The sequence below is a fragment of the Scomber scombrus genome, chromosome 23 (genome assembly GCF_963691925.1).
Source record: "Scomber scombrus chromosome 23, fScoSco1.1, whole genome shotgun sequence".
Lineage (NCBI taxonomy): Eukaryota > Metazoa > Chordata > Actinopteri > Scombriformes > Scombridae > Scomber > Scomber scombrus.
In genome coordinates this window covers 14,298,621-14,586,978 of record NC_084992.1, presented here as the reverse complement: position 1 = coordinate 14,586,978, position 288,358 = coordinate 14,298,621, and the positions used below count along the sequence as shown (strand labels likewise).

The 288,358-nt window shown below is 39.2% G+C and overlaps 1 protein-coding gene across 2 annotated transcripts; it reads right to left on the bottom strand.

Moving 5' to 3' along the window:
- Positions 1 to 119,214: 119,214 nt before the first annotated feature.
- On the bottom strand, positions 119,215 to 255,033 carry LOC134005964 (receptor-type tyrosine-protein phosphatase delta-like). Of its 2 annotated transcripts, none has more exons than XM_062445010.1 (33): positions 254,589 to 255,033; positions 218,264 to 218,449; positions 192,663 to 192,808; positions 190,586 to 190,727; positions 171,630 to 171,818; positions 167,573 to 167,683; positions 162,888 to 163,157; positions 159,559 to 160,140; positions 158,889 to 159,034; positions 158,098 to 158,242; positions 156,075 to 156,380; positions 155,017 to 155,210; positions 154,615 to 154,641; positions 153,994 to 154,111; positions 152,546 to 153,133; positions 152,006 to 152,106; positions 151,623 to 151,879; positions 149,589 to 149,682; positions 147,333 to 147,542; positions 146,081 to 146,241; positions 143,322 to 143,434; positions 140,553 to 140,650; positions 137,989 to 138,112; positions 134,994 to 135,169; positions 132,814 to 132,933; positions 132,542 to 132,696; positions 126,640 to 126,925; positions 125,431 to 125,609; positions 125,187 to 125,313; positions 124,808 to 124,933; positions 123,610 to 123,764; positions 123,239 to 123,374; positions 119,215 to 122,593 (listed from the first exon to the last, which is right to left on the bottom strand). In XM_062445010.1, exons 2-33 carry the CDS (start codon positions 218,364 to 218,366, stop codon positions 122,525 to 122,527), a joined length of 5,754 nt encoding a protein of 1,917 aa, XP_062300994.1. In that variant the 5' UTR covers positions 218,367 to 218,449; positions 254,589 to 255,033; the 3' UTR covers positions 119,215 to 122,524. The 2 variants fall into 2 exon arrangements, with proteins under 2 accessions (XP_062300994.1, XP_062300995.1); XM_062445011.1 differs by having other exon boundaries at positions 152,006 to 152,103.
- Positions 255,034 to 288,358: the final 33,325 nt, after the last annotated feature.

Sequence of the window (288,358 nt, the reverse complement as noted above, 5' to 3'; positions counted from 1 at the left end):
TTTAAGCACATGCACTGCACAGTATTAAAAAGGATTTCCATATATTAATATATAGTAGGAACACAATGCATGTAGCAGCATATAAGGCTTCCAGTTGCCTGTGAGCTTGGGCCTATTTGTCTTAATGCTATTGATTTTTAATTAGTTCATAGTTCAAAGTTTGGTGATATTTTTGTAAAGACTTTCATTTAATCTGAGTTGCTCCAGCTATGAGAAGCCCCCCTCCCCCCTGTGCCATGTCAGAAAGAATGAGAACTGATATTGTTCCTTTTACCGCAACTCAGCTTCCCCATTTGATTGCTTATCTCTTTTATTAGCTTGATGCTATTACTGGCATGGCTTCTTGGATTTCATTATCCATTTTTATGCTGCAATATTCTCTTGGAATTGTTATCGTAGGCGAGTTCATCTTGTCGTGTTGTTTATGCGTGATTGATTTGGGGGTTGCTGATCTCGCCCTCCACCCCTTGCTCAGTGCCGACTTGGTGAGTTGACAAGGTTACTTATTCACAGATGATAGACATCTTTATTATGAGAAGAGAATGCTTAAAAATCTTAAGCACAGGCATTTATCTAAAGCACGGCATCTTATGGCCCAACACCCGACATGCCCAAACTCATCCATCACGGGTCGGCCGACGGCCCAAGTTCAGCCCGTTTGTCCTCTCCATCAGCCTGAAGGACAGAGCTGGGCCAAAGTTGGCAGCGCAAAACTAAGAAGAGCTTGGAGCGTTTGGAGCTAGAACAGGACTAGACCAAGAGTAGGTTAATGCCCCTTTTGTGTTTACCAATACCATTAGAATTTTCCTGCGTATTAGGCTGCCGCTGTCGGTTCTGCTGGAGGTCAGAGTCTGCTGGTTTCTTTTTTTTTTTTGGCTAAAGCATCTTGAAATGAGTTAGTTTTTCTAAGTATCAAGCAGAAGAAGACGACTTTGAAAATAATCATAAAAGATTCTATGGAAAAAGAGCCAGCTTTGTTTACCCAGAGGCCCTAGTTAGAATCTTTATGCATTTATGCCTGTGTAATGACATTTTTGCCCAGTAGTGATGGCAAATGTCATTAATGCTTGCAAAGATGATGAGTTGAAGTCCTCACATTAAGCCACAACTGTGGATGCTACTTGTTTTCTTTAAGGCCTATCATTCTCTCCTCCCGCTGTGTGTAATGGCACTTGGCATCAACGCTCGATGACGAGGCGATTTCATTTATCTCTCACTATTTAGTCTTTTCAAGTCTGTGGCTCTACTCTGCCAAGGTTGTACACAATGATCCTTTTCCAGTCAGACTGAAGTGTTCATGCACGCTCATAGAAATACTTACACATTTGCACTCTGTAGTTGCTGAGATGGCTTGCTCGGCAAAGGCATTGCCTTTCAGCCTTTGTCTCATTCCATAGCTCTGTAATCCTAGTAGTATTACAGAAGCCATGTGAAGCTCAAACAAACCCCTAACAAGCTCACGAGTTAAATAAATATTATTAGGTAGGGCAGGTGGCTTACAACTGGGAATACTATGTTGGCTATGCAGTATTTAGAAACTCTGGGGGCCTTCTTCTCCATTACTTAGTGGGTCTGATGGCTTTTAGCCTTTATTGACCAAAAAGTGAATCAGTGTAATTTAATACTTTCCAAATGAGCGGTATTCAAGGCCTATTGAAAATTTCAACATTTAACATGGCAGTTCCCTTCATCTTTATTGGCCAGCTAAATGGTCTTTTCCCAGAGCTTTAATTATTCATTGATATTAAAGTTTAAATCCACTGGCTCTTGGGTATGCAGTCATACAGCTTTGAAATAAAGGTCATTAACATTAGATGATATTATTTTAACTGCTCAGAGATACTTTGTATCGTTGTGTGGCAGTATATAAAATATGCACATAGTTTTTTGCAAAGGATGAAAATGTATTTGTGGTGGTTGGAATCTGTGATATTGAACACTGAAAATTGTAAAATATATTTTCCAAAACTGACTCCTGGATATGGAAGTCATTTATTTACTACTTTAAAAAAAAACGTAATTATAATCTGGTCATTAAACTGTATCTGCCATCTTTCTTAAAAACAAACATATACACAGTAGTACATGGTAGAGACAAAAATACAGGAACAATAACTTGGTGTGCATTTTTTTAGGGAAACCCTGTTACAAAAATGCATCTCAGAATGTAAAAGTATTTAATTATATTGGGCTGAACAATGCTAATTCAAAAGTTTCATGCACTCAGTACTTGAACTTGCCACCGTTGTTGAAATACTACTTGTAACACACTAAAAGGAGGTCACTGTGTGGGAATTAAGATGTAAAATGATGTCAGTGTGATGTCTGATTTTTTTTTTTTTTTTTTTTCATGTGTGGAATTTTTGGCAAAATTGATTATTCATGCTTGACTGACATTTTACATTAGGGCGCCTGATGCCCTTTAAGATGATTGCTTACATGTGCTCAACTGATCTATATTTGAAGTTTAATCACCATTCAAGCATCATTAGCCTCTTTGACATCATAACAGAATGGGAGCTGGAATGGCCGTCTTGACAGCAATAATTGGTCATTGTTGATTAGATACAATCCAAATATTTTGGCCTGATTGCATTCTGTGTGAAGATCAAGGAGTAGTCAGTCCACTGGCCAGTGCATAACAGGGCTTATAAATGCCAGGCCCACAACCCCGAGTCTGCCAATTCACTGATTATACACCGAAATATTAAGATATAAGTAGTAACCTCACACAGTGAATGTAATAAGGCCTTTGGTCCTTCGTCAACAAAAAAATACAATATAAAACAAAAAATAACATTGTTTTTAAGAAGGCAAAAATAGTCAGTGACCTCCCAAAGTAAAGAATTGCAGTATTTTTTTAGGTGGACAAAAGGTGGATGTTCTGCAAATATCTAAAATGCTAAAATGATAGTATCAGCAGTATCAGTCTGATTTTTTGTTGCTGCTTATGCTGATTTCACTTGTTTGTGTGGAGGTTTAAAATGTTAGCATGACATATTGAAAAGAGGATTGGGTTTTTTTTGTTGCTTCTTTTTGGTTCACACTTGGTTTTCCTCCTGTGTCCCCAGCCTGCTTTTCCCTTCACACTCTCCATCCACACCTGCCCTGCATTAGTCTTGTTAGTCCTGCCTGTTCCCTGTGTCTTCCCCAGCCAATCAGCCCGCAGCCTGCCCTCATGTCTTGCCACCTGTTCCTTGTTGTTTCATTAGTTCAGTTTGTGTTTAAGTCCTGGTTTTCAGTTCAGTCTTGTCGGAACCTTTTGTTCAGTATGTTCTGTACTGCTCTGTTTGTTCTGCTCTGCCAGCTTTTGTTTTGTCCGGTTTTGCTATGCCTGCACACCTGAATCTTTATTAAAGAGACATTCTTCAGTTCTTTCTGGCTGCTGCGTCCTGCATTTGGGTCCATCTCCTGCTGCTCCCTTGACACTTTCCTGAATTTTTCATGTGGAGGGCTAAAATGTCTACTGCAATACATTTCCACCTGGTACTAAACTCAAACAATCATGCAACATCACAGGGTCTTTTTAATGCAATTGTGAAGCAGCTTAATTTCCCTGCATCCCTCTGTCAACAACATTTGCAACTGCTAATTATTATGTGTGTGTTAAAGTAGGTCAAACTGATGATATGTGCATTTAAATGTTTTTTTGCCAGGTAGAAAAATGGTTAAAGTAAGAAATGGCCACCGCAAGCTGACTTAGAAGAAACGCTGCACACGACAGGCTCTTGCTACAGTTTGGGTGAAGATCAAACCTCAAGGTCAGTCCTCCTCTCCTTTCTATCTCTGACTAAAGTGTGTGAGGTTGTTTGAAAGCTTCCTACTGTAACTGCTGGGGTGCCCTGTTCTATCACTACAGTGAGAAATCATCAATACCTTCCCAGTTCCAGAGGAAATCCACTTTATTACATACAGTACGATGGTTCACATGGTGCTCCATGTGAGTGCCGTCCAAAGATGACTCATAAATCTTTGGAGGCTTTGATTAGTGAAAACCATGATTGACTTTTCAGGCTGTGATCGATGAGCCCTCACTGCTGATGGTTCAAAATGGCACCCCTTCAGTATTGATAAGCACTCATTGGGGAGGAAAAAAAGTGTACTTGTTGGATTGCAGGCAGCATCTGCAACTCTCAGGTAATGGAACTGTCATTCTTCCCTCCCTCAGATAAAAATCGTCTCCCTCCTTTCCTCTTTCCTTCTTGCCATCTTCTGCCATATTAAAACGGTTATAAATTCAGCATGGTGGCAACACTATTACTGAAATAACTTGACAGTGTTTTTTTATTGCTCCAGCAGACTAAAACAGAGCAGTGCCTGTATTACCTAAAAAAAATCTGTTTTTATATCAATACCAAATGTACCCCCTTGATATTGTAATCAACCAGTGTTGGCGTTTTCTCCTTCATAGGATCATTTCTCGCTTTCCGTGAAGGAAGCCCACTCACAACACAACATCTTGACATCTCTTGTGTTTTCACTTGCATGTCGAACATGCAGTAGAACAAGGCAGAATTTGCACCAATCAAATGAAAGCCTTTTGTAGCTCACATTCGCTTCTAAACTGATCAACAGCAAATGAGTGTCAAACTGTATATAAATATCAAATTCCCTTAAGGCTTCAGTGTCCATGATGGTGCTAATTGAAAGTGCAGTTCAATATTCAAGGGTTTTGCTGGCTGAATATACATGTGATTACCTGCATGATTGACTTGTGGAAGCTGCTGTATATAGAGCATGCTTGCTTATTGCTGCTGTTGAAGTTATTATGGAGGTGGAAAGGCCTATTCTATCATCTTCCTCATTGTAGCTCTCTAGAGTTAAAGAATGAGAGGTGTAGGTGGCTAACTGACCCGATTCCCTTGTGTTGTTGTGCAGAGGGGTCAGGTATTTCTGCGTTCATTCCTACAGTTTTTCTATTTCAAGACCTGGTTGGATGTGTGGGATTTTTCAGGGAGTTCAGTGACGGTGTGTGTGTGTCAGAGAAATGGTAAGAGGAAAAAAAGGAAATACATAGAGTGGGCGTTAGGGAGAGACATCTCCAGAGATTCTCTTAGGACTGCTGTGTTCTCTGGGATGACTGCCAAGTATACAGTTGAAAGAGAGGGAGACGGAGAGGATGAAGTAGGGAGTCCACATGAAGCCAGCAGTGTCCTGGTGGAGTCTAAGTGTGTGCCCTAGCTCTCTCTCTCATGAAGTATTGTGACCAGCTACACGTGTCTGATCACTTGCTACTACAGAGAAATCTGTTTACAGTATTTTATGTTTTGTCATTTTTAAACATCTGTGATAAAAGTTTGATATCTTATAAAGGCTATATTGCACAACAGTGATTTTTTCATGACTAAATGTGAGTGAAGGCGATTTAATTTGCTGCACATTTAGTTTAATATTTTATAAAAATGTTTTGGCCAAGGAAGAAACTGTCATCGTCAGTATTCTCCATATTCAGGTGGGTGTTTGTTAGAGCAGCTTTCATCAATCAGGTTGTTATCTGATTTGGAACCAGGCTTGATCAGTTGGTACAACATGCTGCCGACATCCCTGATAAATAAACCTGGAAGAACTATCCATCCCATCTGCCCCTACATATGTCATCTGATGTAACTCACTGGGATGGGAGCTTACACCTTACTGAGTCAGAATCAGCACATGCTCGGCTGCCAGGTGGTTGTAATGCGTTCATTCAGAGGCTAATGAATGAATTCTTTTATTAAAAGAGAATGCCAATTCATCTGAGAATTTACAAAACCAAAGCTCTAATTTGTTCAGTAATTGTACTGCGCTGACCTGCCTGGTTGATATAATTTAAAATCTCTTGGTAGGCTTATTAATATGTTTGTCTCTCTTCTCTGTCTACTGTGTCCATGTTTATTCTGTGAATGGGGCTTTCTGTATGTTAAAATGTAGAATAGCCACTTTTAAGTGGGTATATAAGACAATAGTATTTTTTTTTTCCCGTTAAAGCCCTGCTGGAACAGCATTATTTGTATTCATTTAGTTTGTATAACATCATTCTTGGAGCATGTAATTTAAGTCCTGTTAGCCAATAACAGTAAAATGTCAGAAATATTTCATATCTCTTGAAAAATATTCACTAAAAGTGAATCTAGTTGTGTTGAAAATGATTTCTTGGTGATTATTTGCATATATTTGGGCATTTTCTTAATCCATTTTAATTTCATTTGAAAGCTGTATTAATGTCAGGTCAGAACCAAAGTCTAAACTTGGATCAAGTTGTTATTAATCTTTGCACTTGCAGTCGTGCCGTATTGTATTACTGACACGTGCCAACATCAGTTGGTGGTTACATATGACATTTGGCTGACTTTTGGGCTGCTAGTTTCACTGAAATATGGTACTGCAGCATGTGCTGGCAAAAAGACCAGTGGTAGTAAGTGCAAGCTGGCAGTAAAGAGAGTAGAAAAGTGTGGCCAATTAATAATAATGATGATGATGATAATAATAATCTACAGTTTACAATTGAGTTTTTGTGTGCATGAAAGAGAACAGGCTAAACTGAAATTTGTAATTAAGACTTCAATTTTTCTGTCATCTGCAAGCAGAATGTGGGTAGGAGATGTAAAGGTACTAAAAAACATTGAGTAAACAAAAGTGTATGTGCGTATATATGTTTGTGCGTATAAATGTGTGTGTGTGTATATATATATATATATATAACATGTGGAGCAATTTTTTACTTAGTTTATTAGTCCAAGCCCCTAAAATCTCTGTAATATCCCTGTCAGGGCTAAGAACATATCTGACAGGGTTTAGTGATGTTACACTGAACATGACATACTTTACATTCTTGCATGTAATTTCTAACATGACTGTCTTTGATCAGTATTATATTTATAGTCTGTGATTTCCTCCAACTTTATCTTCCTTTTTTAATTCATCATGTCATACATGTTGCAACTACTCAACTGTGTCATGATATTTTTTCATGGCACCAGTATATTATTATAGGGACTGCCAGTCTGTGCTTCTAGATAACGAGGCAGAGTAATCTGAATATTCATACATATCCATATCATTATTGCCGCACCAACCACACTCTGCTGCCAGTTCACCAATGTGAGACTAAAGGCTAAAGGTTTGGATGTGATAAAGGGTTTAGATACATTATCTCTGTGGTTATTTACAAATTATCATGTAATTATGACTTGTTATATGGTCTGATAATCAGTAATAATATTGGTGTTGTGGTACCTGGACCTGACATTTTGAAAACTACAAGCATGTTCTGTTAAAAGTTAAAATCTTTTCAATGCTGAAACTCAGCTTGTTCACATGACATACGCGCTAACATTTCACAGAAGTAGCGTACTGTAAAACATAATATAAATGTTCTCAGTGTTAACATTTCTGAATTATTCAGTCCAGTTGACAGATCTCCTCCCAACTTTGAATCTATTTAATGTCAACTGACATGGCATTCCTTACAGGTAAATTCAGATCGTCCTCTTTATGTTGATGCACTGCTTTTCAATTATATCCCCATTCTCCACTTCACCTCGGGGGATGGGGAGAACTCCATTATGTGTCCCCTCACACAAAGAAACTTCCATTTTCCTCCAGACTTTCAATACGTCTTAAGCTATGATGGCCTACACATCCTTATTTCTTTTCTGTATGGAAAATGGGGATGATAAAAGTGCAGAGGAAATCCTTTCCTTTTTCATTATTTTCACAATATGTGCTCATTACTTATTATCTACAGTACTGGCAGTTATGATTATATATATTTTTGAATAAACAAGAGATAACTGAAATCCCCCATCTCTTCCCGCAACCTTGGCCCAGACCTGGAGCTTTAGATAATGAATGCAATTAAGGGCTTGCTGCATTAAACCTGCTGGTAAACAGTAGGTTTAGAGCGGCACAATATAAGACTTATTGTCTGTTTTTAGGGCAGAAACAGGGGAGATAGGAGACTATCCATGAAGGGAGAAGACATTTTGACGGGGGGAGGGAAATTGGTCTCACAAACAGTACAGTTGTTAAGGCACGTTTTTGAAAAAAGGAACTGATTATCGATGCTAAAGATTAGGTACATATCATTACTTTTTAGGGAATTTGTATGTGTAGAGGATTTCCATCCCGTACTTTATCCTGCCCTCAATAGACACCGATCTACCTCCAGTTGACCTTACAGAACTAACTTCAATGATTACTTCATCCAAACCATCATCCTGTCTCTTAGACTCGATTCCAACTAGGCTGCTTAAGGAAGTCTTTCCCTCAGTTAGCGCTTCCTTATTAGATTTGATCAATCTGTCTTTAGTAACATGATATGTACCATAGTCCTTTTAGCTGTAATTAAACCACTTCTTAAGAGCCTACTCTTGATTCAGAGGTTCTAGCCAACTATAGACCTATATCTAACTTCCCCTTTCTCTCCAAGATCCTTAAGAAAGCAGTTGTCAATCAGCTGTGTGACTTTCTACATAGTAATAGTTTATTTGAGGATTTTCAATTTGGATTTAGAGCTCATCATAGCACAGAGAAGGCACTGGTAAAAGTTACAAATGATCTCTTAACTTCATCAGAAAAAGGACTTCTCTCTGTCCTCGTCCTGTTAGATCTTAGTGCTGCCTTCGACACCATTGATCATCAAATCCTTCTACAGAGACTTGAGCATGTAATTGGCATTAAAGGAACTGCATTAAAATGGCCTGGATGACCTGCAACTTCCTGCTATTAAACTCTGAAAAAACTGAAGTTATTGTGCTTGGCCCCAAACACCTTAGAAACACATTATCTAATCATATAACTACTCTGCACCACTGTAAGGAACCTATATAATATTTATTCATATTTGATCATGATATGTCCTTCGAGTTTTTCGAACTGAGAATTATGCAAAGGTACTCTAGTGAAGTCCAAAAATAAAAATATAGAGCTGTAAATGGGCATAATAAAAATAATTTTGAATGGTAGGTTTCATAATAATCATGGAAACCATCAATCAACACTGCCCACAAACGACATGCCCGCCTCTTCTTCACCTCTTCAACAAGTGTATTAATCATAAAACAAAACAACAAACTGGTTGACTTGCTTGCTGTGCAGAAGTTGCATGTCTTTCTTTCATTTCCTTGTAGCAACTGACTGTAGGATTGGAGACTAGAGATCAGGGCAAGATTTGGACTACTTTGCTGCTGTGACTGGCATGTGGGGAAGGTGGTGTTGCTTTTGCATGAGCAAAGTTTCAGTTACCGTTCCTTCATTTTCTCTATGCCATCCTGCTCTTCTAATGCTTTCTCTTTGGCTCACTGTTCCTTTTCATCTTGGAATTAGAGATCCACCAAATAAGTGAAATAGGGACCTAAGTATTTTTTCATAGTTCTATGAAAACTTCCCTCCACTAAGGGAGGACTATGTTAGGCAACCACTATGTTGGTTTTCTGGGAATTGATGGGTTTGAGTGTTACTTTGTACAGGCTTGTTAGCAGATGCATATGACCACCTGGGTGGAAAACTGGCAGGTGCAGCAATATGTTTGGGACACAGCCAGTGTTGTGACACTGTCAAAGTCCACCTTCTCTCTCCACTGTCCCAATGAAAAAATACACACACGTGCCAATGTTTCACTCAAGACTCCCCATAACCACCTTTACCTTGATTTGACCTTTTTGTAATGACTTTAAAATCACTTTTGAATAAGTAAGGGTCAAATTTGACCTGGAACATCCTCTATGTGCAAGTATTCATACCAGCTGTACAAAAAATAATTTAAAAATGTTTCTATTTTCAGGGTGTTTAAAGGTGTTTCTACTTGCTTTCAGTGGTAAAATGTTTCTGCAACAGTATATGGGTTAACATGTTAACTTAAACACTACATTGTAATTGTTCTTTTCCACAGTAAGTAGAAGAGCTTCCCTATTACTGCTGCCTGCCACACGTGACATGGCACCAATTTAGAAAAAAACTGAACTGTAACAAAAAAGGCACCCAGAAAGTTTGATATCAAGTATCCAGATTTTGATTACTTCATTTGCACATGAAACATAACAGATGATTAATGATTGCTCAATTATAATCACCGCCAAATCTCCTTTAATCAGTATGGACTTAATTCTTTAATTCTTGAAGTTATACTAAAACCACCTCATGCAGGTGAGGTGAGGTGAGGTGTAGTTCAATGGTTTTGCAACCATGTTGGAAAAAGTATCTTATCAAATTTTGATGAGGGCTATACCCAGATTTAGTCGAAACTGTCAGTGTGAAAACCCCAAAGGTATCTATTCTGTTTCCAAAACTGTGCAGCCACTGAAGGTGCGCCACAAATCTTTAGGATATGACATGCCTTCTGCTTTCTTGACAACAAATAACTTAACCTGTATGTGGACATTTTCAGAAGAAGACAAACAACACACTAGTTTAAGCCTCAGGCTAGACAGAACAAGTAAAGCCATCACAGATAGAGAGCAACAGGAAAACAAAGTTTGTGTTTTTGCAGCACAACTTAAGAAAGGAGTTACAAAGTCAATATTGTTGACATGTTAGCTGTAGTGGCACACTGCAAGAGCATTTTATGGATAGACACAGTCCTGTGGCATTTTCTCTAATCTAATTTTCTGAACGTACCTTCAAGCTCCACAGAGAGTGAGTACTTGTCAGTCACAGTGTGGAAATATGATGAAGTAATATGAAAATAATATGAAAAGAAGTAGGGCTGGGCGATATCGATAAAATAAAATATCACAATATTTTTGACCAAATAACTCGATATTAATATTGCCACGATATTGTAGTGATGACTGTCAGTGCCTTCACAAAATATTTATTTTAATAAATAATATTAATTATAAAAACATATTTTTTGATAAATAATCATCAGTAATGTGGATATAAGTGAGTAAAATGCAAATAATAGAATAGCTAAGAGCAATCTGGTAAGTTCAGAAAATTACATCATTTTACTGTAATGCAGCCTTTAAAGCCAGGAAAAGACTCTTATGGCATATGATGATATTACAATCTGCCAAATGAGTCAGTTAAACCTGGGGAGGGCAGAATAATGACAAAATGGGTAAAAGACAAATAAAAGAACAGCTAGAACACCAGGAAAAAAACACCTACGCTATATCACAATATTACAATATCCAAATTTTAGGACGATATCTAGTCTCATATCACAATATCAATATTATATTGATATATTGCCCAGCCCTAAATATAAGTAGTATGAATAGTAGAGTCCAGCAGTTATGCCATAATGCACTGCCATGAACAACAGATGTAAAGTAATACGTGGTAGTCTGATTGAAGTAGTGGCAGGTCTACAGCCTACTACAGATTTGCAACATATTTGTTGAACAGTGGTATTTTGTTAGGTAGTTGTTGTTTTTTTTTCTCTTTTTAATCAATGAAACTTAGTAGAATTGTAATTAGAAGTTTTTTTCATGGGCCAGTTGCTGATTATTGTTAATACGTTTTAATTGGTTCTCTTTCTTTTTGAAAATACCATCCATGGGGTTAATCAAACTTAATCCAATAGGAGGTTTAGTCTCATGTTGAAAAGATCCAGTCCTGTCTGAAAATGTGCACACACACTCTCAATCATTCACAGCCTTTTGAGTTACAACATAAGTTGCCCTGTAACCCATGGCATATCAGGAGGTACAGTAATAATTAGGCAGCACTAGATTATGGCAGTACTCTGAAACTTCGCCCCTAACAAGAATTATAGTGCAGGGTGGAAGCAGTCAGACCTTATTAAAATAAGAGGTTGTGGCTATGAATTCTGTGTGTCAGAAGGGGGTGCTGACAGTTATAACAGCTAAGCTGCCCTAAATCACACCACAGTTTGCTAACTTACTACTGCAAGTCGTTTGGTGGACACTGATGCAGAAAAAGAAAGGTGGGAAGATTTTTACAGAAACTATAACACTCATTCAGAATCACTGGAACCATAAAGCCCAGCCTTCAGCAGTTGAGTTAACAACTTTACTTAATACGTGTCTTAAGATTAAATGAATTTGGAATTGAATATATGGAGTACTGATATTAAATGGATTTGTTGTAGCAACATTTTACATGCACACAGTGCAATATGTTGACATCCACTTCAAACAGTTTTAGTAAAACAAATCACTTGGGGATGAGAGGAAGGCGGGGTGACCCAAAATCACCATGTTTATGTTTTGTATGTGTAAGTGTATGTAAATAGGGTGTTTAGAAAAGCTGCATTTTGAGGAGCAAAAGCATTTTTCTTTACCTGTGTAGCCTATTTTAAGTTCATATTTTCTTTACTTTGCAGAATGATGTGCAGAGTTTGACACCAGAAGGAAACTTTCACATTCTATATATTTTTTTCTTATGTCCAGAGCCGAACCAGCAATTAATTCCTCTTACTTACAAGTATTGTGTTTGTATCCAAAGTCTGATATATCATATTCTTCTTTAATAGTTTTTTGGACAACAGAGGTCTACAACACAGAGGAATATGATACATCAGGCTTTGGATACATATAACCTTATCCTGTAAGGTGTGCACTATGAGCATGATTGGTGACATCACAAATAGTTTGGAGCCAATTCAGGCCCAGTATGAAGTGGCACACTTGAAGCTGCCAGTGTAAATACACTATTAATTAACATTTAAGTGTAGTAAGAGATATCTTGTGTCACTCATAGTATGTTTATATGTCAACATGTGTGGAGGGGATCTTTAAAGACTACAAATGCGTCCTTATTTGTCCTTATTTGCACAACATAAAGGCCTAAAATAGGCAAGCCCGTTTTTAAACAGAATTATTTAGACATCTACAGGCTACTTTGTTTTAATTTCAGTCAGACTTTGGATGCTAGTATTTTAGATACAAGAATACTTTACTAAATGCGTGATGTTTCGAAAGTCAATGAGTAGTAGTTTTAACTAATCGTGATCTGAATATTGACCAAATTAGTCATGATTATGATTTTTGGCTAATTAAGCATTTCTTAAAAGACATACAGAATAAAAAAGAAGATTTGGGTAAAATTGCATCTATACTAAAAATCCTAGAAAACTGTCTTATGATGTAGAAGATCATTATAGCTCTGAAAACATTTCATATGAATACAGTGCTCCCCCATATCTCTCAATAATAAATGGTCTAAAAGGATCTGCATACAGGTACACATAAGCCTGTTTGCCGAAGGGCAGACTGAGATCTGAGATCTGCAGGTGGGCTAAATAAAAGCCATATTACTGGCCACCTAAAAACAATCAAATTAAAGTAAATGACACCTTTTCAGAAAGCCGGCGAGGGGTCTGTCAGCCTGAAGGAATCCTCATTTCTCTGGATCATTTGGCAGCGAGTTGCACCCCTCTTTCCCTCTTTCTGCCTTGATGGCCACGCTGACAGGCATGATATTCCACATAAAAGGAGTCAAGAGGAGACGGGTGCAAAACTTTCATTAACTTGATCAGAAGTTGTGTTGCCTCAAGGCCTTGTCAGAGTTGCCCATTATCACCTTGTCTGTTTTAAATTGTGCTAATGCTGTTACTGAGATTTTGTGTTTAAATGCACAGTGCATGTTGCTGCATGCCTTGTGTCCAAACCATTTATACAGTTTTAACTTTTAAAGTTTTATCATGCAACATGTGATTATATTCATGACATTATATGATTATATTCATTCCTCTGCAGGAAAAAAGTTGACAAAACCTCCCTCCCCAAATAACATGTAAAGTATGTGAACTTACTAACCCATATGTGGTTACTTGTGTAGTGTTTTGCCAAGTATTGTATATTCCCAATTGCAGGAGTGCATGTTATATTGTTACACTTGTTTGCATAAAAAATATCCATGTTTGTGTGTATCCAAGTGTACTAGATGCTCTCAACACCCCAGCTCCTCCCCTCGGCCTCGTTCCGTCGGCACAACTTCAGCAGGCTAATTATAGCCGTCAATCACTGCTGTCTCTCCACAGTTTTTTACCCAGCAGCCCTCTTTGTGCCCTTGCCTGCTGCCGCCCACGCTGCTTAGAGCCAGATTAGCTACAGCCAGGCGCAACGAGTTGAGCTGCATATGAGAGACAGCGTGAAAAGAAGAGAGGGGATTCATGAACTGTTGATGGGCTCAATACTTGCTTTGATGGAGATGGTTGTCTAGCTCCAAATTGGAGCACTGATGATATTCTGTTGAGCTCGACTAAATTAATGTAAGGTGCAGAGTGCCTTTAACTGTAAAGATGCACAGCTAGAGAAAGTTCTGGTAATTTAAGGACACTTAATTCCACCTTTCTTTGGCACCTTCTCCCTTTACACACACACACACACACACACACACACACACACACACACACACACACACACACACACACACACACACACACACACACACACACACACACACACACACACACACACACACCAAAATCATCTTTTTTTCCCGGTAGTCATAACCAAAACGGCTTATCCAAGTAACAAGATTTACTTTTACTTTTTTCACAGCTGAGCTGCTGAAGTGAACTCTTTGCTATTCAAATGTTCAAGTTAGGCAAAGACCACAATAACATTAATCATCAGTAATTAAACATTTTAATTGCACAACCAGGCAACAGAAGTGGCTTTATTATAAGCTTCTGCAGGTATGAGACCACACCTGCCTGCTGAAACAGCATCTCCTCCTCCTCAACCCCACTCTGCTTTTCTAGATGTTATTACATTTTTCACACCTAGGGGGCAGTGTTGTCTTTCCCTGTCAAGTCACAACTACTGTTGCAGTGATACACAAGGATGTGGCTGGATTTCATTTCCCTGTTACCGTCTTGGTTGCTCCTCTCTGTTTGGTGGAGGAGAGATGGTGAGGAAGATGGGGGAAGAAGGGCGACCCACCAAACTGATGTGAGATTAGAGAACCTAGACAGGAGAATAAGAGGACAGAGTGCAAGTGAGGGGTGGGCAAAATACATTATGTGTACCTGCTCTTTATTACTGCCACATAGTGTATCTTTTTTTGTCTTTGGGTGGTTGTAGCTCATCCTTTCTTAAGCAGAATAGTTACAAGTACAGCATCTGTGGTATTATCTCCGAGGAGATGGTTTGCAGTTATTTTTTTAGGGGTCCAAAGAAGCCAGAAGTATGAATAATTTGTAAAACATATTTGTAGGTCTCCACAGGAAAAGTGGAACTTGTAGGTTGGGAATAAGGGACGGCCTTAATTATACAGAACTTTATGAAAAGTTTAAAAACACAATTGCTCTTGTCTTCATGTCATTTGACCGATGAATCACTTCAGCTCTGACTTGCCCTTGAGAGAGCAAGATGAAGGTCCAAGAACTGTCTCTCCATCTTTAATCATAGCAGCAACCATTATGACTGCTGGAACAGAACTGATCTGAAAACAGCAGCTTGCTATCTGTGCCCTGCAGTGGCTCCACTGTGGATACCATTACATGATAAACACCTTTCACTATCAGAGCGCAGTGCAGTACTCCAAGAAAGTTGGTTTGGAAATGGCAACAGTAAACTTGTTGGACTGATTCTGTTACTGACTCGTGGATTGGGCAATGTTTTTTATTTTCTTTCTTTTTTGGTATCACAAAACATGCAGAGCTAAGACCAAACTTATTTTCTTTACACAAGTTATACCCTTTTTCTGCCATTCCCAAAGTTTATGAATTTTCTTTTGCAACCCCAAGTACTGGATGTGCATTTTACTAATAGAAATGGCCCAATGATTAAATGATGCCAATCTAGTCTGCAGTATATAGATCATTGGCTGGAAAAATAGGCTATACCAGGTGATTTCCATATATGGGTTTTACATGACCATGTGTATTTCTCTCCCTCAGGGAAGCCAGCTCTTAAGTGTGATTGGTTCTTCAACTTTGCCCCGTCATGGAGACCATTTTACTATTCCGACTGGTCTACCTCACAGCAGGCTCAAGACCTTGTGCAAATGAATAGAGGCAAATGTCAGTGATGAGTTGCTAACCTGCTGGGCAAACAACTTCCACCATCAGCAATTCTTGGTGGCTCTACATGTACCTACTGTGAAATTAACTCTGCATTCAATTTCTATCAGACAAGAATAGGATCCCTGCAGTCCGTGTGTTGTGACTGCAGAAACCTTGCAAAGGTGTGCAAAGGAGCAAAGTATTAAATTGGAGGAATATTTGACTTCCTGTGAAAAATAATATTCATTCTCTAGTTGATGAACACAATACACCAGAGTTAATTGTTTGAAGAGGAGGTGGAGGTAGAGGGGTAGGGGAATGGGTGGTGGCGGCAGCAGTTAATGCATGATGTTGATTTAGTGTATTATCAAATCCTTGTAGGAAAATTGAGATGCTCAAGCACCTACTGCTTTACCTCCCCTGGGAAGCATCAAGCTTTTTAATCCTAGCCTGCATTGCCTGCAGCCATGTGAAACACGTCTCAAAGCATTTTTACATATCGATGATGTCACCTCTCTGCAGATGTTTTAAAGGGTGACTTTGCAGGTATGTGTATGCTCTTGTTATGGCTCATGTTGTGGACATCTCGGCTGGTCGAAATCCCCTAGAAAGGGGGGCTCTTGTTGAAGGCAAGGCAAGGCAGTTTTATTTATATAGAGCATTTCATACACAGTGGCAACTCAATGTGCTTTACATAAAACAAACATTTAACAGAAAAAATTGAAAAAAAAACATGAAATTTGAGAAATAAAAATAAAACCCAATCATAGTAAACACATACAAATTTAAGTTTTTAAGTTTACACATCATACTTGTGTAAGTTGCTTACAGGGCCATGATTGCCTCCAAACTAGTTATAGTTGTGATGTCACAAATCATGCTCATAGTTACACATCTTAAACAGAAATTTAAGAAGAGCATGGACAAAACCTTCCTCCTTCAGCAGACTGATGTGAAAACATCCTCTTAGTGTCAAACTCTGCACATATATCATTATGCACAGTGAAGGTCAAACATCTAAGTGAAGTCACAATTAATAAAGGGACTTCAACTTTTACCATGCTTTTCACATCATATTTTATTGTTATTTTGGATTTTGTTAAAATTGAGTCTACAAACACATCATAAATGACCCCTGTTCCAAAAAAAATGATCCCTATTAGATTTGATCAGGTGGATAGGAGGGTAGGCAGAAGAGCTGATGATCATTAATCTAAGGCTCTTTTTTGGATCTTCTGGCTAATGAAGGAGACAGAGCTCAAGCCCCAGAGGTAAGGTGGTTTTACCTAGATGAACATTAAGAAGCTGAGCCACAGGCTGTGTACTGTTGCAAGAAGTGACATTTTTTTGTATTTGTTCTTCAGCTTTCCTTACATCTCTCTCTCCGTTCTCTCTTTGTCTCACTGTTTTTTCCCTTCCTGTCCCTCTTGCAGGCTCTAGTGAACACAAACAGCTTTTGCCAAGGGATTTGTGGATGTGTATGAATCGAGACTGAGACTTGGGAGCACTGGGCGTGCCTTTTGTTAATAGAATACGCATGGTTGGGTCTCCCTGGGGCTGTTAGCGATGAAAGGAGAATGAAAATGTTAATGTTTGTGGAGCAGTCGTGGATTCTCAAAGACCTCTTCAATTTACTTATGTACCCGACAACAGTCCATAGGAGGAAGAATGAATGGCTTGAGAGGTAGAACACCTACATTTCATCCCACATCTAATTGAATCAACCATAAACAAAAGTAAAATGATCACAGGACTGAAGGGTTGGTTCTGAACTTTATCAAATGAATGAAATTATTATAATTAAAATAGTTTGTGGTAGATTAGTAATTATTCATACATAAGCATCTACTCTCTTTCACAGATGTAGGATAACAACTTTATTTACGCCAGAGATTGTTTGGAGAGCACACATACTACTTTTTCAGTGATGCTATTTCACACTCAGTTACACACAACTTGGACCTGACCGGCTTCACTGGAGCAGTTGTGAGGCATGATTGCTTTTGGGAGGGGACATTTCCACGGTAGCTTCTGAGCAAGGAGAGAACATTTCCAGGTCAGTCTTTTTCACCAAGTTATCAATGGCGGTCAATTGTCCAGTGTCTCCTTTTCGTCACCTCCAAAATAAGATTGCATGGATACACAGTAGACTCTTGCAGTCATAACTCTTGCTTTGTATTTACGGTGTTATAAACTATATCAAAATTATCCTGGCAGATATGCAAGCAGTGTTGGATTTCTCAATATTTAATACATGCTGTAAATGTCACATCAAGTAGATATTATTACCTTTGACGACCATGGTTGTATAGTGCAGTAAAGAGAGCGAATCTGCTTGATGACTTGCATAAAGATCACAAGGATAAACTTGCAGCCAGTTGGACTCAGGATGGTGTACCTGCTTATAAACTCAAACCAAGGACATATTATCAGTAAACTGTCTGATGCCAGTGAGTTGTGCCTTTGCTAAAGTTTGGATCACTTGATTACATCTTTTTATATTCACTGCTTGTTGGCTCCGATCCTGATGTAGTTGTTTTTTGGCCTTCTTTGTTATTGAATTGGACATTGAATTGAAGATTTGATAGTTTTTCTTCTATTTAGAAGCTATGATTTATTTTAGGAATGATAAGTTATGATCTTTGGATATGATGTTTTTTAGAGTGGCAATAAATCATTTTTACAACAGTCACTTGATACTCCCCATATCACCATGACACTTGATATGGGCCTTGATGATATAAGCTCTAATAGAAATTATGAAATATTTAAACAGCATTGGTTTGACATTGATGGGAAGTTAAATTGTAAGCATTTTACACCTGACCAGCTGAAACATATAAAAAAAAATATATATATATATTTGTTGCTATATCTTAATCCTAGAAGTCTGAATAAGCGTCATAATGATTCTCGATTTGATCAGTTTAGGTTGTAGTTTTGATATAATTGACTGCAGTGAAACCTGGCTTAATGACAGATCCTATGTGGATATTCTTAATATTGATAGACACAGCGCAAAATGTGTCATACTCTGAAAACCACACCCATCAGAGGGGAAAACAATTGGCGTCATAATTTGCAACCAAGGGAAAACAAGATGCACTAACAAAATGCCTAAAAACATTAGATTTCAGCAAGCCAAATGATTATTATAGCGTTGTATGTCTACCAGAGAGTAAAAGGTAGTATTATAGCATAATACTTTAACCCCTTATAGTGTATGCTGAGATACAATACATGAGTACAAGAGCTGACATCCTGTCCACAGTGGAGATAGCGCAACTGTATAGCAGACTCCAGTACATTACAGGCTGGCATGACACTTTTCACAGCTGATATGGTGAGTACAGTTTGTAAACACAGGTGGAGAAATGACATGCAGTCACGCTATCATTTCCCTTTCAGGCACTGTGTACAGCTAGCATTTCAGCTGAATGAAGGTTAGCTATTCTGTGATTTAAACGTCTATTATAAACATTTCAGACCTTTCAATTAAACAGCATTTCTGTTTTGTCATGTGTCCTCTGTGACTAGCCTGTCCAGGTGTGGTGTCATTTGTACAAAGGTTTCTGAGCTGTAGGCTGTCTGTGTAGTTCAAGTTGGGTCTGTTTCTCTTACAGCATGGCACATAGCCCTGTAACCTTATTCACTTTTGTCTTAAATCTCAGTTTTTCGGTTCTGCAGCTTTTAATAACTTATTTTTGGGTTGCTTACTCTGTTGGTAGTGCAGACATTACACAACATCTTTTTGGCATTTCTCCAATCTTTGCTAGGAGACGCCTTCACTCAATACAAAGTCAATGAAGAGCAATGAATTGTCTTCCCCTCTGTAGTGGGCGGGACTTAATTGCACTCTGTCTCTGTGGTTACAAATTATACAACAGAAATAGATTTGGCACACTGGGTGATGGAGTGTGTCTATGTAGATTCAGAACAATGCGTGAATATTTGTGATCTCAGTATTGAAGATGGTCACTCAGATTCTTTATTCATTGAGATAAATGTAAACAATGATAGTAGTTCTGAAGTCTCAGATTCTTTTTACAAGGTATCAGACCCTTAATCAGCTTGTTAGGCCTGAGACATGTCAACAACTGTTTTTGGAATTGTCAGTGCCACTTTCAAAGTTTTTCAAATAGTCTGACTCTTCAAACCCTGTGTGAACACTCAGCAATCCTGGGTTCCTCTTAAGGGGAAGGCTACAAGAAGATAGTGAAGTGTTGTCAGCTTGCAGTTTCAACAGTGTGAAATGAAATTAAAATGTGGAAGGTTAGAGGAACTATGGAGGTCAAAACGAGATCTGAAAAACCAAGGATACACTCGGAGAGAGCTGCTCCTATGGTGGTCAGAAAGGCAAATCAAAACCCCCATTTTACTGCAAAGGAATTCCATTGTGCAGTGATGCTTGCGCAAAACAGATCTACATGGAAGAGTCAGTACCTACCTCTAGAGACGCAAGCTGAGGGTTTTGGATTGGCCCTCACAGTGCCCTGACTTAAACATAATTGAAAATCTATGGGTAGGTCTTAAAAGAGCTGTGCATGCAAGACAGCCCAAGAATATTGCAGAACTAAAAACCTTTTGCAAGGAAAAATGATAGAAAATTAAAGAATGCAAAGACTATCTGCCAGAGGGGGTGTTAATATGTGCCAAACTGTTGCACATCCCAAAATGATTTTTTTATTTTTATTTTTGTTCAATTTATGCAAAAAAGTAGTCGCTAAATATGTATGTCCTGTACCCAGAGAGTGTGTTTACAGCCTCTTGTACATTTAATATTTTCATAATATATTTTTGTATATGATATTTACGTTTTATATTATGTACAGTTTATTTCATGATTTATGAATTCCTTATATTGTGCATTCTTGTCTACATGGGCTTCTAGGCTTATTTAGTGTACTGTGTATGTACATGTGGTCACATTATATGAGGAGATATGGGCAAAATATGAAAATGTGGGGTGTTACTTTTGACCGAAAAATGTTTCATTTTGACTTGAGTCTTAATAAAGGTGTTTTAGTCCATGTGAAAATGCTAAATATCATATTAGATCATATCTCATAGAATATTTGGCGTAGAACGATAATGTTGTTATCACCATTAAGCTGAGACTTTCCTCCTTACAGATATACATGAAAAAATGTATGTAAAACAATGATTTTCTGGGTCAAAGTGACACAATATATGGATGTGTAAATGGTCACAAATTACCCATTTTGAGGCCTTTAACATTCTACATAAAGTATTACCTGCTACAAATGTATTATCACACATTTAAATTATTTTCAAAGTTATCTAAATGAAGAAGTGGTTATGGTGGGACACATGGTTTAAATTCAGTAAATTATCCTTAAATATAAGCATAACAAACTTCATGGTTTTTCACTCCATTAGAAATAAAAAAAGAACATGTTTGTATCAAAACAAATGGTCGGATTATTGAGTGAAGTCCACCAAATTCCTGGGGCTACATATTGATGAATTTTTAAACTTTAAGGGCCATATTGATTGATGAAATAAACATCCAAATATGTTGGTTTATTTTTTGAGATCAGGCTTTTTCTTCCACTTGAGCACTTGTAATTTTATATCAGTCATATATATATACACACACAATACTTTTCATTTTCCATTTTCCACAGCTACAGTCTTGTGAAGCTTATTGAATATAATATATTTCATAGTGATTGCATTATGTATGTTGTATACAGTATATGTTCAACAACAGCCTTTGTGACCCTATTCTGACTTACCTTCCCTTGCATACTGCACATACTATATGTAAGCACTTTATACAGGTTAATAAATGTAAACTTACTGTAAATGTACAAGCATGATTGTGGTTTGAAGACGTCCACAGGTATGGAATGACCTTTAATACTATCAAAATGTCATTATCTGTGTCGGTTTTCAAAAAAGTGCTTTAGGCAGCAGTTGCTACTAAAATATATTTAAGCTTCAATACCCTGAATGGCAGGGGAATTCTAAACTAGTCACTCTACTCTGAAATCCATTTAAGGTTAACTGTTGTTTCCACTTGCCATATGTCTCTATTTATTGTATCTTATCTATTTAATCAGTGTAATGACTCATTAACTTGGGATTTAGTACTATTTCTTGCATCTTAGGTAGGTGTTATGTGCTCTTTAAATGTTACTGTATATAGTACATGGACTTGAAAGAATGTAGACATGTTAGTTAACATATTTTAAATGTGTCCCTATACTGGGCCCTATACTCAAACTGCAGATAGCTTGACATGATTTACATATCCCCATTATGTCTAATATAATTGTATTTGTATGACTTACTGATTAGTGAATAAACTGACTACAGGGCGACTGTTAAATGACCATGCCATGCTGCCAAAAAACACAAGTAAGCACAATCCCAAAACTGATGGTTATTTTTACAGGGAAGCAGAGGGGGCGGCCTTTATATTATTTCTTGCAGAGTTGGTTATGCACTTTTTACTTTGCTTATTCAGGCAATGAAGAAAGTAAACTAAAGAGACAGGGAGGGATACTGATGTGACTTAGATAGAAAGTCGTGGTCCATATGTGCTTCCAGAGGCAGAAGCTAACCACTACATAATTTTTTTGTATTTTTAAGTGGAACAAATAGTCAAAAAAATAAAGTGAGAGACTTGTTGATGAAGAATGTTGCACTCTAGGTTACCCATTAATGTCTTTTCCATAGGGCCAACTGCCTACCAGTGGATTCTCACTGAATAATCCAGGCATGAATTGAAGTCAAAACGTCAAGGTTTCAACCACAACGCTGATGTGTCAGTCTCCAGTATGAATCATTGTTCCCAATACAAAATCTAAGAAACAGCAAAACATGTATTTTGAATCAAACCACCACGCCTCAGCACTGGTATTATTTAATACTTCTGTTTCCTGGCCAAACCATATCACAAAAGCTTTAATTTATGCACAAAAAAAAGAGGTGTTCTGTGGTTACTCTAAACTCCCTCTTTCCTCTAGCAAGTGTCGGAGGCAGTTCATATTGCTGCGGCAGAAATGGGATAAAGTATTTCAGCAAATATCCGTCTTGACAATCCATAGATCAGGGAGGGAGGGAGCTCTTCAATGCCTGTTCACCATAGTGAGCGGCAGTGTCACATAGGACGTTTTCCATGCTCCCTCCTCTTTTCACCTCAATTTATTATTGTTAGAGAGGATTTTCTATCAAAAAGTGTCCTCAAATGTAGCTATGTTGGTTTTTTTCCTAAGCATTCAGATTTCTTTGAAGTCAGATTATTTAGCTTTTTGTATATAAATGGTATGTTCATTGTATGTTAAGATACGAAACCAGAGAAAGAAACTGTCCTTTGAGCATGTTATGTTACCTGATTCTTTCGTTATACTTACATTTTAGAGGAATGTGACTAATTATACATACAGGTAAGTGTGATGGGCAACTTTTTCTGTGGTTCTAACTGCATGGTTCAGAGGATCATCTTACATTAAGGTTGGCACCTTTACGTCACTTGAGGACATTGGATGCATAATGCTTACAGTTGGCTTTCAGTTGCCATCTTGCCAATTTTGTTGTGTTTTAGCAACTTACTAGACATATTGGCAGCCTTCTTTTTATCAGTTATTTATCAGTTAGCTATTGTGAAAAATCCACTACTATTTTGGCCACAATCAACATGTTTTGATTTGATTCCCAAAGCAATTGCCAACACTTTTTTTCATTACTGATGCATGCCCATTAACAGTACTTGCTTTTCTAATCCGAACAAGTGTGGTTAGTGTGTTTCATAAACAGCACAGCACAAGGATCAGTGCACACATCCTTGATCCCTCTATAATGAACACACAGTCTCTATTAAGTTGGAATGGAGGTTATCTCACAGGAAAAATATAACTCCTGTTTTGTCTCAATTAGTAAATGGGTTTGAATCTTAACAGCATTGTAGATATTTAAGTATTTCACAGTCTGCTATATTTCTTTAACCACAATTTAGAACATTCCAGGCTCCCATACAGCTGAATATGTTGGTCTATATGTAAATCGGGATGAACAACATGATGAAAGCTGGGATTTCTAACCTTTTAAGCAAGCATCTTACCTGAGACAGCTCCCAAATCAACCCATTTCTGCTGTCACATTTCATCATCAGCAGAAGTAACACACATGCATTGCCTTAAAGCCAGAATAACATACATACATCACATATTACATTGAACTTCAAGGAGATTTTATAGTTTCTGGCTTTCGGTTGAATTAATATATGATCACATAATGTTAGAAATCTGCTTTCCACATTAATGATCCCAAGAGAAGCAATTGAAAACTAAAAACAAATGTAAGTTGTTTATTTTTCCTTCACATACCTGTGCGCATTATGATGTACATTGACTTCAGTTTAGTCCTGTTATACATATTTGTAGTATATAACAGTTTAGAAATTAGTATCAAAGATTCACCTCCTCTTGCTGTAGAATGCGGTAAATTTAACGTGGTCATGTCAGTGAAGAGTCAATGCTATAACTTTCCCTTCATTTGAAGGCAGTCTCGTGAAAATATTATGTTTGTTTAAAGAACACACTTTAAGTCTGCGGGCAGTGGAACAGTCAAACTATGAACTGCCAGATACATCTGACCTGCCGACCACATACATTATGGCAGCTTCCAAACCTCAGGGTACACTTGCCAAGCAAACCACACGAACAACTCAACTGTTCTCTAATGACCAGACAGACCTGTTATTTATCATACATGCTAGCAGTTCCCACGATCGAGATCAAACATTCATAATCACATTAAAGTGTGTGTGGGGTACATGTGAAGTGTTTTGAATTTCAGTTGCCCTTTTCAGTGACTTTTTTTGTCCATGATACATTTTGTCAAGACAAGCGGTAAAATGTGTCCATCATTGTGGTCAATAGTTAGTGCTGTGTTTTGACATGAAAGTCTCATACACATGATGTGTGCTTTTTGTGCAGATTTTTTTTCTCAGAAGATCTGTAGTAAATGCTGAATCTCTATAGTTGATGGCTGGGACAAAGTGGCATCAGACAGCCTGACCACTCCAAGTGATCAATATGGGATGGTGCTGTGTGATAACAAATGACTGTCATGGGGCACTCATTCAAGAAAATGAAAAACCGTCTTCCATCTCTGTGAAACAACAGAATTCAATCATTTTCAGCCCTTGGCAAACATGTACACTGTTTTTAAAAACAGTGGTAACATTAGAGGGAATTACTCTTAAATAATAAGCCTCTCAATGTAGATGCTCCTTTCAAGAACACATAAGGAATACTTGGTTCAAGGCAGATGATAATGCTCAGTTTAAAGCATGTCTTGAAGTATCACAACACTGCTTTTGAGTGGTGGCTCAAAAGGTGCCAAAAAAAGCAAAAAAAAAGCTGCCCCTTTATCCTGGCAGAGCTTCCCGAGCTTTGAGTTGGTCAACTTTGAAACAGTGTATTTACACAGACTGGAAAATACAGTTTAGTGGTCTCCATGGATGCCGTGGTCCTTTTTTCTGCCATGAAAATTTGTAGCAAGCCCACAGGGGGCATCATGTCTTTAAGGTGAGGAAGTAAATCGTCATGTTCCCTCTTCCTTCAGCTAACTTGCCAAAGTAAATGTTTTCCTCATGTCGTTCCACAAACAATAAATCAGTGGTGGTGGGCTGACGTTATTTGCACTCTATTTTCTCTCATTCATGCTCATATATTCACACACACACACACACGCACACGCACACGCACACAGCACAGATGTAGACAGTAATCCTCTTAAACTGCTTTTCAAGCAACCATTTGTCATTCCGCTGTTGCATCTTGGGAAAATTGCAGCCGTACAGGAGGAGGAGTATGTGGAGAATAACTGACTGAGGGACAGCAAACACAGTCACAGAGCAACCTTTTGTTAAATGGCCACTTTTCATAGTCATTATAGAAGACCCCCCCCCCCCCCCCCCCCCCATTATTCTTGGATTAACAGATATGAGCATTGGTCAACTAGAAAGAGGAGCAGAAATAAATACTTTAGACGATGTAATGCCAGCTGTGGATATTTTACCTTGGCTACAGTTTGTTGAGATGGGTTAGGGTTAGGTGTTTCTCAAATTTCATTTGCTGCTATGAGTAGAGTTATTGGCCATTTCAAATAGTGTGTGACCATTCTTAAGACATTTCCATGAGCCTTGTGACTATGCTATTATGTTGATGTTAGCATGTAGCTCAAAGCATCATTGTGTAGTCGCTGTTGATCTTGTTTGACTCTTGGTCTTGTGAGTTTGGCGGACTGGTGGAGCTTTAACACCTGTTGTGTGTGTGTGTGTGTGAGTGAGTGTGTGTTGTGTGTTTTTGTTTTATTGGGTTATTAATGACTTAGAATAGAAAAAATTCAGTTGAAAGTATATGGAAAAATCTTTTGTCCTCGTGTTGCTTCATTGATACTTAGAAAGAATTATGCTGCATATTAACTTCACTCAAAGGACATTCATCAAATACACTTTGCCTAGCACTACTTTTGATACTCTCTAAAGAAATAATAGTACTTCTTGTCCTCCTTTCAATGCAATGTCAACAATGCTTTTTTAAAGTGACAAAAAACGCCCAACTTCTTCCCTGATAAGACAATAATAATCTTAAGCAACAGCCGAGTAAGTTGTGACTTAACTCAATTTATATGTAAATGTAATATTTCCTGTGTGTAATGAGCTTATTGTATTATGTCAGCATTGGCTGGCTTGGTTTTGTGTCATTCAGAATGGCAACTGCAATCAATATCATTACTTTGTATTCTTTTGGATGGGCAGAGATTTGCATAGTCATGCACACTGTGTTGGCATTTAATCTATTGCAGGAACTATATAAAACCAAACAATTGAACATCTGTAAGCATGAAAAGAGATGAATATTTAACTTAACATACAATTTGTCTTTCTGCTGAAACCTTTTTAGTGGCTTTTAAAACACAATTTGTATATGTATGTATTTTGAAAAGTCCTTATAATTTTGAATGTTTTGTCATTAAGCTTATTGATCAGTCAGCTAAAGTGGATGATAGCTGTAAAAAGAAAAAAAGTGGTGTGTGTGTTATAACATTGTACAATGCCTAAATGGTCCGTGACATGTGCTGAAACCTTATGTCAGCACTTTCCAGTGTATCAGGCAGTGCATGTGATATTAAAGTGGACTATTGGTATGCTCAATGAGTCCTACTATACAGCATGTTTTGTATGTCACTTCATATTGTTATTGGTGGATTTACTTTGTTTCTAAATTAGTTGATAGGTGAATATAAGTTTGTGTGGGGTGATTCAGTTGAAACTGTATTATTTCTTCATTCAATCCATGATTGAACACTGTTATATTATCAGTGTTAGAATACAGTGCATCATTGTAGGTCTTGTCTGGTATTTAAAGTGTTTTGGTGTGTTAACTAGCCTGATCTTTCTAAATTGTCTTTTATGAGAGGAGGTTCATTCAAGCAATGCCATAAATGTTTTTAATCCAGCAGCCTGGCAACATAGCATCATGTTAGCTTTGAAGCAAAGCAATTAAGCTCATTACTGTGTCTGCATTTTGCCTGCCAACACACAAATTGCAGAAAATGCCACAAAGCTTGTATTTTCTTACTTTATATCAAAGTTAAAATTGACATTTGCAAAGTCAGCATCCTTGGGTCAGCTTCAGGTTTGGTTATTTTCCTGTTTTCTTTAGTTCTCTATCTGACTGCACCATGTGTGTTGCCAGTTGAACACACAATGTCCAGTGGAGGAAAAAAGAAAGGTAGAGAGGATATGCTATGCATTACACTATACTTGCAATCTAACCAGAAATATAAGAAAAATAGAATTGCACATAATGGTAGAGGGGAGTCTGTATAATTCCCCAATTATTTGGGCTTTTTAATAGCAGCATTTTAGTGTTGTTTGACCTACAATCACGCGTGTAAGTATGCTATTTATTTTGAGCTCATGCCAACAATTTAAACTACAAGGCTACCTAATTTCACATTATGGTAGTTTGTCTCATAATCCCTTTGTAATTGTGGTTAATTATGCAGTATCTGAAAAATTATTTTTGTAATTATGTAATTGTTATATTTTGCAATTAGGCTATAATGATTATTAGTGGGTTTAATTTTTCAAGTGTTTTCATGTCTTTTTTCTGGAAAATGCTGTTTAAGATGAAAGCTGCATTGCCTTGCAAAAATTGGTAGGACATTTCTCCCATAGCTGGAAGCAGAGGATGGCACTGAAAGAAGCACAACAGGAGCACAACCTCCGAGAGCACTCACTCATCACAAAATGCCCAACCAGGTGGGTCTCGATGCAAAAGATGATGGAGAGTGTTTTTGAGTAGTGGTGGACCATATCTGATGTCCTCTCAGCAGACTGAAAATCATGGCATCTGGTTCCATCCTGGCAGGACCTGGATGTGTATACTTAAGTCTTTAAACCTGGTAATACACCCTTTGTAAGAATTTACTGATGCTCTTTCTGGGGAAAGCTATGTGAGTGTTACTTGTGTGAAATCAGTCTTTCATCTCTTGAAGTCATCGGTTCTTGCAGAAAAGGAAGATGATGGTGAAGGAAACGTTTGAGGAACCACTGCTTCTGCGACTGACACACTGTAAGTCCGTGGTGGAGGAAACGTGTTGAGGACATGTGACTTTGTGGAAATGGCTGCAAAAAGCAGACAAAGTGGACTGAACTGGGGGAAACTCTTTAGTAACAATAGAGTGGCCCTGGACAAATTCAGGGTTCAGTAGGATCAAGCCACATTCCCTGCATCCTATCCTTGCCATTGCCACTGCAAGTTGGACCAAGTGCACACTGGTTGCTGGTTCTTGGTGGCAGGACACCATGGAACCTGTGGGGCTGCCGCCGCCAGTGGAGGATATCGCAGAGGGGTAGGATGCACTGGAGCAGGTGCAGGCTGCAACAACAGCTCGTAGAGGGTGACGCCTACACGAAATACAACATTCATAAAAAGGATACTTGTCTGTATTTTTTCTGAAAGTCTCTATTGTTGATGATTTTTAATTATGCAGCCCATACGTCAGTGGAGAGAGTAGACAGGAGTCCAGGATGTCTTGCGTTGAAAAGGTTTATTTACTTGATCAAGGAGAAGTGAATGAATAATCAGTACACGTTATGTTCTGATGCTCCCTTCATTTCTGAAGTTTCTGTCCTCCGGGGATAGTCTTAAACCACACAGATAATGCCACAGGTTGAGCCATGCCCAAATATGGGAAAACCCAAAACATTGACAGCATATAGAATTTAGTCTACTGGTCTACAGATGAAAACAGTGCCTTGATGCAGCTCAAGGCCTTTGTCCTCCATCCCACAGGGTTCACAATATTTAATCTCTGACCACAGTTACCTCTACTCCGTTCAGAGAGACAGGAAAACACAAATCTGACCTCGGCTGCTATAGCAACACTATCAGGGTACCTTCTGTTTTTCCCCAAAAGGACAGTGTCTCACAGTCAAGATTTGGTGTGGCCTTGCAATGACTGCAAAGCCTCTTTTGACCCAGCACATGCCAATAATTGAAGTAAATGATGGAAAATTCCCTAACGTGTATAGATTTTTAGGGATGATGAAATGGTAACTGTAAGATATCTTTCATTAGTTTTTTTCTGATCGTCATTCTCACCACCCTTGCCAAACCTTCCTGTAGTGTATTTCATGAGAGACATAGCTGTCGTGAGACCTCGCTGAGTGCAGTGCTCAGCTCGTGTGAGTGAACCAAATTGTCATGGCATAGCTTCATTTTACCCAAAACCACTTTGTGAAACTTTAAACCCAACCACTCTGAAAGCTGTGATTTACTCCTTCCTTGAGCTGTTGCTTTTGTAACTCCAGTCATGAAACAATAAACATCCCTGACAAATATAAAAGGAAAAAAAGAAAAAGAAAACTGGCATGTTGGATTACAAATGCAAAGAACAGTGTACATCACTCATTTAGTTGTTTCCAACAACAGTGACACGTTTGGAGGTTTAGTTCTATTTCTGCCAACAATACTGTAAACAAGCAGTACTGATCTGAGAAGGACATTTGATGATTTATCTTGTGGAAACTTTGATGTGGTATTTAAGGAAGCACTGCTGAGAAAGAGTAAGGGAGAACTAAAGTACCTGTTGGGAATGAGAGAGCATAAGGAAGCAAGGTGGATGGACAGACATGGTCATCAAACCCTTAGTTGCCACTTCACCTGACACAATGCCAAGATACAAACGACATGGAGGAGGAAGCAGTGGATGAAGGGACGGAGGGATAGTAGTCAGAGGAGAGGAAAGGAAGCCCAGGCCAGGCCCTGATAACGCAGAGCTGTCGGGGCTCAGGAGAGGAGTGGGAGACTTTAGCCAAATCCGGATGGATCACAAGCCTCTGGATGCAATCCAGTTTTGCGGGGTTGCGATAAGGAGGCTGATTATGTGTCACCCATCAATTCACCCGCCTCCCGCCGCTGTCTCCCTAGCCATAAATCCACTCATGACAAGCTCTACTCTTCGGCAGTCTCTCCTCTCTGCTTCCTCCCTCTCGTCTTCCCTCTGTTCACTTCTGTCTTCACTATCCTCAGTGGTTGGCTGTAGAGAGAAAGTGAAGAGGGGGATTAAGCAAGTCTGGAAGTGACTGCAAGGACCGGGTCCCAAGTCATAGAGATTTAAGTGATAAATACTTTCTGAGAGTCAATCTTTCAATCAGTCTTTTTGATGGGTTGAACTGGAATGTGTAGATATATAGATAAATGATGAAACCTGAAAGTAAAATAATTAACAAAAAAATCAAGATCAGGAAAGTAACTTTCAAAATGTAATCTGTGACAGATTAGTGATTATCAGGTAAAAAAAATAATTTTTTAATCATTGTCTATCTGTGTCTTTCTGTAAATCTTCTAACCTAACCCTAATGTAATTCTTGACAAATAATTTACAACCAATATTTAGCATATTATGATGCAAGTGATGTGTCTGCACTTAATTAAATGTTTTTGTCTTTTAAAAAAAAAATTCACGCCAAATTAGGAATGTCAATGTTCTAATTGAGAAGGACGTGCATTGTAATGATCATAAACTGGATATCTGGAGTAGTACCCAGGTGCTCCACTAGGTGGAACTGCTTACTTATTATAATGTGATTGACTTATGGTTTTGTTTACTGATTGCCTGTAAGGGCTGCACAAACTGTAAAATAAATGCACATCCTTTCTGCCCAAAGACGAAGAAGTGTAGCTCACTTTGCTCACTGTTTCAGCCGTGCTGACAAACGCTGAAGCATAAAGTTGAGAAAATTCCACAGAGTTGTTGTCAGGTGGTTGTCCGGTTTGGCTAGAAATCTCTTGCTAATGTTAAACTAGCATCGGAGTCAATTATAACTCTTTCTGTTATGAATATTTAATCCATGGAGGTATGCTAAACTTTCTTTGCACCATAGTTGATAATGTGGCAGACTACCGATCAAGACAATAGGTTAAAATTTGCGTCCCTACGTCAAATAATCCCCCACCCCTTTGCTGGAAAACACTGTCACATGAAAGAGACTCTCTTGTACTTTAACTATAATGGATTTAATGAACTGTAGATGCTCAGATACTTTCAGATACTTGATGCTTTGCATCAGCAACAATTAGACAATGTTTATAGAGTTCAATGTAGGTACACATTTTTCAGTTTTCAGCTTCACAGATTAGAAGATTCCATGCACATCATATTTTGATTGTACAACTTCTTGCAAGATATCAGTGCCAACATAATATTTTTTCTTTCACACAAAGTTTTCCTTAAATAGCTACTTCAAAGTGGCATCCGCAAATTATGGCCGGTTAAATGCTTTTAGCACTTATTAATTACATTAGGAAACCAAATTGGGCAGCCGAGGTTTGATTTATTACTCAGCTAACTAGTTTTGTCACTCTGGGAATATGCAGATGGGGGCGGATGTTAGGATGTTCACAGAGAGAAGGATAGGAAGAGACAGCATGGCCGAACTTGTCCTGACCCTTATACACATCTCCATGCTAACCTGTGTCTAAAGCAACACAGTCTCTTGACCCCCTCAGGGAGAAAATGAACACTTTCTGGAGATGAATAAGAGTAGCGTGATGAATAACATATAATTTGGCACTCATGGGTCGTTCACTTAATCGCTCCCCTCTCTGTTTAACAGGTTTTGCAGAGCTAAATTCTTGACAGTTTGTAGCATAGAGTGCCAGAGTAATTATTTCAAGTAAAAATGAGCACAAGAGCTTTATAATTTAAGTTTGTTGCAATTAGCAACACACTAATTGTAATCAAGAGTTAGTTAATATCAAGGGGTATATTCTGAACAACAAAGCACTGGTTGCTGTAAAAAAAAATCAGTTCAGTTCAGTCTAGACAAGTTGAGGTTTTAACCATTCATTTCAACAACACACATTTTAGTTTGGTATTTTGTGTGTGTGCTCATGTGATGCTGTTGAACAAATCTGAGCAAGCAAGCATGACATACTTTCCTTGAATTTACAACCCCCCCACCAGACAATGGCTACACAACATTTAATGAAAATGAATGCATATTAAAGAAACTTTTGAAATTCAGAAACAACTAAATGTTAATAAAGGAGGAGGCTGGGGAGGCAGAGGGAGTTAAATGTCTGTGTTGTTGTATGCAGACTGAATTAATATATGGGCCGCCTATTGTGCCAGGTTGGTTGTTGATACATGATGGAAGAAGTGAAGCAACAAAATGACTTTTCCTGAACTACCATTAATAAAACCTAGTCACACTCACTTAAACACAAAACTAAATTTCATCATTTTTGACCATATGTTACCTTGTTACTAGTAAAATGGTGTTGTGTATTTTTAAAATAGTGTAATTTGCTTTGAGAACATTCTGGTGAACTGGCAAAAATGTAAGTAGTAAATGAAGAAATCACCATACTTTTACAACACTTTACCTTTTTAGATCTGTTTTCAATCCCTGACAGATGAGCTGGTCCAATCAGCAATAACAATGTTGAATGTGTCCTTGAAATCACAGTGCTGTCTGTTGAAGAGCCATTTACTCAGACATGACTTTTCCCAACTTGTTGATTCAGTAGAGATAGGGGCTTTACAACATATTATTTGACAAACACTGCAGATCATTATAACTGTTGATACTTGCTCTACATGGCCTCAGGCCATGGGTTATGTTGAACCCCAGGGTTAATAATAATGTGGATAATCTCGGTTTACTTTTTGCCATGCATTTAAATCACAAGGGGCATTGGGGCACAACAATGTGACGTGTTTGCTGTTGCAATCATGACTTTCTGGAGGGTATGCTGAGGAACCACTGTAGTTATGGTTCATCACTGTTTTATAACCTAATACGATTGTGCAGTTAGTGCTATAATATGTCATAAGCAAGCACACAACACTATTGTTTGTGCCACATTGAGATTTAATCTTCCAAGTTTTACATTAAAATATTATTTTAATGTAGTTTTAGTGTGAGGTTGGGATGAAGAAATTGTAAAGGACAAGAGGGTGTTGGTGTGCTGAGTGGCAGTCATTGAGCACACCTACACTCTCTTGAAGAGAGAGCGCATTTTTCTACTAACATATCGTGAGCTTCAGGAATTCATGACATTATTCTCAGAAGATAACATGCTTCACATAATGGGGTCATTTTGTCAAATTATCACTGGTCTTTCCATGCCAGTGGTGCTCAAAAAGTCATTACACATTGCATGTTACTGAAGACAAAGAAAATTAAAAACAAAAAAAACCCCGAACTGATGTGGTTATCCCAAGTGCTGCGGTTGTTCGGTGACTGTTTGACTGCTGATCTGTTCAGCCTGTGTTGTGGTTGGTGTTTCACAGATCCAGGCTTCAGACAGAACTCTACTAAACATCTGAGATTAAATTACTATTTACTGCCATAAAACAGTGAGAAACTGAGAGCGGAGAGAAAAGCATCAAATGCTCATTTTTGAAAGGCTGGAATCAGGTATTTTGATCCAGCTTGTTTGATAAATGGCTTTAAGGATCAGTCAACCATGTTGTTTTTTGACTTATTGATTAATCATTTTATAATTTCAGTAGTACAATACATTCTTATTCGTGTGAATATTTTGTGTCATGGCATGTTGATTTCTTATTTCTGCCTTTTTAAGAAATATATTCCTCACTGGCAACGTTCCACAAATGGATTCCTGTAGTTCGGATTTACTTTCATTTTCATTGTTTGTACATACTTAACATAATGCAAGCTGTGCCCTCAAATGTGTCATGGTATTGCTTTGAATGGATTCCTTTTAGATTTGCTTTGATAAATGGCTATCAACATCTGCCTGCATCAGTTTCTCTCCTCAAATCCTGCCTCATGCACAGCCCCCAGTCATTGCTGCCCTGTCTAATAACTCTACCCATGTTTAAGCAAGGCGTATGCCTAATAGACTGCTCTCAGATCACACATCAGGGGACGCTGGAGTGAGCTGAATGTCACAGTGAATTTATCTCCTTCTTGCCCCCCGACCAACCCATCTACGGTGGGACCATTATTTAACCTAAGAGAGGTCAAATCCTCCCTGTAAGGTTTGAACAGAGCATGAATTAAGCTAAATAGTGTAGCCATCCATTAGAGTACCCATTGGCTGCTTTAAAGAGTCTCGGAACACTACCATCCCGCATTGCTTTATGGGTGTCACAGACCAAAGGGTTGACAGAGGGTGTGCCTAACAGCATGTGACTCCCTCACCTGCTGGGGGAGGGGGTTGAAGGGCAAGAGGAGGATAGGGGGCTGGGATGCTGCTAGGTCAGCATTTGGCATGCTATGAGGGGTGTAATGAGCCTTAGAGAAAGATCTTCGCCTTTTTCTCTTTGCAGTCTGTGCCTCATTTTATATTTGCGAGAGTTCATCCTTGTGTTATTTATCTCTTGATTTCTCTCTTTCTGTATTTCACTTGCTGGCAGTTTGGATTTCTAAAAACATTTTCTCATAGTTTCTCGGTTGGTTTGCTATACTCACAGGCCAACAAAAATGGGGGTTTCCCACAACTGGCATTTAGCTGATGAGCTTAGAGACCAACTGAATGAGTGCAACAGCAAAATAAGCACACATTTACATGTATAGCTTGGTGCATTAAAAGCCATCAGCAGTCTTCTGACAATTTAAAATGAGTAAGACACACTTTTGTAAACAGCTTGGAGCTGATTAGATAAATTGCATTAAAGGGGTATCAATTTAATTCTGAGACTAAAGACATTACAGCAATTTCAGAGTGAAGATTGCGTCTCTTGCATCCTGACTGGAGATTAGAGTTCAGTCAACCTGCAGGTGTCCATGGAACAGTTACGGAAATAGATTATGCCTCGTTGTTAGTTCATCAGCTTTAAACTGGATTTAATTGTTAAAAATCCAACAGGCTTCTAACATAATCTATGTAGAACATTCTTTTGCATTTTGGCTTCCCAGTGAAAGAATTATGCTGCAGGCTAGCACTTTGCAGCCAACTGGACAGCAAAATTTGGATTTTACCCACAATGGAACCGAGATCCACAGCTGTGTGACCATATTGCATAGAAGACATGGCAAGAAATGGCTTATTTCATATTCTCCTAACCATCTGCGATGTATAAATAAAGCTCGGTTTTCTGACATTCAGACAACCAAGAAATTAGTTTGTAAAGACAAAATGGATTAAATGCTCTACACTGTGGTTGGTATGTTGTGACACTGATAGCAAAAATGGGGCGAAATGGTAGTCAGTCATGAGATGGGTAAACTAGACTGCCACTACTTTTTTTCATTGCCACTGTAGCTGACCTCTATGCTGAGATGGGGCCAGTGACACTAAGGCATCATCCATTTTGGGCTGCCACAGTACAGTAAGCTGTCACAATTGATCTTAGTTCTGTCAACCAGAAGCCCAGCTAGTATCTGGGATTAAAATAAAGCACCAAACAACAAAGCTGCCGCATAATGATTAACCCAGATTATGGCCCTCCAATCAACATTTATCCCACCATCAATTACAAAACAGGATGTCAGAAAATGTTTTCAGTCCAGCATGACCGACTGCATGTTTTCAAACCTGACAAGTGAGGCTGTTAACATTGGTTCAAGGGGATCTTCTTGGTCCCTTTGGTGTGATGGATTTTTATGAGGGTCCTTTGCAAGGAAATTATTTCATATATATCTTTGTCAGTGACCTATGAAGGTCCAACTTGACTTAACAATGATCTACGCATGATTTGATTCACATGCAATTAGAAAGAGGTGTGGGTATAGAGGTGTACATGAATCAATAACATCACCAGGGAAATCAATCATAAACGGTGGCTGAACAGAGGAGAATGTATAGATTTATTGATTGCTTTACAACAGCACTTTTTGAATGCACAGTAAAATAACCTGGTAATGCACTTGATGTCAACACTGGAAGCCAGATTAAAAAAAAGAAAGAAAATTAAAAAAGCAAACTGAGAAATTTCCATATTGGCATATGCAAGTCAGCTTCCTCAAATGCATTTTTTGGCTTTGCATCAGCTCAACAGAGAGAGATCTGGCAACCTTCCATCCCACAAATGGCCCTATTATTTTTGCTTTGCACTCCTCGGTTACTCTGAATAAGCAGAATTTATCTATGTCAAACAGCCTTGTCTGTGTTGTTTCCTCTTTTACCTCATCACTTGTTGTTGCTCTACCACCACTACCGTACATATAAACAGACACCCCCAACCCCAGCTCTTTAAAACTTTCCTCTTGTCAAATGTCTTTCTTGATTCTGAAATTTTGTTTTTTGTTTGAACATTTTGAATTATTTAATTACTATTATTTAATTCCAACATTTTTTTTTAAAAGAAACAATAAGTCGATCTAAAATGTCATAGGGTGATTATAGTTTAACAAATCAAACCCACCAGATGAATCCTCAGATATGATGTGCACACTGTGTGCCTCTCAATATTGAAATTTGTGATTATTCAAGATATTTGACTTTTCTGCTTGGTGTAAATTGCATATTAAATGAGTAACAGTGGATGTGCAGTATGTTGACTCATTACTTGTTTTTTGAAACCCAGATGGGAAATTTTGAACACTGTATGCTATGGGGCTTTGTGTCTATCTTTATTCAAGAGCGTGGTCTACCAATTTTAGAGCGTGATTTATTGATTTTGCATTCAGTTTTTTGCAATTCTTTCCCTAAAACCCTGCTCTTGCACTCAAATAACCCCTGCTCACACTTCAATTTGCACTGCTTCTGCTAAGATGTATTGTTGTTTGCACAGATTTCTTGCTTCTCCTCGCATTAAGTCTACTTCTGTGCGCTGTTCTGGGATTCTTTGTGCAACAACCCTGAACTGAAATTCCCAAACCAGCAGAGTGCCAGGTGTAGTGTTGAGCAATGAAAACATTCTTGCCTCCTTGCAGCCGCATTCACTTTACGTTTTAGAGTGTCCTGTACTGCTGGTTACTTTTTAACCAGCCTCATCCACTCCCGCTCTCCAAGGCCATGTAGAAATGTATTTCTCTTAATATAATAGCTACATATAATAGTAATCAAAGAGCAAACAATGTCTTCTTGATGACTCAGAAGTGGGAGTCTAGTGATTGCTAACCAGCTTGGACCTCAAGTAAGTTTTTATATTTTATGTATGTTTAGGAACAGGAAAAGTACCAATAGCAAAAGTAACTAGATAACACATTAAGACAGGATAAAACAGATTAACTTCAATGAGCTACTGCACAGTGGGCAGGTTGTATATTGTGTGCCATTTACCATAACAATGTAATAGCACCACATAATGTAGAAACTTGAGAAAATGTAATTTATTTTTTCATCATATAATCACACCTGCATTTTGCAATAATCTGCTGCATTTTGTAATAAACAACCGGAACATAATACGTAATTCGTACATTTCCAAGCATTTCGTTATTGCAATATGTTGCAGTGGTTATCCCAAAATTGAAGAGTTTCACTTTTGTATGATAATGTGATAATACAGTGCATTGTGCAATTACCAACCAGAGTGGATGTTTCATCTGTGCACATCATATTTTTAAAATATACGCTAAATTAAATTTCCCAAATATTAGACTGGTGTTATAGTTGACCCTGATTTCAGTCTAAATAGCCACATGAAAGCAGTAACAAAATCAGATTTTTATCATCTCAGAAATACAGCCACAGTCAGGGACTTCATGTCAAAAGCCAGCCAGGAAAAAATATTTTATGCTTTTATATCTAGCAGGGTTGACTACTGTAATGATCTTTTGAGAGGGCTCCCCAAAAAGACCATCAAAAAGATTAAGCTTATTCAAAAATGCAGCTGCTAGAATTCTTACAGGGAAAAGTCAGACCATGTCACTCTGATTCTTAAGCCACTACACTGGCTTCCTGTCAGCCACAGAACTGTATATAAGGCAATGCTGCTTGTTTGTAAATCAATACATGGAGTGGGACCAATTACATTACAGACATTAAGGAGTAGACTACTGCCAGGCCTCTTAGGTCAAGTGGGAGTGGGCTGTTGGTAGTGCCAAGGCTAAACCTAGTGATGCAATCTTTAGTTACTTTGAATCAGGACTCAAAGCATAATGTTCATGGATGCTTTTATTTGAATTTGGAAAAAAAGTTTAACTTACTATGTTTTTATCTGCACCACTCTGTATTCATTTATTATAATAAATCTTTTAATCTTCGTAAGGGACCTTGAATTGCCACTGTGTTTAAAAAATTAGTTATAAAGTTGCATTGACATGGAAGAGGGAGAAAAAGTTGTAGTTTCACTTGTCATATTGAAAGGTATGACATTGAGTGTGAATAAAATTGTATTTAAAGCTAAGTTAAAGCAGGAGTAAGATTTAGTGATTCTCTCATTTGATGTTTACTGTACAGTAGCATGAATCATGCTATAATGCATAAAATAAACATTGCTATAATGTTAAATAAATGAAGACATTCATATTACATAATGCACTCCCCCCCCCCCCCCCAAAAAAAAAAAAAAAGCTGCATTTATTGTATGAAAGGTGCAATATAAGTAAAGTTATTATTATTACACCTGGCATTCTATTGGTTGGGGAATTTTGACTCAAATAATCCAAGATCAGAGCAGATATGAGAGCAGACTTTTTGCAAGCACACAGTAGCAGTTTGAGTTGCAGAGCTCATGCTGGAGCAGAAAATCTGTCCAAGCATACAGTTTGAGCAGAAGCAGAGCAAATCTGCATGCCAGCAGAGGCTACTAGAGAAGGGTTTTTTAGGGAAAGAATAACAACAATCTGAATGATAAGTCAGTAACCAATGCTCTCAAATTGAAAGATAGAAGGAGATAGGTTATGCGTAAGGGTTTGATTTTTGCGTGGCTAAAAGGCATCAGTCTCCCCAAGATAAACATGTTCACAGCGAGGTGTGCATATTGCCAGACTGTTATCCTCCAGTTAGCTGTAGTATGTTAAGGTAGAAAAAAACATATCTATAACATGAGCTCCAACTTGACTAAATTATAAAGACCTGGAATGAAATTTTGCAATGATTCAGTTTCATAGCAGACCAAAAACACAAGCCTGAAGTGTAACAACTTTTAAAACTTTTAAAAACTCTGAGAAAGTGAAAAAGCCACACCATCATGGTGGCCATTTTTAAGTATAGTGCCCCACCATTACATTGGCTTTGCTTTTCCTGTATGGATCAACAGTTTCTATCCTCAGACTGACCACAAAGACACAGATCAACATGTGATTGCTAAGTAATCACAGTGCTTTTACATGATTATACTCTCTTATTGAGTGCACGCCTTGAGTTGAGTGGCCCCATTTCAGTTTTTACAAATGCAGTACCTGTGGAGCGAGGCAGATCGAAGCTGATGTCTGTTCCATAAACACGATGAGTGATGTTCCACTTCATATGTTTATGTTTTCAGACAAGAAAAGTATTTTTCCTACGCTCTGTTGGATTAATGTAAAACCATTATGAAGAAAAGGGAAACCACCCAGTCTAGCTAACCACCAATCAAAACTATCATGCATGTGTGAGTCATTCATTCTTCCTCCCACACAGTTCAGCTGAGGTGAAGAATAGTAAGGTCATTTCTGAGTCAGGTTATGCTCTCGGTGAAAGCCCAACATTTAAGATGAGGTCATGCTCTTTGTTTTCTTCTCTTCAAATATACACACGGACAAACACAAATCAGCATCTGTACCTCTCATTAACATCAGTGGAAATATGCACACATGAAACCAAACAATCCAGTGGGAATTGAGATCACAGGATGAAAACTTGATGGGGCATTGATTATTTTTTTTCAAAGAGCGGATGAACATTCAAGTGCATCTTAATGATTTGTTTATTATTGTATTTCAGTGGGTACTTGATTTAACCTAAAGAAGAAGAAGAAAGACCTATTTACTTAATTTTTCTTTGCATGCATGTCTTTGACATTGCCTGCAGTGTCCCAGTAAACTTACATATATAAAGCTATCCATTTTAGTTTTTTTTTTGTACTTTTTGTATTCAGACTGTTGAGCCAAAACAGCCCACTATATGTGCTGGTAAAACCATTTGGTTCATAGATCTCAAGAAATGGAGTTACAGTGTGGATGCATTATTTGGCAGACTGGTGAAATGTATGATATTTTCAAAAGATAGACTGACATAATTCCTGTCTTACAGTATGACTGAATGCGTTACAATAAGCAAACTATTTAAAAACAAGCAGCAGTAAAAATTTCTCACCATGTTGTACTGATGTGTTGTGGCACGGTACTTCTCAGAGGCTGCAGATTTATCAACATATCAATCCTGTCGCTTTCGGATGCAGCAAGGATTTAATGAACTGAAGAAGCTTTTCATACATTAACTGGACAGTATATAAATTAATACAGACTACTGTATTGATTATTTATTTGACCGTAGCCTACATAACTGACTGTTGCCATTGTATTTGTACTTTGGTGCGTTGGTGTGTCTGCATTGCTCTGCAATGCCACCAAAACACTAGTTGCTGGTCTCTTTGTGTGCTTCAAACAATGATGACTGAATTTGATTGCTTAAAAGAGGGAATCAGAAGAAATGGGGTATGACCATTCAACCAATGGAGGCAGAAGCAGGGGAGAATGTTCTGTGCTTGTCCGCCTGCATTAATACCAAAGGGACCAGTCACAGTCCTTAAGGTCTGTGTTGCTTTAACATGTAGCTACGCCGCACCTACCCCATACCTTTAATTTAGATTCAATGCAGAAGTTTAAATCTGGCTTAAATGTTTGACAAAATACTGGTTTGACAATAAACGTGTGTTGAGATGCCGGGGGGATGTTTGTTATTCTCCTCTTTATGTACATTATTGGAACATGATCAGATAATAGAATAGAATAGAATAGTCGTAGAAGACTACAAAGGTGTAAGGGGTTTAGTGGGTGAGTGATCTAACACAGGGTTGAGCTAACCCGCCCTTACTATGTTTAATAGGTTGATTTCAGCCATTACAGTTCCAGCTAAATTTGAGTTCACTCACTGATTGCTGTAGTATTCTATCAAGATTTAGCATTAAAGTAAAATAGCTGGGCGCGCTGGTGGTCGAGTGGTTAGAGAGCATTGCCATATACGCAGCCGTCCCCGGTTCAAAATCCCGGCCGGAGGTCCTTTGCTGCATGTCACACCCCCCTCTCTTTCCTGTTTCCTGTCTGTCTACTGTTAAATAAAGGTGTCTGTGCCGAAAAAATCTTCAAAAAAAAAGGTAAAATAGCTTACCAAATGGATGCTTGTGAACTAGCCAGTTAGCCTGCTGGGCCAGCCAGCCAAACGTCTTTAGACTGTAGCTCCAGTAGAGACCACAGTTTTAATAGTTTGCTTTCACAAAGTCCATTACAGCAGCCAGGTCTTCAAAAGTGTGTCTGGCTCCACTGGGCAAAGTCATCATGAGAACCGCTGGGACACTCAAACCAAACTTAACCCCGGGACAAGAATGTAGCTGACGCATAATGTCCATGAAAGCAGTACGTTTCTTAGTCAACGAGAAACTGTAGTCAGGCGATGCAGGAAAAAAAAAACCTGGTAGAGGAGAGGAGAACTTTGGGAATCCTCTGTGGCCTGACACATAATGTAATTTTTTTCACAAAAAAGGGATTCTAATAACAAAAGGCCAGGGTGTTTCACCTTCACTGGGTGTAGGCCGAAAGGTGTGATGCACTTAGTCGAGCAGGGGTACCTCGTCCAGGCCGAACTTGTCCTTTAACAGATGTGTGTGCCTTCAGTCCCCTCCAGCACCCCAAACAACCCTATATTATGCCTCCTTGATCTCCCCTTCAGGTCCTCACATTTGTCCGTCAGCAGTTTTACCTGAGCTTTAAGTGTGGAAACTGTAACTGAAAATACCAGGGCTGTAATTTAAGTCCACTTAACTTCTTGCTGTGAGACACTTTTCTGCCTCAGCAATTAACTTTTTCAAGCAATTTTGGCATTCACATTCTGCCAGTCTCTAATAAACAAAGAACAATTAGACTTGTTACCAGGCTTTTTTATTTTTAAACAGGTGAACAGTTTACATCTTGCTAGGTATTTAATCATTTATCATGTCCAGAGAGATTTTTCAGGTTTAATCTTGAGTGTAGAAAAACACTAACATTATCATAGCAAAGTGCTATGATGCACAACAAACACTTCTGCTCACATTTTGGTCATCCTTTTTTCCAGCAAACAATGAAAAAAATATACATCGACTTTGCACAGGTATTGCCACCCAATCCATGGCATTCCATAAAATCTAAGTGTCTAAACCCACAGCTGACCAAAGATGTCATGTATTTAACTAATTTCTTCATTTGAGGTTTTACTGCAAGACAACAACTGGAAATTGCATTACATTTTTCCTCAAATGTATCTTACATTGCACAGAGGTTGTTCAGCTGACAACCAACAACTGCTGCTTGGCACATATAGTTGGCTGAGAAGTTTGAACTAAACACCCTAGAACAGAGATAGCTGTCAACTGTTTTTCTGTACCTCGTCTTATCAGCATCTTACTGCCTAGACCTGTAGTATTCAACTCTAAACTACTTCCAGATACATAGGCTTATCCTGTTATCATTTTAAAGGTCAGATAATATTTGGGATGGACCATGGAGACACACAGGCATCACGATGCCCACACAATTCCCTTCCTCTAATCAAAAGAGTAGGGCAAGGTTATTCCACAATAATTGATTGTGAATCTTTACTGCCAAGTGTGGGATCTGCAACATGTGATGTTTAGAGAATGGTCAGGTTTCTTCAAGTGGGAGTCTCATCAACACATCTCAACAGATTGAACTCTACCATGTGCCTTCTTTCTGTTGTACTTGGTCAGTTTCAATTTGTTGACTTGAAAGATAATTATCTTGTGGTCCTCTTTAGGAGTATTTATCTAGAATTATAAGTTTGTGTATGACAATGGACCTTCTGTGTAATGTTACACTCCCTTATTCACATCTGTATCCCACAGCTGAGATGGAGTCTGCCTGCCTTTTTTTGGAGAGGCCATTGTTACTCCTTTGGTTAGTGAACTCAGTAGAAGCACTTTAGGTTCCCAGCATGTGGTGTAGATGTAATAAAGGCAAAATGCCACCCATTGAAGCTTGTCTAGTGAATCAAAATTACCCTGTGGAAGGTATAATGACTAAGGAGCTGTGCTCGTTATCTTTCAATGCAATGATTATGTACATACATTACCTGTGATAATACTGAGCTGTCCCCTCCAACATTGGCTGACTCAGGATTTTAATTTCCTACATGTACATAAACTGTTGGTTGTCAACGTAAATCTGAACCTGCTGCATATAGAGACTGGACATTATGGGCTCAATTATTATTTAAGTATCTTATTACTATATTAGATCATTGTTTTGGCTAAAGCTCATCCACAAAAATTGCAGCCTGCCACTGTGGGCTTGGACGTTGTGTTACTAGCAGCAACCATCATATGAGCAGCACCACTTGCCCGTGCACTCATTGGGTAATGAAATTTAGTACCAAATTACAAGACATTTTTCGATACTCAATATGCACACTAGCTATGTAAAGCCAGTATACTCTAGCTTGGCTACAGTTTAGCCAAGGTTTGGGGTGTTAGTTATTATAAATAGCTGAAAACTTTACCAACATTCCTCAATATAGTGCAACTTTGTGCCTTTAAGTCATTGATGACTTAAGCAGATGTAGAACAGCATTACTGATCACCCCTTGCTCTGTTGGAGGCTGAATCACCTTAAATAGCAGCTCAGTCATAGTCAGATCAGTCACATTGTGGGGATGATATTTTTTGCACCAAGGCACATTATAGAGACTAAATATAAAATAATAAATAAAACATAAAGAGGGAAAAGACAGGTCTAATTCAATTTTAAGGGGCTGGTGGTTACTGTTAGGGTTGTGTTTAGGCTTGTGTTGGTGATGGTTGAAGATAGGGTAAGTTAGGGAAGTCACTGTAGGTAATTGGCAGATTCAAATAAAGCAATTGAAATGTGTGTGTGACCACTATTACACCATTTTTCATTAATAAAGTACAGGGTGTAATCACACAGCATCATCGTCATTCCAGTTTTAATTTAAAATGCAGGAATGATTCTGTCAAAACTGTCAACCAGAAGCGGAAGGGTGGTTGACATCCATGCTGCCATTTCTGAGAACCTAATTTTGGCTGTGATTACAGTTTTACATCACACACACATCCCACATAATCACCAGACACTAAGCAGTTCACTATGTGTGAAAACCTATGTAGGTGCCATTACACTTATGTCTTTCTTTCTTCCAAACCACCTTTCCCAGGAGTGAATCCTCCTTCACAAAAGTTCCACTGCCAATACCACACTCTCTCACCACTTTCCCAGGACTCCACTCTTATTTTTGCTTGGTTGCCAGGCTTGCAGTGAGCAAGTTAAGAGAGATTTTGCAATGACTTTAGGAAAACTGACAATGTTTGACCTTTGGAATAAACCAAAAATAATTTGAGAATTCCTCACTTTCTCCTTATTCAACAGATCTAGCCTCAAATTGTATAACTTGAACCTAGCGGCCACAAGACAGGGACTTCCATACGTCTGTATTTGCCATAATGAATAGGTCTTGTTTACATTGGATCCTTTTTAAATTCTAGGAATTGCCTTTCATTGGTTTCCTCATTGAACCCATTCATTGCACTGTTTGAGCTGTGGGCTTATACTATATCTGTAAACGTTTTTTAAGCATATTTGTGTCTGGCTTTTGGGCTTGAAAGGAGTAGAGGATTCAGAAATGAGATTTATCAGGAGATAAAACGAAGAGTAATAAAAGGATGATGAATTCTTGGCCTGAGGTGTAGCTCAAGACTGTGATCCTTTCACATTACATCAGTTAGCAAAATCTCTATCTTAAATTATAGGTTATGAACAAAACCTTCTCCAAGGGAGCGATGTACAACATTTGGGAAAAGTGAATGTGCATTTTCCAAATCCAGTGTGAAAAAAAAAAAAAGATAGAACCATGCCTGTAGCACCGCACATGTCAAGAATAGGTAAAGTTTCAGATAATTTGAGATGGCAGTTATGATGGGCTATGGGCAGGATCTACACTTCCTGATATTCACTGAAAATGTGTGCTTACCGTTGTAAGATGAGTGTTTAAAACCGTTATAGTAAAAATGACCCTCTTTTGACCAGCTTAATAGCCTTTAACATGAGAATAGACAGAAAGAGAGGAATATTATCCATCTATTCCTCTTGAGCAAACTTTCAAATATATTTTGAAATCTTCCAATATTTTAGAAGAGATTATATTGAAATGACAAATAATGTGGAATTGGATACCTTTTTTATTAAGAATGCAGTAAACACTGTTTGGATTATTAGCTTGAGGAGCCTGCTGGAGAAACCACCTACATGCAGTGGATTTGAGGCCTATCTTTGGATGCCACCCTGGAGACTACATTGTTTCTACTTTCCTGAGAGTTAATGATATGCTTATGCTATGGAAATTTTCCTCGCTGTTTTTAATTGTAGTGTTTGCAAGAGCCCACCTGATGTTCCTCCCCCACTCAACTATATAAAGCTCAAAATTCATCACAATAAACATGTCTATTTCCATATGAATAAGCTACTACTTCAAAACTTGTGAGAATGTGGAACTTTTAAAGGCTTTTCTTTCCTGGACTGTGGTCTCACTTAATTTTGCACTTTTGTAACTGCAGCATTGAAGCAATTGGTTTGCTTTTGCTGTGTAAGTCATTGCATACTGGTCTTTTCTTTGACTTGTAGCCCTCATAGAATGAATCATGTTCTGGAAACTAAATTCTGTTATTCTGCAGCTCCACAGTTAAAGACAGTTATTGTGAAATTCATAATTCATTATAGTGATATTCATAGCACAGTGGCTGAGTGGCCGGGCTGGATTAACACAGTATGATGCCCAATGATGTCAAAACCAAAGTGCTTCTCTCCCACTGTGTTGAGTGTATATAATGTAATAACTTGATATAATGTAATAAAAAATGTAAGAACCCTTTCAGACATGTTTTATATATGATATACAGTGATGTTGATAGGTTTTCAATGTTGTGAGTCCCTGGGACCCGCTGGTGAGAGGGTCCCAGAAAAACTGAGTGGGTCCCCAATAGACCCAATAGATAGTTTCTTTTCATAAATTGTGGTGTGAAACTGGTGTTGTACATTATGTGGTTATGATTATGGTTATATTCATGTTTGTTGAAAATGTATCTGAAGATTTTATTTACAAAACAATATCACATAATCATGACATACCAGTCTACAAAATAATAGCAACTAAATGAATAAACAACTGTTGCAAAAATAACTCTTGTGACTACTAAAATATTATGCAAATTAAAAATAAATGACAGGAACGTCTGTCTGTTTGTCCGGTTGTCCGTTATTCGCATATCTCTCGAACTGTTCATCTGATTGATTTCAAACATGACAGGTGTCTTGCTACGGGCACGAGTAAGTGCAGTGCCAAGTTTGACGTTTTTTGGATAATAAATGTAAAATATATAGGTAAATATATCGGTAAAAGAAGTATACATTTGTGGTTGCCGCTCTAGCCGCTGGCCACTCCCCCTCTCACACAGCACACTGAGCACAGCGCAGGACCAGAGTTAGAGAGGCTATAAAGGCAGCAGAGATTTGGCAGCTAAAATGTGAAATACACTTCAGACCCTCAAAAAATTGGATGAAACTGAAACACTTCGAATAACTAGGCTACTTTGGACTGTCTTTAGACTTTGAATAAACAAACAACAATTCCGACTGCAAGGTCTCAAATTGAAACGAGCGATAGGCCTAATGGTCCTGGATTTAAGGACGTTTCAGAATCCCACACATGCAAAGCACAACCAGCTACAGACAACAAGTGGCAGACAGAACGTGAACTTTTGTTGTGTAATTGTAACAATGAGCATTCAAACACATCAAACCAACAATATAGTAAAAACACACACAAAAACAGATTTTGTATGGGCACTGCACTAGTCTTATAAATGCAGTGGTTATAATCTTGGGGTAATCTGAAATTTCGTGGATGACTTTCGTCAAAGAATCGAGTAATATAAGCAATATGATATGAAGGCAGCAACTTTCAGGCAAAGCACTTGAGTGAGTACCTCTACATCTAACGAAGATGTGCCATGAACTTGATTATGTTGTCTTTTTTTTTCATTTCTGAGATAATCTTCGTTGTAGTTCAGGTGGAGGACCACATCATACGTCACGCCATATGACACCTTTCTTCCCCGTTTTGTTCTTGTTTTCTGTGCCCCACCCTCCCTCCATTTTTCCTCTATCATCTCTCATAGGGTCCCCTTAGGGGCTGTCCTTGCCTATACTGCAGCCGTCATCCTGCCTCACCATTCCCATCTGCCAGTCAATACTCATACATTTCATATTTATTAAACAATATATTTACATCTGAGTTGATGGTGTGGTCCGTGCCTTTATAGACAGATAACAGTTAAGAGACGACAAGAGATGGAGGGAGGGAGGGAGAGAGAGACGGGGCCAGACATGAACCTGGAAGGTTGCAGTCAATGGTTAGCACTTCAACCACTTAGTCACCAGGGCACCCCAGTACTGCATTTTTGGTATTGTCATTCTGGCCATGACAAATGATCAGTTCACTGACTGTACTGTTACCTGACTGCACTGTGCCTCATAGTTCAGGGTCTGTAGAAAATCTGCAGTGTTTCTCCTGCTAATAACCAGCATTTAACTGTGTTGTGATGAGATGTATTGTTCTATTGCTGATGTACTTGTTGCTTCCATCCAAACTCCTGTTGTCATCTCTTACTGGAAAGGCTGGAAAATTGTTGCATAGCAATGCATTGATCTGAAATAATGCACCAGCTTGGCTTATGACTGGCTGAACTCAGAACATTTTTGAGTTGTCAGTCTTCAGAATGGATAAATGGGACAGCCAAAAATTTCACATAAATAGCAGTGTTTATCAGCGAGCTTTGCAAATAGAGCCACATTGAGTGTGTCATTTTACGTCTATCTCCGATTCCATTTTGCAGGCTCGCTGTGCCTCAAAAGTTGTGCCGTGGTGCAAAACTGCATTTGAATGTCAGTATTTTATTCATGCTGATGTTGAAGAGAGCCTGTTGAAAGCTTGTCCAAAACCTCCTGTCACACTGGCTGTCCTCTTCTCTCCATATAAATAACATTAAAGCACACCCTTTTCAAAATATTAGAACCTTAAAGGAAAGTTGTGTTGTATGAAATGTTTTGAGTGTTTATGTTGTTACATATGTTTATATCCTTGCTTATTTTAGTAAATATTACATAAATATATTTAGTTCATTTGTTGTACAATAGAATACAATGAACTCTTAACCCTTTGACACACACTTCAGCTTGGTGTGACTGCAACCCTTTGTGGTTACAACATGTTCCCGTAACATAAATCATATTACCTAACTGTTTGAACGTATCCATGGGGAAACATTGGATGCAATTCACATAATAATATTTCCACTGGTGCTTTGTTTCCTTTAATGGTCACACAGCCAGAAAACCATTCCCACTGTCTGATATAAACAGTCTGTTTTCATTCATAGCTGTTATGGGTGCCAGTGATTTTGAGTTATATCCTATAATTACTGTCTCCATGGAGAAAATGTTTGAACTTTTGTGTTTATATATGTATTTTAAGTGGCTGTCATGCATGGTTTGTTGCATGCTATTGTGGTGTATCATTGTTACCACAATGACCACAACAGTCTATAAGAGTTGATTCATGGGGAATTTTATAAGAATTATAACAATTCTTTGACCAGTGGTCATAATGTTGAAGTGAGTCATTGGTGACATGGCTGTGAGATGAAAGCTAAGTTGCAGTATGTACAGTAAAACACACTCACACACAAACCTTTTCAATCTTAGGTGTGCTCAAAACAGATCATTCATTGGCTGATTACACACCATTTGTAGCAGCATGCTACTTTGAAATGACCTTCTCTCCAGTACTGTGAACTGATGTTTTAATGATGCATGAAATGTGCAGATTAGCAATGTTAGTTTTATTTCAGTGCTCTGTGCTGTCTTCAAAATTGGTCATAGGTGCTCCTATGTCATATTTATGAGATTCAAGATGTCTATTCAAAGAGGACCTTTTATACTCTGCACATGGGAACAGGTCAGCAAATGTCAATTCCAGTGATTCATATTTCATGTCAGAATTGAAATGTCTCACCCATCCATCATACCAGCCCTAATAAAGTGTTTTGGAGGAAATATATTCTAGATATCGTTTCCATAAGAGAGTTGAAATTCAGTTGTATCAGTTGCATTTGTGACCAACGCTTGGCATCAGTTGTCTTAGGAAATCAGTGTCTCCACACCTGACTTCCTATGGGTTGGGACAAAAGTGAAAATCATTTTCAGCCATTTACGTAAATTAGAAATCCAACAAAGCAAGTGCCTTCAGGCAATATCAATAATTATAGAGAGAAAAAAAGCGAGTTTTCAGTCCAAAGTCTTAAATTACATTTTTCTTAGAATTCAAATTAGGTGAGCTGTTATTCGGAAGTCGTCTGCGATCATATCTTTAATATTTCATTGGGGCCAAGAGGGTTCATATTGTTATGGTCTCTTGCTCATCAAGAAAAAAAAAGACAAATTAACTTTTCATGTTATGCTATTGCTGTGTTTTGATTAGACTTTTTAATGAGCTTTAACTATTGCCCTGAGCAAGAGCTACTGTATGACAGGGATTGGAAGTGTGTGATCTTTCTTGCATCCTCCTAAGAAAACACTGTGTATGGCAACCATGAAAGACTTCCCTTGGTCATTTTGACTAAAACCAAACAATGTGCGGTCTGTTGGTTTGATCAGTGTCTAATGTAGCAGGGAAATGACACAATGGCTGTGAGTTGCTTTGGGCTGAATAATTGTCATTTTAATTTTGGTAAATTAAATAAAAGAAACAAAAGTGTGTTTATAGATTTTACCTGTTGTCGCTAATAGTATTTGTGAACATGTGGATTCAACAAACACAAACAACCAAAGAGATTTCATGCTGGGCAGCAGTATGCAAACGCATCCCTGTGTGAGTGAGAGACGTCTCTGCTGCTGGTGGAGTATTGGCACCTGCTTAATGGATGTGTGGTAAATGACCCTCGTTCTCCAGTGTTTGTCAGCATTAACGGCGTTCCTCTCTACTGAGAGTAATGCCACAAAACTGCCTGGGTGACAGCCTGCAGTGATTTGTCGCATTGCAAACACACAGCTTCATGACACTCCAATAATGGACCTGTGTGTTTTACTCAACAAATGGCACAATGACTGCTGCGATGGAAGAAATTGGCCTCATTTTTATTCAAGCAGGGCTGTACAGGGCAGTGCAGCAGGGCAAGGAAGGTGCAACTGTGCCACCATCAACAAAAGATGGATCCATATTGATGACGAATTAATGGAGAGGAATGAAACACTATTGGAGCGCATGCACCTGAAGGGCCTAACTCCTCTGAACAGCTGCCAATACCTGCTCAATAAGACGCAGAGAGGACACAGGCCTGGAGGTTGAGTTATCGCTCAGAGTTTTAGAAGTTCTGTTATGGCCTTTGAGTCCTTTACATCTAAAAGCTCTTTTAAGGACAACAATAGTGGCAAAGTATGATAAAGTGATGTTACTATTGATATTTTTCACAGGGTAGTCAAATTTTGCTCTTCAGCTTTAGTTCTTACATCCGTACAAAGAAGTATGTTCATTGATGCATACAGATTTTTGTGAAATTGTCAAATATATCTGCTGGTCCTTCCAAGTTTCCAGGCAGACCAACAGTACCAACACAGTTATTATCAAGCCAATCGCATGTTTATTTGGATTAAAACTACTTAGAATCAGTTGTTAGTCCTGAGACGTGCTTGTGTCTCGCTAATCGTCTTGCAGATGGACTTGTAATATACGGCAGAGCGGTGTACCGTCCCCACGGCAAGCTTAATCGACAAAACGGAGTGTAAACTTTGTCGACCACAGCAGATCTCTGTCATGCAAATCTAACTGTGGGCTCGTAAGGAGGACACAAAGCCATCCCCTGTGCCACTCCTACAGACGTCTCTCATATGATTGTGTCACACACGTACCGTTGGTCATGGCAGCTGCACAGTTTTTGTAGACTGACTTGGGACCACAGAAAGAGAAGAAAAGTTATTTAATTAATCACAGTAATAATTAACAGCCTGTGAAATGAACAAGACGGTGAATAGCAAAAAAAAGGGAAAGGTGCCTTTCACATGTCTGTCTGATCTTTGACCTATTTAGATGATGTGTGAGCAGTTTTAACATACATAAAACCAGCACTCATTGCAAACATATCTTCACTTGTCGGATGATTTTTTTAATAGCAGAGAAGAGCAGCTTATTTCTGTCATAGTTGTTTTTACACCAAACCAAAAATAGTATAAACTCAAGCACCGTTAAGATATTCAGCTCATTATCTACCAAATGAAAAACTGATATAGAATTGTGCCCAGCAAAAGCCTTACAGTATGACATATAAAATATTTACAACCAATCTAGAATTTCTTTAAACAACTCTAAATGACTGAAAAAACCCTGCTCACTGAAGGGTAATTGATCATGAGAGTGCCCATTCAGTAATGTAGTTTTCTCTCAAGGGCACATTGTTTTCTGGCAAAAGCCCAATATTTATAAAAAAATGCATGCATTAATGCAGTTTTATATTCTCAGAAAGCGCTGCATGTTTAGGGACTGCTGATGTGACCAGATTGACACATTTAGTTCAGAAGGTATAGCATTTTCCTGTTTGTGTTCCACAGCATTTTGTCGCAATAAGACAAGCCCAGTGTGATTAGTAGTTGAAGCAGAAGTTTACTCATTTTTCATTGCATGCTTTTTGTCAGAGTTTCGAGGAATAAAAGGAACTGAATACAAGAGATTCCAAATTCCACACTATACCATGATTGCATTTGCTTTGTTTAATTCAGGATGGTATTTCTTGCACTACTTCATTGCTTCTAGCCATGTTTGTTGTTCTGGTACTTTCCTCTGTTCTTGGAGCTTGCCACTTTTATTTCTTTGTGTGATGCGTCTGCAAGTGTTCAAGTACGTTAGCTCCTCAGGTAGTATTGAAACTTCTGACGCTTACTCTGCTCTGCAACAAAGGTTTTAGATAATTTGTCGTTTTGCCTTGAAGGTGGGGGGGGGGGGGGGCAGCAGCCGCAGCTCTCACTCGTGGGCTTTAGTAGAATGTGACTTTGTTTTATGACAGGATGCACATAGTGTATATACAAATATGTACTTGATGTTTCAGGAGGTTTAGTCAGCAGTTAAGAGAATGTAACTTTTTATTTGTATTGATACGTGATTTACAGCTTTCGTCTAGTGTTAGGCTTACATCTCCTGAAGGCAGAGCTATAATGTTTGCAAGTGTTAAAGTCCATGTTGTCATGTTTGGCATTGTACCAGAACAGCTGCACTTGTCATGGTGTGTTGAAACAAACAGTTTAAAGCACCATTTCCTTATCCCTAAATTCCTTTAAAAAGCTTTTTCTCTCGTCTTACCATGTCATGCAAACAAAATAAAGCCACAGAAATTAGTTTTTTTCCCCCAGAATTGCAGCACAGCTCAGACTCCTGCTGGCCAGTAATTTGTATTTGACAACTCAAGCAAGCAGTCACAAGTGTACTTTGTGTACAGACATTGTCAGAGCAAACATATTGGCTGGCTGGATGTATGGGCTTGGAAGCCTCATGCTTTGCAAGCACCCAGAACATTGTGCTTTTGTGCCCTCTGTGGAAGCAAGATAGTGAAAGTGTAAAGAAAAAAGGGACAGGAGAAAAGGGTAAGACAGAGGGAAAAGAGTGAATGAAATGAGGTCGAGGAGCAACATATGAACTGTAGCTGAGGAATAAAAGGAGGATTCAAGAGAACAAAAGTCAAGTTAACAAGGTGGGAGTAGAGAAAAATGATAAAAACCAAAGACCAATAGCACACATTATCAGCTGCTTAAAAGTATATAGTTCTCATTACTTCTGGAGGGCAAAACTTCTCTTGTGCAACTCTACAGTCAGTAAATATGCAAATCTAATATATGAAGTAAATTACTTAAATTGTTTATTATGCACCTTAATATTACAAGTACATTTTACTCTAATTTAAATGCTTTGAGGAGGCGTGGAATAAATTAGTGTAAACATAGCAAACATTGTGTATTTTGGTGTTCAGTTTAGCCAAACATATATTAGGGTATTAAAAGTTTACTTCAAGTGTTACTGTGTATTAATTATATTTATCAGTAAATAGATAAAAAGTGAAATGGTGGTGGTGGGTGGTGAAAGAGTCCCGTTCTTTTGAATAAGATTGTGAGATCTGACACATGTGCCAGACCATCACATTGTCAGTGCTGGAAACCTTTACATTATAGAAGACTGTGCCATTAAGGCTTACCTTCTATCTAAAGGCATACAAATTCCATTTGAGCTGTCATGAGTCTCACAGGCTAATGGGCGATAGAAGAAAGCAGTGTAGGAGTGCTGTTTCTGTGCTGTAACAACACTTTTAAAAAAATGTACAAGTGTCTTTGAGGCCAGTGATGCCTCAGGTAAACACAGACAAATGCCCTCTCATCTGAGGTTTATAGTCTGACATTGCCACATCATTGGTTTAGCAAAGGCTGAAGGATTTTAACGATGGTACTAATTGAAATTGATTTGATTGATTTGAAAGTTCATTTTTAAAAAATAGTTAAAAACTAAGGATATGTATCACCCCTGTTGCCTGTCCCTTGTCTGGTCAAATCCTGCCTTTTACCTTTTTTACCACTCTGGATCTCACTCTGGACCTGCTTGCTCAGTCCCTACCTGCCCCAGCCTCATCTCATCGTCCTCAACTCAAACTTTGCTAGCTTGCACCCCAACTTCTGCTCTGCAATATATTGTTTACTTAATTCCAGTCTCTTCCTCTGGCTCTGCATTTGGGTTCACTTGTTCTGCAGCCCCTTGTTCCAATTAATCAGTGATTACATGCACAGCCTGGCCTTATTCTTCTGTAAGAAAGAACATAGTGATCCAGAGAGGCCCCACCGTTTAATGCCAGATATCTAATCAAAGCATGACAAGATAATGTCAGTACAAACAATTGTAAACAATAAGTAAAAAATCCAAGGCACGTTGAGTCCTGAGTGGATTAAATACATTACAGCATCTGGACATGAAAGAATGTAAGTGCTTAAATCAGCTTTGGGTTTAAGCACTGTCTTTTAATTCACTGGAATATTGGAAGAGATGGTTCTATCTTTGTATAGTGCACACATGAAACAAGTACGTGGCTTGTGGTTTTTCCAAAAAAATCTTAATAATTTCATAACTATTTTATTGGATTTGTTTTAATTTGTGATGGTGTTGACAGCATGGTGAAGTAGGCATGGTAGGTAATCAGTTTACATTATAATGTACAGTACATAAAACATGGCTACACTCACAATATGAAAACCACATTAGAGTTTTCACATTCAGTCACAGTCACAGCAAGATTGTTGGATTTGCATCACATAGTGTCATCACATTGTTAAGGTGTTATCAGACATGTGTTGCATATAAACACAACTCAATGGAAATTACCAGAAGTAATATTTATAGTATTTTAAATGTATTACAATTAGTGATACAATCCTAAGAAATGTCAATTTGAACAAAGAGTTAGTTATAGAGCCTGTTTAGTGTGACCTGGAGAATCTGGTACTTTGAGTAGGGGGAGAGATGCAGCTACCCTGATCTCATTTCACTGCTGAGATGCAACCAGCTGAGTGTCTCAGTCATGTTAGGACTGACAGATATTTAACTTTGTTACAATGTAAGACAATGAATGGCAGTATCACTTACTGTATTTATGATATATATATATGCTCTAAATTAAATGACACAAAAATCCAGAATGCTAGTTTGTAATCTTTAACTATAGTGAGTTTAAAAAATGTTTGATCACACAGCATGATTTATATGACAAACTGGTTTAAAGTTTTATGTCAAAGTGGGAAACATTAGGTCAGTTTTGTTATCTGTAGCCCCTTCTTTATGATCCGATGTAGGGCAAGAGAGGTTAAGAAAATTCATTAGAAAATGAGGGATGTTTGTAACACTTTAGGCCTGCTGTATGATTCATGATACATTTAATAATGTGTGATGTGTCTGTTAGATGTGTCTCCTAAAATGCTACTCATGCTCCATTAGGAAGGCTTTGAACTTGAAATAATTCTCTCGACAGTATGTAGGGGTTTGGAGAAGCCCAGAAATCAAGTGTTTGTGTAAATGTCAGTCGGTTTTTAACTGAATCTTTTGATGTGGAGAGCAGTGTGAAGCAACTCTTGATATATATTTTTGCGATTACATCCCTAATTAAACAAATAAACAATGCCAATCGTATTGCTGGAACACGTGTAGTCCATGCACACAAAGTTACTGCTATTGCTTATGTTGACGAAATTACCGTCATTATTAAAAAAAAATAGAGATGGATGTTTTAACTTATCATTTAATTTAATATAAAAATGCATGTGAAGCAAGAGAAGAGTTTGGATTGAAGCGGAGAGTGACAGACAAAACATTAATATTGAAGCCATAGGAGAACTAATAATAGTAAGTAACAGCAACAGTGAAGGAAATAGTGAAAGAAACTGGAAAAACAAAGATGCTTATTATAAAACAAGAATACATATTGTCAAAACCTTCATCTTATCAAAGCTCCTTTTTATGGCTAAAAGTCTCCCTCCACACAACAAAAGAATAATCCAACTAAACAAACAGGGTGTCAACTTAATCTGGGAAACAACCAGGGAAGATAGTAAAAGAGAATTAATGTGCATGGTTGCTATATAGCTTGGTGACAGATTAAAAATTGCATTTGTAATAACACACATCTGCCACCATCACTAGAAATGCTCTCTGGGGCGGAGATCATGGTGCTTATTATAAATTGTTACATGGAGCTTTTATTTCACAATGCTAACATTTACAAATAAATGCAATAAAACAATGGGGTAGTGTCGTGGAAATTTAAAGATGAATTCACAGAGAGCAAGTTGTCATCAAGTTGTTTTATTGCAATAAACAGAGTTCACATTTGCACATGCTGATCTCCCAGTTTGCTGGACTGAAAGAGATGCCTGAATGAATATTCAGTGACTTGTACATGATGTTACATGCGTCATAACACAATGCATCACCCTAACGGTTGTCCTTTGTCCATTCATAGCTCTATCTAGGGGGGTTTCTGCACCTGCGCCTTTATGTGAGTTTTAAGGTTGAAGGCCAAATAGCAGCATTGTTTTTATTAACATTCTGGCAACCGGCAGTTGAACATGCTCACGAGAGGAAGAAGACACAAAATCTCACGCTCTGCATTTAGCAAAAAGACAGTGTAGGCTTACAGTAATAGAGAACAGTGCACATAATCTTAAAACAATAAAAGATAAGAGTAAAAATATCCATTACAGGTGGTTTACCCAGCAAAATGACTTATAATAAGATAAGTGATTTTATATATCGAGGGATTAATTAATGATAAACACTTAATTTATGATGACAGCACAGAGGGGATTAAAAGACTTACAAAAAAAAAAAAAAGAATCTGTCAGGGTGCATTAGGGATGTGTGTTGAGTGATATCTGTGGGGAGACTTCCTGGTAGAGCAGTTGTTTCTTGGAGTTGTGTTATGACAAAAGAATGTCCAATGATTCACTCCAGTGATGATGAGACACAGCAGCATCTTTTAATGGACTGTCAAAGAGTTCAGGATGTCTGGGAGAAACTAAAAGCACTTGGTGTACCGTTTGATTTGTGTTATTAATCTGTCATGTACTGCATTATGGAAGATAAATTGCCATGTAAACATACAGACTTGATGCAAATAATTATATGTGTTGTATGTTTAAAAATGTGAAAAACAAGATGTGCCATGGTAATACAGCAGACTGTAATTGACAGTGACACAGTAATCAAACAGGTACTTGCTGACCTGAGAAGAAGTCTGGAGAAATCTCACCACCTTTCCTGGAACATATTGTACTTATGAACTGACAGCAGACTAGACTCAGACTAATAGAATTTGTAGTTGTTTTATTGTGAAATAAAACAAATATAAAATACAAACTATACAATAAAGATCTTTAGCAATGTGAAGCCCAGACAGGGTAAAGCAAGTCTGAATGTGGGCTGTTTTGCTACATTTCAATTATAGTAAATTAAATATTGCCAGCCTTAACTGTCTACCAGAACATTTTACTGTCATGAATCTTTAAGAATCAGGGTGACATTGCCTGTATTAATTGGCCACTTCATAACACCTGACATTATCAAAAACATCTTACATCTCAAATTGCAGATCATGTTCAGTCATTAAAATTCCTCTAATTTTATAAAAGTACATCAGAACATTTCCTTTGTCACAATATACAGGATGGTGAAGTCAAACAGGCTTGGGGAGGAATGGAATACATGGAACGGCGTTACATAAATTGGATAGAAAAACCCCCCCCCAAACAAACTGTATTCTGTTAAAGTTACAGAAAAAAGACACAACCAGATTACCGATGCATTACAAGACACATTAAGTGAAAATACCATGTACTATAAACATTACAAACATAAGCAGAGCAGGAACAGGAGGGTAAAATAGAGTAACTCACTGATCCACAATGGTGCGAGTAGAGTATGATGCCACATGGTGAGCACAGCCGGCGCGTGTATACACACAGTGAACTTTTGTTGGAAGAATAAGCATGGAGGGTCGTTATGTATACAGTTTTAGTCCCAAAGACTTATACAAATGAATTAAAAAGAGGTTGAGTAACAGCTCTCCACTGAGATTACTGTGTGTGCGTAATGCGCCCAAAGCTGACAGCGTGTCACTCATTCAATACTAAATGAGTCAGACAAAACTCAGACATATTGAACAGGTACAACTGAATAAAAGGCCTGGTGAAGCCCATGATGTCACTACACATATGTCTGCTACTGCCAGTCCTCTGTGAAGAGCTGTGGAGGAGGACAAAGCACTCATAGAGTGAGCATGAATACCGGGCGAGAGGTGCATATAGTATGCCTGTGTGGGTCAAGGCCGAACCATACGTCTACATTGTTATAAAATTGGCTAGACTATCTAAAAAGGTGGGGGTACAGTTGCGTCATTGTTCACCCACTATGGGCGTTAAACAGAATAAAACTACTTAGTCACGTCAGCAATTTCATTTCAGTCATTGTTTCATTTCGAATCAAATATGCCAGAACCAAAACAACCTAGATGTGTCACTGTCTAAATTATGGACTCTACTCTGTATTTAACCAGCTGCTAGTTCTCTCCCAGTTTTCATTGTACAATTTGGATAATGGAACAAGCTCATTCTCTTCTCTGGTGCACTGGATTGCATTGCATGGCATAGGACAATGAAATTAGGAAATACCCCCCAAAATTGATTTTTTTTCTGCAGCTTCAGATGACTTGTACTTCATGCACTGACCCTAATTTAGCTCAAGTTTATTAGCCTATTTCTGTCTTGTGGTGATAGCACAGGACATGTGCTCCCTATTGCATATTGTAAGAGATCTGTGTTTTATATGATTTTATTTTCCAATAGTCACATAAAGAGGGTCAGCCATAAAAAAAGGCTGGGATGGTGCTTCCACATTGTAATCCTGCTTAAGAAAGGGGGGAAAGGTAAGATGGCAGATCCTCAAATAAGACATAACAGTTTAAGCAAATGCAATAGCACAGCAAACACATATAGACAAGACCGACTTGTATAAACAGGCAAAGCAAACTTATGAGAACAGACTAGTATTTTAACCCCTTCTTGTTTTACTCATATACTTTGTGTAAAAAAAAAAAAACGTATTTCTGTATTAACTTATGATTCTTGCTTTTAATTGTGTGTGTGCATCCTATCCATAGTTTCTCCATGTAAAAAAGAGAAAAGATAGAAAAGATTAGTTGGCCATTGACCGTGGAATATTCACAACAAATCTACATTAAAAAAAGCCACACCTTTAGTGAAAGTACAAGAAGGAAAAAAAAAACAAAAAAACCCCAAACCTGCATTGCAGTTATCAACAAAAAATATCAATGTGACATCCTCTACTGTTAACGATGGATCTTTAGTTAAGAGGCGCCATCAAGCAGCTTTAATTTTAGCAATTATATAACAGACTACTAGGATACTATTATCACTTTATCAGCTTGGGAGTGAAAAAGTCTTTTGGACATAAATCTGATCTATAAATAAATGACTTGGTGTGCAGGCAATTAGACTTGTTTCTCCCTACTTGCCCAAAGATACAGATATTAATTTCACATTTCAGAGGGCATCGACAATGTCTCCAAGCAAGTCAGTCCACTTTAACAAGCTTTGAGATAGTACCGCATCTGATGTTCTTCAGTGCCTTAAATTAGATTTTTTTTTTTTAAATTTTTTTATAAAGCTTTCTTTATTAGTACTACACAGTTCTCCTCATTCTTTCACTATTAATTCACTGGACAAACATTTATAAAGCAAAGTCTGTTCAACAACAGCATTGTTCATTCTGTTAAAATATTATTACATTTAAATTCAGCAGGTTTGGGTTGTGAAGACTGAGGTATGGAGTCGTCTCATCTTTACTATACACCATATACACATACAGAATAGTATACAGTATATACAATAATTAAGGGTAAATAAATTATTATCAAAAATGTAGCACTGAAATAAATAATAATTTTAAGAAAAATAAAAAAAAGAATACTATTCATTCACACACTGGGTCTTATTCCTTAAGGTAGTCCAACACTCTCCATTCTTTATACAGGCACTCACATCTCATGTCCTTCCACTCAAATCCTAATGATTCACTGACCAATTATTCTTCATTAGGGCCTCATACCTGGCTGGAGCCTGTCCCATCATCTTCTTTTTTTTTGTTAGCAATTCATATGATTAATTGAATCTATTTTTGTTTTACATCGCCGATGACATGGTATGCCCGCTTATCAGTTTCTCGTCATTAGGTGGTTGGGCTTGACAATGGGTCCGCTGGCTCAGGTCGACATGACTTATCAGGATAATATATGGCCTCCGGGTTTTAGGTTCAGAATCCTTCCCCACAGGTAATAATTCTTAATTTTTGCAGCCGTGGTCTGGCCGTCAGCATGGTGGGTCCCTACTCAACACTATCCATTTGAGCCACAAGGCTGATCAAGACCTAATCAGTACATTTTTCTCGTATTTATTCATTAAATGTTTGCATGCACACTAATATTCCTCTATAGGTCTGATTATAACATTTTTCCAAATTTGAAACAGGTCATGTAAACGGCTTATTCTGTTTGGATATACTGAATTTTTACCTTATTCTGAATATACAGTATTATTTTGCCCATTAATGCATGTGGGATATGCCAATATTATTCAGGTTTTAGGTGCATTCTTCAGACATGGATACAGCACTATTGGAATATGTGTCTCAAGTGGGTCTTTACTGCAGTTTGCAACACATGGCCTCTTGCCTGTTTATGGTCAGCGCTGTGTGTTGTAAACAAACCAACTACCCAACAGTTTGCATGGCTGGGATAGAGATGCATGACGGGCTGGTTGTGTAATGCACCCCTGTGCAGGCAAAATGACACACAGGAGCAGACAGAGGAGAGGAATGAGAGGAGAGTGGAGAGCTGTTCAGGGCGGGCTGGAAAAACAGAGTGCGCCTTCTCCACGACGGGGATGAAGGGGATTGGTTATTATCCTGACATGCCGCCATGGACTGTCGGTGGCGACTCGGTGTGATGCACCGAAAAACACTCAGCAGTGTAGTAAACATAATGGGACAACCTAGGTACTGGATGTGTCTGTAACTATACATTTATAATATAAGTCATATCGATGTCACTTATAAATATCAGGCAGCAGCTCAGTAATGTTTTTCTCCTCGCTGCTTTATTTCACTGCCTGCAGAGATCTTGTGATTCCTGTTCCTACTGAAGCATAGGAAAACCCTTAAAATTCTCTGCACGTAAACGTGAATATTAATGGAATATTCAATTTCATTAGCCATATAAACAGCTTAGTAGGAATATTGTCTCTGTCAGAATAAGGGCAAAACCAGAATGTTTTGTGCATGTACATGTCTCCTGGTTAGTACATGGGTCCATAGACCTGTCAATCAATATGAGTGTAACAGTATATTCCAATCCTGTAATTTACATTCATCACACCACAAAAATGGACATTTTCATTGCTGTGAAAATGACTTGGAAAGCCTGTCTAAAAATGGAGATACTTGAGCCTTGTACCTTTTTACCTGTAATGAATGACCCTGACAGCAGGATCAGAGCTGACACTCCCTTTGTACTTCCTCTGATGGCATAGAAGTTGTCCCTGCACAAGCTCAAAGACCTCATGATGAGCCTCTGCCAAGCCAAGATACAAACTGGCTGTGAGATTAGCCAGACATGACATGCCAGGGAAGGTGGGGAAGCTGGTGATAATGCCATCGGCAGCAGTCTGGGCCAGCTCGGTGCCAGGATAGAGGCTGGCAGTATTGGCGTCCCTTACATTCAGCACAGGAATGCCAGGTACCCATGGGAAAAGTGATGCGCGACTAATGTCATTTAGCAATTTCTGTTCAATGTATGCAACAGAAGAGACTAATGCATGGGACAAGGCAGCCTCACTTTGGCGTTGCTCTGTGCTTGGCACCATACGGTTGTAATTGGTTAAAAGCAAGGGATCATTTCTTGCCATTTGGCCTATACAGTATATGTAAGATCTATCAAGCCCAAAAAAATAATAGGAGTTTATTTTCCAAGAAATACCTCCAAACAAAGCCTACACATGTGACAGTTTGAAACCTCTGTCATGTAACAGGTGAAAAATTAAACTGTCTGGGTGCACCTCACACTTGCCAGCTCACATATTGCACAGAGGATTCTGAGTGCTTTCACATGAACGTTGTATGCCACGCAAGGTGTGTTTACCAGACCGCAGATAATTCAAATGGATGGTGCAGTGTATGGTAAAGCTCAAGTGAGCAGCACTTCATTTTGTGAGCCATTTCACCACATCACTCACCATTATCCTCTGTTGCCTGTATGTGGCAAGTACCTTTCAGATATCTCTGTGTGACATAAATACAGGTATTAGTGGTGAGATGTTCATGATGATGGTACACATTATTTTTTTCTCCATGGTGACAACCCACATTTTCTTACCTTCCCTTTTCTGCCCCTATATATATGAAAATAAATTATACACATAGAGGACTCATTTTACTACATTGAGGTCTTGAAATGCTTTTCCATGTGCACAGAGAGTGTACAGAGATACGAATGTACTGCATCAATACTTCAGTCACTATCATGGCACCTCAATTGTTAAATATTGTTTCTAGATTATGGTTATTAATCACCATGTTTGCCTGATAGTAGAGCTTAATTAACAGCTAATTGGCTTCATGAGGTTACATCACGGCACATTCTTTAAAATCACAGGCCTGATTATGCAAGGCATGTTTTTTGGATCCACATGCAGTGAGCTACCAAGTGCATCAGCTCTGCACTGACAATTAAGGACTAGACTGTGACATCAACCTTCGCCTGGCATCAATTTCTTAACTAGAATAAAGCCTACATTGAACGTTTAAGAAGGCTATCAACACAAAACTATGGTACATCTTATTCCAAGTGTACCCATTGTGTGGAAAGACACACACCACTCATTCAGCAACACTTATCACTATTCCCCAAATAAAAAAGAGCTTTGTGCCAGCTGTGTTTATCAAACTTTGGAATGAAATGTATCTCATGCTCACACAATAGCATTTTGAGTATTTCATGTAGTAAAACGTGGCCTTAATGCATATTTTTCTCTCTATGACCACTTTGGGACTCCATACACCCCCATCTCAGAGATAGTTATATTCTCCCCAAATATGAAGCCTTATTACCATAATAATAAATTATGCTAATCTAGGTTTTTGGAACCTCCTTTGTGTATTTTCTTGTAGAAGTTCCAAGATTGTCATTTCCAATACTAGAGAACACCAGTGAAATTATGCTGTGTAGTGTGCATCCATACTAACCTTATCTACACTATAAGCTGTTAATCAATACAAGTCTGGGATTTGTGTTTATTTTGCATATAGAGTTGCCAAGCGAGGATGAGTTTCTGGAAATAAAACCCTCCTGGGTAACATGATAATCATAAAGGTTTATATTATGACCACCTGTTATAATTATTTCAGCTTTGTCCCTGAGAAGTCCTGTGGATGGGTCTAAATACAACAATACCCATGAGCCTCAGGTGCTCTTGCTATGTGGAAATCCCAGTTGGAGCTATGAATCAGAGCTTTAGTTAATTTGTGAAGCTCTTTGTCATGGGATTTGTGAAGACAAACAGTGTTGCAGTTGCAAAATTCTCCCAAAACTGAGCTATAAATCAAAAGTAAATTTATTTTTGCTCAATTAAAAGGTTTTTATGGACACAGACTTGTCCCTTGACTTTTTAAACATTAATGAAACACAATTGTTAATCTTTTGCACTGACTAATCTGGGAATTACTTCATGCCTTCCAAGCCGTATAAATGGTCCAACTGTCAGGTCATGTAGAATAGTAAATGGGAAAAGCGTACTTTTACTTTCAGAACCGATGGTGCTCCTCCCACTTAGCAGCTCTATTACAGAATTTGTAAAAATGTAATGCTATGTGCTCTCCAAATACAGCACCTGCTTCTCACTTCTATGTAAAGGTAAAGCTGCTGTGGTATTGATTTTTCCCCCTTACCACACAAATGAAAAAGAAAAGAAAAAAAAAGATATTTGAAGTATAAAACAATGGGTTCCTAAATAGCATATTGGCCCGAAAATAAGGCGACCCTAGTTATAAGATGACCACCCTTTTCCAACACTAACTATACTATGATGCAAGTTATGTCATACTTTGGTCAAGTCTGAAATAATTGCTTTCCCATCGCTTAAGCTGCTCGCATGGGGCGTGATTACTTTGCTGCTTCAGGTCTATATAAAACTTTAGCCACAAACCGATCATACATTATGCATTAAGGTCTTACAGGCATCTTGGAAACAACCAAAAATTGAGCAGAAACTCACTCACAGCTGCATTTTTGCAGGAAGCAGATCTACTTTTTCTCTAGGTGTGGAGTGAGTTAGGTGGTTGGTTGGGTTATGAGACAGATGGATAACACAGATTGCTGACATTAGCCTGCTCCTGATCTAGATCATGATTCCTCATCAAGCTAATCATTTATCAGAAGAGTCCATCTTGTTTTTTTGGAGGGGGGGAGAGGACAAGCTGTGCAGCCATGGCTGCTTCAACACTTGACCGCTTAGAAAAATGAAGTCCTGGAGAGTGTTGAAATGACAAAACATTAGGGGTCTGTTGCAAATTCTGTTTCAACTGAACACATACACATAGTGATCACTTAAATACTTTACAGCTCGCAAAATGTGGCTCTTTATGAAATATTTTTCAAATTTTTAGCAATTGTTTTTCCATGAGCAAATACACACTTTTTTTTTGCTATTGTTTTTTTTAAATGAGGTATTAGATACCACTGTTCTTTCCAGAGCCCAAAAAAAGGTTGGCCATCCCAGATTTTATAAAGGCTTTTGGTGGTTCTGCTTTGATAATTATGTCAAGAGTTTTTGCCTCCATCATGTTTGTCAGGCCAACTTCATCACTACAGTCTGTATTTGTGAGAATAATCTGTTTGTTGCCATTAGTAAAATTGAGTTACATTAAGCATTTTCCCAAATTATCATTATTATTATTATTATTTTTATTATTATTATTATTATTATTATTATTATTATTATTATTATTATTATTATTATTATTATTATTATTATTATTATTATTATTATTATTGCAGTAAGTGTAAGTGTTTACTTTACTTCTATAAAACCAGTCTTGCTGTTACAGCAAGAGACCTGTGAATTCACCCAATACAGTGGCATTGAAACAATTAGAGTTGACAGTTTTAGTTCACTGTCACTGACATACCCATTGTGATTGCTTTTGTTAATTTTATAACTTTCTGTAGCATACTTTCAGGAGCAGTTGTTCCCATCAAGTATTCATCAATCTCAAAGGGCTTAGAATGGGTTATGTACTGTCGTTACCTACAAGAGCTCTGGTTTCTCCTCAGGAGAAGTAATGTAGGGCAGATAGTCAAAGCATATTTTGTTATGGATGAAGAGGCACAATATAAAATGAATTGTTGCCTTGAAGCCTCTGCTCAATGCTAATTATTGACTGTGCATGGCATGAGCAAAGTAACCGTTTAATGACTTGGAGAGTAAATGTATTTAAAACGCCTAACGAATAAAAAAAAATGATATTGTAGTTTTGAGACAGATTTTCATGTCAGATATATAAGAATTGAACACTGCCTCATCAAAGTGGTCTGCATTGTCCACATTGTATGGATACTGGATACATAGCATCTTCTAGAGCACACCTCAGATGTCTTTACTCCATTTGCTGAATCTGAGTAGGCCACTCAGCTAAATCTTGATATTTCTTGCAATACACCATCAGGGCTGACATACTGGCCGGCTCTGTGCCACCCATCTGTTCACAGCTGGGCGTAGTGGCAGCAGTCAGCACAGGCCATAGTCAGTGCCACAGGGGCAGGGGCTGGAAAGGAATGGAACTGTTCTAATGAGAGGCATTCACACAGCCGCCCCATCTATGAAAATATAACGGAAAGCAGACTAGTGTTTCCCCTCTGAGTTTCCCATCTCTTTTCATGACCTAGTGGGAGATGAATGGCTTCATTTTCTCTTGCCCTCGGTAAAAATGGCATCTTGTCTACTCATTGCCCCCCTCGCCAACTGATGTTGGGAGAATAAGGAGAAACATGCTGGTCACATGCCAGGGTTAGAAAGAGATAGCTTTTTATATGTTGACAGAAAGACACATGAGCAAAGCAGCCAACATAAAGGCTTGCAGGCAAATTGGATTTGAGTAATGACTCACCCTGTCACATCCAGGCAGAGACGTAAAATGAGCACCCAGGACTTTACCAGACTGTGGCAAACTAAAGCAAAACAGACTAGTCAAAACAAAGCTGGGTTATTTAGTTTGGTATTTGTCTGAGCTTCTGGGGCCTCAGGCTTGGGGGGTGACTGTCTTTTTATTGCTGTGTGTCGCACACTGCAATTGCCTTAATTAGTTGTTCAAATGATGCAATAGCTTCCAGACTCCATAAAGCTCTACAAGCACATACATTGTGAGGTAATGCGTTCTAAATATATACGTCGATGCACCAAAATGTAATTGATCTTGGTTGTCATTTTCAAATGTTTTCATTCAAATCTCAAACATGTTTAGATGACTGAGACATTAATGTACATTATTATGGTAATGAAACTACAGTAGACTGTTTATCGTATGCCTTTTTTTATCCAAAGCATTTTAATCCTTATTTCAGAAATCACTAAGTGATGCCACCAAAGCCTAGATGAGAAAGCTGCAGAGCCTGCCAGCTATATGAAGTGGACAAACAGAATTTAGGATTAAAGGAACTAGCTAGCCTACTGTCATGGCATTCACTTGTTTATCAAAGAGGAATATAATTGTGTGTTAAAAACAAAGACAAACCATACCTCACTCACTACAGCAGTTCAGATTTAACTTCAAAGCTTTTTCTTGAGAGAGGGAGTTACTGAGTTGACTTTTGTGTGTGTGTGACTTCTCTGTTTGTTGTGGTCAAATGGCAGCAAACCAGTGAAACAACAGGTAAAACAATAGTATCTGTTACTCACAGATGTATCATATAGGAAATAACAAACCCCAGTTACAAATATAAAGGTATCTGAGGATGGAACAACTGTTTAACCAGTTCCATTCAGATTTATATGTGAGATAATGTAGGGAAAATCTACACTAATATGACTTCTCAGCTGAAGTCATATCAGTGTGTACAATTCAAACAGTGCATGTTACAGTGTGCAATGTGTTATGATTCCTAACACAGTCCCAATGGGAGTGTTCATTAAACATTATATACTTTAAATAGGTCTAAGGGCTGCCACTCACCTCATTTGCGTGATGTCATATTGTTCACTCAAATCAAGCACCCTGACCTAACCCCCACCCCAACCTCTTTCGCTCAAGTAGGGCTTGCTGAGAGCTGGTGAAGAGGTGGCCATTTTCATGTAACAGAGATAGAAAATATAGAGCCTCCTCAGATGCTATCATGAACCGGGTTATTAGGTGCACTGGCACTCCAGAGGAAAGGACAAAGATAATTTGTCACACTGAGGGTGGTGTAACTCAGATAGTTATATAACTAAAAATAATTCAGGCAGATCTACAAGTAAATACAAAATTCTCTGTTGCACATATTAATAATGTAAATATGATATTGTGAGCATTTTCCAAATTATAACTTTTTCACACTTATACTTAAATACCTGCTTTTAAAGAAGTCTGGAAAAGCAATTTGATGAGTAAAAGGTGATAGGGGGTCACATTGTGCTAAAACAGATTAGAATGAGTAGATGCAGAATGGTAACTACTTTGGAAAGGACTTCATTTTCATTGGCAGCCCTCTGAAACTTGCCAGCATTGATTAGCCATAATCACCTCCTAACACACAAAAGAGAATAAATGGCAAAAGCTCCTTACCCCATCTCTCCTATTCTGTGTGTAGCAACCAGCCTTCTAATCCAATTATGGTCACACTGTGCTCAAGGAATCTCGCCTGAAATCAGCCTTTGTCGCTTCATCCTTTTTTTGGGCGCTGCGTTTACTCCATCAGTGTTTGTACCAAATTTGTAGTGTTTTGCCGGCAGTTGGTTATACTTGATTGTTCTGTAATTTGGTTGCAGACAGTAGACTGTGTGGAGTGTCTGCTTTTGAGCTTTATTGCACTTTTGCCATTAACAATCTTGTAATGGTACCAGCAGTTTTGTATTGATGGTAAGACTGTTAAAGCAGACATTAACCAATGTGAAGCTGCTGTTTGTGATTCCGCAAATCACAAATACAGAATTGGAAACTGTACTTGCAGCTTGCAGGGGGTTATGAGTAGGCCTGGGCAATATATCAATATTATATCAATTTTGTGATATTAAACTAGTTATCATCTTAAACTCTGGATCTCATGATAATGGTATAAGTGCTGTCTTTTTCTGGTTTTAAAGGCTGTATTACAATAATGTAATGTAATTCTCTGAACTTAAAAGACTGTTGTAGCTGTTCTATTATTTGCCTTTACCTACATAGTCATTATATCCACATTACTGATGATTATTTATCAAAAAATCTTATTGTGTGAATATTTTCTGAAAGCACCAATAATCATCCCTACAATATTGTCGCAATATCCATTTTGAGGTATTTAATATTACGACTGAGAAATAGAACCGGGTTTGTTGACTATAGATACATGTTGGGATGGTATCCACCAAAAAAGGTTGCTTTAACACATTGGACTTACTATGTTATGAGCAATACATAAAGAGAACATACTGTGGTAGTTTTATATTTGCTTCTGCACAAAAAGCTTGTCACTTTTTTATTCTGCTGGATTCCTTTGAAACCTGTTGATGTTTTGAGAAATCCCGCTGACTGGCAGACAAATGATACTAATAACAAGCTGTGAAGTGTTGTGGTTGAAAACCTCCTAAAGTAAGATGGTGGATCTGGGTCATTCTCTTTCAATGCATATATTAAAGCAAGTTGTTACTTATTTTTAGTAATGTCATGTTAGCCCCTTCTCACTGAATTATAGTCTTCTCAAAAACTATTCCACCCACTTCTCACTTCAGCACTTTGTTTACATGCCTAACAATTCATTTTCAGATAGTCACATTTATGCAGACGCCACTATGACTTAGACACATGCACTGACTTTGTTGAAATTGAAGGGTTGCTTCTACTTAAAATGTGAAATTTTCAGACAGCTGATGTGAGATAATGCTCCCAGAAGCAGCTGAAAGTCTCACAAACAATGACGATAACGAATGTTAACAAAAGTTGTTAGATTACTGTTATTAAAGTGAATTTAAAAAAAACAAAACTGTTTACATGATGAGTTAGAAAAGGTACAATGGAGTACATTTTTGCTCTCAGGCTAGTAAATTTACGTAGATGAGTTATGCTTTTAGACATTTCATTTTTTCTTATTTTAGGATGTGTAATTAACATGTTTTGGCCCTAAGTGGAATTACTGTGGGACGTCTTGGGCGCTCAGCCAAAACCATTTTTAAGTGCAACAAAAAACTGTATTCCTCACACTTTGGTTGGACATGATTTTTAATGAAATACAACTGCCATTACTAATTCAATCTGCTCAAGATGTTTAAATAATGTAATATATTAATAGGGCCTGTTGGGATCCCATATGCTATCCTCTTTTTGGTGATAGAGAAAGATGAGACATCGCCTTTATAGGACACTTCTCTGTTTGCCTGTTTCATTCTCCCACTCTTCTTGTGCTTTATCTTGACAGTCATATTTTTTCCCCCCTCTCTGCTTGCATTGTGTTCACAGAAGAGAACATCAGTGGTCAGTGCGTCGCTGGGGAGGAAAGTTTCACTCAAGTGAAGTAAGTAAATAAGATTCATATTTCACTTTGAGGTAGTTGGGAGAAAAACATACAGAATTGATTTAGTCTTTTTGAGTTATAACGGTTTAATAACTCACACAAAATAACATTATGCATCCAATATGATCCTAGTACCTGCATAGTTGTCAAAGATGCAGACAGCTTCGACTAGGTGTTGACTCTCTTGACTCATTTTTAGTCTCAAGCTGCTTTTCTTCTGATGTTTACTGTAATACTGATCATGTTTTCTGTTAAAACTCCCATGAAACACATTGTAGTTATATTGCTGTTGGAACTATTCCTTCATAGTTCTGCTGTAATCCAAAAAAAAAGGCAATATTAAACAACAAACGCAGTAATGCATTATAATATGTTTTTATAGTGGTGTTTAATGTAGCCACTGTGTTTTGATACAGCGAAGAACCAACTGCAAATGTACTGAAGTTTAAATATCATCTAAAGGGTAAACCAGTCCTATACATAGAAATCCCAGCTGAGTTTCCATCCATTTTTAGATCACTGAAGATTGACATCAGTTGAACGGCAAGGTGCAAGTGCAGATTTTCACTGTTTGCTTATCTCAAAGTGATTGCCTGCACATGCTGACGGGAAATAATGTCATTTTGACAAACACATGCACAAATAAACAGAAACATTTAATGTTTGTCTAAACTGTGAGTAAAACTGCTGCCCCTCTTCCTATCTTGCTCCTCCAATGTATTTTTCTTCCTTTAGTATAAAACGTCTGTCTGCTCAAAGCTGAATGTTAGCTAATTATTTTTGTTATCTTTCACTATGGCTAGAGGCCCTATCAGACTTATATGCATGCAGTACAGATAAGGGCTTATTGGCAGAGAGAAGCGGACGATTTTTAATCATAAATACGGGCAGCTCTGCTCATCAAAGTACTACTGTCTGTAGTTTGTCTAATCTGGTCTTTCCAAACTCACCCCACTTCCTATGTTTTACCAACATGATTTTATTTCTTCCCTACTCCCACCCTCCCTCACTACTACCGTCACTCTTTTCTCCCCTTTCCCACAGTATTGTAGGCTTGTGTGTTACAGTGAGCGTATATTCTTGTAAATAGAAATCCTCCCCTTCATAGATGGTAGCTCCCAAGAATTGACGGGTGTAATCTAGTTCCAGGTTAAGGTTTTTCACCACACCCTGCAAAATGGCACTGTGCTGCTGGCATTTAATCAAAGCACGCAGGAAACAATTGGCTTCACACCTCGTGGACGATAAACAAAACGTAGCGTTTCGTAATTCCTCAGGGGCTTTCAAGCTAAACTTTACAAATTCTTAAAGGCTCTCTCCCGGCTTTCTTGTTGTGCTGGAGGTTAGATCAGGTCGGTCCTTTGCTTACGTATGTCAAAGCATGTTTGGGAGCATATTCACTGATGGCGAAAACAGTTCAACTTCCACTGAGCTTTAAGCTGACATTGCATACTGTAAATAATGAAGAATCACAGTAGCAGGAACAGCATTAATGTGTTTATTAGCAGCTGTTCTCCTGCAGGCCATGTTTGGCAGGAGACTGCTTTTTGAAGCCACTGCTGTGTATTAAACCAATGAGCCTTTCAGTGTTTGGTTGTGGGATGTTCTGCAATGCCAATATGGACAAAGTTGGATGAGTGTCATAACCCCTGCCTTGCAGCTATCCCACGTTAGAGGCATTATGGAGCCCTCATAAATTTGAACTGTGGCGTTTTCTTGCATTCACTTTTCTAAGTTTTCCTTATAAGGCCTGTTCCTGCTGTTTTATATTATATGAAAAATTATATTTTATTGATGTTGTGCCAAATCACAACAAAAGTTATATCAAGGCACTGGTATCATTGTTCTTAGGGCTTAAAATATGACAACTTACTGGAAAAAGTAATAAACTAATCATGCAAATGTTTTTTTTTTTCTTCGTACATGCTTGTTCCTAAACTATATATCAAGAATCTGTGATTACACAAACGAGTGACTGATGGCATCTACACTAATTTGTTCTTCTTCCTCTAAATGTAATCAGCTGGAGGGGATTCTCCCTCTTCATGATTAGAAATGAAGACATCTCAGCTCAAATTTACATTCTCTACTGGTGTTATATTGACTCAAGGTAAAGGAGAATATTTCTCAGTTAAGACATTAAAAAAAGAACTGCAGTATTTAATTTAATTTCTCCTCTTCCCTTCTTTACTTTTATTGCTGCTTTATCATCTTCCTGGAGGGCATAAGCATCAGAATGCACAATGTTGCAGCCTACACATATAAAGTATGCACTGTTCAAAGTGTGTTCTGTTACTAGTCAGTTACATAATTGCTACAGTATGATGGATTCATTTGTGTGTGTGTGTGTGTGTGTGTGTGTGTGTGTGTGTGTGTGTGTGTGTGTGTGTGTGTGCGTGTGCGTGTGCGTGTGCGTGTGCGTGTGCGTGTGCGTGTGCGTGTGCGTGTGCGTGTGCGTGTGCGTGTGCGTGTGCGTGTGCGTGTGCGTGTGCGTGTGCGTGCGTGTGCGTGCGTATTTGGTATACAACAATCATATACTGTTTGGTTGATTGCCTGGAAGTGAATGAATAAATGAAGTATCAACTATATAGTGAAAAAAAGGTGCATCAAGTATAGTATGTATAGTATAAGTATAGTTGTCACTCATTATAGCTATAATGATCTTTCACATTTGAAACAAATATTTAATTATTTGTGGTGTGCACCACAGGCTTTTCACAAACATGGGGTTAACAATCAATCTGACTTGTTGGAAAGGAGCATACATTGAAAAATATACAATATGTGTAAAAACTATTCTTCATGTCAAAAGCTTGGGGAAAGAACAGGTTTGTTTTAGACAGTTCAAACACAGATCAGACTTTGACTATTACAATTTTTTATCTGAGTAAGGATTTGGTCATGGTTACTTTCTGTTGATCAATGGTCATCGTCTCTACACAGAATACTAATATTTATACAATTCTGAAATACAAATGAGAGGCACTTTGTGTACTTGTGCACACCCATCTGGCACATTTCACATTGTCTTTATCAGAGTGATGGGGATTAGAGAGGCACTGTTTCTTCTGATATAATCTGAGGGTGCTGATTTGATTTGAGCCAGGTCAAACAGGTAGGACAGATAGAGAACCGCAGTCCTAAACGTTGTAACTTGGTGTGATAGTCTGTCAGTTCTGTGTTTTCACTGACATTAGGGTCAACAGTGTGGAGAATACAGACACTCATTCTTGGCTTTTATGTGTACAATGTAATTTTTTTCTTGCCAGCTGTCATCACTGTTGTTGACTATAGGTCTCTCAGCATGTTTGCTTTTACAGAGGGCGACAGCTCATGGTTTGAGCAGACTTGTCTTATTTGGCAATTGGTTTGTTGGCTGGGGAGAGAGTGATGTAAAGAAACTGCCCATGATGACATTCCTCTCTTTGCCTGTGAAACTGGATCTCTGAGATGCATCACCATGGTCTTTCGCTAATAGCGTGTTGTCTCATCCGTAATAAGGACATGTTTTCAGGCTGTATTTGCTGTCCAAAGTTTGATGCCAAATAGTTTTTTGCTTGCAGTGTACTGGGTGAATTGGCATTGACGTGCCATTTGGCATAACTGTTCCTCAACTTTCTTCATGGCTTGTAACAGCCAGTGTTCTTGTGCACAATTTGTTCCAAGTGAGTCTGCAGCTGCTTCTGTCATGTCTCCCTGTTGTCAAAATGCACAAATACATCATGTAACTGCAGTCATCATGCATTGTCCTGCACAGCGCTACAAGTCAACCTCTACACATCATATGCTCCCAGCAAAGAGGAATCAAGTTCAACCACAGTCAAGTCCCATGTCGGTTAAGTTTAGTGGCTTTCAACAGCAGTACAGTACAAGTATCTGTGAGGTGTGTTACCGTGTCTATGTTGCACAAAGAAAATGTCTCAGTTGTCAGGCAGGGTCAGACTCAAGATCAAGTTCAAGTGCACACTGCATTGTCTTTGTTTTTTATAGGAACATTGCTAGCACACTCTATCACCAGAAAATGAATGGCACATTGTTTCAACAGCGCAGAGCTACACCAAACATGTCATATATCTCCTAAGCTTCCTGTCACTTTAACTAAATCTGTAAGTATAATAACATTTTCAGCATTGCTTGTTTTGTTGCTTTTTTGGCAACAACAATAATAATATGAATAGCATCTTTAATGCAAAGATGCAGCCGAAAGAGCTTTACAAAGCAGGATTAAAAACAATGTTAGGCCAAAACAAAAAATTAGAATCAACAATAACAATAATTAAAATGTTTGATTATTATACAATAAAACATTGAAGACAATACCAATAAAACCAACAGGGAAAAAAATGTATAAATAACAAAGAGTGTGTGTGTGTGTGTTTGTAGTAGTAGTTTATCCTTTCCATTCAAGTTAGTGATTCAATTGTTGCCTCTACCTCTATTGTCAGAAAATAAAAGCTGTGTTTCCTTCTTGTTCTAGTAGTTTCTTACCTCTAAATGTAATTGTAGTGTTGCATGGATGGGCTTGTAAACTACTTAATAATGAAAAACACTTTTGCAGTTTATCCATGTCGAGTTTTCTAGTTCATCAGATCAATTCCCCATGTAAGTTTTGCAAAATATATCTCACATCAGCTGATAACTGGGTGTATGATCTGAAACATAAAATGTATGTATTTTTGAATCAATAAGGTTCCATAGTTGACGCTGGCCATGGTGAGTTAGTATAATCTATTTTATGGGCCTATAACGTAGTGTTTATAAGACTTATTTAGGACATGTCTACTGAGTGGGACTTCTGTGGGCGGTAAAGTAAAATATTTGGAGAAGGGGGATTATGGAGGTGCAGTGTGCTTGAATATGGTAGATAAAGACAGTAGAGAGGAATAAATGAGACTTTTTTAATGCTTAAATTTTCCTGTTTTTTAAGGCATTGTTTTTGCAAGGGTCAGATGAGGTATTGGTAGGATAATTGTCACTTGTCACAACACTGTGCTGAAGGACAAAAACAATATACAGTACAAACAATCTTAATCAAACAGACAAAAGCATAACGGGGGAAGAATGATCTCATGTTGGAGGCGTTGAGTTCAATAATGGCAAAATCTCTCAACTGATCAGTCCACAGTCAAATCATTTTCCATCTATGATTTAACTATCGGACATTTTAGTAAGTCTGTAAGTAATTTGTAATTTTGACCATCAGAAGCAATTGCAAGTGTGCCATAGTTCAGAACAAGTTCAAAGCAAGGAGTTGTCAGAAATGGTTTGCTTTGGGAACCTCCTGTAGTTCAGCATCTGAGGCAAGCGTATTAACAACTATGGTGGTTGTGATAGTGCATGAACTCCTGCTCACCTTCCTGCTTGTCACTAAAAACCTATTCATTGGCAGCGGGTGCTGATAGGACACACACACGCACACACACACATACTCTCACACACACTCATCTATGGCTCCCGTGGATCCGCTGGAATTGGTAATGACACGATCCATCTCTAACCCATTTCCAATTCAGCTCTGGGAAATGAGATAGGATGGTAATGGAATCTCATTGATCTGAGTTTGCTCTCATGTTTATGGTCCATAACTGTGGAAGTCATTTCTAATGTTCTTTCCCACATTGGATCTTTTTGCATGCTACCATATTTGTGTTAGGCTCCATTCAGCTTTCAGTTTATGGCAAACTGGATATGTGAAACGTTTCGTATTGAAATAGTAACTTAAATGTTCAGGTATGAGTTTTACAGTACAGGTGAAAGGCATTTCATTATCCTTGGTGTTAGATTTCAAGTTGTAATTCATGTTCACCAGCAACAATGTCTTTGACAAGTTTTTGAAGTCTGACTATAGTAAGGAGACTCTCTTGTCTTGTTTTTTAAGAGTTGGTGACTGCCAAACAATAAAATGACAAGCTACCTTTTAAAATGCAAGAAACAAAGACGACATGACCTCATGACCTCACGACATGACCTCACTGAAAATACAACTTTCAATACAGGTCACGTAAAGGAAATGCTCAGAAGATGTAAAATGTCTGTGATCATTTTTATATTAATGTAGACTGATTAAGTAATTTCAATAAATCCCAGTAATTGTCTGAATGCTGCATAGAAGGAGAAGCACATCATAGTGTAGCTCTTTGTAGATTCAGTTCAGCATCATGAGAAAACTATGTTTAGCTACATAACAGAGTGAATTTTTGCCTAACTTTGATCACTGGAGTGGTTTTTCTTTTTGTGTGTTTTGGCTGTCAGCAGTCAATGGACAATTCCATGACAGATGTTTGCTGTGACAACAAGCAACTGTGTGACTGCACAGCCAGAATTATTTCCACTGACTAAAAACTCAAGTTTCTCCCCCTTCTAACCCCTCTTCTTTCTGCCCCTTTTTCTGTACATTCTTGGAATCATATAACTTTGAATACATAGAAATGTTCACCTGAGTTGAAATCTTTTCAGCTCGTCATGTGACTTTGCCTCAGATTCCAGCACAAATACCAAATTGGCACCTGTTAGTCTCCTTTCACATATTTGCCTTGACCTGCATGTCTGCAGTCATGTCGCCTCCAAATGTCGCATTAAAAAAAAAAATCTGAATGACAGTATTCACCACATTTTGATGTGGATGTGCTCCAGGGATCACCTTCACAAACATTCTGAGAATGCTCTAATAGAGCTCTTAACGTAGCTTAAACATTTGTAGCAAGGAGTTGTAGCTTAAGAGCGATTTAGGACAATTCTCAGCAATTTTGAGCAAGGAAGAGACAGAAACCTTTACTTTGTGAGTAGGTGTGACTCATTCTTTTATAAAGTTGTGATTGGTTGATCAAAATAAATGTATAGAACCCCCCCCCCCCCCACACACTTTTTAGTCGTTTAGTCTCTGTGAAAACATGGTTATTATAAATATTATTTTATTTATTGAACATCTCTGTTGAATAAATTGAAAGCCATTCTTTAAAAGTAGCTGATAGTTGTTTCATTTATTTGCTTCCATTTTTTTTTGTACCATGCTGTAATTTAGAATACATAACCTATTTAATATAAACAAGTGAAAATGGCTCAGCTCAGTATTTTAGTGTTGTGATCACTTTCATATCTGGCGTTACAGCATTTTTGCTTTGGGTGGGAGATGTGAGCGTGTCTCATTTACTCACTCATCATTTGGAGGATATTTTTTCCTCCCTCTTTGTCTTTTCACCAATTTCTCCTCTGCTTAAGAAACTCGCAAGCCTCTTAAAAGTCCTCCTCCTTAAAGTTGTCAACCTTTGGAGCTCTCTTATGGGTTATAACTTTTATCTTCACCAGGATCTAGTCTTAACCATAAGGGGAAACATCATAATTCTTACAATTTCATCACTAGGAGCAACTCTTTGTATTAGGGAGCTTTGTGAATATGACACCAGGAGCTGTATGCACCTGTATGAGTGTAAGGTTTGTGGGAATTAGTTATTCACAGTGATAATTCAAATTCATTGTTTTATTTGTGCAATATATATAATTTGTAATACAATTCATTGCAGTTGATAAGGAGGTAGGAAGTTCATTAAATGAGTTTGTGGCTTTTTGCATGATTTCCATACACTTAGTTAGATATTCACTCTGGCCTTCCAGGATGCAAAATGCCAAAATTCACTTAACTATATACTGCATAAGGTAATACAGGTATGGAATAGACCAGGGGAAAAAAATAGCATCCCCATGACCTGCTTCAAAGTCAGTGCCACCAGAAGATGAGCTGGCCTTTCACTCATAAAATCATGTGACTGTATGATAAGGGAAGCCCTATTACTCTGGATGTTTGTTCCCTGCAGATCATCCCACCACAGTCTTCAAATACATGTACACACACGCACAAGCACACGCACACACCGTGCCCTTACCTTATCTACCTTACCTTCTACTTGCCACAGTCTAAAATTATAACACAATGAAATCCTACAACACATTCAGTAATTCCAGCAACTCTTCTACATACTCACCCACCTCATATTCTTGGTGAATATGAATGGATTGACTGCTCAAGACCCTGGCAAATATGGCCTCCCATTACATCAGAAAGTGTCAAGCGAAGTGTGAAATTAACTGATGCGATGACATGTCAAGATTGCTTCCTGTATATGAGGATTGAAGAGAACAGTCTGCATCGCGGACAGTTTTGAATGCATTTAAGCAGAAGCGTACAGTATGGCCAAAACCACCATGAAAACAATGGTGTAGGTGTTACCTTATTGGTGTATTTCAGAAGACACATGGGATATGTCCACTGTACTGAAAATGTATGAATACTGTCTGGAAGTCCCCACCTCATTTGTCTTTTATGCAATTATTGAAAAAGCCATGTTGGAAGGTGCTCCCATTTTCTATTGTGCTACAGGGAGTTGGAGTCTGTGTGTCTGTACACAGATTGCATTGTTTACTCCACTGTGGCCACCTTTTGGCTGTTTGTTTTGGTGATGTTTGGCTGACTATATTATATATTCATTCCAATCCAATGCTGCAATAACGGCACAACACTTTGCAGACCTACGTAGGAACAGCATTACTCCAGAGAGCTGCATTAAACAAAACAAAACCTAACATGTCGACAATTGTTTTGTTATGACAAATCAGTTTCACATTCTGCAGTGCAGTGTAATTTAAAATAGACAAAATCTGCTGGCAGTTTGCGACTGTCACTCAAACGCACACATAATCACAGCATCCCCAGATAAGTACAATCTGTTGTCCTTTTCGTGGTTCAAACCAATTTGTATACAAAAAGATAAGTGTGTTCAAATGGTCTCTATTGGCAGATTTGTTGGGGAAGAACACTGGGACATACCCAAGGGATTCAACAGCAGATTAATATTCTGAAGGTTTTATAACTTGTTGTGAGGAGGATTTAACTTTTAATAAAAAATAAAAAAAATACTGTCACTATCCCACTGGTCACTTAAAGCAAAGTCTTTTACCAAAACATCCCGATCCCTTGTTTTTGGTTGAGCTTTATCATTAATCTCTTTAATTTTATCTTTAAGGCGGCAAACTCACAGTGTTGAATCAATGTTAGATCTTTACCTATTGTGTATTTGTGGGGTTTTTTTTTCATTTATAGTGAAAGCTGTACATCTGGTTTGGATATGTGTAGCAATGACTTGCAATGACTATTGGTTATTTAGTGGCACGCATCATTGCATAATCAATGGTATGAATCTTAACACCAGGCAACAATGACACTTTGTAATCATGTTGCCTGCTTGACCCCTATCATCTTTTTAGAGGGAGTTTAATGAAATAGTAAGACATCAAGATTGTTCACATCTCAACAACATTGCCACAGTCTTGTGGAGTGAGTTAACTGTGTGAGTGTATTGATCCCTTTGTGTTGAAGAGCTAAAGGTTAATGTGTTGTCTATCGATCTGAATAAAGCCTTTTACTTAACTCCGCAAACACTGTGTTCAATAAAGCCCTTCGGGGGCCGTTTGCACCTTTGGCTCGTTTTAGCTTTAACTGCTTTTTTGGATCCAGCACATGGCCCAGGGGAAGCTACTGCTGACTTCATACTTTACATCACCTTGCAAGATTACATGATGAATGTTTAGAAATATAGAACTGCTTTGCTTCTTGTTATGTATTTTCCATCTAAAGAATGCTTCAGTTCTTAATTATTTGTATGAATGTGTTCGACTGGCAGCTACCATGAAGTTGTAATCTTTTATTGAGTATCTCCATCACTGTCACTCTGGCTAGAATTTAGTGTGGAAGACCATGACATTAAATACGTTGTTGAACAACCAGCTCAACTGCACTACAACCAGCACCAGCTCTTGCAATAACAGCAGCTGCTTTGTTCGAGTGAAGGCGCTTAGATATTGAAGTGGTTAGCAGCTATTCTTATATGAACCATTCAGAAATGTATTTGTTTTCATGTTTTCTTGCCTAAGGCAAGCCACGGCTACACTGCTTGAGGTCATAAGAGCATCATGGTCTCTTAAGTGAATATTACTCATACTGTAAATACACAACACTGCAGTACTGTCTGTACAGACAAGACGGCAATTTAACTGGCTTGTGATGCTAAATCTGATCCTTGACTTGGCAAAGCGGTATGCTACATTTCAATATTTCTTTCAGTATTATATTGTAGGATACAAATTTGAGGCGGTGCCATGGCTGTGGTGACATGTTGAATTGACCAAGCCAAAACATCAAGCTGTTAGAAAATCCAAAACATCAGTAAATCCACTGAATAGATGGTGCAGGATGTTAAAACTGTTATCACAGAAAACTAACTGTCAAGAATACAACATTCAGATTGAGTTCTCTGTGGGCCCCTTTTCCCTATTACAGAAATGAATGGTTTCAATATCTGTGCAATGGTGTGTTAAGAACGAACGGAATATCATTAACAGGAAAAGAGGCTATTAAAACATTTTATTTCTCTGAAGGCTTGGAAGTGAATTCTGCCACGGAGCAGAACTACTTTTGTTTACAGAAGTCATGGCATATTCACACCCCAACAATTGATCATAATTGAGATTATCATATTAAGTACTTGCAGATATGATTTCATTAAGAAGTGTCTTGGTTGAAAGAACAATTTAAATTCTGTTGAATAAGGTAGCTGAAATACGGTTTTGATGCCGATCCACCAGCCCAGGTAGCAATAAGCAATTTTTATAGATATATCTTTCAAGTGTTGACAGTGTGTCCACACCACATATTGTGAAACATAATAAATAGAAAATGAAACTTGCTTGTACTTTTCTACAGTGTTATAATACAGCCACCACAGAAGACTGTTTTCTGAAGTAGTGGTGTGAATCAACTGAAAATCATGCTGTGGATTTGAATGGAAAAAGGATATCTTCTGCCAACAAGCTGAAAAATATGATATCCCAGTGGAGTGGAGAATTAAAACCAGGTATTGAACTTCAATACTAAGGGGAAGAATCTAACCACTGTATTACAGCAAATCACAGGACCTGGCCAGTTCCATATTTACATTTTGTTTGTTGCCTAGCACAGTTTTTCTCTTTTAGCTGTGCAAAGTCCTGGACATGAAAAATGACACTGGAAACGAATAATTATTTGAAAATAATCTGTCTCATGACAAACTCTCAACAAATGTTCTATGTTAAGACATAAAATGACTAATATGTTATATATGTACTGTTATCAGAGATTAAGGGAACATGCTTGATTAAAATATCGGCTTCTGACCATGATACTACAGCCGGTGTGTTCTCCTTTTGAAATTTCCACTCAGGTGCAGAACGTCTGTTTTTTATTTTTGCCTGTGTGATTCTGACTACTGCCCATTACACCTGATTGTGGTGCTGGCATATAATTTCAACATATTATGAGCCACGTAATGTGGTGTTAAGAAGTCGTGGATTTTTTATTCTCTGAGATCAGGTTGACGCCCATTTAAACGTCCCAGCATGCCAGACATGAAACGATTGGCCCACTAACACATGCTGCAGTCATGGAAGCAAGCTCACAAACTGGATCAATTGTGATAGATTCTACCCAACCTAAATAACCCACGTCAGATTTGAGTATCTATCCAATATTCTGAATTTGGACTGCAGTACCCATTTTAAACGCTTGCTGTCAGTGTTACATATTTCTTATTTAAAAGTTGTATTCCTTGCTGTTTGTTCGGACAGAACTTGAAGCAACTTTTAGCTTTAGTTTTCAACAGTCGATGAAAAGACAGATTTAGACACAAAGGATGCAACATTTTCAGGTGTCAACTGCAACTCTTCATCTCTTCGAATAGTCAGTCAACGTTAATGGCTGTTAACTGTGTCTACAGTGGCAGTGGAACTTTCCGTTTGTAGTGATTTAAGCCTAACCCTTATATAGAGAAAAGAGCGTGAATTATAAACTCTCAAGTTGTTATCAATACACTAAAATTGAGCTGGGTTTCATGAATGCCTCATTTCTAGTGAATCTCTTGTGTGTGTGAAGTCAAACTCGTAGTTTGATTTTAATGGAAATTTCAAGGATTATAAGTTAAAAGACAACCGAGAGAAAAAAGAAACATCAAGGATCTGTGGTTAGAGGACAAGTGTTTTATCTTGAATCTTGAACATTGTGATATTAGGTTATTAGTTTTCATAGTGAAACTCTATGGAGAATAATTGGTTAAATATTCTCTCTCTCTTGTTGCTTGTGGGAGGGGAATGGTGAACCAAGAGAATCAGTAAACCGGAATACATTATCATCCTGAGTAGGTGGTGAAAACCCCTGTCTCTCATGTTATTATGAGACAGAGAAAAACACCTGTTGCTGAAATCAGCGAGGCTTGCAATTTAATTTTATCAGCCCACAAACAATCACTCATTAGGTAGCTGAAACGTTGATGGAACCCACTCAGCTGTGAAACTCTGCATTTTAAGGCACAACACATAACAAGAGAGCTCTTTTTACATGGGGGAGGAACCTGCTCAGTTGAATCCTCTTTGGCAGAGGGACCCTTATGGCAGCAACACCAGTTACTCACAGCTAATGTCATGGTCTTTAATCTTTTTAATACCTACTGAAAAAAACAAATATATGTCCAACATCAGAATTTCCAAATTAATTAAGTCAGCACTTACCATTTAATCAAACAAACACGCATTTGAAATTAACTCAGCAGGCCAACTGTTTTGCAGACAGATACTGTATAAATGCTTGGCTCTCTATGATAATGCACTAACTTCACCCAGATGGGGATTTGCCTTTTGGCTGATGGGCAGATGTTTCACAACTGGGACCCAGGTCCAAAAATAATATAGTGCAATCCAACACTGTGTGAATAACAAAGAAGGGTGGTGTTTGTTTGACTACTTTATGTATGCATTTATCCAACAACACAATTCATACAGTGGTTGCTTTCTCTGCCGTTGAATTGTGATGCGGATGCAGGATCTTGCTTGATTTTACTTTTCCCATTTCTTCTGCTGGGTTCTCAAATAGAATTGTTTGTTGGTGCTTCTTCAGGTTACTTCAGTTGCCACAAAGAACTCCAGTTGCATGTTGAGCTGATAAAACTTCATAGCAAGCAAAAAGGTCAGAAAAATGTAAAAGCATAAGGTGCCTGTCTGGGAACTTAGATCGTAGGAGGCCAAAAAAGCTGTCAAGGAGTAAGAATTTGGAATATAATCACTACTGAGCTAGGGAGAGAAAAAATCCTTAGCAGACATGTGCTTTAGACATCAAAATTATTGATCAGTGTATGCAATATTAAAATCACCCAACCCCCTCCAGACAAATAAATCCCTACTGAGTGGGGCTTTAGACTCATCCTCCGTCTCAGAGTAATATCCTCCTGCACTAGTCTCACTCAGCGCTCACAAAAAGACAGCTGCACGTCCTCTGAATAACAGTAGTCCACACAAACACTAACACAAGGACTGTCAGTTCCCTTTTAGTTACTTGTGGCAGCAAAATAAATACATGAGCTCCCTGTAATCTTAGCAGGTTGACTCACTTGATTCCTCCCTCAAACACCCAAATACACTCCCCCTCCCCGAGATGACTCTGCGTTGCATTTTCAGCAGAAAGTCGAGTCAGACAGAACAACCTGTGTGGAGCTTTTGAGCCATTGATATTGTGTCTTTAAAGAGCTCCAGAAGCAACAATGACACACAAAAAATATGGAAACACAAAATTTGCCCTTGCAACAAGAGGTATTTATAGATTCATGCAAAACACATGACACAGTTGAACCAAAACAGGAGCCATCACTTGCACAGACAATGAATGCATAATGAACGAGACAAGTGACGTACAATATATGAGAAATAGTGTGCATACAAAACACAAGTATTATTCTGTGTGTAGATTTAAGTCTGTCTGAACTTAGACTGTATCTGCTATGGACATTGTCATTTTCAGTTTTTCTTTTGAGGAAACCAAAGGGGAAAAATATTATTCATTTTTTTCCCCTATTGGCGCCCCTAATCCACCAGAATAGAGTTCATTCTCCGTCTATGTGGATGTTTCCATAAAGCCAATCAAATCGCTTCATTTTAAACCATGTTTGCCACAGCATACGTTTGTTTACATCGCTTATCTTTCCCCCAAAATACATGTTGACATTATTTTTAACTGCAAAATTGGATGATTAAATATTATTTCGGTTGGGTTTAAAAACTTCTACCTTGTTTACCCTGTTGCGCTCTAAAAGCAATGGTTCAAGACAGATTTTCATGGTAATTTGTCACTATGATTAATTTCATTAAGTGTTAATATCAAACAAAATGATTAATGCAAGGTTACTGTGTATGTGGATGAACAATTAATTGCATTAATGCTCAGGCCAGTACTACAGGACTGAAGGCCAGTCCTTAACAGATTTTACCCCAACAAAACATAAACAACCTGACTTAGAGGATTTTATGCAAGAAACACATACTTAAAATTACTAGGCACATGCTTTCAATCCTAAACATGTAATGAATAGTAGTGAGAAAATTGTCAGTGGCCTAGATTCATCTGTGCATTATATCATGATCAGAAAACACGCATTTACTGTACATCTCAGTGTCCCATCAAAGCACAATAATATTTTTAGGAGAACAAAGAAATGCCGACTTGTGTTTTACTGCTCCATTTCCCAAACATGAAATTCTGCTGTGTCTATGATGCCAATCACAACACACATTCTGTCCTCTGAAATCCATTGTCTTTTCAATTGTCCTCGCCGATCATCACAAAAGAGGCAGACTACAGTGTGGCTGCGCGGTGGTAAATTGAAAGTGTAATTTCTAACAATATGGGAGCCCAGCGGTAGAGATGCGATTGCCTCGTCTAGATTTCTGAGCAAATGTGAAATAAAAATGGATGTTCCATTCCAAATAAATAAGATGGGAATAATAACATTCGCCTGAGGTTAGGAAGGCCTCATTGGGCACACCATTTGGAAAAGGACATTTGAGCCATTTGCTTTTTATTGCCTCTCCATACTTTTGACAGCATGCGCTATCTCATCTTAAACTTAATTGGAAAATAATGTGCATTTGGGTCAGTGATGTTAGTTTAACTCAAAATGCAACATATTACACCTACGTTTTAATTCCATGTTAAAGTAGTTATGAATGTAGGTAATGAAACTTTCGTGGTGGGGTTGTTTACTTTTTCCAAATTTATATCTACTAATCCCTGAAGAGGAAGGAAAATACAGATTGAGTTGAATGTTTTGTCATTCAATATAAAATGGACCTTTAGTGTTACAAGGGCACATCTCAGATAAATGTAATAAATGTGTCTGCACATTAACACGGCATTCACTTGAGTACGACGAAATGTCAATGCTATTTGCTCAGGTTGTCAACCAAAGAATAGGATTTATGGAGTTTTTAGTTGCAATATTTATCTGAACATTACAAAATCATTTGGCCCCTGAAACCCTAAAATGTGTTTTTTGCTGATTTCTTCACAAACAGCTTTTGTCAAAAATAATGGCATTCAGATTAAGACTTTCCATTTGTTTCCATGAGTGATGCTGTGGTTGAGCTAATAAATACAAATGACATTCTCATTCAAATGATACTCAGTTTTGGTACAGACATTGCTGAGAAGAACTTGCCATTACTTAGCTTGTTAAATGTTTGTCATTGTCTGTCACAAATGTGGTCTATGTTGCATTTTTTAGAACAGGCCAAATAAAGTTCACTGGCAGTAACGTTCATCTTCACTATTTTCCTTTGACCTCTTGAGATATTTACTTTTCACACAGAGAGGGTGGGTTTGCAGCCGGCTGCTCACAAACCTTTACTAAAGCATAATATTTCACAGGACTGAAGATTCATTGATGGCAAAAGAAGGGGTCAGCTCATGTAAATGGTAGATTCAACGGAGGTAAGCCGCAGTGGTGGTCACCAAGGCCAAAGCAATTAGAAGCAGTGACCAGCAGGTGGTTGAGGAGGAGGCTATTAATATAATTATGTAACATGTACTGTACCTGCGCCCAAAAAAGCTATTTCAGTAGAGCAGAGAGAAAAGTAACAAATGTGGATGTAATTTTTTCTTAAACAAAAAGAGACGCTTTAGGTCTTTAAGCTAGCATCCACTCTGATTTAATATTTAAATTGTTATGAAGAAAATAACTTTATGTGAGCACTGTCAGTTAACATTTCTGACACCACAGGACATGCTCATGACAGAAAGAAATATGAATGAATGTATGAACAAATACATATTTAGAGGTGCACAGCTGTTGTCATGAAAAATATATTATGACTCATAAATTACATTAATACTATATCAGGTTGTCCAAAGGGTTACCCTAAAATGTTAAACTTAAAAGTGATTAATATATTTTGTGGATAGGAAAAAAAATTAAAGGACCACAGCAGTGTTATTGCATGTTTTGGTGCATTTAATCAAATTAAAAATAACATAAAAAACAATAATATTTTTAAAAAAAAACAAACACAATCTATTGCAGACCATTTTCTAAGGTTTCAGAGGTCAATGTTTGCTATAAAATTTTAAGTGCAGACTGATTTAACAATCTGCCAGATATAACTTTTTAGAAAAAAAAAAGACTTCTACATGCAAAAGTCAGTATTTAGTGTGACCTTGCTTGCCACTAAGCACATCTTGAACTCTTCTGGGGAGACTGTCCTGAAGTTGATTGAAGCTGATTTCCCTTTGATAGTGGACTTGCTGATGCAAAATTATGATTTTATGTGTCAATTTATGTGATCTTTGGCATTTTGAATGGAATGATGTGACTGAAAGTTGGTCTTATACATATTAGCAAGCTTCCAATGAATTAAACAACATGTGTAAGTAATGCTCAAGCATGTCTTACACCAACCTGGTATAACTGACATTTTTCACAGCAGTCATTTTGACATGAAATTGTAGGACAAATACAGATTTTAGCAATAATAAATAATTAATGAGGGTTCCTTTCCATTTAGGTTTAAGAGGTTCCTGCTATTGCTCAAGTGTAAGGGGAGGTCACACTAAATACTTGCCACTTTAGCCTATACTGTAGAAGCTTTTCTTCAGATTTTTCTTTTCTGTTTTTTTAATACTGCATATACATTTCCTGTATTTTCTGGTTGTATTCCAATAAAGAGACTAAGAAATAATTATATATGGTCATTATTGCATTGCTAAAACAACAAATCTAATGGTGCCCTAAGAATTTTGCACAGTACTGTATATGGCATGTAAAATCCTGTTAAAACATGCAAAATCAATGAAATGGTCATTTATGAACAGGTAACCATATAATATTCACTTATGGACTGTGGCTAATGAGCAGTACCCCTTTTTTATATGATCTTTCACCGCTTAGAATAGTCAAAACAAATCATTACTTGTGGTTGAACTATGATTTTATCCTGTAGTTTTGAGGTCACTTTGAGGCTGTGTGTGAGGGTAACATATACTAATGAAATCCCTGGCTTAGTCACAAGCCACTTGAGGCGGTTACATGATATTACTGTAGGTATGTGAACTCCGATCTTTCCAATATAATGTTTTAATCTAATGGCAAATCTCTGAAAATCTAATATGAGCATGTGCTTATTTAAAGGCACCCTCAGGCGAGACATTTTTTGGGAAGTCTGGGAAACAGGAAGTCCACTACTACTATGCCCAGTGGTCAAATGCTTCGATTTATTCTGTAGATTTAAGGCACTCTTAGTTGTGAGAGCATGGATGTGTGTGTGTGGGGGGGGGGGGGTTCAGGAAGTACAGTAGGTATACATTGAAATGATTAAGCAGGAACTATTTTACAAGAAATGTAATTTTGTTTTCTCTTTTCAGCACTTTTTTACTTTAACTGCTCTTAACCGTGTCCAAAAAATGTAAAAGAAAAAAATGGTGGCAGCGGATATGTTTAGATTACTTCATTTAATCTTACCTTTGTATATTTTGAAAAAGAAATCTGAAAAGTTTTTTATGCGCTACCAGCTGGGTAAATTTTCGATAGAATATCTCTAAATGCTTTCTTTCAACTGCCAAAACAGTCTGTAGGTTGAAAAACATTATAAAGATTGATGAAGTACATTTATTTCCCTGTGCAATGGTCCTTTTCAAAAGAACATATCAGGGTGTCACTCTCAATTAACATTTGTCCTCCTGACGCCGGTGACAAGTTGTCACCCAGGGGAGAAAAAGTTGGCAAAGGAAAGGAAATGGTTCTGTCCTCACTTTCCCTCAAGGATCAAAAACACTACACAAACTGTCCCCCCACTTTTTTTTTCTAAAGCAAACATGCAATATTTCCCTCTCTGTGTCCTCTGCCAGATAGCCCAGAGGCTGCCAGAAAAGAAACCATTGATTATTTAGCTCACAAGATGGACTTTGTGATGTTCACACATTTAGCACGGGAAAGGACTGTCTGACTAGAAAGATACATGGTTACCTCTTGGCTGTGATCCATTAAATATGGTGCTTTGATGGCGTCAACTCAACAGCTTCCACTCCATTCCTCCTGAAGTTAATCACAGCAGTCCAGACAGGACAGCTGGGGATGTACATCTCTGTGTCAGTGTTGGTGAGCTAGAGTTGTGATAAATACAGTGAAATATCGTGATATTGAAAAGCTTTACAATTAGATTATTAATATTTCAACAAGGGTAGAGCTTTTTTTCTTTCTTATATTTCACTACTGTGGATACTTGTATTATGAGCCACATGTCTGACAAGCACAGAGCTCCACTGCAATGCTGCCTAGACACTAGAAGCAAGTAGAAACCCTGTTATTACTCAACAGAAAATATATATTTTTGTGCTTTTTCTGCTCTCAGCTATTACACAAGGAAGACTAATTGATCCCTGTGGATGGTAGACAAGGCAATAGGTCATAAAGCCCAGCCACTTTGCTTTCTCACAACTTGCTATCACTTTCCTCCCCAAGTGCAATCAGCAACAGCTACGGAAAAACTTGGGACATAATTTGAGGTCATACATCTTTGCAGACGGCTACTTTTGTCATCTTAAGTGGACTTGGAAGAGGAAAACAGCAAGAGCCAGTTGAAAACAGCCCTTTTATTGCCAGTTGTGTAGCAAAGACTACGATAAAACGTATGAAAATTAACCACATCACCACTATAAAAGGATGGTATACAAACTTAAGAATACACAAGCCTTTCAAGATTTTCAAGATGTCACACTTCAACATCAAATAAAAAAAGACCATCATTAAATATTTAATTGTAAAAACTCCTCCTGAAAGATTGTCAAAAATTACATTTTTGACAGACCAGTAAAGCAAGTGTTACACTTTGTTCCTTATTATTATTAATGATTTAACAGATTGTGTTTGTTGTGTGAAGTAGTATGAGCAGAGGGAAAAAAGAGGACAAAGTAAGATTTTGTTTAATTAGTACTTTACTCGATCCAGCAGATAAAATTAGTCGCATTTTGGCAATCAGCTGACGTGTTTTCAACATTTCTTGGGACGACTTCATCTTATACTTTTTTAGGAACATGCTGATAAGGGTTTGAGTTTCAAAGACGACTTAACGATGGGACAGGCTGATGGTGGAAGAGAGACGGCTACAAGACATATATATTTTTTATTAACAATGATCCCTTCCAAGACATGTACATACATAGGCATGCAAAGTACATTGCTGACATGCAGGGAAAAAGTGTGACACATTGGTGTCATGCCTTAAAAACTATTGGTTATCACACAGAGAACTGTAATCGAGGTGATGATTCAGTGTAGATGTTCACAGCTGCCTCGTTGTTTGCTTGTGAGGGCATGTCAATCTCAGTAAAAGTTTGGTCACAAAATATGCTCATAAAAGTGAAACCATGCCTCAACTGTTTACTTTATACATGGCTTGAGCTTAAATCGCATGTGTAAGATTGATAATTTGCATTTATGGTTAATTTCCTCTCTTACAAAATAAATAAAAAAATCTGACATTGTGGAACTCCACAGGAACAAATTGATCTTCTGAGAAATCAACTCTTGGACTATTATGTCTTCTATTCAGCGCTATATCCATCCTTGCAATACATTCATATCTCACACTACTGTATTTAAAAGCATATGCATGGACACCAAATTCCTTCCATGAAGACTAAAGCGATAATATGACGTATGGCCAGACATAATTGCAGGTTGTGGACGCTAACTGCTCTGGCACAGTGGGATTTTTCAGATGAAATTGTACCTCTGCGTGCTGTCTGAGGTAAGGACTTGGCTTTTTATCTGTAGGAAAAAGACGGTACATGTTTTATGGATCTATTGACTTGAAAAATGCAGTTACACACACACGCAAAAAAAAACAACCCCACAGCGGAATGAGAGCATGCATACTGTGTATTCTTTTACAGCTCATTCATTTACACCCAAGGCATTATACTGTATGTAATTGTTGAAAATCTCATTGCAAAACCATGGCAATTAAAGTGCTGCTGTAACAGCCTCAACTTGTCTGGAGAGACTTTTTTTTACAAGATTTTAGAACTTGGCTACAGAGATTTGCTCCCATTCAGCCACAAAAAAAAAAAAAAAAAAAACATTAGCAAAGCCAGGCAATAATGCAGGGTGATAAGGTCTTGCTCACTGTGGGCGTCCCGATTCATCCCAGAGGTGTTTGATGAGTTTTGATGTAAGCGCTCTGTTGAAGGTCAGTTATGTTCTGCAACAACAAACCATTTCTTAATGGACCTCCCTTTGTGCTCAAGGGTTTTGTCACGTCAAAGCAGAATAGAGCCTTCCCAATACTGTTGCCACAAAGTTAGAAGTGCACTCTTGTTTTGTATGCTGACATACACTTAACACTCACACATACACATTCTGTGTAGCAGGCTCCCTCTTGTATTTCATGACCCTTATTTCATGATGTGTATTGAGCATGATATTTACACACAGAGTTCTGATTGGACAGTTATTTTCTCATGGTACCACTACAGTGGTGCACAGCAGAGTAGTTTGATTTCCGAGTGCTGTGTTTCCACGTATTGTTTTCATGTCCTGTTAGCTTGTTATCGTTATGATGTTGAATGGGGAGATTGTTCCCACAGTTGTTTGAAGTGTTTTTACATAGTTGTGTGTGAGTAGAAAGCATCTGTGGTTCGGTTTCCAGAGAGAATCAAAGTAAGCGTGATTGGTTGTCTCCGGGTTGTTGCCACGTTTAGTTGAAATCTACATTAAATCTTCAACTTTTTCAGTTAGCACAGCTGGGCAACTTTTGATAGACTTCTCTTGAACTAAAACCTCATTTATATTTCTGCTATTAGGGATTATATCATACAGGACATAAAATGGTTACCCGCAGATGCTTCATAGCTACACTTTAGCTGACGTGACGACATGACAGAGCTACAACAGCTACAAAGATACCAAGTGGGAACTGCAAGAAGTGTGATTGGCCAGCTTGGGCTTCTTGTGTTTCCTACAACACGTGTGGTTCCATAGCAGCAGTTGTTGAGAGTGAGCACACCTTGAAGCGAGTTAGAAAAGAAGACTGTTTTCTTCTCCTTTTCAATCAGACAAATCTAGCAAACCTTCCACTCACTGTGATCACTACTTTCTATCACAGTGCATGAATGAATATCTGTCGCTCAAAGTGAATGAAAGAAGGTAACTGCAGTTACTGTGGAGACTTAAATCACAACAGGATATCCCAGGCCCGTTTTTGTACGATACATCAGTGTTGTGTTGCCGTGGGGCGTTCAATGGATGAAATCAAATGCTGAGCTATAAATCAAAACCTATGCCATAGGAACACAGTAAAAATCCTAGTCCAAAACATTACACAACAACCCCAGACTATTTGTACACATTCAATGTGGATAAGGGTGTTAATATGTGTATGTTTAGTTAGGGTTTTTCTTCCCTCAAATGAGGCAAATTATATCAAATAACATATTTCCTTGTGTTTTAGGTTTAAGGTCCAGCTCCCCACATTGAATATGTGGACTTAAAGATGATTGAGTGACTGCATGCGGTATACACAACTGATGATATTAAAACAAGTCACTGCATTACAAGAGAAATTCATGAAAAACTAGCCTGGTGTTTCATTGGAAATATATTCTACTGGTATTTCAGAAGAACAATATTCCATTGAACATAAAAGCCTGTCTTCCCAAATTTAACTTGCACTGTCTGAAAGTGGATGAAGAAGCATGGAATTAGCGTTCCTTTTTTTGTTTTGTTTTTTTTCTTCATACATTCAAAGAACGCTATCAAGACTGAGCTCTGAAAAGGCGCTCAGCTGTTGAAACGTCAACTACAATTCAGAGCAGCAGCCTCCTGTGCTGTTGAACTCAGATAATTCAGTCATTGCTTTCTTCTCTCTCTCCATCAGTTTCATCCTTTCCTTTTCTCATGCACTATTTCTCCTACCATCCATCTCTTTCCCTCCTACCCGTGCTGTCTCTCTCTTTCTTTCAGCAAGGCCTTGGAGGGTTCTGCAATTACATTCGGGGCGCTCAGAAAAGGGGATCACACCAGTGAAATAAATCGCTTCATAACAGCTGCGGTGAAATGGTGCTAATTGCCGATTGATTTGAAGCAGAGGCAGCAGATATCTGCAATGCAGAGCCGCATCTGCCACACTCTCCTCATCATTCCCCTCTCTGATTATCTATTGTTGAGGCTGTTTACTTTGTAGTGATGAGTGGTAAATGGCAGGTTAAGGAAGCTAAGGGGGCCAGACACCAAATTGGGTTCCTCTCTAAAAGACGGAGTGTAAAATTAGACATAATTAACACACCCCTTAGGCAGAATCTCCAAACCTCATGGAGATAGCAGAGATGGAAATTAGCTGTAAAGATACACACTTTATATACAAAAACAGTGATTAAGCTGCCTTTGGTGTACAGAGGCTACAGCCTGTCTTGATTGAGAGCAAATCAACCAATGTACAGCTCATTTTAGTTTTCAGGAGTCTTGATGTTTTGTTGCATTAAGCGCCACGGCAACAGAAAAGAAAGAAAACACCATTGAGTTGAAAGCTTTATCACAGTCACAGAAGAGCATTAGTCCCTCTGTGCTCAACTTTTTTTCCCTTTTTTTCCTCCTCAGCTGAAAGGTTATACAGCACAGTTAGATGGCGAATATGCTTTTACCTGGCTGCAATGATAGGGAAAAAAAGAAAAAGAAAAAAAAAGACTTGACTTGATGTGACAGCTGACAAATACACCCAATTCTGTATCTGAAACAAATAATGTGTGACATCAATATGAGCCACCCGGATTAATGGTACGCTGTTCATGTGAAACTTCAGGCTCTGTGGGTGTCACTCTGTAGTTGTGCAGCTGTTTGTTTGCTCCTCTGCTCAACAAATATTGCTGTCAAATAATTGATTTAAGTGCTCTCCCTGCAAGTACATTTTGACAACATGGATGTCACATTCTCTCTGCAGTTTATAATGAGGCACTCCAGGCACAGCCTAAATATTACGGTTTGGTACAGTGTGTCAAATATAGAAAAGCTAGTCAGTGTTATCCAGCACTAAACCATTAAAATGCCACTTTTACCTATGTACATTCAAGGGTTTAAAAATGCAGTCTAACTCAGGCAATGGAATAATGAAGAAACTACAACATGATTTAGCTGGAAAACTGAGTTGTATATTTGACTCACTTTTGCAGAGGTGGTTCTTGTCTATTTAAAGCACAGGGGCCAGTTAAATAAACGACTGGTTGAATCAGCGCTCATTTTTAGCCGTGAAGTGGTTCAGAAGCCACGTCAGACAGGTCATCTCAAGAAATAAGATTTAATATAAGAAAATGTGTCATTCTGCCAACAAAGGAAACTAATTCAGGTTTGTAGAACTGTTCAGTTGTGGTGTGATACAACAAACCACATATAATTTAATTAGTTAACTTTAAAAAAAAAAAAAAAAAGACACAGTACATGCTATGTATTTCCTTAGCTAAATATATTAGTGCTACAAAGATTCTACTTTGCTACAGATACAGTTCAGTACTGAATACAAAGATCCAAAAAATATCAGTATCAGTGTATATAGTTTAAGCTCATAACTCATTATACAGCACTGTCATTTTGTTTGTTGACAGATCAGACCTCTGTTGCTGCTAGATAACAAACAATTACATTTTAACTTATGTCACATTGGCTCAGTATGTAGTTGTTACCATTCCTGAATATGCATGTCCTGAGTGGGGAATTCACAATCAAGCTGATCGTCCTGAACCCACTGAGAGTCGGCCAGCTCTGTCTTTATATGTGATGTCAGAGGTGGGAGCCATGTGTAGCAAATCCCGATTTTCCAATATCTGACTATTATTAAGAATTAAAAGTTCATTGCACTTTGAAAGGCTGTATTTGCATTATTTTGCAAGTTTTTTTATCATCATATCAGTGGCATAAAATGATCTAAAAATGCAGTTATTTCAAAATATCCACCAACAAAAGTAGTTGTTTTGACAGGTCTATGTGTATCATGATTCAGTTCACATTAATCATTTTAAGAGTGTGTGAAATATAAGTGCTAAAAAGGGTAAAAGGAAATTCATTCATACTGTTAGCTTGTCTCCACTTGAGACTATTTCATGAGGTACATATTTACAATTAGCGTGCATAGTTTCAAGTCCATCCAATTTACAGTCTTGTGAAATGAGTACAGAGACAAAGAAAAACACACAAAAAGGCGATAATATGGGTTAAGTCCTTATAAATAAACTTTTTTTCTCCAGATCATTGAAATAATGCACATTCCCAGATTTATTTGTCATTTTAAACTTATGAACCATTAAAGTCAAAGGAGCATGACCAGTAACTACTGACACAACTCACAATATTTTCAGCTTGACATTAAATAGATTAAATCTTACGCTTGTGGTGAAAAAGACTAAATAGATTCAGTTCATTTGCAGTTGATTGGCAAATGCCATCAGTCTCATAAAGTGTTGATTATACATTACCATTTTTTATATCAAACGTTCATCATAAAATGTGTTTTATTAAGTGAGCTCATAACAGAGTGCATTGTGGATCTCGGCCCCCTGCTGACAAGATTGTCTTTTCACAGCAGGTGGACTGCCATTTGCTACAAACTCTTGGAATTGACATCATTACACCTCAGTTTTGTGATTCATATTTGTTCGTAGGCGGTGAGATATCCCATTTCCAGAGAATTGGATAGTGTCACCCCAAAATGTTTTTAGTGATCTTTTTATGATTCACATTGTCATCAGCATTTATAGCGTAATGTCACTTCTTCTACGACTTAGGCAAAGAGGGATTTCTTAAGTGCTGATGTCTAGTTTGAGTGAAAAAAAAGTTTATCTGAGAAGAAAAAACAAAGCAACAAAGGAGTTCTGCAAAAAACAAAAAGAAGTGTGTTGGCGCCTATCACGTTGACAGGCTGTAGGTATACAGCCCACACCATCTTCAAAAAATAACATAATTCATGCAATCCAGGTAGACAATTAGGTGGAATTATGATAATTATAATCAGTGAGGGGTTTTCACGTATTGCATTGTGTTATGTTGTGGGCATGTGTATACTCTTAGAAAAGAACTTTTAAACCAGAATGGCTGCTGCATTTTTCCTCTTGACTTACAAGTAAGCACAGAGTACGCTTCTTATAAAATCCTATAGTTTGTAATTGTGCATTTTATCATCTATGTCCTATTTAATTTCTTTCTATCAAGTTCACCTAATGTCATTGCCATTATTTTGTTAAGTGACAGTTATTCAGTATATCAGGATAGCAATGGAATCTACAATTTACAACAAAAGAGGGTGGTATTAAAGGAAAATACAAAACTAGGTATATGAAGATAACTATTACTAATGGATGAATGGTCACAAGTCTAATGTTAAATGTCTGGTCTCATTTTCAAAACAACTACAGCTAGTGAGCAATTTCTGAAATGCTCCATACACAACATACTCTGAGAAGCAGTGCTTTTGTTTCAGTGTGCCACCCTGGCACAGAATTATCCACTTTTTCATTGTTGCCAAAGCAGCCCTGGATGCAAGTTTGATCCCACACAGCTTTTCCCATTACGTAAGTGTGTCCCTACCACTGGCCAAGTCAGAGGACGGTGTGGTCAGGCAGTAATAGCCCCTCATATAACCAAAGTGCTATGATGTCAACATAATCACATTGTTTGTACAGTAACCACGATCTGGAGAGCCATACTGTTATGTCAGTCCTTCCCTATTTATGAGGTTTTCTATGTGAGAAAATGAATGATGGCACGCTATGTCTTCTAAGCTGCCAAATGTGTCCTGCTGCTGCGAATTCAATAGTTTCACACACCTAAACCTTTCATCACTAATGACCTCATGGTGAATTTGCTATTTGTTCCATCTCACAGAAATAGTCTAATTTTAGACCACCCACAAAGTATACACACTAGCACCCACAAAACCCAAATGTTCACCAGACATGATGCAATGCATTGGCAGAACTGAACACAAGAAATGTGGGAATTCATTCACACAATAGGTCCAAGTTTCACCCTTTACAATCTTGGGTCTGACACTCTTATGGCTCACGAGAGGCCGAGCTACTGAGATGGTGCGCCGCTTATGAGAAAAAGACAAACGTCCTGTGGAGAGCATTGAGATTGGAGCGCCTGTTTTCATTACTTTGGTTTATCGGCTCAATAGTCACCTCCTTTCTCCCAGTGCTAAATGTCCCCTTGATTTGCTCCTCTCGCGCCTGCACCTGAAACAATTCATTAAAAATGAATGAGAAGAAAGCAAAACACTGAGGGCTGGGAGATGCAAGCAAGCGGTAGGCAGAAAGAGAAAGTGAAAAATACTGCAACAACGGCAGTCTGACTACAAGTAAAGATTATGACCATAAGCTATTCAAAACAATGCATTAAGTAAGGCTGGCAATATCATCTGAAATCAGTATCACACAATTACCACAGTTATGATTAATGAAATATCTCACTAAATGCATCTATGCACCAAATTGTCCTTCCTCACAGTGGACTTCTTACAGTATTAATTCCATGGACTCAACGTGTAACAGACCCTTTTGAATTATGACTAATATTATTTGATATTTATTTAACTTGTTCATTTGGTGTTTGTTTGCTAAAGTAAAATAAGCTCTATTTTACATATCTTACAACTCAATTTGAATAAAGATTGCTTGGTTTGTTCAAGAATGTAAGTTTAGTTTCAGAATGTGAATTAAATTAAATTGTTTAGCCAAAACATGCAGAAAAAGTTGAGGTACCTTTTTCAACCCTGAGCAGGTCCTGCAGGTCCTTCTACAAACAGGGCAGGGCAGACTGTATGTTGTCTGAAGCCAGGGTGAATGACGTCAGCAAAACTGTCAAAGCCCTTCTCACTGCTGTTCGTCCTCTATAATAATCAAAGACGACTGACAAGAGCAAATTGACATTTCCACTAACGTCTATATCTTCTTCCATCTCACTTGCGGTAGCTGAACAGTATGAGGTCAATATTCAGAGGGATTTGCTTTAGAAAATGAAGACTGTAAAAACGGGGGACAGAAATGGAAATTTGAAAAGCAAAATAATTGAAAATTTGAGACGTAATGCATGAGAGCAAGATAATATGCCTGTGTATCTTTATCACATTAGTGTTATATTTAGGAGGGTATATGTCTATTTTAGTTTCTTTGTGAAACAGTAAGCCAGTATGCATATAATGCTGAAAGCAACCTCGTTCAGATCTGATCATTCCCACAGCTGTTTCTGTCATTGAATGACTGCTTTTCTCTGAAAAGAGGCTGAATCTCAAGTACATTTTCAGAGATGTTAGGGGCAATTACAGTTTTCAAGTGACATAATTTCTCCAGTTAGTTCATAACTTCCCTTTCGGTCAAAAAAACCCTATACTTAATAGTTCCACAATGAATTTTTGATGCTTATGTAGCATTAAGAAATCACTGTGGGTGTTTTGAGAATTTATGGTTACATATAAGTACTATTCCACTCTGCTGGGGTATTAAGGTTTACAAGTGTTATTCCAGAAAGGATGATTCATGGAAAAAATGGGTCCCTCTCACTTTGAAGTTGACATCCAATATTGTTGAGCTGCTGAATTTAGTGTAGCAGAAAGTCTTGTTGTTGATCTTGTGTAAAGGCTGATTTATGTTTGGTCACTTGACACTTTTGATAAGTATTGTTTGACAGAGATGTTTCTGTTATTATTATTATTATTATTATTATTATTATTATTATTATTATTATTATTATTATTATTATTATTATTATTATAGGTTTGCAATTTGCATCCCCCACCCATATGGAACAACATAGGTAGGGAAAAGAAAGAAAAAAAAAAGCTCTGTCGATCCAAGGAGATATGATTGAATATATGTGGAATGTATATATGCATACACTTACAGCAGATATACACCATATGCCTTGTGTACACATCCATTCACAGACAGATACATGCATATGCATTAGGCCGTTCTCGTTAAAAAACTAATGACATATTTTTGACAGAAAAAAGTGTTGCTCAATACTTTCCTGTCATGTCACACACCTGGACCCTGGAGAATTGTGTATATGTTGCGGACACCATTATATTTTCTCGTGCAGTGTGAATGGGTAGTACTACTAACGTCACCCTAGAGATTGTAGTTTTCACTGAACTTCCTTATCAAATTTTTTGCTCTGTAACTTTAGATAACTTGTAACATCCCTGTTTAATTAGTCCTGGTAGGGATGATATAATGTAAGTAAAGAAGCCAGCTGGAGGATAGTGTCTGGTTACCGTGGAGATGACTGAAACCGCTCACTGAAGCATTAATCGAAAACACCATGCGACTATAATCACTTATCAAAATTGTTGAGCGACCTCCCAAACATTACCCATTATGTTTACTGCTAAATGTTCTTTGTGTTGATGCCTACTAAGCAACCTTGAAAGAAACCACTAAAGCAGTCATTTCAATGGCATGAGAGCTCATGATGAAACAATGTCACTGCTGTTTAACTGTGATCAAACAGATATAAACAGATGATGGCAATAGCCTACATATGGACATTGGTTATTTTTGTGTCACTAAGTCAGCCATAGCAAAACAAGATCCACTTTCTTTACATGAATGAGCTTGCAATTCCACGTGACCAACAATGCATTTCTAGCTCCATCAGATCTGTTTTTGTTTTGTTTGTCTTTCCCCATTTGCATCATTATGAGGGGCGAAAATCTATAGTAGAGTTTGAATAGCTCGGTAATGAGGAGGAGGAATCAATCATGCCTTCATAGAAGCCCCTCTGCAGCAATGAGAATATAAATCCAAACTCATAAATTCCACAGTTTTAGGTCCCCACATCCTTCTTAATGTCTCCAGAGTGTACAGTGGCCTTGTGTGATACTCCACTGTAGAAGGCCTGGTTGATTTACGGATGGGTTAATTCACCTCCTATTGGGAGGTAATGGTAGAGATATCAAAGTTATCCTTTCCTGTGTGAGCTATAAAAATGCTGTAATTGCTGTGTTAATTTTGGGCCAAGCACAAAAAGGATGTTCTGCCGATCCATCCAACTATCAATCTACCTATCATCTCAACACTTGGCGTTTGGCATGTGTGGACCATTATTACATATGCCACATAATTGGGCATAATTAAAAGGAAGCGTAAGTACTGTAATTAATGTCAGTTGTCAGGCGCTAAAAGGCAGGCAGAGGATAATTTTTCCCTGTGGCTTGACGAAGGAGACCTTTGGAATTGGGAGAGTGCTGATTGATATCACCTGACCTTTTCTGCACACATAAATGATGCAGACAGTCATTGAAAATCAGTTACAAATAAACATTCAACCTCATAGGCTAACTCTTTCCTTAATTGTCTTTTATTGAGTGTGTCTTGTCCTATGTAAAAGGTAGGAAAATTCAACAGAGCTGATTAGTTTATAATTTGTCTTTTTTATCCAGTTGACTGCTGGCTGACAACAGCCATCGTCCAATCATAGCTTAGCAACTGTAACTAGGCACAGTAGGTCTGACTAGCTCTTGATTTCTCCGCATGCTGAGGCGGTGAGCATGGGGCTGTAGATATTTGGTATAAAAAAGAGTTATGAGGGTGGTTTTAACCTCCAAAACCTTCCAAAACCAAATCCACAAAAACAATAACGAATGGATTAAAAGTTTGTTCTTTGCTCTACCATAATGTGAGTCTGTCCTCCGAAGAAAAATGAGACATTAGATCATTATGACAGTTGGCTAAAAACACCAATAGTTAAGTATGAGTGACAGATTTAGTCTAGCAGCCATAGTAATTATGACGCATACATACAATGGCTTACCCATTGGCAGATATATTTGCATATTTGGATGATGTGATATTATATTATAAAATGTCATTCATCACATAATGAGATAAATTACCAAAGTGGCCTAAATACTCCATATGGACAATAATGAGCCATAATAATAACAATAAACAACCACCGCACTTATGGGTGCACAAAATCGACGTGATAAAGTCAACCGAACAATTTCACCTTATCAATTATTAATTTAAACATTTCAACAATGTGTGAATAAAAGAACATCACTTAGAAACACGGGGTAAACAATAAAGCTTTTTTTTTTTTTTTTTTTTAAGTATACCATCATAACGCAATAAGCCTATATATTTCACTGTTGGTGTTCCACTCAGTGGCATTACACTTTAAATAAGGTAAGGCAATGGGCTAATCAGACTAGCCTATACATAATAAATGTTAACATGGTAAAACAAAAATGAATGAATAATCAATTAAAAATAAGTCTAACACACAATCAATATTTGTGAGTAGGCTAAATCATCTTCATTTGAACGCTTCTGATTATATTTAAACACATTTTGAGCAGACATTCAACACCTTGACCGTGCAATTTCCATAGGCAGCTTTCCTGCAATTCAGGCGCTTTGCAAAGGTTTTATTGTAGGTCATCCTCCTCTGTTTTTCCTATAATTTAATTATGACTTGACAAAGTTGTCGAATCACCCACACGAGTGAATACTGTTGTCTAGCAACTTTGAATATTTAAACAAACTGGAAATAAATGCATTTCATGCATTAGTAAATTTTATGTGGTGGAGCTTTTTGGTATAAATGCAATGTGTTTTTAATATGGATTCATCTTCACTATTTTTAACAATAGGAAGTGCTACACAAGATTTATTTTCGTAAAAGTCAAAGACTGGGGGACATGAACATTTTATTAAAACATTGTAAAGTACATTACCTGTGGAGGTTCTAGTGTTAACTCTGTGGCTATTATTGTTGCCATGATGACAAAGATTGCCCAATTAACCATAACAAAGTGATAATTTTAACCTTAACCAAACATTTTCCTAAACCTAACAAAGTGTTTTTTGTGCCTAAACCTAACCACACTTTAACCACCTGCCGATAGGGGCGCCAAATTAGAAAATGCTCAAATGACATATTTGATCATTAAATGTGTAGGATTTCTTGCATAAACTTCAAATGTTTGCATGTCTGGCTAACTAGTTTACTACCTACTGTAGAGTAGTCATATAATGTAGTGATGTAGTGATATTATTGGAGAACTACATTATTTGTGGGGTATGTTGGAAAAAGCCTTGTTGCTGGACTGACACAACCACTGTGTGGTAGCTAGTCCTGAATGCTGTAACAGAGTATGGAGGAACACGAGTAAACATCTAAACGGGGTTTTATTAGAGCAACAATACAAGTCTGATCTTACATGTTGTCTTATAACACTGTACTATAATAGTGGGGCCAACCAGCTCTATCCTGCAGTGCAAAAACAATGCAGTTCCTTTATTTTTACATCTTCTGCATGGATCATCAACTGGCGAGGATGCTAATTATGATAGATATATTTTTCATAGATTTCTCATTAACTAGCCAGCCATCGTTGATTGAGAATAGCAGAATCTGCTGTCTGAAATCAAGCAATATACAGTTATATACATCTTAACATAAGGGCTTCCAGCCCACACACGTCCTACTGATGATGGCCTTGTTAAATTACCTAAAAGGTGAAAGTAAAAAAGCTATAGAAGAACATATGGTGCCTGTTATGTGTACTGTGTTTGAAGCCATGACCTCTAGGAGGCCAAAGCCAATAGGAAGGCTTGAAATGTGGACCAGCAGATATAAGTAGGGAAAATGAAGGAAATCTGTTTAATGTGGAACATGCTTTGAGTGCTCTCTTTTTATTTTTCTTAATTTAACTCTGTTTGACCCCTGCCATATGAGATGTGAAATGACACTGATTATGTTGGGTTAGCTGAGATCTGAGAGTTTCTTCACTTACAGCTTTGAATGAGATGAATATTACTGTACTATGTACATTTTCCAACAAAAATCTGGTGGCTGTTAATTCAATGTATGGAAATATTTTGATATTTCTGACCAGTCAAGATTAGACCACATAAAGGAAATCCATGTTGAATAATATGACTTAAGCTTTCATTTTTGCTGAAGTAACCTCAAGGTTCTTGATGGGTGGCATTTCAACGTCTCAAAATGCAAAGCAGTAGAAAAAGAACCAAGCAATCTAGTCCGGCCTTGCCTCCTTTTCAAGGGTCCAGTTTTATGGTGTGATGTATGAAATGTAATACCATTCACATCCAGTGCAACGATTACTCTCTGCGGCACAAAAGCTGTTCAGAGGAATATTTGGAGCACACGTCAGAATGATACTTTGAATGACCGCTCTCCCACACTAGGTTTATTTCCCCAAGCCACCTGCCTCATTCAGTGTGGGAATACAATGCTGCATAGTGCTCTCTACTGTACCACGACGTAGCCACAGTAGTAAATCAGTTGATGACCTAATGCAGGATGAGAAGAGGCAACATCCTTTTTTTTTTCACCGTGCCACATGGGATCTATTTCCTCTCAACATTAATAATACTCTGGAGCATTAAGGCATGCAGCAAAAGCAGATGTATTCTTCCCCGGGCTGATTCAACTTGTAAGCGTTTCCTCTCCCGAACCCCCCCTCCCCAGTCCTGAGGCAAAGCATGATTACCCGATTTTAATGAGATTTTTAATGTGATTTTTTTTTTTTTGTTCAATCCCTGCAAGACAATCCAACACTCTCTTATGTACAAACAATGGTTAATGTTTGCAATCTGATTATATGCAAAAAGTACACATGTTGATGTTCTGGCTTCCCACTCTTCCTTCTTTTGATTGTGTAGGCCAGAGTTCCACAGTTTCCTACCTTTCATCTTTACGTGATATTCATAATCCTCTGCACAAAGTAGGTGTGCAGTCTAGTCCGTTGGACTTCATTTTTAAATCTTGCTGAGCAGTACTTATGTGGATTTGAACAGTGTATATACCACACAGGCCTTTGTGATAATTAATATCCAGTATAATTAATTTAGTGTCTGCCACATTGATGTTAACCAGGTCTAGTCTCTTCATATGCACTTCATAATTTGTCTGTCTACCTAAAATAACTTTTTGTGTGATACTGGCAAATTAAAACAGATTCCTGAATGAAACTGATTATGCCAGAACAATCAACAAGCATTGGATTGGATGAGGCAGAGAAGAACGAGTAATGTATTGGCTGTATTGATTAAAAGTCTCCCCCTTGCTTTCAGGAGTATCGCAGCTAAATCATATTTTTGTTCCATATGCGAGACACCAAACATGATAAATAATTGAAAACAGTGTAACGTGTGTGTGTGACCATTTAAGTATTTATGCCTCACTTACAAATGCAAATAAATGTTATCTTCACTTATTCAGCACATATTGCACAACACAAACATCACACAGTACAAAGGTGAAGCATATGAATCTATGTTAAGTATAAATCCTAAGTCTCCATACAATTACAATAGGATTACTGGGGATATAGAAATGTGAACGTAACAATGCATATAAATATTTTTCATTTCTTACCTTTCTTTGTGTGTATGTGAGTTTCCGAGCTCATGTTTTGTCCTCTCAAGCCTAGAGAGATTACACATAGTGTGCAAATAAAGTGGAGATGCCTGCGCGTATTAACCATAATAAAAAGTACACACTTAGGGATAAACATCTCTCAGGTTTATCGATCAGATGAAATCCCTCTTGTGTCTCACTTAATGAAGTTGAAAATAGTGGGATTTCGCTGGAAACAATCCACAAAATCCTCTTTCGTCTAGGTGCCTTTGCAAACTACTGAATGCTTTGTTTGAGTCTGCTTTGTAAGACAAAGTGATTCAGTTAGGCAAACAGCAGGCTCGCACAATTAAAATTGCGGCCCATTGCTTGGAATATTTTTGTTTTTGTGTGCAAGTCTTAAAATACCTCTTGCAAAAAAGTATAATATAGGTAATAAGGTTGAGCCCATACAACCCAACTATCATGCTGCTCAATTAGTGGGTCTTCCATGACTGGTGAAAACTTCATGGTAAATAGAACTGATATTGACAATATGTCACAATTGTCGTTTGTGTATATTGCACGTTTGCTGGTTGGGATGTGGAACCTTTCTCTTTATAGGAACTCCAGTCTGCTCAAGTGGTAAGTCAATTGGGTTGTGTAGTTATAACCTGCTGTACTTGTGGGCTCCGTCCTTGAAAACAAAATGAAACAAACTTAATGTTTCCTGTAAACAACAGAGACGTGACCAAAAGGTCTATAGTGGTAATTTGATTTTGTGATATTGACCCAGATACCTTGACCCATGCAGTGTGTAGGTCTTCCCCTTTATTCTGACTATTGTTTGTGATGTTTTTGTTGCTTGCTGGTAGGACAGTGGTTTCCTTGTGCATTAGTCTCTGTTGGGTTGCCAAGAAGTTGCTTGCTTGGTGCTCCAGCTTCCAGCACAACTCACCCCCACTTTTGCTCCCCTCTTTCCCCCTCAGTCTCCATTCCCCGACAGAGGGGTCATGGTATGTTTTAAGCACGTGTCATCCCAAATAACGCTGAGAGATGACAGACCCTTGGCTTTTTACACACATGCTAGCCTTAGATTTGGACGTGACCATGACATCATACGGCAACATGCCTGGTTTCTGCAATGAAATTGTCCTCACGTTCAGTTTACTTTGCTGGTTCCAATTGCGTATACAGCAGCTGTTCTCAGCCCATTTTTGAATGAAACCCAGGATTTCCTGTATTTCCTTTTAGGTGAATGGTGACCATATGCTTGGACAACAACCAAAGCAATAAAAGTCACAGGCTTTGAATGTATTTTCTTTAGATACTTCATCAATCTACACTAAAGTTGTGAGATAGAGCAGGTGTTAAAAATATACCACAATTCAATACATCATTCAATTTGCAGGAGTCTGCAGTGAGCCTGAATAAACAAAAAGCTTAAGTCATAAACGCCAAATTCAGCATCACCTTAGTAGTAGATAATTAAATATTATTTAAGAAAGAGGGTGCTCAGAGTATAATACTGATACTTACACTTGAGCTTTTTAATTAGGTTTTGTTTTTGTTTTTTTAAACCGCTGTCATATCAGTTGCACTGGTTTATCTGATCTCATTTACACTCATGGGAGTGCAGTGATGTTTATTTGTATGCCTTCAACAAATCAAGACAACATAGTTGATGTGATGAAGGGGCTGATTTACCCCTCATGTGTTTTGTTGGATGCCTTCACATCAGGCACAATATTTCATGCAGTACTAATTTAAGTCTTGATGTCATCTTTATGATTGAAACTAAAGATAACATATAGTCTCCGAGATGTTCAAGCTTGTGCAGAGTCGTAAAGTGTTCCCATTATCTATTTACATTTAAAAATGTTGCTTGTTTGATTGATTTGGGCTTGTTCTTACTCCAAGTGGTTTGATGAGTTTCCTGTATATATGCATCCACAAAGCTATCAGAGCTCTTATTGATCTTCTCTGAAGCCTGTGTGATTCCCCACCAATATGAGAAAGAAAAAAAGAAAGCATGAATCTTTGTGAAATGATGGCACATTACACAATCTTTCCACGTAGTATTAGGTCATTAAAAAGAGGGGACATAATCTCTATTTATAATGAAAATATTCTCCATCACTGGTTTGAAGCTGTCACTATAACCTTACATCTGTTAAATCTGTGTTTGACTTGAACTTAATATACAGAGCAATATGTTGACATGGCTGACAAAACTCAACCAACTCACTGTATTCATTAGTGAACTGTGTTTTTTTCCCCCTCCATTCCCTTTTTTTCAATGGATAGACTTAAGGGAAACAAATTGCTGACAAGACAGTTGAAGAAAGAGGATAATACAGTGGGGAGAAGAGCAGATGGAGGGAGGGATGGTGGAGAATTATTTGAGTTGCAGGAGGAGTGACAAGGCTGCCCATTAAGGCCACTGGTGCATTGGAAGGGTCGTGAGTTTATGTCTCAGCATTTGTGCAATTATGGCACTTGTAGTATCAACCCTTCCTTATATTATTGTGTGACCATTCCCATTACACTGCATGAGCTGATGCCATAGTTACATGGGCATATCTGGCTAAATGTCAATTGGCAACATTTTTTTTAAATGAAAGAATAAAAAAGGAAAGCGACAGCGTAAGAATAGAAATATCCTCCGTAAAAAAAGTACAACCTGTTTAAGTTCTTGAGATATTTCAAAAGTTTCTGAAAGTCAGAGGGGAGGAACGAATGTGACAAGGATTGTGATGACTCCTGAGCACATATTTGACATGTTACATAGAGGATGGGTTTCCTGCTCTGGGGCTGGAAGACACTGTAGCAAATGAACTGAGAAGCCTCCATTTATTTTCTCTCGAAATGCAGCTGACTGTTTCTACTCGACTAAACTCTACTAACCACTCATATAAAGGACACATGAATTCACATGTTAGTAACTATAAGAGTAATACTTACAGTACAGTAAGGCATTTTTGGCTCTACATCTAATTGTAGTGATGGTGGGATATTGCTTAGGCAGATCATCGGTAAATCTTTACTCAGTAATCTGCATACAAAAGGCAGGTTCAAGTTCATAAGGGTTTTTCAGCCCTATCCCACGATGATGAGGGGAAAAAAGACAAGTTTCTTTGCCACAGAGGATTTCCGGGAGCTGTCATTGTAGCTCTGAGACAGCTCTGAATTTATCTGCAGGCTGTCAGTGGAATTAATACAGATAAGGTAAAAATATGACAAAAGTTTGAAAGTCTTTAGTTGAAAGGAAGCTCACTTACTGCCTTGTTATGTTAAAGAGTAAGGCCAAAATGGGAGGAATATATCTCTAATGGGTCGCATTTGGAGGATTATGGAGTTTGGACGACACCGAAAGCCAATTATATCTGTGCTCTGTCCAAACTTGGTTGGCAACCCCAAGCTCTTTTACATTTGATATTATATCACAATAGAAAAAAAGATTTTGTTGTGATACATTGACAATTTCCCTGCTTGTCTCATGAAGGGAGTGTGCCATTTAAACTGTGGCACTTTTTTGTCTTTGTCTCTGTCATGTTAACAACTTGAGGCTCTTCAAGGTTTAATGGCTACAATGAAATGACTGTCAAGTTACTGTAAGGGGTGAAAGCTTTCCACTTCAAATAACAAAGCCAATATCTCCTTCTCTAAATATGTTTCCTGTGTGTAGTTTGCTGTCTAGAATTACAATGATGTTTAAATGTGTGCATCCTGATAATGTTTGACTTTCAATTCCTGAGAAAAATTATGTTGTGAAATATTGACATTTAATTGTAAACGGGAGTCCTGGAGCCTGGTCATGTTGTTTGGTTCTAAATAAACTGAAGGCATTTCACTGATATTCAATCTATTTAGACATTTAACATTATATGAAACTATAATAACGCTCACTTTCAACCCAGATGCCACATAGTTGCTTTAATGTTGGCAATATGATGATCTCTGACATAATGTCTATCTATTACAGCTTTCTACATGTTTAGTCAGCCGTTACCTAAAAGATGGCAAGATGTAATGCTGTTAACACCCTGGAGGTGATTTTAGTCACAAATGTAGTTAGTAATTGTATTGACTTCATCGCGGTGACCTCAATCTTTACAAACAGTTTACTATAAATATATATCCTGACATGTTCTGAGCAGTACTTTTTGTAATGACAGCTACAGGGTGTACCCTGGAGAAGAACAGTTTATTTTTAAGTATGAAATAGTTGCCCTAACTCCAACTGTGACAGATGCCATTGGGTATTCAGTGAAACTTTTTCAGCACAGCTTTACTAAGTCTGACTCCTCTACAGCTCCTATGGTACTTCATTGGATACTTCTGGAAACACTTAACTGGCTCATCTGTTCTGGGAGTAGCTTAATCCAATATCTGGGTGGAATTGCTACTGTAATCTTCACAGTGTTGAGCTAAGATGACATGACATCACTTTCAAGTTCCCATTGTTGGCAATAATTCACTTCTTGCAAGTCCATCTGATAATTCTTTGTATTATTCAGCTGGGTTTTCATGTTAACATGATTTTTTTTATTTTTTTCTACAAATATTATATATTTATAACTTTAATATACATCTACTTATAAACACTTAAAAGGCGGGATAATATCTTCCTGAAGCAATGCAAAGCAACCGACACGTTTTTCTCAAAGAAGGCATTTCTTAATCCATATTATATATCTCTCAGCCTTCAGATGGCATGTTCAGAGGAGGAGGAATTGCCAAAAAAATCTATAAAATCAAATCCTATTAAAGCGCAATAAACAAGAAGACACTAATCCATCCCACGCGTGCCTCTGCCAACTCTGAGCTGGGCTCTCTTCGATAGACACTGGCTACAGTTGTACTGTGTATCTACCAGTTGCTCGCCCACTCTTCCTCATCAGTGTAAATTAACTGTAAATTAGGTTTTTACTTATTGCAAAGTGGGCTTTATGCTTTCGGATTGGGCTGCTAGATGTGCTCGGTTTTTAGTATGTCATCATTGGAGATTTTTATCAGCTTTGCTATAATTTAGCCATATGGCTTTAGGATGCAGGCAGGTAAAGAACAACAGTATTTATTATGGTTATATGACTATATATGTTTGTATTGCAGTGAAATGTTCCTGCATGTAGGTTACAAAAAAACACAGAATCAGTCATGATAGAAGTACAAATACCTTCTGTACAACATTATATCTAGCCATTTAGCATCATGTGTTTGTGTCAATAGCATTCTGTCATATAAGGTTATTATATTCATTGGTTTCAATTGCTATTGTTGGGTTTCCTTTGACACTGGGGTGAGGCAACATGAGGTGCAAAAGGACCCACAGAGGTCTTTACCTTGACAGCTGCCCCACTCAGTGAAATCACCAGTGGTGCAGTATCACCACGGCAGCATTTAAAGCTGACCTCATCTTCAGGAAACATGACTCAGCAATATAAAAGTGCAAGGTGGTCTACTGATAGGGTAACCCTATAGTGGACACAAGCAGAGCTTCCAATCCCATCTCTTGCACATTAAGTTAATTGGCTAGATCAAGAGAATCCCATCCCCTATTGAATGAGATCATATCTACACTTAAGTTATGGCTTAGATTGATTCTTCCACTTTGTATCCTTGTGTTAAATTGCACTCTTTGGTTATATACAGTATAACTACTGTTACAAATAGCAGAGAGAATAATAAGAGAATGGTCACTGTTATTAGTTTTTTCATGAATAAATTACTTGTATTACAAACCACAGGTTATACTGAGGGTAACATTTTTGATAGTTATTTGTCCATACAAGGTGCATCTAAAGAATAAGCGATCACTAATAATGTAATTCATCTGTGCTTTCAAACTGAATAAATCGAGATGTCAATTATATGTATTACATGCAACATGTTCACAAAATTGAGCCTTTTAACCTATTTAAAATTCAGACAACAGTTCATTCAACTATCCAGCTAAATCCTAACCTGAAAATGGTAAAGATGATGCAATCAGTTGGATCATGAAACCAAGGGTGACACACACTCTGCAGAACGGTGTTTCTTCATCATGTAAACCATATTTTGAGTTAACTTAAATGTTGTAGTTTGACCAAGTAAAAACAAAAAAAAATTGCCATCAACATAAATCAGCTGGTGATATCCACTGTTACTGGCTAAAATTGGCACTTTGTAGAACTTGATCAGGACTCAGAACTCATTAAAATGGGCTCTTGCTGTTTGAAATTTCAAATCAAGTGTTTTTCATAAAATCAAGCTAAATGCTTTACAACTACGAGCACCCTTAGGGATGCACTTTTCTTTCAGTCTGGTAAATTAATAGTAATGTAGCTCTTGTGAAAAAGACTCCGGTAGCCAAGCAGTTTCCTTACAAAGATATGTGACACTTGTGGGTTTTAGACTGAATTTAGTTGTTTAAGAGGAAAACTGAAAGCTAAGTGTTGTGTAAAATGAGGTATTAGTATTTGTTTCAAGAAGAGGGAAAACACTGTCTTGCTGTTCAGGACACAACTAACTCTTCCTGACCTCTCTGCTGGATAGTGTGTGAACATGGTGAGTGAGACCTGCTTAAGGTAGTCATTGTGGTTCCATGCATTGACAAGGCAAGCATTTCTTGGGGAAAATGTGCTCCGTCAACGAGCTTCAATGCGGCTTGTACCATTTTATTTCCCTCTCTTAGATTCAGCATTAATCACTGATATATTTCAATTACAGTGACAATTACACTGATAGAAACAGAGAGAGGGATAGGAGGTAGAAATATAGGAGCGATACAATTCAACTTACACCATCTTAATGTAAAGTATTAGAAAAGTCTCACCAGTTTGTTGGCAAGTTTTCATATAAATTGAATTACTCAAGACTACTGCTGTTTTTAATTGTGAATTCCTAATGTAATGGCCTAATGGTGTAAAGTAATGATATGGCCAACAGCTTCCACCTTGCTGTCTCAGCACCATAAATATACTAGATGGGTAGGTTTTACAATTAGTATCACCATGGGGTGGGGTCCACACACACGCACACACACACACATGCACACACAAGCAAATGAGGCCTGCAATGATGGCCAAATTCCTCATCATCACTGAGATGAGTGAAGCTTCTGCTATACCCAGACATTAACCCGCACGCATCCACAATTTTCTCAGGCTGACACTTCAATTAGGCTAATCCTGCCTGCATACAAAATGCTGCACTCCTCCTCTCTGAACCAACGTGCTGGAGACATGCCATATTCCTGTGCTTTTTTGCTCTGCTCTGCATCACAAGTAGAGGAGCTTTCTCAGTGATGGAAGAGAGGATCCAGAACGATCGGTTCCACTTCCAGGCAGAAACACAGACGATAGATGCATGGAAGCAGAGAGGAAGTGGGGGAGGAAGAGAGAGAGGGGGAGGGAAGGAATGAAGATGGTGGGCCAAAAAAAAAGACAAAGTAACCCTGCTGTGCATTGCCTGCATTCGTATGTTCCAGAGGCACATACAAGACATGGGGGCAACCTACAGTGCAGGCTATTGATATAATAAACACACTCAGTGGTGTTCCTAAAGATGTGTCCACTGGTTGGGGTTCTTAGTTGTTTCAGTTGCTGTGAGGCATTCAGAAAAGAACTGTAAGAATAATCTAGTGTCAATTACCAAGGCGGGAAATCTTGATCAACATCCTTGCCAGTGGAAGATAATCCCATACATCATCGGTTTTTGTTTGTGCAGTTTAAGTTAAACTTGATTGCAAGGGGTCAAGACATGTGTTGATCTATTTTGTTATTGATTATTGTATGCAAACATTTTGAAACTAAACTTCATGAGAATAAATGAAAAACAACTTAAAATCGTTTAAAATGCTAAGTCATTCCTGGAGGTCCAAAATTGTTGCTTTCAAGACACCTAATGAATTGTATTCCAGGATGAATTATCTTCCAAGTTAAGTCAGTTTAAATATGTGGGTAGGGGATTTTGGTGATTTGATTGAATAACTGCTGATTGCACGTCACTGTATGCCAGAAGTAGTAGACTAAACTTGGCAGCTGGATTTTCCGTGACTGATTTGAGTGATGCATAACATAAAGTATTTATATCTTGAATGCCAGAGGTTACGGCTGTGATGTTATGAATGCTAACAAGCCATGGCCTGAGAAAATGTCACAGAGGGATCAGGAGCAATGGGACGAAATTCCACAAATGTGTCCGTCCGAGTTAGACTGATCGTTGCCATGTCTACCGTAGGTATGATCTGTATCAAAACAACGAGAAAATGAGAGACAAGTTTGCAGGAGAAATTGAGTGGTGAACCCAGCTGTTGCACCTTCACGTTGAATGTTTTAAAAAATAAAGTTGAACTCAAGTCAGAGAGTGCCCTGTTTTCTACAGTTTTTCTTCTTTTTTTCATGATAAACTCAATCTACATAACAGCAAAACAACACATTACCCGCCAGGATTGGATTCTGTTGTAATTTGGTTAGAATTCCATCTAAAGTTAATTCACTTTTCACAACCTTGTAAGGCTACTCAAACACTGAAAAACAATGGAGGCAGGGAGGCTGTTTTTGTTTTGTATCACTTGTCACTCTGTACTCTCAAGTGACCAAAGCTGTCAGCACTACATGGACACTCCACCCCCACCTCACTCTCCTTTACTCCCTCCATAGCTCCCTCTCTGGTATCTCTCCTCCCTGAGGCAGTACACTAGGACATCTAGGCCACCAGTGGGAATACTGTAGTTAATCTCTGCTAGTTAAATGCTCTTGTATGGCCCTGAGCATTAGCAGTCAACCATCCCCTCTTTTCTACTTTACTAGATCTCGGGGGAATCTGTTCAGCCTTATTTTAATGTATTACACAAGGAAAAAGAATAGCTTATTTTAAGGTAACCATTTTTAAGCATGTTTTTGATTGTTTGATATGTAGTGTTGTGGCTTTCATATCTGTATTTTCCAAGAATAGAGGTATCAATACAAGCAATTTTTCAGTGTAATTTCATTCTCCATCTTCTACCTTATCTTTTGTTTCCTTGCACCGTCTGAAGAGTCTAGCAGCATCCCACGCGATCCTTAGCCCGCACTAAAAAGAATTACCACTTTTTTTTGTCACAATACATTGATCACCTCACACATAAACCATAGGCTAGCAGATGACAGTGCCGCTAAATGTTTTTTAAATGACAACAATTTCTGTGCTTCAGTTGCTTCAGGTGGGAGTCTTCGCCTCATAATGAAAATGGAATCTGCCACAGACTGTGTTGAGGGCCAGCACTCTAGCCTTGGCCTTCAATAGCAGATAGGCTTTAACAACCTCCCCAGTGTAGGGCAAAATAGCTACAACTACACTACTACTTTGTTCTGTGCTCATTCTAAACCTGAGTTTAAAGTGTGTATTGACATGTGTGATTTGTGGCATCAATTGTGGTCCGGTGTGCTAATTTGCAGAACTGAAATGCACATACACAAAGAATAGACTTTTTCGGTGAAGTGAGACCTCTTTTTTATAAAGATATTTGCTATTTTAAAGATTTCAATGAGGTAAGTGAACCTTTTCATAGAACAACCATATCAGACACAATTTTGTTTTAATTTATTTATTTTTTGTACATGTTAAAACATTTCTGGAGGGGATCATTAAACTTAAATTGTGTTGTGACTTAAAATCCTCGCTCCAGTTAAACATTTTCACATGAAAATTCTTAATTTTCTCCATTTGTAGAACCTTAACTTTGACAATTATTGCCTTTTTGTTAACTGCTGTGGTTGAGTATATAACCGACTGACTCTAAACCTCTGTAGAATAACACACCAGCTTTACCACGATGCGGTATAATGTGTTGTCAAAAGCATGGATGGACAATATGAGAGCCTTGTTGTGTGTGAGGAGCCCCCTAAAAGCCCTCTTGCTGTAAAAAATAAACAAATAAAAAATAGTGCCTCAGAGCAGAAGTGTCTCCACTATCAGCTGAAATTATACACACCCTGACAGTGAAATGACTACCAGCTGGTGAAGAAGAAGAAGAGGAGAAAAAAAACATTTAATTTCATGACAGCTCATTTTAATTATTTCCCCCCCTCACCAGCACCTCCAACCCCTGTGTGAATTGCTTAAGACCACATTAGGCTACAGCATTGCATTAAAGTTTGAACTTACACTTCCATGTTTTTCCCATTATATTCAGGAAGCTGAATTTTCCCATTACAGTGAGTTAGTCACAGCCACTTTCAGTTAGCGCAGCTGCCATACGCAGAAGAGTTTTATCATCAGAATGTATTATGTAAGATTGACTGCAGGGTAGTTTGCAAGGGGAAAAAAAGAAACTCTTGCTATCAGCTCCTGCGTCTAAAACGGAAGAATCCTGTGCAGGGGTGGTCACGGGGCTAGAACCATTCAAATGGGCCAAGAGTGCTGATGCGTCCTATTTACCTTGTGGTAATGGATTTGTTTGTGGCCCGGACCCCCTTCCTGTCTCGAAGGAATATTGGGGGCTTAGCTCCATTCACTTTCTGCTGCCCTGGCCATTTATTTTGATTAGGGAATGAAGTCCTCCACAGAGCTATACCCAGAATAATTGACACTGTGTCCTCTGAGGTCACGACAAAATATACCCTTAGTACTTATCCCCTTGGTGAAGTGGCAGTGTATGAAAAGATTGCGGCTGAGCACTGAATTGAAGGTGTATTGTTGCTTTAGGTTGCAACAAAAACCTGTCGGGGAGCTCGTAAATTATATTTCCTTTCTTCTTTCTTTCTTTTTTTTTTTAAACGGTTGACAGGATAATTGATGTGTGCTGTGAACTTCCAATTTGCTTCAACTAGCCTATATGTTGTTTATTTTTCTTTTGTTGTCAGTTGGATTTAAAAATGTCAATGGTGATGGCGGCGATGTGATTTTTGGTCATATAATATTAAAAAATGACCTAGGAATATTGAATTAACTTAATGTATGTGGGGAAAAATCAGTTTAATCATTCATTCACTGGGGTATGTTGACATTCTCAACTGTAAATCTCCCATTTCCATCTCCACATATGTAGGAACTTTTGATTTTTGTTTAAAAATGAAATACCAAAATACCTTTTTTCCCCTCACATCCACATTCAGACAGTAGCTCCTAAAAGTGCCCTGATGCATGTCCACTCCCAGATGAAGCCAACTACGAATGAGGAGTGCAGAGGCAGAGAGAGAGAGAAGGGGAAGCAGATGGCTGGCCTACAGAGGTTCTGATCACAGGGATATTGGCAAGATGCTGAGCTGGAGAAATTAACCTTCAGAGGGTTTTACACTGCGGCAACTGTTGGCTCGTTCTGGATTCTGCTTTACCCCTCTCTCGCTAACTCTGTCGTTTCTCCAGTCATCCTTTTCACTGAAGTAGTCTCTCCCCTATCCCTCTCCATTTTCAGCAATTATTACCTCCCTATCCTCCACCCTTCCTCTTGTTTTACTTGGTCATTCACTTGGAACAAACCTCTTTTTTAACCCATTTTCACAGAGCTAACCTGTAGTAATGGGGAGATCAAAGATAAACGAATGTATACACAGACAAACCGATAAAGACCGATTTTTTTAACAGCCTCTTCCTCTCCTTCCCCATGATGTTGCAGTGTTAGATATCTTGAGGTCAAACCATTTCTTTTGCTTATGATGGAGCTCAAATACGATGTGCAGACAAAGTCAATGTAGCGTTGGCAGCAGTGTCAGCTCTTATCTGGGTTCGTCATCGCTGCTCGATTAAGGATCCCCATAAGGATCATCATCATCGGCCTGCTGCAGGGCATGGTGCCTGTCTCTCTGCCGCACCACAGCCTTCACCATTCTGGCGGCAAAAGGCCCTTGGGCTTTGCTGCTCGCAGACCCATAGCTGTCCATTTCATTCGGAGCACACAGTCGCTCCACTTATTCTGCATTGTGCCTTTAGTCCAGTCAAGCCAAGGATCCAGGAAGTGCAATGTTTGTTTACTCAGCTGCTTAGCTCTCAAGCTTAATATTAGCTTTGCTGGCAGCCAGCTGTGACAGTGAATTGGCGACAAGACTGTGAGCTCTGCCCCTAACAAGTATATGAAATCACAACTAAGGTTTTGCACTTGACATAGCAAGTTTTAAACTGCCACAGTGCAGTATATGTTAAAGATAAATCTAGACTGGCCTCAGTTAACTCAGTAATGAGGGCATTTGTTTTGCTGCGCAACACCTGAAAATGTAATTGTGTAGCAAATGTTTCAATTTTAGAGGACAAGACTTGTTCCCCTGCTATTATCTAACAAACTCAAAGGAAACTACTTCAACGATTTTCAATAAAACAATTTGTTGAGTGTGCAAGTTAGTGTGATAACAAATTGTATGTAGAGGCAATAAATAAGACATGGCAGTGCAACAGTTTGCAGTTAGTATGCAGAAGAGGAGGGGTGGGAGAAAAAAATGAACACAGTCCAAAAACAATACATTTTTGGATGTGATCAATAACAGTACGTTGACAGAAATGCAATTTTTAAGAGTACAATGCACAACTTGGATGGTGAACAGCACACATGCACTAGAATTATATAGAAGTTCATCCTCAATGTAGGTTTTTGGTCATATTTTAGATTTAATAACCTAATTACTCAATTTGCAAGGTCATCAAATATTTTGTGCATACTTAATATTCCATCACAGACAGTTAATGAAGTGGAGCACCAAACTCCAGCAGTAACAAACAAGCGGCCAACACTGACCGGATGTGGAAAAATAACTGGTCCACTGACTGTTTAATGTCATTGCGCCTGTACAGTGTTGTGGATAATTATGCATTTTCTAGTACTAGTGTTCCCTCTTACAAGCGGAGACTGTTTTTTTCCGTGTTAGACAGAATGTTACTAACCTCACATTGGATTTTAAGTTTCTAAGACATTTAGTCAGTGGTAGTGATCAGTAAATCACATGCAGAGTAATTTGCTTACATGTAATTTCAGTTAACTCTTTTGAATCAAAAAAGCCTTTTTTATGTTCAGTCTGACAGTGATACTCATTAAGACCAGTTGGCTTATTGCATGTTATGAACACATTCAGTTGTTGTAATTCAGGAGAATGAGTGAATGCTTTCACACATGGTGCACTGGAGTAGCAAACTGAAATACCGTTTTCTATTCATTAGATGGAGAATTGATTCAGAGCCAAATCGTTAGATCGCCACCCCTACAGAAGAGGTTTTTGTGTGAAGTAAGGAGCCATGACTTGGACTTTTTTGACTATAATAGACATCTTGAATCAATCAGTTACATTATTGTTTGTCCTTGAAAAAAATGGTTTGCCACTAACATGAATCTGCATCATTAATTGTCTGAAAAATAAATGCAAATGTACATATTATTAATTTTTAAAAAACATGTTTCAATTTTAGCTATTCACAGCAATGTTAATATGACGATGGATGAATACAGCATCTAACTATCAACAGTGTTTTATCAGTCAGAAATTAGAGTGAGAATTGGAGTCATAACCTGATTTGGTGAAGAGGTAACATTATTGAAGAACACAATGGTTGGTGGATGCTCTGAGCCAGACTTCTTGATCAAAGTAACCTGCCAGTATAATAACATTCTTTGAATACACACTTACGTAATTATTTTTGCTTCAGTAAAATTGGTTACAGAAGGTATTTTTCTTTTCAAAATTGATAGAATAAAAAGAAATGTCTCACTCTTGAATTCCACCCACTAATGTCGAAAACAAAGCCGCGCTGCTCCCCAGCCTTCATTTGGACATGTTCCATCAAATTTAGGATGTGGAAAATAAAGCACCAGGGGAGTGAAGCAAGCTGTCGTTCTTTAAGGGGGGGAAAAGGGGATAAGTGAGGAATGGCTTGTGTGCGGTGTTGTGATTGGCTGGCTGGTTTCATAATTTTGCAAAAACTGCTGAGAGACAAAGACGGAACATCTGCTCGACACATCTGAAGTGCAGTCTCGGGTGAAAGATAAAAGATGATGACAGTACTTACTTACTTAGGCCTTTGTATCGCCTTAGGAACAGAGGCCATTGACAAAAATTCTCCATCGTCTCTAATCTTGTGCCTTTTGATCAAGTTGTGTGCTTATTTTTCAATCTTTGCAATTTTTTAAACATTCTGTGCTTCTTTTTGAGGTAGTTCTAGCTCTTCCTCTGTTTCTCCTGCCTTGTACAGCCTTATATGTTAGTGTCTGTTTGTTGATTGATTTATTGTGTCTTCTGAGTGTGTAGCCTATCCAGCTCTCTGCTTCCTCCTCCCAACGATGACAGCAGGAGTTCCTTATTTTGTTGTGTTCTTGTCTACTGTAAAGCAGACATCTGCACTGGTGTGATTGCTTAAGAAATGCATAAATTCATTTTGGCCCATTTCCGTCAATTTGTCAGAAACAAGATGAAACAATAATTGCTCCTGCCATGCGGTAATCTGTGAACATTTTCCTACATGTCACATGCAATTCTGTATACGCGGTAATATGATACTCTATATACGAGTCCTTCTGTTCCAGCATCCATCTTGGGATTTGCAATAGTGATCCTTTAGTACACTCTTTCGAGCTGAGCATGGCCAAAACATACTGTGACAGTGTCAGGGGGGTGGGATGGCGTACTTGAGTAAATTTGTGAAGTGTGACTTACCAAAGGAAAAAAAAAATCAGCAAACAAATAACTGTTGCCCATCATGTCTGTAATTCTTGCAGTATGCCATTGTCATTGACACATAATCTCTATTTCCATTACATTTCAGCATTGCTATGATCTGCTATTGTGTACAATCTAACACATAATGAAGCTTTTCATACATCAAAACCTTTCAGGGTATGTATAAATGTGCAGTACAGTAATTTACTGTTTATGTTTACATATTGATATATATGTCAGTTAATTTACCAATGATAGAAGTGCAGCTTTGGCTGTCCATCTGTATGAACTGCATCATTTAACTTCTATAAGGCAACAGTATACTCTAGCTGAAGATTCACCTACTTTATACTAGAACACATGAAGCCAATTGAATCATGTTGAACACATTGATTTGCCAGTTCCATTACATATAATGTAATGTTATTGTTATGGCCTTTTATTGTGACATACCTTTACATTTTACTGGTATTATTCTTGTGTTAAGTTAAAAAAAATCCTGATAAACAATCAATAAGAATAACAAACAGCAAAAGAGAAAAAACCCTGCAGTGTTTAAATAGCGCAATGGCATTGAGTGTAATGCAGTTGTGGCTTTATTTCTGAGTTACATTACTACACCACTTTGTAACCAGGGTGAACAAAATCTGTGTTAAAAACAAGGCAGCTCTGCAAAAATTGCACTCCATCTGTCAGAGGTTCTCCTGATGATTCATTGTAGCTGACATCAGTGACAGGAAAACCAGAGCGATGGGAATCTATTCAAATGTGGTGAGGCTCAATTTCCCCTTTCATGAGAGAACTGTGGATAATATGTTGGACCCAGACCAGTAGGGGGTAAAATAGCTTCATCAGTCTTTTTTGAGTCAAAGTGAGGTGGAGGGAAACAAGTGAAACGCCGATGCATAACACTGACATTTTTTAATAGAATTCATTTATAACAAATGGAACTTGTGTCAGCAAAGAACTGATTTTCATACAGACTTCTTTCGCCACCAATGTAACCTAAGTAAGAAAATAAAAAGCACTCCTTTCATTCAGAAAAAGAAACAGTTTACGCTTACAACTAATCAGAGGTAATTGTATGATCTTTTTAACAAGCCATTTTTTTTACAATTTCATTATTTAATTTTCAGTCTATGCATCCAGACGAGAGATAGATAGAGAGAGCAGAGAACACAACGTTTATTTCTGTTAATGACACTCCAAGCTTGAATGGCAAAGCCACAAGAACAGATGGTTGGGGGACAGATTTTTCTGAAGTCATCTGCTGGAGTAACCATGGCATCAGAATGGATGCTCTTTTTCGCCACAAACTTTTTTTTTTTTTTTTTTTTTGTCTTTTTCAAGAGTCGATACCTTTTTTGTGTTATTTACATACACACAAAGTGAACGGTTAAGGATTAAGATTTTTTTTATAGATGGGTTCAAGTAATATATTATTGGGTTTAGAATCAATAGGGCAGTGCATAGTACAAAGATAGAGAAAGTGCAAATCTTCCTACCAGGCCAGCTCTGGCCGTTCTGCAATGTTTCACCATGCATATGAAAAATCAATAATAAAAAAAAGGAAAAACTGAGATGAGCAAATAAACATGAGCCTTAAACATAATGTAACATTAGCCACCATGAGGTTAAATAATAGCACTTTTATATCTCAAAATTATGACAAAAATAACCAGTTAAGCAGTCGACAAAAATAACAGCTGCTTGAGTTAACAAGGGAAAGAAAGCACCTGGAATGCACATCCACAAAGCCACCAAAGAGGGTAAGAAGAAGTTAACGATGCTGCTCAACATAAAAATTAGAAAAAAAACTGAAATATAACCGAAACTGGGGTTTAACTTCAAACTGTTATGTAAAAAAAAAAAAAAAAAAGAGGACGTGACATACTGTTTAGGATTGTCAGGATAACATAATCAATATTTTGTTGCAGATTGTATTTTTCTGTATCTGCTCTCTGTAATGACACACATGAAGTCTGTAATTCAAACCTAAGGCATGAAGAAGAAACCCCTTCGGTGACGACCTGTGCATTAGGTATTCTTTCTTGACCAAATCTATTTTAAAATCTGAATATGCTGTACTTTATTGTTGAAAAATGTGACCGTAGTGACGCTAAAAAATCTCATTAACTTCACATTGGGCCTTAATACTGTACATGTCCTAATGGACGAACTGTTTCATTCTGAGACTAATATTCTGCAGTCTCATCCCTGGTTCTGTGTCTGAACATTTTTAAATATAGATCTTCTTTTTTTTTTTTTTTTTTAAACATTTGTATCTTCTTAACTATATTCTGTAGAGGTCAGTGATATATAAACTGTTAAATTCTAATTCACTCAGCCACAATAAGGCCACTGAAAATGAAAAATATGAGCTTTGAAATGTTCTTATTTGCATATATAATCTCATCATGTGACAAAATGAATGCTAAAGGTAAATAAACTATGCAATTACATTTACACTTAAATGTCTAGATTACTCAAAGGATACATTAAAATGTTAAATGAAACATTATAAAAACAGGCATAAATATAAGGCACTCTAAATGCAAAATGAAAATAAAATGTTATTACCAATGAATGTTTTAAAGAACCACAAGAAAGTGATGTCTTTGTACCTTGCCCTATTGTGTGTGGAGCGGTGAGTGCGGCTGTGTGACCCTCTGCCTCTAATTACAGACTGTATGAGAGCTTGAAAATGCACCAGCGATGCTTTGACTGGCACCTGACATTCCCACTCCCACTCCTCCTTGCCGGGGGAACAACAATGTCATGAGTGAATAACATATCCACATAAAACCCTATCTAAAAACACACATATTTATTGCACAAGAAAAGATGCACTGAATCAGAATACAATTTTGTCCTACTGATGTGCATTCCAGTGAAAAATATCTTTGTTTCCCCCATAGCACACAACTCTCAATTTGGAAGCTTTCATAGACAATCCATATTTCATATGCCTTTTACTTATAAATTATGTACTTTCTCAATATATTTAGACTATTATATGTATACTTTAATATATATATTTCACATATTTATATATCTGTACCATTTATTTATTCATATATCTTATCCAATTCATCAGGTCCTCACTTATCATCATTCTAACATGGAAGAACTAAGATAATCGGTAGCAGCAACTTCATACTTTGCTCATCCCTGTTGATTCCACAAAGCCCCAAGTTTATCTTATGGGAGTAATTAAGTTACCATGTATGTGATCATGGACAAAAAACAAACTGAAACAATCAAGACCAAAAAATAACTCTTGGACAAAAGTTACATTTTGGTAGTGTGAATTCCGTTCTGCGCACTGAGTGCAACAATATGAGGGAAAAAAAACAAAAAAAGAATTAAATAAAATTTTTTAAAAAGCAAAGAGATTCTCTGCAAAAAAGCACATACGTCAGAACAGTTCTACAGCTTAAAAAAAAGAAAAACATTTACATAAGTACGTTTTTATCACTTTTTTTTCCCCAAGCGATAAATTTGTGTAAAAAAAGGAAATTCACACAGTTCAAAAAAAGCACATCAGCTGTAATAAAGTACTAAAAAACTAAATCAATAATTTTTATTTATTTCATAGATCATTTTAACTTTACCCTCTCCCAAAATTTAGATGATGAATATTGTGACAATAAAAGGGGTATTTAATCATTATTACTTTAAGTCTGTCCTGCTGTTGTGGACCAAGCATTGTCTTCTTTTTTGATGGGTTGTCTGTGTGTACTTGATTGTGAAACAGATTTTTTTTTTTCTTTACAATGTGCATCAAGTTTTTTTTCCCCGCAATTCTGTGTGCCTCCAATGCCTCTCGTAATGGTTCATAATCATTGATGCATTTCTGACGATGTCATTATTGTTCATTTACTTTTTTGTGTTGGTTTCATTCAGTTTTATGAGCCCCAAAATGAATCCTTGAAGCAAAAGAAAAAAGGTAATTCCGTATGATGCTTCAACAGTCAGGATTCCCTCACTCTGTGTCAAGGTGAGGTTTTATTGGGGTTGGGAAATACTTGGTCCTCCGGGAATCATCTTTTTCATTTTTTGACAAGTCATGTCGCACATCCAACACATAATGAGTTGTTCGCAAGGAGTTAAGGAGTACTTTCTCAAGCAGGAATTTATGGCTCAGAAGAGAGGCTCACTGGGTTTTCTTTCCAAAGCGCGCCCTCTGCTTTTTTCTTCCAATACTGGGTCTTTTACGTTGCATAGTGATCAAAACTTCCCAGGTACTCCAAGCCAGCTCTGTAACAGAACTGGTATTGATCCTGGAAACAAAGAAAACAAGACTTTAGTTTGCACGATCTCTAAGGGAACTTCATACCAAATAACTCTTGTGTCACTTTTGGACCATTTTATGTCTTTCATAGTAAAAGCTAGAAAATGTTTGGGACAGTGAGCCTTGCAGAAAATTCTTATTAATTTTCAAAGTCATAAGAAAATGTGAAAGATGCCTTTTCCAGTGCATCCTAAATGTGTCAAGTAAAGTATTATATTTTTGATTGACTGGGAACAAAAATCATTTCCAACACTTGAAGATAATACAAGTAGGTGTGTGAAGAAACACTGACCAATTGTTCAAAAATTATTAGGTGAAATTACAGCTTAAGGCAGACAAGACTCTTCTAGATTGGTTCAGCTACTAAATGAGTCATAAAACATGAGTCTTAAACAGAGGATTCATTTAGTTAATCTGTTTGGCTCAAGAGGATACTTGGTATATCACCCACCCTTTCATTAGGCAATTGGAATATATATCAAATTACTTAGACAGAAACTGATTCCATGTGTAGTTTATGATGTCACAAAACCCAAAGTAGCTGTATTACCACCTGGAGTACAGTTTATGAGCAATGTTCTTTTGTAAGTCTAGTGGAAAAGTGAAGAGGGGGGGGGGGAATAGAACACCTCACCTCTGTCTGCACCATAGCTGGTCTCTGTGTCCGTAACATTTTGACTGTTTGAAAGATGTCTACTACGCCTTCATATCTCATTCGTTCCAAGACGATGCTGAGGGTGATGAAAACTCCAGTTCTACCAACGCCCGCGCTGTGCAGGAGAGATCAGCAGAGCAATGTTGAAGCCAGACAAATATAAAAATGGTTTCCTCCCAATCAAAACAACGTACATTCTAATTGTTTGTATTGTAGTATTGCTTGTATTTGGTACTGATGCAATTGTTGGAGAAATTGTCCTCTCAAGAACTATTTGCATCTCAAGAGCTATTTGCATTTTACACACAATGGAAGTAATATGGTTTGGTTTATGCTGATTTTACACTTACCTACAGTGGACCGAGATAGGCCCATCTTGGCCAAACTGCTCTTTTGTTTTATGTACTTGGCCAATGAAATCGATGAAACCCTCTCCCGATTTTGGCACTCCTTGCTCAGGCCAGTCTGTGAACTGAAACTGCCTTACTGTTCGAGACTGTCCATCCTGGAAACAGAACATAGGAAGAGAGAAGGAATGTACAGATCCTACTCTTTTAAATGGAACACCCCTTGGAAATATGAAAAGAAAATGGCAATGAAAAACGGATGAAGTGAAACCAGTGAGCCAATCTGAGTTATTTCACAGACAGCCAACACGTCAGTTCCTTCTATGTCCATCTCCATCATAATGAATCACGCCTTTATGGATTTTTCAGGGGAAGACAGCATTTTTGAAGCAATCTATGAGCACAGGCACCCAGTTTAAAGTATCAGAGAACATGTTTTGTTATTTAAGATGCCTGTTATTTTACCTGAATGTATTAAACATGAACATTATAAAAATGCTAGTTCCTTTGATGTGTTACCCTCGACAGGGTGCTCGGAGAATCGACTATGAGGGTGTGCATTACTTAAGTGATATTGTATCCCCTTGATAAGGAAAGCAATCCCATTGACGAGTCACTGTAACGTGCACTACAAAGCGCCATTTATCTGTGTAAGCCTTTGATGGAATTAAAACCTCTGGCAGCTCAGTGCTGACGGCACCACATTTGTTTTTACACATTGACGTGTGTCATAATGTCCACAAATACATATTTTATGCTTATATTACACTTAGGGCCATAGTTTGGTATAAACAAATATTTGATATGATGCCAAAATATTTAGCAAATAACTACTGCAGCTCATTTAACACTGTAACTTAAACCAAAATAAAATCAAATGATTGAGAAATTGTCTGATTGGATGTCATAGATTAAAATAGGCCATAGTAACTAACCCATAGTTAATTTATTGCTTCTTGCAACATATCAACTATAGTAGAAGAGTAGATTGCAGAAAAACTGTTAAACTAGAATTATTTTGCTTGTGACCCACTGGTGACCCATTCTGTGTCCTCCATGACCCTGTAGTAGGTCACAACCTAGACTTTCAAAAATACACTACTAGACCATACTGTAAACAATAGTGCGAGGTTAGAGCTCCATTCCCGCAGCGTCACATGTTGTTCTCTCAACTTTGTTGTATACAACAGTGTCTGCTTACCCTGGCATCAGTCACTTTGAACTCTCTCAGGATATACTGGGGCATGTTATACTCGGCCATGGGGTCCACCACAAAGTACTGGTATCTGGCCGACCTCTCTGCTGGCCAGTACTGGTGGCATTTTTCCTGTAAGGACGGAAAAAATAGAATACCACAATGAGCCACAACATTCTCTTCATATACTAGCTTCATTGTGTTCATTCCCAGATATTTTTCATTCACTGCATTCTGCATCTGCCTTTTGAAAGTGTGACGCCTCATTTTTGATTGGTACAATGTATGGTATTTCATATAAAATTTGAAACATGTCTTATAATCCATAGCTCGAAAAATATTATTGTGCCAGAACAAAATGATAAGAGCATAAGAGTATACATACCCTGCCCATTTCTCTAAGCTTGGTGAGCATAACGACAATAGTAGAGTTGTGCTCCCAGAGCATTCTCCAGAAGTCCTCTGTAGTTTCTGCCAGTGGTCCCTGTGTGGCAATATAGGCTTTTTGTTGCCTGTGGAAATGGATTAATCAGATGATGGAAACGTTGTAATACATTAAGACTTTCACTGTGACTAGTTAGAAGATACATTAATATGAATGTGCACTTTCGCTGTACTCTAACACTTACCTGTACCCATCAATGAAACTGGCATTGATGTAGTCAGAGCCCTCAACTCCTCGAATGGGCTGAAGACACACTCGTGTGGACTCATATGGCATAATGTTAACAAGGCGATTCTTGAACTTGTTGCAGGGGAGATTGGCACTGATGAATCGTGATGTATGGGCTTTAGTGTTCGCTAAACGCTGCGTTGGTAGAGAGACAGAGAAAGAGAGAGAGAGAGATTATTGAGCATACTACTGTTACAATAAATGCACTGACATTTTGGTGTTATTTTATTTCCCTTGTTTCACTGTTGGCATTAAAGGTACATTGTACCAGATACATTTGTAAGTAATATGAACATTCATATGCTCAGAGTTTGGAAAGAATCCAAAGCATAATCAGCTGCACATACTGACTGATGAAAGCTACACTAATGGCTCATAGTGTGCTGTGGCCTATGCTGTATCATGTTACCATGAAATGTGGAAATGGCATCAAAGCGATTACTATCACTGCTTGCTTTTGCAGGGGAGAAAAATGTTGATGAAATGATGAAAAGACGCAGAAATTGATACCCAAGTGAGCCTAGAGTGGACAGAAGTGCAGTGTAATATAACCTGTTTATCATCTCTTAGTGGAATCGGCATTCATCACAGAGCAAGTAAATAGGTACGTGACCGGCAAGGCAATTTCATGCATACAGCAACACCACAGACTGCAAAGGGCTGGTTAAGGCTGGTCGCCTGTCATTGTAAATGCAGAGTATATTGCTCAAGCCCCTCTGGCAACCGTCCTGTGGTGGGGAAACCTGTGTTTGGCATTTTCATGTAAACCAAGACCCCCTTTACCCAAGGAAGGAAGTTTGAGGAAGGGGAAACCAGAAAGGGGGATTTTTTTCCCCCCCATGTTAAGTTACACAAGCGAGTCAGCTAGTTGGAATAATGAGGAAACCACAGGCCCCACGCTGTCTCATGAGTCTAATGGGAAATGGAAATGTGTCCAGGAGTTGTGCTGAGAGTGGCCAGTGAATGACATTGGGGCTTAACTGTGACTCGAGACACAGGTTGCCAAAGGCACATTACCTAATCTGCCTGTAAATTCTCACTACATATCAAAAGTTGTCGGTGTAAACCTTCAAGTCAGCAGGTGTGGTGTGTAACATTTTAAATGTCATTCATTCTTGACCCAAACATTTTGCCCAATAGTTTTGTTATAGTAAACACATCATACCTTGAACTCCAGTTCCATGCCAGTGACATTTTCTCCACCCTCTATCTGCGTTAGTTTCTGGATGTAGGCGTATAGGTTTCTGGCCGGCACTTCGGTGGTGCCGCAGTTGACGGCCTCCTGGAGCGCGTCATGTATGAAGACATACTGGTCCTCTGTCTGCACCATGTAGTTGCGCTGGGCACGCATTAATGTTACATGCCCGTAGATGTCCACAGTCTTCTCGTGCTTGATACGTTCTAGCATGGCATCAATCACGATGAAGCAACCTGTGCGTCCCACCCCAGCACTGTAATTATGAAGAAGAAAAGAAGAGAAATGTATGAATAACATGAAGGTCCTTAATTTGACATGACCTTTGAAAATCCTAGCAACGATATACTGTACTATGTGATTGTATTTGATAGAAAATAAAAGGCAGTACAGTGGAAAGAGAGGTGTCCTTGATACATGTAGATGGGCTTGAAGAACTCCCTTGCTCCTAGCGATGAGGCCAAAAGGTAAACTCTCTTTGCCAAGTTTGCCACTGTAGGGCTGAACATTTGGCTTAGAGTGTAATTAAATCTGAAGTGGCACTGTGTGGAGAAGAGGGTTTGGCAGTCACAGCCTTCAGCGGGCTCACTGCTGGCTTTGCAATCTAGTCTCTCCCCTCTGGACCCCACCTGTGCTCTCCAACCCATCGCGACTAATCACTTATGCAACAGCAACATTTAACCTTTATCTCCTAGTTCTGAAAAGTGCCACTACAACAAATACGGACACAAATGTGGATACACAGATGCAATTTTGAGAGTATAATTTTTTGAGGGCTTTGTTAATATGCTGGGCAACTTCTGAGAAGTGCAGCTGACTTCAATTAATGCCATTATATTAGCGCAGTGCACCCAAATGGCATAAGAGCTTTAGAAGAGGCACTGACAGGCATGTCTCTTCATTAAGATTCACATCAGCACATTTTTACACGAGAGCGTAAAAATGCACTCTGACAAACAGGGAAATGTTTTACTGTTTCTCTTTGACCTGGCCGTGCAGGCCATCTTGAGACATGATGTATAAATGTAGCTCCCTTTTGCAGACTGCTGACAATTTAAAAGTGTTCAGCCCTGCACATGTTTTAATAGTGTGTGCCTCAGCACCGAAGATGTTTTCTGATGACAATTTATTTACCGATGGGTGACAGGGTAGTGTTAAATCTTGTTCGTTAACTCTCCTCCCGAAAAGCACAGCATTGACAAGACATGTTCTTTTACTTGGCACTCCAAAGTAAATAAGTTATTCAATCCATTAAGCTGACATGCCTATGAGGTGTGAGCCATGCTCTCATGCCTCCTCCTTCTGATGGAGCATTTGTTTTTCATTTGCTCTGAGGAACGGGAAAAGGGTTGAGAAGGAAAACTCAAGAGGGAGTAAAGTTAGTCCCCGGGGGCCAAGTCTGGTTAATGTGCCATGCTGCACTGGAAATGCGTTGCGAATGGAATAAAGACACATGTGGGAGTCATTGCCTTTAACAAATGATCTGATGATCACTTTCAAAATGGCTGACATTGGCTGAATGAGACTGAACTTTTTTTCTTCTTTTTTTTTTTAACAGAACTCTTCACAGTTCTAGGGCGATTATGAAATGTGCTTGTGAGTGAAAAAGAGAATCAGGCAGGAAAGAAATGTGAAAGTGTCTCAGGGATATTCAAAGAATGAATCACTTCCAGGTTCTGAGAACACCTCAGCCCTTGGGCTAGAAATGCAGAAACTAGAGGAGATTTCTCCCTTTACCCCAGCTGTTTCCAATCCGAAAACATTTTTCAGTGCAGACCTGAATGTGGGAGAGTGATGACCTGCGAGAAAGTAAGTGACATAGTGACAGCACTGAGCTACAGAGACGGAGACAGAGGAAGATGAGGAATGTCGGGGGGAGGTGAGAAGGGAGGGATGCTGCCAGTTATCTTCAAGTTGTGTAGTTCTCAAGTCAGTTTTTTTAAGACTCATCTGCAGGAATACATATTAACCACAATTTTTCCAAAATGGAAGACGGAAAAATGCAATGAACACTTGTAATATCCCTTTATCGACAAGTGATGGTGTGTGTGTGTGTGTGCTTGGGTGAGGTGGTGCAGAAAACAGTCGGTACATTTGGCAGTTGAAGGGGAGCTGGCAGACTGACTGCACTAATGACCTGACACCGCCTTTTCAGCCATTTAAGACCAGCTGCTTTGGACGTCGACACACAGTAAGTGTCAGACTAATATGCTTTCCAGGAGTTTAGGGAATAGGGGATGGAAGAAAAAGTGCAGTGTAGAATACAGCTGCAATGAGCCTAGAGAAGATAAAGCATGAAGAGCAGTGAGAGCAATTACATATGCATTGTTACCAAATCTCTTGCTGTCAGCTAACTTGTCACAATTTCCCCACAGTGCCTATTGAACACATAAATTCACCAGGATCACTACATAGCAGTTAATGGAGTCAATAAGAATTTGTCATCTGTGTGTATGAGTACTTTCCAAAATGTGGAAAGTAAATCAACTTGAAGGTATTGGACTTTTTTGTTCTTTCAAACTGGCTTTGCCCACTAGCTGGGCTCTGTAGGTTTAGCCTTCACAAACCACTGGAGGGTGTTGACTGCTGATTCCATTATAACATTCTGACAACAGTGGGATTATTCTCCTGACATGAAACGATACCATGATGACAGATTGGTGGTGTTTTGCAGCAGCTGTCTTCAGCCGCCCCCTTCTGCCCCCTCCCAATTAGAAATACTACTATTGTTAGACATTCTGTACAGCTTGATGGAGATGTGGAGGCCATGTTCAGTTTCCACCAAAGATGGTATTGTGCAACCTCATGGTGCTAAACATACTGGTAAGGCTGGACTTCCATGGTTTATGAGGTCTTAAATGGTGATAGTTTGCTTAAGCATTGCTGCACTGACTACCATGGGTTTAAATGTGTAATCTGTTGAACCTCTGACCACACCCATGAACACAGCTGGTTGGGGTCAGGTGTTGTCTATTTTACTTGTGAAAACACACAGCAGTGGTGTAGCTTTACTCGGGGCAGTGTCAGTAAAAACAAAATGTTGCTTTCTGCTAGCATGTTAGTTGTCTGTGCTTGATATTCAGTCATTGCAAACAAAAGTGGTTAGCTACGTACATATTTTCATACTATGTGCTGGTAACCAAAATAATATACTGAACTATAGGAACATTATTTTTACCAGAGGATACAAACCATTAAAATCATTCTCATAGTATTTATACAGAATGTAAGAGAGAAAATATATCAAATTGGATTTGAAAAATATTATGCACTTCATCTTTGTCTTTTCTTAAAGAAAAACAAACCCCAAACCGAAACAAGTAAAAGGGGTTAAAAAAGGAGTGACTTGGTTGTAAGTTGACTCCTATTTGAAACTGTTGGTTGTTCTATCAAAAGTTTCCGAGCGACTGGGAAAGGCCAGTGATCTCAATGACATTCAATCATGTCCTTTTGACCTCTTCTGTGACCTCACAACGCCTGGCTAACTCTTGTAGCTAGAAGAGAAAAACAGCCCCTGACCTGTAGGTTAGTGAAAACAGCAGGAACTACGAATGCAGGGAACATGCTATAATGTCCCTGGGAGGCAGACAACACATACTGTGATCTCACCTTGCGACAAGTGTTAGCTCTGCAGTAGAAACACATAAATTCATTTTGATCCTTAGATACTCCTGTGGGCGAACCATTATCCGCCCACTAAACCCATAATTATAATGTTGTATTAGCATTTGAAACAAAAAATACTGTCTGGCATTTAACAGATACATTCCTACTTCTTAAAAAAAACTTCCTTGGCCTTAGTCTTCCTTCATCGAAGGCTTACTGGCACTGCATGAGAAATCTGGCTAGTGAAGAAAATTGTGTCATTGATGCAAAAAGAAATGTGCAAATCTTTTGTGACGTTAGGGCAATTAGAATTCATTTGTCCAACCATAAATGAAATATAAAACCCTTAAAACTCCATGCCAGTGTGAATGAAATGCATTCCTTGATAAAGACTGATCCAATACTGTAACATGAGATGAACAATATGCACTTATATGAAGTCTAACGCTAAGAAATGGCTCGCCACTAATTTTTCTTACATCTGTGTTAGGGAAATGTAGACTAGCCTCATAAAATGAAATATATTGGCACTTCATTGAGGTATGACACACACACACACACACACACACACACACACACACACACACACACACACACACACACACACACACACACACACACACACACACACACACACACACACACACACACACACACACGCACACATAGTAATTCAGGGCAATTTGGTTAATGGGTTGAGTCAGTTGTTATTGTTCTGTATGTACAAAATTATAATTTATGGACACCTGTCAGTTTACAGTTTCCAAAGCTGTCTATATGGAGTATCCATGTTAATAAGGAGATAATGACAACTATGATACATTAACATGTTTTTAATTTGTATGCTTTTGATCTGTACGGAGTGGGAACTGACATATTTTCTTATTTTTTAATTTTACCCCATAAGCCACCACTCATTCTATTATACAAACAAATTCAAAGCTGTTGATTGCTTAGTTTTATGTTTCGTGGTCTTTGCATAAGGCCCCTCAGCATGTTCACGCATGCTAAGCTGCAATTTTCAGTGCACCAACTAATTAATCAACCACTCGAGAGACTGTAACATGCTGTTGATTATGGGCAGAAATTGTTTTTTGTTTGTTTTTGTTTTTTTTGTTAGCTTTTATTCAGCATGTGCATAAAAAAATAGCTTCCGCAAAACAGAAAATAAGAATATTTCAGGTTGGGGATGATTTCTGTAAAATTCCATTTATCTACAGCTTATCTCTAAATACCCACAAAGCCAGTATATAAATATAAAAGATGGATCTCTTTAAAATCGTGGTCAAACATGAAGTAAGGAAGTGGCTATTTAAGGATATGGAGTGCGTAAATGACTCTATCTGATAGGGAGCCAGAGGAATTAAAACTTCCCATCTGCAGAGTGACATTAATTCCTGCATTCTGCTTCATTGTAAAAAGTCCGGATTTTCAATTTGAAGCGATTCCGCAACTAGCTCTAATTAACTTCAGCATGTGGTAATTCTAATTCTTCAGTAATCCCCCTTCCTTTTTTTGTCACTTTCTGACACAACTTTGTATCTATTACTCTCACTATCACTGTTTCTTCATTTTAACTATCTTTTCCCTCAGTCACTTGCTTTCTCTGTGCGCAGCCTCTCATGACTTCATGTGTTAAGAGGAGCCAGAAGTCTGTTATATCTTTGAGCCTCTCTGTTGGGAGTCTGGCCGCTTATGTAGCTGAGCGAAGTGAAGTTGGCGTGAAAGTTATTTGTTTCAGATGCAATAACCCAAGGGATAAACCGAGGACTTGTGGGCTGCTGATGTGCGACATGTTAGTGGTGTAGCAAGGAAGACGACAGCTCTGCGCGTGTGTTTGCGTGTCAGTGTGTGGGAGGAAATGTTTAAGTTTGCTGAGGGCAATGACACTAGTACTCTTTGTGCTGTGATGTTGAAAACACCTTCAGATTTAAAGTGCCTTCTGTGAAATCTAGTGGGCTGATTTGTTTAGGCTTACAGTGGGCCATGGTTTACTTTCCAATGAATATTCTTCTTTAGCCCACGTTTTTCCTCTGGTTCATGTTTATCTTCTTTTAAACATCCCTATTAACATTATATACACATGACTCAGATATAAACCTGTAAATAATCATGAATATATTGTTTTTGTTTTGATTTTTTTTTTTTTTTTGGTCATATGTATTCATATATTCATTACAGCAAATGGAGAAAAAAAATCAATTTCATGCTTCAGGATGTGTCTGGTGTCTTCACCTCTGTAGAGTGAAACCATGTTGTTTCTCACCTGCAGTGTACCACCATGGGCCCTGCGTCTGGGGGATTGCAAGCTTTCACTCGTCTCAGGAAGGCCAGGAACGGCGTGGGGTGCTCTGGTACCCCGTGGTCTGGCCAAGCTGTGAACTGGAACTGCCTCACCTCTCTTTTCTCACTAGAGCCATTCTGAATATGGAGAAGGAGAAAGGTCAGTGACCACCATGTCGAATGTCAAATCCTTGACAGCTATAGTGGGCTCTAAGTAGCTGCTGCATGAAAAAAAGCATCCAAAAAGGCCCTTACTTTAAAAAGTGCAAATGTCCTGACACAGTACGTGGCCAGCTCTACTGTGTCTAGCAGTGTCACTTGGATGAGACCATATGTTTCCGTCCCTCTTGTAGGCCAGTATTGGTCACATTTCACCTGTAATAAAGAGAAACACAGACAAGAATATTTTATATTAGACATCAGATGCTTAGATTCAAAATTCAAAAGACTTTATTATCAATTGCATTTTAGCGTCTCACTCAGCCAGGTTACTAAGATAATTTTATTTACAGTTAATACAATTTAGATGAAATAAAAGTTAAAAATTAGAAAGAAAAAAAAACTAGAGAGAATCAAGTGTCATTTACAACGCTCCAACAATTGTTTACAGAGCTTCTAATGACATACTGGAACAGCAGCTGAAAGGAGGTATTGTTAGTACAGTATTGGTGCATTTCTGTAATTTTCTGTCATTTTTAAAGCCTTTATCCATTTGAGGTGCATTTACAGAGTACAATACCCTGCTTCACTCTCAGACAGTGACACAGAAAATTGACAGAAATAAAAGCATAAAATTCCCTCATTCCTGCTGACTAGACTTGATTTCATAATCAATGAAATGGCCTGAGATATTTGTATAGAGCCGGCAGTGCTATTAATTGTCCTGACATGCTCTATAATTACAAAGGTAACCACAGTTTCCAATCATATAAGAGGCGCTGCTTTATTGCTGTTTCGAGTGTACAGCTTTGTTTCCCTGCGAATGGCCAATAAAACATTGTTCCATTATAGCATTACTGCTTACTTGACAAAGGGAAGCACTATTGGTCTTGAAGAAGAAATAACTGGGTTCCTAAGCAATTGCTTTTTTTGATAATATCCTTGAGGACTGAAGTGGTTTAAGCTCTACCTATGTTCAACAAAATCAATTTGTCAGCATGCTCATCAAGATATGTGTTGAATAGTATGACATCTGGACCTCAGTCTGAATTACTCACATATCTAACACGTGTACTGTCCATTAATTACATTTTCTATGCAGCTGTTTTGACACTGAGACCAACAACAATGAATTGATTGTAACTCCAGGCATAATGAATTGATTCTTAATAGTGTTTAGTTGCAAATACTTTTTAGATACACGAAACACACAAAGACAGCTTGAGTGTGTCCCTGCAAATGAAATGACTGATTAATATGAAAGACGGGCTGTTAGCAGCAACAAAAGCACATTATGCACTACAAATGTCAAACAACATAATGGTATTGGAGGATCAGGGTGGGGGATGTCACGTAGGAAGAAGTGCGCCTAATATTACATAGCAGCTGTAGTATAGACAGAAACAGACACCTGACAGCACAGACTATATTATATATTTGGAGAAATGAGAAATGTGTTATTTAGAGAGTCTACAATGTCGAGAATCAGCCGAAGCAGTGCTTTGCAGAATGCGAGGATGCTGAGGGAAAACTGCTCTCTGAATTGAGTCAGCACCCCTGTTAACACTGTGCCAGGCTCTTAGAAAAGGCATACAAGTGTGAAGGTCAGTAGCTTACGAAGCCCATGCAGGCTTTCATGTGCTCAGTCAAACACTGCAAGATGTGCAAGAGAGGGAGAGGAAGCCTTTTGACCATGTCAACCTTAAAGGACTAGCAGTTGCAAACAGGCCAATGTAGCTTTCAGTCTTTGAGTCTTTTATCTCTAATTGTAATCCAGTGCCTTCAGCAGTGCTAGGCTAATGAAGGCAGCCAGCCCACTAATCAGTCATGACTAAACAACAACAGAACGTGTTGTTGTAAAGAGAGGATTGAGGATATCAGCGCATGGCAGAATGCGACCTATCTTCTCCTGTACACAAAAATATGAAGGCATCAAAGGAGGGGCAGAGAACAACATACTGTACTAATTAAACACAGTAAGTGGAAAAAGAGGAGATAAGGAAGGTATCAAACAGGATGTGTCAGAAAGAGCTGGAAGAATCTATGCTGCAAATACTCAATGCCGAATGAAGAATGGCAACATTATGTTTTGATTTTAAAATGAAAAGCTATAGCTGATGTGGAAATAGTTTGCTTGGATTTGCTTACTAGAAATATCCAATTGATATTTGGGAGTTGTGGCTAGTATACAATATAAAACACATTTACCCACACTACATTTAATTCAAATACATTTTTTGAACAGGCATGGCTGTATCTGTATTTTTGTTTCTTACCCTGGATCTTTCCTCCAGTTTGGTCATCATGACAATGATGGCACTCCTCTGCTCCCAGATCATCCTCCAGAACTCACCAAATGTCTCTGGCAGAGAACCCTGGGTGGCAATGTAGGCATTCTGCTTCCTGTAGCCGTCAATGTAATTTGCATTGATATAGTCACTTCCAGGGATACCTAAAAAAAAAAAAAAAAAAGTGTGAAATGAGCTGTCAAGCTGAGTGGGTATTCACAAAAGAAATGTGTAGGAATTGCTTTGAAGCAGACTAATTTAGTGAGAACAGGAACATTTAAAAAGTCAAAATTAGGCATAAAGAGCAAGATGTCAAATAACACGGATAACCTTGTTTGTCAATGTACAGAAGACATTACATTTTACAAAAAAAATCACAGTCGGTTATGTCAACATTTTCTGTGTGGGTTTATTTGAAAGGTGGACTAAAGCTGTCACTATTGGGACCAGTGTTACAGTCCATAAGGATTGGGATTTGCCATCAACAACACATTTAAATCCACAGTTTTTGTGTGTGTTTTCCATATCTGCAACTGACTTACAGATAAAGCTTGGTCAGTAAAAGTCTATCACCTCACATGGAGAAAAACAAACCAACAAAAACCTAGCAAAATAATTTTCCCTCTCCGCTCAGCTCTCCTCCTTTCCTTTGCTTTTTATTAAATGAAAGGCACAGCAGCCTTTTCGAATCCAAGGGAAAGAGACAGAGCTGACAGCTAGTCAATGCTTTAGGACTGGCAGTTTAGGGGCTCCGTGCACACATGGTCGACCAAGATAAGTCTCATCTGCATGGACGCCACGTCTCAGAGAATCCCCTCACTCCTACTGCCTCCTCTCCCCCAGACTCCCTTTTACTCCCAGGTAACTTATTCAACAGAAAAAAATAGAGAAAGAAAATGGAATATGAACATATTCAAAAACCCACCCACATATTTTTTTGTTTTAACTTTCCCCCGCTTTCTCTTTTTGCTGTTGAAGTTGTCCTCACAGCAAGCCGGCTGTACATTTCCATGATGGACAAGGGATAAATACAATTAAGCCTAGTGCATTTTAAAATTGAAAAGAAAAAGCAAAAAGAAACATTACTCTGTTTTAATGAGAATGAGTGAAGTTGTTTAACGCACATTTGCAAATGGATTTTGCCTTTATGCTTTCTGTCACTCAGGATTTGTGTAAATTCTACAATTTTCTCTGTCAATATGGTTATTGGAAGTAAACATTACAGTCTTTCAGTACTCAGTCCTCCTCATAAAACCGTAACTGGATCTCAGGAAATAAGGCAAGCTTTTAGAGTGTAAATTGTAATTACAATGATGATTAGTAGTAGTTGCAGAAGCAATAGTATTAGTACCAGTAGTATTTCGACTATCATTCTAAAAGATTTATAGTCATTTCCCTACTAAATTACCTCTTTGTACACTAAATATAGTACATTGTAAATGTGAGTGACCTTTTCTTTATTCTTTTACAGAACTAGTGTTCCAAAACTACCATACTATTGATGGAATCTGGAGGAATCATGTTAAAAATCTAATTCATATGGTACTAATTGAAATTGGAAGATGATTTTGCCAACTGAAGGATATAGAACATTTTAGGGGATTTAGCTTTAAATACCAGTTTAATCCTGCTAAGTGCATGCTTTGTATGGTCAGGCAACTTGGCGAGGGGTGATTCGTCAGTTGTCAAAAGTAGAGCACATTCAGTGATGCCATGACAATTTAAGTCCACAAATGTACTCGGGCATCAGAGCGCCTGTACGCCAAAGATTTTGCTGATCCATCCCCACATCAATAAATTCTGAAAGTAGCCGTCTTCAAATTCTGATGTCAAATCCCAAATCCCTTTTTATTCAAAGAACTCAATCAAAGTAAACAATAGATGCATTGCTTGCCAAAAGGCTTTGTTTAAGCTTTAGAAGGAAAAGAGGAAGTCCCTCATGTCCCCCTGGCTGAGAACCACTCACTTGCTATAGCACAAAGGCTTCAATGTGGTTGTGCAGATGAGTTTATACGCCTGGCTAATGGAGTTCCATCAACACTCAAGCTGTCTGTTGTTTCTGAGAGACTGCAAAAAGGGCTCAAAGTCTTTATCTATCTGTTTTTGTCACATTATCCATTTACTACTTTGTTTATTTTTTCCTTCGCCCTCCATGGGAGCTGCTCAATGAAAATGGTTAATTAATAGCTGTGTGTTTATGTGCAATTGCATTTAATCCAATAAACTGGCGAAGGAGCCAGCACTGAACTAGCCATTTCAAAATGGGCTTTCATTCCTCAGAAGCTGCACTGTACAGTGTAACACTTCTTTAATGTGTCAGTTCAATTCTTACTGGACTAGTTCATGGCTGGTTCACGATAGGCTCAAGTGAAATTGTGAAAGTATCCAGCTTTATGGTTGGCTCTTAATGTGCAGAGTACTGCTACAGAGTCTTGAGTCAGACCTGTCCATGTAATGCCTGATTATTAGTGATGCCAATGAAATCTTAGCACTCATTCAGTAGTCTACATGTGTGTTACTGCAAGTTTTGACTGTCAGTTTCAACCATGTAATAAATGGGCATGTTTTTATATTGCAAACTGTAATGTACAATCTGAGTTTACTCATCTTTCAGTGTGTTTGCTGTTTTGGTTTCAAAGTGTAAATTACTCTCAAAATGTGCATGTGAGGCAGTCTAAAAGAATCACCTGACATCAAGTCAGAGAGGAAGAACTTTGTTGTATCACTCAACTATGATTATGTAATCATATTTGAATACTTGCATCGGAATTATAAAGGGAACATTGCCTATTTCTTAAGACATCTATTTACTTGTAAGCACCTGAGGCATAAAAGCAAATAAGTAATCTGACATGCTTGTGTAAGAATACGATTTAAAAGTTCAGTGTGGTTGCGCTCCTGAGGTCAAAAAGATATGGCTGTACTGGCTGTGTGTAGAATCAATACAACAGCTGGGAGGGAAGATGTTGGTGGGGGGGCATACCGTCAATACCAGAGAGCAGGACTCTGGAATGGTCGTAGGCAATCACATTGGCATATCTGTTCTTTGGTTTGTTGACCTCCAGGTTAGAGTGTTCCCATGTGAACTGCTGACCAGGATCAATGGACTGTAAAGAAGAGGAAAATATTCCATAGTTACATTAGAATACGTTACACTATAGGAACATTTAACAATTGTTAAGATTCCACTCTGTGGCAATTGCGGTTGAATTGTCTGTGCAGGATCAATATATAAACTTTTCAGCGTGCTCTCAGACTGGGCCATACTTAGCTGTATGTTTTCAAACTTTTACCAGGGTTTTTTTAAGCCAAGGCTATGAGGAATGTAGTTTAAAGAAGTGAAAATTCTGTTGAATACAGTCATTCTCATGGTTCTGATGTGTCCTTTGTATCTTACAATCAACTTCTGCATGTCTGTGCACCGATAGAACATGAACTGGAAAGTAAAAGCTAAAGATATAGAGTACATTCTATAATAATATTATAACAATCCAAAGGAAATTATTGTTCTCTAATTGAAAGCTGATGTCGTTGATAGTCAAGTCCAGACTTAGACAGACTGATTCTGTTAATTGCTATATAAAAAATGGGATTTAAAAAAAAAAAAAAAAAATTGTGTATTGGTCACAAAGGAAAAGTTTTTGCCCCATCAGCTCATTTGATTAGCAGGACTTGGCACATACTAGTATACCACACTTGGGACTAGTTCAACAGAACTGGCTGTCTAAGCCCTCTTTCAGTTTTGTAAAGCAGGGATTGATAGTAGTCCCTCATCACAGATAAATGATCTATAAAATATATAAATATGCATTTCATATAAAATATTCATATCTTATATAAATGTAATATCACAGAGGAGAAATGGAGAAAAAAACGTATTCCATTTCACATTGCATGGAAAATATTGTATTTATGTTTTTAATGACTATAAACCACAAATATGAGATAAATTACAACTACTGAAAATAGCAGAAACCCCAGTGCAATACTACACATTGCAATTAACAATCTAGATAGATCTGAATATGATGGCATTTTTATTACTTCTTTAGGGTAATTCATAGAGCAATAAATGCATTAAATTGTTTAGACCAGTTTAATGATGGCTTTATATAATATAACTATGGCCATGGGAGGAAATACATTAAAAGGTATTTAAGAGCATTCTGTGTGAGCTCAGTGTGAACACAATAATACATTTTAGCATTTAGTTCTTTTTCTGCAGAAATCACCTAAAGCAGCAATAGGCTGGGGACAAGCCACTGGCTAAACCTGATATTTTATCAAAATATGTTGAAACAGTGGGCTGCAACATTGCTCTTAATAAAAATCTTTATTTCATTGTGCTCACAAAATTGCTTTCCAGTGCTCTCGATTAAGAACTATGAAATTGGAATTCAATGTACTTAAGCTGCAATAATGATTGGGCAGCTTGGCAGCCACCCATACAGTGACCTCATAGATTTTGGAGCGGTTGCAGGACCTGCAGAGAGAAATGGGCAGAGAGAGGGTGGCCAGTCCTATCTCACATAATGCCCCTGAAAGGACAGCTTTTCAGGCTCCATGAATGTTCTGCAAACATAGGTTCATCTACAGTGCACTGCCAATATTAAGGAAACATGTGGTCTAACTACAGTTCCCCTTATATTTTGTATTGCTTTTACATTAGATGTTATTATTTGATCAAATATAAAGACGCATACATTTAATTTCAATTTCATTCCATGATGCATTTTTTTTTATATAATGGAAGCTATTTGTATTCTGGAGGAGGGATAATTCACAATATATTAATTGACAACGTGTCCTGTTTTCTCTGTCTAATTAAACTATATGAATTAATAAACGCTACTTTTTTTTGATTTTAAGAAGTAAGAAATGTAATCCTTCAGATACACTTTGTGTATAAAATCCTTTTGGAACATTGTGGCTGATTCACTGCCATTTTCACAAGCTTTCATCACATGGGCTTTTTTCACAGCAGACATTTTGACTTGTCATATCAGGGAAAGCACAGGTGTAGCTAATAACATTAATGATGGCTTCAGTTCCATTTAAGTGTCCCAGTATGTCATGTCAGCAAGCCAGTGGGCACAAAAGCATGACACTGTAACTGAAAATGTAATGCAGCTATTATTGATTTCATTAATTACACCTGCGTGTTTCCTGCTATGACGCGTCACAATTCCTGCTGTGAAAAAAACCTTACTGACTGTTTTTAGATCTTGTTAGTCCGCTGAATAGATTTTTCATAAAGTAGTTTATAACCACCCTATTGGGCACCCTCATCAACTGAAACCAGCTGACACATTACTGACATGCCTGAACTGCTGTGTGGTTGGCATAGGTGTGCAATGATAGGATTACAGCTTTCAGGAAAATATCATTAAATGCAAGACTGTGGGCTTTACCCACCATGCGTGTCACAATATTTGTGAGTAGCTGGAGCATGGTTCTGTATAATACCGGACATTATGTTGCATTGTTGTGTCTATACAACTCTTTTGCTATGACACTTATCAACACTGGGGCTTTGTTGACACTGACCTCATACTCCTGCGAAAACTTTAGGTTGTCGTTGGCTTTCAATCGCTCCTGATGATCTGCAAGGTCCATGATTGGGATGGGAGGGTGGCTAGCCATACCTGTCAATCACATGAAACTGTAGGTCAGTCACCAGCTTTGTAAGAGGGCATCACCCAAGCACAAGCCAACAGTGAATCATTAGATAAGCAGCATGTGTTTTTAACAGGGGGAATGGAAGAGTGGATCTTGGTTAGGCTAGTTTGTTCACTCAAAGCAGTGGCCATGCTCATAAAGAGAATATGGACACAGAAGCCAATGAGAGGTCATCGAGCACACTTGCCCCACTGGGACTCTCCCTACTGAGAGAGAAGAACGTTATTCAGACAGAAAGCTGCGGTGGATAGTTAGCATGACAAAGACACAAACAAACATCTCTCAGAAAAAGAAAAAAAAAAACATTCAAAATGTTAGGCCAGATGTTGACGTCTGCTTTGAGTGATGACATGTTTTCAGGCTGTCATTTCAAACTCCGCCTCCTGTGATGACATAGCATTAACACCAGGTGGATTAGATGAGGATGGGAACACAAGACTAGGCAGAAAAAAAAGAAAGTAGAGAATAAAAGCTAAAAAAAAAAAATGTCAAATGCATAATTCGAGACCAACTAACTTGACAAATGGAGGTTACTGGGGTGACTGGGCGCACCTGAACCTGTGGAGGAAACGGCGGTGTAATTAAATACTTTGCAGACGTCATAGCAATGTGATGACTATTTTCTTTACAAACAGAAGGTAGAAATTGAAATGTGACAAGGGGTATTTGAATGATTATGTGTATTCTAAATGGGACATTTATTAGTAACATACAAATCGTCATGCTAGAAGCTTGGCTATGCCACCATGCTTATTTCAGAGAAATAAGAAAGCACACAAGGAATACAAATCCTAGCAGCACAAACCAAAGTCCACAGGATATTACTTGACATTCATTTAAACCTGCGGATGCTGACATAGTGATAAACTACCTGCATAGTCTGCTGCATAAACTTTCAGCTTGCAGGTAAATTTTCTTGACTTTGACGAATAGAGCTAACATTGTTGAATATGGGTGGTAGGGATATCTACAAAGTTTAGATTTAGGGAGAATATTCGAGGTGTTGGGTTTGAACAATACTAAGACTCATTGAGATACTTTTTTTGTACATGCTGTCAGAATCTAGCCTGTGGCCAAAGTGCTGCGACTTAAGAATGCTGGTGACGTTTTGACTCTACAGTAATGTGACAGTCTCTCTCCCCTGCACTGAGGTGATGCTTCATTTTCTTTCCTGGCACAAGTGGACATTAGCTAATGGAAGCAGGGCCTCGTTTTCCCACCCACTCTCACTTTTATCTCTGAAAAACGGCAAAGGGTGTTTCTATTGCACAGCCTGCTACTCTAAATCCATTTCCACCACTGGGGGACAATGAAAGTACCATTTCCAACACACTGTCGCTCAAACATCAAGCATCCTTAAGATGAAAATGTCCACTGAGGGGTAAAGAGGTGAAAAGAAGGGGAGAGAGAGTAGGGGAGAGAGGTGGTCTAATGTAGAAACGCTTCAGGACTTGGGAGAAAGTGGTCACGTGGTATTCAAAAAAAATAAAAAGGGAAAAAAAGTGTGGTCCTTTTGAGCAGCGAGAGAGCAAAGATACCCACTCTTAGAAAGGCTGTTGGGGGGGAAAAACTGATGGCTTGAGAGGGGACTGAAATGGTGGGAGGATGGTTGAGATCACTCAGAGCCAAAAGGAAAAATACCCCTCTGCCAGGATGAAACAGCCAGTAATGGTCCTAACATCATTGAAGAGCTTTCATAAATATGCATAATCTTTTTCTTTTTTTTTCTTTTTCAAAAATGAGCCTGCAGGGATAATTCATCCTCCTTTCATACTAGCTGACCTGAAAAATATGGCTTTGATATTACAACATTATTGGCAGTCTCTGAACACCTGTCCTAAAGCAGTCAGTGCCAGAGGAGCTCAAACGGTAGTTAAGTGTGTCTCTTTCAGTCGGCATGGGGACAAAGATGCATATCGCCTTTCCAGGTGATTGGCTGTGACTCCCATTGTTCCCCCAGGCGAGAAACGGCTGCATGTCTGAGCATGACCACTGACCACCTGAGCACTGAGGGTTAGAGTAAGTAAACATTCGTGCTTACGGCTTGTCGCCATTTTTTCCCCGTTGCTATTCATCGCCGTGAATATAAAATTGAACACACTGTTTTGACACATTTTTGTATTTCCCTCACCTTCCACTATGCTGCATCCTGTGACTTCCAGCAGCTGGATACCAACCATACAGGACTGTGCTATTCTGAGCAAGCATGACAAATCTTGATGACCTGGATAACCCAGGTGCAGGGGAAGATGACAGCTGCCATGAAACTGTCAAGCTTGCATTTCAGCCTCTTCATTTTCCACTGAGAAGTGTCTCCGGGGAGGACACTGTCAGTTTTGACCCTCCGTGTCTCTTCTAAGCACCTGTCCACTATCTACCTGCAAAATGCTCACTTGTTCAGCGATCAGTGTCAGTCTCAGTGCAGTGAAGGCAGTGATGATGGGAACTTTTTGGGAAGTTGTGGCATCAGGCCTCAATGTCAGCAGTGGTTGCAAATAAACAAACAATGGATGAAATGAAGCTAATTGTTTTTTTCCCCTTTTTTCTTTGTTTGAGCAAGCAATCGGTAGCATTGGCATCCCTTCTCAAAATTCATATTTGGCTGTAAATACACAGTGATTGATTTGGCATACTTACCAGGTGTTTGGAAGTTGAGACGTCGGAGCTCAACAGGGTCAGTTGGGTGATGTAATGGCATTTCCTTGCTGTTGGGTAGACTGCCTTTCCTAGCTTCAGATTCTGCTCTTTTTCTGCAGAACAAACAGTAAATTGCAATTATTTTTTCCACTGTTTTTGTTTTGTACCCCATTCTACCCCCATTCTGACCTCAAAGATTGCCTGGAGGTCTTGTGAATAATGACGGCAGTTATGTAATTAAGGAGGTGATAGGGCTACATTCTTATGGTACATAATAACATTATCACCTCAGAGTATAATACAAACCTAATACAATAGCTCTTAGACATTAAATGCTACCTTTGTGAAGCCTATAATGTGCACTTTTCAATGATAGTGTCACAGGGGCGTGATTCAGCTGTGCAGTGTTTTGTACGAGGTCACTTGTAATTGTAACAGATGTATAATGAAAAGCTGAAATGGATATTTGGACACTAAATTTAAAGCTTATTTGGAGTAGGAAAAATCTGAACATTCTGCTAACAGCTATGATTGAAACAATGTGATGTTGTCAATAGTGAGCATGTTTTTAAGATGTTGATTTTGCTTAAGCACATAGCATGATTACGTCAATTCCAGTGGACCAGCAGCCACTTTATTCATGTTTATATATAATATGTACAGTTTCGAAAGAAAAAAGGATTAAAAGGGAATTAGTTTGCCTCTACTTCTTTCTCACTCTTACCTGTCTGGTTTGCTGCTCCATTGGTCAGCAAGGAAAGAAATATCAAGACAACATTAGGTGGTAAATAAGTTGGCTTTATCAAACGGAGAGACCTTTCTTTGGAATTAGTGAATGACTGACTGCATTAGAGACAAATGATATCAATCATATCTCAGTTTTGCTTTGCGTGCGAGATTAGCAATGCTTCACTTCAGAGATTATGCTCAATTATGCAGCCTTGGGGCTCTTTGTTTCAAATACTATAGTTTCCCAGGTGCATCCAAGATTTGTACATTGTATCTCTGCTATTTCAAGCAGTTTCAGCTGACTGCTTCTTGTTCAAGCATAAAAGTCATCTCCTAACTGCTGTGTCTGTCCTTTCCTGCAAATATTCCTACCACTTTTCCATTTATTAAATTCAGCAATTATGCACATTCAAGCATTATGTATGCAGTATTATAAATGCGACAACATTTATAATCACAATTTGAAATGAATGTGTATAAATTGAGCATATAAAGCATTAAAATGGATGTTGCCATTTTTAAACAGTTTTAATTTAAAAAGTGACCAGGATTGTTCTGGTAGCGGACATGACTTGACTTCAATTATTCTATGTGTAGGTGTACAATTTACTCTGATTTGTGTTTCTCTCTGATGAAGCCGCACGTTGTTATCTCCATGTCCTTTCCCAGGGCTCAACATAACATGGTTGTCGCCCTTCATTTTGCACAAGAGGGGCATTCTGTCACATAAAAATTGATCTTGACAAGAGAAATATCTCCTGGTTATGCGCCGAATGTTCCCTAACGTGGCGGTGACACTGGCTTGGTAATCGATGTGTAAATCTGCCTGCCACAAATGAAAACACTGAAGCCCCCGCACACGCAATCTTTGTTCACTTTCAATTCACCTTTGTATTATCCAAACCAAAACTTGATATGAATGGATCCCAAGGACAATACGGTGTAAGAGAGAGAGCCAGAATAAAGCTGTAGGCATAAACCTCTTACATTACTCTGATACTATTGATGGATTTTTTTGTCTCCAATATTGGCACTGATTATAGCTTGTGCTGACTCTTCATTTACTAATCTTACCTTCCCCAAATTACGTCTTGAGGACTACTGTGAAATTCTGCTTAGGACTGGACATTTGATTGAATGAACTCGGCAGAAAATTTGCCTTATGTAAAAGGTGAGAAAAGACAAGATAGCAAAGGATGGCGAAAAAAAAATCTGTGTAGAAGTGTGAGTATGTATGTGTGTCTCCTGGAAAAGTAGGAAGCCAGCAAAAGGTCAAATTGGGGATCTAGAGCTGGGTTCCCTTGTGGAATGAGTAGTAAAAGGGGGAGGGGTTGGGGGTGTATGGGATGCCTGCCCAGGCCCCCGGGCATCTCTAAAGCTACACACATATGCAGTGACATGCAGCAGATAGTCAAAGCTCTCCCCCTCCTACGCTTGACTGATGAGCAGTGACAGCACGAGGTCTGGCTACCACTAGGGGGTTTCGGACAAAAAAGGCAGTTTTGATTTTGTGTGTAAGTGCAATACTGTGAGTGTTTTCTACAGCTGTACGTGTGTTTGCTTCCGGGGGGTAGACGGATGTGTCTGATTAACTTTCAGTCAACACACATGTCTGTGTGAAGGACTGTGGGCATCAGCATTTGATGGCTTTTCAGTTTGGGTGGCTGTGCTTGGATTTAATCTAGAACGATACAGATTTAGAGTGTGTGTCTGTGCTACTGAGTGAGAGGGTCATGGATAGTCTGAACATCAATGTGCCTCAGGCTTTAAGTTTTACATTTATTGCCAGCATTAGAATGTACTAATTGAAGATTTGAGCATGGCAGTGTATTAATTTCATGAATGTTAAATATTGAATAGACATACATGAATAGTTCATACATGAACTTTGAACACATATATAAATCATGTGTATCTAGTACATGTCTTGTACAGTCAAAGTAAGGCATATTATTTATACAGTATTTATATTAAGTTGGATATTTTGTTTGACAAGGTTGAATAGGTAGATATTAATTTAAAATCCTCACCTTTTATAGAGAAGGATGGCAATGACGATGCATATGATGAAGACGACAGCTAGCACAGGGCCCACCACCCAGATGAGTCCTTCCTCCTCATCGATGATCGGTTGGGGGTCAATGTCGGCTGAAACAACTGGGTCGGAGTAAGGGCTGGTGGCGTACATGATCTGAGCCAGGAAAAAGCAAATCAGTGATCAATATTCTATATTTTCTTTTCAACCATTGGGGTACTTGTAGTTATTGGACTTCATTCTTCCATTACCATAATTTATCCATCAACTAATTATTCTAAAATATACACTCGCCTATGTATTACTCGGTTTCTTGGACAGACATATCAAAGCCGTTCTTCAGCTAAAGTTACATCAACACAGAATTCGACTCTGAGGGATAGATCAAGACTTACTTGGAGAGACTAAGATATCCAAAGCAAATCTTCAGTTAATTATCCCTCCTTTCAGAGCATATCAATACTCTGACAAAAGAACCATGACCAACAATGCAAATTAAAAGCCAATTCAAAGTTTTGCTGTGTCATTTCTGCTAAGCTGCAGTTTGACCAATCAAAATTATCTTCAATATCTCCCCAATACAGGAGTCTTGATTGAACTATTTCACATTCGAAGAGAAGATTAGAAAATGGTCTTTTGGGAAGAAAATATATGCTTCAGTGAGCAAATTAGAGATTTCCCTCCTTCCATCATTATCGTTTTTGCTCTACCTGAACCCAGGGTTAGTGGAGAGAGTGTAAGGCAGCACTATAGACCCTGCAGCTCATCAAATCCATCATCTTGCCTGCAGCAGCCTAATCATGCAGCTTTCAGGTCTTCCGTCCAGGCAGACACATGCACACATACACACACAGTTGCTGCAGCAGCGGAGATAAGGCAAACTGAACGTTGGACGCAATTAAAGAGAAGCCCCGTTATCGAGGTATTCTTACGATCAGCTATGGTCTTAAGGGGTTTCTTGCCCTAAAGAAGCAAGGGTCAGCTTCTCTGGCCTTTTTAAAAAAAGTCAACGCCTCATAAGGGCTCAGAGTAACACATTTTACTAGGAGCAAACCCCGACCTTCCATCATGAAGCAATGGATTTTACCCTCATGTTTTAACATGTACAGTTTTTCGAACGAAGAAGCTGAGATCACTAGCAAGAGATAGCCTAGAGGAGAACAAACCCATGTCTTCTGCTGAACTCAAGTGTAATATCAGACAAATATGTAAAACTGAGATAATGCAGTGACAAAGTGTAGACTTACGTTTTCAGACATTTCCAAAACGGCAAGCACAAAGAATATGTACTCTTGGCCATTCTGGAGTTGCTTGTTTTCAAAGTCCCCATAGATCTTGCCATCTCCCAGGGTGAACTCTTTGGGTAGGTTTTTGAAGTAGGAAGCGATATAGGCTTTGGGTTCAGCCTGCCTCCGGAATCGAAGGCCTCTGCTAGTTCGATTTATCTCCTTCAGCAGCTACAGCGAAAAGCAAGAGGCAGACGATTGATAACACATAGCGACAAGTTCCAGCACACACATGAAAACATATCCGCACAAACCAAATCTGTCTATCTAGATTTTTTTTCCTGATTGCTGAGCTGAAAATACTGATTGCAAAAGGCAGAACATTACAGATCAATGACTTATTTCATCTGTTTTTGGACTACAAAAGATCGTGAGATTAAAAGATTGTGTGGATTTCCAGCATATAAAACAGTTGAGGATTATCCAACAGCTTCAAACAGAGAAAAATAGACTAAACCAATTTCAAACTTACATAGCTCAATTATTTTTTTCTTAATGATACAATCAGAAACATTTTGCTTGAGATAGCCAAACATGTAGACAAATAGTATCTGGTGAGGAATTATAATAATCTGTACTGTCTTTGTGCTCTATTTGATTATCAGCATGCAATTGTTATGCATTTTCAATTTCATTTTTTCTTAAATACGAATGAAAGATCTGAATAGTGAGGATAAATTACATTCTGCACTGTGTCAACAAATGACTTCAAAATACATTTTGCCAAGTAGAACAAAAATCAGACAAAAAATTCAAATACTGTTGGTAGATATTACCAGAAGAACATGTTTCAACACTTGAATATTTTTCCAATGTTGTTGCCAGTTTTCTGAGGGAATTATTACATATCAAACCACAGTTTTTCCTCTGGTAATTAATGTTGGAGCCAAATCAGCACCTCTGCTTCCCAACCAGTAATAATGATAGGCGGCTGAAAGAAACACATCAAGTGCGCCCTCCATCCGAGTCTGTATCGTCGGACTTTTAACTTCCAGTACAGAGTGCAGATCATAATTATGCTAATCAAGCCTGGCTAGTTGTTTGGTGTCTGATTTCATATCTCTGACTTGTGTGCGCGGATCAGTGTGTGTGTGTGTGTGTGTGTGTGTGTGTGTGCTGCATGCGCCTGTCATTCACATTAGAGTGTGTGCGTTCTTGTGTGTGCTCTGTTTTGGCTGCGGGGCTGTTGGTGCTGCCCGATAATGTCTTCAATCATCTCTCCTGTCAACACAGCTAAATCTAGCTGCCCTTGGGAAAAGTTGTGAAAAGGTGAGTGCCAATATTGACAAACAAATAAATTCTGACAGAGGAGCGACTTTTGGGCAATCGGTCAAGGCTACAGACATGGGCCTGTAGGCATGAGCTATAAAGCCAGTGCCAGATGAAACAGGCTGTGTTTTCTTTTATTTTTCTAGACACATGATATATTTTAATGATTCTACAATACAAATTCATATTTTAGATCTAAAAAAATTCAAAACAAGCTATAATTTGCAAGAATTGATTTACACATATAAATCCTTAGAGGAATTTTAAATTGCAGTAAACTGAACGGGAATAACTTTGTAATCATTTGGTTTTTCTATATATTTCTAGAAGAGATATATACTGCACTGAATCTGTATACAAAGAAAACAACATTTGCTATCAGTGCATCGAATGGAATACTGTAGCTGAAATGTAAGCACACCTTACAGGATAAGAGTTTTCATTAGCTTACACATTTAATCACACATGCCATGTACAGAAGCTCATGAATTATCTAAACTGGCTAAATATAAAGGTTGTCAAGTGTTTTGTGCATATGCAGTAACCTAGCTTTGCCTGGAATGAGAAGAGACATGAAGGCCTGATGCAACTCTTCAGGTAATTAACACAGACAAAGAGGAGGAGGAGGTGGGGATGGGGGTTGAGTTTGCAGTGCACTTGATGGCTACTTCATGTTCTCATTTCCATATGAACAGTGCTCTCTGCAGCTATTTGCGTCAATCAGGGAGACTCATCTCCTGTTCCTCCTGCCCTCTTTACTGCTTCAACTTTTTTTTTTTTCAGTTTTGAGAAAAGAAATGTGTGGTATGTGCACACAATTATGTAGGTCCATCTGAGGCATTGAATACAATAACTTTATAATGGAAACATTTGACAGTTTACCTGGCATGTTTTTTACTGTTTCTTGGTAACCTGAGTCATAATAACAAACTCATCCATTGAACCTACCTCCTCTAAATTCATCTCGTCAGGATTGTCCCAGGGTTTGAAAAATTTTCCGGTGCGCTGCTTCTTCAGAGGTACTACCACAATGTAATATCCCCTGGAAAATAAAATGTAAAATACAACACATTAACATTCAAGAGATGGTCAGAAATCACACAAGTTCTATTTGCAAGTCAATTGTCACTGTTTCCTAGACAAACAAATGCCTATATGAAAGCAAAAACAAATATAGCATTGCCCAGTACTCACTATGTATGCCTGTATTAGAGAGAAATGTCTTTTTACCAGAAACTAATGCAAAAAAGATGCATAATCATGCCGTTAGCAAGTTATGCAATTTTTTATCACTTGATTAGGCCCATTTTTGTCTATGTTTTGTATTTAATTTAAGCTTGTCCAGAGGAGTCAGGCCACACTGCTACGCCTCACTGAGACCCCCCTTGGGCTAATTAGAGGATCTCTGTGAATGCAGGAAAGATATAGAATTAAAGGGATTTTCATCCCTCCATCAGGGTGGCAAGAGAGATAATGGCGTCTGCCAGAGTTTTCTGGGCTTCCTGGTTGGGCTCTGCAGTAGTTAGCATTAGCCAGAAAGGCTGTGTGGCAGGCTAATGGGAAACTAATTAGCTTAAGCTCTGGCATGGGACACAGTGGGCCAAGTGCATCCAGCAAGATCAAAAAACCCAAGATGGTTTGAAGCTTTAGTCTACAATCGGATGTACTCCTTGGACTTCTGACAACCCTGGGCTGTACTGTGGGTAGTGGTCGGCTGATTAATTGGGTTGATATCTGGCATTTTGAGATAATCAACATCGGCCAATGTCTGCACTCACGAGGCTGATAAACAAATAAGACAAGGTCAAAACCTAGTATATGGCTGAACCATGTATGAAACACGATAGAGGGCTTTTAATTTGAAATGCATATAGGAAGTGGCGGCTGAGTAACAGTGTCATCATTTAGTCAAACAGTCAGTCATGGTATGTTCAATTTTTCACACAACACAATTACATACAAAAGTCAGTGCATGAATAGACAAATAGATGCCAATACACATCCATGCGAATTGAAAATATCCCAACTTCAGCAAAAAAAAAAGTGCATATTGCGGAGATTTATTAATATACTTCAATAATGTACAGAAAGGGGAAAAGACTGAAGAGAAATAACAGAAAAGAACAGAATGAGTTCTGAGTTGAGTCAGAGGCTGAACTGAACACTAATAGACACTATCAGTAGTCAATAGTCACATTTGGTTCCTACCAATGCTAACTAGCTCACAGCTAATGTACAATCATGTATTTTGGCTGTTTGGGTTGAATAAACACAAATGGTCCAGCAGTCAAACTTGTGAGTAACACAAGGATAAACTTTGCTAAATGTTTGATCTGAACATACCATCAATCAGGGACAGTCACGTTTAGAGCTGGCTCTACTATTGTGGGCAAGCCAAAACTGTCTCCAGATACATCTATTGGTGCTCTCTCCATGTCAATTTTAACTTTCCATGGACAGATGTCAATAGGAGCTATGGAATTGTGTTTATTTCATATTGGCATTACATGTAGGCCATCAGCCGCTATGCTCTCCAAATATCAGCATCAGCCATTGAACAATCCATATTGGTAGACCACTAATTGTATGGATATAAGAGACTTAATAGGGTTTAGAGGAGTGAGTAAATGAGTCAAGCTGCTTCAGTGTGTAATGACTAAGGTGAAGTGCATATTACATTGAAATGTAGGGATGAATATAAATGATGTGTTTTAGAAGAATAACCTCTGACAAGGTCAGCTATCAAATGAACTTGTTTATTTCCATTCACAATACATCAGTAAGAAATAAGATACAATAATCACTAATATGAGCATGAGCAATTACTAAAGAAAGTTTCACTGCTTGAGTGATGTCATTACAAGTCTCTACTAAAGACCCAATTTAATAAAGTCAAATCATATAATGCTTGACAGTCAACTCTGTCATACAAGATTGCAATTAAAAGCAATTAGAAGCTTAAGATGGTTCATCTTTACTCACCTTACTCTCTCAGCTGTCTGTACTGCTGGTAGCTCCACAGTCACCATACCGTCAGAGTTGGTCTTGCCAATCAGGTACGGTTTGGTGCGAAGGATGTCTGGAGCTGTCATGGTGGACACGCGGTGCTGCAGACCTCCAGCACTGTTGCCACGGTTGGTCAGGAGAAAAGAGTACTGCGTCTCAGGTTGAAGGCCGGTAATTAGCTTCAGTGTCAGCTTGCCATCCACTTCCACACTTTGCCCATTATCGTAGAGGATCTGTATGTGCATAAGTTGATTTTTCATGACAAAATTAAAGGTTATGCATGCATTGGTAGACGTTAAATGAACAATTTCTAAGTCACAGAATTATGAAAATGTTATGCTTATCTAGATGGTGCTCACAGTAAAAGGTTGAGCTGGGTTGTAGGTGTCTGGGATTTCCCAAGTCAGCAACACTGATGTCTTCATGGCAGCTCTCACGTGAAAATTTTTTGCAAACACTGCTAAAAGAAAGGGGGAGCAGGTGATTTAGACACAAAACACCAACTTTATCACCAATGGTCCCAAACCAGTGCTTACCTGGGAATGCTTCCTTCAAAACCAGGCTGATATCAGTACTACACTGAACTAAACACTGTCCTCTTACCTTCTTACCAACACCAACTTTTGAAATGATTGACTGACCTTTTTCTTGACTGACAAGACACAAAAAGACATACATACTTACTCCATGCGAGTTTCTTAAATCAAATACTTTTAAGCTTAGGAAAACTAAGGGTTGGACACTATTTTAATACTAGAGTCTTCTGGTTGATTCCATACTTTGTCAACTTCTGTCATTTGAGGCTTTCAGAGGAAGCTGTGGTTGATGGAAAGGACTGCACAAGGAAAAGTTTATTTTTAAAAGGAGAAGAGCTAAGAGGGTTCAGGGACTGGTCCTACCTTGATCCAAAGGCTGTGTCCTGAATTGGACACTTGGGCTATAGGGGCCAGAGCCCTTGCTGGTGAAGGCACACATTTTAATATCATAAGTGGTATCTGCCTTAAGGCCATCCAAGATGACTGTTGATTCCGGGGCTGTGATGAAAAGTTCTGAGGGACTGCGTGGGCTGTTGATGTCCTTATATTGCAGAGCATATTTCACTATTTGGCCATTTCGCTCTGCCAGCAAGACAGGTTGCCAGCTAACCTGAATAGTTGAAGTGGTGGCACCCTCTGCTGTAATACTCTGAGGGTAACCGCTTGGGACATCCTCATTTGTGGTGACTTCTTTGACTGTCTCTTCACCAAAGCCCACCTTGTTGCGCGCTGAAAGGCGGAAGGTGTATGAGGCTCCCTTATGGATCTCTTTGGTAGTGTAGTGGTTCTCTCGCTCAGGGAACTCAATGACAGTCAGGGGGTCTATGTCTTTGCGGCCAAAACGGAGGCGATAACCTTGTAGGGGCCCGTGGGTTACTGCTGGGGGATGCCACTGGAGGAGAGCTGTGCCCATGTTGGTTGTACTGACCATTAGTCGAGGTTTATCAGGAACTAAGACAGTACCAATGGAGAGAGGAAAACATTGTTATAAATATGGAAAAACATGGTTGCATCTGATCCTAAATGAAATACAATATTAGTAGGTGTTTCCACTGTGGCATAATAGTGTCACAAGCTGAACTGTTTATCTTTTTTTTGTCTTCTCTCTCTTTTTCTCTCTGCATTATCCATAATTTTGAAAGTGCCTTAAAGGTGTGACACATGATATTCAGGCCCACTAGATGCTGGACCAGCATCTCAGACCAAAACAAACTTGTGTGTTTTACTCAATGGAATTTAAACAAAAATAAAGTGGTATCTCAGCAGACAGCTCATGAAACTGAAATCTACCCAGGTCAAACTAGGCAGTGCTGATCAAATACAACATTTTAGTGTACTATTTAGCTGCATTTTGACAAAGTTTGTAACCCCACAGCCATGTTGAGAACAGCTATGGCAGGACATGGAGGGACTCACGTGCACTATCATTCAAGTGCGGCTGGACTGGCTATCAAAACCAAGAACAGAGAGTCTCAAATTACAACAAACACAGAGGGAGTGTGACTTCATTCTCTGCTCAGGTCCCAATTTCTTGACTATATCCTTACGTAGCAAATAATTGTTTGCTGACATCTAACAGAGCTGAATATTGTTTATGAAACTTTTAAACATTGCTGCGTCATACTAGTGGGTAAGCACTATTGTACTAAACAAGACAGCAATTAGCTGCATTGACACTTTACATGCTTGCTTGACAAAAAAGCATATATCTGGTGCAGTTACACAGCTTTACATGGCAAAGAGGCAATTTTGTAGGCTCATCTTGTATATTAGCAGAGATTTGTCAGCAGTAACATGTAAACATATGTTACCTGCGCCAGTGGTGGTGATCAGTTTGGGCTTGCTGCGTGCACCGTCGCCCTTTGTTGTATAGGCTGCCACGGTAACCGAATATGTGGTCTCAGCCTGCAGCTCTGTGATGATCATGTCCTGTAAAGATGCAGGGCTTTAGTTGTAGGGCACTCACTTGCTGATTTGCAGATATGAGCAAGTAGAGAGATAAAAGTGGGATGTGATGTCAGCATTATCATCACAAAGGACAAAACAGACACATTCTCTCAGCAAATACTTAAAATTAGTGCATGCTTCAGTGGACAAGGATAGTGTTAATAAGCTTTGGTTAATAAATAATTTGGCAAAGACTGTGTTTGGTGTGAAACAAAATGACTTTCTCAGTTGTCACCAACAGAGTTCAAGACTTTAAGGTCAGCATTAGCCATTTGGTCAGTTAATCTCAGTTTGAATTTCCTTGTTAATCAAGTAGTTCTATTAGCAATTTCTCTGACAGATTTCTTAAGAAGGTGAAAAAGGGCCGAAGCTATTGTAGGTCATAAAAACCTTGTCATGAACTCCTATAAAAAGACATGCCATTCATGCAGAGGATGATAGCAGGGGAAAAGAAGATTGGAATTTTGTCAAGTTTAATTACTTACATGATCAGCTGCATCATCATATTCCCACTGATAATGACATACGAATATGGAGAGAAAAGAGACAAAAATTAAGGCCAAGTAGAGACAATGACAATAACTGGTGAGAAAATGTAAACAGTTTGTATGCAACTACTAAATGAATGTAGTAAAAGTAATAATAATATACACAAATATGTATGCAGATACATATGCACTAAGCGTGTGCATCCAGCTGAATTGTGATTAGTGACAAAACATTGCAATACTCACTATTTTACTTTGTGGAACAATTGTTATGACAGGATATAAAATAGCTTTTCTTCCATTCCAAATAAAAGACTTTGCTGTAGCACATAAAGGTGTGAGAGAAAGTGATACTATATGTCTGAGAGATGAGGTGGCTGGCTGAGGAGGGTGTTGTACCTGGGCATCATCAATCAGGATGTCCTTGATGGCTGGCTGTCCTGTGGGCTCCCCATTAACCATCCTGACATAGTGCACCTGGTACCCTCGGATCTGACCGTGCTGCTTGGTGGGCATCGGTGAACGCCAGATCACTTTAATTGATGAGGAGTTGACAGCCTCCACCTCAACTTTACGAGGTGGCCCGCTAGGAACTGGAGGAACACCATGGGATAGAAGAAAAAAGGTCAAAAATTATAGAGAACCCCCTTCACTTTGTTTTTAAAGCTCTTCCAAAGCTGTTGCGCAAAATGCTGCAGTGACATAAAAAATCACAAAAGTGCAGCAAACTGCAACAATCACTGCATGACATCAATATTTCAACAATGGTAAGGGGAAAAAACAACAGCAAAAACAGGTCTGACATCTGACCTAATCTTGAAACATTAAAAATGGGTAGAGTGGAATTTAAAAACATGGAATAAAAATGTGTTTTGCCAAAATAGAAAAGTGGAGCCAAAAGGGGGGCTTCAAGTGTTTCAAATGCTTGAAGCACTACAAGAATTTTGGCTATGGAGCAAGGAAAAAATGAATAAAAATGATTTTTATTACATGAGGGGTAGAAAAAGTATTTTAAAAAATGGCCTTCAAAAATTCTTCCACCTTTTGTTATTCCCACTGTCCAGAACTTTTGCCAAGTTCCAAAAAAAAATAAAAAAAAAAATGAATCATTTTAAAAATGCTGCCATTCAAAAATACTGCAGAGAATATTTCAAAAATGACAGTTGGGACTGGAAGTTCGAGGCCTGCAGCTGAAAATACCATACCATGTGTTGAAATTGAGCAGCGTGAGGAAAAAAGCCAAAAAGGGGCTTTCACAAAGCGAGTCACAGTCACAAAAATGTACAGTCCAAAACCGGGCTAAAAGTGTGAAATGGCGACAGTCTTATTAGAAGCAGGCAGAGGGGAAGAAAAGAAGAGGGACTTGTAGATAAAGGCGAGGTTGTTAGTATTTGACAGGGTAGGTTAAGAAGGGTAGACTGGATTTGCAGCTGGGCTTTGTTTTAGCCAACACATACCATCCTCCTCTGTGCGGATGAGCTGTGGCAGGCTCTCTGGTCCTGCTCCAACATCTGTATGAGCAGTGACTGTCACACGGTACTCTGTCCATTTGTCCAAGTTTTCCAAAAGGTACTGGGAGCTTTCCGGAGGGATGCTGGAGATTTGACGTGTAGTAGTATCCTCCCCTTCAGTTGCGGTGTATTGGATGGTGTATTGTGTTATGATCCCATTTTGTAATTCCATTGTTGGTGGCCGCCAACTTACCAGGATGTTGGTGGAGCTGGGGCTATAGCACTTGACTTCTTGCGGTGGGCCTGAGGGTTCTGGTTGGTGAGTTGGATTTGGACCAGGTGCAGGATTTGTTTTGGTTTTTGTTTGGTCAGGCCGTTCATTGAGTTGGATTTTTTTGTGTTTAAGTAGTTTCGGTTTTGGTTTCGGTTGGGATGATGATGGTAGAGGTAACCAAACAAAGGAAAAAAAGAAAAGAAAAACAAAATAACACAAAAATGAGGACAAAGCACAATGACTTGTGGATAAATGCATGGTATTTTAAATCAATGAAACACCACAAATAAAGACAAAACAAAAGGCAAAGACCAACAAAAAAGTGTACACACTGATTATGAATGAAAGGTGTTGATTGGAAAAAGGACAGCTTTGCCATATGTAACATACCTTCGCATTGAAACAAACAATAATAAAAGAAAACAAAAGTTCATATATCCTAATATGGTATTTCCCTAAAGCCTGTAATTCCTTAACTCTGACAAAAAATACAATTTAAACATTTTTTGAAAGAACTTGAGAATTTCTTTCTAAATTAAACTATTCCAAATTAAATGAAGTAATAACTAAGCTAAATTTGGCAAGCAGTTACCATCAATCCAAAAACATAAAGGTTGATGCTTTAACTTGTTTAAAGTAGAAAAAATGTTGTATTTGTCACCAACCTTTCCGAAGCCTGTTGGTTTGTGGTAAAAGCCTGATTGTACAACAGAGAACTTCCCAAGGAGACATGACTGATTTATTAGATTCTGATAACATCGGCATGCACTTTTTAAATCAACTTCATAATTTACCTCAGAACATACATCTGGGCAGAGTTTGAACTCTGGAGCTTTTATACCTACCTGATCTCTGCCCTTGTCTTTCAGAGACCTCAGATTTATGTTAGATATACAAAGGTTTTTTGACTTGTGTTGTGGGGGTAATTTTCTGACTGGTAATGAAAATCAGATCAAATGGACTGGATTTAGTTTAGTTTTGCAATAAACAACATAATCCAATTTTGCAATTTTTACCCATTTCATAAATATGAGGTCTTCTGGATGGAAATGCCCCTAACTACAGAGACAATACTTGCTTTGAGCTTTCTATGATGTTGTTACTCCACAACCTTCTTGATTTGGATTTGAATTGAGAATTAATGTCAGTGCCGGTTCTTGAATGGAAAGAGAATGGGAAAGTCCCTTTCATGTCCAGAAAATTGGTCCCTGGCATAGTAGCTACATAGAAAGCTCAGTCTAAAAAAAAATATCTATTGTCTAATTTTTGGCTGACATGCAACATCAAGAGACAAGGCTTCTTATAGGCCAACTATGCCTTCTGACTTATAAAAAGTCAAACATTTGAGTGAAGCAGATATGGGCAGCCATATAAATAATTCAAGGTTCTATCATTCATTTAAATTGAGAATGTTTTTGTACACCAAAGATGGAGAGGGATAGTTTTTGTAGCCTTGTCTCCTGAATTCACAGGAAAGCCTGCATACGCTGTCCATGCAACCTTTTCAAAGTGAATACTGCATGGTCAGGTGGACTTCATAACACTTATTTACTATTTCAAATGTTTTCATTGTTGCTATTTTCAAATGCATCAGCCCTTTAAAGAAAAGTCTTATTCCCTTTATCTGTGCTCAGGACCTTACTGACATTTTTGTCATTTTCGCGTTTTCCAGCACCCATAAAATCTGGAATGCATTTGAAAATGTGTTTCTTTCCAAAATAATTTAAACTCTGTCAGATAAGGAAGAAGACCTACGTGTCTGTGGAGTTTCTGCAGAGATCTCATTGGTGTAAGCCCCAACTCCATGTTTACTATGGGCAGCCAGCCGGAAAGTATAAGTAGTGAAAGGCTTCAAGTCCTTCAGTAGGTATGTTGTTGTCGGCTCAAAGCTGATGCGTTTCTGGGAAGAAAGTTTCACCATATAAACAATGAGTAAGAAATAAAAGAGAAAAAAGATGAATACAAGAACAATACCCTTTCAGATATATAAAAAATAATTTGAGTGTAGAAAGTATCTATTTCAGTTGTCAGAACTGAAACAAGATGTTTATTTCGTCAAAAGAATGAGTCTGAGACTCAATTTAGTAAACTTCATTGTGATTGACAAATTACATGGTAAACTCCACTCTACTGAAGCAATCCAGTCTTTTTACAATTTTCTGACCAAAATGTAATAAAAGTTGTAACCCTTCACATTTCAGAAACCTCATACTGTTTGGACTACTCCTTATTACTGAAACACCAATATTGCTATTGTCTTAAAATGTTATAGTGCAGACATTCATGCTCATATTTACTTACTGTAATACTTACTTACTAAACTACTAAATTGCTAATTTGTTCATTATTTATATGTATGTAATATTGCATGTCCAGTATCATCTAAATACATAAGATTTACACAATAATTGCGAGTGAAACCAACTCACTTCTACTGTATGTGTGATATTATGTAAATGTGTAAACAAAGTGTGATTCAGAGTAGTTCACATGTTACTTTTCATTTCAGGGGTTACTAAAATGGCAGAGTGTCAGAAAGTAATTACCTCCTCTTTGTCATCCCTCTTCTTGTACATGAGTTCATATCCTGTAATTTGATTTTCCTGTCCAGTCTGTGCTGGCGCCACCCATGAAAGTAAAATACTTGTTTCTGATTTGGCTTCTCCTTTGAAGTCTGTTGGTTGGGAGGGAACTGCAAAACGAATGAAGAGATAAATTCATTACTCTCTCCATCTTGCACTATTCATTATCTTTACAGTCATACTTCCACAGATGCCAATTTGCTAGAAGAGTTATTGCTACAAGAGCCACATTGTATTTCAGGAGACGCAGTCATTTTTGCCAATATAAAACCGCTAACTGCAGATATAATACGTGGTTAATTCATAGAAAAAGACAAATATTATTTTTTCATAAGTAAACAACAAGGCATTTGTATTTCTTTTCCTATGAGTTAACTTTACCAATGCCAAACTATTTTCCCAAACCAGATGAAGTGTTTGTTGACAGCCTGAAGATGTTTGTGTTTATAGCTCTGGTTAACAACTGGAACCCACTAATGAGGATCAGCGACAGAAAAAATGTAGCAGCAAAAATGTTTGTAACACTTCAAGTTTAATTGTGGAGTCTGTGAACTTTAAATCTGTTCAGTAAGTATTTCAATCGAATTTCTAAATAATTTTGGATTTTTGAACGTCAAAACAGAATCTTGCTCACCTCCTGTCTTAGCAATGATCTGAAGGTCTGGAGAAAGAGGTCCATCACCTACTGAGGTATATGCCAAAACCTTGATGTAGTAGGTTTTATTAGGGATGAGGCCCTGGATGGTGACAAAGTCAGCCCCCCGAACAATTTGCTTCTCCCAAAGGTTGACATGCTGGTTGGAGTCCAATGTGTAGTAGACTCTATAGCCCATGATCTGTCCATTAGCCTCTTCTGGTTCATCCCAGTGGATGACAGCTGTAGTGGTGCTCATCATGTGACCTCTGACCTGCCTTGGTGCCGTGCTGGGTGCCTGCTCAGCTGTTTTGGCCTCAATGCTCTCACTGGGTGGCCCTCTCCCAATGTTGTTGACCGCCACCACCCGAAACTCATAGTCCGAGTACGGGCTGAGGCCTCCCACACTGTACCGAGTGGTGGCTACGCCATCAATCTCCTTGTATGTGTCCTCCGAGTACTTGGACTTGTGCTGGATGATGTAGTAAGACACTGGTTCAGGATTGCCAGAGTCCCACGTCAATGTTATGCTGGTGGCTGTGCGTTCCGTCACCACAGGAATACCAGGAGCCTTGGGCAATGCTGTGATAAGTATAACATAAATATTAATAAAAATGCTAAATATTACACACAGCATGCAAGCAACTTATAATCAAATTGATTTATTTTATTTTTCAGGGCACTGAGAATTCTCCAATATTTTTTTCATACTTTTCTACTTTACATTTGTTAAGAAAAAAAAGAAGTTGCATATGAACTAGAGAGTGGTGGGATTTGGCTTTGCATATCCTATGTTCAGCTGCCGAGAATGCTGTTGCCGTTAATCTCTGATTTCCCAGTGTTTATCACTTTAATAATTTAACAGGTAAATTTATTGCTTTAATTCCCCACACCGTAGCACGTGGCAAAAGATATCAGGGCAATAGATTGTCTTTATATGCCATCTGAAGTATGCTTCTGGGGGAGTTGCTGCCAGACTGTTATATTGTGACTAATATCTCTGTTGTGTCTAGGAAAAACAAAGCTGAGTGTGTGTGTATGTGAGTCTGTCCCTTGTGTGTACGTGCACATGGCGACACCAGCCTAGGATATCTTTCTGGTACGCTGCAGTGTAGATATGATTACACTCAGATAAGTACCATTCCTACAGAGGACACCAAACAATAATCACGATGCTTTGCAGACCCCCTCCTTCCTAGCCCTAGCCCCTGTGTCTCATTTTAAGAAAGTTGCACTGATGTTATTAAAGGACAAATTTGTTTACATAAAAAACTGCTCAAAAATATTATATATTAATATTATATCAATGATTAACCACAACATTGACTTTAAGCATTATAATTATTATTTATGTTCAGTAGCGGATTTAAAAAATCAGACTTGTTTCCTGAGAAGACACAAATTATATATATTAACATTATTTTTCTTTTTTTCAGTTACATTTTTTCACATCCAAATTCTTTCATTTTCAGCATTTTAGCTCTTTAAATGGCAGTTTTTGTGATGATACCACCCATTTTTATCGACGAAAGCTTCTCCAAAGCTTCTTGTGCCATGAAATATCTTCATCTTGCCAGGTATGAAATATGAAAGTTATAGTTTTGACTGCAACAACAGCTGCATGGTCTCAAATGTACTAAACCAAACAAAGCTCTACTTTGTTTGTTTTCCCCGCAGCTGCATTTTTGCATAGCTGCAGGATGCCATTGTTTTTGTTGTCTTGAAGGAGTGCATGTGAGGGTGTGTATGGGCCTCTGTGAAGATACATGTGTGTGGGCATAATGATAAGGAGAAATTATCGAGGGGCTTTGAACTTTGGTATATCAAAGTCAAGCTAACGTTTTATCTCTGTGCGTCAAAGACACGTGAGTCAAAACGTGGGGGAAAAATGCTAAACCTAATTCATATACAGAAAAGTGCTACACCTGGAAGCTATAATGTATTATATTCTGTGGAGTTGGAAGGCCCACATGTGCTTGTGTGAGTTGGTGGGTAGGTGAAGGTGTGTGAGAGAGAGAGGGGGGGATTGTGACCTATAGTACAATAAAAATCCTATATCTCGAGTTGCACATACACACACACAAATGTCTCTATACACACTATGCCTGCACAAAATATCATTTTAGCAATGACCTTTTGACGTGTGTGTGCAAAAGTCACATTGCAGGACGTGCAATATTAAGTAAGGCAAATTAACTCAAACACGTCATGCTATGACTTTTGATGTGCTCTGGTGAAGGGGTGCAAATCATTAATTCATCAAACAACAGACTCCTGACAATGAGCGCTGCCTGTTTTACTGGTTTGATTAACTCTGCACCCATTCACCAGAGCACTGATCACTCTGCATGCTGGGTCTGCACATCACCTACCTGTAAACATTCACATAACACGGTTACTGTCACATATAATGTCGCCTGGATGCTATGGCAGGCGTCTAGTTATGCAAAGCGGCTTTTGGCTGTGTGCCTTCTCATTATCAGCGGCACCTCATCCATGTGCTGGTTAAAAGTTAAACAATTACTTACTGCTAACTGGTTGGTCTGTATCCTAATATTAGTAGTATAGTTGTAAATGTAGCAGTGCAGTGTGTGTACAGTCTAGGCTATTATCAATGAATAACTGCTACAACTCCTCAAGACCCAAGCCATGCCACCTGCTGATTAAAGTGAAGGGAGTTAGCCCTGAAGTTAGCAAGCAAATATACCCTTTTGTGATGGAGCATAAACTTCCTACACCTGGTGCCCATTACAACCTGACCCAGACTCATTTAAGGTGGACTGACCTTTAGGTTTTGCTCAGCACTCTACCTGTACCCCCGCACTCTCTCCACACCACTCTCTTTCCATATCAACACACACACACACACACACATAATTTGTATAGCATGCATTTGCTACGTTGGCCTACATCTTTGCCCCAAAGGGCAAACACAGGAAAATGGCTGACTGGTGGAAAATAGTAAATACCTACAATTTTTAAGCAGCGGCTCTAGTTTCAAAGCCTGATATAATAGAAGGCATGAGTTCAAGCTTTAATGTCCATGGGATCAAAAATAGTGGTTTTAATGGGTTTAAATGGGGCCATTTATGTATACAAGGATTTAGGGTATCTGCATTTTGGCAAGAAAGTTTATTATAGACTCATTATAAGAGCTGAGGTTGAACTTCCATATTTTGGGGGACAAACTATGTTAGCAGCTTTAAAACATTTTGAAAACATTGCTATAAGTGAACTATTATGAAGTCCAACTATGTATTTCATGCTGCAGCCTACTGCTGAAATTTGTGTCTTTTAATCCTAAGTATAATGATAAGAAGCAACTTTACCTTTCACTGTTATCTGTGCTACAGCCTCAATCACCCCCAGGGTTGACATTGCCACACATGTGTAGTTGGCTGACTGTCGGACGTCTGTAAGCTCTAAGACATTCCGTCCAATGGGCATGTCGTCCTCCGGTGTAAGGTCTTCAGCACCAAGCATCCACTTGACATATGGCATGGGAGAACCTACTGCCACACATGTGATATTGACACTGCCGCCTGGCATGATTTCATTGTCTGTGGGTGGAATGGAGAATCTTGGTGGCACCCGACGTACTGAAAAAGACAAAACACGGTGTGAAAATCCAACAGAAATGATGGAAAAATGCTCAGGATCCTTCTCAAATGTTGCCAAAAGAAAAGAAAAAAACATACATATAGAAATCAAAATAAAATGTTACAGAATATTTATTTGTAGCTAAACAATTAAATCAGTTTTTACATATAGTAGACCATTTATGATTGTTTGATGAAACATTAAGAAAACACATTTAAACACATTTGATCCGAGACTTTAATGGCAAATGGGTTAACGTCAACACAAGCACCATGCACAAATACTGTATCACCATCAGTACAGATAAACATAACTGCACAAAGTGCTGGACAGTCGACAGCACTCCACAGTTGTATGCAAAGAAACAACTTCTCGGCTGCGTACTTCCAGCTGATGTGAGATAATGTGCCGCATCACATTCTCACATCACACAGACAAAGATAGTACTTATGAGAAGTTGCACACGCAACAAAGGGGGGGGATAGTGCTTTCTGCACTTTCTCAGGCTTGTTCCAAAGTTGACACTCGGGCTGTCAAATTTAATGCATTAACACCTCGCATTAACTTAAAAGTGAAAATGCATTCATTTTTAAAAATCACATTAAACATGCCTGTCCCTGCTCTGGCTTTTGACCCTTTAAAGACTACAACAGAGAGTGCAAAAAGATAACAGCGCTAAGCCTCTTGAAGTTCCTTTTATGTGCAGTCACGCAAGTTTAGAAGCCTGCTATATTTTGTGCTAGCCTACTTTTAATGTAAACAATGTTATGAAGATGGATATGAAAGGTAAACTTTTTTAAGAGGCTTGAAGGGTAAAACTAAAACTGCACATTCATTTTTGATGCAGGTCAATTTGTGACAAAGAAGCCTTCAGCTTATCACAAGAGGACCAATTATGCTGGCTCTTAAAAGCATTAACATGTCTCCCCACATGCCATTATTATACAATGCTTGAGAGTAAATCAAAATCAAGACCATTAACTGATGCTTCAAATGCATTTCAGCTGGTATTTAAACCTTCGAAGTGCAGTTTAAATGAGGGATTGAACATTTTGAAATCTGGCATTACATTTCAGATAACTGGTATGTAAAAGTATGATTTTACTGTGAATAATCATGATTAATTAGGGAAAATTGGGTATTAATCTGGATTTTTAAAAATGCATATCATTTGACAGCTCTAGTGGATACACACTCCCAAAAAATATTCTCAAAGATAGGAAAAAATAAGGCAACATTTTAAAATAAAAGGTACATTTTTAAGTGAACTCAAATGCATAACATTTAATGCACATGGACAGTTTCAAGGCCTTTTGAAGGGGAGCAAAAGTCTGTCATGCATACAAGAACAATGTAGGACTTTGCGAGGCAACCATGTAAGGGAGTCAAGGGGAGGAGGGTTGCAGGGGGTACAATAAGTAGCAACAGGGTCAGAAGAAAGAGGAGGTGTCACGTTGAAAAAAGGAAGAGATAGTCGGAGAGAGTGTAAATTTAGCTAGTGCAAGCTTAAGGTCCTGGGAGAATAAGAAACACATGGAGAGACTTGGAATAAAGCAACAATATTTTAGAACAAAAGGTAAATAAATGGAAAGAACAAAACAAAGAAGTGGATATTTAGTTTTTTCCTCTCATTTGAAAGGTGAGGAATTGTACAAAAGAAAAAGTAATTACATATAAATGGTGTGGGTAACTGAGGGGTTTAAGCATAAAGGAAACAGACAGGAACTTCCAGATATTATTATAAAAGTCAGTGTTACTGCTTATGGTTTCCGCTTGGGTTATATTACTCATTAAATTCTTTAGTGAGCCTTGAAAATTGTGCAGGATTATATCATTTTTAAAAGTCTGAACACTTGCATTCATTGCCCGTTAATTGACCCTGCTTTGTAATCCCCTTCTTAATAGTTCCTGGGACTCTATACTAGTTATTTGTGTAGGTATTTGCTTTATTGAGCATAGGTGTGAGCTTCCTGATGCCTGCTACAAATTCACAAAGCTCATTCTGTTGAGCAGACTGCAGCTCTCCAGAGAGGGAATCTAGGGGAACTGCTTGCATTATTAAATACAATGTTTCTCTCACTCAATATTTAATTAATATCCAATTGAATCACGCTCCCCACATACATAATATTATCCTGCTCATTTGAATATCATTACATTTGTCAAGTCTTGTGGATAACCCTCTAAATGCATCATTCTTTCATGACTTCCTGCGCAAACATCCCCGTCAGAGGAAGTGTGTAATCTCTGAGGGCAAGGTTGTTTTTACAGCTTGGTGCTTGACTTTAGTGCCAATTACGACAAAGGATGGATTTTGCGTTAACATATTTTTTTATCTCTGAGAAACTTCAAATGGAGAGAGCACCACAGGGAAAATTGGAGTTTAGTGTTGTTTAAATGGCTGTACGGAGGCAAAATGCTCATGTGAAGCAGCCCCGCATCCATGCCGCAAAACAGAAGTATATGCAGTAATTACAGGGGCTCAAAGAAATCAAGTGAATTGTTCCTGCTCACCATCATTTTATTGTTATTATTATTATTATTATTATTATTATTATTATTATTATTATTATTATTATTAATATTATTATTATTATTATTATTATTTAAATCCATATTTTATTATTTATAAAATCTTTTTTTAAATTCTACTTTCATCCGACCTGCTGTGTCGTGTATCGTCAGAGAAGCCAAGCAGGAACACTGACAGGAGAAGGGCAGGGGTAAGGGCTGGGGGAAAGGGGATGACTAGCTCAAGCATTAAAATGAGACCATGCAAATAGACCCTCGGACAGATGCAAATATTGTCCCTACCACCCCACCTCAAAGATGCAAACATGCATCACCTTTTGGACAGTCAAGCATTCTGACAAGGAGGGGCATTCTCAATGGGAACATGAACATTGAATGTGCGACAAGGATAGAAACGATATGAATAGATGTATAAACATAAATTGAAATAAAATCTAAAAAAAAACCGGAGGAACATGTGAAAAGGCCATGGTAATGCATTTGTATCTTGACTTGAATTTCTTTACGATGTGACTTTTGGTGGCAAACAAATGAACTTATTGTTTCTGTTTTGTGTTGTGATCAAAAAGTAAAAACACACCAACCTTCTCGGAGCTCTGAGGGATGTAGGGATATTGATGCAGAACAAAATGAAATAAGGAAAGGAGAAAAACAAGGGAAACACAGAGAGTAAAAAGGCCATGTTTCAGGTGTTCAGATGCTAGTTAAACAATTCGAAGGACTTTCTGTGTGAGTGGTGCAGGGAGCCCCTTGTATCTCCCTGGCACCTGGGTTACAAAGCAACAGTCTCACCTATTAGGGTGCAAACATTTAAAATCAGAAAGAATATTTATATATAGTTTCCCAGCCATGTGGCTATCTTACATTTATAATTTAAATTAATGCATTTTACTTTCTTGCAATTTTTATATAATAATTTGATGTTAATTTATGATTACAAAAGCTAGCCATAGGACTGAACATCAAATATGTATTAAAAAAAGTACATAGAAATACAGAGATAAAATAAATCAATTCCCTTAAATAAATTTAATTATGTAGTATTTAATTAAGACAATAGTAACATTGGGTTTAATTTTTGAAACTGTGTTAAACATGTACTGCTGTATTCAAATAAAAAGTGAGAAGCAGTAAATACAGTTGCATAAATGCACAAAATATTTCGACCGTGAAGGATGAAACATCAGAGCCACTGAAAAAAATTACCAAAAGCAAACCAATGCTGCTATTCCACCTGCAAAATACTTGATACCATAGGCTAAAATCATTATGACTATATATTTTTATAACAATGTGTAGCAATCAAAAAGTGTATTTTACACACTAATTTAGTGGAGTACAATAAACAAATACTTTATATTTTTAATATGGTGTATGCCAGTTTTTAATCTGAATTTTTTTTTTTTTTTTAACATTTCATTATTTCAGTAACATAAGTAGTGAGCTTAAACGTGTCCTTCAAATGTTGATCAAAAGGGAGAAAAAAAAAAGGCCAGAAAGGATTTGTACACTGCTAGGAAAAGAGTCAGGATTGATAGGGGAGGGCCGTCCACCCTGTCCCCCTTCGACAGTCAGGTTTGAAAGGCAATTAGTAGATAAACACAGCAAGCAGTCTTGTCATTGGTGTTAGACTCAGGAAAATCAACGGAAAGGACCAGAAACACATAACAGAGTAGATACCGTAGGTTCAATCAGTGCAGGTAAGTTAAGTGCAAAAAAAAAAAGAACCCAAAAACTAAAACAATGCATACTTACAATAGCCTCACAGGATATGACCCCTGCCGACTTAATTGGCTGATTTAAAGATTGGTCATGAATTTTAAAGAAAAGGTTATTAGAATGTTTGATAGAGGTTTGCCAGTGTTTTTAACACGTTTCCTACCTCTGACATATAGATTGGCTGGGGCAGAGTAGCGGGTTCCATCGTTGTTGGTCGCCACACATTCATACTTCCCCTGGTCAGACTCTTCGCTCTGCTCTATCTGGAGGGCTCCTGGTTGGGAATAACAGACGAGGCAGCGGAGTGCGTTTGGTTAAAATTGTGTCATTCGCATCAAAGTTCACAAGCAAAATGAAAAAGAAAAAGATCTCGTTTGACTTGAGAGAGGCCAACGTCAGGCCCCCTTCATTTCTAGTTTTGCTTTGTCCTCTCAAGCCTCAGTAGTTGGACAGTTTGAGGAAAAGTTGTTAGGAAAATTACTCCATATCCAATAAACTGCATGAATGGAATCCTACATTTTTGTATGTATTACTTTAAGCTCTATCATTTAAATTTTTATCCCCCACAGTCTGATCCACTGGTTGAGGCAAAATAGAGACTGTGTTATCCTACTATACGGGGGGTTAAGGATTGCTGCCAATGATAATCATGTAGGACATTGCAGTACAAATATACTGTTTCTTTTAAGAGGCCTAAAATAACAATGAGGGACAAGAAAAATAACACATTGTCAACCAAAGTAAAAGAAAATAAAAGCACCTAAGTATTCTTTTGCTACGTTTACCTTTTTTCATAACTTTCTTTAGAAAAAAAGCCCGATTACATATTAGGCTTCAGGGTCTCAAAAGACACTCATCCTAGCGCCAATGTCAAAAAATGTTATATCACTTTGAGGAATAGGGACAAGCCCTTCAATATACAACATGTCACTGGACTGGTCAATATGGGGATGAGTGATACTGCTTCAGGGAAACATGGATCAAACAAAAGAGGTTTACAGTATAAGAAAGCAGCATAACAAGGGAGGACAATTGAAAGAAAGAAATTTAGGTATGATTTTTAGCATATTCAATCACAAATCAAGTGTATTGGTCTCCTGACATAATAATTTGGACTTCATCTAGGTGAAGTTATTTTCAAAAAAATTGCAGCGCATACAAAAAGTTGAAAAATGCTGCTCACATATGTGGAAAAATATTAATTGAAGTATCATGTAAGGCAAAACCAACATATAACCCTCTGTAACAAAAGTTTTGACATGCAAATCTTGGCAAGAAATGTATGTCGGCACAACTTACAACCTTCTGACAACCCTTAGCTGAAAAATAAAATGCAATTGTATTAGAAGACAAAATTCAAAATATCAGCCTGAGCCGACAAGAAAGTAACCAACCACTGCTTTAGCTTGTGAAAGCTACAAAAGACACCCATAAAAATCCACCAATGGGATCAGCAGTGTGGTGTCACATGACCAGGGAAAAATGGCTTTATGCATCAACAACTCTCCAGCTCCATGTCACACGGCAAAAATGAGCCAATCAGGTCCTCGCGAGACTCTACTGTTTGCCTTCCCCAAACCCTGAAGAAAAAAAGTCAAAAAGTAAAATAGTCTCCAAACCCAAGAAAAGTAAGAAAAATAGGTGAAAGAGAAAAAAAGCACCGTAGAAACTTTATCAAAAAAGTGGTTGTTTGGGCTTTTTTTGTAGAGGTACAGGAGAGGAAAGCAAATAGAAGAAATGGAAAAAAAATAGTTTGCAAAGATAGAAAGAATTCTTTGGGAGAAAAAAGCAGAGGAGAGGCAATGTTGTCTTCAGCATGCCTGCGTGATTCCACAGCATCTGTGCATATTTTTAGTGCTGAACAAGAACAGCTAAGGGGGAAAAATGCTTGGTTGTTTTAGTTGGACAAAAAGAGGGACACATGATTCGCTATGGCCAAAAAGAAAACAAAAATGAACGGAAAAAAATAGTTTAAAAAATAATTGTCATTGGATATGCTTATTTGAGCCAGGGCAAGCATATCACAACTGAGCTAAACAGGCTCTTGAAACCAGAATACAAAGGAGGAAATAAAGCATAGACAAAAAAAATGAAATACAAATTAAGTCAACGAAACAGGACAAATAAGAAGGAGGGTCCGTATGAACGTAATGGGATTTGGACTTGGTAAACAGGACAAAAATGGAGGTGATTCAAGTGAATGGATGGGTTGACAGCAAGAATGAATTTGTATTACTTTCATTCTGTGAACGTCAATTCAGCACTCTTACCTCTTATTGGTGTACCACCTGGGTGGATAATATGAATGCAAATAAGATTAGAAAGAAGAAGCATTAGTACGAGTAGATAGAGGCTGGGGGCTTTGGAAGAAGAATCAAATTAGATTTAACAGGGTACGTAAATAAAGGTACTAGAGGAGAGAGAAAAGAGAGAGAAAGAGAATAAGAATTTTCTGTACTCTACTGGCAAAAAAGACAGGATTGATCATAGAAAAAGCATAGGTCAGAGAGAAGAACTTGTATATTGATGTACCACGGGGAGGTGCCATTTTGGAAGTGGCAATGGCTTCTGAAGACCATCTACTGAAGGGAAAGACTTTGAGGACTTTGTATATGAGAGTGAGAGCAGACTTGTTTAAGAGCCTTGAAATCCCTTCGCTTGACCTGATCACCTCCCTAAACTTGATATTTCCATACCTATGGTGCTGGTGTTAAAACATTAAGTAAGTGAGTAAGTGGTGGGTCAGTGAGTGAGTAACATACAGGTGAGGACAGGTCATTATTCAGGTCAGTATATGACAATACTACGCTAAGGTTTGGTGATTACAATCTTTAGCTAAAAGTGATACTACAGCTGGCAGTGGTAGGACACTTTAACACCGTGGGGTGAGGGAAGTGTGTGTGCCTCTAGTAGTAGCCCTCAACTAAACTATCTGTTAGTAAAATGCATGCCATGCATTTTAATAGTTGTTGGAAACATGGAAATTAGTGGGGGGTGATGTGTGCTTTAGAGCTAAGCACTTACCAAAGGATTCTGTAGATTTAAAAATATAGAGAGAAGAAAGACAGCGTAAGAATGTGATTATATGCTTTAAGTAAGTTTAGTTAACAAGGTTTCGTTAAATCAACTCTACGTGAATCAAAGTCGCACATTAGAAATAAGGGTTAATGCTACACAGTTCTGTTGAAAACAAGTCAGCAAGGAAGTAAGGTTAGCAAGACGATTTAACAAAGGACAGCTGTGAAAATCTGTGAAGACAGGTGGTCAAACATACAAGACTTCAAATCTACAAGTAGTGGTGCTAAGGTAGCGCCATTAGCTGGCACATAAAGCTGCAAGCTTTTTATGATTTATGTAACATTTTTTTTGAAAATAATAATAATACTATCTTTTGTTAAAATATCAAAATCAAAATTGGGATATTCAGGTGAATGGGTATATTAGGGTATGTCACAGGCAAATCAAAACAAAGCTGGCATCTACACATTAAAGCAGGGGCTGTAAATTCAAAGAATCAAGGGGGTAAGGGAAAAGCTGCTATACACACTACTGTGGCTAATTAGTGTCCATAATGCTTTATTTAGATCTAAGAAAAAAAAATCTTTCCAAGCAAATATTGGCTTCAGAGGAGGTTTAAGGATCCCTCTTTCGATAGTAAAATTTCAAAAAACACAGAACGATGAATAATTTGCTTTTGTCCCATTTTAACCAGATTGTTGAAAATTACGTGTAGTCCTTTGCAGATTCTGAATGAAGCCGAATGTTGAATAGTAATTATTAAGAAAAAGACAAGAAATGAAGAGAATGGATCCAAAGGAATAAAAAAATACTGCACCAATGCAGCAGAAAGGAAATCAATATTAAACAGCAAAATAATTAATTGTAAAAAGTCACAGCAGTGAGCAATGAGGGCAGAAGTTAGGGCAGAAGCCAGCAAACACAGAAGGGGAACAATCCCAACAGCCCATGACAACACTGAAAGACAAAGGGAGACACACATACAAACGACACACACCGGGGCGTACAGAGAGTAGAAGACAGGAAATAGTAGAAACAATGCCATTACCTAAAAAATTAAAAGCCAAATGAGAAGTTAAATTATGGGAGGAAGAAGAGGATGAAAGAACAGAGGAGACGACAGGGGGAGCAGATCAGATAAGAGTGGAACAAGAAAGAAGTCTCCCTGTTTTGTGATTAAGTTTTCAGCAGAGGAAACCTACCTGATCTGAGCTGTTTAATTCGTCCATTGTTGTTGGTGGTGTTGACAGGGAGGAAGTCTTTGAACCAGGAGATGTCTGGGTCGGGGTTGCCACTGGCGGCACAGAGCATGGTGGCAGTGCGTGTTCGCTCCACCACTTTTAACTGTGGGCCCATGTCTATGGTGGGAAAACCAGGGGGTAGCTGGTCCTCTGCAAAAAGACATGAGACATGAGCGTGGCAGAGATGAGATTGAGCAAGTCAGTGGTTCTGCTCAAACTGTGCAGAGGTAGTGAGGAAGGAGAGCCGGTAGAGAGACAGAATGAGTATAACAGATATAACAAATAGGAGAGAGACTGTGAGAAATATCTTCAGTTGTTGGTAGAGGAAAGTGTGCAAAGGCAAAGAGTTGTGTTATATCATTAACTTTGTGAATACAGAGATAATTATACATAAAGCCATGACATTTAGAATGGTTTCCTACGCACATTTAGTATTAACGAGGACATAAAATTAACCAACATGTGAACATGGACAACAACCCATACAAGGGATGGTTTAAGCGTCTCCTAGCAATTATTTAAATGAATACCTTTTGAAAAAAACATGTTTATTCGGTGTCTTGCAGGCAGTTAAATGAGAAGATGGATAAAGACTGGAAGCAGGGGGGGAAACAACTATGAACATTGCTTTGTCCAAAGGCAACAAAATCCATCAACTGACACATACCAAGCCACTAATTAAAACATTACATCTTGTTTGTTTAATCCATTGTAAAACTGAAGAGTAACAACAACAACATGTGGTTTTTAGAAGGGTTATGTTGGGAAAACGTCTTGGAAGGGAGAAGTGAGTTCCTGGAGTCTTTTCGTCGCCATGATGTTACCAGGCAACCAGCTATGAATTCTTAATGGTTTGATGGGTTTGTACGGATTAAACAAATGAGAAATAAGGTTCTAACACATGAGCTGTAGAGGTGCCGTTAGGCTTTCTTTTTTCTTTTCTTTTTTTTTTAAGTCTGAGGACAGAGAAAAGCTAGCTGTTTCCCCATGCTACCAGCCTTTATGCTAGGCTAAGCTAACCATTTTCTGGCAGTAGTATTCATATTATTCTTATCTACCTCAATAGGAAAATGCATAAGCATATTTCCCAAAATGTTGAACTATTCTTTAATGATGGAAATGGAGTAGCTACTTCTATACTGACTGAAATACTGAAGTGAGGTGGAGCTTTGATGTTCATTTATGATGGCATGTGGCTTTTTTGTGTTGTATGAGCTTCCTTGTTCTTGCCTTTTTCTGAACTTATCAAGAGAAAAAGGGCAGGTTACATCTTGCTGCTCTTTGAGATGTGAGACAAGATAACACCACAACATCGCTCCTTGCTCCAAACATGTTCTTTTATCAAAAACAAAGAGCTTTAGCTTAGTCTTAAGTGAACGGCTCTGAACAGGAAGTATTTTTGACTTGAAGCAAGTGATGATCTTTGAGTGGGTAAAGAGTGGAATATTCCATAAGATCCCCATATGCAAAAAAGTCTGCCTCTTTGCAATGCTAGCTAAGTGTTAAGCTGCAAAACAAGACCTGCTTCTTCGTAATGCCAATGAGGTTTATGTGCCTTTAAGTTTTCCTTTCCCTGCTGTGATATGGCTAATTAGTGTCTTCCGTTGCTCTCGTAAACGGCACCTTTTTGGAAACACTCTCTTTATTAAATTTTCATGAGGAGACATCAGTCTGGAAACAGCTTTGAGATGCCATAGCCTGCGCACAGCCAAACGACAACCATGGCCGCCTTCCAACAATGCTTTTGGGTATCTGGCACCAGAAACCACCTCGATGGATAAATCTTCTCTGGAATAGACTGTATTACAAATGAGTGACTTCAGACTGAACTGCAAAAGTTTCCGATGCAACTCTGAGTCCCTGCCTGAACTGACACGTTTTGACAGTGATGGAAGGGTATTGTTTGGTGTATGTTTTAAAATTGCCAATTACATATTAGAGTTCTCTTTGGTCATTGTAAATTTGTTTAATGAATTTTAATGTTATATAATGCATACACTCTTTATTATCAGTTTCTTGTCAGTTGGGAGCTGTTAGTTATACAGGACACCTTGGCCCATGCCTCCTTACAGTATTAATAGCACTGACATGGTGTGCAGCAACTAACATATGTTATCTTGATCCCCTTCAGTATCCATTAAGTTAATGAGAGATGCTCAGGCTTTACTCTTGTTAAAAGTTTGTAGGTGTCTAGCACTATGTTCGAGCAAAATTGATGTGTTGCTCATTAAAACAATAACCACTTCGTCAATGCACCTTCGTCAAACAGTGGCCACATTGAATTAACATAATAGTTAAAGTAGTAGGAAAGTTGGAGGGAACCAATTCTAAGATAAGGATTTAGATATTGCCAAATGTAGCGTTTTTCTTTTAAATGTGTTGTTTTTGCCACTGTTCATATCTCCTTTACATTCACACCTATAAAATGTTCAAATTTAAATTTTAGTAATAAAGAGCATTTTGCAGACGGTACATAGACCATGCATAAATAAAAGCACAAGTGATAGAGAAAAGGTTGGTCGTGACAACTTATCTTTTTATAAAAGCTGTGTTAATAACTATCACAAAGAATGATGGACCAGTGTAATGTGAGAAAATACACTTTCAAAGGTGCTTATTCAAATGGAGAGAGACAAGGAGGAGGGGGAAAAGAATTAATTGTACAAGGTAGCTCCTGTCCAGGTTCCCTTCAGCCTGTTCAAGGTCGAATAGACAATTAGTCGATTCTACAGTGAGTCAAAAGTATACCTGATCAAACATAATAGCCAGAAGCAAGCCTAGGAGCATAGATGCGTGTTGAATATAATAATTGGATGTGACAATCCATGCGAACTGAAAAGCAACTCCTGTGAAATTGCAATGTATTCTAAAACAAAGTGCTCAAGAGATCATAATTTAGCTGTCCTTTAAGAAGTCAGAATTGTTCTCATCCTGCAGTATGTAATGCCCTGGTTATTTGGCTTTAAGTATAAAAGAAGAGAGGTCATACATTCCTAACTGTAAATGGTGATTCCTGAGTCAACTTAATGGTTTTAAAAATACACGATGATGTAATTCTGAGGCCAGTAAAACCCTAGCCATGTCTGATCTACCAAACAATAAAAAAACATATAATAATGAGGTTGGCAAAGATGGCAAAACCCATCTTCCCACCTTCGACAGAATGCACATGTTACATGATGCTAGCCCGTAACTCCAGTGCAGGCAGCTGATATGAGTCCAGGCAGCACATTTAAAATTAATGATCTGTTACAAAGGTTTCTGGCCTTTTGAATGCATTCTTGCTTAGCCCAGAAATGTAATTTACAGCTGCTTTGTGCGCTCATGCTCATCTAGAATGGCCACAAAGTCATGACATCAACAATGAGGTATCTAAAAACTTTAGTCGCACAGAACTTGAGATGAATATACTAAAGAAAGAATAATAAACACAGTCACTTTTACCTTCTCAAGTTCCTCGCACCTCTCAGCTACTCCCTCATTTACTTCACAAAGTGAATAATCATTGTGATAATAAATACTGTAAAGGACAGGAAATGGAACACATTTGCTACCTTGTGATGTGATTAACAACTCATGTCAACAGAGCTGCTGCAGCATTTTCCTTACAAGGCTAAGAGAGCAAAATGAGATCAGATTAATCCCCATTTAATTTGATCCAAGACATTTGTTGTCAAGAAAAGAATGGAATAATTAATCAACCAAGCTGCTCACAGTTTTTTACAGGTTGGGTTTCAACTTACACTGGTTACATAAATTATCAGCTACAACTCTGAGCTCCATCCTGATTTGATTGTAAATTGGACAAGTTTGGTTTGCTTGTAGTGCATTTGTTTGTGAATTAATCTGTGGGGGTTAATGTACTATAGGCTGATGACTTAAAAATGCACCAAGCTGCCCTTTAACCTATTTGAAAGTCAAAACTGAGAGGGGGAATTAGCAGGGAAAAAAATGTTTCTACAGAATGTTTCCCCCGCTTCCTTATTCTACCTCGCTGAGAACTGCAATCTCAAGGACAGTCTAAGACAAGGGCAGTTGCTGCTTTACAAAACCATACTGTATATTCAACAATGGATCTACACACTAAATGAGATGGAAGGGAGGGAAATGCTGAAGTCACCTTCTAGAGAAGTGCTGAGCACTGGTGCTTGGTATAAAAAGACTCCCAATGACAATTTGCACACATTAGCCAAAGCCAGGCTATCAGGCCATATGAGTGTGTGGTGCCAAGCATGGGAGGTGTATAAAAAGGACATTGGCTCCAAAACTACCACGGTGAGCAGATTTTTGCTGAAGACATAAGGCCACTGGACATAAACTCAACCCATTAGCAGATTATATCTATTGATCACTCATACAAAATACGAGCGCAGGTGAAGTCACATTTTCCTCGTATCACAACGGTGGCCATTTCAGTTTCTAAAATGTTACTTGAGCATAGCATGAATTCAGCTTGGTTGTCATACTGCAGATGATGCCAGTAAGTACACACACATACACTCACATCCTGTGTTCACCCTAATGTAAACCTCTCACCTGCTGTAGTGTAATGACTTGAGTGACAAACTCGAGCAATATCCTCCTTGTTTAGGCAGTAATTAAATAACCCTAATTGAGTCCCAATAGATAAACGTACCATTTAAACACAATCAGTTACCATTTACATTTTTGCTCAGTTAGAGCGACACCAAGTTCGATGTATATGTGTGTGTGTGTGTGTGTGTGTGTGTGTGTGTGGGGGGGGGGCATGAGTCTGAGGTGATATTTACAAGATGGACTAATGCCATTATATCCATGGAATGAGTTTCATTGGATTGATGGAGCCAGACTGTAAAACTACAGCAAGGATGTCTGCTTGGGTTCTCAAATGTTGACAGCTGTTACTCCAGAAATTCAAATTAAAACCTCTGCTGCATACCACATATGTTACACAGTGTTTTATTCTGGTAAATGATGTACTTTCAACAAAGCCATTACACAGTGGGGTTTTGTTGCCAGACATTGATACTCTGCCAATACTGTATTCATATAAGCTACAGTAACAGCTTCATCGCTTTAAGTAGATTTTATCTGCAATGATGATACTGACATTTACATAGTGGGCTGTAAACAAAGCTATATTGCAGAATTAATGATGGTGTTCATTAAGCAGTAAAGCAAAAACAACATAACAGGCAGGAAATGGAGTGCATATCTGGCTGACAGCAAGTGAATTGTAGATGCTGCTTTATGTCACTTAAATCACTTTTGGCTCCAAAATCACCCAATAAGTACAAAGGAATTTGAAGAGAAAATAAGCCTTTGTTGCACTGGACTTTCCAAGTAAAGCCATAAAAACATAAACCTTTCCGGTCACATTCTGGCTTTAGTTCCGTGGTTGCTGCACAGGGATTGGATTCGGTCCGACCCCTTTCTTCCCAAGCGGAACAAGACTTTTCACCCTGCAGTTGAGGTTATTCTTCAGGGAAAATCCCTGCAGGCCATAATAAGATATATTTGTTGGAAGTATTTGAGTGGATACAATCTCCTCAAAGAGGCTGTCACAGGTCACTTGCTGCAGCAGCACGGTGGAGAAAATGTGTGTCGAGATGTATTGTTGTTTGGGAATCCTTCTCCAGCCAAAGATGCTGGATTATGGAAGTGTGGGAATGTGGGGCAGATGTCCTCAAGTATGACACTCTTACATTTTTATACTCCTTTCCTCACTGCCCTAAAGATTATTTTTACCCAGTTTAAGAATCAATCTGATTCTTGCTCCTCCTCCCCAGATAAGATTTCAGCCAGTACAAAAAAATAAAAAATAACAGGCCAGAAAATATTACCCATGGAGTGTGACAGCAGTGCTTATTTTTCTCAGCAGCCTGAGCCAAAGCCATTTTTCCCACTACACCATAGCATATAATTTGAAGTTGAGGGACACTGATTAAAGCTCTTTCCACGCTCAAAAATCCAAAAGAAGTGAGAAAGAAGATAGGAGAATTTAGCAGGGTTAGGGTGCTAATCAAGTTAATTATACAGCACTCTTACTGCTCACAGGGACATCATTTGGAATCGGCTTGTTTCATGACTTCTAATGCATTAGCTGACCTGGAATGAATTTAGGAACTAGTGTTTCATAAACTGTTAAATGGTGATTAACAGGGAAAAGAAACCCATGCACAAAATATGAGTTAAAGTATAACTTGTTGGAGTGCAGTAATAACTAATGAAAATTAAATTCAATCTTTACACAAACAGATAAATGTTGTTTAAAGGTACTATGCAGGAATTGTTGGTTGGTGCTTAACACACACCATTCAAAGCTGGCTCCCCAGCCCAATGATCAGGAGAGATTGAGCAGTTCTCAAGCAAGCTAGAGAGTGAATGAAGAGTGCGAGCGGTACTGGCAAGAACGAAGCCGTGAATCAGAGTAATAAAATATTATTTTCTGATTGTTTCACAACGGTTATGTTCTAAAGCACAAATAAACAGACCCGCTCACTACTCTGCATGTGTGTGTGTGTGTCGTTCAAACACAGACGGAGAAACAGGGGAAACACTGAATCAAGTAAAAACACAACAATGTAACCTATGTGCTGTTATTGGCTGGGGGTTACAGACCTATTACCCAAATGTTGATGCCCGGAAATGTCCAAACACAGCAAAAAAAGACTTTTCCCTCTGCTTCTATTGTCTCCTGCATCCTATAATCAATAGTCTCTCAGAGAAGACATCTGGTCTGGCATAAACTTGTTGATTTGGAACACGTTAACACTGAAACATTGTCTATTATAATTTGTTTACAGCTCTCCAAAAATTTGTTGCAAGCCTTGTTAATACATCCGTTCAGAGACGACCTGAATCCTCTTCAACAAAATGTTCTTTTCGGCTCCTGTTCAACTGATGTGTTCAACCCCCCCCCCCCATCTCTTTTTTGGCATGGGAGGGGGAACTGTTAATTACGCTTTTGTTTTCACACAAACAAAATTACTCAACCAAAAGTAAGAGCTCTTGATTAACAAAGGCAGGCAGCTATTCCATTTGTGCCAATTCCATGACGGCATCTCTTCTGTTTTACCTCTTTTCCTCTCTCTAATGTTTCACCACTTTCACCCACATCATTGTTGATTTCCTTGCTCTACTTACAAGGTACACTTAACGCCGTGGTAAAAAGGTGTTCTTTTACAATCTAGCGCCTATTGATTGACTGGTTCTAAATCTGAGCCCACCACTTGCTTTATCAGCTACCAGCAGCTTGGTTAAACTATCTCAAACCTGGATACAGAGTTGCTCTACTCAACACTCCATCCATCATTCTGCCAATAAACTTTTGCAGAGGTGAAACTCGTCCCTGTGGTAATTTTTGACCATGGGCTAGGACATTTTGATATTTGCTGAGCTTATTTATTATGATTAAAAACACAGACATTTGACATTGTTTTAATTTACTTGTACGAAAAGGGACTTTGAAATCACACTCTTCATAGGAGTTGTGCGATACACACCCAGCCTTGGATTTTACTGTATGTAACACTTTTCGAAAAACAGTTTTGCACGCATGGCAAGAAAATGTTGCCACATTATGGATAGCTCAGCATCACCTTGGGGAGAATACTCAGAATACTTTGAATGAGGTAACGGTGACAACCCTTGACATTAAGGGTATAAAGTTTCATGCATGAGTGGTAGGTTTAGGCAGTCATTTAGAGGGGCAACAAATCAGATTGTGCAAACACAGTTTAAACATACATCATTGTACCGTTAAACTGTGGCGCACCAACAGTTACCAAAAAGAAGAAATGACAAATTGAGATGTCTGAATTTCCCCTTAATGCCCTCTGAGAATCCAAAGCCTGTATTTATCTCATTGATACATTCCAGTGCTGTCTGGCACATATGTTGTCCAGTTTAAATACGATTAGGTTTTTCCCTAGAGCTTCCTTTGAGCCAGATTTCCTAAATAAGCCTCCTGGCACCTGCATTGGGCTGATATTGCTTAAGTAATCCAATAATGGAAAACAAAATGCTCAGCACTTCCTTCTCATAAAGCACTAGTGTGCGGCGAGGGACAACTCTGATATTCACCTTTCCCGAGTTGTTTTGAAAGGGTTGAGAGACTGTACTGAACTCCCACTCAACCTTCAAATTGTTTTAAAACATGGCATGCCTTACTGTGTGATGTGGTTTTTATGATTGTCCAGACTGGAAAAGAGCTCAAATGTGAGAGCATGTCCCAATTATATGCCTGGGGCCGCAGTTCATTATGTTCCCAAGCCTGAGATGAGCTGAGTTGAGAAAATGTTAAGTGGCAAGGCATGACTGCTTTCCAGTTTAGGTTTACAAATGTGTCTGTTCAGGACTCTCAGGTCAGGACTAATGTAGTTGTATCTAGCAGAGTGCTGGAGAGTTCATGTGTGCTATGAAAGCTTATGATCCATTTATCTCAGCTGGCGATAGGAATACATATTTCAAGGGAATTCTGTCAGTGAGCACCAAAGTTTGTGTGTATGTATGTATGTGTCGATGTCCTTTTCATAAAGGGGGGGAAAAAAGGAAAAGTCATTTAAAAACTGTCTCACAGATGTAGGGTAACATGATTTTAGGTTTTTAAGAAGAATGCCTAACCCAGTCAGCATATTTTTGCAGATGTCCCACTATATATTTTGTGGGGTGAAAAAAAAATGAGGTAGTGTAGTGCAAGAGTAATAAAAGTGAAGCTGGGCTGAGGAAAATGTACTTTGCTTTCACTTATTAGTTGATTCTACAGGTGTAGAGTTTGCTAATGAATATTACGCTGGATGTGCCACAGTTGGCTCAAACAGCCAATTCCAATTTGCTGTAATAGAGTTTTAAGAGGAACAGTCCCACTCTAACACAAAGTGACATTATGTCTCGCTCACTTTGTGCCTCTAAAAGGTAGTTCAGTAATTTAAAAATGTACAAATACTGTCTCTGTGAGAAAACTGCTGAAGGACAGACAGGGAGGGACCATCTAGTATCCGCTAAAATTTTATTTTCCCCTTGTTGCCTGGAGGAGCGACAAAGGAATGGATTTGTGAAATGCTATCCAGTGTATTCCTTTACTCTCCTATGATGATGAACGTTGGAACGAAATATAGGAGGAGGAAGGTGAAGGCGGAGTAACCCGAGGTTCATGGCACTCTGTCTCATTGAAAAATAGCTTCCTCTCCCCCTTTGCCCTGCACTGATTGTTTCTTCCATAAATCCCCTTTGAGATTGCATAATTAATTGAATGCTGCTTATTTGTCATTAAAAACCCTCGCCTAATGCCTGAGATTATGAGAGAACCATTGTAGAGTCAATCTATTAATCATCAGGTCTTTTTCCCCCCCAGAAAACCCTTCACAGATGAACAATCCGAGCAATTCCTCATTCTGAATGACATTGGAGAACTAGTTGTAAAACATGCTGCTTTTTATGGTACACAATTTCATAAAATAGTGTAACATTACTTTCAAACTCTTAAAAAAATAATTTATCTCCAAACAATTTCACATCCCGCCTTGAAAACTGAGCGCACAGGTGGTTAAAGCATTTTTATGCCTCGCTACACAGTGAGCAGAGACACTATTGGAAAATGCATGATTTGGACACTTTTGGGATTGACTTTTGTAATCTCCATCATCCCCTTTAAGGCTGCATTGGCAAGCATGATGTAAAAAACACTACTGTGAAGCAGTTATTAGGATTTTAGGTGGAATTTGATAGAACACGGCGAGGAAATAGCAGCCAGGTCATAAATTGCTTGAGTTATACTTTCAAACGATCCTGCCTAGTGTTGCTCCAAAGCCTGCCGTCCCCCATAGACATGTTTTAAGGCCACTGCTGCTGGGGCAGATTGGATCAGCCAAGCAGAGGGCATGCAACAGAGATGTACACCACTCCTGGCAAGGCATCCCAACTCTCCCTAGGCCCCATGTCATTCATAAACATGACGGATTAACTGTGATATTCCTCCATTTACAACATAAGCGACGGGAGTGGGAGGAAGAGTATGAAAGCAGAGAGAGTGCGTTAGTGTCAGATGCCCCTTAGGGCTAGTGCTAAAATGGATGGGTATAAAAAGGAGATGAAAAGGAGAGATGAAGCAGGAAGGGTGGAGAGGGGGCCTTTCTCTACAGGCCTGGCTGGGCAAGCAGCAAGGCAGGCAAGAAGCCAGGCACAAAGCTCCGTTTACGCTCAGATGACCCCCCCACCCCACCTTCTTGCTTTACAGACTACACGTCAGCTCAGCCAGATGTACTGCTCTGAGTAAAGATCACCTAGGTAGAAGGTGGGAGAGGGAGAATGCAAGAAGATAGATTTCCCGACCTCCATTACCTATAATCATGTCTTTTTCCCCCCTTACCCCCTACACCTTTCACCCCCCTCCACTGTGCCACTGTCTTTTGCTTTTGGTTTTACTGACTTCCTCGATCCAGTCGCAGCTCATTCGGGTCTTTAAAAGATGTGTAATGTTAAAGACTCTCGCTCAATCTGTCTTTGTCTGTCCCCCGCCTTCTTCGCCTTCTGTCCCTCGCCCCCCCAACCCCCTCCCCTCCCTCTTCAGGACTTAACTTTGCATATTCCATTTGCTGGTTGTTACCTTGAGCAATGATTCCATTTACTTCAGAAAACAGTGCCCCATTTATTTAGAGTTGGGGAAAGGAAAAAAAAACAAAAAAACCTTCCACACTTGTCATCTTATCTGCCATCAGCATTTTTTCTGTTATTATTAGTAATATTCAAAAAAGGAAGGCGAAAAACTATTTGACAATGCTTTGAGCTATTTGCCAAACACAAAGCATATATGGATGTTGCTTATTCTCTCTCAGCTCTCTGAACACACCTTAGGAAGCATCTCTTTTTTTATTTGAGCTTTTTTCTTAACAGCCCATCAACCCTCATTTGATCCTCTTGAGTGCATTAAGCATTCACAAATAAAGAGGACGTGGCACAGAATATATAAACAACCACACACCTTCTCCTTTGAGACGCCTCCATTCACACTGATGCTCCTGTCAATTTGAAATATATGCTTCCAGACATCTGTTCTGTTTTTATGTTTCAGCTTTTCATTGTATATTATTTACCCTCTTACCGCCCACTAAGTATGACTATATGATTTATGATGTTTCAAAAGTTTGATAAAGTATATGCTTGTGTGTCATGGTGCATCAACCTGTCATCCTGAATAAACATCACTGAATAAAACTGAACTATTTAGTTTGATTCTTTTTTTTTTTTTTTTTTTTTTGTCTGTGCAGGGGCAGCTCATAAAGGCCAAGAGCAGAAGCTGATGCCAGCAGGGGCTCAAGAGAGTATCAGACACCAGGTGAGTCTTTGAACCAGGCAGGAAAAAAGACAGAAGGCAAAACTGTAAGACACTGAGCTGCTTCATTAACATTCATGTACTATACATTCAGAAACAGGCGGGGGAGGTTGATCAAACAGGCATTCCTAACATCTTGGCATGGGTTTTCACGTGGCATATTATGTGTGTATTTACAGACTAATGGTGTTTTAAAAGGGGTGTTTTTTTTTTTTTTTTTTAAGTGTATGGGGTGTTCATATGTGTATTACTTTACTAGCAATAAAGCATCCCGACAGCTGTCAGAATGCTCTCACGGAATCCTCTGAACTGTAATCACTTTTAACATGTTGTGCATGACATTGCCGGATATCTTTATGGGTCACAGCCCTTTGAACATGGTATCATCAGACTCAGACAGAGTTCTCTGGGCGACGTGCCGCATAAGTGTCTGAGGAAACCAACTTCATACGAGTTCACTACCTCCTGAGAAAGAGAAAACCTAGCACCAGCCGTTTCAATAATTTGTATGGCTAAGAGCTTGTTACAGGAGAGGGGAGTATAGAGATTATTCATGCTTGCTAACATGCTGCAGAGAAAGGACCTCTTGGCTCTCAAAGAACCCTAATGGAAAACAGGGTTATATCAGGCTTTTCAATTTTAGCAGACAGGCATTCTCCCCAAGAGTGACTGTGGGGAAAGATGGGTGTCACAGCAGGCAGTGGGCAGCATTATTTTTATAATGGAAATTACTATATTGAGGCCACATGTTTAGAGATTTGACAGCTGGGTTTAAAACTGGTGAAACTGAGAATATAGAAGTTTCTGTCACCCTTTTCATACATGCAGCCTTCAAACATCTAATTAGTCACTGCACTCATATTTGCTTCACAGAATGGCAGAATGTAGGCTATTGACTACAAAATTACACCCAAAAATCTAATTTTGCCACATTGCTTATCTTTTTCCAAAGTTGTTTGGTTGTAATTAACACCCTAACATCTCGAAAAGTTTCTCAAGTTCATTGGATGCATTTAGGATGACCCCAGAGTACCCAATTAATCTAGTAGAAAATGACTTTGAGTGCAGTTAAGATCAAAGTTAGCAACATTAGCACCCCTTGACTACCTGGCTCAGACTTGCACACATTCCCCTCGTTTTGTGACCTTGCCTCCTACTGCATCTCCTCCAACCAGTTTAATATCACATAATAAAATTGGATCCACTATGGCTTCTGCCACACATGATATACACACAGCACAGCACATGCCATGCAGTATCATGTAATGTGCATGAATATTGAGGTAGCTAAAAGATTAAAAAAAACAAAAATAAATAAAAAAAGTGCTAATCATAAATAATTTTTGAGCCAATACCTGCAAAAGCAATCATTCCTATCAGCCCTGGTTGCACCATGTGTCTAAGAAATATTAGCACATTGACATTAGGTTTTAGCTCAAAGCAATGCTCTCACACTATTGCCTCTAAAACTGCATGAGACAATCAATAAAAAATAGCTATATTAATAATATGTAATGTAGTTGCTGGATATATACAGTGCACAATTTGAATTACAAACATAATGCCACATGAAGTGTCTAACCTTTCTTTACCCTATTTGGTTATTTACTAGACCTTTTTTGAGTGCATTGCAATAAGACATGAAAAAAACAAAACAATCTGCATTTTAAAATCACTCAGCACCTAGTTATGCTACCAGTACTGCGGACTCACTGCAGAGAGCACTGACATCTATGGCTAGTGAAGGGGGGAAAAAAAAACCCACATACCTCATTTGTCTGAATCAATAATTATTAATTTAGGAGACGGTGTTTACTTCTATTAAAACAAATACAGAGCCACAACATACGCAGAGTTATCTATCATATTCAGAGTGCAGTCCAAGTGCCTTTGTGGCTCCAGCAGATGTTTTCTCACACACCATGCAGACTGTTAAGTCTACCATCCATCTTGTTGGCAGCAGTTTTGTCTTAAATCATCCTGCATACTATACAGATACTGATTGGCTCCCACGATTAGCCACGCAGTAAGATATAAGTGGGTGGCGGGAGGGGAATGATTTCTTTTCTTTTTTTCCCTGTGAGATCGATTCCTGTGAGGACAGTCAGCTCCATCTTTTTAATTACATTAATGAATAACGTGTCATCATGTGCCCCATTTTTGTGACGTATGAGAGAATAAAGTTGGGGATTGAGGAGTGGAGCGTCAAGTTAGTATTGGCCAAATCCAAAACAATAACTCTGCCTACGGATATTTTATGAAACATCTAATGGATGGGAAGATAATTGATAGTATGTGAGGTTGGTTGCACTCAGTCACTATTTGTCCCGGCATGCTGAAAGAGATGAAGCATTTGTCTGTTTCTGAGCAAAACTTGCAAATAACACTTAATGACTATTTATTCACATATATTTATTTAACCTGCTAAAACACTAGTAGCTTTGGAAACATGAGTAGACTACTGGTAGTGCTGACAGGGAGAATAAGTTTAATAGTCCAACAAACTGTTGGACGATAAATCAGTGTCAATTGTGCTTTATAGTAGACAAATATATACCACTTGTTCAGACATATAAATGCTGCTTCAAGAAGTTTAGAATACCTTCGTTTTATATTTGAAAAAAGAGTTTAGCTCCCAGTGAGTCAGCATGTTTCCACAGCACCATTTTTTGGTTGCGAAAAATGTATTTTTCTTACAAAATTGAGTGTTCCATGCGGTGGCTCAGGTCTTTCCATCTATAGAGCTCCCGCCAGTATACCAGAGAATTGTATGGTAGCTTCTGGCCCCCTACGTGTTGGCCTTTTTGCAAGCCACTGATCACAAGCACAGTAATTTTACAATGGCCACGTGCTTCATCCCCACTGCATCCCTTGCTCCAACAGTCCGAGACAGCTGACACAGCGTTTATCTTCCTAAGCAATTTTGTTCATCTCTTGCGCTGTACTGTACTTGTTAGAAGGATGGGACTATTTATTGAGGAAAATGGTGCATGTACACACATATACTGAATGGTGGTTATGGCCATTAAGGTACATGTTTATTTATTATCATCAGTATGGGGCTGTTTTCCTATCTTTATTCAAGAGCGTGGTCCTTCAATATGAGAACATGATTTTGTTGATTTATTATTCCGATTTTGTAATTCTTTCACCTCAAACCATGCACTTGCACTCAAATAGCCCCTGCTTGCGTGCAGATTTGCTCTGCTTCTGCTCAAACTTTACGCTTGCACTCAGATGTACTGTTGCGTGCACAGATTTCCCGCTCCGGCTTCAACCCTTCTTCTCGCACTCAAGCTGCTTCTGTGTGCTCATAAAACGTCTGTTGTAAGGTTTCTGCTCAACTCTGGGATTTTTTTGTGCAACAACCCTGTCAAAATCCCCCATCCAATAGAATGCCAGGTGTCGTGTTGAGCAGTGAAATGCTCCTTGTGGGCACGTTTGCTTTACTTCTTGGAGCAGTTACTCTTTAACTGGGTTCATCCACTCCTGGCCCCTAGGGCTTTATTAAATGTACTTCCCTTGCTGTCTTGTACAAATTTTGGAATAAAAGGACAGATAATGTATATACCAGTGTTCATACTTTTTTTCTTTTACTGTAACGGCAATAGTTGCTGAATGTAAAATATCACTTTCATGACTAAGGAGCTGGAGTCTAATGGATCGTTGGCCAACATGAAATGCCAAAATTTAAAGACATCAAGTAAGTTTCTTTTTCTTTTTCTTTTTTTTTTAATGATGCTATTACTCCTTTTATTCCAAAATGTGTACAAGACAGTAAGGTAAGTAGATTTAATAAAACCCTAGAGGGCTGAAGTGGATGAACCTGAATAAAGAGTGACCGCTCTAAGACTCTCTAAGAAGTAAAGCGAACATCCCCACAAGGAGGCAGGTCAATACTACACCTGGCATTTTGTTGGTTGGAGAATTTTGTCAAGAGCAGAAATCTGAGAGCAGACATTTAATGAGCGTACAGAAGCAGCCTGAGTGCGAGGAAAAGAGCTGAAGCTGGAGCGGGAAATCTGTGCAAGCAACAATATAGCCTAATGCAAACATATACAATCTGAGCAGCAGCAGAGCAAATGTGAGTGTTAGTAGGAACCATTTTAGTGTGAGGGCAGGGTTTGAGGGAATGAATTACAGAATCTGAATGCAAAATCTATAAATCATGCTCTCAAATTATAGGAAAAATATAGGAAGAAAGCCCCATACATCAGTCAGAACTCAATTTTTTTCTATGAATCTTTGTTCTAAAAGCAAACAGTTTACGTTGGCAGACAAATTATTGATATCCACTAACTCTCAGTAGTTGATTTGAAACTTGGCTTTGAATATAAATGACACTGCCTTTGGTGTCTTTTATTAAGTCTGGAAAGCATTTTTTCTAGTAACAGTGACAAAAGACACTGTGCATACATTGTCTATGAATAATCACTGATCATGTGGCAGCCCCTTTCATTGTATGTGGAAAGATCCGTCTCAGCTACATGGCTTTGACCGTGCCATTGCACCATTCCATACAAATGGAAATGATGCATTCTGTTTTTCCGTCACAGGAGAGCGGCTTCCCATTTTCCGCTCCCACTGTCAAGTCGAGCACAGCTGCATAAGTTTGCACGCTTGTGTATGGGGCACAGGAAATGGCTGTTGACAGCATAATGGGAGTATGAGGATGCAATATAAATCCTTAATCATGCCTGAATCATGAACTGCATCACTTAAATGTACACATCATTCTGCAAGAAGTACTGCAAGCAGAGAGTCTAGACCCTGTGATGTGTTTTGGCCTATTTTAGGATTTTTTTTGTTTTGTTTACTCGTTGTTAAAAGCATATGAAAGATTTCCCAATTGTACCAGGTATTCTGTGTTAGATGCTGTCCATGACACTATATGAAAATATCTTATGGAGACTTCCATAAATGAGATCAAATAACACTTCACTGAAATCATATTCCAGCCATGACACCCAAAATGTGCTGCTTCTTCATTTCTCAATCCCTTCCTGCCAGTTTCAATTATGTGGCAAATCAAGACAAACTTAATTCAAAGACACAAGTCGCATATGAGTCGGGTAATCTCATAGTTAATCAAAACAGAGAGTGCAAAAAAAGCGCAATAAGGAAACCCGTACCTCATGCCGTGGCCTGGCAGATTTGACTCGGAACATCATTACATTTCAGGGTTCGCCTTTCATGCAAATCGCTTTTCTAAGCCTGGAAGTTCATTACTAATGGCACTTCCCATCAAGTTGGAGGCCCATCCGAATACTAATATCCCCCAGTACTTTGGATTTTTCACGTCGCATCCCCTCTCCTCATAGAATGGCAATGACAACAATGTGCTTTTCCTTCATGGAATTAGGCGTCACCCCCTGTGGCGAGCTTTCCACAACAGATGCTTTGCAGTCATTTCCACAGACCATTGGTGCCCAAATGAACTAAACGAATAGTCACTTTATATGTATTAGGCCTGATGTAGTCCCACTCATTTTTGTTTGCCTATTTATTTATCTCTCAAATCCTGTATCACAAAGAAAATGTGTAGTTTAGTATTTCTCCAATAAAAGGGCCAAAGGGGAGATACATATTTTTTGCTGGTCATGGTGACAGATTGTACTTAAAGAAATACATTTTTAAAAAAGCAGAAGTTTATGACATGTGGAATGAAGAGTAGCAAACCAACAGTGCAGTATTTATTATACTGTATGTAGTACAGTGTACACCTTAATGTAATTTTTGGAAAGGGAAGCTTTTTTGGTCTACTAAATAATACATAAAGCATATTTGACGTAACCTTTTGTTACCTCAGGTTGCTCATACAGTACACTGCCCTCACAATGAAGTGTCAGCTCATGTTGGGCATTAAAACTCTTTATAATCTGAAGTTAAATGGCTAGCTATAGTTATTCTAGTAATCCTTAATATCTTTGTCTGTGTCAAGCATCATGACAATATTTTCATTCACAATTTGATTTCACTACCAGTATCTGAGAGAACATTTTCTTGGCAAGACCTTACTGACATTAGATAGAAATTAAATTAGAAATACTTTTGTTTTTAACTGAATATAGCAAGTGTGACAAGGGGTAGCAAAAATAACATGCATATTTAAATATGAATATTGCAGATTATAACCTAAATTATTCATAATTTCAATATTTTGTGTTAATGCACATCCGTAGAAAGAAAAACTGATTTTCTTTTTTTGGGGGGACGGGGGGTGGTGGCTAGGGGGAGAGGTGATAGGCCTCTACTCACCTTCAATACATTGATGGGAAAGGAGAGTGAGCAGAGGAGCAAAATGGAAATGGTAATAAACATGCTAATGCTAGGCCGTGGAGCCGGGAAGAGCAGCTTCAACCCATCCCTCAGTTATCTATTGGTGTGTGTCTGTCTGTGTGTGTCTGTGTCTGTGTGTGTGAAGGAAAAAACCCCCACAAAGATAGAGACTGAGTGAAAGGGAAAAGGAAATGTGCACAATATTGCATGTGGGAGCACACACACACACATACAGACATACATACACGCACATAGACACACACTCACTTTGTGGTCCAGAGTAAACAGGAGAGACCTGCATGTGAACGTGCCACCTTTCTCTTTCAATCGGCCTCTGGAGACAGTGCAAAGGGCCTTTTGTTGGCTCATTGGTGAGATAAGAAGCAGAGAGAGTGGGGGGCGGGCGGGGGCTTCAGAGACTCACAGAGCCAGCTTTTTTTCTATAGGATGGAAGCACCCCTCTCAATAGGAACTCATTTACCATGTTGTGTAATTGTGGTGCATAATGGAGCACACCTCATTCAGGCAGCCCATGGCTTTTTTTTCTAAAGCCATTTTCCCCATTCACTGCCAAACAAGTCATGTTTTAGAGAGATATTACGCAGCCTTTTGAGCTCAGGGCTACCACATATTTGCCTTTGAATAGAATGTTGTGTGTAATCAAGATAAAATTTTGCTCAGTGCTTATTATAAAAGAGGCTCTGTCAACCAACTTGATATTTGTCGTCTGACTTTTATTCTCACTGCTGACTGGAAGTAAACAGTGTCTGACCTTTCCCGCCTGGATTGTTACACATGTTTATGTAGAGGAGTGCTGGGTATTTACAGCCACTGGCCACTGCTACTAGGATGCTACCAAAAACAATATAGGTAACCACAAAAGAATACACTGCTTTATTTTCTACTTGGTCAAACGGATATTAAAGCTGAAGTGTAGAGATGAAAAATGACTGATTTGAAAATTATTGCTGAGCTTTTCCATTAAACCACCGCAGGGTAGGAATGGATGGCTATTTGCATAATTTAACTGGCATCTTAATTATTGTGTCAGGAATCTGTATGCAAATGACTTAAGTCACTTAGAAACGGAAACTTACTTGGCTAAATGGCTAATGGACTAAATCTTATCAAGTTAGAATACACAACGTGAGTGTAACCAGAGTTTCTAATTGGGTGTGACTGTGCTGTGCGAGAGAGGGAAACAAAGAAAAGAGGACAGGACAGACATAAAACAAAGAAATGCAAGCTTACCTGAGTTAGCTGGGAGAAAAAGGGCATGTTAGTGGTGTGTGTGTGTTTTTTTTTTTTCTTTTGGGGAGGGACCTACCACGTAAAACAGTGAGTCTGGTGGTAGCGCTCGTCTCTCCAACACTGTTGGAGGCGACGCATTCATATATGGCTTCATCTCGGGGCGTGCGTAATGGCTGAATTCTTAGCACTGAACCAGAGCCGTCATCGAACTCTATCACCTGCAGGTGCGAGAGACAAGATATGTTAAAGGAGATTTTTTGGTTCACAATGGGCGAGGGACCTTCCACAGAGCAAATTAAAAAAAACAACACTGTCAAAGACATTTGGCTAACAACACTGATGGTGACTGACACAATGTGCTTCCTATGACAGAAACAAAAGCTGCTGCCTACCTTACATTGAGTCCTAGTGTTTTTGTGTTCAATTTTGAATATTGTTGTTACTGAGCATGTACAAAAAGTAACTTAAGGATCTGTAAAGTACTAGAATGGATATAGATATCATGTGGATATTAGCATATTTGTGTTTTTTTTTTTTTAGCTTTGTAGGTATGCTACTTAAATATATCAAGCCCATCTGATGTGTAGCTTCTCTTTGTGCATAATTTAAAAAGTGCGGCTGACTAACTTTAAGAATGGGGAGAGGGATCTGTCAATTTTTGGTCGGATCTGTAGCAGAGTAAAAATTTCAATCAAATGTATCCCACTCTTAAAGCTAACATTTGATCCCTTGAAAAATGCATCACACTGGATTGTGTCAATGGGACAGAAACAAGCACAAACAGTTAAAGGTGGCTTGATAAACGGTTGCGGACAGTTGTACCATGAGGTGATATAGTGGTACAAAAGACAGGAACGACTGTTTTGGACGGACGACACATAAAATGCTCACAAACAGGTGTTTATTGTAGCTTATTCAGCTATTTTTGCATGCTACATGTTGTATACTCACTGATTTTAGAAAGCCCTGTGTCATAACTCAATCTCTTTTAAGCATAGAGGTAGATTTCAATATAGATAGGCCTGACACCTCTGATTCTCACACATGCGCGCGCGCGCACACACACACACACACACACACACACACACACACGCACACGCACACACGCACACACACACACACACAGAGGCCTACAAACATTTTTAACATTCACAATATATCTGAGCATGTGTTACACGTCAACATTTCATTGGCCAAGCTATAGCGATGTTGGCATTCAAGCTGACAGCAGGTGATGGCAAGAAAAAAAACAGCCTCCTTTCTCACTCAAAGCCAGAGAGCGAATTAGAAAGGAAGTTGCAAGACTTCTAAAAGGAAATGGGTTTTTCTTAGAAGATGAGGCAGTGCATGATTGAATGGGCATGGAATGGCGGCAGCCAGCAATTCCTGTGAGGCAATGAGGGAATGAAAACTAGTGTGTTAGCATTCAGCACAACAAGCAATGTAAACGCGATGAACTCTGATAAGATTAGATTTCTGTGGGCATGAGACGCAAAAGAAGAGGCGGGAAGAGGTCTCCAAGCTCCATTAAGCCATTGCTGCTGTGCAGTAGCAAGCAAATATGGCATCTAGGGCAGAGAAGAAAAAAAAATGACACTATGATAGTCCCGAGGACTGACACAGAAATTAATAGAAATCTTATCAGTGTTCTGCGATGATGTGTTATTTCTCATGGGTATTGAGCCCAAGTGCAGATTAAAGCTGACCAGAAATCAAAGCTTCAGCCAAAATAAGGAGGGGTAGGACATGCATTTAGATAAAGATGCCACAAAGCAAAAGGATATTTCGAAGTAAAAAAGCCTCTTCCTCTTTGGCTTTGCATAAAACTGGCAAATGTGGTGTGATGCTAATGAAGGTATCTGGGTCACACCACAAGTTCCTTTTTTTCCTTTCTATCCAATTGCTCTTTTCTTGTCTTAATTAATTACAAATCTGTCCCCAGATCTTTTGTATACTTCCTCATTAAAACGTATGCATGTTTAAAAGCCTGGCTAGCATGATTATTAGAGCCTGCATTGCGTGGTGGCAAGTCGGTTTGAAAAGCGAGTGAGCGGGGCTTGGTGCGATGGATTATGTGAGAGCAGAGCCAAAAGCAGTGCTTAAGCATTCCCATTTTTGTCGAGCATTTTACATCAGAACAATAGACCTAATACCTCAAATCTCTGGTTGCTGACTTTCTTCCCCTTCTTGTTCCACACAATCTTCGGCCGTGGATCTCCCGTAGCTTGGCAGATGAAGGATGCCACACCTCCTTGTACGCCTGTTTGGTCATTGGGGGTTCTTAAAAACTTTGGTGGTGCTGGAGAGAGACAGAAACAGAATAAAAGATAACAAAAATAGTTAGTGAGCATGCTAAGCGTTGCAGACAGGGCGATTAATCTCTCTTATCAAGCCCCACACACCAGAAAGTAACAAAGTTGCAGATTTCAGCATGTGGCTGTTAAGAGGATTGTCTTTAGAGGTCAAGACAAGAGATTGCACTGACTTTATAGTGAAAGTGGGAATGGATGATCAGTGGCTGAGATCAGAACAGGTCTTGGAAGCAGAGTTTACCAAACATTGTCATGACCCTGGAAGTACAGTATTTCCAAGTAACTGGAATCTCTACAGGAAATATATTTACAGTGATAAATACAGTAGACTGTGTTTCTTGTTGGGGAAGACATGTTTTATAAAAGAAAAAAAAGAATATAAACAAAAAGATTATGTACACAACATTTGACACTGTTCTGAAATGTGGCAGGAATTTCAAACTTGATGTCAGTTATTTACACAGAGGAAAAAGTTGTAGTTGTCACAGCAGCTAACTTCCATTGAGAAAAAAAAAAGATTGTTTGTTTCTTCTGTGACAGTAAAAATTGTTATTACGATCACTTTGTGATACTGTCACAACACAAACACTGAAACCGGTACAGAAACTGCTCCCATAAGCATTCTATTGTTCACAGCATTGCCTACAAAGGATATACATGAAATTACTCTATTTTTCTATCCTTTTGCTTTGTATACATTTTTTATTAGCTGTTTTTTCTATAAAGTAGTAGTGAAGTAGTGAATAGCTCATTTGTAATGCCGCAAATAGGGACATGTTTTTAAAAGAAAAATAAGTCATATATTAACTATGGTTGAAAAGATGATTGCCAGCAAACTGGACTTTTATGCGTCATTCAGTACTAAAAGCCATCTATCTTAACAAGCTGTTAAACATCACACCATCAACATGCTCCTCCTCTGGACATAAATCATGTGCCAATTCAATTTCTCTAATAACAGAGGCTAACATTTTCCAAACTGCTGGAGAAAGGCAGAAGCTTTTCTCTCGGTTCAGTAGCAGACATTATATTACAATCTCTAGAAAATCACCAACTGGAACATTTGCTACCCCCCATGCAAATGAGACACGCACCTGATGAGGTCCTTGCAATGCTCTGATTGGCCATGTGAGTGTTCTGTTAGTCCTAATTGGTCCCTCAATTCAGCACAGCAAGTCAAGTGTAAAGGCAATGGAGATACAAATTCAAAAAATGCAGCGTAGTGGAGGTGAGAGAATAGCAGAGTGGAACAGTGTTTGCATTGTGTGGACATGGCATGGATGTTCCCATCTACTGCGGTGGTTTAGCAACACTGTACAATAGCATTTGTTCAGGCTCTGAGCGCCACCACTGTAAATGGAGCTACAGTACAACTCTGTCCCTGCAACTTGATTCCTGAGAATTATAGATATACATATATCCCAGTACAATTTATGTTTTGTCAATTTTCTATTTATTTTCAATTCCAAAAATTAGACTCTGCTTTTCCTTTTTTTTTTTTTTTCTTCAGTACAATCAGTTCCTATCTGTGAGCTGACATTTCTATTACAACTGCTGGAAAATCAGAAAACATACCAGTGACTAGTAATCAAAGGAACCCGTCTCTCCCTGATGAGAATTTGATTGTGAAATTTAAATTGCATCTTTATCATGATGATCAAGGCTCTTATAATTTCACTAGCAATAATGTCATTGCGCTAAGTCAGACCCCCCTAGTATTTTCCTCTGAAGCTTGAGTGCCAGCTTCAGTGGGAGGTGTAGCTCCATCTGTCCCCCTGCAACTGTTTGCCTTTTATCAATCACTTCAGCAGGCCATTAGGGGCCACACAGCTGCAGTAATGCCAACCATCTGAATCACCTCATCTGTGTGTGTGAGAATGTGTGATTGTGCTTGTTCGCGTGCCTGTGTGCAGACTGATTTCCCCTCCCAGATTGTATTGCCCAGCAGCAGTGGCAGCAGCACCACTGCGAGTGAGGGACAAATTAACCTGCAGGATTTGTGGAGAGGTGACATAAGATATGTGGTCAGCAATCAAAAGGGCGAAAAGATAAACAGGCAAGCAGCTGGGCTTCCACTGGGCAAATGAGTCTGGGAAATCACCTGTTTGCCTCATGACGGACCCACACACACATGCACACATACACACATCTCAGGATTTCTCTCTCATTCACCAGCTGACAGATCAGACAGGTGGGCTGCAGAATTGACACTGTGTAATTTGTATGCGGCAAAAAGTGCCATTATATCTGCATTTGCACCTTATCTCATTGACTTGGCTGGGGTGTGGTGCACATTGGCACCCAACCAAGAGGGTGCTGATGGGTAATTCATATGCTATTGGGGCTGTTTTCGCTCCAGGGCCATCCATTACGGCTCGGTGCGTCTCCCTACGCCGGCTGTGATAGACTGCTACGACATGTACAGGAGATCAGCACTGGAGGTGAGGGGAAGAGGGTGGGGGAGAGTCATCGCACAATGGGGAGTGATTGAGGCATGACATGGAGGTAATGGTGTTTTCAGACATGGCCGCTGATATCACCATCATACCCCCATTTTAGGTCTGCCGCTGGCAAACATCCATTTTGGTGGACTCGTATGGCTTCAGGTAGACAGAGGCTGATTGAAACCTCAGTTTTCTCAAACAATGCCACGACTAGCACCTTGACAGCAACAAGAAAGATACGGTCTATGAACAAACATTGTGCAAACTCACGCACCACAAAGAAACCTTTCACCATAGAACCTTTTCAGTTCATCATTTTGGCAAATAAACAGAAGCCATTATGACACAAATGAGGTGCCTGTAATTGTGTTAGTTTTGATATAACATATTTTAATTAAAATGGAATAAACTGGGCATAGACTGCAGACTTTGTTTTGCCTTTAATCATATAAAATGAATCGAAATTGTGTGAACCTCCATCCAGTAAAAGCTCTGCTTACCTCTGCTGCGTATTCACATATCCTTTGAGAGGTAACTATAATCTAATGAATTAATACTGCAGCTAGGCACATGAATTAGCACTGCGGCTAGGCACCTGTTAATCCAGTGCTAAGCTGTCGCTAGAAAACAAATGGGAAGTGTAAAGCCTGTCACAAGTTAAAAGGTTAGTGACGTGGGCCTCTCCCTGCAGGTCATTATGTAACCTTGTTCACATTGCTGCTACTGGAAAAGAAGAAGCATCCCCCCTGCTCTGCTTTTCATGTTAATAATTGGTGGCTGACTTAAGCCTTCACTGTTCTTGAGAACAGCCATGACTACAAGGCAGAGGGGGCAGACTGTTTCATAACTGGAGGTATATATTTTTTAATGGATAGACATAAATTGAAATTGGAAGCCTTTCACAATGTGGGCGCTCCAAAAAATAGAGCCTTAATATGAAATGTATTATTATTGCTTTTCCTGTCTGCAGTCCTTTTTATAAATATTGAGGTCTTCAAACAAGCTTTTAAATGAAGCCGCCAGATTAATGTATCGCCACACTTTATCAGTCACTTTGCACCCGGTCCTTTCTCCCCAAAGTTTCGGCTAGTGTTTCCACAAAAATGTCAAATGTCAATGTTCAAAAGCATTGCACAGGTCTATCTGATTAACCTCTTGAAATGCAGCAGTTTACTAGAATTGTTAACATTTCAGTCGGAGTGTATGTTTGGAAAACATAATCAGAAGGCAAAAGGCTAAGAGCGGCACAGTGGTGCAATGGTCAGCACTGCCGCCTCACAACAAAAGGGTTCTAGGTTCGAACCCACTTGCCAGCTGGGGCCCTTCTGTGTGGAGTTGTGCCTGGGTGGGTTCTCTCTGGGTACTGCGGCTTTCTCCCACAGAGAAAAATGGTGATTCTGAATTGCCCGAAGGTGTGAATGTGTGTGGGAGGGGTGTCTGTTTCTATACATGTTAGCCATTTGATTGACTGGTGACCTGTCCATGGTGTACACTACCTTTCGACCAATTTCAGCTGAGATTGGCTCCAACTCCCCTGCAACCCTCAAGAGAGGCGGTAAACAAAATGAATTAATGACAAAGGCTACAGTAAGTGTGAAATATCTGGTTAAGCCAACAATACCATACCTAACAGGAATAGGGAAATGGCTGTTAGCAAACAAACTGATAGGCCTTGACCTAAAATCAAAATGCCCAAAACATTTTGTCAATGTTTCTTTTAGATTAACCCTAACCCTGACCCTAAAACCAAACCAACCAAATCTGATGTGAAATTAGGGAAAATAAATGAAGGAACAAAAATTATGAAACATAAAACTAAATTCTGAAATGTACCATATGTACCGGTTACCGTGTAACTGTAAGGTATCCTTAAAAAAAGCCTATTGCTCTGAAGGCTTGTGCTCTGAAAATACACACTCCCCTGATGTACAAGTGACCATTTTAACCCAAAGCATGATCTTTCTCTCAACCCAGACCAGTGTTTTTTCCCTCAAAACTAACAGCATTGTGACTCATGGTTGTGGTACTTTCTTTGAAATAACAAAGTAATAAAAACACTTTTAGTCACACTCTTATCAGACACTGATAATGTTTAATACCTAATATTACTGTAATCTTCTGCTAAATGTGGTGTCATGTTTTACTCAGTAGAACTCTGATTTAATATATCAGCAGTTATAAATATATGTAAACTGCATTGTTAATGAAGGTGAGCATTATCTGGGAAACTGAAACTAATACCAAATGATAAATGTTTGTCAAATGAGCTACTCTGTTTATGTGTCATAAGAAATCAAAACTGATCTTTCGGAAGGAGTAAATGTTTATTGGTAAGTTTGGCTCTGTTAAATCTAACAGTATGTTAAAGGAAGTTTTCTTCCTACAGTAGGACACAGTAGGAAACAGCTGAAGATGTTGTTTGCCTCATCAGTCATTTAAATGTAAATTAACTTCTCAAACAGACTTTTCACAATTCACTCATGAATTCTGTGTCATGTTCCACAAAGAAGAACTCTGATTTAATGTAATCACATAAAAAATGTGTGGTCATGCTGACTGGCAATGTTTTTGAATGTCAAACACATCTTACCTCAATTAACTTTATTCACAGAATAACTATTAAAGTTAAATATCAGTCTTTCTTTAGGCGTCATACAAACTCGTATGTTATGATTTATGTTATAATTTACGTTATGATTTACGTTATGGTTTATATGTTAGCTGTTAAATTTAGCAATATGCTAATGGAGTCTGAAAAGTAATATGCCAGCAGTCACTTAGCTCAAACTTGAGAGTTTGTTTGGAGCAACAGGCCTTCGGAGAAAGTGGGATTTGGTTTTTGGGATAATGGGCCATTGGACTAATGGGTTTTATGACTAATGGGCTTAATCAATAATTTAGAAAATGGATATTTTTCAAACTATGGGGGTTTTGGAATAATTGGCCTTCATACCAATTGGCAGTCCCCCAATCATCATGCTGAACTGAATGATTCTTGGGTTTAGAGCATCTTGCAAATCTGCATTCATTACAAGTTTGTTTGATATTGGCTTAACTCACAGCCAAACATTGCATTTAAATAGTTCTCAAGAGATCAGAGTCTGGGTTTCATTCATAATGGCCAAAACTTTTCAAGTCATCAGGACTCTGCCATAGACTAAAGTTTGATCTGCCAAGCCATTAAAGAGCATGAATCAAAGAGTGGAGAGAAGAACATTAATAAACCGACTTTCAGTTGGAACCTCTATTCGGCGCAGACACCAGTCCACGACGGCTCGGTTTTCACAATTATACTGACTGACATATTCAATTTCATTTGCATGAAAGGGGCCATTTCCTCTCTGAATCTTTAACTTGCAGGGTGAGTTGGGGTTGTGGAGGGTGATAATTAATCCTAACACATTGGGTGGCAGTCTGCAAATACCCTGCTCCATTTTGGACAGACGGGTGAAAGAAAGGAGCATTTAAAGATGCCATTAACCTCATTCGACATCTTTAAGCCGCTGCATATCAGTTCTGTGATATTGATGATTTGTCACAATGATGGTAAGTGGCACAAACTGGAAAAAGGGATAGCAAATGTTGGGAGAGGGTAAAAGTGACACATGCCGGATATGTGCAGGATATTTGACTTCATATAATGGAAGTATCCTGAAAATCAATTTCAGCAATATCATTATCATATTCAAATAAAGATAGGTGCAAACCGATGGGTTTGTTGGGGATTGCAAATGCTGTAGCATATAAATCAACACCCTCTCTATGGATTAATTAACAGTCTATACAGTGTTCAGAAACATCTGACCCCATGCCAAAAAGAAAACAGACTGTAGTAATGCAGACAAACACAGAAACAAACAATGCGCAAAAAAAAGTGGAAAAAAGAGAGAGAAGATAAACCACACATACTAATCAATGGAACAAACACAAGCGTAAACCATTTTCTTGGGGCACTACACAGCTCTCTATCTGCAGCATTATGATAAAAAATTGTCTTTTGTGATGCAGAGGAAACAAATTCCACATTGTATGCGCTCACAAAGGGTCTAGGCAGAAAGAAAGAGAAGGAATTGGAGCTTAATTAGAACTGTTGGCTGATTTGCATTGCATGCTCATCAGTAATCTTGCCTTAAATGGAAACTGAAATTCTTATTGCAATTAGTGATTACTTGAAAAAGGATATGGCCCCCGAATGATTGTTAATTACTGGATCAGGAATAGTACATTAATTCACTGCAGAGGTTTTAATGCAGTGCAATGATGGGGACCCGCTCTTCCATCAATATTGTGCTGCTTGTCACACATAATGAAGTTCATAATACAAGTCTTCTCCCACACTGCCCCCCGCTCCTGCCTCCCCCCCCACCTTCCCAACTGCTTAAATGTGCTCTCTAAGCAAAATTCATAACAGTCATTATGTAAAACTAATTCAATAGAATATACAAGAATGCAGCTTAATAACACATTAATATTAAGACTGCATATGGATATTAAGGCTGCAGGTCCATTTTGTGATAGGGTCAGTGTCTCTTATTTGGCTCATAAGCCGCTGAGAGTCTCCCGTGAATAAATAAATGCATATCATCACTTAGAACATGTCTTCAAAGACAGGAAAACTATGGCACACATTATAATACGCAACTCACCAGCGTATTTTCCCTGCCAAATATTCAGCATGATGACTAAGGCTGCAAAAAAAATTATATTCCAATGGGACTTTCTTAACCTCAGTCAGTGTGTAATTACTCATGCTCAATGGCATTGCTATGAAAGGTCTGAGTTTCTGGCTATGGCTCTGCAGGAGTTAGGGCACTTTTGCACAGACAACAGCAACAGCTTCAAAAAGAATGGTTAATGCTCTTGTCCCACATTCAGTGCACTGACAGATTCTCTGACAAGATGTGAGAAAAAGGCACCAGAGGTGCGCAAGCCACAACCCATCATCCACATGTGCATGCTTATACAGACACTCACTCTCATGGGTGTAAGAATGTTCTCACTGGATGGAGGGAACATTGTAAACGGGAGAATGACATTAATAAATTGGATGGTGGTGGGGGTGTAGGACGATAGACAATTCTGGAAGGTTCCATTAAATAAATATAAATGGTTATTTATGGAACAGTGCTGAGCTTTTTTGCCTGTGCTTCATGGGATAAGATGGAAACTGAAAGGCTCCCTTATTCAATTATGATTGTAGATTCATAAAGGCAAAAACCTTTCAGTTCTGCAATGACAGCTACATCGGCTTTGTAGTCTCTTCAGTGGTATATTACAATGTTTGCAGAGGAAAACTTGTACCCTCTCTTTTCCTGTCTCTGTCTCTCTACCACACACACACACACACACACACACAAGCTACTGCCATCTCCCACAGGACACATTAGTGAGGTAGAGGGATCCAGTTTGTCACTTAATAAAACGGCCCACTCAAACAGATGGCTTTGTTCAAACGGCCCCCAACGCTTTAAAAGCTGGAACTGAATCGCTGCTGTGGCAAATCAGACACATGAAAGCCCACCTCCCTTTGCGGTGGAAACCAAACAGAAGGAAACATATAAATATTGAATTGCGCCACAGTCGGTGCGAGACCAAAAAAAACAAGACTGAAGGAGAAGGGAGGTGGAAAACACTAGACCCTCCTGTCGGAAATACTGAACATCTGGGTTGAGGTTGTCATACGCCGATGCAAAATAATACAGAGGCTTCACTTTCAATAAGACTTAATTTTCATCTCCCCTCATTCATTATTTGTTCATTTGTGTATGAATACACAAATCTGTGGCCAATTCGTGTGTGACCGTTTGAGGAAAAAAAACAGGCGAGCAAGAAGTATGAAATTTGGATTTGTTTGTCTTGTTTGTTTTTCCTCCAACGTCTGGAAAAAAGAGAGAACATAGATAAGTAATTCTAATTGTGCGGGCTTACTCTGTTTGGTAGTCAGTGCAGTCTATTTGCAAAAAGTTAATTATCTGATAGGATAGGCAGTGGCAGCCACTAACACAGAAAGGCATTTGTTCATTCTGTTATCCACTAGGCAATGGAAAGATTCATTAAATGGCAGTGCTGCAGAAAAATGACCAGTAGTTATCATGCTGTGGCTGCGCAGACTTGAAAAGATGTTAAAAATTGCAAAGGTGATAAACATTATTTGTCCCTGTCAGTTTACTGCCAATTTAATGACATTCAGATAATAAAAGAACAAGACTGTGTCTGATTCTGATACCTCAACCACACATTTAATGTACATTTGATTTGAGATTGAAAATAAATATCACTGTGACAAGTGCAGATGACAAACTGCATCTACATGTAGCAAAAATCAAAAGATGTGGATGGGAAAAGTGGAATGGAAAATCCAATAAGCCACATATTTGACTGTCTCTGTTCAAGAAGGAATTACACCAATCTTGGGCCTTTCCTATTTCCTTATAGCATAAACTTCGCATAATTGTCTTTGCCCTCAACCACTGAGCGGAAAAGCCAGCCTCATATTTGTCTCCATAGGAGCAGAGATGGATTATGTAGTAAATCATTCCAGGGATTCAACATTGTATATTTAAACAAACTCTAATTTTATGGATAAGTAGTGCCAAGCCATTTCAGATGGATGCTAGTTGTCAGGCCATAAGAAGTGACACATTCCCTGCACTGTGTTTTCTCAGGCGCTTACAGGCAGACTAGCTCATGCTCCAGCAATCCTGCTAGATGACAACTGGCTTCCTTTCAGCAGCTCAGATATCCTGCAAATGTTCCTCAGTTCAGCAAACCAGGTAAAAACTCGACCACACTTTTTGAAGAAAATATATGTTCCATTAATTTAAATCACATTTTCCATATTTACTGCACAGCCAACCATTAGGTTCTACCCATTTTCACATTGTAAGGGTCAGAAAATATTTCACTAGTCTTTTGGGAAGAGGGGGGGATACAAAAACCATGAACTAACACTTGAAGATCTTTTTTTCTGAGAAACCTGAAAAGAGTAGTGAGCTGCTCTGCACATCATTCTCTGCAGCCACCCATAGTCATGGCTATCCTCAAACCAAAAACTTATTACAGGGACAAAGAATATGCAGGAAAGTACCACAGTCACTCAAGGACCAAAGTGACCTTTCACAGGCCACTAATTATACACAGCAGTGAAGGAAAAGGAAAGAAATGGTGGTAATTCAAACATGGGTAAAAAAAATCCCCTTTTGCCCTTTGCCAACAATGAGTGCATTTTGTGAGAATGCACCAACAAAAAACTGGCATACTTAAACCATTTTTTTATATCATTGGCAACTTTAAAATATGTGAGTAGTAGAAAATGATATCAACAATAAAACAGTATTGATACTGAACACACAGTAGTGCTGATATTGGTAAGGGATACTGATACAGCACATCAGCCTCATTTCTTAATCACAACAGACAATACAATGTTCTCACTTAGCAATTTATTTTATCGACTGAGTGACACTTTGGCGTCTAATAAAATCTAATTTACCAAAGTTTCATTAATGGCAAATAATTCAATTACTTTTTGAGATCAACATTTTGCCTTTAAGCTGCTATATTTGATATATGTCAAAATACCATATAATTGTACCAATTAATTGAATTTAAATTATTATTCTTTTATTGTTACTCTTTTCATTACATTTTTAATTAGTTTATTTTGCCTTGAATGAGTGACATGCATTAGTGCAGGATAACATATTAGCTGTGTATTAGTGGGTTGTTTTTGTCAGCTACACGTTATTAATATGTCTGCAACTCAACAGCATGCCGCAAATCTAAGTTGAGATATTTGAATTTTTAATTGCGAACCCCTGAAGAAAACAGTTCAACACACGTGTGTGGCTACAGTTTGTCTTTGAAGAGCCACAGATGGGAAACAAATGAGGTCGGGTGGTATCAGGGTCAGAGTGGCGAATGAGGGTTTTCACTTGGAAGCAAACTGTGCAATGTCACCCCAGGAACAAAAAACAACCCCCCTCAGGGGACATAATTAAAATAATCTAGTGAAATTAAGTGCTCCAGATCACTTCTAAAAGGCTCTTCCTTGATGTGTGTGGATGTGGGAATGATTCATCAAGAGATAAGTAGATGTGTAAAGAGGATGAGTGTGTGCATATATATATATATATATATATATATATATATATATATATATATATATATATATATGTTTACAGTGTGTGGGTGTTACACCAATTATGCCACATATTTAAGGTGTATTCATATCCCATATATTCATCAACCTCTTAGAAAAGGAAATGCACCATAGTATCACAAAGCCAGTTCCAAAACATTTTACTTTTTTGAAAATAGCCTAGCCTTTGAATGTACCATTGGAATCCTACTTTTGTGTGGTGATTAGTCAACATGTAATTGCTTTAACCTTGGAAATATTTGCGTCACTGGCTGTGATTAAAACAAACATGATTGGGGTGGGCAAATGAGCCACTTAAATGCAGTTTAGACTGGAAATTGGTCAAAACAAGCTAGAAGAAGCATCGACCAGTATTTGAAAAGAGAATCCAAACAAAAGGCAGCTAAATACTCAATAGAACTACAGATGAGAATGAGAATATTAGAGTAGTTGTGATGAAATATTTTATATAAAATGCTTCCCAGAGTTCATTTACTGTATAACCACAACATTCACCATATTCCCAGCTTTGATTTGATGACCAATTTCATGGAATATTGTCATTTGTTCATGGAGGCCAAAAAATTCTAAAGGCGAGGAGCCTCCTTAGGGAACAAGACTGTTGGGGACCGGAGATGTGGCCTTTGGACTGACAGAGTTGGTTACGCTTCTCTTCTTAGTCCTTTTCACCCTTCGCCAAACTGAGCCTCAGTTGACATAGTGAGAGGGTACACAATGGTGCCGGCCTCAAGTGCAAATGTTTGCCAGCAGTAATGGGCTCTACTCAACTAGGCAAGTGAATGTGTGTGGTTTTTTATGTATGCATTAAGTATATGTCATGTGAAATATGAATAGATATACTGTACAGACAATGCATTTAATTGAAGTGTAGACAATGCCTTTTTGTATTTGTGATAGGAATGTCATATTGATAATAAATCAGACAGCTCATAGACATAACTTTTACTGTAAAAATACAAAGACTTTCATCTATATGCAGGTTTTTTTTATATCTGGATATTCTAAAAACACAACTGTGAGTAATGACTGGGGATATAGGCTTTTAATGTGGAGCAGTGAAACTGTGAATAGAGTAAAAAAAAGCCAATGACATTGTCACAAAATGCCACAAGGTACTATAGTCCTCAGTAAGTAATGACTCTATTCTTTTTCTCACATAGATTAAAGGTTAAATAGTGAGCTGGCACATTGACTCAGCATGATTGTTAACTTCATGGATATTCTCGGAAATCCAGTGCACTTCAGTACATAAAGAGGACACAAAGTGACAGATTTTTCAACGTTCAGATGGACGGAGAGGCAGTTTGTTACAGTGTTTAGCCCATGCAGTAAGTGCCCTTTTTAATAGCTAAATATCTCAATAATAATGTAAGTATTGATGTAGAATTCAAATACAAAAAATCCAGGTATACACTGTCGTCTTTGTCTGAAATTAATATTCAAAATTACAAACTATATCCTTAAATTACTTGGAGCAGCACAACCTGCAGTCAGGAAAATAATGTGGCATGTACCCTTTTTTCCTCCCTCAACACGTTTTACTTTAGAAAGTATGGGCATCACATCAAAATACATCTCACTGAATCAAATATTGCCGCTAATGCAGCATTATCCACTCATTCATCCCTGTATGAGAGGCTTTCTCTTTCCATTTTTTTCTTCTTAACCTCACACGTTCCTTCCATTATGCATATTAATATAAGTGCATTAGTACATTGATATTGCTACAATGTTACCTCCATAAATCCTGCATGATAGTGGTACATTTAACCATTCAGAAATATTCTGGGAGTTTAATACAGAGCAAAAAAAAAAGCGTTTAGTGAGAACAAAAAAAAAAAAAAAAAGGTCTCCAGTAATTATTGAACTTACAGGGTCTCTAACACCTAGGTGTAATATACTGGTAAATAGCAAAATAAATATGTTTATTTCAGTGTTCTCCTTGGTATGTTTCTGCAGCAGATATTTTCACTATGCGGCACATAAGGCGAGTTTGCTGTCATTAATCATTCCACAGGTGCAGGAGCATTGTCAGAACCCATACGTCCCTTTGCCTTTTCAACCTGGGATGAAAGCGGAGTGGTAGGGTGAGAGAAAGAGGGGAGGGTTGTGCTTCTGAACACGTCCCTAAAAAACAATTTCCCTTCCCCTTCTTCTTCTGCACTGAATTTGTCAGGAGGGGGAACCAAGTCCAGATTAATTAGATTCCATTTTGTGGTCATCTTCGTTTTTTCCTCCTTCCATGACTCTTTTCTTTTTCTTTGTCTTGCCTACAGTCCTTACAGCCATCCCAGCACCATTTATCACGTTGCCATCTCGACAGTGCCTTCCCCCTTCCTTGCTGGGAAGCCATTAGAGCATCTCTGCATTGTGGCGGCCAGATTGCATTCCGTCCCTACTCGCGACATTTATCATCTTTTGTCCTAACTTTTTATCTGCCCCTGCCCTGCGTGAAGCCCTATCTGCAATGCCCACTATAATGAAACACTGGGAGGTGAAGCTCAAGTAAATAACCTAATTAAACCTAGCAAACAGGGACAAAGGGGAAAAATGCACAAAAGGCCTTTGTGAGAATGCCAGAGGAGGAACACTCACAGATGGCAGTGAGGAAGTCGATGCAGTGATGTGGCTCGATGCCCATACCACCTTCTCATCTCAGTATTTATAGTACTCCTACTGGTGCTGTTGTTGTCCGAAAATGTCCTCTTAACATGATTTGGACCAACATAGTATGATATTATCCATATTTCATTTATCCATATTCTGGCAAAGTACTGATTACACATCAATAAATGACAATTATAAGAAAATGTTCCTGTAAAGCAAGGACATATCTGTATGATAAGACCCAAAGCATTGAGTAATGGGCCCTAAGAGAAAATCTATCCTTCCTTCTCAGTCCCTTTCACTCCTTTCTAATTCTTAGGCAAAAGTCGAGCCAACTCTGATTGGTCTCATTAGGGACAAAATGAAGAATGTCAAGCGTCATAATTATCGGCGCACTGCTGCAAACAGTATTGAGTCGATACAACAAAATGTCAGGAGGGCATTAGCGGGCAATTATTAATCCATATCAAGCTGGGGTGGACAATTTAATTATCACCTAATCAATATTTCCAGATCTCGTACAGATGTAGAGCAGTGACCGGGTGGATAGATCTGCCTTCCGAGAAACCACGGATAGGAATACAAAATTAAAAAGGAGCGGGGAGGGGGCAGCTGGAAACTGTAGCAGGAACATGCCTCTCTCTATGCACAACCAAGGGCACACTCTACAGCTCCTTTCAGTGATGGACAGCAACTCTACTCCACCTGAATATGTCAGGAGGTGAAAGGCACAAAGAAAATGTCCTCTCTCCTGCAGTTCTTTGAAGATTTTCTGGGGGCACATGAGAGCCTAGGATAGCCTACAAGTATTGGTGCCACTGTGTGGCCACTTTGACTTTGATTTTTACTCATTAACTGAGTTGAACCCAAATTTTTTTTTTTTTGTCTTGTTCTCATGCTGTTACCAAAAGCAACCAGCAGTAAGTCCACTGCCACTCAAACTTTGTTATTCACTCGCAGAGCTCAAAAAGCCAATGCATAGTGCACGAGTGATGTAGAATAATGGGGCTACGAATAATAACAACAAAAAGAAGATATGTGTTATTTGTGTAGCTTTAACAATTTGCTGTTATATTCCATCCTTGACAGTAATATTGCTTACTTTCTCTTGATAGTCTTTCTGTTCTCAATGCAGCCTGAATAATTACTCTCATTGTACCTGAAACAAACTATCTCAAATAATGTCAGTCAAGCCTTTGTTCGAGGGATGAAATAAAATGAATGCTGTGTAACAGGCCCTTGTGGATTTCAAAGACGCCACACAATGAGGCATGGCAAAACAAAAGTGGCTGTCTTCCATGAGATAGCAGTCATCTTGAGATAAGAATACCCTCTCATGGTTCAGTTTTGCTGTTTTGTTTGCTATTACTGTGACTCCCATCTCCATCTCTGAATCATTATAGTCACTATGCAACCAATTGGTTACAAATTTGCCTGGTCCTGTGTTATTTTCTCTGCTTATTGCCTTACTATATGTTGCAATGGATTACAATTTTAACATTTTCACTTCACTTTTTCTTTCACAGCACACATTACAAACCTGCATTATCTGCTTAGTTTTTCCCTTCTAATGCTACACTTTCCATTTTGTACTATGCCAGCTCTACAAGCCAGAGTGCTTCCCTTTAAGCACACCAATAAAAACTCACTCAATTCATGTAGGCTTGCAGTGTTGACTCTCAGCTGTGATAGGACTTTAATGAAGTTAAATTTAACGATACTTCTTAGATAAAAGTCAACTTTTTTTATTGTGTATGACAAGACAGACTCAAAATTTGATCAAAATGTGACATTAAATCCAAAATGCAATATCTTTAATCTGTTTACCTTTGGCTTTCAATACCAAATTTCAGATCCTTAAAAAAGGGTTGAGATCATTTCATGACATGTCAGGAACCTAATCATATCTGTAGGATTAAAGTTGTAGGCTTCAGGATTACTTTTTGGAAATTGAGCTTTGCGACAAAAAGAAAAAAATAAGACTTGCGACTAAGCAGTGAAGAAACATACAATAAATCTGTGTAACCCATATTAGCTTTCCCTTCCCCTCATTCCTATCACCTCATCTTGTTAGAATGCCTTTGAAAGTCAATCCATCCATTTTTTCGGTTAATCTCCATCTAAGCTCTTTCTCTCCCATGTTTTGCTTTTTTTTCTTCCTATCCACCTACTTCTAATCTCTGAGTCCTATGATATTTTGAGGTCCCATGTCTGGGGCAGCTAATACACTGATTGTTGATCAATCATGACCTTACCGACTTTTCCTATATTTTATTTTACTTATTATTTTTCAGTATTTGAAGGCGTCTTACTAAGCACTATGGCTGTCTCCTCTGTAAATAAGGCTGTTTGATTTGTATACTGTGTGCATGCAACCCACTGGTGAAGCAAACATCACAAAATATGATTATTCTTAGAATAGGTCAAAGGGGACCATCTGATCAGTGGTGTTCCTTGACAGTAATGGAGAATGAAAGCATTATTATTACAGCTATGCCATATTGTCCATCTCTTGGTTCCATTAGGTGTACTGTAATTGTGTGGATAACAATACTTTTTTTATACCACCCAGACTATGAATATGTGTATACTGCTACTGCTTTTATGTGCACATATGTATTTACTGTGTGCCTGGGGAATATGTACGGATCAGATACTGCATATGCCATATAAAAAACATATATATATATATATTTATTTTTTTTTTTTAATTTCAATTATTTTATCTGCATGGAAAGGCAAGTTGCTTGAGAAGAGATTTGAGATAAATCCATAATCAAATACAGAATGAAAGCAATTTGCTGTATCACTTGTCACCTGAACACTTAAAATCTCATTTCATTGTGTTTAACCAGGCCCTTCAGTTTCACTTTGCTACCTGCCCAAGAGACATCAGGAGTGATGTCTCCTGGGTGTTCCAATTCTTCTCCCCTCAAGTTGTGATAATTTGGTCAAAGACACAAATAAAGCTGGCCCTGTGGGACTTAATGGCAAAACCACAGTTTATCCTTTCCGTGGAGAACTCTCCTTGAATAATTGCAATGAGGGGAAAAGCTCAGCCAATTAAATTGTGCAGTGTAATGAAAGGCAACTAGGGAGCCCCCCTGGGGTCAGCTGAGAAGAAACAAAAGATCCATAAAAAAAATCTGTAACCTTGGTTTAAAAATCTGTGTGCACAGTACAAACAGTGCTCTTGGACTCATAATCTGTGCCCCCAAATTACGAATCCATCACCAATGATTTGCAAAGTGCGCACTGAGATTTGTGGTCAGTGCACTCAAATACAATTGATTGTGAAATGTAGTGACATTTAATTTTATATTTCTAAGAATATATGGCTGATGATATTTAATATGAAATCACCATTCTTAAAACATAGTCTTCCTCAATTAACATTGAGCCATGTCATCCAATAAAACACTCCAATGTTGTGTGTGTGAAAGGGGGTGTGTGGGACTCCATGAACACCCACAAAATCTTAAATCAGTTTGAAATAAATTACAGTTTTGTAACGGGTAACGCAAAGCAGACTGTCTTCATCTCCATAGCAACGGTGGCTGAAGATCATGGGTAATGTAGCCTTCCGCTATCCAAAACTGACAAGAAAAAAAAAATCTGTGGGCATGGATTCGTAATTCGAGGGTACGGATTACGAATCTGAGAGCAAGGTTTATAAACCGTTTGCACAGATTTCTAAACCGAGAGTACAGATTTACACATGGATCGTTTTTATTTTTTTATTTCTTTCTCAGCTGACGCCAGGGGGGCTCCGTAGGCAACAGATTGTGCGGTGTGAAATTTCTGTCTTACCCATGCAGTGGCAGGAAGGAGAGTGAGGCAGTGAAAGGGGATATCTGCGAGACTCAAAATCGTATTTGGAAGGTGTACTTAAAGAAATCCATGTAGGCATAAATCCAGACATCATCGAGTCTTTTCAACAGCCCCCCCCCCCACACACCCCTCTCATATGTGCCCTCTTGTACCAACTATCAGACCGAGGGAGATTGTGAGTGGATTAAAGGATGACTGCATAAGGATTGAGTGAGATCGAATTTGGGAGGACTGAAAGTTTATGTTGAAATATGTCTGACTGTGAGATCCAAAGGTGTGGGTGAGACTGTGGTTAATAAGCCAGATATGGTTCTACCTTTTGAGGCAAATGACCACTCAGGATTCTGCTGTCATCCTACCTCTCTGTTGTACATGAATTATCTACACTTAACCTGAAATATCCTTCATCATGACTCAAGTGATTGAGGGGATTGTTGTAATTAATTAGTTGATGAGAGAATGATGAATGACATGAGAGGCTGCACCACGGGAGTATTAAAGCTAAGGGGAAACAGACTGCTCATGGATGTTTTGATGGATGCTATATAAACACCTGTATATCACTAAATGTCCAGGGACCCTTCCATAATTGTGAGTGTATGAGAATGTATATTCCATGTTCCACTGGGTGATGGGATGGGCACTTAGAGCGCTGTGCCATTAGAAACAAGGGCTTGGCTCAGTTTCAACTGGAAAAGCCTATGGGTCTGGCTGTGGCGTGAGAGCATTTTCACTTCTCAATGGAGGCTTTCACTCTCATTTGCCATAACTAATAAACCACACTAGAGCTGTGTGTCACAATAAATCTCTGCTTCTCAAATGGCATGACTCACTTGGTGGTGCAGAGAAGCCACAGAGGGAGCGAGTGTAAGCCGTCGAGTGTTTGTGAATAAGTGCGTGAGCGAGTCAGTTAATGAGTGAGCAAGCAAACAAACAAGTGCGAGGGGGAAGAGTGACAGAAAAGAGTGACAGATGTAGTGTGTGAGAGAGTATTAGGTGAGAAAGACGGCTCGCCATAGATGGACTTTGAGCACTCACTCCATCACTCTGCAGAATGTAAATCATCTGTGACAGGAGGAGCTTAGGGCATAAAGATTCCCAATCGGCATCAAGCATTGGAGAGTGCTGTAGGTAAGAAGGTGGGAATGTAAGCTTTCTGGCTGGGACAGAGAAATTGCCCCGAGGCGCTCCGTGGAGATGAATGGTTTAGACCATTAACCCCACTGCAGAATCTCAACATACCCCACAGGCACACAAATGTGCTGCGCCGAGATCAGTGCAATGTGTCGCGCTCATAGGACCCCTGGAGTGAGACCAAAGCACCGGCCTCGGGCCAGGTGTTACCCGGGTGAGCACAGATACGCGCGCACACACACACATGGATGCGCACATAAGCGTGACTTCTGAAGCAAAGAATCCAAAAATTATTCTATATTCATAATGCTGTGTACTATATCACTCCAATATGCATATTTCCTTCTTACTGACACACAAACCAAGGAAGTAAGATTTTGCTGCCACTAACAAAGTGTTGCAGTCAGCAATATCCAGTTGGATCTTTCATGAGGATAATTACTTAATAGAATGACAACTCCCGGTGTGATGCAGGCTGTCATATTGTACATCTACTGTCCCTCTTGGCTCGCTTTAGTTTAAAGTTTACCTGTTTTGCATATGGTATACAGAATACAGACTTGCATCTTACTGAATACTATGCACCCAAGCGCTTTTCTGCATACATGTATCTAAGAATACATGTTATTATAATGCAGGTGTGTCAAAAGCATGATTTCTCCTGCTACACCTTCACAGCTTATTAATGGATTTGCGCTAATATAGCAGACTCATGATTATAACTCCAGTGATTATGAACACAAAACGTATATCCTTTTGAGTCAGTCTAAAGCTAAAGTTAAATATTTTTAGACCAGCTGCATAAACATGTTGGCCGTTTGTAGCATTTGATGAACTCTGTAGTATGAGTCATACTGTCACCACCTTTGAGTTTGTAGTCTATTTTTAGTATGTTTTCCCAGCTTTAGATACTTTGTAGATGATATGTACTCTAGCTTCCCATTGTTCAGGCTGCACACTGCTGTAAAACATCATCTGTGCAGGCAACGCTGATGTATTTCAGACCTGACTGGTCCAGTAAGCCCGTTGCTGCAGTTACAGCATCAATCCATTAATTGCACTGTCACTGTGGCAATGTCACGAAACACCTGCATTGTTATACAGTTCGCTGGCATGCCATATGAAGGGTGATCAGATTTAGTACATATGTCAGCAAGGCCAGAGTCATGCCAAGTGTAAGCCCAGCAGATGCAAAACAGCTGGCATTGAGCTCAGCTCACCGGCTGATCCCCAGCTTCAAAGGCACGCTACAAGGTACCCTGTGTGTGTGTGTGTGTGTGTGTGTGTGTGTGTGTGAGTGTGTGAGTGTGTGAGTGTGTGAGTGTGTGAGTGTGTGAGTGTGTGTGTGTGTGTGTGTGTGTGTGTGTGTGTGTGTGTGTGTGTGTGTGTGTGTGTGTGAATGAGACTGTGAAAGAGACTGTGAAAGTACAAAAATCTAGTCAGATGTACTGCATTAACATGGTATTGTATTGTTTTTGACACCTTAAATGCTCAAAGGACAAATATGGAGGTGCCCACTGAAATCCATACCATTTCACTGTATGATTGTCCTTTCATGCAGAGGTATTTAAATATATAGATTTAGATACTATGTTTATTGCCACTCAAATGGATTTATAACATGGATTATTCTGCTTTTGTTCTGTCGATATTCCCACTCTGTGACATGTTTGGTATAGCATGGTTAAATTGCATCGCCATTTTCAAGTCAATGTGTTTTGGAGACATAAGTGCACTTAGATATAGCATTAATGGCTGGGGGCAAACCTTTAATTACCTGCGTCTGAGCCTGTACAACATCTCCATATTGTAAGTGATTATCTGCTTTTCTCAAGAGTGGGAGGGTCAGGAGTGTGGTGAAAATTGCTTGGCTTTTGTGTTATTCTGTGGTCTAAGTGCATGGCAAAATGATTGCAATCCATAGATGAGGCTAATGGCCTTAAATAATACACTTGGGCGTAGTTACCAGATAAATCGGCATTCATGGAGTTAATGATGGGCCTGATACAACCTTTAAACATAATTGCACAGCACATTGTTGACAAGGAGTTGGTACAGGCATTTCCAGCCAAAGAAAATGATAATGACTTCTTACTCATTTACTTCAACCTGCGAGCAAGAAGCATCTTGCATGGCACTGATAACATTGTTTTATCTCAGATTGCCAGTCTTGTCACAAGGTCTTCATCCAAACAACTAGATGCTAATTAAGTGGTGGCACTCTAAGCCGAAGGTGTTTTCAACACATTTATTTGAAGTGTGAACATGACACATACTCTCTCCCTCCTCTTGTAGATGTTGATGCTGGTTTTAAAAGATGTACTGTACTAAGACACATTTTGAAATGAGCGAGTGGAGCCAACAATGAGATTTCCACTTGAGCAGTGTCCGGCAGAATGATGAATGAGGTGGTAGACTGGGGGAATTACAGTGATTTAAAGTTGGATCACAACCGCTACGAGTTCTGTTCTCTTCTTGCGTTATACATCATAAACATGTAAGCGGCGTGTGTGTATGTGTGTGTTTATTTGTGTGTCTAATTCAATGTGTACCAGGCAGTGTGTGGGGGGGGTTGAATGTAGGCTGCTGCTCTTTAGAGTACGTACTGTGCGTTCCTACATGTGTGTTTGCATGCTTTGTATGTTAGCACTGTGTGGGTATGGGTGTAGAAGGGAATGGAATAGACTCAATTTAAATCAAATTAGCATGCAGGCAAATTAAGCAGAGGGATTTAATTTGAGCTGTTGTAAAAATGCTAATTTCAGTACAGCCCGGAAGCTCATATGCAAATACAACAATATTTTACAATAATTCATATTAGACCAGGCATGCATAAAACACACATATTACAGCCCACTGTCATCTGGGGAATAGAGTATCATTAGCTCTCGGACTTGCTACAAGGTGATCCTGTTTAGGGGTTATGTGTGCATGTGTGTGTGCACACATACATTTGTTTAGGACTTTTCCATTAATCTGTATGTGTTGTAGTTGCTTTATTTGTATTTTCCATTTTAGAACAGTATCCTCATGTTCATTGGAAGAGTAGTCTGTTGTTTTGTGTGCAAGACTGCTGGATTTATTTTTGTACATGCACTAACTGACATATAAACACTGTTACAAATTGTAGTCATGATTATCCACATTCCACCCATGAAATACTATAACTGACTGGGGTACTGACAGATGCTGTTGGAATGATACTGCAGTAATGGTAAACAAATGGCTCCTGATAGAGCAGTAGACACTCTTAGATCATACATGTGGAACTTGCCTCGATGTGTCGCGCAGTGAACATATGGGAACTTTACACAAAAGCAGTATTTTAATAGATGTGAGTCCAACTTTAACTCAGAGTAAGAGGAAAAACACAAACATGAAAACATGACCATCTTTACATGTTGTTGTTATTGCATTAGATTAAAGAAATGTTGCCCTTGCCTCTTTTGTTTTTTTTTCACATTGTAAGGCCTCAAAAGAAGTGCTGCATCAATATGAGGATTGGTCCCATGTGGTTTGACTTTGATTGCTGGCTCAAAAGGAGAGCACATACATTAGACGCCAGTGAATGTTGTGCATGCTTGTGTGTGTATGGGATCGCCTGTAAATGGGCCTAAGCAAAAGAGATGCGGTTTGGGTGTTAACATCTTAATATTTAGAGAGGCTGGAGGAGCCTGTCAATAACAATTGAAGCATTAAAGAGAAGCGTGCTGTCTCGCTGGGACTCCCCATGCCATCCATGAGCAATGAGAGGAATCAATTAAAACACTTTTAGGCCCCGGATTTGACATGATCCAAAACTGTATGTGGTTTGGTCAGGCTAGAAAGTGTGTGGGTGTTTGGAAGCCCGTTTTCCCTACAGATGTAGCTCAGCATATTTTCATTTAGCATATTTTTTCAAATACAGCATTTTTGAAATGCTGGCGGTTGTATGCCTCTGCCAACCAGTCAAGTTGCAGTTTACATCCAGACGCATATAATATTTGTAATGAAGAAAAGTGTGTTTGCAGAACATTATGCTCTCACAGTGAATTTGGTCTGTGACAATTTGGATATAAAATGTCATTAATTAATCATTTTTATCCTATTAGAAGTGTGTATGAAACTTAGTTGTAATTAGCATTTGAATTATTGAGTTATGCCCAAAAAGAAGAAATTCCCTCAAGGTGTTGCTGAGATGTTGCGTTCATAAGAATGGGACAGACAGACAGTCAACCTGAAGACATTTGACTTGTGGCCTTCTGGTCACAGCTGTCGCCTTCACAGAGGCATAAACAACATAAAACAGTCAGAACTTTTGACTGCTAGCTGTTACTGGTGGTACAGGTCAATCAGTGTAGCTTGATGTAGAGTAGTTTAGTAACTCAATCAGAAAATGAAGTCTGGGGGGAAACTTTTCAATCACGGACATTCTGATACATTCTTACTTCTAACACCAGGTTTGTTTTTACTTAATGTCAGTGTTGGGCTCATGCAATCTATCAACTTAATGAACAGCCAAGTTATTTAGTGCCTGAGCCCACACCAAAGTTTTGACATGTTTCATCCCTGCCCAGGTGGATATGTTAAATGCTTCTAGCACTCCTCTTATCCTCCGACACTTCTTTTTTGTATTACTGTTAAGCAACACACACAGAGGAACTGTTTGTTGCCTCCCTGCTCTTCTTTCTCTCGCTCTGTCCCCTTGGCTCACCAGGGACAATTATGCCCCTCTTTCAAGCTATTGCCAAGCCCAATTTGCCACACAAATTAAATGGGCTGCATTTGAAGAGTGAGGGGGGATAGGGTGAAGGAGAAAACGAAAGAGAGGGAGCAACAAAGAGAGAAGGCCAAAGACAAACCAATGACAGAGTGAAAACAAACCAACAGACCAAACCAATAAACACAGCTACACAATCCTCTCGGATACATTTTTGAAAATGTGTTGTTCTTCCTGCCAGCTACATACAGGTCTCACATGGGGACATTTGTATTTCTCATTACAACATTAACAGTAGTGTGTGTTTATTAGAGGCCCTGATTGTCATTTTACTTTAGGGGGGGCTGCAGTATCCACTGTGTGGGGTAGCGAGTAGGACTGGCTCCGAGGATTGTGCCATCTGTTGAGCAGGCCGACTCAGCCATTTTCTGCTCTTGTGTATCTCATATCCTCCACTGTGTCCACAGCCGGAGGCTAGCTCACACCCAAACAGATCCAGAGTACCAACAGAGGGCAGCTCTCCCTTTGGAAATACATCCGGGTTTTTGGTGCTGAGGGTAAGTGTGGAGCGGTGTAAATTGAGTGGAGGTCCATAGATGGGGAGAGAGCCCCAGAGTGTCTGGGCTAGTTATGCACATTCAGCTGAACAGCAGAGGAAATTAAGGAGCTTCGGAGTCGCTGGAAGGGGCCGTTGCACTGCTTCCAAATAGCAAGGGGAGATGGTAGTGAAAAGACAAAGGCGCAGGCAGAAAAACAGTAGCACATGTACGAAATGAGGAGAAAATTGGCAAGAGAGTGATTAGGAAGAAAAACAATAGAGGGGAGTTGGGAAGGGGAGGAACAAACACGTGCAAGTGGGAGATCAGACACTGCAGAATTGAGAACAGAACATTGAGAAAAAATGAATCCCAGAGCTAATGTGTGCAGCCTGAGGTGGTATTGGCGCTGAAAAGGCACTTGCTCTCATACAGCAGTTGCAGACGGAGCACACACCTCATCTCTGTGACCTCCCTGACTTCCACACACCCCTTCAGTCATTAACAGCCAGTCACTGTGGCTACCTCATGATAAGTTTGTTTTGGCTGTGAAATGATGACCCAGCACAGCTGTCTAAGTAGGGTGTGGGGTAGCAGCAGCTGCTAACAGTCAGACAGCTAAAGGAAGGGAATAAATGGGGGGTTTTAGGGGGTGGGGTGGTGAGCACAGAGGCGTCAGGATTTAGGGGCTGCTGGTGGCACTTGTGCAGGTCTGTTACATGTGTGCTCTAATGCAACTGTGGAATGTCTGGACACGCGAGAGTGGAAGTCTTATCAGAACAGTTGTCTGAAAGAAGGTTTTGGCAATAGTCTTTTTTTTTTCTTTTTTTTTTACTAATCACGTGCTGTTGTGTAAATTCACACTACACTGTGGACTGTAGAGTTTCTGAACAGATAGCTACTAAAGACCCCCTCAATGGTAACGTTTATCGACCGTTAATGCCGTTTTGGGAAGGTCCCGTAATTAAATTGTGTCAATAAATCTTGGAGCTGCACATAAAACCGGAGATAAACGGAGAATACATTTCTCCATTTGCCTCTCCCCTGCTGTGAGACATATGTGGTGGAAGACAGAAAAGACAAATAAAACACATTTGAACAGATTGCAGGGAACATTTCTCAAGCACAAAGTTGAAAATCTCACCCATCAATTTCACTTTGTGTGGCTCTCTTGTATATGACCTTGGGTGAATGATCCCTTCATTCAGAGATATTCAGCTGAACTGAGGGGATTTCAGTTGGTGCAAAGGGAGCAATAAAACTTTTATTCATCCCACTGTGACTCCAGAAGCTAATGATTCATGGATCTTAGTGTAAAAAAAAAAGAGAGAGAGAGAATGTGGGAGATGGGTGGTGCTGTGGTGCAGGACCAGAGCTCAATGAGGTTTGAAAACTGTTGTCACACATCAATGGGCAGGTGTCTGATGTCAAGTAACTCAATTCCAATGACTTCTCATCATGAGATTCTGGGCTGAGGCCTGAGCATTTCTGGTTCACGTGACAGTTTTTGTGGCAGAAAAAAAAAAGTAGTTGGAATATAAAGACTTGGACACATTTTGATAGTTTGGTGATGGGTGACTGTGAAATATAGATGTGTATATCTGTGTGTGTCCTTGTACACTTGAGGGAAGAAGCACAAAATGACACTTTGATAACCACTTACCAACAGACATGCTAAAGTTTAAATGATATTATATGTAGGAGGAACATTTCATAAATGTACTACATCCCATAACTAACATGAGAGAAATTAATTTACTAAAATGCAATTGAATTATATGATGTGTTTATTTATCATGTAGCTTTGGTAAGAGAATAACACTGTAGTGCTGTGGTAATATCAACCCAATATATCAGCAATCCCATCATACAGTAGTGCATCCTTAAATGTGTGTAACATGAAATATGTATGTGTATGATGATATTGAATGAAAAATAAGAAACAAAACCATTCAAACCATTGTCACCCCGCCCCCAGCCCATCAGGACACAACACTTGAGGCCCACATGAAAGCCAGCGGTCCACTTACTTTGAGCGTCGGTGAGGTGGAGGAGCAGACCCAGGACAAGCAGCAGCGGCAGCAGCAGCGTGGGTCTGGCTCTGTGCATGGTGGGACAGCTTGGCACCAGCATGCTTTGGCAGCCTCGGTGGCGCTGGCTCACAGAGCCCTGTGAGTCAGTCTGGTCTGATTTCTCAGATGCAGGGTATTCACAGCCTATGCGAGGCAAGGAGGGATAGGGAGAGGGAAGGAGGAGAGTGGAAAAGGAGAGAGAAAAAGAGAGAGGGACTGAATGAAACAAAGCTGTTTGGCTCCATGGGTTTTATCTATCCCTGCACATTTCTGACATACCCCCACACAGCCTCGGCTGGAGCTGACAGAGGATAGGAAGAGGCTGATGTGCTCACGGGGTATGTTCTGACAGTTCTCTAAATGGAATAGTCACTTCACACAATGTGTGTGCACGTGTGCATGAGAGGGAGAGAGATAGAGAGTGCGAGAGAGAGAGGGAGAAACCACACAGATGAAAGGGTGAACTAATAAGATTTTGTCTTCACAGCTTTGGTCGCGAGCCCCAATTAAATACGCTGCATAATAAGAGTACATTCTAAGTCCTCCTCAGATCAGTGTTGATATCTGTTTCACATAAAGAACGCCTCTGTTGCATACAAGAATAGTTAAGAAATACAGGAAATTTTCATAAATTCTAAACGCTATGTAATAGCTTTTCAAATGGGCATTTAGGAAAATGTGACCACTGACAGACTGTAGAGACTGTTAGACATCCTTGAAACTTTTTCTTTAAAGCATGATACAAGATATAAATGCTGTCTTTCAGTTCCATTGTAATGTGCACATTCACTAAACCAATTCATCTCAAACACATATTTATGCATCTTACACCACATTTAATCCATAGAGGATGCTTTAATAACTCAAAGTGCTTATACAAAGTGATGGAGTAGCTTAGCTTCAGCACACACACACACACACACACACACACACACACACACACACACAACCATTTTATTTTATCCAGTGCTGCTTAAACAACAAATAAAATCTATAAGACAGAGTGGCCAAGTGGTGCCATTCATGTTTCAGCCTTTTATTGAAGGGGCCACTACATGGCTCTGAAAATCAATGTGATACAGTGAGCTAGTATTAGCTGCAGACTGGCTCTATCCCTTGTCATCCATTTGCTTAAGCCAGAGCTTGATCCTTAGTGATGTATGCTCTGTGGTAGTCTTCGGCTCGTAACACGGCTCCCAGCTAATCCAAGTGTGTGAGCTTTGATGACATGCTGCTGGTTAGCATGCTAGCTGGTCTACAGGATGTTGTTGTTTCAGCTGTGGTGACTGGTGGAGTTGGACCCGTACATTTCAGATCATTTATGTACCGTGAGATCAAACATGAGACAACATGTCAAATCTCTTAGAAAGTTGGGGGATTTAGCGGTTTTGGTAACTGTCTGCTCTGGAGGTAGCAACTGTGGACATGAATTCTTTCACTAGAAATAATATTTTATTGGACTGTTTATCTGCAGATTTGACTGCCACTGACTGAAAGAAAAAGATAGAAAAAAACAAGCCCCTCTAAGCCCAATCAGTAGGCCCGATGATGACAAAGTACCTCATTTCCCTGTTACCAATCATCCTCTTTCTCGCTCCTAGCTCTCCCTCTTTCATTTCTGTGGGCTGTAAATGGCAGAAAAGACGGGAAGATAGCGCACCTGTCACACTCGATTTGTGTTGGGGGGAGATAGACACGACTACCTGTCTCCCAGCGCCGCAGGGCTAGTAGCAAGCGCAAGAGCGGGGGACGTGTGGCGAAGGGAATCAATTTGAGACAATCTCATCCCCCGCTCACACACCGACACACACAAACACACGCACAAACACAAACGTGTATACATATACATGCATTTGAGCACACTAGACAGACTTTTCACATGAGTAGTGTTTGTAGCAACTGTGAATTTGATTAGAATCAACTGGACTGAAAAAGCTGGGCTGGGTGTGAGGGGATAACGCTGCAGTCTGATCCATATGTACTGCAGGTACGGCTTTATGTCTCCTACAGTTATTGTTGTATGCATGTGCCCCACCAAATCTAAGTGATAGCCTTTGAGTTAATTAATGAAGTGTGAATTTCCATAATGACATGACATTAGGCAGCACACAAGAAACTGTACTCAGCAGCCCTCCCCATCTCTATTGACGCCTGGCATGTGCACACACCCATTTACACACACACACACACACACACACACACACACACACACACACACACACACACACACACACACACACACACACACACACACACAAACGCTGATAGAGGCAAACAAAACCATCTGTATGTTGTGTAACCACCAGTGATACAACCAAGAGGCTGTGCCATGTGAGTAAATAAAAGAAGAAGCTAATGTAAGCAGAGCTAAAAGGCACCCCCCAAAACCTTGATTTATACCAAAAATGAAAGCAATTATATTTGCTTGCTGTTGATTTGTGATGGTAGTTTTTACACGTAAATTGCACTGCAGATTCCTTCCTAATGTGCTAAAGGGGGACAAGCCACCTGCCAGACCTGGCAGAAATGCAGCAGGTTGCCAACTGCATTGTTATCTGACGATGGATTTAGCCTAAATACTGCTTTTTTTCTCTCTTTTTTTGAGCCTGAAAGCTTTTGTGTCCATGCATGTGCATTTATATGTAATTAGACATGAACATCAGTCGATTTGATTCATCTAATTTCCATTCAATAAAGAGACTCCCTCAAAGGCAGCACCACCTTTGCCCATTTTACCCTCAACATGGCCACTTTGATTTGCACTCTGTTCCTTCACTTTCATACATTTTGTGGCACTGATGCTTTTCATTGACCATTTATTACAATAGAAAGAAAAAAAAACAATCTTGTCTTTCTTCCTGAGCCCCTGGTGGTATTATTGTGTTCCCATTCAGTGGTGCTTCATTCAAAGGATTTTGCTGCTGATAGCAATCATGCATTATTAAACAAAGCCTGACAACATGCACAATGTTAATTAGAAAAGGGGGGGAGTGTGTGGCAAGAAAAAGAAAGGGGCTGTTGAGCTGTCTACTCTCTCTCCTTCCCCATGATCTTTATCAGAAATGTGAAAGAGAAGGAGGGAGGGATGTTTATATTCTCCATAATGGCTAGTCTCTATTCTCTTTTGAGCGTGTGTGTTCGGTATTCTGTTCTATTTAGACGAGCAATATTATGAATGGGGGGTAAAAAACAACAACAAAAGAATCAGTCATATTTATCTTATATTCCAGCTATACTGCAATAAACTTGTTATGGGAAAGTATGCAGGCAGAATAGTTATGAGATCCCCAAAGCAGCAGGTTCACAACATCAGCTTCTCTCACATACTGTAATATTTTGGCAAACCAAGTATAAACCGGTGGGAAACAAATGCTGACACGAAAATGCTACTGATGGTGCCATTTTTAACAATTTCAACATGGGTTTGAGCATAGTGGTTGTACCACATTATGCTCATCCTTCGTGCAAGTTGACTAATTTCACGTTGGCCAACTCCAGGGAATTTTTAAATGGGTGTGTTTTTAATTTCAGGCTCATGCACAAACCGAATTGAACTTCAAGGAAATAGTGGAGCGACGGTATGTTATCCTAACAGACCAAAGCCGCCACAAAAATGCCACCAAATCTATTAAGGCCAATCCCTCTGTAATTAGCCCGACACATGCAAGGACAAAGCACGTCAAAACTACCGAGGATGTGATCCATTCTGCAGTGTGTTATAAAAAGTTTGCCCAGTATCATGCCCAGCCAGGCGCAGCAAATAGGAATTTGTTTCATTTTATGAGGCAGGACTTTCTATGTCTCTCCGGAATTGCAGACTTAAAGAATGCAGTAATTACCCCCCCACCCCCACCACCCCACACGCACAAGTTCAGAATACAATGATATGCAGGGTATAGCTGTGAGCACACAGAGCAGGCTGCTCTATTACAACTGCAATGGTCTCTAACCCTAACCCCAATGTTGAGAGGCAGTTCTTGCTTCAGAAAAGGCTTCTGAAGCCTCGCTACTGTTTTGAAGTAGTACCAAGGGGACACAAGGTAGAGAAGAGTCAGGGCTGCAGCAAATACAGATTCCATCATCTGCCATTTGTTTTTAACATAGTATGTAATTGAGCTATTCTCCAACATAACACCCTGATGAAGGGCACAGTAGTTAGCATTAGCGTTTGGGGAATAAAGCATGCTGATTTAAAAAGGACAGATGTGAGAGGGAGGAAGGTGACTGGCGCCATCTTGGCAGTTTAAATGAGTACAACAGGAGAGAACTCACTGGGAGAAATAACATATACTCATTTGTATTTCTCTCTAAAAAGGGAGAACTTCTGATAAGTGGGGTTTGCAGCGAAATCATGTGCGCATTGATTGGCATATTTTACAAGGCAAAGAAGTGAGCAGTCATGTTTGTGTTGACTTGCGGCACACAGCCTTCACAGATCAAGCAGCTGTTAGCCAACAGCTAAAAACACAGTTGTACCGCTAGGGGAAAAGTTCAAGCAGGTTTTGATGGGCGCCTTCTTTCTGTATGTCTTCATTACTTTCTTTGGTCATAGGAAAATTGTGTTTTGGCTAATGTGCTTATAAGACATGACAATGTTAAGAAGTGTCTACCAGTTTGTTTATTGATCATTTTGCTTAATTTGCGATTCAATATTGAAAATTATACAACACGTCTACTCGTGCTGATAGAAGATTCATTGAAATGCAGCCTTATGGATTTCACTTTAGATGGCCACAGATGAATGATACTGGTCACCAGGCTTCAATGCTTCTGCATTATCTGCATGTTGTTACTATCCAATCAAAAACAAGTATCTCCAAATTTGGTAACTCAATATTTTTAGTCAAACTGATAAAAATTCACAAAACTGAAAGCAGACCTGTCATAACACATGAAAAGTTGATGTTATGAATATATGTTATTCACAGGATAAGATGTTCTCTCTGCAGTCTTCATGTATAAGCAGTGGGAGTTGCAACCATGACCTACTAGCTATGGCCTTCTCTTTAGTTCTATAAGACCCATGACCAAGGACGCACACACAAGATCTACATCAAATTCACTATAGCAACCATTATGGATACTAGTTCCAGTTAAAGCCAAGAAAAGATACAAGCCATTGTGAGGGCAACACATAAATAAACTGACCTCAGGCAGACGCTAAACAACTTTTGTTTTGGTTATGTGTATTTTTCATGAACTGCATACTATTATCCGCTGTAAACAAAACAAAATGACTGTGGAGGTTAGTTAAGGCTATTTCCTGCTCTCCTCATCAATAACCTCTTATAATCCCCGTCACAAACTATGCAACAATGATCAAATTGGACAGATGTGTTCAAAGCTGCTCATAGTTATCTGAAACAAAGAATCATGTGTGGATGAAAGGCCAATTAAAGGAATAAAGCACTTACTACTCTCAAAGAGAGTATTACAGTTCAGTGTTACAAACAATCCCCTCACACAACAGCAAAATCATACTCCCATCGCAGTATGAGTGAGCAGCGGCGGATGTTTACTGTCTGCCTTGGGAAATCATTATCATTAAATTGTATTATATATCATAAAATCAAATCTATACATGCCACTAAATACAGTGGTTAGACATTGTGATTCATACATCAAAATCCTCCAGAGAAGTGAAGGGAAACAGTTTCTTTATTATGAAATGTCACTGTGTGTGTGTGTGTGTGTGTGTGTGTGTGTGTGTGTGTGTGTGTGTGTGTGTGTGTGTGTGTGTGTGTGTGTGTGTGTGTGTGTGTGTGTGTGTGTGTGTGTGTGTGTGTGGTGGGGGTGGGGGGGTGCTCTGTGCTCTCCCTCTGTGAATTTTTCTGCTTTTTTGTCATTTGCCAATCACATGTCTGTATCTAATATATTCCATTCTACTAATACTATACTATAATATACTATACTATACTATACTATACTATATAAATGATGAATGAAATGTTTTCCTTTTCGAGAACTAGCACAGCCCCGTGTTATGGCATCGGTCCCTCATCCTGAGATGGATCAGAAGGTGGAAATGACAGGATCATTGATATTGTTTGATAAAGCAAAATCACTACAGAGAGCCAGTGCGTTCTCACCTGCATAATCAACTTAGAGGTCAAAAGGGGCGTATAAAGCGGCACATGTTGCTGTCTGTTATCCCTTTCCACCCATTCAACAGCTTTGGGAATCATGAAACATGACTGCTCACAACGCCCTCCGGTTTTTTTTTCTTGAACATCACATGACCAGATTTATAAAATAAGCTCATCAAAGGCACAGCATCAAGCACCCCGTATATCTACACCCACTGAATTCTTTTTCAGTCCCCACTTCCTCATCAAGACGGGTTAAGTTTGGGTTAAGTCATGATACGTTTAACATGCTAGTTGCGACCATCTTTCATCTTTTTCTCTTGCCCTTTCTTTAATGCCAGAGTGTGAAGTCAGTCCGTGGTTCTTCACCACATAAAGTCTCTCTCTTGTGTTTAGTTCTTCTTTTTTTAACCACTCTTCCCTTGTGTTTTTCTTCCTCTGTCTATTTTACCCTGTTTTTTTTCCTCTACCGCTACTGTCTTCGTCTGCCTGCGATGGTGTGATTTAAGACCGAGTGACAAGTCTGTTTCTCACACATCACTCCCGATCAGCCGGCATGTGTAATAACATCCCTCAAGCTAAGCTAAGCTATGCCCTCAAGTGCAGCCTCCACATGAAAGGCCCTGACAACCGCACATCAGTGGAGTTTATTTGCAATACTTATTTATTTACTTTTTTCTCCCTCCCTCCTTGTCTCCTCTGACCTTCCACAAACAAGCCTCCCACGGTCATAAACTATCCTTTGGGTGGTAACGCCTGATGTTCTGTCTGAGAAAGGGTTTACACTTCCGCCTGCAAGCCTGACTAATTTTCGACAGGCAATTGCTGCCAATACGCTAGCTGATGTCTATGGTTATATCTTGTTTTCTTATGAATGAATCACCCAACATGAAACGCACAGCAGGGAGCTAATTGAGTCTGATGACATTTGTCTGTCTAATAATTGGTTTAAAAGCACCTGCTGTGGTTATAGGACGAGGAAGTTATCACAACCCCATCTCAATTGTGCGTCCGTTGCAAATTAGTGCCAGGATTTTCAAAGCCATCCCTGCTTTTTTTTCCCCCAGCTAGATGATCTGGACTTCGAAATGTCACACCACAAACAGTGTAAAATAACATTTATTCACCTAGCTTGTTAACACTGTTAACAATCAAATTATATTCTCGGGCCTCCACTGTGTTATTTTCCCCTTTTTACGCAAATACAAGTCAGCACAAACAGAGGTGACGCATCTTCATAGAGAACAAACTTCTGTAAAAAAAACAACTTTGTATTAGGAAACACAGGTCAAGGACAGGAATGGCGCAATTTGAAAACCGTTACCTTGTTTGGGTGCAAAGAGCAAGGTTGAGTCCTCATGAGAATTCAGCCCATCCAAACTGACCTTGAGCATGTATTTTAGTAACTAAAATGACCATGTAGCATCAGTACTCCTCCTCCACCCACTCAGTATGTGTGTGTTTTTTTTTTCAACAGCCTCCCCTTAACTTCTCTCTCTACCTGGTCTACCTCGCCACTTTCTCTCTTTCTCTCACTCTCTGTTCCCCTCTCTCTTCACCCATCTTTCTCTCCCATCTCATTCCTCCTGCCACGTTTCCCAGCAGCTGTTGAGTTCAGATGGATGGTCCCCCACAGTGCAAGACCCTGACCTGCAGTCTAGTGACTGATTATCCCAGTGCCCTGTTGTGCTGCTCCCTCAACGCATACCAACACACAGCGCACGCACGGGCAGTCGCTCACATGTACACACAAGGTTACGGAGCTATTGGGTAAGCTTTAGGGACACTGGGGAGTTTAGAGGGGGGGGGGGGGGGGGAAAGCAAAGACCAAAGCAACATATTTCATCTTTGTCTACATGTTTGGATCACCTCCTTTGACCTCGGTGACACTGGTAAACACACTCCCTATTGAACTCTAATGGACGCCACTAATGCCTTTTCAATGAGCAGCAGATAAAACCACAGAGTACAATCATCCTGTGGCTAGGCGTGTGAGCTGTGCAAACTATTGAAATGATTGCCGGCTTGTTGGGAGGCCTTCTCTTGTTTGCTTGTCACAGTGTGGGCGGCTTCTTTAGTCCAAGCGTGTGCCACTTGGGTCGTGCTTGACCTTGCGCATCAGCTTTTAGTATAGGGGAAGAACTTACCATGCAAACAGGCTAAATCTTGAGGAGTCTATTGTATCGGGAGCAGAGAGTGTGGCAGGATGGGGGGAAAATGAGAAAAATGGTAGACACAGCAGCAGCAGCCAACCTGGAATGGCTGGGATTAAATTTACGCTGCATGAACAGGGGAGGGCTAAATCATGTTACATATTATGAACCAGAAAAAAAGAAGGAGGGAGTGAGCGGAGTGCAGAACAGAGGGGTGGAAATATAATGGATAAGGGGAGCAACGAGGCAGAGAGGGAGAGAGGTGGCGAGAGAAAGGAGAGGAGGACAAGGGAAAGTAATGTGGTGGGGAGAGAGGAAGGAAGGAGGCGAGGGAGAAGGGAGGGAGAGGAGAGAGCGCACTGTAGGGTAGAGAGCAGGGAGAGGTGGAGGCAGAGGGAGGGAAGCGAGGGAATGTGCCTGACTGCCAGCTTTTCTCACGCTCCGTCTGTGCTTGTACACCTAAAAGAGGCAGCGCGGGAGAGATGGAAGAGAGGAATGAGGGATAGAGGGAGAAAAAGCAGGCGCTGCTGAAGAGGGGATGATAGCTGCAAAGCCACTCTGACAGTCTAAATGTATTGTTTTTCGAAGGGAAGGAACTGTAAAGATGGCAGTAGGTGGGGAAAAAAACAAAACAACGAGGGGATAAAAAACATGGCACGTGTAAACTCTTGGCAAACTCAGGCTCAGGTTTGCATCCAGTCGAATAGATGCAGCCTTAAACACAACAGCTACACGAGCATGCTCACAAATGTAAACTCAGGCATTCATGTGCACAAATAGACACATACACGCAGAGCACAGGCCCGTATACCCTTTGCACCACATGCTCCTGGCACTTTGACATCTACCCCCAACACAGCAACGGCCTGTGGGAGGATGAATAATCTCACTTCCGTGAGGCAGAGAAAATGAGAGAGAGGAAGCAGGGTGAGAGGGAGGTTGTTCCCAGCCTGAGCTCATGTCGTTTTATGGAAAGTACAGAGCTCTCTAACAGACAAAACAGCATTCCACTGCCACTCGCCGACATGGCAGAAAACATCAGAACAGAGCTCCATTGAAAATAACTGAATAATACAGCACTGGGAATTGTGTTGCCCCTTAATACATATGGCATAAGTCAACAACAATATGCCTCCTTATCTTTTCGAAACAATTGAACACCAAGGTACATTGTGCAGTACTGACATTTTAGTCGCTTTTGTACACAAGCCAAGCCGTTTGGTATGTAAATGCACTACTTAGGCGTACATGAAGGATGTAAGGAGGCGCTTCGGGCATACAGGCTACACTCATAGGGCAGCAAAATAATTAAAATGCCAAGTGTCTTCTATTATCTAAATGCTAATTTGCCCCGATATACCCTGAGCTAAAATGTAACGCCACATTATGGTTGCTGTAGTGCACTAAGGCAACAGCGGGTGAATTGCCATTCAATTAGCCTAGCACACGGTATGCTACCTTTTTACCTAAGGGGATGCTGCCGATGTTTTTGTAAGTGCACTTGTCAAAAGGCCTTGTGGAGCTCTGTAGAGGTTCATGCAGCTGATCCTTGGATATCTAATTAAGCAACATTAAAGGGGTAAAAATGTCACTGTGTTAATATGGATTCTATGTGTTACTATGTCAGGCATTAGTGTCTTTTCAGTACTAATCTGGAAGCTTCAAACAATTCTTTAATGCTATCCTGTGTCATTCTTCTCTGAGTATTTGCAGAGAGAAGTTGGTCAAACTGGAGTCTATGAGGACACTGACAGCAGTTCCTGTTTTTTAGGGTATTATGGGCACTGGTGTTTTTGCCATGACTGAGATTTGATAAGAAAGCCTGAGTCAACAACTGAAAGAACAGACAGGCGGCATTAGAACTAGCAGCTTATCAAAGCTTTTTGCATGAAAATACATCAGTGCCAACAGAGAGGGCAATGGGACAAAAAATATTATCACAGATATGAGATGTTTTTGCTGAATACACAGATAGAGATGAAATTGTGTTGTTCCTGCTTTTCCATCTATATCCTGATAAGACTGTCAAAGGACATGCTAGGTGGGAATGAACAGCATTTTAGAAAGCTGTTTCAATATTTTGGTGGTTAAAGTATCCTTGCTAAAGTTTGCTGTGTACTTTGATGTGGGCACTGCTGATTAATAGATTTTAGAAGCAGAACTTTTTTTTAATTATTTCTTGGACGCCCTTGAAAGGTGTTTTAGCCAAACTAAGCTATTGTTCTCATGAAAGGCAGTGCAGACTGCTTGTGCAAGTCGGTCAAAAGGGAAAGCAATGGTTCACCCCTAGGCAAAAGCAACAATTCCCTCTTTGTCGTTTCACTAAGACAAATGCTTGCCATTGCTACGTTAGCAACCAAACAAGACCAGTTCCCCGTCAGTGATGGTATATTGTCGCACTCAAACAAGACTTTTTATTATGCTGCCGAAAACGAATGAATGGGTCCTTTTCTCCAGTCACAGTTTGGAGATTGAAATTCAAATCAAATGCCACCTTCAAACAAATGTCAGTACAGGAAATCAAAACCGTTCTGCCAATGCCTGGCATCAAGCAACATACACAGTTTGACATTTGGAAGTGATTTTCCTCTCCCTCTGTCCTTGTTTAATATAAAGAAATTAACTTAGTAATCGTTGGAAAAAATGCATATACACCACATAACAGAAACAGTCTTACATCCATCACCCTCTTAGAAACCTTTATACATGCTCTCCCAACCCAATACAATCCACCCCCGGAAACTCACAAACATGATTAAGACACTGTCAAGCCTGACATTGCCATCTCCCATGCTGTCGGTGGCCCTCACTGGGAGTCGCTGTTGACTGACTGCCTGGATGTGCCTTATCATTAACATGGCTGCCTGTGCCTCCACTGAGGGGCTTTGATGACAGAAACTACGGCCCCAGTGCCTGCCCCTCCCATTTTGCCTGCCCAAGTGTCATCTAAATGAGATAGGGCCCAGGAGCTAGGGGATTAGGTACTGCATAATTACCTATTTAAAGACCCTAATTGAGCATTTCATTAAGAGACTGGCACTGAGATTTTGCCAAGGAGGGCACTACAGGGAGAGAGACATATTTGTATGCGCATGCCTGCGTGAGTGCATGTGTGTGTGGGTGCGTGTGCGCGTCTGTGATGATATGAGTATGTGTGTGCGCATATGCCTGTGTGTGCATTTTGGAACTGCAGCAGACTGTAACCTTGAATTCAAGGGTTACCTTGTTAGCATGGAGGTCTCTGGCTTGTTTTTTGTTTACATTGCACTTAGACTATTTGGCACATGATTGTAGCTGTAAGTACATTCAATAGACATTCACCCTGAAAAACTGACTGATGGCCATGAGTAAACATAGTAAGTTTTCCACAAAAAAGCACTGTGCTGTTTAACATTATCAACCTATAATAATCTCAATGATATTATTATGTTGCATCTTGAGATAAAGGTTTGTGGTTTCTTTGACTTTATGTGTCTGTTGTTGGTTCAGCTGCTCGAGGCTGTCCTCAATGAACTGAAAATATTTAGGACCCCATCTGATTTTGATGACATATTCTTTGGATTAAAACAAAACAGTTGTCTCTTATATTGTGTCATTAATGAATAACTAAATTTAGAAGTATGAGTTGGCAGATTGGACATTTTTCCTGCTATCCGACAGTGAGCAAATGCAAAACTAATGAACTTGTTATTCTTTATTTCTGTTATTTCATTCACCCATTGCTTTGGCCAAAGAAAACTTGTTGGGGAGATAAGTACAGTTCTTGTGATGATGTGATGCAAATTCTGCTCCAGTTGTTCATATGTCTATTTTTGGCTAACATTGTCAATGCCAGACAAATAAAGCTACAAACTAAAGGACAACAGTTGAGAGCACTGGGCTTTGCTAAACATGATAAAAGACAAAAAAAGAAGAAAGAAAACTGTAGTTTAAGCATTTCACATCCCTGTGAAGCTAATTGAAACCAATAGAAGGGAAATGTGTGTGGACACATTACTGTTCAGTTCCCATTAGCCCAACTACAAAAGACAGCAAGTGAGTTAATGCCACTAACATTGTCAGCCATCAAACTCATACGTTCATTGATGCCATGGAGTTTCAGCAGGTTTCCAGTGTCACATCAAAGCAGTTTTGTCAGACAAGAGATGAGATACAAGAGAGATGTGTATCTTTTTATCTGCCTTTTAAAAGCGAGGAAAACACAGTTATTTATTGTGAAGTTTACCACTATTATTGGATCTCTGATGTGTGATAGTTAAACAGAAAAAGACTCAAAAATGACCTTTCTTTTGGCTTTCATATAGTCTTTAAGATCCCCCAAGGTATTGTGCACAAAAAATACCATAGTATAATCCAGAGAGAATGCCATTCATTTGCCTTTCCAACATTTTACATTTTTGGGTGGCCACAGGCTTAGCAACTCTTTCCTTCCTCATTTATTCACATATTTCAGTGCTGAGACAATTGTGAAATATTCTCAGTCAAGATCACAATACTAAATTTAGTTCCACAATCCCGCAATGGCATGGGCTAAAATCAACTAACAAAGGTAGACTCCAGACGACACCAGGGGCCCCAGAATTTTGGTCATTATAAACATTTTGAACAGCGACAATCATTAGAGCAGAACGCTAGACCCAGATAGTTTGCTGATGACCAATTTGACCTGATTTCCATGGCCCAGCAGGTCATGACTCCCCTTTGCCCCCTCATTGCTATATCTGGGATCACTGGGGACATTCTGAACTCACAGGCAGTTGCCTTGCACATGATTGACTTGTTTTTTTGCTAAATGACTAGCATTTGAAGTGGCAACGCTAACTGGGGGCAATTGGAGTCTTTGGGGCAGACACCAGCTGCTAACTGCTACAGATAAACTGTCCCTCCTTTAGGGGATTAATACACGCACCATGGTGGGAATGGTGCTGAAGTCTGGTGAAAGATGCTCAGGGCTGGAATGACACTGAAATATCATGAGTCAGTCAACGGAGTTCTAGCACCAGACCTATTACTCTGTTTTGACATGATGGAGGTTGAAAAAGTTCCTGCTGGGAAATGAGCATGGATCTTGTATGTGACAGGTCAGAAATCTGGCCCTGATCCACCAATGAAAACAAAGTAAAAACTGAATCATCTGTCATTGAGTATCACATTGTAAGCTACTTTTGAGTGTAACAGCATTTTAATGTTCCTGACTTGCGGAAAGGGATAGATGTGTAGCCACTAGCATTAATCTAATCACAAGAACATATTAGCATAGATACAACAATGTCACAAACTGTTCTCAGGGTATCAGGGACAAGACCAATGTTTTCATCTAATAACCATTTTTGTACATGAATTTGTATCAGGTATGTAAGGATCTGCTGTTGTTGTGAGGGTTTTAATGTAAGCATGGGTAGGTGGGTAGGTGAGTTAGTGCCTTATCCAAATCTCTCACTTGAAAAATCATTCTCACTCCCTCTCTCCCTTTGTTGCCTTACAATGAGCTTGAACAATGAGGCGCGCAATAAGCTTCTGACTCTGAAATATATTCACTTGCATAAATGGAAGATTGGCAAATGGTACATAAGAAAGCAAGACATAATCTCCGAGCGAAAAAACCTCTTTGTGCGAGAAAGCGTGCCCATATGTGCGCTCCCTTCCAGCATATAATTCCGACGGTCTTGTCGCTGCTGTGATAATATAAGTCTGTATGCTCTAAACTTTGAATGTCGGACTAAAAAGGAGAGTCCTGTGTCCTAAGACTACAGCTGTATTCTGTGACTGATTGTAATTAGTGATGGACTTAGACATAAAATTATTGATGTGGACACTGCTCAATCGGATATTCTATGGCGTCACTAAATTTAGAAAATCCTGTTTTCCCATGACTGTGCTACATCTTACACTCATCCTATCTTGGTACATATGCACTTGACCAGGTTTTGACCCCCTACTTTAGACCAAAAACCTGAATAGATTGGACAAGGTTTTCCAAATAGAATCCATACACCATGCTGCACTCTTTGGAAATTGTATTACGTCAGTGGATTGCTAGGTTAATAGTAAGTATGACATAATGTATGAAAGCCTAATCATTGCATAATTGTGCGGTCTTGTGCATGCCCAAATGTGGAAAAACTATCTACCCAGTTTGTAAGTTCATCATCTGAAAATGCCTTCAGGATAATATCCTCTAAACCAGGCAGTTTCTATTCCAAAGTTCCTCAATAGCTCTGGCAGCCGTGTTGACAGTATAGCCAATCTAACTGGAGGCCCAGTGTGGGCCCTATCAGGCCCCATCTTGGCCTTGCACATTCCCTATCTTCCCATCTGTGTTGAGTACAAATCCATCTTGATTTCTGCTGAGTGCCATAAAGAAGTAGCCGGAGAATGAGAGGGATAGATGGAGAGGAGGATGGAAGAAGGGTGTTCACCTGATAAGGCTGCAGAGAATCAGAGGAGAGGATCTCGGTGAGTGTGGCCCTAACGTGCTGGAAAGAGGAACCTCATCTTTATCTAATTACCACAGGGCCGTTTTGCCAGGGTAGATAGTGTGAGCGTTTATGGCGGCTGGTTGGTTTCACAGAACTCTCAAGCCTTTACAAGCACACACATTGTCACGCGCAAACTCATGCAGATATGATTAACATTCAAATACACTTCCACTGACGCACAGAGGCGCAAGCACACACACGCATACACATATACGTGGGGCCCAGGGCTGAGTGCCATAACAGCCCAATGAAATATATTCAGATTAGAAAGGTGTCGCATTACTCTCCAGCCGGATGATAAATACGCGGTTAGCACCATCATTAATCTTGTACCCCTCCCCACCTTCCGCCTCCAGACGCGGTGATGTAAGGGGACGGGAGCCAGCATACACTGGATGGAGCTAGTGCCTCAGTTAGGGTTGCAGCAGTGTGGCTGGTGCGTGCATGGAACAGCAGCATTGCCTCGTTCTGCAAGGTCTCACTAGCACAAGAGGTCAGGGCAGTCTGAGTCACTGGGCTCGCTTGTAATGTCACTCTTTGGAAAGGCACGTTGTTGGGTTGAACTGAGGTCTTGCTGATTCCTTGCTCGCGGATTGTCACAGTGAAAAACATACAAACCCCCCCCCCCCTTCTCATTTGTCGCACACATTGTCTCTTTTGTTCTCAGGTTGTCCATAATCTCCTTGCCATTTCCTTTATGTCCACCTCTCCTTCCTTTGGCTCCAGTCTCCTCTCTCTTTCAGTATACTCCTTTCTGTTGCCACCCTCCCTTTTTTCACCCCAACAGTTTTCTGACATATTGCCCTGAATGACATTTCATCATAAGTGGCCATTGTCTGGCTAATGAGCAGCATGCATACAACACTAAAAGGGATGAAAAGACGTACAGACAAAGAGACAGAGACACACACTAGGAACAAGGACGAATTTGCCACCAGTGGCTTAAGAGGCATATTTCTCCTGTGAACACTGCTGTGTCCTTCTAGGGAGGCTTCAGACAGACAGTTCACATAGTGGCACATTATACTCAACACAAACACAGCCCTAGGGAGGGGTCAAGGGTCAAGAGCTGAAGAAATTACGTGTGATAAATTGGTGATGGTAGCAGTGTTGGTGTGTATATCTGAGTGGGGTCATCCTCCCATTCCCCTTCACTGGTGTTTTTGATGAAGTGTATACTTTATGAAAGTATATAGCCTGTGTCTCAGCATGCTGAAAGTCAGTTTCAGCAGGATACTCCCACTCGTTTTCATTCAAGTGGTGCCTCATGGGAAAAATGAGGGGGAGCACTTCATTGGATTTGGTCCAAAAGGACGACTAAAAATTTAAACAGGGTTAATGTGGACTGAGTCACTGTCACCAAATGCTTATGTAACATTATGTCTTTTTTATCATCTGTAGTAAAATCTGCTCAGAAATTGATACTGTACATCTCTGCTCTGAGAAAATTAAAAGAGGAACTGTTGTTCACCGGAATCATTCTGTAATTACTCCAACATCTTGGGAAAACAGTCCAAGCATATACACAAGTACTCTACAGTCCAACAGTTTAATTTAAGCTCAACAAAACAGTTTTTTTCTTTATACTACATTTTCAATATAAAACAGATCCAACCCAATGGCTCACTGCAAACCGTGTCCCTGAAAAGCGGTTCGACATCATATTTACAAGATGTTTTGCTGATTCAGAAGTCTTGCAAGAGGAAAGTCGAGCTGATTGAAAATTCACGGCTGATCTCACATTCCAAGGGCAATTTTCCGTGGGGCATTTTCCTATTGTTGTGAGAAACTTCTGTCCACAGTCCAGCCCACAGTTGCCAAAAATACTTTGAACTTAATTTTTGCCCTCAAAGATTATGGCCTTATTTTCTCCTGCCTGCATTCAGTAATCACCAAGACAGCAACAGGATGAGTTTCATTCTTGCCAAGACCTTTGAGCTTAACAACAAGCGTACACTGAGACTATTGTGTGAGAAGGGCCAATATAAACTCTAGTGTTTCATAGCAAGATGGCTGATTAGCTCTTAAGGGGGCTGTAAAGAATTTGGTGCCTTTGTTTGGGGCTTCATTCAGGAGGCGCTTGTTAAATTAGGGTGATGAAAACTACTCTGTCTGCATCATATACACTGGTGTATAAAATGATAATATAATCGGGTGCAAATTCCACACAAAATTGTCACACTCAACAGGGTTACCTTGTGTTGAGCCAATTGTGTTACCACGTTTTTATTGAATCTCTTACTCGCCCCCAATCACTCCGTGCTCCATAAAATGCTGGCAAGTGGATTGGGGCTACTCTAATGGTGGCTCGATGCAGAAATAAAGTTGTTTTACGGCTGCAAACAAAGTGACGTGACCTGGAAAGGTTGTATTTTTTGCTGGGATAATGACTGTACAGTGTCAACTCTAATTACTTGTCTGGGGCCACTGAGCTACATTGGTCTCAAGTATTTCGTCCATATTGGGTCCATGTTTATACAATACAATGAGAATGTCTAGTGAAAATATCTTTCCAGACTGCTCATGCTCTAGCTTTACCTTATCATTTAGGGTTCGTGAAGGAGAATTTGCTGAGGCAAAATTCTTAACCCAACTTCGCCAACTTCACCAAGGTTGAAAGAGATATTTTGAAGAAAATGCCCTTTGACTTTCACATTTTATATGATTTCATTATCCACACTCTGCAGAACTGGCTCCCAGTTAACTTAATCACTGTGACACCCATTTCTCATAAATATGCAAATACAATACAGACATCTCGAGTACTTTTAGAGCAAAAGGGACTCTAGGCAAATACTTGCAGGAGACCCATTCTCATATCTTAAGTCAAGTCGTTTTAGCACCTCATACAGAGCACTTTTTTTTTCACAAATTGTAAAGTTTTTGGGTTCCCACAGCAACATGTTTAGCCAAAACAGCATGCTTGCTTGTCACAGTAAATTTAATTAAACAAATGGGAGCACTCTGTGCTGCTCTCATCACTGCCCCTTCTTTTGAGTGGTTTTGTTTCCACAGTGGTTACAATTGAAGCAGATAGAGGGGATGCACAACAAAGACAGAAAACCATCCCTGCAATCTTAATGAAAATAATGTCGTAAAACTAGCACAATAGATGTCTGGTTATATAGCTAGAAATATAATTTTACACTCAGGTCCTTTGTGTCCCTCTAGACCACTGGCTCACTAGTAAAACAGTTCTCCACAGACTGAAAGGCGGCATGGGTTTGTGAGATGGTAGGGAAAAATAAAAGGGACGCAAGGCAGGAGATGGGGATTTGTAGGGGTATTAAGGCGTTGCACGCCTGCTGGCTTGTGCCTTATCCCACTGTACATTCCAGTGGTGCAGCATGCAAAACTTTACGGTCTGCAGCCAACAAAAAAAAAAAAGGAAAGAGGAGTTTAGCAGTCCATGTGCAAGTAGTATCCCACTTGAAAAGGACCATCTCAATCCATTTTTCTGTCAGCTGTCTCACCTCTGTGTATGTGCTTGCTTTCCCGCTGATCTACTAAATCTCTGACAGGGGGCAAAGCTTGTGGACTAACAGCTGGGAAATCTGTGCCCCCTACTGCCCTCGCACTCCTCCTCCTGCCACCCAGTCTTTCTCCCTCTCAGTGCCCCACCAGGTCGGCCTACAGACGGCTAATAAAAGAAGCGGCCCTTGACTGTGAACAGCTGGGTTCCTGTGATCTAACTCGGCATGCGACTTGCTGGGGCTTTTTCTCTGTGAGCACATAGTAAAACACATAAGGATAGCACAAGAATGAGGGTGACAAATACGTAACACCTAGAGGATTGGAATACATTGAAAAAAAGGAGGAACGTAAAGTGAGAGAACAGACATACTAGCATGCAATGGTAGGCCAGAGGAAAGGAGCTCAGTGGCTGTCTTGTCCCTGGATTTTCATGGCCTAACCAGCTAATCAATAGCACAGAGAAATACTATTTCAGCTGGCTCACTGAGGTCTCCGTACAGGAGAAATACTGAAAGTGCCAAGTCAGTTTTTCTGTTTGCTTTTTTTCTTTTCTATAGCATGTGACAGCAGTATTTCTTTACATACAGTGCAGTGGTGAGTGTGCACCTACGCAGAAATCTGAGTTGGACATTAGTGCAAATGCGGTCGGTGAGAGCAGCTGAAGTATGTCATTGATATTAACGTGAAAAAGCTCCACTTTTTATAGCACAGTGCGTCAAGACTTTCAGAAAACAGAAGTAGTTGTTTTGAAATGATTCAATCTTATCAACCACACAGAAAAAAGTACCCAAAATAGCCATCTCAAGTGAGGGCTGGTATTCTGTGAGGATTATTTTAGATATTGACCCTGCTTTGAAACTAAATTCTTTTGGTCCTCTGGGACAGCTTTGATGCATCTTTGGGAGTGCAGAAGCTGCTGGGAATGGATGAGGTCCTCCCTTTGCCACTGTTGGCATTCTAGTCTCGAAAGAGATGTGAGAGTGGCACCGTTACTCTAAAACAAGCACTCCAGACGGGGACATGAGCAGGGGCTGTGATGTGAGGGAAGCTTATAATGTGGCAGACTTAAATAGCTCTGCATATGACCCGTCATGCCTGACCTGCGCTCTCTTATCACACTGCTGTTCCATGGATATCTTTTCTAATTTTGAGCGTGTGTGGGTGTGTGGACAAGCATGTGTGTAGTGGGGAAGTTGGTGAGTATGAAAGACGACTCCAGATGCTCCCAGCTGGCTGTTGCCCAGTGAGGCTAATACACTTCTGCCTACCTAATTAGAGCACACACTCACACACACATGCACAGTCGACCCCTCCTCACCACTCATGTCCCGCTGTTTCAATGGGTTTATGGTAGGAAGAACATATGCCCCCCCTGTGTTTTATACAGGACACACATGCAGACAGCTAAACAAACAACCAGGGGCTTAATTACCTCATAAGGGAGGCCAGGGGTGAAGGCTGCTGATGAGTCACAGTAGCATAATGTAAAAAGATGCGCAATGTAACACAGTAAAATGCAAGGCTATTCTGTAAATGCAAACAAAAATCTATTCAGCAAAAATCATCTGTGATTGCAAACAGTGTGGGAGTCTGACTAGCTCTCAGTATCTCAGCTGCAAGCACAAGACCATCCTTAAATTGTTTCAGTATGGGTGTTTAAGTTAGTTCTGATAGAAAGACTTCAAAACAGACCCCTTCATGTATATAAAATCATAGTTTCCCATGAACTGTAACACAAGTTGATTCAGAATGCCATATGGACATCTGTGTACTTGCCATGCTGACCCTTTCTTTAGGCTGTAGAACAGCAACAGTACTCCCTCACATCGTGTCAGACATTTCCTGCCAGCCTGTCAGTGTTTGGCTGTGTGTGAGAGCTTGTCTTTCTTTTTTTCCCATTCTTCCTTTGTCTTGTTGGCGCAAACACATAAAACAGCACTATAAAACAACTCATACCATCTGCAGGCAGAAATCAGTTTCTAGTTAAACCGTGGTTCACATAATTATCTTAAAAATCACAGCCCTACTTTGTCTTATTTTTGCTTTGTTTTAGTTTTTTTTTTTACTTGCACATCTGTATCAAGTTTTTCCACTGAGCCATTTGTTAAACCTATTCCTAACACAAATCATTCTCAAATAAACAAACAGTAAATGTGCTTCACCTGACATGTTAAAGAGAGAGGACTACAATACAGTTATAACTGTTCAATACGGCATTGAAGCAGCATTTCAAATAAAGCAGGTGGCTTGTCAATGTTTAAACATCAGATTGCAAGTCATGTTTGACCACAAAGCAAGGTCTAAAAGGGTAAATGATAGCCTCATAACAACACACACAGAAGCGGTGCCAAATGAAGACATGGAGGGAGGGGTCGGCTCAGGGCAGTGGAGTAACAGAGAAAGAGATCCCAAGGTCAGTGTTCTGGAGCCTACTGCAGACGAGGGAAGAGAGATGGTGTGGACAGATGTCAAAAGTGATAAGCGTCAGGCCTGACAAGCTCCAGCTTGGCTATCAGTTACTACTCCGAGCCTAGGGTCGGGCCGGTGCCAAGACAATGCCAACGCCTCTCTGTGACGATCAGTGCCTCCGGAGGTTGTGCAAAATGGCTGCCGCCATGCCAACACATTATTGCGAGTCACTGGCTCTGCATTTTTTTTTTCTCAAAGGAAGTGCCATCTGTGAGTGACAGCGGGGCCTCAGCCATTTATTTTGAATGCAGTAAACAAAGCTGCCATTTTTGCATTTTGAGGGTCTAGATGCTTGCATACTACCACCAGAAAGGCTGTTTGTTGTCACGAGCGATATTAAGTGCGTTGTGATGTATATCCTTTCTCTATCTCCATTTATCTAGTTGAATCCATGCTCTGTTTTAAGCATCACTCAAGCAGCAGGACAAAATAAATCCTCATTTTCACATTTGAAAGCAGGCTGGACAAAAATCCAATACTCAGGAGAGTGCTTGGTCTTGCTTTAAGCATAATAGCTCACCAGAAGAGAAGGGGTGCATTGGGAAATAAATCAATATCTGGCCATTTACTATCATATTCTGTGGTCATTGATGATCTGTCAAACCATTTATTTCAGAGTCTGAACTGCACACCAAAATCATTTCAAAGAACTTTCTCTACATCCAAAACAAATAATGAATAACTCGCAAATCGATACAGTGTGCTTTATTGAGCTCACATGCTTGACTAGATTCTGGCACCTGGCCCAATTGTTTTCCATTTGCCAGATATCCTCTTTTCCCTCCTTTGTTCTGTTCTGTATTAGGCTAAATAATTGTGAAAGGCAGTGGCCACCAATGTGGATACAGAGTGCATTTGAAATGAGCCGTAGTTGGAAGACTATATTGTTTTTAGGTACAGCAAAAGTCGGTTGCACCATCGCAGTTTCCAGAAAAGAAAAACAAACTCATTTTGAGCAGAGTGATTTGACTGCTGAATATATAGAAGCTCAGCAGTGTGAATCAAAAACATCCGGTACCCTTGATCAGCGCATCTGAAAGAGCCTTTGGTTTCTCAATGCAATAGGCACTGGCAGTGCCACATTGACCCGGGGTACACCCTGCTGTTCTACTGAGTGGGGCTGAATAAAATCATCGCAGGCAGACTGAGAGCCTGCCAGGGTAGGGTCAACTGCTCTGACCCCCACTGGGAGGCCAGGCCCCATCTTCCTGAAAAAACACTACCAAGAAAGCGCCTGTATCAGCAGGATGCTAACAGAATCACTGGAGGAGAGGTTCCGCCAAGACGTTTGACTGACAGGCAAACTAGCATTTTGTGCAGTATTTGACAGAGACGCATACCCAGCTCTTTGAGGAGGTCTACTTTCAAAGAGAATTGGTCGCAGGCCAAATCAGTTATCATGTGCTGCAGAGTGTATAAGAGATATAACACCTTGAAATAAATGAAGGATGTGAGAGACAAAAATGGGAAAAGGCAGGTTGCCTTATTTCAAGTTAAGATAAACATTATGCCTCCCAGTTACTATAGAGGATGCTGTACAGCAGTGGAATTAAGTGCCAAGATGAAATGTCTTTCATTTCCTCCCCTTCCTCTCACCTAGGTGAAACTGGGGCATTCCTGTCTGCCTAAGCATGAATGAGCAACTACCAATCCACACTGACCCACTCAATTCCACTGTCTAAGGGTTCCTCTTGGGTCATGGCCTCAGTGTCAGTTGCCAGTGGACGAGAAAGGCATATTGATTACCAATAAACTCATTAAGAACTAAGAGGACTTTCTGCGCAGACACAACAATTTGTTTCTGTCAAAACAAGAGCTTAGCAGTCAGATTGCTTTCACCGTTTCAGTTTACTCTTTTGCCCTTTTGAACTCATTGTATTGCAAATGCATATGGCTCCGTGCCATATCAAATATTTTAATATAAGCTGTCCCTAACTATATTTAAACCTGAAGTCAGACAATTAAGTTAATGTGAATAATGTAGTGGCTTAGCAGCTCTGATAATAAAATGTCCATAATTGTGATTGCACTGAACTTTTGGCAGTGCTTTCTTGCATTGGGATACTGGCCATTATTTTACAGAATGAGCAACTGATAATAAATGTCATATATCTGCTCCTCTTGTGTTGTGCATCTGCTATCCCTGATGTTAGCCGGCAGATGACCACCCCCCATCCACAGATGATGTTTAACGATGAATGATGAAAATTAAAATGCCATTTACTTTTCATGTTTATGGTCGCATGTGGCCTATAAATTTATTCAGGTTATTTCTACTTTCTACACAATGATTTATATTTAGGACAGTTTTATTTTGTTGGTCTCTCGCAGAGAAGTTACAAATTGCATTTCTGGCTTGATACAGCCATTTTGTGTCTGCTTTTAAATCACTGGTTGGGGAATCCTGTTTGCTGTACTCGGAATGCCTAGAATTAAACTTTCCCAACATATCAATGATAAACTACCAAGTCATTGCCCCTTTGCACCCGCTATGACGCCGCTGCTCTTCAGGCCTTGGAAAGGATGTGCCTGAAGATCGAGATACCACAGAGGACGTAGATGACTACTGTTATCGCAGCTCTGCCATTAATAAGATCGCCCAGTGGCTTGTGTCCCCAGGTTTGCTGGTCTGTGTTATCATGCTTCGGGACAATCTAAAATGAAACAGCACTGAAAATATGGCGGCACTGTGACAGGGTGTAAAAATGGGAAGAAATGTGATGGGCCATGGTGTCAGCGTGGTTAATCGAAAATAATGGCCAGCAATTTATAGTTGCCGTCCTGACCAGCACTGGATGTACTGATGCAGGAGATCGAATTTTAATGTGTACATTCCATCACTTCATACAGGCCACTGATGTTTAGGGCCTCGGCCAAACAGCACATGAATCTATGGACGGAGGTTATCATAGAGCAGTAATAAACTGGGAAACAGTCTAAAAACAGCACTCTGCCGTGTTTGTGTGTTCATGCTATTTTGTGTGTGTGAATGCCAGCGCATGTTATAGAACCTTGTTCAATATAAGGTTGGTTTGACAATCATCTGATTTCCACCTGCAGTCATTGTAATAAATAGACGGAAAAGAGAGGGAGACGGTAAGCTCGTGGGAGATGCAAATGAAGGCCACCTGCTGTGTTGTTGAGACCCTGGGGAACCGTGAGACCCATCAGTATTTTTCCTCGTTTGACAAGAGTCAATCTAATCTCTCTCCCTGCCTCATTCCTCCTAACTGTGCTCCCCTGGTGTTAAACACTTGAAATGGATCCTGGGAAAAAATAAGTCCAGATGCTATATGGCCTTGTGGTGCTTAGAAATGCAGCATTGGTTTTTGCTGTCATTTAAGCTATTACAGTGCTGGAATAACCTAAATAACCGCAGCATTTATGAACATTTTGTCAAGAGGAACAGATCGAATAAACTGTATTACTAATGAAGGTTTGGAGGATGCAGATTTGGACAAAAAGTGGTCTGTTATTGCCAAAACTTAAAAAAAGGTTTAGTATATGCACATATTTTATCTTTAGCAGTTGCTAATCTCATGTCCCAACTGGAACCTAGCATTCAGACTGACAGTGAGCCGGGGTTTAACCTGCTTTGGAGGATGAGTTCTTTTGAGGTTGGTTCATCATGTCACCTGGTTGTGTGACCCAGGGGACAAGTTTTGGAAGTTTTACGTTTACTGCAGTAACATTGTGGGAAAGTATGTAATTAAATCAAACACTTGCAGTAATTGAACAGTAATAGTAGCAGTAATTTACTTTAACACTAGAACTACTAGGGTTCGCTACAGGTAAAATATACCCGTGCACCTGGCTATGGCATTCCAAATATTAACAAATGTAGGTATTAAGACACTGTCTTCACAAAGCAATGTATCTTTAAGAACACTAATTGCGTTGTATGGCTGTCAGTATAAATCAGTTTAAAATGACACTAAAAATGGATTAGAATAGATTAGATACACAAACAGAGTAAGAAAATGGGTAAATAGCCTATACATAATACATGGTGCCATGGCAAAACAAAAATGAATGAATAATTAATTAACTAAAAATAACTTTTCCCACACACACTCTGAGCAGACATTCTGCACAGACAGCTTTCCTGCACTTCAGGCACTTGGCGAAGGTTTTTTTGCAGGTCATTCTCCTCTGTTCTTTTGATAATTCAATTATGACTTGACATAGTTGTCAGATTAAACACTCCAATGAATGCTGTTGCCTAGAAACTTAAAATGTTTAAACATTAATTATGTGGAAATAAATGTTCACGGGTAAATTTTAACTGGTGGGCGTTACATGTATAAATGCCTGTGTTTTTGTAATCTGGATTCATCTGGACTGTTTTTAACAATGGGGAGTGCTTAACAAAAGGATTTACAGTAGGTAAACTCAAAGACTAAGGGACATGAATATTTTATTCAATTAAAAACTGTCACAGGTAAATAATGGTTCCAGCGTTAATCTCAATTGCATACCACTCAATAGACCAACAATATATCTAATTATTCTCCCACATATTGCAAACCAAGCACCATATATCTATTTGTGTGCTGGTACGTAGAGATGGAAAAAGTACTGACTGAGTGATCGACGGACTGACTTGAATTTGCTTCTAATGCACATGTTTTGTGCCATGCGGAAAACAAAAAAAACGAAACAACAGGCAGTCATTGGGAAGGAAGGAGGTCAATTGCACTTCAAGTTGCGATCTATGCTGTTAGCTGATGAGCTGCACTTAACCAAGACATTAGAGAGCCTTTGCTTTTGTGACTATGACTACCAGGAAGGGATGTAAGTGTTTGCTGTCCCTGTACCCATGTTTGCAGGGGGAATACAATGGTGATAGGATGGCTAGGATGGGAATTTTCATTATGGTGATAATGCTCTGTGGGAACCAGTGGCATAGGCCGCAGTATTAGTATGTGATCTAAGTTACTTTTGTGCCATATAGAAGTGAGCACAGCACGGCTTGACTAATCAGGAAATCAGTTTGGTATGTGTGTTATTTAAAAGAGCTTCTGATCAGCGGGTCTGCATTGAAATACAGAAATTATACATCAGCTGTGACTCATGCTTCTCAATGTAAGATATTTTATTAAACTCATTAAGCTCAGACTGTATTGTCACTTCCCTCAGCTCAGCACACAAACACCAAATAACCTCATACAGGGCATAAAAGGTAGAAATCAGCTGCATACAATTTTCCTTTTACATCGAGTCATTTTCTGCAGTTCATTCCTGACGTCAGTGCTCTTGATGAAGACAGCGTAGTTTACCAATGCTGAGTTCTGCACAGCCAGTCTAAAGATTTTATTTCACTGCTTCCACAGCTTGCCTTATTTCACTATAGCTTAATGAGAGTCGTTTGGAATAATAGGCTTTCATTGAACTGAGGCATCTGCATCTACACAGCTCTAAATGAGTGAGCTAATTTCCAAAGATAATCACCTCTCCTGCTGTGTTTTTATGTAGAGATGCTGTAGATTTTTAGCCTCGGATTTAATGAAGTCAAAAATTACCTCCAAGCCTCCGGTAAGGTCTATGAATGCTGAATGTGCCACTGATATTTGCTTTTAAATCATAAAAGAAAGGGTGTTAACTTCAAAACATTGCAGTTTGCAAAATTACTTCACCATCCAGGAAAAATATGAATATATTATATTTTAAATATATATACGCGAATCCTAGATCTTTTTTTTGTTTGTATTTCATCACAGAAAAAGTTGTTTTTACACCTGTAATGAACCCAGCAATATGTCACAAGTGAACCGGCCAGTCTGCAATTACATGTTGTAATTTTGTGTCCATTAGCATTACTAAAATATGTCCAAATCTAATGTGTGTAAGTTTTCACCCTAAAATTATATGATGAACATATGTTCGAGATAAACAGCAGGCAAACATTTAAATGTATTATTTTAGGTTAAATGAGGTGTCCTTCAATTCTGCTGCTATAAAGGATTCTGGTGTAAAGGGCCTACTGATGGCTGCTATCAGATCCATTAGCTCAGCAAATAATCATCAAAACTTTCTTACTGCAAAGGAATCCTTGGCTTCACTCACTGCTTGAAATATGCCTCGATGTGTGCTACAGAGAAATTTGGACTGGCCCGACTGAAGCACTTCATGCCGCTGTAGACACATGAAAAGAACTACAAACGCTTTTTACATGTTTCCAAGAGCAAACAAGTGAGATTTCTTAGGATGCCTGGGTAATGAAGTCCACTGGGACACACAGAGACACAATTAAAGGATGGAGTGAGCTCGCTTTTTTCACTGTCTCTTCTTTCTCTTGTCTAGTCCCTGTGTGTGTGAGAGCGTTATCACTGATGACACAGAAGCTGTGGCGTCATGCAGTCACTGCAGATGGCAGATATGAAAAAAAAAAAGCGACAGGAAGGGAAGAATCACTTACAAACGGCGTAGGCCATTTTGACAGAGAAAAAACCCTGGTTTGTCAGACCAAATGGGAAAGGTCACAAACTGTGACAATGTAGTAATGTCACATTCACTGAACTACACTCTCCTTTATTTAACTTCCCACTTTTCCGTCAAGTAACTTATAAAAAATAAAAAAAAAAGGTCATGCCCTTTTATTTCTCTAAAGGTTTCACTAGAGGCAGCCACAAGCAAGGGAAACTGAGCTGTTTATTACATTTGCTGTGTATGCATGCAGTTTGACAGGAGAGACGCTGTCAGTAATTTAGCAACATTTACAGCACTTCTCCCCTCCTAGCTCAGTTGGAGTGGCTATTGCAAAAAAAAGTATACAATATGAAAGAAAGAGCAGCAAGGGTTAATTCCCTGGTGCAGTAATATGCAGGCTGGCAGTCCAAGCAGAGGAGCAAGACAAAAAATATGGCTAGCAGCAACAGTGCAGGGCATCTTCCTCACAGCTTTGTGTTTAGCTTATCACAATAGACGGTTGGGAAGGTTTCCAAATAACGGCAGAGGGTGGGAAGATGGGAAAGAGAGAGAGAACAGAAGGAAGGGGAAGGAAGGGATTGCATTGTAATGTGTTTTCATGTTTACCAAATGAACCTTTCAATAGACTGTGACACAAAAGAGCCCAGTAATGTAAAACACACATACACACACTCTTCTTGGAGTGTCACAGGAATGGGAAGAAAAGAAAAAAAAATCAGCTATGGCAAAAGGAAAATCAATTTGCAATATTAAAAGCTTGAAGGGTGACGGCAAGCATCAACAGCTAAATTGCCATCTATCCTCACTTTTGATGCATATTAGCTTCATGTCTGGGTTAATACCGCTGTAATTGACACCTTTTTCCTTGTCTAGACCTGAGGCAAGCCATTCAATATGGCTGACACGTAAAGTTAGTAGGCCATGTCACAGTATATCTAAATCTCAGTTTTAACAATTGCTATGATGTTGGGATTTGAATAGACTTGTCTCTCCTGAGGTGTTTTCAAACTATCCATTTGTATTTAAGTGGCTCTTGATGTACTTAGAAGAATATGTGTAATGTCTTCCCTGTATTCCCCTTGTTTGTTTTGTTGCTATGTTTTTCACTGTTTCAAATCTTCCAGATACCTGCATCTCGCCTCCAGGTCCCTTTAATCATGTGTATATTTATGTCTCTGTGTCTGTTAGCAACCCCTTATCCACCATCCACTGATCTAATTCCTTCCATCTTTCTCTGACACAGCATACCTGTACACAGTCACACATGCACAACATACTGTCATCCCATTTTCAATCAACCCTCACATTAGCCTTTGCTGTCTAGGACTTGATGTCTTGGGTTATTTGTTGCGTTACGTTCAGGTAACCCAAGGAGCGTGTTGTGTTAAACTTTCACAGATTAGTAAAAGGAGAAGGCTGTACCCAAGCATTCCAATTCCAAAAAACTCTCCCTTTCTCACTGTCAAACGCAAACTCAAGGCATGACGGTGTCCAGTTACGGCGGTGTTAAAACTCTCCTGGAATGTTTCTTTAGGGTAGATCGACAGGAGAACACATGCAAGGACAAGGTAGTGCTAGGTGGAGGATTAAGTGTGGCGGCTTGGGTTACACTGCCCTACACTTGACATGGACTTCCCTTGAACAGCATGAGAAATTCAGTGGAAAATCTTTGTATTAGAGGTCACCTAAATTCTAGTTTACTGTATAGCCTGTGAGTTTTGGGGATTACATGGATGGCTTATGGTGTTCTCTGAAGTTTTCACCTGTAGAATTTGTATCTGGGTGTGAGGCAGGTCGTTGTAAATACTCATGATTAGGCCAGTGAGTTGAATGGCAGTATGACACGGCCAATTTCTCTCACTCTTAACTCTCATGACTTGACGAGTCGAGCAGTTCATCTCTTCGTCACATGGCCAATTTCACGCTGTGGCAAATCGCAACATTAAATTATCATGATGCGGATCTGCATTACATGTGGAGTCATGAATAACTTGGTGACTTCATTGGGTTTGGTATGTGTAGCGTATTTATGCTAGCTATAACTCTGAGCTATTTGTGGTATCTTGATCCATTCTGCATGAACTTCATTTTAGAGTAACCCAAGTCTGCTAAAGAGCTCTGGCTAAAACAGCCTCTCTATGTTTAACTGTTGCCATCTCACGTCCCAGTAGATTTGCGTATACACAGGTCCAAATATAGTTAATTCTGAAGTGGGTTCACAGGGCCGTAAAAGTTAGCGGATACCGATGCCTCATTGCCTTATTTGCTGATTTGTATGACTGGTGTTACGCTGCTGTGTTTTTCTAATAATTTGATGCTAAACGTAAATGAATAGGACTTTAGGGAAATGGATGTTTTAAAAACCGCCTTAGCAGCCAGCCTACTGGTATTATTCTATAAATACAGTGGTAGGGTCATGTGCGCCATAGTGTTCTAGCCTGACTAAATATAAACAAGAGCTGTCTGTGCAGTGTTATCTATAACAGCGTGATGCAACTCTACGAAACCCCTCTGAAATAGTTCCTAAAATATACATGAAAAGGGAATGGAAAGATATACCCGTTCTTCTGTGTCGGCTGTTTGAAGACGCAAGCACAACCTTCATCTGTCATCCCTAAAATATCACGAGGAAAGAAATAAAGGAAGGAAGGAAGAAAGGAAGAAACGCTGAATGAAAAAGACAAAGACGACCTAAGCGTTGAATTGAGTCAGCATTGCTCGCACCTCTGAAGCACATCTGTATGAGCAACATTACTTTTCTTGCATGATGAGAAAAATGACAAATACAAAAAAAAAGTTTCCTTTCAGGTCTTGGCAGGTTTGAAATAAGCAGGACAAGGAAGCACTGCAACTCACATTAATGTCTAATACTCGCTCATTTCTTTCCCACACAGAGCTTTGTATTCCCCCCGGGCTACCATTTGCTTTGCAAAATGCATGCATGAAATTCTTGAGACCAGCCTCCCCACGAGAGTCTAAATAATAGATTACCAACACAGCATCCAGCCTGCGCTATAACTTCAGCCCCAACTGTCAGGCCTCATTAGCGAGGGAAGTGTAAAAGATAGCCAGCTGCTAGCCCAGGTGACGGCACTCAGCTCTGGCCTTTGGCAGTAGTGGCCCACCCTAAAGAGAATATACGGCGTCTCTCTCCGTGCAGTTCATCTTGTAATCCGCCTTAAAGCTGCTAAGCTTCCGTTGATGGCAAATGAATGGAGACCAATGGCAGAAAAGATGGAGACAGAGGGTGAAAGTTTCAGTGAGCAGCAGAGGGAGGAAAAAAAAAGACCAAAATGTGAGAGATTCATCAGTGGGGAATGACAGAAGGAAAGGCGGTCGGGTTGGACCGTCTGGTCAGAACCAGAGGTGACCTAAGCCATTTTCATCCACTGATTGTCCCCCTTCCTCCCTCCTTCTGCCCCTCCCTCCATCTCCATTCACTCTCTTCTCTGTAGCTCTATCTCTCCCGCCCTCTCTCTCCATGTCCGCTTCCAAATGGCAGTCATTATACCGGACATGAAAAGTCATTTTAGTTCCGCCTGGCTTCTTCAAAGCAGCTAGCTATAATTGCAGATTGAGTAGAGAGAGACTGCCGGGGTTACACAGAATTTAAACATTGACTCCTAACCTTGCAGTGATGCAGGAATTTAAATTTGAATTCAAAATAGGGAAAGATGAATGAGGAATAATAAAGAACAAATATTTACACTATGCCAATGTTAATCTGTCCCAATTCCCTGCTTTTCTTTGCACTATATTTCTTGCTTTCCATGTGGAATATCCATACATGTTTAAACTTCTCTTTGTGGACATGTGGATGCCAGACTCTGTGAGCAGATTGGAGGCACTGGATCCCATTACAACACGTACCACTTCAAGAATTATGGCACAAATTGGGGAAACACTTCCAAATTATGAAAAATCCATCCACTATTAAATGCATTCCTCATTCGTGAAATTGCTATGTGGCAATGTCACTGCACTTTTTAATGGAATTTTCTCCTCTTTGCCAGTTCCAATGTGAGTCTGGGAAATGCAAATGGGCAAAAATATAAAAAACGAATTTAAGATAAAAGTTAGGTCTTATTTTAGGTTTCTTTTATGCAATTAATTTTCTGCAGAGTTGCTGCAGTAACAAATACTGCTTGTTTTATCTATTCATAGGATTAGTTTCCCCAAATGTATACAGTCTTTCACCTCGTTGTGTGTGTCTGCATGTATCTTTGTGTGTGCATGAGTGTTTGTGAGCTAGCGTGTGTTACAAATTCAGCCCCAAACCAGTTTACAGTCCCTGATGGTCATATACACGTTGCCCTTTCCCAGTTTACAAGCTAGCCACCAGTCTGAGCTAAGCACTGCTTCCTTGCACTTAACTCTTGCACCCTTCTATTTGGCACAGCAGGTAGCGTAATTGTTCTTGGAAAGAGCCTATCAACTAAAGGCTCAATTTTTGACTTCTCGCCACAAAGACCTTTATCATAACACCCCATTTTTGCCCGGCTCCTGGCTCTAACCGCTGAGTGCCTCTGAACAATAGTGTTTCAGCTAAGTCATTGCCTTTTGATGGAGGATGAAGGTGTGGGGGGTGAGTAGGGAGGTGGTTAGATAGAGAATATAGACTGGAAAATATGTCTTCTGTATGAGACCCTCCCCACCGTCCACTCCATTGCCCCCCAACTCATGAAACTCAACCCCCACTAGCTCTCTTGCGAGTAGAAACAAATTCTAAAACTGTCATACTTTAATTGAAATTCCATCACTTGTGTGGCTGCTATTGTGGAATAATTTGATAAAGCTGTGTGACATGAATGCACAGAGCCGTCCGCCACTTCCATTTCTTCCTCCAGCTTTTATTTCCTCATTCCGCCAGTTATTCAAATGAACCTCAGTGGATTCTGCTCTCAGTCTCCCAAAAATTAAGATAAGAGAAAATGAGACAATGGGAAGGGCATAAAAAGAAATAATGCTTTGGGTTGCAACACAATCAGAGTGATGTCCCACAAAATATCACCAAGCTACCTTTTTATACCTCTCAACGTCTTCTTGTTGTTACAGTTCCACATTTGAAATCGGGCTTATTATGTTTACTTTATGTCTCTACTTTTTATGTAATTAGTCCCAACTTTGCCAAACTGCAAATAGTGACAGGCTGTTAGTTGTGAGGTGTGTGGGGGGGGGTTGTCCAAAATGGAGGTCAAGGGCAGAATTCCAATCCTTTGCCAGTGCTGCTGACCCCTATCCAAATCCATACCAGTGTGCTCCCTCCCCCTCTATGTCTTCACAACTGGCTACAGGCGTTTGGCATCCATCATATCTGCTGAAACCCAATCTGCAAGCAAAGGACAGCTGCGGCGGAAAAGCAGTCCTCCCTGTTTCTGACACACCGGTACTCTCCCTGTACGCAAAGCCTGGAGGCAAAGCCTAAAGGCGAAGCATTCTGCGTTGTACCCAGCGCTAAGATGAACCATGTTGGAAGTGACACTGTGCTTTGTGTGTCAGAGCACATACAACAAATTTCACTGAAGGAGACACGTGTAGTGGAATCAGGATGAAAGGATGGGGAAGGTGGGGGGGAGGGGTTTTTTGTCACACTTTGCTTAAACGACAAACATCACACTGTAAGAAATGACAGACAGAGAAAACATGACACAAAAAGTGAGAAAAAGAGTCAACAGGAAAGAACAAGCTCAGCTGTAGCCCTGTGCTCCTTCCACTGCCAAACAATATGTACGCCTCAGCTTTCTGCCCTGACGGGTGATGGACAGTAGAGGTGATTTTGCTTGGGCGTGAAAATAGGCTTATTATTATTCCAAACCAGTGGCAACTTGAATATCAATAAAAACTGCTAGCGTTCCCCTATGTGTAAAACCAATGCCCCATAGCGGTGTTTTTTATCAAGCAACCCACCCTTGACGCTAGTTATGCAGTACCAAAGGTTACGGGAGGAAATGCTTGCCAAGTAAATAAGTGAGTGAAGCGATTGAATAGAGGGGAAAAACACAGCGGGACCGGGGCCAAAGTGAACCAAGGGTAAAGTCATGATCACTTCATTATGCTGCGGTGCAGCTCAGTGTTGTGCGAAATCAAACTGCTTTCTCATTTGTCACAATGCATCAAGCCGGCCTCTGTGAAGTGGTTTTGTAGTCGGCTGGAGGCCCCGGATGCACAGGCACTCACATCGGTTGATTAACATGAAGAAAATAAAGTGCAAAATATATAAAACACATGCACATATACTCATATATACTACACAGCACAACACACAGGCATACACCTTGCTACCTTCTCATCTTCTCACCTATACTCAGCGTCACTGCCATGATTTTTTCCACCCAATATGACCTTTACCAGTCAAACTTCCCCTGCATCCGCCAACCACCCATCCTGCCAGCTAGCTAGCCAGCCGGCCAGCCAGTCAGTGGGTAGTTGTTAAGGGCTGTTGCTGGCACAAAATAAGGTAGAATACACCCACTGGATTACAGAGGGCAGGCAGCGAGGGGGGGTGATTGCTAACAGACCTATTGGCACTCCATCTCCTCCAGTTCCAACACCACGGCGCCTGATAATTGTGGCCTCTGTGTTTACGTATCCATTTTTGTAATGTAAGTGTTGATTTCTCATTCCACACTCGTAATAGGGGCCCTGGCCTTAGAATTCCTGAAGTACTGCTCACACACAGGCACACGTGTACACACACAGAGACACACACACTCACAGATAGAAAACAAACTTTTTTTTCTCTCTCTTTTTTTCTACTCTTGAAAATAGACCAGTGAGTCAGAGCTGCTTGGCTGTGGTAAGACAATGGGACTGTGAGGTGCAGGCACACTTGTTTTAAGAGGGCTTGGCTTTGTGCCGAAGACTTGGATAAGGACATATACAAAGCTTCCGTAGTCCTTCAAGATGCCGCTGTTACATTATAATGTACTGCTGCCAATGAGCTTATGTCTATGAGTTTAACATTTAGACCACATGTGTAGTAGCACTCATAAAATCACTTAGCCAGGTGAGTGCGCATTGGAAAAAATAATACACCTACAAAGGACATCTGAAAGACATTGTTGACTTCTCTCTAGCATTCAGTCTTGGAAATATCCCGCTGTCCCTTCCAGACACTGTCAAAAATGTGGAATATGCTCTTAGAATGTGCTTCAGGAACAAAGAAAAGGTAAATCAGGAGGCACGCAAAAAATGTCCTATCTCCCTTATAGGCTTTTTCTAAACCATTATATCATTTTTCAATATAATGGCTTTCATGCCATGAACTGTTTGTATCCTTCATACACACATATACACACACTGTGGATGACACAGAAAAGCTTGGCTCCTTTCCCCCGTTTATCTCTTTTGCACTGTAATAGACTATTACCTTTTCAAAATTTACATAAAGCTTTCTCACATATTTTTTTGGGTGATTTTATAATGGAATTTGAGAGAAGATGGCCGCGTCAGTACCGTTTTTCCATGACTGAGACACTTTGCTCCTTTGGATAGCAGCACTTAAACTGAGCAGCACCTTAGTACATATCCATTTTGTCTCCTCTTTTGAGCGCTGCTGTCGCAACAGCAAAATTGGAAATCGAACGTGTGGTGACAGCGTTAATTGCTCTCTGTCAAAATTGGGCAAGTGCTAATTGTTGGAGCTAGGAACTGTAAAACACATAAGACAGTGGAGGTGCTGGGGTGTGCCCCACCGGAGTGCTTACTGGCTGTAAACTGGGAATTGCTTGGACAAACATACATGCACACTGTTTTGCATGCTTGAACACACACACATACACACACGCTTATTGGCCGATTGAACACCTGAATAGCCTACTCCACCCTCAACCCCTGCATTTTCATTTGGTTCAGACAGCAATGTATCACAACAAGTATGGTCAGACTTTAAAAGAATACAAATCCAACGTTCTTTCATCCAAGAATTTTTTCATCATGACGCTTCCTGACATGAATAGCACACCACAAAATATCAATTTTCAACAAGCTGATGCACATCTAAGCAGTTATTTTGAAATTGTTGGGTCTATTTATATTAAAATGATGATATTTTATAGTCCTCAGTTTAAGTTTTATTCTGTAATGGTGCTGGGGTCTTGTCATAGTACCTGGCACTCCTCCTTCACGGCCTGTAGGCCCTCTCTACTGCATTCCCCTCACTGGCAGGAGACAATGAGTCCCCTAGTGGCCCAACTGGGACACTGAGCACAGGTGGTGTGCACAGCTCTACTGGAAATGAAGGTTCACTTTGACCTGATTGACAGATTGCTTGCGTGACTGACTGACTTTCTGCCTTCTTTCTCGACTGACTGATATTTTTGCCTTAAAAAATAAATAATAATAATAAAACAGAAACTATGTGAGCTCTTTAAAAAGCACAGACAACTTTTTTTAAGCGCTCTAAAAATAAGACAGATAAGATGAGGGATCGCTGGAGAGTTGTGGGAATGCACTTTGAAATTCTTCACAATCGACTCTGTCTGGCGAGGCTTCCACAACTTTAAAAGGTTGCACTAAATGAACAGTATAGCCACAGCTTAAAGTGAGCTTAAAATAACACGCTTGAGCTGGTCGGTTTTGTTTTTGTCTTCTTCTTTTTGATAAAAAATAAAGGAGAATAAATAAAATGTAGCGAATTATAAAGACACAACAACCTCAATATTAACACTACCAAAAATGTTTCTTATGATATGCGCTGATAATTTAGCTATATAACATTAAAACGCGTTGGACACTGATCGCTTCTCCAACCCTCAACAGAAACAACACACCATAACAAAAAACATTCCACCTGCACATTCACAAATGCAGTTATACTGTATGTGACGGTTCATATTTAATACAGAGCTTTAACCAGTGAATGGAGCTATTTTGTTTTCATTTATATCGAAGTCGTATTTCACACTGTAATGAGGCTGTGAAAGCGCTACGGTATATCTTCCAGGCTGCGCGCGTAATAATAAACTGTGCGTAAAACAATTATTGACGCATAAATAAAACGGTCAGATCCCTGAATAAACCATCAAGTATATAGCCTATATACGTTAGGAGAAATAAAGCAGTCGATATGTGTTTAGCTGGTCACGGCTAATGTGTTTGAACCAACTTCATGAGGCTCCTCTCACACCTGAAATCACTGCGGCAGCGACTTCACTTCCAACTGTCACAATCTCCAAACTCACAGTAATCTTACCTTATCACCATTTTGCAGTCACTTTGAAACTCGGTCTCTCCTTTTTTTTCTTCGACAAAGAGAAGTCGAGAGTTTATTGAATTTAATTTTTTACATCCAGTAATGACAAGCCGAGTCCTTTAGAAATGAAATAACGTGAAGGAAAAAAATCCGTCCTCTGGGGTTTTTCTTTTTCTTCTTCGTCCTTTTTCCCCCTTTGATTGCTCTTATTTCGCTTCTTTCCTGGAGTTGTCCGGTAGAAACGATGTTCGGTGAGAGAGGACGTCAAACGCGCACGTAAAGCGCGTGTAATATATTCTCTGGTTTGGATCGTTCTGTGTTGTGCTCGTTAGATCTTCATTGAACTGAACGTGGCGAGACTGTGGTTGTGTTTGGAGAGTGCGGTGTGGCTGGGACACACAGCCTCCCTCGCTCTCCCCTTCTCTCTCTCTCTCTCTTTCTCTCTCTCCCTCCTCTTTCTCTCTCTCTCTCTCTCTCACTCTTTGTCTGTCTGTCTGTCTGCCTGCCCCCCCACTCTCTCTCTCTCTCTTTCTCTTTCTCTTTCTCTCTTTGCCGACACCGAGACCTGAGCACGGACTAAAACACCAGGCAGAGAAAAACAGGAGACTAAAGACATAGAGAGAGAGAGAGAGAGAGAGAGAGAGAGAGAGAGAGAGAGAGAGAGAGAGAGAGAGAGAGAGAGAGAGAGAGAGAGAGGTGTGAAGGGGGGTGACGTCAGTCAGCGAGGTCCCACTCTCCCAACTCTCCTGGATCAACACACCCTCCACCCCTAAGTCCACTGCAGGAATGTGTACTTGGACATGGCTATTTTAGAGGAAGATTTGTGATGTGTGTATGCCTTTGTGTGTGTGTGTGTTTGAGTCTGACTTGGTAATTATTTTCAGATGGTAAACTGTGAGAATAAGACTGCATGTGAGAGAATACATGTGTCTATGTGTGTGCTCTTAGGAAAGTTATTCGACAGCTAGTACCCCGATACAATTAAAGGTGCTCCGGTCAAAAATGTAATTGAATGTAACATTTTAAAAACCCTGGACAGTGATGTTGACACATCTCATATGAGTTGTATTCACGTGTCAATCTTCTTTGTATGAGTGCATCCGATTCATGTGTTACATGCCCTGCACCCTTACCAAACTATATGGGGAAAAAAAGCTCATAATAGGCTTTTACATTTTTAATCAGCAAAGTAACTTGTAACTATAGTTGTTAAATATATATTGTGTTTTTAAAAAAAAATGTAGTGGAGTAGAATTATAAAATAATTAAAAAAACATAACAGCACAAGTACCTCAACGTTGTACATTCCAGCACTGATGCCTGTGGGTGATAGGTCACGACTGGCATACAAATATGCCTCCTGGTTAGGTTAATATCAGCACAAACTCCATAAAAAATGCAACCATGTACAGTAAGGTCACTATAAACTCATTACTAAGAGCCACAGACACACCATAAGTCCCTTAAGGCATATTATATTGATTTTGTTGTCAGACTGGGCTTCAGTGTGTGTGTATGCATGTCTGTGGGGGGACACATCATCTGCCATGTATTTTTTTATTTTTATCAAAGGCACGTCTTCTACGTGTAGGCAAACTGACTTCATTTACTTCAAAGTCAGCTTGTTAAAGTAAGCAAGGTTGAACAGTAACCTTCATATTCCACGTGTAATTATGACACAGTTCATGAAATGATTCCAAGATGTGATTAATTCACATCCACGTCACTGACAAGACATAAACTTGCACAACAATTTATAAAAGGCTCCTGATAACAAAGTCAAGTGCACAGTCCTCTAATGTAAGGCTACAGAAAAAATAACAGTAATAGCCCAGGGAAAAAGATGACTATGACCAATTGTGTTTTGAGAAAAGTTGCTTTTGTGGCAGCAACCCAAACCTTCTGATGAACAACCTAGCCCTGCAGACAAGAACATCTAGCATCCAACAATAGTACTCTCTGAGACAGAGAGACAGACTACTGCAGTCAGCATATCTGTTTTCTTACCTGCACTCAAACATGTCATGTGTCTGATTGAGTAACCGTGATGGTGATTTATACCTGCAAATTATACCCAGCTCCATTTTCTAAGGGCATAATTTGATACAGCCTTGGCATGTAGATTTATAGGCTAAAAAAAAGTGGTGGTATTGTGACAATGAACAATGGAGGAACTTGATGAAATTACTGTTATGTGAACTATTGCCCTCGACTGCTGGCTATGAGAAAACACTGTGGGAGTGATAGCTAGTTGTGTATCTAGAGGCACAATGTACTGTAGATCATAAATGTCTGGCTATCTGACTTTCACCATAGCAATTATTTGGATAATAATCTTATTTATCAAGAGTATAGGCTAACTGTGGAAACATTATGTCATTCCTAGCACATCCAAACATCATATTGTTTGATGGATGAGCCTTGGCTTTGTTTAAATCAATAATATGTTCACCTTTTATGCTCAAGCAGGGGCTTTTTCTTTTTTTTCTTTTTGAATCACTCAATCTTTGAATGGAATTGGATGACACTTGTTATTAGATTTACAATTCTGTTCTGCATCTAACCTTGTGCTTTCATATTCTTGGCACAAGCTATAATAGTAATACAGCAGCACTTGTTGATGAATGAGGGCAAGGGTAGGATTTATCAAGAGCCTGCCTCACTGGCCTATCATGGCTGAACTTTGTTGCCCAACAGAACAGGGGAGTCTATAAAGCAACTGTCCTTCAATAAGAAAGATCCGAGACAGAAAACCTGAGTGCCAGGCTAAGATACAAGTTTGCCTATTAATACTCCTGACAGTTGGAAGGTTATGAAAAAAGCCTCACTTGGCAAATGTTTTCCTTGCTGTAAGACAATGACAGTACATTTCTACTGTATTTTATACACTGCCAGAGGTATGTTTTCGTTCATATGTGCGTGGGGTCATGCAGAGTGTAGCACTGATTGGCATTTACTATGTAAATTCAATGCAAATACAACTATGGATGTTTAAGGTTATGCAGTATCAATATGCATTTGCTTTGGATGAATAATGTAAGCAAACCTTTTGATGTATGTGTTTCTCTGTGTACCTTGCTGCAGTCTGCGGGGATTATTCTGACTTTACAAAACTAATTAGCGTTGAATATTTCATTTATTTTATAAATTACTTACATTTTCTTGTATTTTAAGTTTTTTTTTTTTTTTTTTTTTTTAACTGAACAATATTAGTGGGTTGATTTACTGGCTAACAAAGATTAATTTGAAAGCTATTTAAAAACAATTAGCTATTAAAGCTATGAATGATGAGTTTAGTTAGGTTGGGTTAGCATCTAATAACTGACAACGATATCTACATATTTTGCTATTCATCATCATGCAAAGTATGAGTATCAGTTGTCTGTATAGGAAGGACTTATTCAATGTTGCAACATGCTTTTTAACATTGTTCAAGCTCAGTCCTTGACAGCCCCTTTGTGACACTGTTAGAGTTTATAGAACTCATGTACTTTAGTGATACATTTTCTATCAGCACTGTCTGTATAAGTGGCCTTGAGCATTATGCGAGTGACTATGTAAGCAACACAGTTGATATACTGTATTTCTTTTTTATTGGGTTATGTGTTCATCTCGTTGGGGATAAAAAAAAAGAAAAAAGAAACTTCTTAAAGTCACTTTTCTGTTGTGTTGCTTTACACTATCTGGTTCAGAATCCAAAAAGCAACACAGGTAGAAAATCAATCATCCTGTCTTTAACGTGCAAGAAAGGTTTTAAGTAATGCTTGTCAGATGAATTTACACTAAGGACTAGGCTTAGACTGGATTTTGTTGCTCAATAGGCTGAGGTCAGTTCCATTGTAACGCAATGCAATAACTGCCGTATCAGTTTAACACTCTAGATTTGGGTGGGCTGACAGCTTAGCTATTTTAGAGGGATTTTTATCCTCCATGGACAACATTTCGATTCTGGATACGTTGTACTCTATTTCTGACCATGGAAACTATTTATAATTCAGCATACAAAATGGTCAATTTCACTTTTAACGTTAGACAGACAGATGTGAAAATACAATATCTTTCACTGTCAATCTTTCTTTAAACCAAGGCAGGCCTTTTCACCTTTGACAAGACGCTGGCGCTTTACAAATGACTGTCAGTCAAGTCATTACTCTAGTTTCTGCGACCCAAAGACAACACCATGTATAATGCTGCGGAGGAGAGAGACAACTTGTCTGAATCAAAAACAAGGACTGTTGTTTTCAGCTCTCCATGCCCCGGAGTTGATACATTTATAGTCCCCACCTCCCCCGCAACCCTGATCAAGTAAACCAGTCATCGTAAAATTAATTTCCCCATCAAGCGAGACTCTCGCTCTTTGGGATAACAATCTATCTTAAGCGGATAAATCTAATCCAATGTGTTGAGACGATGGAGATTGACTTGTTTATGGCCGCTGCCCAAGCAGTCAAGTGAGGGGGAGAAGGGTGGGGGGGGCTAAGAGCGACAAATGCCAAGGTGATATTCTCCACATCTCCAAGGCACGAAAAATGTAAACCAACACCCAACTCTAGTCCTTGGCTGATACATCTGATACCTGTCTCCTTCTCCGAATCTGTCATATATGATGGATGGCTAAGCATACAGTGTTGCTTTCATGAGCAATTAACATTTGGTTGTAACTGGAGGACTTAATAGTTCATTGCAACCAAAAAGAGAACGGAAGATTTGATGTTGTGGTTGAAATGACTGCAAAGGTTGAGTGTGGGATTGATTGCCATAATTATGTACATGATAGGGAAGAAGTGGTTAATTTACAGGTCAGGTGCCAAACAGTTGTACACAGAGCCTTGCACACTGGGTGTTAACATATATTATGTAGGTCAATAAGTGACCTACATAACTTAGAAATAATTGACAGCCATATAACTTCTCCTCTAGGGCTCGAGACTCTTTTACACCTTTGGAATCCAAATTATTAAATTTCCAAATGATCCCCACAGAGAATTACCAGCACCTGAGAAGGATGTGTAATGGTGTCTGTTTTATTCTATTCTATTCTATTCTATTCTATTCTATTCTATTCTATTCTATTCTATTCTATTCTTTTCTATTATATATATTATTATATATTATTATATAGAGTATGAAATAGAGGAAATTTCATCACAATGAGGTTAAACCCCAAACCAATGTATTTCAACATCCCCACAACTGTCATCACATTCTGATTAACTTGTTGCTAAATGATGATTGGTAATAACTAAAATATAAAATGGTGTGCTCCTGTAGGACCTAATTGCTCATGGCAAAAAGTGAGAAACAATAAGGTGTTAGGGGCCTTGCAAATTTGCTACAGGAATGGACAAATGAATAACTGAAAATAAAATAAATAAATAAAATAATTAGTAAAGCAATTATTAATAAACACGCACAACAAAACGTATGGAGCTGACTACAATTTAATTCTTCAGATGAATTTAACTACATGCCAGTTTTGACTACTGTGACATTTCCTCAGATCGGAGGTGCTGACTCCAGGCTAACATTACATGTTTGATTGGCTCTAAGTAGCTTTCAAGTAGCTTTTGACTAGCTTGCCTAACATGGAAACAATCTGGCAAGTACAGGTTTGTAATCTCTCAGTGTGCAACAATGCATAATATTGTAACAGAAAGGGTAACAAGCATATTGCTAAAGAGAGCACGATGAGCTGCGCTCCTAAGGAGGCTGACTTGAACTCTTACATGACCTGAACAGCTCTGCCTGTCAAGGGGCACACCGTGATGGGAGGCATGCACTTAGTCATCTGTTCTGGAACTGCTGAGTCATGAGTTGTCAATATCACCTTATTATGCTGTCAGGTGGAATCAGATTCGCAATGGGCCTTGTGGATGCGACCTAGGTTTGATTTAGTTTGATGTTAGCATGGGGTGCAATGAGCTGAGAAGCAATTAGGTCCATTAAGAGATCAACTGGGATGGCATGAGCAGCCATGGTGTGCAGCAGCCTGCACAGTGAGACTAAGAGAGAGATAGAGGTAGCGAGGGAAAAAGGTTTAGACAGATTGAGTCAACTCTTGCCTGACAGAGTTGCTCTGTGGAACCCAGCTCAGGATATCAGTCCAGTGAAACACTGCAAATCTGTGTGTGTGTGTGTGTGTGTGTGTGTGTGTGTGTGTGTGTGTGTGTGTGTGTGTGTGTGTGTGTGTGTGTGTGTGTGTGTGTGTGTGTGTGTGTGTGTGTGTGTGTGTGTGTGTGTGTGTGTGTGTGTGTGTGTGTGTGTGTGTGTGTGTGTGTGTGTGTGTAGTGTAAGCATGCATATGTACAGATTTTTTTTATTTTTTTTATTTTTCTGAGTCGGATGTTCTGAGTACCAAACAAGCTGGCAATGATATTCTGATCATGAAATTGAGATGGAGAATTCAAGAAGATGGAAATGAGCCTGTTGATTATAGGCAGTGGTTGTGTTGCAGAGCAACAAATGTCCTTTCCCCAAACTCCAACCTCTGATTGTCACTACACATTAAGTCACACTTGTGGTTGTGGAGGGTGTTCCCTATTAAGGGGGAGGATATACATAAGCAGGTAAACTGTGAGCAGCACTCGCCACTCTCCTCCATAAGTAGGAAACATCCATCACCATGGATACTGATGGATGCATTGTTCACTCTGCTTTTGAGTTATGTTACATGCTGTTTCCATACAAATGCAAAAATATCACAACACAATTAACATGAGCTCTATGTGCTCTGTGTGTACATACACATATTAGAAGCTGTCGTGGAAATGTTTAGTTAATGAATTAGTCAGTCATAAGAAAATTAATCGACAATTGTTATAATTGACAAATTGTTTCAGTCATTTGTTAAACTTAATTGTTTCTCAAATTTGTTGATATGTTAGGTTCTGTATATGTTTGTTTCTTTTACCTTCTCACTTGTTTCTCTTTTTTTTTACTCCAGCCTCAATTCAAGTAGACACTTTCGATCAAAAATCATGCACTGCTGCTTTTTCTGTTGATCGTGTCCCATCTCACTCCACTCACCTTCACTGTCCTTTCATTTATTTAAATTTCCCCTATTCTAAAAGCTTTATACCTTCTCCTGCCGTCATCCCAGTTGCCCATTCTCTTCTCTACTCTACAAATCCGCTCCTTCTGCTCTCTACCTCTCTGACTTTCCTTCCCCAAACTAATAGTGACACATACCTCATCTCTGCCTGTGTCTCTTTCTGTCACTCCCTCTGTCTCCATCCCTCTCTCGTTCTTTTTCTCTCTCTTTCAGCGGGTGCGGGCTGGCATCTGGCTTTTACGAGAAGCCTCTCACCATAGCCGATTGATCACGGCCATTGTTTGCACTGGGTCCTCCATTTTACAGTTCAGTGTTCATGAAAAGGAGCTTTTGCCACTCCTATCTGTCACCCCCTCCACTGCACCCACTTCTAAAATATACTCTCTCTCTCTGGCCAGTGATCCCCCACTGACATTTTCACAAGCACACCTTCATCAATTTCACACCTCCGATGCCCTTCTATGCCAGTGTGGAAGGTAGGAGGAGGAGGTGAATTGATGGGTGAGTGCTGACAAAGCTAGCTTGAATTCAAAGTCAGGGAGTGACAAAGTTCTCCAAGTGTAGGACAGATAGGACATGGAGGGTCATCAATATATGTGCCATCAAAGTCCACAAAATAAACAACTACATGACATGAACAAAGCTTTCAGATTCAGTAATATCTCTCAAAAGCATTGTTTCATGATGTTGACTATATTGCCACAGTGTACAATGTACAATGCAATCTCAGCTTACCATTTGCTGCCCCCTGTAGTTTGCATCTTTCTCATTTCTTCCTACAGAGATGAATCATGCAATTTATGCTATAAATCCACTAACACAATGCAAGGTGTGATGGGAAAAAGCCATCCAGAAGGTAAACATCCTCTGTGCTCGCTTCCTCCCTTTAGTCTTGGGAAATTAGGCCATTCTATCATCAGCCAACTGGTGCATTTATGAGCCGCTAAAGTAATTGGCGATAGCAGCGAGATCTCAGCTGAGGCAAAGGTAGCACATTCACCTCAACAGAGCCTTAAGCTAAATGCTTGAATGAAATAACATAGAGGAGATGGAGGAGGAGGACGCAAGTGGTGCAAAAGAGAGTAGCAAGGTGCCTCATTCACTGGCTCAGAGGTTTATGGGATTGCTCCCAGCTGTCACTCTGTGTAGTGAATCCGCTGCACCGTAATATCTTAATTGTTTCAAATTAAATGCTCGTAAAATGGCAAAGGAAATTCGTTTTTCTCTCTGGCTAATTCAAAGCAGCCCCTTGACTTACATCTGGGCCCGCTTTAAGTGAGAGGGGGTTTAAAAGGTGGAATGGCTCCCACATGAGATGGCTATGGATAGGCTGGTGTGGAGTTATATTTTATAGGTTGTGAACTATCAGCCAATCACTGTACATACAGTATATGAATCGCATGTCTCAGAATATCCCTCATTATTTTCATCTTTCTCTATCATGTTTCCTTTTCCCACATCTTCATCTGTCTCTTCTTTAATTCTTCCTTTACATGTGTGTACATGGGTTGTACTTCTGTATGTGTATGTGGGAGATGTGTGTGCGCAGAGGCTTATCATAATAAACAGTCTAAATATCCCGTGGGGATTCACACATTTAGTCTGCCCCCCCTCCCCATCTCCCTCCAGCACTTCTTAGATTCAGCTCATTCCACAGCACACATTCAAATCACTCAACCAGCTAACGCGCCCTGAATGACAGCAGGCTTGATGTCAAACACATACACACATGCTCATGTATGCATGTATGCACACACACATGTTGGCATACATGCAAATGCAGACACATATAGACCTCTTCCCACATCAGTCACCAAGAACAATCAGTGAGTATATGATGCACTTGTAGCGCATACTATATATGCAATTCAGACACTAAACGTATGCCTGTGTGAACACAGTATGACATGTCTCTCATGGCTTTTCTGAACACAATTCCCAGTCTGAATGGATATCAGAATTCCCCATTAACCCCTGTTAACTTGACATCTTCCCTTCCATTCTTGTACAAATACAGCTCGAAATGAAGCCCCTAACAGGCAAATCCAGCAGACAATTATGTGTCATTACATCTGCAAAGTGGTTTTGCAATGGGGGCTGTAGGTGGTGGTGACGGTAGGGGCAGTGAAGTCGATTATCGTAAAATGAAACACCAACTGAGAAAGCCTGACACCTCTCCACTTGGAACCAGAGACTGATTGAAAAAAAGAAAAGAAAAAAAAACCCCTAAGTGTCATTATTGCCTTGCAATGCAGGGAGTAGTTTTCACTCTGCTCAGCGGATGGTGATACAGGAGTACCGTGGTAGAAGTTAAACCGACAAGTGCTTGAAAAGTTTCCGACACAGCTGCTGCCAATACTGCCATCTGCAGTTAGTAACATCGTGGAGTGTTTGGATTTGAAAAGACTTGCATATCTTTGTGAACCTGTGCTTTCTTAATGAAGTCTTGTGCTGACCTATTGCATAAACAATGCAATAATGAGAAAGATATGCGGTGAATACAGCCGAGAAAATACCAAGCTGTCACGTGTTGGTGGAACTGCTCATTAGTTTCACTTAGACATTACATCTTATGTACCAATATTTATCTGTATATTATCTACCAATAAAGAAAATAAATTACAAACGGGGGAAATTAACATCACATTGTTCATATGGCCAGAAACACAACTCCAAATGAATACTGATGTATCTCTGTGTCTGCTCGAAGCAGCAAATGTTTGCTAACAAATAACTTTCTAAGGTGTTAATATGTTAGGTGTTGTGTTCTCAGCTTGTTCTGCTAGCCCAGTTGGTCTAAACAACAATAAAAAACTAATGAATGATAACTGCAGCTTTAAATGACACAATGGCACAATTTTGAGTTTCTGCGTCATTCATTCACTGGAATGTGACCTTGTTTTTTTTGTTTTTTTTGGCAGTGTTATCTAAGCTAATCAATGGATGAAAAATAGCTGAAAATGAAAGAGAACAATAATGGCATGAAATCAAGGTTATTCACTCTGGATTGAACAGATTGTGACAGAAGTCAGTGGGAGGGTTGATAATTGATAATTTGAGAAAAACAAACACATTTGACATTTAAAATCATTTCTATCTTCCACTTTGACAAAGTGCATTGAGTCCTAACTGGTGATGGGATATAATATGTGAATCCCTGAGTCCTTCATTGATTTTTTTTTCTTTTTTGCCATACTCTAGTCTACATTAAGGTCCATCTTTCACTTCTTACCATCTACTTTTCCTGCCTGTGTGCCGCGTTGTTTTTAATGTACTACAGAGTATTCTCCATCCTTTCTGATGCTCCACATCTCATCTCTCCCCTCTAATCTTTACTCCTGGTTCTTTCATTTTTATCTCTCTCCGCTCCTCCCCTACCCTCTCTTCCCTTCTCATTCTGTTTTTCAAGCATCCTCTGTCCCCTTTCTCTCCCCTCTCATATGGCTCTCATCACATCCACTCGTCCCACCTTGTCGGTTATTTATTTTTAATTTTTTTGGCTACAACACACTAACTTTTCCCTCTCTTCTCTGTCCCCTCCTGCTGTTGGAGACTCTCCCATCCCTGTTCTCACATTTTCTGTTTTTCTCCGTGTCTCTTCCTTTACCATTGTTATTACCTTTCCTGTCCTGTCTGTCTGATTATCTTGTTACCACTGCTCCACCAGCAAATTCTCTTGACCCAATCCCTTTTTCTCATCCTTGCATCTTTCCCTTCAACATCTCCCTTGTGTCACTTTGAGTCTTATCGTTGCTTAACTTCCCTAGCCTTTATTTATCTTATTTTCCACTCCTTCAACTTATCCTCCTTTAGTTGCTTATATTCATTATACCACAATATGCCGTAGCACTGCCAGTCTCACACTCACTGTCTCACTCTCTCCCTTCTCCTCCCTTCCCTTTGCCATGTTTGTGGCCTTTCGCTCCGTGCACATCTAATGGCTAGGGTGTAATCCACTGGCTAATCTGCTGACAGCCTGTGTGACAAGGCATTAGCTTTGTGTCACTGCCTACCATGCAGCTTCTCAGCATGTGTGTGTGTGTGTGTCAGAGAGAGAGAGAGAGAGAGGTGGGAGTCACAAAAAAGAGGGTCTATGAATGTTACAGTGTCCATATGCATATGAAATATGTTGGTAAAACTTTGCGTGTATGCTAGCATGTGTGATAGGGTGTAAGTAATGGCTCCTGTGTGTTTGCTGTTCTATGTCAACTGAATGCTCAAGCGTAAAATTGATACTGTAGCTTCTCAGTTTTGCATGATCTTTCACCTTTCCATTTTTTCCCACTATTTATGTCCTCTCTCTCTCTTTCTCTCTCTCGCTCTCTTTTTTTTCTCTTTGGGTGATAGCAGTTTTAATAAGATGCCAGGTCAGAGTGCTGGTGGATGTAACATAAGGCAAAATAGCCCTGTCAGGGTGCCTTGCTGCTCTGTCAGGCATCCAGCCATGTCAAATAGGACTCAGTTTGTAACCAAATATTGGATTTTCTATTATTTCCTCTATAATAGTTTGGGCAGTATTGCATTTCTTTCGGAAGAAGGTTTTTATTACACCGGCTGATGTTCACAGGGCTGTACGTAACAGTTATTTCCAGTATTGATTTATCTGTTGATTATTTCTTTGATTATTCCGTCAAATGTTTTGTCTACACAGTGTCTTAAAATAGTGAAAAACAGACATCACAATTTCTCAGAGCTCAAGATGATCTCTAGAAAATTGCTTCTTCGGTCTGAGTCAGTCCACACTGTAAGCAGAAAATCATCACTTTTAAAAAGCTGGAACCAGCAAATGTTTAGCATTTGCTGCTTCTGTAAATGACTTTACAATTGATCAATTATCTAAATTGTTGATGATCTAATAATCACTGCGGCAGTAGCTCATACTGTCTCTGGTTGAGTGGGTGAGCGTGCTTATGTATGCAGGTATGATCCTGTATGGGCATGTTACTTTGCATATGCTGCACAATGTTTCACAAACAGTACTCTTCCTCATCTGAATCACCAGCTCCACAACACGAGCAGAACTCACTTTGCACTTGCCCGCATTTCTCTCTCTTTAGCTTCTGTTTCTTTCTTTAGTGGTCCTCTCCCATCTCCACCTGAGAGATCCTGTTATCACAGCTGACCCCTCGCTAGATCTGTCGACAGCCAAAGAGATTACACCGAAGGCCGTCAAACACATTGGGCTCCCCGTTTGAAGTGGTGGGAGGGAGAGATTGCCTGATCCCCTGATCCCCGAGGCTTTGGGGATTCAAGAAGGTCCCGTCGGGAATGGGGTAGGGTAAGGTGGGGGGTGCTATAGTCGACTTTAAGTCTACTTCTAATCACTGGGCTTTTCAGAAGGGATAAGGGAAAAGAGAATGGGAGCTTGGTTTGGAATGGAATTAGGCCCTGATGGAGCTGGGGATAAGGTTGTTGGTCTTTGATTTGATAACACAGTTTGCTTGAAAGCTTCAGAAAAGCATGTTTGATTGAATTGACACGACACATGGAACATGCCATACAGCTTGAGTGAATTACAATGATAATGATTAAAAAAACTCCATAATACTTCAGTAGTCCCCCCTTTTTTATTCGTCTGCTGACCCCACTGGGTCAGCTCCAGCTATAGAGCAGCTTGTAGATTCACTGCCTTGCACAACTGTTCTTTGAGCCCATGTCAACAACAGGCATGTGTTGGCATGCATAGCGTAACCTTGCCTTCCATTGCTGCCCGTAATTTATATTATATTAATTGTATTGGCACGGTGTTACCCATGCTTTTTGCGCTGAACATTTTCCAGCTACTGAATCATAATCCTAAGAGAACTGTGATTCATTCCATTCATGCTAATTTCTGGGTATTCCTTGATCCAGCACTCAAACTCCCATTTTTGACTGTTGCCACATGGGGGATACTTCTGCCATTCAAGTGAGAACACAGCACAATTATCATTGATTCATGCACCGTAAAAGCAGAACCGAGTGAGACAGACTCTTATGAAACGCGGCTTGCCAAAATACTGTCAGAGACTGAGGTTTGATGGCTCACTCGTCCGTGGCCTCCGCATCATGTTGTCTTCACCAGCTGTTGTTTGACAGAAAGGGATTCTTCCCGCAGTGTGCAAAGACACAGCTATCAACTTAGCGGGCTTGACAGCAACACACTATGGGGCCGTTTTTCTACTGTATTACAATAGGTATTACTGGTGGAGCATCTGCAAATGGCGGAAGGCAAAACAACAGCCACAAATTATATAAAGGGAAAAAAAAATCTCAGAAAGCAGCGTGGAGCCCTGGTGGTCTCTTTGTCTGTGATATATAATAGTATTTCTTCAGTTGTGACTGTAAAAATTTACCGTGCAGCTCTCTTTATACATTTTTAAAATACACCACAGACAGTTTTTGCAGTATTTCAGCATTTTATGGCAGCTTTATGTGATATTATTGAGTGACTGTGATGGAACCTGGACCTAGAAAAGTGTAACAACCAATACAGTGCTGGGACGCAGTGAATGAAACTGGCTTTTATTGATCTGTCCTAATTACAGGAGTCAATAAAATTTATGGCTTTCAGGCTTGCCAGAAGCCACTTATATAGCACACTGAGTTGGGCAGTCATTTCTAATTGCATGTGATCACATGATATATTGCTCTGAAAAACAAAACAGTGCAGAACAAATATGGAGGGGTATGAAATCCAGTCTGGAGCTACACTGCCAAACAGTGCTTTCAGAACTGTGCAGCCGTTGTTTTTATACTCTGTCTGAACAACAATTGATAGCAAATCATAAAATAAACCACTACCTTCTATTTTTTGTTTGGCTGTCCAAAGCTCAACATAGTATTGTAAATATGAAAATAACTGCAATACTTTCAAGTTCGTTTTGCCAATTTCCCATTGTACACACGTCCTTTCAGTATTCAGTCAACTCTAACCGTGTCAGCAAAAGGCACAACGTTCTCTACCATCGTCACTACAAATCAGCACAGTTGAGACAATTTGATGAATGAGTCAAAACCACTGGCTGCCTACAGACAGTAAAATTGAGTGTACAATGCCTGGCTTGTTGATGCAGATTGTGAGAGCAGGGCCAAGTTCCCAACACTTAGTAGATCATCGTAATTAAAACATAAATTGGAGGTATTGAGCTGCATGCAGTCGCCAGTGCAGGCTCCAGGGAAGCATTGATTCATGCATGCACTTGGAAACAATTGCTCTGATTTGCACAGAGTAAAATATAGAATCCTTGTAAATAAAATCAATAGCGAACAAGCTGCCTAGGCTCTTCAAATAGCAGACAGTGAATTACAATCAGGCAAATAACACTAGAGGTATGAGCCGACACGGGGACACTTGGAAGAGATGCAAGCTTTATTGTGAATGCAGGATATGATGCAGAACAGTTAAGTTTTCCGTCAGTTGCGAAATGTCTTGATAATACTTTATTAGGGAACGATTATTGATTGATTTTAATGGCCCACTGTGGTATTTGAAAATATCTGTGGAAAGAACAGGTACTCGTGGCACAAAGGTATGGCAGTACAAAATATACAAGTGGCCCTTCAAGCCTAAAAACTTAGTTCTTGAATAGTGTGGAGATGAATTTGCCAAGTGTTTTGTGCTTGTGTGTGTCAGTATGAAGATTCAATCACACCTGCTGACAACCAACACAAAAAAGACATCATTTGTCATTTGCTCACACATTTCTGAAAAAGCAATGACAAGGGGAGGATTTTAGAGACCACAGTAACCACTTAGAATGGTGTATTGTGTTGCTATTTCTTCATTTAATACTCAATTCAAAATGTCCTTCTAACAGTTAAATTCTTCCAGTCAAAAGATTTTTTTTTTTTTTCTTGCTCGGGAAAACAGAGCTAAGCAGTGTGGAGCTTTATCTCGGTCAGCCATATTTGTTGGTTTGAAAGCAGTCCCATTTACCCAGAATACATAGAAAATGAGTCCTACTTAAGATAGTCTGGAACAAGAAAGCGTTGTGCAACTGCTGGACTTTGATGTGTATCTCAATTCAAAATAAGTCAAAGTCCAAAATCTGTTTTCTGATGAGGGCTAATGGAAAGAATAAAGGTCTGATGCAATCTTTACTACATGGCATTTATGTTTATACTCAACAATAACAAGTGTTCTGATAAATGTGCAAAAACATCTGCGTGGGAATATCATTTAACCACCTGCTGCAATGCAAGGCATGTAAAAGTGCCCATTTATAAAAATTACAAACTTTGCTTGTGAAACTGGATTTTTATGGTAGGGTTATATTAAACAAAATAACTTACTGTTCTACTCTAATTACACCAGCTACTTCATGCTGAATAAAAATGGTACATGGGGTCCACTCAGGAGTTTATCAGAGAAATATGCAAGTCAAGCAGAGCTGTAAAAGTCTGGTTTAAAGTCTCAGGTTCATGTCCAAACATGATGTGTTCTTTTTTTTTTTTTTTTTGCTTTGTGAAGCTAATATAGCGTGATGAGAAAAACAGAGGTACAATAGTTTCTATCTACAGAGGTGCCATGTGCTATGGCTGAAGGAATATTCAGGAAAATGGCTCTGGGCACACACCTGAACCCCTTGCTCTACATTTATAAATTTGCATCTTGAAATGAGTTGCAGATTTAAGGAAACAGCACTATTAACTATGCCAACTATAGTTGAGTGAGAAGTGAATTTTGTACCAGATCATTTGAATGAAAAAGTAAAAGAGGGAGGATAGAGAGAAGAACAGTTACAGATGAGTGCAGACATGAAGACAGCTATTGCAGGGAAAGAGGCTACTGAAAAAAGAGTGGGCAGGATGTATAGGGAAAATTGGATAGGGAAACAACAGAGGGAGGAGAGAGGCAGGCGGGAGGAGATAGCAAGGGTAGAGTGGCAGGAGAGTGAGAGAGGGTAAAAAGGAGAGAAATGAAGGAGAGAGGGAAAATTATATAAAAAAGCAAAGGAAGGTGGTGGAGGAAGAGCTTTTTCCTCCCAGCCATATACTGTATCCTCAAAGCGGCTTTCATCCGCCCTCACATCAACAGCCTAGGTTGAGAAACCCTTCTACAACTCCACACACACACTCACACACATGCACACACAAAAACTCAGTCATCATGCCAAAAAGTGTCCTTTGACAGTAATCAAGAGACTACCTTTTGGCATCATACAAAACCTTTTTTATGCATTTTGTTGCTACAGGGAACTGCTTAAAAAAGGCATGTAGAAAACTCAAAAAGGTTCCCTCTAATTATAGCCAAAATGAGCATCACAAGCCAGATGAATATTGAAGCCTCAGCTTGCAAGACGAAGCCAAAAATGGAATGATTTGTTTTCCTTTTGTCTGCAGGAAATCGAAGGGGCACTCACAAAGGTATCTTAGTATTGAAGACAGAAAAGAAAAATGCGTGCACATTTACTTGTATCCTGATATTTTCCCAGTTTTACCATAATAGTGTAAAATAGGGCCAAATATATTTTTTTACTAGATATAGTACTATGTATGCACACAGACGGTAACGCCTGTGCAAATATACTTACATGCACACAGCCTGAATAAATGCTAAAAGCAGAGAGGAGACAAAGGAATTAAAGCGAGGCTGACTAACAGAGTATGACATGTCCAAGGCCTATCACTAATTATGCCCCCACTGCTACAGACTGTTCCCTTACTATGATCCACTGAAACAGGAGACAAGGGAAAAGGCTCCAGCAATTACTGCTGAAACCACCCCATACGTGAAGTGTATGTTAGTCATAAGAAGGTGTCATGATAGGTGGAAAAAATCTTTAAAGATCTTAATTCATAAAAACACCATACTTTTAGTAGACTATATATTTTAATGTGAGATTATGATAGCATTAAAACAAGTTTAACTTTAAAACTAAAATTGATGGCATTGTTTTAGTTGTAATACTTTAATAAGTAAAGTATCATTGTTCTCAGATTTGGGTACGGACTTTACTGGAACTACAAAGTGCAGTTTATGTCATGTTGTGAGGAGCAGGCTTCTATAATATAAATACATAAACAGGTAATCATGGACTTTATGAAGGGAAATTCAATTTCCAAACACTTTTTAGTTCATTTAGAAAAATACCACGAGTCACACATTGTAATACAGATTAAAGATAATAACAGTCACATATTTCTATTCATCTAATTAGATTTACTAATCAGGTAAAGAAAATATATTAATGGCAACATCAAGTTCAAGATTGCACCATGAAAATAAATCATGTAGTCCTAATTTAGCAAACTGAGCAGTTTGCAGGCTTACATTTCCTTGCTTGGAGTGGAGATGAGGTCAGTGCTCTCTGGACCAAGCACGAGCCTCCAGGTGATTTGTAGTCATGTTGTGTTTTACTGGGAAGTTCACCAGTGGCTTATGACACCACTGAATGTCTAAAATAGCTTTTTTATTTGGTCAAATTGGACCAGTGTATGGAATATCAGTTGTGGAGTGTCGGATGACAATCTACGTTGCAAGTCTGTTGTGTGACTTATGTTTATAAGATGACTTTGTTTCCATTTTAAACTAATTTGTGCTGTAATCTTAAACTTATCCTAAAGATTCATCAAACAGTTTTTGCATGTCAGCAGCTCAAAGTGGCATAAACTGGCATATTATTTACCAACCTGGACACTATGTGATCACTTTAAAGAAAAAGAAAAGCACTAATACTACCAGACGAGAGAAGCTAATATCCCTGTTTAACTCACAGTCCCTTTAAAATCATTGGGCTAAATTATGTTGGAATGATAGTGCTTTTATTCATATACAATTAGGTCTCCGATGCAGGGGAAAAAATCACTTTCGAATCTGTGCCCACATGACAGGATGGTTCTGGGCCGATAAGGAAATGCTTGGATGAGATGTAGCATCTGGCTCAGGAGACTAGGTAATGCAAAATGTTGCGGATAATGTATTCAGTGGACGCTCTCTGTTAATTTTGTCTTCTGCACAGATGAACAGCAATTTCCTTATTTCAAAGATGGCCCTATTTACAGCCATTTTCACACAAAAATGCTCTCTTTTAATCAAATGTTCAGCTCCAAAATGCTTTCTCTGATGAGGTTGCACAATGTAATGCATCAACCTCTGAGTCTTTTGTGATTGGTGCGTTTACTCTACTTAAATACATCATAAATCTCCACCTATTGACTAAAAACAAATGCAAGAATCTCATTTGGTTGACATGGAGCAAATGAATGGCATCTACATTTGGAAATATAGGGCACTCCTCTATATTGCAGCCCCAGTTTGTGGCTTAGGCTGATAACAGGGTGTAATTTTACATTTCTGAAAATCCACAATGCACCTATTGAATCATGTCAAGATGTTGAACACACAACAATGCATACAACGCAAACACATATATACCAGGTTCATTTGCAAATGAACTGTACATATAAGCACCCACAGAGATCTATGTCATTATCAAGTGACCCGCATGCTCACATAGATCCCTGGCGCTCCCCTTCCCACAATGTTCTGTTGCATGGATAGCGGTGATGGGCGAGGCTGAGATGTTGCGGCATGCCATTTATCTCTGTCAGAGGTGGTTGAACACTAGTTCTTATTGGCTGGGCAGGAATCGTGATTGCTAAAGCGGCACCCCAGTCTCTGAGACCAATGCTAATTAAACAGTGGGGAGAAAAGAGCAAGAGGCCATCACACTATACCCTCTCAGGCTCTGTTCTGCTGCAACCAGCATTACCACAGTCCTCGGATTTTGCAGATATGGAGACCCAGTTTAAAACACCATGACCTCTCTTTGTTGACGACTGTATGAAGTGTGTGCACAATGGATACAATATATGTCAGCTTTCACAAGGCTTACCTTTCAGCACTCAAGCAACCTTCCCAACAGTTCAAGAGCTACTGGACAACAAGAAAGGAAAAGAAAAAAAATATTTGATTACAGTTCAGTCATACCATCATAAAAGCTGTTAAGATATAAAGTTGATATCATTTAAGGGACTGAGGTCGAGAGACAAGGGTGAAGATAGCACTGTGTTTTGGTGTTGAAAAATAATGTTAATCACAGTTACAACAGCCTCGTGATCTGCTGCCCTGAGCTGAGCTCTAATTCAGCACTGCTGTTGCTTTTTATAGTGTAAAGGGCAAACATTTATTACCCACTGATTACATTTGGCAGGCATATGTGTCTGACACTTAAGCCCTTGTAATTTTCCAACCCGTTTCAACAAACCCTTCTTCACCATTGATATTCAATCACTGCTTGAATGTGGTAAGGAGTTGTTAGAACAAAGGGGAAATGGGAGTTAGAGGGACACTGAGCAGCTTTTTAGTTTAGTAGTAATTAAAATGTGGGCGGCACTCAAAAGGTCAGAGATTCACCCCAAAAAAAAAAAAAAAGGGGGTAGTAAGTCACTGCTGATGTGTGTGCATAAGGCGCTCAAGGTCTTGTAGATTAATACCAAGTTCACTTTCAAAAGGGGAATCGAGAGAGATGGGAGAGAGAATTAGTCGTGTGACTGATAAACAGTATATCTCCATGCTCTGTTCCCTTTCCCCCCCTTTTTTCTCCAGCTGGGAGATAAAATTCAGGCTTGGCAATGGTTGCCAGCGCAATTGATTCTGGCAGAGGAATATGACTGCAGAGTATGAGGGCTAAGTATCTGAATAGCTGCTGTCAAAATGCTGAAGGGGAATTTATTCCTAGTTTATATGCAAGCTATATCATGGAGTTACTGAGACTAAATGGCTACAGTTTGATACAGTAGGCTGCCATTTCACTGGCGTATAATCACGAGCTGTTCTAGGCACAGGCTTATGGGTGCTGTGCCTGGTTTCAATGAATGCAATAAAAGCATACAGTCATTTGCTGGAATATGACAAATCCTTTACATTTTGAAATATAAAATCATCTTTTTAACTGTAGTTGTAATTACCGTGAACCTAATATTGGTCTACAAGTCAGCTTGTTATGTGTGCAAATCTGATATATTGAACTTTAAAAAATCCATGTTGATGTTATATTAGAGGAATCTAGTGCAAGCATAATTTGAGAGGGAGACAATCAGACAAACCAAAACACAACAGAAAGTATGTAAAGAGAAAAAAATGATCTGGTCCATCCATCCACTAAAAAAGGTTTCTTGACCGGTAGGGAAAATGATTAATAGGTTCACTTTAACAATCAGCAGGCAATACGAGAGCCACCTGTCAGAGGTCTTACTGCTCTTTGTAGATTTATGACTAATAATTGGCCGTGAATGTAGCCACTGTGGTACTATCAGAACCTCACAGGGCCAGTTGGTTGGGGTTGCAAACAGAAAGAAATCAATGTGTTTGTTTTAAGTGGAATACTGTGTTGTTATGTGGAGATGCAGAGAATAAATTCCAACCGAAAATGCTTGTGCATGAGCCTTTAAGAAACTGAGAATGGTTGTAGACAGCAAGGAGCCTTCCCTAAAATAGACAGGCTTGTCTAGAAGGAGTCAATTTTAATGGTGCTCAAGCCTCTTGTAGCTTTATAACATGAAAGTTGTTAGGATGGCAGACATTACTACTTGTCATTCCACAGTATGCTATAAGATAATATACTTAACAACGCTAATTGGATAGTGTATTAAACTTATTTGTTGCTCAGTGCACACTTTAGAGAGAACTCCACAGAGCTGAATATGTTTAAGAAGCACTGTGTCTCTCCAGAGGCAGTTTGACAAGACTTTAAAAAGGTTCTAGATAGTTTTAAATATCTCCAAATAATGAAATAAGCAACTAACAACTGGGGAAATAGGAATGATGACCTTCTTAAAACACCATCTGTTGCGCAGCAGCGGCATGGCAAGATTAGCCAGTGAGGCTGAAAGAGTCACATTATATGAGACTCCACGTTATTCCACTCTACTGTAAATGACAAAACGCTGCATTTCCACATGGCTTGATCTGAAACACCATTGTGTGTTCACAATTCAGCGGAAACATGTCTTAGCAATTGTAGTTATTAGAGGGGGTTAGGCAAGATTTGATGGGCGAAAGAGAAGTAGAATGAGATCACTGTTGACGTTTGACATTTCCATTTGTATCTGTGACAGGCGATCAAGCTAGCAAAGAAACTGATATTATCCTGCTGTATGTAAACATAGACCGGGAATATCAAACCTGATGAACAGTGATGATATGTTGCCTACCTAAATAACCCTGGTGTTGACAGGCCTTAGCGCTCCATTTATTCCAACATTAATGTCAGCATCCCCCCCACCCCCCTCACCTTACCAATGCTTCTCCCCCCATCACACTCCCCTATCACTGCTTTTTCAGCTTCCTTCAGTTTATATTCCTGCAAAAAAAAATTTCAGGATTTGAGATATTTCTTTTTCTGTACACCTCAGTGTCAGGAGCTCCACACTCCCTTCCCCGCTTTTCCCTCCTTGATCTGTCCTTTTTCCCCCCCTTTCGAAATTCTCTGTCCATTGCCCTCCTGACAGCCACCCATCAACCTGGGTGCAATTTAAAAAGCCCTTCAACAGCTGCCATTCCACAGGGCTGGCTATCAGTCCAGCTGCCAAAGCCCAGACAGGGACTCTGCTTCAGCAAGCAACTTTGAACGTCAGGTTGGTTCCCCCAATTCCAAATGGACTGAAGGTGAAAGACTCTATTTCTCAAAGATTGGTTCAGCTGAAGACGGGGTGACAGAGGTGGAGTTTCAAGCCAGCATTGCTACTTCCCTCCTGACATGTTACAGCCAACATCTGGCATGCAATGTTGTGGTTTTGGAAACAAATAGTTTGGTTTAATGTTGGCCGATGAAAATGATTTACAAGCACAATATGAAGCTTGTGTGTTAAATTATATTTATAAACATTTATGGTGCTTTGGGAAGAAAACGGAAAGGCTCTTGGGAGATTTCTGTGTGGGGGGAATATCTGCGGTTCTGCAGATTCATCACTTGCCTCATATGTTTTTGCTTTAGCAGTGTGCCTGTCTGCCTGCCCGCCTGCCTGCATGCATGCATGCAAACGCTGCATACATTGCTTGTTTAAATGTGCATGTTGCCTGAAACAATCAAGTGAAAACAGCTCAGGCTTGAGGCTGGGCAGCCTGCTGCTGTGCACTTCTCTTCACCATATGTCTTTGTCAAAAATATTTGCTGTGCACCAAATGAGGGATGAAATCAATCCAAGTGCTATTTTCCCAGTTGCTCCTTATTGAAGGCAGCAAATTGTACTGATACTTGCCAGATCAGCCCACATTGTCAAATGTAACAACTGGCCTACAGTGACATTTGCAGACAGACCATCTGGTCTCCAGTGTCCAATAGTCGTTTAGGGGAAGAATGGAATGGCAGAAGCCTTTCTCCTGTCTCAATTAGCAACAGGGAGAGATGGATATGAAAACTGTTGTGGTGTTATGGGCCAATCAAAGATGTGTGCTGTGTGCCAGCTTGGGCGTGTTGTGGTGGTCCAAAGGCACTAGTGTACTAAAATGTATCAGTTAAAATGACTGAACAAATGAACTTGCTAGCCTCCATTTTCCTGAAGTTCACCCACTCAGCTGGATGCCTGGACTCTATCAACACTGCCTGAAGATAAAATCAACAGCACAGTAGGGTTGTGGCAAGGCGTCCAACAACACAAATATAGTTTTATAATAACCTTAGTGAGAGTTTTATTTTGTCTTTAGCATTTCAAAATGTTGTATGTTTATCATATCCATTTTATATTTTGATGGTCTAACGCAAATACTTAAGACTTCCAAACAGCTGCTGTTGAGGTCTATTTAGTGAATGGCCTTTTTAACTGAATTGTGTAAGTGCTGCATATAGCTAAAGGAGTGAAGCTATTTTCAACTTCTGGAACGACTACAGCCATTGTGTTGTAGGCTCTTGCTGTCCGCCAAAGCTTTTAGTCCATTGTGTAGCAGCATCACTTTTGCCCATAGCCACAAGTCCACATGAACAAAAGCTCCAGTTGGCTGGGTCACACTGTGATGTACCTGAGGGATGTATGCATGTTTTGCATGAACCGGGGAGGGTGATTTTTGGGTCCATTAACATGAGAGGGGGCTACAGCTTCCAAGCTGAAAAATTGCCCGAAGCAAGCAGGCATTATGGGGAAGCATCTTCCCTGATCCCATTCAGCAAAGGAAGTTAATGGAGTTGAAGTGGGTCGGCTAGAGTTAAATTGAATCTACTGCCAATGGAAAGGCTTTGATGTAGCAAAGATTAAGCAATTGTTGTAATTGTATGTGCAAACCCAGAGTGCCATCAGCCTCAGAGAGCAACCTTTCATTTTTTTCTTTTTTTTCTCTTTGGTCCATCAGTGGTTGCTTCACTCTGTTCGTAACATACAGCGAAATACAGTAGTTACTGTTTGGTATGTTTGAAATGTTGGAGAAATGTGTACATGTGTTGAGATTTCTCTTTGAACAGTAGACACGACTGCACTCATCTACCCATCCAAGTCAATTATAAGGAAATAAATATTGGTGAGAGTGAAGAAATTACACTAAAACCATCAGTTTGAAAAGAGACAAGATTTTTATCACAGTGCTGAACTCAAGGTTCTGAACACTTCCCTGTTTTCATTGATACCTATTAGTTTGTATTTGTAGCATAGGGGTCAAGGTCCATTTTCTTCTAATTTTTAAGAATACTTTTGAACATGAATAATGCCATGTCCATCATATATTTTCTTTCAACTTCTCTCTAAAGCTCAAACTGCTTCTCTTTAGCCAACATGTGTAATGGATCTCTGGTGGGATATATCAGTTAATGGTAGAAGTGTCCTTCTCTTGCCCTTCTGTAATAGCCAAGCATCATTAGCGAGAGGGTTAAGAGAGGGCCCAGCCATCCATATGTTTCAATAATTACCTTGCACTTCTGTCAGGGCACATACAGAAAGACTAAGCCTACATCACAGCACCACTATTTTTACCTGTAAAGGCAAAAAAAAATCAATTACAAATGCTGTCTGAAGGTACCACTCTTCCCAGTATATATCCCCTTTTGTTGCTTTTCCTTGGGAACATTTGAAACTGAAGGTGAAAGGTACAGATGTTCAGGTTTTATCATGAGAAAGAGCCCGCGGGTCATGCCGAGGCAGCGGTCTCTGCATTGTGAGTGACACATTATTTCTCTGTAACCCCCACCACCCCTATCCTAACTCCTCCAAATCACAACCTCCAATCTATTTTCTGCCTGGCTAGTCTTATGAAACTGCATATATTCTGTCAGATTACGTCCATCATATCCCCAAACTGTTTAGTTCTCGGGTTTTTCAGACGCAGATTTGGAAATGATGGCCAAAACAACACAGGCTGTGTGAGCTGATCAGAGACATGCTGCACCTCAGAGATTTACGATGGACCTTTCGTCCTTAAAACATTGAATCCTTGGTTTTCTGTTTTCTGTGATGTGGTTGATTATATTTGGATTCATGTTTAAGGTCCCAGTGGCATTTATTAAAATTCACAACTCAAGCCTGTTATTCATCTAAAGTATGTTTTATTATGTAAAGGCACACATTTAGTAAAAGTAAAAAAAACAGAACAGTCAATTAAAATGAGCTTTTGTTTAATGTTTTGTCTGAATGGGCCAATAGGTCTCAATATACCTTTAATATAACCTTACCAAAAACCCAATATTTTCAGTCAGTACCTTATACAGGGGAAAATATTTTCCAAAAAAACTGCTCAGACTATAACCAATGACAAAAATATGATAACAGGGAACATTTTATATGCCGGGAAATTACCTTAATGTTGCCATTCATTCTGAGCCTGAGCTGGTGTTGTGCATAAAAATAGCTGCTTGAAAGACAATTGCTAATAAAAATGCACATGGAGAAATTCATGTATCAGTGCAACAAATCAGAACTAACAAGGCAAAACTATAAGCTATTAAAATAAAATTGCCTTCCTTGCATCTGGACACTACTACATTTGAGCAATGGTAGCTGGATACAAACATGTAGAATTTAATTATTTTAAAGCAGCATTAATTGATTATATTTGCCACTTGTGGGTAATGTAATGAGCTGCAAATACAAAGTGGCACAGTATCATCTTATTAAGGTCAATGGTCAACATGATAGCAAACAGGGGGAAAAAGCTGCTGTTTAGCTGATGAATGTTCCTCTATGTTCACCAGATATTGGCTTTCTTTCTGTTGTTTGGTGCTGGGGTAAAGCTACCAAAATCAGTTTATGAGACCTTTTTGCTGGAAACAGCTGCCTGCTGTCACTGAAAGCTGAATTGATATGAGCAGTGACAGTGAATCAAAACAGTAAAGCTGTAAAGCTAAAACAATCAGCTGAAAAACAATGAACGCTTCATCCAGCTGAGTGGAACTGTATAGTTGGATTATTATTTGAGTTTGTCTTTAAGTGGCCACTTTCATATTTCACACAGAAGTATGATCTATTGATAATATCAAATTGCTATTACTTCTACTGTTATTAGTATTATTATTTTGAGTGCACCTTTATATAATCTTTGTACCCACTCTTTTCCAAAAGATCAAGACACTCCCTCTGCACCCTGCGTTCAGACAATGACACAGGGAATGCCAGCAATCTGACAAAACAAATGCTAAAAAACTCAAACTCCATAGCTTTTTGTTTTTTTGTTTTTTAACTGACAGTGTATGTCACATGACTAGAAAAGCTGTACCTCCTCTATAAAGTTAATAAGACGGACTAAAGCAGTGCAACACTACATATTTGTTTAAGTCTTACACTAAAATAAGTTTTACATTCTAGTAATGCTGACAACTCTGGACCTTTATGCAGAGCTCATGGAGCATAAAAGGGAAAATGGCAAATGCTTCGGTTCACAAAGTCAGTATTCCATTCATTGTCAACGGAGCAGCTACAGTGTTTGCAGCCAGATTAATAAACTGTCCTTGGCCAATGCAGTAACATGTGATTCCTTCCTTGTAGTGGTATTAAAATGAACTGCATTAGCTTAATGGCCATTCAGTAATGTGAATTTGAATGTGATTTCCTGCTGCACCGATTAATGCTGATTGATGCATTTACTATCTCTGTGCTGATGACCATTAAGGGAATTTATTGATGTGTTTGAACTGAAGCTTTATTCAAATTTAACATATGTACTGTGTACATAGGACATATATATTTTAATAGTTTTTGAAGCACTACTTATGAACAGAAAACAAACAAAACTCTCTATATATTAGATTTTAGAGTGTGCTGATTTTTATCACTTTTTTATATTGTAATCCAATTATTCTGCCCTAGATTCAGTGTCAAATTTGTTTAAATGCTATATTTATATATATATATATATTAATATATATCCTCACATGAACCACGGAAAAGGTCTGTCTCAAGGAGTTTGCAAAATCTAATCCTTAAACATGTTGAAAGCAATTTTGCATGTATTAACCACACAGCAGTGATTTCATGCTCTCCCAATCTTGCGACCAAAATAATGTAATTGGTTATCATCATCATCATACTCCAAATGCCAACAGTATTTGCTGAGCCACCCAAAAAAGAAGATAACTTTCAAATTGGATATGGAATGAGCACTGGTTACATGGGATGCATTTGTTTGCTCATGTCAGTGTGCTGATATCTGCCTTTGCTCTAAATGCAGAACACAACTTGTTTCTTGACGCATTCATTCAATCCCTGTCGTATCTACTCTACCATGAATGAAAATCTCCTAACAGCATACCACAAAAGAAGTTGCTAAGCCATTTGGATCAAGAATCTCCCCAGGCAAATCAGCAATTAGAGCCTAAGCTGCCTTGTAAAATCAATTAGGAGTTGTAGTAGTATGTGTTACAGGTACAACACTGGCCCGACACCTCTCGAAATGGACCAGGAAGAGTGGTTTAAAACCGACTGTAATCTGCAGTGCTTAGTCACAGAATTTCTATAAAATGTTTCTCTCTTGTAAAGAGTGGGCCCATACTGTAAGTTTGAGTTGCTGAGAAACTTTCAATAAGTTTTGTTATCAGTGAGTTGTATGGCAAAGATACAGTATATATTCAATATTGTAAGTCCCTGAGCTGAAACAGTATATTTCCTTCAAGTTTTCAAACCATATCGTAACTTCTCCTGTATTGTATTCTATATTGTATTGATATAAAGTAACAGACTTAGGTCTGTGGTCTATATTTTATGCCACTGTGCCTCCCAATGACTTTTCTTGTACTTTTGCAGCAAAATTGAGTTTTTTTTTTTTGTTTGTTTTTTTGCCAATTGGTGGCAGCAGAAACAGGATGTGAACACAACACTTATACCTTTTACGTTGATATGGTGAACTGTTTAGGAAACAGTTGCAATGTACACATCCAGCAGAACATTAGCATTCATTTGAATTCATGTTTCTGGCAACCTAGTGGAAGTGAATCAAATTTTCTCTCTCATAGCTCTATTTTCAGTGGAATTCCTTTAAACCAGTCTGCTGTTTTGTTATTGGTAGGTAGCATACAGGTTGCTATGAGAGTGAGAGCCAAAAGCTGCGGGTTGTGAGGCCGAAACGAGAAAAGAAAGAGGCTAAAATGTTCCATGAAGCTGGGAGGAACTGCAGTGTCAGGTGATAATTTTCTGTGGGTCAGTCACTATGAGCGACCACTTTCACATTACTCATAGTAATTTGATCCATGAGTAATATAAAGTGCTTTAAGCTTTTGAGATCACTTAAAGTGTTGAGAGTTTTTGTATGGAATGTGACTTTGCTTGCTAAGCACTCAGGTCTCAAACTATCAGAATGAGCCATTTATTTTCCAATGAAAGCTCCTTCTTCAACTTTCACCATGATAATTAATGAGATTGACATTTTCAATTATCTGTTTCCTGCCTTTACACGGCTGTTCGAGTGCACAGCAAAAGAACAGCTGTTAGCATCGACAGGGTTAGAAGACGGGTGATAGAGAACAAAGAGGGCAACATCTGGTTCTTTGGGAGATAGTGTGTTATTTTTCATCAATATCTTTGTGAGGCATCCAACCACCAAAACACATTTCCTCCAGGTGTGTCTAATATATTTGGACATGACAGTATGTACCAGTATTTGTTCAGTTAGGCAAACAGACATGTGGTTAGTTTTATGTTGCATCCTGAAATCAAACAGTTGGTACAGAGGCTGTTTGATGCTCTTCACTTCCTTTATCCTTAGAAACGCTGCCATATAAAAACACCAGTAAATACAACTTACTGTAAAACTTCCCCGCACTCCCCAGGGTATGTGACAGATGTTAAATTATTTCTCAATGCACTATACAAGAAGCTTTTCTAACATCCCTCCTGCTCATGTAGTAATTGATGGCAAATACAGCCATTCACAACAGCCTTTCAGAGTTGTTTAATATCTAGCAAAGATTTTCTCAGTGACAAAATGGGTCATGTAGAGGCATGGGGCCCTTTTTTTTTTACTCTCACCAAGGTCAGTAGGTCTCTGTTGGCTTATGGCCTATTCAGCTGGGAGCTGTAATTAGGCTGTGAAACAATGCATCATACTGAGTTAGTCACCAGCTTCAGTTGCCCACTAGTACTATACATCACCTTCAGTTGCACCACGTAGTGTATTTGGAAGGCCACAGTCAGCCCACAGGGGAATCATTAGTTCATATGTAAATATGACAAATGGATGCAGATTTCACCTTGCCTGCACAGTCTAAGAGTGTAGTAGCTTTGGAATGACAAACAAGGGTCATATAGCCCAGTCACTGCAAACGCCTTTGGTTACTGTTGTTATGATCCTGCATGATAATTGGGGAATGGAAAACAGTGACAGTAAGGAGACCAGTGCATATATGTGCCACACAAAGAAATTTAAATAAAGAGCAAACAAGGCATGGGAAGACTACATGTACGAAATAAAGTTAAATAGAATGGGTGGCAAAATTTTGTATGACTATCAGTTGATGTAGTCGTTCATGTGCTCCCATGAAAGCCTGGCCCCATTTTCATGTGGTTTTGCATTTGTATAGTTTTTGTGAGAGCAGGCATACCCTGCTGTGGTGAAATAGTTTCACGCTGAGATCAGTGGAGCACATGTAGTTCAGTGAATGCTGTTGTACATTCTCACTTTTGCACATCACAGGAGATGCAACAGCTCATTCTTCCTCACTGGGCCAGAGCGAGTCAAAGATGCAAATGTGGGCACTCAAGCATGGAACCCCTGACCTCAGTAGGCAATTCTGAAATTATAGAACAGCCAGCACTTTCCTTTCTCTTAAAAAAACGTGAAATATGCATTGGCTCATTTGTTGTTATTGTTTTTTCTCTTTCTTTTTTTTTTTTACAAGAATAAAACACCCACAGGGTTGATTTTATTTCATTATTTTGCTCATAAGAGCAAAGAAAGAAAAAAAAGATCAGAAACATCACAGAGTGACAGATTTATTCTGAATTTTCATCATGGCATTTCAGAAAAGATTATACCTGGTACGCTGAAGTCATGAGATGTTACAGTGGGGTCTAAGCGCAGTAGTTACTCCAAGCAGAAAATGAATACCCGTTCAGACTCTAACTGTAACATTGGTATACAGGTGTGCACACAAAGTAAGGATCCATTTCACATCGTGGTAGACAGCAAAAATTCCCGGCCTCATATTTGAGTGTTTGAGGTGAATGTGAAAAATGTATAGCCAGAAAATTCAGCGTGACAAGCAATACAATGACGCACTTCTTTTTGCCGTTCTGGCTTCATGTCAGCGCATGCTGTTGTCTGCCATGATTACTACGGGCATCACTGTGCACTTTGTGAATAATGGTTGGAAGTAATGATAACCAATAACTTGGTTCATATTTTCGAAACCTTCAAGCATGGAGGGGGGTGGCGTTCATACAGTAGATTACAAATCACCATATAAACAATGATTAGATTTTTATATATATAAATGTAACTGAATATCAACACTGTGAGAGCAACTCGGCAGGACATTTACTCTGCACAAATCTTATTTGGCTGCAAAAGCAAAAGGCAAGAAAACGCTCCATCAGCTCTCATAAGCATTTCAAAACATTTCATAGTGCTGAGGAACCAATGTGTCACTCAGCAGGGCTGATATTCAGGGGCCCTTGTGTAGGGTGCTTCTGGGGTAAGAAAAAACAGGGCTGAGTGTGTGTGGTCCGAGCCATGAGCCACCCAAGTGGAACGTGCCGAAAAATAATTAGCACAATAACGCGGTGAAAAAGGAAATGCAACTTGAGGAAATCAACTGTTAAGGAACATCTGAGGCCGCAACAAGCTGTGCCTAAGCATATGCTCCTCCGGTGTTTTCAACAATGCTCAATCTTCAGTCCCTGCAGGAGAAAAAGCCTCTATTTATAGAGCAAACCAAGTCATTCAATTTTAATATTTCCTCAAGATGGAATGGACTGCGGCTTTGCTGTTCTCTGGCCTAATTTCACAGGCAGTTTTGTATCTATCATTTATTTCTCAAGTGTAGTGCATTTTTTTTGTTTGCAAAAGCAAATATGTGGTTGCATCTGTAAAAGCAGTTGATGTTATCAAGTTAATTAAAGCCCGGAAACTTTTTTTGTAGACAAATCTCACTTAATTGGAAGAACAAATGTACCCATAAACATGACCACAAGTCTTTGGTTTGTAAATTACTTCACTCCTAAAAAAAAACCACACACAGATGTGATTTACACACAAACCAGTCTCTGATATGGGAAAATCCAGTGTCAAAATTAGGCTGAACTGTCAAGAAAGAGAAAAGAAAGAAAAGAAAAGGGCGTTGTCTGTGGTCATGTATGAAGAACTGTTCAGTTCACAGGACACCACTGTCATAGCTGTGATATACTCTAATCTATCACCCTGATGAAGTTCATTCAGTGGTATTTGGTGACAGTATGTTGGCCACCACCTCATATAATCAGGAGTCCATAACAGTGAGTTGTAATTATCTGTACCTATACAGTCCTCCCACTCAGTCTATTCTGCTGGGGCTTACTGCAGCAGCTCGTCTGAATTGGGGGTATTTATACATGAAATTAAGGTGTAATTAAAATCGGTCTGGTGCTTAAGGGGCTGAAGGTGATTATGCTCATTTGCATAGTACACTGATTTCTTTTTTTAATGCTGCCTCCACAATTAGGACTGGTTCTAACACATTTTAGACATCCATCATTTTTAATATTTCAAACAAAACCCAAACTCGGGGATGATTAGAAAAAGTGTTTACGTGTGATAACATTTTGCATTCTTAATGTATCTCCAGGGTAAGGCAAAAATGATTGACATGCTACTGATGTTCGTGAAACAGACTCAATTTTAAGTATGCATTTTATATTAAAGGGTTCTGGCAGATGTTTTTTTAACCCTGGGTGAATTACCACCATGTTGGTTTGGATAAGATTAGAAATTGCAAGATTCTGCTAAGAATCTGATGAGAAATCATCAAAAATGGACCTCTGAAAATAAACATTAGTATTCAGCTCATTTTTCACAGGCACAACATTATCTAATTTGCTCCATTGGGCTTGTTTTGAAGCAAATGGGGGACTATTATATGGGCTGTAGACCAAGGAGAAACTCATTACTTCTCACATTATCACTGGAAATGCGAGGAGGAAAAACTAAGCTCTGTCGCTTCAGCCTGGTCGCAGGCTAAAGCCTCGGCGTCTCGTCCAGGTTGTAAATGGACCCCTCTCGGCTGATACGCCACTGCGTCCTAAGCCATCCCTGATATTTGGTGAAGGGATGTCATGACTGCTCCAGCTGTCACAGGCACAGCTGTTCTCTTTCCCCTTGAGTGAGCAGAGCTGCCTTCGCCCGGCGGCTTGATGCCGTGTGTGTGTATATGGGCGAGAGTGTGTCCAAGCGCAAGCATGCAGGGATACAGACAAGGTGCACTGGCAACGCAGCTTATTCCAAGATACAGGAATATAAACAACTGTACACAAGTAAATTGGTAGCCGCAGGCTAGGAGGCTGTATGTCTACATGTTTCTCAGCTATGGAGTAAAGTAGGAGAAGACATGATTTATGTACTTATAGATTTCACCGTGGAAAGAGGATGATTTCATTAAGTTACAAAGTGACAAAAACATGTTGACTGTTCATGTGATGATGTGAGAATTGACGCGTACTGTGCTCTACTCTTTCCTTCTTGTCCGAAGATGCTTTTATGAGAATCTGAGGAAAAAGTGCTGTTGATGTTCGCATCGGTACATGATTGATGGGTCGGCCCTTCTGCCTGGCCAACCATTTACTTTATCACAACACTTTTCACACCATGACTGTGTACCTCTTGAGGTCTAGGTGTCCAAAGTGCTAAAAGGGCCTTATTGATTGCATACTGAAACAGTCAGTTATGATGAATAGACACTTGCTAAATCAAATTCTGAGATTAATCGGCCAGCGGTGGTGTCATTAGGGCTTTGTGATGGGTGAACTAATATGGTGATTAAATGAGAGGTTGCTACTATGTCGCCATGTCAGCTCTGACAAGCTGACCCCAGATCAGCTGGTGATAGAATATAAGACACTTCATCATCTTGCACCTATAGACTGTCTCTGACCTTTGGCATTTTCATTTATCATCTGGGGTTTTCCTTACAGTTGTGCAATGGGTTGGAAACAGCACACACTGGCTTGGCAATTCTTCGTTTTAAATTTAATAAGGAAAGGAATTCCTGCATAAACTGAGAAAAGAACACAAGCATTGTGTAAGGTCCAACACAGCAGAATGAGAAAAGACTATGAACTGTTTTCTGCATCTATATTGGTAGAGCTAATAAAAGTATTCTTGGCTGGCAGGAAAATGCAAATGCTGACAAAATCAATGCACCCCGCTGCCAAATCCACAGACACTAGTGAGCAGATTTGGCTCATTTCGTAAACAGGCAATACATATACACACGCACATGTATACGCACTCTCTCACACACAGAGACAAATCTGTGATACACAGTGTCCCTGTGACCCTTGCGCTCCATATGGTCAAGAAAGAGGGCAGAGAAAATAAGCACACGGCTCTGTAGGTGACTGCAGCTTGGCAGCCAGCAAAGCCCCGAGGTTTGTGGTGTTGAAGCAACATAGCAATGATTGGTACAACCCTCTTTTCCGATCCAATGCTCCTGTCCTGCTTCATATACTGTAGCTTGTTGTATAAACAGTGTTCTTGTGGGTTGGAAATGTGGACATTATTCTTTTTTGGACTAAAGCAGCAGCAACTTAAAGCAAAGCAAACACATCACACATAAATCATGTATGTATACAGTGTGTGGCTATAAACACAGCACCCACAGAGCTCCACACTGGCTGTAAAGTGATCTTGCTGAGCAGGGATAGTATGTGCATGATGGGAATTGAACGAATTGCAAAAGAAATTGGGTCCATGATGATTAAATCATTGCAATAAAGGCTCAAATCACTCAAATCACCCACAGTACAAAACACTCACACACACACACATACACACACACACACACACACACACACACACACACACACACACACACACACACACACACACACACACACACACACACACACACACATTTGTTTCCATTTACTTTCAGTATTGATGGACTTTTTTCAGATTGAGATTTCTGCTGCATTACATTACTGTGGAGCTGGAGATTTCATTTACTGTGCTTACAGCATTAAAAATTAGATTCTAGAACAGCTGAACATTGTTTCTTTCCAGTAGCATTGTCCAGGTCCTGACCCATTTTTGAACTGAACACATTGAAAGTTATGACTCAAAATATAATATGTTCTCTCGGCTTCTAGTGCTCGACTACTATTCAGGCATGTTTTCAGAAAGGGCGTACTATAT

Coding starts and splice junctions, on each gene's coding strand:
- LOC134005964 (XM_062445010.1), bottom strand. CDS start 218,366: ATGCTGGTGCCAAGCTGTCCCACCATGCACAGAGCCAGACCCACGCTG. Junction 156,381..158,097: donor TGCAGAAACTCCACAGACAC/GTAGGTCTTCTT, acceptor CTCACCAACCAG/AACCCTCAGGCCCACCGCAA. Junction 132,697..132,813: donor GGACATTTGCACTTTTTAAA/GTAAGGGCCTTT, acceptor CTCCATATTCAG/AATGGCTCTAGTGAGAAAAG.